This window comes from Rutidosis leptorrhynchoides, chromosome 10, assembly GCF_046630445.1.
Source record: "Rutidosis leptorrhynchoides isolate AG116_Rl617_1_P2 chromosome 10, CSIRO_AGI_Rlap_v1, whole genome shotgun sequence".
NCBI lineage: Eukaryota > Viridiplantae > Streptophyta > Magnoliopsida > Asterales > Asteraceae > Rutidosis > Rutidosis leptorrhynchoides.
This window is the reverse complement of record NC_092342.1, coordinates 195941508-196229865: the sequence shown is the minus strand read 5'-3', so window position 1 is coordinate 196229865 and position 288358 is coordinate 195941508. Positions and strand designations below refer to the sequence as shown.

At 32.8% G+C, this 288358-nt stretch overlaps 3 protein-coding genes and 1 long non-coding RNA gene across 5 annotated transcripts; 2 read left to right on the top strand and 2 right to left on the bottom strand.

The window, feature by feature from the left end:
* Window positions 1-39111: 39111 nt before the first annotated feature.
* On the bottom strand, window positions 39112-40104 carry LOC139870740 (uncharacterized). Its single transcript, XM_071858523.1, has one exon. The coding sequence runs from the start codon at window positions 40102-40104 to the stop codon at window positions 39112-39114; it is 993 nt and encodes a 330-aa protein (XP_071714624.1).
* Window positions 40105-158874: 118770 nt separating this feature from the next.
* Window positions 158875-262663, bottom strand: LOC139870739 (probable magnesium transporter NIPA6). Its single transcript, XM_071858522.1, has 9 exons — window positions 262652-262663; window positions 262436-262478; window positions 261986-262076; window positions 261819-261916; window positions 159784-159846; window positions 159550-159677; window positions 159307-159444; window positions 159089-159180; window positions 158875-158998 (listed from the first exon to the last, which is right to left on the bottom strand). The coding sequence occupies exons 1-9, from the start codon at window positions 262661-262663 to the stop codon at window positions 158875-158877; spliced, it is 789 nt and encodes a 262-aa protein (XP_071714623.1).
* A 1991-nt stretch (window positions 262664-264654) lies between these two features.
* Window positions 264655-266748, top strand: LOC139870738 (L-type lectin-domain containing receptor kinase S.6-like). Its single transcript, XM_071858521.1, has one exon. The coding sequence runs from the start codon at window positions 264655-264657 to the stop codon at window positions 266746-266748; it is 2094 nt and encodes a 697-aa protein (XP_071714622.1).
* A 1618-nt stretch (window positions 266749-268366) lies between these two features.
* Window positions 268367-272912, top strand: LOC139872006 (uncharacterized). Of its 2 annotated transcripts, none has more exons than XR_011766831.1 (4): window positions 268367-268823; window positions 269215-269332; window positions 271394-271527; window positions 271632-272912. It is a non-coding gene; the product is annotated as an uncharacterized lncRNA (long non-coding RNA). The 2 variants fall into 2 exon arrangements; XR_011766830.1 differs by having other exon boundaries at window positions 268367-268546; window positions 271632-272911.
* The last annotated feature ends 15446 nt before the right edge of the window (window positions 272913-288358 follow it).

The following is a 288358-nucleotide window of genomic DNA, read 5'->3' as shown; positions in this document are numbered from 1 at the left end:
CTGTTGCTAACTCCTCGACTTCTGTGGAGGCGTTAGGCGTGTCAGTGTTTGTCGCTACATTTGGTATTTCGTCAAGAAGCCTTGTGACGATGAATTCTGGGTGCGTTTTCCTTGATTGAGGGTTGCAGTGAAACTGGAATATGTGAGTTTGCCCTTCTATGGCTCTCATGATGGGTGGTAGTTCATGAGGCTGATCATAATCTCTGTTTGTTATGAGGTCACTACAAGTGGTTCCAACAATTACATCACCCGCTTCTGAGAAAAAGGTAAACGACACAGTATTTGATGTGTCATTGACGATAGTTTTGAAGCAGTAGCTAAACCATGTCATGAAAACAGTCAGTTAGTCTGAAGTTAAGTAGGAGAAAAATTATGGTTGCAAGGCGTTCTTACGTGGGCGTGTAGGTAGCTTTGGTACCGTGGACCCGGCATGTGTAATTGTTGGTAGCGTCAATGTCCTCCGTGACTTTCAACAAACATTCGCTGCAACTTTTGTAATACTAGTCTCTGTTTCCAACAACTTGTTCAATCGTGCCTTCACAAGTGAAGTCTACATTCTGGAAATTGTAAATTTATACGTATATTATTTGGTCAGTTTGAGAGAGATTTAATGCTAACGTAAATAGTTGGTAAAATAGATTGTGCAGTATACAGTAGCAAGCCTACGCTGTAGTTGTTCAAGTTGTGGGTCAGAAGTTCTTACATGCCAAATCTGTTGTGAAACCGTTCTAATGCCATGTACGGTGATCGTTGTCGGTTGATGATCAATGGTGGGTTTGCCAAGAAGCGCGCATGGTGACTGCATGAATATCCAATGCAAGTTAGTAACCAGCGATATAGTAAAAAGGCATGGGTAGCTACTTTAAAAGACAATGCCTACTCGTCTATCGAGTCGTTAAATTCTGGTATTGCTGGATTGAAATAACAATGTGTTGCCTGGGTGAAACCAAGCTGGAGTTCCCCTTTTACAAAACAAAGCGAAAAAACAGGCAACAAATGGTCACAAATAAATTTTATTAATGGGCATATAACAATTTCATGTAGTAATTTCGAGGTTTGTGTTTAAAATTGTTACATACCACGGTAAAGCTTAGGGCGGCATGAGCTGACCGCCAACACAACTAGTTTTTCCATAGCATCGTATGCGTCCGAGTCAAAAGAAGTTGCAAGCTCGTTCCAGATAGTAAGCTGAATTGTATCACCACTGTACACAAACAAATGTGTGTTAAACTGTCAGTTAGAAATAGAGACTAAAAAAACTAAAAGGAAAAAGAATTGTGCTGCTGTTTGTCAAAAATAATCGGCGCTGGCCCACCCTTGTTGCGAAAAGCAATTTAGTTTTTTTCCCAGCAACACATTCTTTTTAGTAAATGTTGCTGTATTTAAAAGTTTGTAAATTAAATAAAGAAAATGCCCAAACATTGCATATATTTATTTATTTTTCCTAAATAATGGCTTATTCAAGATTGGTGACATCGATTGTTCTTCTTATAAGCTGTTTGCGGTTAACGTCTCCAATCACCACCGGGTCTTCAAGGTGATCAATGCAGCCAATGTAGTCTATTCACATATATTCCATATCAATGTATGTCTAAGTATTTAAATCGAAATCATAAGATATTATGTAAAACATACCAGCGAGGACAATGGTGTTTGGTACACGCGTGCGTAGTTGATTGTAAGCAACAAACTGGAACTAATGGTCAGGGTAGTCTGCAAATGGAAGCTATTCAAAATCTGTGTTGCGATCAACTGACAATGTCGTTGGCCCTGGTAATAGCCTCTCCCAGCGAGTTGTAGCATGAGCCGAAAAGTTTGTTATCACATAAGTCTTGTTCAAATGCATAAGCTCGTCAAAGTAAGCTTTATCACTGTATCGCATATTCACAAGCATAGGGTAGTGCCGCAACATGTAAAAAGCATCAAACAGACGGTATAAATAAAAGATGAAAACAGGTCAGCAGAGATGTAAAATACGAATACCATTTCATCGATAACCATGCAACAGTAGCCGGTAGGAGCCTAGTTGTGATAACTGTAAGTAACCCACTTACGATAAATTCTCGCTGCAATTGTTCTATCTCTATCACCCGGTATCAGCTGTGCCAACGCCGTTATTTGTGCCAAACCTTAGGGGGTGTTGTGTAAGTTTTCATTAATCAAATATTAGGTTTAGTGTCTAATATTCACAAGCTACTTGAGATGACCCGGAAAATTTCAACTAATTTTAAAATCAAACTCTCGATATGATTTAATATTTTTAACACGATAAGCAAAGTCTATAATGTTGAATCTCAAATTTTTTGAACTGTTTTCATGAATTCAATTACCCTTCGACTGGTTCCGACGATTCACGAACAATTACTTGTAAATAGATATGTATATATTTTAAATATATATAGATATAATAAGTCAAAATATAATTTGAAATATTATATGATTTAATTATTAAAATTCATTATGTAAAATAAAATAAAATATGATATTATAATAATTATTATTTAAAATACATCAATATATTTAATTGAAGTATATATATATATATATATATATATATATATATATATATATATATATATATATATATATATATATATATATATATATATATATATATATATATATATATATATATATATATATATGAGACTTCGAATTTATTTAGTAAATGAGATGACACTCATTTATCATTCGATCGATATTAAACGAGTTAAAAAGTAACTTATGTGGATTTAAAATAAACGTTAGTCCATAAATAGATTTTATCAATTATAGGTATATTAAAAATAAATATTAAATGATTGTAATACTTGTTTGATGTTCCGATTGATATTAAGCAAGTTAAATTCCAAATTATGTGATTTTAAAATAAACGGTGATCCGAAAATGAGTTATGTAAATTATAGACTTATTAAAAATATATTTAGGATCTAATTATTAAAGTTTAACACTTTTTATATTTTACCCAGAATTGAGCGCGGACAGTTGATTTAATTTTTATTTAATAATTTTAAATAACTAATGATCAATTTTACACCCTAAAAGACTGAAATAAATAAATATAGTTAATGTAAAAATTTGGAAATTTTTCTGAATGCTTTTATTCGCCACTAAGTAACAACGGAGTACGAAATAATAGTCCATGAAAACTGTCGGCAGAGTACTTACAAATTATGTGATGGCTTCCTTATTTAAATTAGATATTTTCATATCCTACACGTTTTTGTTCTCTGGGTTTATAATATATATATTTGTGAGAACCAAATTTTCCACCATATACATCTCTATCATCTAATTTGTACCTCCCACTTAAACTAACACACGTATCACTCTTTCTATTTATATACACGAGCACATATCTATAAACATTCACATTTCTTTCCTCTTGCTACCGCCTTCTTCGACCTTAATCACCACCATGGTTCTACCACCCTCCAACAATACTCGTATCACCACCATCAACTGCCATCTCATTTCATCTTTAATCATCAAGCCATCCGCCACCTTCGACTATTGTAAATCACCGGGAAACATCACCACTTCCGATTCTTTCACCATGATTGATCACCACCTTCAACCATCTACAATCAAAACGACCACCACTAGATCACTCTCCCTCTCTATCTCCTCTCTCTCACATCTAATCTTGTTCGAAACCCATTTAAAAATCACCACCACCATCATCAGATAACTTCTACTGTTGGTCGTTTTTGTTTCGAACAACCCAGCTCGAAACCACCACCCCTGAATGCCCTACAGCTTCTGTATGCTTTTATTTCTGTTTCAGTTTTGTAAACCACTACTTCACCACCACTAACCACCACTTTCCATCACCTTTTCTCTTATAACCAAAAACCACAAGCTCAATCCTTTCTTGTTTTCTTATCCGAGACCCAACATCACCAACCTTACCATCGACTGTTCTATGACCGATTGAAAACAAACCAAAACATCACCAAAGACCTTCGATGAACTACTACTACTGCTACAGCGACTGATCTTATTTTTGTTTCATACTGTTTCAATCGTAAACCACCAACACAACCGACTCTAACTGTTACTACTATTTTTCTATTTTAAATTTCATTCGAACAACAATTTTCGATTGCTGTTTTCCTATCAAAACCACCGATACCATCTATGGTGTATGTTTACTGTTACCGTAGCGTTAATAGGGAGGACGATGATGAATAGTATTGGAGAACCAAGAAGAGGTTGATGATTAGTGGTGATTCACGAGTGAAGATAAAGATGGTTCAGTGATATTATGATTTTATGTGGATGATGCTGCTGCATTCTTTTCCCGTTTCTTCTTGTCTTCTTCGTAAACCCAACTCGAACAAACAACCTGTAACTGTTCTTGTTTCTTGTTCAGTGAAGATCAATCAACCATCGAATACCATAGAAGTGATTGATTCTGTTTCGTTTTTCTATTGTTAAAATATAATGGTGATTAGGAATACATGATTATGATAATGATCACGATTAAATTGATGATGGTTATCAATGTTGAAGAAGAAGAATAAAAAGAAAACAGAAATATTACGTGATATATAAATTTAAGTTAGGAATAATTCAGAAAAACAATAGCAGAGCAGTTGGTTTGGTGAAGTGTCGGGTAAGCAAGAGGTCTCGGGTTCGAGCCCGATCTGTGGCAATTTTTTTTTTGGGAAAACTCTTTAAAGTAGTATTTGATTTCTATTACTATTATTATTATTATTATTATTATTATTATTATTATTATTATTATTATTATTATTATTATTATTATTATTATTATTATTATTATTATTATTATTATTATTATTATTATTATTATTATCATTATTATTATTATCATTATTATTATCATTATTATTATTATTATTATTATTATTATTATTATTATTATTATTATTATTATTACTATTATTATTATTATTATTATTATTATTATTATTATTATTATTATTATTATTAATTATTGTTATTAGTGATAAGTTAAGTATTATTGTTACCATCATTAACATAATTAATTTTATTATCATTATTGTTATTACTAAGTATTATCATTAAGTATTATTAGTATCATTAATATGATTATTATTAATTTTATCATTTTATTATTAATATAGGTATTATGATCATTATTATGATTATTATTATTATTATTATGATTATTATTATTATTATTATTATTATGATTATTATTATTATTATTATTATTATTATTATTATTATTTTGAAATTAATACAATTTATTATTATTATCAATATTATTAGTATTTGTATCATTTTATAATTTTTATAATTATTATTCTTATTAACATAAGTATTATTATCATTATTATTATTATTATTATTATTATTATTATTATTATTATTATTATTATTATTATTATTATTATTATTATTATTATTATTATATTATTAAATTATTAATATGATTATCATTATTAGTATAGTTATTATTAAAAATTATTATCATTATTATCATTTTTATTAAAATTATCATTATTAAAATTAACATTATTATTATTATTACTATTATTATTATTATTATTATTATTATTATTATTATTATTATTATTATTATTATTATTATTATTATTATTATTATTATTATTATTATTATCCTTAATCTAGTATTATTACAATTATTAAGTTTGAAAACAAATGATGTTTACATAAAAATATATTTAATACACATAAATTAACTATATTAATAATTTTATTGATTTAAAATAAATAAAATAAATGTATTTAATTAAATAATAAAATATATAAGTTATTAATATAAAAATATTATCACTAATAAATATATATATAAATTTGTTCGATTACAATTATATGTGTTAATATATATATATATATATATATATATATATATATATATATATATATATATATATATATATATATATATATATATATATATATATATATATATATATATATATATATATATATATATATATATATATATATATAAATGATATAGGTTCGTGAATCCGATGCCAACCCTGCATTGTTCAGTTCAGTCGTATGCATATTTTTACTACAAAAGATCGTATCGTGAGTTTGTTTGCTCCCTTTTTACTAAATGCTATTGCAATATATATTTTGGGACTGAGAATACAAGCGCTTTTATAAATGTTTTACAAAATAGACACAAGTACTTAAAACTACATTCTATGTTGGATTACTAAACCGGATATCACCCCTTTAGCTTGGTAACTTAAGAATTAGGAAACTGGCCCCTAATTGACGCGAATCCTAAAGATAGATCTATGGGCACTAACAAGCCCTAGTCAGAGAATTTGAACTGTTTTAGTACTTCAATTTTAATTATACAGACGAAAATGATTCTGTTTTTGGGGATATTCTAGATACATTTTGTTAATGTCGGTTACCAGGTGTTCATCATATAAATGGATTTTATAGCAGTAAGTAGACATGCACTTTGAAATGAAAATGAAATCTTGTGGTCTATTGAAATTATTGAAATGATTATTTATGATAAACCTATGAACTCACCAACCTTTTGGTTGACACTTTTAAGCATGTTTATTCTCAAGTATTAAAGAAATCTTCCGCTGTGCATTTACTCAATTTAAAGATATTACTTGGAGTCATTCATGGCATATTTCAAAAGACGTTACATTCAAATCATTTGAGTTCAAAAAGATTGTTAATAGATGAATGATAGATTAGTCAATTATATTTGGGAAAAATGATAATATCGTTGGTATGCATATTTGTAAACTTTCGTTGAAATGAAAGTTTATCTTTTAAAAACGAATGCAATATTTGTAAAACGTATCATATAGAGGTCAGTACCTTGCAATGGGACCAAATGTAGATGTGTTTGTCCAGGTGGATTAGCACGTGTCGTCTCAGGTGGTATCAGAGCGGTGGTCTTAGCGAACCAGGTCTTGCATTAGTGTGTCTAACTAATAGTCATTAGGATGCATTAGCGATTCTAAACTTCGACCTTAGCTGCATATTATAAGTTTTGTTTATCATTCCTAGTGGAAAATTACCTGCTTATCATTCCTAAGTCTAGACACGTCTTACTGCATTTATTGCATAGATAGTGTATAGACATATTCATATCTTAGCATATCTGTTACTATTGAAAGGACCCGTTCATATCGATTATAAACGATTCTCAATAGTTGATTACATCGCGAGGTACTTGACCTCTATATGAAACATTTTACAAACATTGCATTCGTTTTTAAAAGACAAACTTTCATTTCATCGAAAGTTGACAGGCATGCATACCATTTCATAATATATCTAAACTATAAATGACTTGATAATATTCTTGATGAACTCAATGACTCGAATGCAACGTATTTTGAAATATGTCAGGAATGACTCCAAATAATATCTATAAGATGAGCAAATGCACAGCGAAAGATTTCTTTCATACCTGAGAATAAACATGCTTTCAAGTGTCAATCAAAAGGTTGGTGAGTTCATTAGTTTATCATAATCATTCATTTTCATCATTTTAATAGACCACAAGATATTCATATTTAGAAAACAATCTGTGCAGGTCTACTCCTGCTATAAAATCATTCATATGAAGAACACTGGAACCTTTCAAATAACTTACCAACGGTAGCTAATGTGTAGTGCAATGACAAAATCATCTCACCGTGGTAGTTAATACAATATAATTCTTACAACGGGGGCTAATGCGTACGCAATGCAAAATCATCCCTTCGAGGGTAGCTGAAATGGGTGCTAATGCGTACGCAATGCAAAATCATCCCTCTGTTACCAACTACAAAGTCGACTATAATACAATACAATACATCGGGGGCTAGTGCGTGCGTGCAATGCAAAATTATCCCACCGATGGTAGTTAAAACGGGAGCTAATGCGTACGCAATGCAAAATCATCTCTCCGTAACTATTAAATCAAACCTCTGAATCCAAATAATTCTATCATAGAATGTAGTTTTGAATATTTGTGTCTATTTTGTCAATCATTTATAAAAGCAGTTCATGTATTCTCAGTTAAAAAAATATATATCTCAAAAGCATTTAGGAAACAGTTATAAAAACAGCGCATGTATTCTCAGTCCCAAAAATGTAAAGAGTAAAAGGGAATCAAATGAACTCACTATACTGTATTTTGTAGTAAAAATACATATGACGGCATTTGAATAAATGCAGAGTTGGCCTTGGATTCACGAACCTATATCATCTATATATATATTAACACACATAACCGTAATCGAATAAATATATATATTATTATTAATAATATGCTTGATAAATTATTTGTTATATAGATGTAGATATATTTAATTTACTTATTTTATTTAACTAGTGTTTATCTTTCATTATAACATGTTAATAATAATAATTTATATTAGAGTTTCTATATGATAAAATATATATGTATATATTAGTTGATATATTTTATATGTATATATTTCATTTGTTTGTTAAAATAGTAATTATAATAATACTAAAATAATATTAGTAGTGATTAAAATAATGATAATTAATAATACTAGTATTAATAATAATGATAATGAAAATAATAATTTTGATAATAATACATACTAATAATTATTACAACCATCTTATTACTAATGGTAATCTTAATAATAATACTTTTGTTAATAATAATAATTCTAAAATGATACTAATACTAATATTAATAATAGAAATAATAGTTTGTATTGTTTTTGTAAAAATAATAATAATGAATAATGATTCTAATCGTAATAATACTTATATCAAATCAATATTAATATACTAATAATAACATTAATAATACATAATGGTGTTACTTAATAACAAAATGATAATAATTTTAATCTTAGTATTTGTGTTTACATAGTAATAATGATAATGCTTATATTAGTCGTTAATAAATATAATATTAACGATAACTAATACTTACATGATAAAATTTATAATAATAATTACATTAAAAATGTTACTAATAATAACAATAATGTTCATTTTACTTGTAATCATGGTAATAATAATAATAATTATAATCCTAATAATATTTAGTAATAATATCATTAATAAATTATAACCATAGTAATAATAACAATAACAACATAATAATAATGGAAATAAAAATCAAAGTGTATACCCTTCAAAATGCTTTTCTAAAAAGATTTGCTCCTGACGGGGCTCGAACACGGGACCTCCCGCTAACCGGAAAACCCTCTTAACCACATCAATGTCGTCTGTTTTTCTGTTTTTAGTTCCATCCATAATTTATATAACCCGTATAATCTATTCATCTTCTTCCTCTTTATCAAACTCAAATCGACCCATATTCAAATACAATCAAATACACTAATTACCAAATTGATTTAGGTTGTATAATAGAAACAGAAGCGTTTATACTGTAATTGAATTATCAAAACAGAAAACAAATTTAATTACTGCAGCGTGTTTATGAAGAACATAAACTCAGATTTAATTTTCGAATTCAAGATTGTTTTAGATAAAATTTATAACATGAACTAGGTTGTAAATGACTTCTAAAAACTTTCTGTGACCTCAAATTGACTGGAAACACCAAAATACATTTGAATTTTAACGATGAACAAAATTTACTTTTTGAAATTGGAACTTTGACTTTGAAATTAGGACTCGATAGGTGGAATTGGAGGTTGAAACTTTGCAAATAGTTTAAAGACACGATTCCTAACTTATCTGTATTAACACATTTTGAAAATTCATTCATTTTTTGGGCTATTGAGTTTTACATCTAAGAGCAGAGATATCTAATATATATATATATATATATATATATATATATATATATATATATATATATATATATATATATATATATATATATATATATATATATATATATATATATATATATATATATTTCTGTTTAATTTATAAAAACAGATACGATTGACATATGATATTGGTAGAGAAATATTTGAATGGATTTTTGGTTCCATAACATGAATTAAATGGGTTTGATTTATAGACTTAAAGAATCGACATGAAATATTCGCATCCAGTAAAAATAAAAAAATAAAAGCAGATAATGAAAGGAATCTGATTTTGTATGTATCTGTTTGTAATTCCTTCACATTTGTCTATATAATACGCGAATTCATTTGTTTGAGATTGTAATTGAGATGGAGAGCTAACGGATTAAAGATAAAAACAAAACTTTACAAAGTTGAAAGTGATGCTAATAATTCGAGTAATTATTTATGTGCTGTAATAGGTCTTTTATAAATATAGTTGCATTTATAATTAATAATAATAATATTAATTATTAATATTAATCCTAAAAAAATACTAATAATAACAAAATAGTAATCGTAATAATAATAATCATATTAATGCAAAAATCATATTTATAATAATGATAATATTAGTAATAGTAATATAAATGATAATTTTTTTTATAATAATACATATATTAATAATGATAATAATTACATACTATTAATAACAATGATAATAATGAAATTCTTAATAATAATAATAACTAGTGACATTTAAATTACCACTATATTATACTTTTAATTAATCTTTATATATAAAATTTTTACTTTGATAACTTTACAATTATAACAGTAATAATAATACAATTATTATTACTAAAAAATAAAGTAATAATAGTATTACAACAACAACTTTGTTTTAGTTTGTAATTAAAGTTAATATGTAATATGTATGTATATATATAATAACATATACAAATTATTTAATATAATTTAATATATATTACAATATTCATATAATATTAATTATATATAGAAGTCATATATATTTATATAGATTCTTAACAGTTTAATTATTTTGTATTTTACTTTTCATTTTCTATTCAAATGATTAAATTGTATTTATTTTACTTATTTATTTTATGCAATTAAATCATATATTATGATTTCAAACTATTACATATATTATTAAATACGTATAAAATCTTATACCTATATATATACATATATATATATATACATATATATATATATATACATATACATATATATATATATATACATATATATATATATATATATATATATACATATATATATATACATATATATATATATATATATATATATATACATATATATATATATATATACATATACATATATATATATATATATATATATATATATATATATATATATATATATATATTAATAGCAACTTAAATACGCTGTATATTATTTTACATTTTTAATTTCAATTGAATGGAGAGTATTTTATTAATTTAAAATATTATATATACCCTTATATTTGTATATATATATATATATACATATTTACTTACACACATTAGTTCGTGAATCGTCAGGAGTAGTCAAAGGTTAACTGAATCCATGTAAACTGTTCAAAATTTTAAGACTCGGTTTAACAGACTTTGCTTATCGTGTCGAAATCATATAAAGATTAAGTTTAAATTTATTCGAAAATTTCCGGGTCATCACAACTATAAACTTTGTCTGACAGCTTTCGAAGATTCCTCCGCAATCTATGGGATTTTGGTATTATATACATATGTAAATTATGTATTGAAGGATACCAATCTAAGTCCTATAATCTATTTCATATCGAAATTCATTTCCTTGATAGTACAAGATGGAACTCGCAACTAGTTCAAAATCCTCGGATTCTGATAGCTCTTCCGATATGGATTTCCACTCGAACTCCGTAGGCAGTGTAACCAGAATGGATCAACCAATCATCCATAATCAATTCTGGATGAAATGGGAATGAGTTTATAGTCGAGTTAATCAATGGAGATGAGAAGAAGGTGATCCTTTCCATCAACCAAATCACCTCTTGGTGATGAACCTGAAGCACTTACCGGCGAACCAATCCAGAACACCATTTTCACCCTCATTTCCCGGATAGCTTACAACGATTACATAATATCTACTATTCTAAACCTTATTCATCTACTTGTTTCAACTGTCAATCATCCCGGAGTAATAGAAGAAGTCAACGAGCTTCGCGCTTGAGTTGTGGCTTTGGAGAATATGGTGCAAAACTTACAAGCACTAGCAACATCACCGACACCAATTGTAACATCCCGCATTTTTCCGTTAAATTTATTTTTAACACTGTCTTTTTTTTAATAATATCTTTCGTTATTTAAAATTCGTAACTTTCGTTGACTAACGTTCATAATATTCCCGTTATTTAATTATAACATCACTCGTTTACTCTAGCGTGTTTAAAAATATTCGCTCGGTTAATTCCCGCACCCGCTTTGAAACTTGAGGGACCAAACTTGCCAAGTGGGCAAAAATTTGACTAGGTCAAATAGTCAAAGTGGCCTTCTCCTCCATCCATTCCACCTCCCTCATTCTTGCTACTTCCATATCTTCTCTCAAACCCCAACATCAAAGATTTATCATCTAAATTCAATCAAGGAAGTTCATCACAAAACAAATTACATATTCGTGATCCTCTCTTCATCCTCTTCGATTTGGTACCAATTTCATAGCTTGGAGTAAGGTTTCTAAAAACTCTAGATTTTTCAAATTCGTTTTATAGACTTGAAATGGTGTTAGTTAGTGTCAATGGCTCAAGTATAACATGAATATATGTTTTGGTTGCTAGATTTGTTGTTTTTGGAGTAACTAGCATGAACTTGAAATGGGTGTGCTTAATCCTTGATTTTGGTTGATTAAATGTTGTTTAAATGCTAAAGTGTGTTACTAGCATCATTAGCTTCAATTTGATGTGTAGGTTGATTTGGAAAGCATCACTAACATGATTATTGATTTTGTGATTCTTGGTTAGGGTTTGATAGCTTTTAAATGAACGTGTTTTGAATGTTAACGAGTCAAAAGTTATGTTCGTTTGAAGTTGAAATCGTATAAGTGAAAACTGCCCAGAATTGCTGATACAGCTGCAGATGCGGCGCATCTGAGGCAGACTGCCCAAAAATGTAAATTTTCGCTTAATTCTAAGTATGCTAAGCACCCCCGATCAACATGAAACTTGGCCAACATGCTCATATATGATTTCTAAGCTCAGAAAAATAGTTCGGGACCCGACCCGACCCCGTTGACTTTTTTGTTGACTTTGACCAAGTTTGACTTTTAGTCAAACTTAACAAAACACTTATGCAATCGTTCTAATGTGCTTTTATACTTGATTCTTGCATGAAACTTGATAACGTGATTCACTTGCTATACTATTCGAGTCGTAACGAGCCATAGGACTAATTGAACACATTTCACCCGACCATGTGTCGTAACCGGTTAATTGATACAACTTACTTGTTTAGGTCAAGGCTAAGCAACTTTCATGCACACGTTTACTTTGTGAAGTACCTTTATACTCGTGCACTCGATGTGAGATCATAGTCCCACCTTTTCAAATACTTTTATACTTTTAAATTGTGGGCTGAGAAACATATACATTACATACTTATATACATTTCATTTGTATACATTCTTTTCATACTTTTATACTCTAAACAAATACGAATACAAGAGCAAAGATACCTACGAGTTAGAACAAAAATCCTCAAGTTCAATTACCATTAGTTACACTTGTAGGGTGTGAGCGAGAAATTATGTTGTGTGGCCATACGGGTTTGACGAACCCTCATATGAAGGATGAAATGTATTTTCGGTGTATAGTGTAGGTTCTAACACTATTATGCAGAGGTAGGATTCAGTTAAGTTTTGGTAATTGGGTGCTCGTGATACATACAACATCCTTTGGGATGTATACGCTTGATATTCACTTTATACTAAATCTTGTGGTTTACAAACAACATCTTTTGAGATGTATACACTTTAATACAAACACATCTTTTGAGATGTATACGATTTGATACTAAACCTTGTGGTTCAAAAACATACTTTTACAAATACACTTATGATCTCACCAACGTTTTTCGTTGACAGTTTTCTATATGTTTCTCATGTTCATACATGGCTATTTGATACATGCTTCCGCGTACACTTATACTTGCTTGGAGTCAAGCATACATGCATGCACTTTGATTACTTTGATTGGAGTCAAGCATACATGCATACGCTAGTGATAGCACCTTTGGATTCAAACAAATGTTTACATACTTACGCTATTTATAGCAACCGTGATTTTCAACTTATATTATGTCGCAAGTTATTTCATTTACACTTTGTAACTTTTGTAAACTTTAACTTGTTGTCGAATGGTTTTGTAAACTAAACTTTGCGAGTCTTGTACTTTTTAAATGAATACGACATAATTTTGGTCAAACGAGTCTCATATAGGGACTACGACCACGTAACGGGACCTAAGTTAGCGGCGCCGTTAATGACGATTTTGTCGGGTCACTACACCAATAGTACCACCGCTATCAACAACTGTACCACCAACAACAGAAGCCTCAACATCACAAACTACACCTCAAGCATAATCTTCGTTCTACATTTATTCTACATCAATTATCTTCGTTCTACATCTTGTTCTACATCAATGATCTTCGTTCTACATATCGTTCTACGTATCGTTCTACATCATTATCTTCGTTCTTCATGGCAATTATGTAATCTCTAATGTTTTAGAGATTATGTATTCTAGTTCTAACGGTAAATCAAATGAGTTTAATATTATATTAACTCGTTAAATCCATGAATACATCTGAAGAAAATATATATGTATATATATTTTCATAAAGATTATAATTAAAAGTTCTCTTGTACAAACTATTAATGACGAGGATATTTTAACGGGTAGGTAATACCCTAGAAATATTTAGATCTCACATTAACATGTTACACTGTACATTCTTCAAATCTGATTCAACAGTCATTTACTATCCTACCTACAACCACATATATACGTATCCATTCATCCACGAATGACCATTTTCATTCCAATTCACTTTCATATACAAATTTTTACCAATCAGAATCCAAGTCAAGATTTGACAAGTGGCATAATGAAGAAAATAATGGACAAAATAAAATTGATTAGTAACCAATTATTTAACTACGTAAAATTTTAAATCTATACTAACCAAATCCTAGCTAACTGTTCCTATACCAGTTATGACTATTTCCTTATTACATTTTATTTATTATCATTTTAATTATCGCAATTAATTATCGCAATTTTAATACTCGCAATTTTATATGTCATCATTTAAATACTGCTATTTATTTTATGCACTTTAAATATCGTCATTTAAATACTGTCATAATATACTAGTCTTGGTTAATCCCGAGACAATATAATATAACCTTGATTAACTAGATTATATATTAAACTATTGGAGTATTGGACTACTAACATTGGACTACTAATCTTGAACAATTAAAAAGTATTAAAAGAGTATGAAATATTAATTATAACACATTTTGATTTAAAATATCGTTAATAAATTATATCTTCTACAGTTAAATATTTCTTAAAGTTTCCCACTTGATTCCATCTTAAACATCATTTATCTTGACAATTACAATCTTCATTCAAACCCTTCAAACTCTTGAAAACACCTCGGATTGAAAAACCAATGATTCATATATGAGAATGCTGACGAAGCAGCAAAAGCTATAGATGGTCTTAATGGCCGAAAGCTTGATAAATAAAGCCGAGATCTGGGACTGAAAAATGGATTGAGCAAACCATGATGGAGGCTATGGACAAATCACAAGGACTAAACCTGTACTTACAAAATCTAGATGATTCAGTATTTGATGAAATCTTTAGCGAATACCTTGTTCCTTATTTAATCTAAATTCTTGCGAAAAATTTTCTTCATCATCTTTCAAGCTTAGAAACTCTAAGATATCATCGTATCTTTCATTATAAATATCCTCGATATTTCCGAAGATATCTTCATAGCTATTCTCATCTGAAATTATCTATCTCCTCGTGCTATCTATGTTACATCATAAAAGAAACTGTTTTAGTTTCTATCCTTCTGTAAAATTTAAGTTTAAATTATGAATGTTTTCTTGGAGAAGTGTTGGAAATGGAAAGCATGAGTTAGTATAATATAATGACACCCAGCCAACGTGATTATATTACAGTAAGTCATGCTGAATTTCTAATGGAACGTAATGATTCACAGACGATACCGTCATCATGTGCCATGTTACATAACTCTTTCATTCTATTTAACCTCTTAGTATATCAAGAAAGTATTTCTTGATAGTTCTATCTTTTCCGTGATTTCTGGTAATTTAACAAATCAGATCGTGTTATTACAAATTTTTCTTAGAACATTAGTTATGTTCATTCGAACTTCTTACCTAGAAATTCGAGACGTTTTTATCGCTTTACTTTAAGTCGGGAAGAAAACAAAAGCATGAAGCTTCAAAATATAGGGGAGAATATAAGCACGACAACAACACAGAATTACAAACCGTGTATATCAATGCGTATAGCAATACAAAGACACGGGAGAATTATAAATACAACAATCCCAAGAGCGAAGTAGAAGTAAACAGATTCCTCCAATGGGAGTTGGAATAGAAGGATGATTGTTGCGATAGTCAGAATGAGGTCAAGGATCAGAACTGGATTAAGCATTCTCACAATCTTTTGGAAGTATGAATTGAGGAAGAAAGTATAGGAGTGGTGAAAATAATGGAACGAAAGAGGTTAATTTATAACGGATATCAGGCATAGCAATTGAGGTAATCACCGCATTTAATTATAGAGAATCATAATTTCCCTAATTACCGAAGAATCAAATCTTATATAGACTTCGAAAATTTTCTTTAAATCCCTTGAATTCCGAAAATCAACCGTGACTACGTCAAAAGTTAAGACGAATATCTATTTCTTCATTTCACACTTTTGTGATAGCTTCTCTCAAACTCTTCATGTAATCGAATTATATTATCCATATTACTCTATGGTAATAAAACTCTATTTATCAACTCATATTTGTCATGAAAACATTCTTATTGCTAGCCATGACGACCTCGATCAAATTTCGGGATGAAATTTCTTTAACGGGTAGGTACTGTGATGACCCGGAAAATTTTGATTAATTTTAAAATCAAACTCTCGATACGATTTAATATTTTTGACACGATAAACAAAGTCTGTAATGTTGAATCTCAAAATTTTTGAACTGTTTTCATGAATTCAATTACCCTTCGACTGGTTCCGACGATTCACGAACAATTACTCGTAAATAGATATATATATATATATATATTTTAAATATATATATATATATATATATATATATATATATATATATATATATATATATATATATATATATATATATATATATATATATAAAATAAGTCGAAATATAATTTGAAATATTATATGATTTAATTATTAGAATTCATTATGTAAAATAAAATAAAATATGATATTATAATAATTATTATTTAAAATACATCAATATATTTAATTGAAGTATACTAAATATATATATGTGATTTCAAATTTATTTAGTAAACGAGATGATGCTCATTTATCATTCGATCGATACTAAACGAGTTAAAAAGGAACTTATGTGGATTTAAAATAAACGTTAGTCCATAAATAGATTTTATCAATCATAGGTATATTAATATTAAATGATTGTAATATTTGTTTGATGTACCGATTAATATTAAGCAAGTTAAATTCGAACTTATGTGATTTTAAAATAAACGGTGATCCGAAAATGAATAATATAAATTATAGGCTTATTAAAAGTATATTTAGTATCTAATTATTAAATTTTAACACTTTTTATATGTTACCCAGATTCGAGCGCGGACAGTTGATTTAATTTTTATTTAATAATTTTAAATAATTAATGACCAATTTTACACCCTAAAAGACCGAAATAAATAAATATAGTTAATGTAAAAATTTGGGAATTTTTCCGAATACTTTTATTCGCCACTAAGTAACAATGGAGTACGAAATAATAGTCCATGAAAACTGATTGCAGAGTACTTACAAATTATGTTATGGCTTCCTTATTTAAATTAGATATTTTCATATCCTACACGTTTTTGTTCTCTGGGTTTATAATATATATATTTGTGAGAACTAAATTTTCCACAATATACATCTCTATCATCCAAATTGTACTTCCCACTTAAACTAACACACGTATCACTCTTTCTATTTATATACACAAGCACATATCTATAAACATTCACATTTCTTTCCTCTTGCTACGCCTTCTTCGACCTTAATCACCACCATGGTTCTACCACCCTCCAACCATACTCGTATCACCACCATCAACCACCATCTCATTTCATCATTAATCATCAAGCCATCTGCCACCTTCGACTATTGTAAATCACCGGGAAGCATCACCATCGCCGGTTCTTTCACCATGATTGATCACCACCTTCAACCATCTACAACCGGAATGACTACCACTATATCACTCTCCCACTCTCTCTCTCCTCTCTCTTTCATCTAATCTTGTTCGGAACCCATTTAAAAATCACCACCATCATCATCAGATAACTGCTACTGTTGTCCGTTTTTGTTTCGAACCACCCCAGCCCGAAACCACCACAACCGAATGCCCTACAGCTTCTGTATGCTTCTATTTCTGTTTCAGTTTTGTAAACCACTACTTCACCACCACTTTCCATCACCTTTTCTCTTATAACCAAAAACTACAAGATCGATCCTTTCTTGTTTTCTTTTCCGAGACCCAACATCACCAACCTTACTATTGGCTGTTCTGTGGCCGATTGTAAAACAAACCAAAACATCACCAAAGACCTTCGATGAACTACTGCTACTGGTACAGCGACTGATCTTGTTTTCGTTTCATACTGTTTCAATCGTAAACCACCAACACAACTGACACTAACTGTTACTACTGTTTTTCTGTTTTAGATTTCATTCGAATATCAACTTTTAATTGCTGTTTTCCTGTCAAAACCATCGATTCCATCTCTGGTGTATGTTTACTGTTACTGTAGCGTTAATAGGGAGGGTGATGATGAATAGTATTGGAGAACCAAGAAGAAGATGATGAATAGTGGTGATTTACGAGTGAAGATAAAGATGTTCGAAGATATTATGATTTTATGTTGATGATGCTGCTGCATTCTTTTCCCATTTCTTCTTTTCTTCATAAACCCAACTCGAACAAATAACCTGCAACTGTTCTTGTTTCTTGTTCAACGAAAATCAATCAACCATCGGATACCATAGAAGTGATTGATTCTGTTTCATTTTTCCGTTGTTAAAAGATAATGGTGATTAGGAATACACGATTATGATAATGATCATGATTAAATTGATGAAGGTTATCAATGTTGAAGAAGAAGAATAAACAAAAAAAAGAAATATTACGTGATATATAAATTTAAGTTAAGAATAATTCCGAAAAACAATAGCAGAGGCGTTGGTTTGGTGGAGTGTCGGGTTAGCGAGAGGTCTCGGGTTCGAGCCCGGTCTGTGGCATTTTTTTTTGAGAAAACTCTTTAAGGTAGTATTTGAATTCTATTATTATTATTATTATTATTATTATTATTATTATTATTATTATTATTATTATTATTATTATTATTATTATTATTATAATTATTATCATTTTTATTATAATTATAATTATTATAATTATAATTATTATTATTATTATTATTATTAATTACTTTTATTAGCTATAATTTAATTATTATTGTTACCATCATTAACATAATTAATATTATTATCATTATTGTTATTACTAAGTATTATCATTAAGTATTATTAGTATCATTAATATCATTATTATTAATTTTATCATTTTATTATTAATATAGGTATTATGATCATTATTATGATTATTATTATTATATTGAAAATAATACAATTTATTATTATTATCAATATTATTAGTATTAGTATCATTTTATAATTATTATTATTATTATTATTATTATTATTATTATTATTATTATTATTATTATTAACATAAGTATTATTATCATTATTATTATTATGAATATGATTATCATTATTAGTATAGTTATTATTAAAAATTATTATCATTATTATCATTTTTATTAAAATTATCATTATTAAAATTAACATTATTATTATTATTATTATTACTATTATTACTATCATTATTATTATTATTATTATTATTATCCTTAATCTAGTATTATTACAATTATTAAGTTTGAAAATAAATGATGTTTATATAAAAATATATTTAATACACATAACTTAACTATATTAATACTTTTATTGATTTAAAATAAATAAAATGAATATATTTAATTAAATAATGAAATATGCTTTTCAAAAAAAAAATTAAATAATGAAATATATAAGTTATTAATATAAAAATGTTATCACTAATAAATATATATTTAAATTTGTTCGATTACAATTATATGTGTTAATATATATATATAAATGATATAGGTTCGTGAATTCGAAGCCAATCCTGCATTGTTCAGTTCAGTCGTATGCATATTTTTACTACAAAAGATCGTATTGTTAGTTTGTTTGCTCCCTTTTTTCTAAATGTTATTGCAATATATATTTTGGGACTGAGAATACATGCACTTTTATAAATATTATACAAAATAGACACAAGTACTTAAAACTACATTCTATGTTAGATTACTATACCGGATATCACCCCTTTAGCTTGGTAACCTAAGATTTAGGGAACTGGCCCCTAATTGACGCGAATTCTAAAGATAGATCTATGGGCACTAACAAGCCCCATTCAGAGAATTTGAACTGCTTTAGTACTTCAATTTTATTTTTATAGATGAAAATGATTCTGTTTTGGGGATATTCTAGATGCATTTTGTTAATGTCGGTTACCAGGTGTTCATCATATGAATGGATTTCATAGCAGTGAGCAGACCTGCACTTTGAAGCAAAAATGAAATCTTGTGGTCTATTGAAATTATTGAAATGATTGTTTATGATAAACCTGTGAACTCACCAACCTTTTGGTTGACACTTTGAAGCATGTTTATTCTCAGGTATTAAAGAAATCTTCCGCTGTGCATTTGCTCAATTTAAAGATATTACTTGGAGTCATTCGTGGCATATTTCAAAAGACGTTGCATTCAAATCATTTGAGTTCAAAAAGATTGTTAATAGATGAATGATAGATTAGTCAATTATATTTGGGAAACATGATAATATCCTTGGTATGCATATTTGTAAACTTTCGCTGAAATAAAAGTTTGTCTTTTAAAAACAAATGCAATGTTTGTAAAACGTATCATATAGAGGTCAGTACCTCGCAATGGGACCAAATGTTGATGTGTTCGTCTAGGTGGATTAGGACGGGTCGTCTCACTACTGCCCAAGGATTTTCTCTGCTCTCTTTCTCTCTCCCTCACATCGACATCTCAGCCCCCAAACCCCCAACCCTAGTTGACATCTTCAAGCTTCAAGAAATCCTTCGATTGTTGCTTGCTAACTTAATTGATTACGTATTCGCGATCCTCTCTTCAAGATCTAAGCATCTATACCGCTAATTTCTTGATTTAGGGTATAATTTTTCAAACCCTAACATTTAATATCTGATTTTTATATGTATTATATAGTGTATTCATGTCTAGTGCTCAATTGATTGCGTTTAGAGTTGTCGCTAGTCGTTAATTTGCTCGATTGTTGTCGTTGTTATGAATCACAAATTTGTGTGTTATGAATCTGATCAAATTGGTTTATGAACTGATCTTGTATTGCATCTAGATGAATAGGTATCAAAAAATTAATAAGTTTGGACTTTGATTTCGCTTAATTTCGTTATTGTATGCTCAAGTTATGGTCAATCGAAGTTTTGATTAGGTTTTGCTTGTAATACGAATTTTCTGGTTTGTGTGCTTTGTGATTTGGTCATTGACATAGTAACCATTGTAATCCTTATTAAAAATCATGCATTGGCTGGACTTAAGATTTGCGTCAAAAACTTTTGTAATGCTCTCGGTGTGTCAAAACGAAGATTTGCTTTTTATAGTGAGCTGAAACTATTTTCAAATGTGAAAAAATTAGCTAGAGTGAACTAGGAATTGATTAAGACCATGACCTTCTAGAATATGATTGTTTATATGTTTCTTAATGTATTTCACTTGTATGCTAACTTCTAAAAACGTTATTTTCCATGAGTTATAAGCTTGACCAAATGGTATGTCTGAATGAAGTCTAAAACTGAATGATCTGTAGAGTGTGGCTAATATGTACAAATTAGCTAAATGAATGTCTTTGATTATTTTATCACTAAAGCTTTGGAATGTCTGGAGTTATTTCCAATTGGCCGTTTGTCAAAATCTATTTTCAATATTAAATGAGAAATGTTCTAAAACTGATGTGTGAGCAGAAACTGATTTGGTAAACCGTAACTAGACCCTTTCTGAAACCCGACTTGTAGACATCGTATGAGGCCCTGACCAAACTTTTTGGAATTAATTTTGAGTCTACTTTTGATCTGGAGTTTTCCATATTTTCATGAATTATTTGCTAAGAGTTGTACTCGTTGTTTTCTATAATGCGCGTATTTTAAGGACATGCGATAAACTGCGAATGTGCAAATTATTGAACTATGAGCTATAAAGTGTTACTTGACTTAGGTTTGACATGTTGACCATGATTGCATGACCTACTGATATGTTTGACTTTAGTTGACCACTTTGACCGAGTTGACTTTTGGTTTGACTTCGGTTGACTTGTGTTGACTTGCTTGGACTAGTTGACTTTTACTTGTATATTGAGTCAGTATGAGCACTAGGACTATGCGTACACTATGGGTTGACATAGTGTGACCTATGTATTTACTTAAGATGACCTATTTGACTAGGTTGCGTTGTTCGGTTGTGATTGTTCGACTACTGAAAGGTTTTACTAAGAGATTTTCAGTGCTTTTGCTAAGGTGATTCTACAGTCCCACTTTTTACTTATTTTCAGGGATGAGAATACACGCTGATTACTTTTACATTTTTACAAATACTTTTATGTTTGACACTAGTACTTATTATTACATATTGAGTGTTGTTCACAAAGCTCCTAGCTTGAATACTTTTATTACCTTCGGGTAAGCACAATTTAGATGGACGGATTCGTTAGGTTAGACGAACCTCACCCTACATTAAATGTGGTGCATTTACTTTGAACTTTATGTACACTCGAACAAGTGTATACATTTTTATGGGGTAAAGGAGGTCTTTATGCTAGTATTCAGGTGCTTATAGATTATGTAATATTTTTTCAACTTTGGGTTGTGGTTATTGAAATCTCGTGGTCAAATGCAAATAAATTATTTTTTGAATAATGTTGTTAGATACTATTTTGCGCAACTTAAAACCGTGGTTTATAAACAAGAGAAATAAAACTTGACATGATATTGTCCATAAACATTAGAAACAGGACACATTGTTGTCTACACACTTTAAATATGAAACCATTGTGGTCTCATACGTTGTAATAGGTCACTTAAACTTGTATTTTGTAAACAGGAGAAATAAAACATTTTTGAATGTCATACACAACTGAACTTGATATTTGTTGGTATGATTTTCCGTATAGCGCCTGTAAGGTACCAGTACAGGATAATAGTTGCTCAGCGTGTGGTGTATAATGTTGATTGATGTTTACCCTCGAGAAATAATCTCTGCAGACCCGGAACACAGATGAGTAATCCGTGGGGTGGCCTCAATCAATCTGAGGATCAATCTGGAATTGATCCGTATAGCGTATTGCTGCTAAGTGGCTAATGTTTTTTTAGAGTGAGAAAGAACTGTGTGAGAGAGAAAGTGTACTTCTCTCTGACTGAAGTTCAGATGTCAAATGTGGTGACCCAAGGGGTCTATTTATAGGCACAGAATGTCCGAAATTCTCGGGATACACGTGTCAATTACTGAGTGGTTCTATTGCACGAAATATGTAACGACCCTACTTTTTTCGTTATCTTTTACCGTTAATTATTTAACGACCGTTAACTGTTATTCGTGCCACGTCATTTCTATGACCTATATTATTATCTTTGTAATAATATATTAATTATTATGTGTTATATGAATATTTGTATTCATATCTTTAATTGTACGTTTCTACGTGTCGCGGATTTCTATCCGGCGAATCTTTTCGGTTTTCAAACCAACGGTCGAGCTTTTGGGATTTTTAAGTCCTAATTATTTTAAATATGATATTTTAATGTCATATGATCATATATAGTGTTTATATATTTTATTCGTCGCGTATTTGTTATCTCTCCGAAAAATCTATCGCGTAGCGGTGTTTTCGCGTTTAGGGCTTCGTTCGGGCATCCGGGCCACAAGCAATTTATCTTAGCATCAATTTGGCCCAGAAATGGGGCCCACCCCATTGATTTTGGACGGACACCCCATGGGGAGGGGGTATACCCCTTTCATTTTTGCAATTCTCCTCATTTTCACATTTTATTCCTAATTTTATCAACCCTAAAATTCATTTGGTGCTCTCTCCTCTTCTCCCTCCCTAGCCGTCACCACCACCACCATAATCCATCATCATCTTCATCAAATAATACTTGGATCAAGAAATCATTCACATATTCGGATTCTACACAACGATCTCTACGCGTTCATATTACTTGATTGTTGATTAGGGTATAAACCCTAACCCTAGATTTTCAATTTTTCAATTATTTTTCTGTTTTTACATGTTATATTGATAGTATGATGATAATATGTTATTGTATTGTTGATTGTATGCGTAGAATTGCTCGGTTGCATATTTTTTCGGTTTGATAAAATTGGGACAGCAGCTTTTTCGTGTGTTTCTGATATTGTAACTGATGTTGATCATAAAATAAAGTATATAAATGAGTTCCTCTCATCAAGACATTAATTTTAGACTCCGGATTCATGTCGTTTCGATTCCCAGAGCCCTAGATACGAGCAAAGTGGTATTTTGTTAAGATTGAAATGTGATATTGGTATGAACCAGGTTTGGTCCGACTTTGTGACCATATTTGGTGACTTTAGGGTGTTTTAGTGTGTTAGGACTGATGGTGGGGCGAACTTTCATGTTCGGGTCATCTCAATCCGAGCCACGTATCACCCGTTACGTCTAAAACACGTTTTTGATTGAATTGAAGTTCCAAGTAGTGTATTGGCTGTATATCATGACTTGTGGGCTGTTCATGGTATGTTCTTGAGTGTACCAAAGTGTCGGGTGGTTTGCTTAGGCGGAGATATATGTAAGGCTCGCCGAAAACCGACACCCGGGGCTCAGGATACGACCCGATGAACTTTTGATTTAAAACTTGGGATTTATTATTAAACTTATGATATAAATAATGGATTTCATTATCATTTAATTACTTATGATATAAAAAGTAATTATTATTATTATTTAAGACTTATGATATATATTTATTATATCATTTAATTAATACTTATGATTTAATTAACATTTTAATTAAACTTGTGATTAATAATACTTTCATTATTAATGGAAAATACTTATGATAAGTATTAAATAAGACTTATAATAAGGATTAATTAATTATTTAATTATTATAAGGCTTAGTTATTATTTAATTATAATTTAATTATTAAATACTTATGATTTAATGATTATAATTAGAAACTTATGATATGATTAATAATTCATTATTAATTAATAATACTTATGATATAATTTAAAATTTATTATTAATGAATAATACTTATATTATGACTAATATTTAATTAATTAATTAAATACTTATGTTATATTAATTATATCATTTAAACTTATATTAACTTTAATAATTCATTTTAATTTAATTAAACTTATGTTATGACATAATTAGACATATTTAACTTTAATAAACGTTATAACTTATATTATTATTATAACTTACACTTTTAAAATTAACGTTGACTATGTTTGACCAAGGTTGACTTTTAAGTTGACTTTCGATTGACTTTGACTTTCAGTTGACTTTTGTTGACTTTCTAATTAAGGAAATTTTCCTAACTTATAAACTTTCCAAAAATAGAAACTTTCCAAAAATAGAAACTTTTCAAAAATAGGAACTTTCTAAAAATAGAAAGTGTGTGTCCGTACGCTGTTCCGATCAAACCGATGCATGTTGAGTGTTGTTCTATGTCTACTTGCAACATGTACAATAGCTATCATACTAAGACTTGACCTAAGTTAGTTATTTATATCGACCTGCTTTATTTATAGGTCGGCGTTGTGATCATTCCTGATCACTTTACTTCATTTGCTGTTCGCATGTTTGTGTGGTTACTTTGTTTGCTATTAAGGTGAGTTATAGTCCCATTTTTCTATTTAAATCTTTTGGGATGAGAATACATGCATTATATTTTTTTTACGTATTGGACACAAGTGGAAGTTGGTTTAAATTATTCATTGTGAGTTGAACAGAAATATTCTCTAGTCTGGTAACTGTAATCACTGGTTTCTACTGGTGAACGCGAATCCTATGGATAGATCTATCGGGTTTGACAACCCCATTTCGAGCTAGTCGCGCTAGCAATTTATAATCGGAATGTTTAGTACTTCGTAATTTGTTGTAGATACACTTGTTCGGTGTATATTATTTATTGTGTTTGGCAAGGGTAAATAAATGGTTAAGTGGTTACCAGGTGGCTCACGGTAAATGGAATAATGTTTTTATATGTTTTCTAGCATATAATTTTGTGGTCCAAAAAGGAGTTTTTATGTTTTCAAACATAAATTTTTATGGTTTTTATTAAATATTGTTTGCAATATTAAACCTATAATTCACTCAACATTTTTGTTGACAGTTACTCGCATGTTTTATTCTCAGGTTCATGATTGATTGCTTCCGCTGTGCTTAGAGAGTCTGCATATTTATGATGGCAGCTTTTGTTAAACAATAACTTGCATTCTATTTTGATACATTTAATAGTGGATGCTGTTGACTTTGTTTTGGTCAACATTTGGTTAAGTAATATTGTATGGTTTTTCTAAACTTATACATTTTGGTAGGTTTCCTTTATAGGGAATTATTTTTAAATAAAGAATGCAAGGTTGTTTTATTAAATTCATATAGAGTTTCGATCAAGCTGTGGGACCAAGATAACGATGGTCGTCAAGTGTACTTTGACGGGTCGTTAAAGTTGGTATTAGAGCCTTGGTTGTAGGGAATTAGGCTGCATTGATGTCGTCACCCCGAGTCAATAGGGTGCATTAGTGAGTCTAGTCTACAGCCCGGCCTATAATGTATTATTATATATGATTATTTGTATCGTATTAGTATGTATATTGTTATCATACATACATCTGGTTATTTTCTGAATCCGGGGGGAACTCCCATTCTGATTTAAACGTATTCTTCGACTCATGCGAACTTATCCTTATAAGAACACCTCTGGTAGTGAAACCGATGGATGTCATTCTTGACTTCTGAAATTCTCGACATTTCTATGTCATCTATTATGATTATGTATATAACGCTTGAGTTATATTACGCGAGATGTCATTCTTGACTTCTAAATGCTCGGCATTTCATTGTCAGCTATTATGTTTATGTATATAACATTCTTGTTATATTATGTGTCCTTATGTTGTTGTGCCTATATGCTTTGGTTTTTGAACCGGAAAACGTCATTCTTGACTTTTAGAGATTCTTGGTACTTCGAAGACATTTTTATGTCATCGTTATTCCTATTCATTACTTTTGGATATTTTGACTATTGTGCTATCCTTAGCACATTGTTTAAGAAATCATTTTAGGGAAATTGTGTGGAAATTCGAGGTTGATCGCGTGTCCTGACCTCATGTAGTGCTATTGGAATGGAACTATGAATTAGTGAAATATAATGGCGTCAGGCCAACGTGATTATATTACATTAATTCATAAAGAAGTCCCAATATTGTGACATGAGGAATAGAAAGAGAGTCAAAGAAAATTTTTACACTACTCATTCAGAAATTCCGATGTATTACATGGGTAGGGAAAATATTCATTATCTTATTTGTTGATATACGAGAAGCTCGTTTTAACCAGATTATCTATCTCATGCTCTATCCTTCATAACTCGCTTGTTAGCAACAGCTTTGCTTGGGAACAGTTTTGGCCCAAGGACTTCTGTCCTGATAATAGTCAAAATAACATTTAACTCATTGGTTTTCATGACCTCGTAACATTTGTTGGTCAAATGTCGCATGACGATACAAGTCATTTACTCGATCTTTCACGATCTTACTTCAACTTGTAACCTCTGAAATACAGATACTCTGCTTATCATCGGGAGTTTTACACATTTGTTTAATTGGGCGGTTCTCACGAGATTTATGGGCGAATAGAAGTAATGAAATATTTTTTCATGTATACAATTTATAAAATCATATATGTACGTATGGATTCAAAAGAATAAATTTACCCTTACCTATTTTGGCTAGTATATACTAAATTATACCTCCAAAATTATTTTAAGACCACTCATTTATTGAGCTGTTTAACGAAGTCAATTTGTTTTTATATAAAATGGTACACGTTGTACATGCTTCTAAATTTACTAAGAACTTCATTCCGTTTATGTTGTCACATCAAACGTTTAAAGCTTTTTCAAAACTCCTTTGATTGATTTTATTAAATTTTTGCATTACCCTACAGAGTGTTTGGATCACAGTTCTTCTCATCCTCCGTTTAAGGATGAAACTTACCCTTAAGTTCATAGATAGAAACTCTTACACCACTTTGGATTCCGGTTTTACAAAATTTGTAGGAAAGTCTTTGCGCTCAAAAAAATTTTCCCCTATTATGATTGGACATGGCCGAAACGCGGACCGATAAATCAATTTTCTGGGGTGCATTCGGTGGTCACCCTATTGTAGAAAAGGCGCTAGGTGGGTTTCTACCCCAACTGTTGTTATAGTGGGTATCATGGATATATATTACACTAGACCGTTTGAGGAGTTTCTACTCTCAATATTCGCTGTCAACCGCAACACCCTCGTAAACATCAATCCTAGGATTCAATAGTTTGAAGTGCACGAAATTATTTTTGGAGATTCATCTCACCTGGAGCCAGCCGTTCTTTATAACCCGTGATTCGCGTTCTTTTCATCCGCACATAAATTTAAGAATATGGATGAATCCTAGATTTCCTCGCTCATTGTACAAGGAAGTACACTCTCGTTGAAATATCACACCTTTCGTACGTCTTCCTTTTGGAAATGTAATGAAAATTTACTTTGAAGTCCATGATCCTCGTTATCTCCCTTGAGAGAATTGCCTTATATATCTATGCCACCGAAGTGACTATTCTATATATTTCTTCCTTCATTGTTGCAACTATATTTCATTCATCCCAATTCGTCCCCTTGGGGAGCTCCTGTTTTGTTTGTTAAGGAGAAAGATGGTTCGTTCCGATTGTGTACTGATCATCGCGAGTTGAACAAGCTTGTTAAGCATCGTTACCCTCTTCCAAGAATTTATGATCTGTTCGATCAGCTTCAAGGTTCGTCCATTTATTCTAAGATCGATCTTCGTTCCGGTTATCATCAACTGTGTGTTAAAGAACCTGATGTTCTGAAAACTGCTTTTCGCACCCGTTATGGTCACTACGAATTCCTTGTTATGCCGTTCGGATTGACAAATGCACCTGCTGTGTTCATGGACCTAATGAACCACGTTTGTAGACCCTATCTGGAGAAATTCGTTTCGTCGACGATATCCTTATTTATTCCAAGAGTGATGAAGAGCACGAAGAACATTTGAAGTTGGTGCTTGATTTATTGAGAAAAGAAGAGTTGTACGCTAAATTCTCTAAGTGTGCTTTCTGGTTAAGAGAAGTTCAATTCCTTGGACATATTGTTAGTAAACAGGGAATACAAATTGATCCTACTAAGATTGAGGCGATTAAGAAATGGGAGATTCCGAAAACTCCTACGCAGATTCGTCAGTTCCTAGGTTTGACAGGCTATTATAGAAGGTTCATTCAAGATTTTTCACGAGTAGCGAAACCTCTGACTGCTTTAACGCATAAGGGGAAGAAGTACGAGTGGAAGAGTGAACTAGAGTCTGCTTTCCAAACTCTGAAGAAGAAGTTAACCTCTGCACCGACATTATCACTACATGAGGGTAGTGATGATCTTGTTATCTTTTGTGATGCTCCGTGTCAAGACTTTAGTTGTGTTTTGATGCAACGAAAGAAAGTCATTGTTTACGCGTCACGTCAGTTGAAGATTTATGAACAGAATTATACAACCCATGATGTAGAATTGGGAGCTGTTGTGTTCGCACTCAAGAATTAGAGACATTACTTATATGGGGTCAAAAGTACTGTGTACACTGGTCACAAAAGTCTTCAACATATCCTTGATCAGAAACAGTTGAATATGAGGAAACGAAGATGGATTGAGACATTGAATGATTATGATTGTGAACTTTTATCTCATCCGGGAAAGGCCAACGTTGTGACCGATGCGTTAAGTCATAAAGAAAGGGCTGAACCTCGCAGGTTTAGAGCCTTGAATATGACAATTAGAACAAACCTCGCAAGGCAGATTCTTGCAGTTCAAAAGGAAGCCTTGAAGGATGAGAATTTCGTAACGGGAAGGTCCGAGGCTTGAGTAAATAGTTAGAGGTACGAACCGATGGTACTCAGTATTTTACGGGACGCCTTTGGGTTTCGAAGTTTGGTGATCTACGACAACTTATTTTAGATGAGGCTCATAAGTCTAGGAACTCTATTCATTCCTGGTACATGAAAGATGTATCATGATCTTAAGGAGCTGTATTGGTGGCCTAATTTGAAAGGTGATGTGGCTACGTATATGGCTAAGTGTTTGACCTATGCTAATGTTAAAGCTGAACATCAGAAATCGTCTGGAATTTTGGTGCAACCTGAGATTCCCGAGTGGAAGTGGGAAGGTATTACGATGGATTTTATTACGAAGTTACCGAGAGTTGTGGGTGGTTATGATACCATTTGGGTGATTGTTGACCGACTCACTAAGTCAACTCATTTCTTACCAATTAAGGAAACAGATTCGATAGAGAAGCTTACTCGTTTTATTTGAAGGAGATTGTTTCAGGGCATGGTGTTCCTGTACCTATTATTTCAGATCGAGACAGTCGATTTATATCGAGGTTTTGGCAACCCTTACAGGAAGCTTTGGGAATTAAATTGGATATGAGCACCGCTTATCATCCGCAGACGGATGGTCAGAGTGAAAGGACCATTCAAACTTTGGAAGACATGTTACGAGTATGCGTTATTGATTTTGGTAATGGGTGGGATAGATACTTGCCATTGGCTGAATTTTCTTATAATAACAGTTATCATGGAAGTATTGAAGCCACACCGTTTGAAGCTCTGTATGGTAGAAAGTATAGGTCTCCTATCTGTTGGAATGAGGTTGGGTATGCTCAACTCATAGGCCCAGAAGTTATTCATGAGACTACCGAGAAAATCGTACAGATTAAAGAAAGATTGAGAACCGCCAGAAATCGGCAAAAGAGTTATGCCAATAAGTGAAGGAACGATATTGAATTTCAGGTCAGTAACCGTGTTATGTTAAAGGTTTCACCTTGGAAGGGTGTGATACGTTTTGGTAAAAGGGGAAAGTTGAGTCCTCGTTTTGTTGGACCTTTTGAGATTATTGAGAGAGTTGGACCGGCGGCTTATCGTTTGAAGTTTCCACAAGAACATAGTGTTGTTCACGATATTTTTCATGTATCGAATTTGAAGAAGTATTTGGCCGAGGCCGATGAAACTATTCCTCTGGAGGAACTTCATGTTGATAAACAACTCCATTTTATTGAGGAACCTGTCGAAACTATGGATCGAGAGGTTAAGACTCTCAAGCAGAGCAAAATTCCTATTGTTGAGTTAGGTGGAACGCCAGACGCAGTCCCAAGTTCACTTGGGAGCGTGGAGGTCAGATGAGGCAGAAGTACCCGCATTGTTCCCAGATGCCGAGTCAACCCCTGCACCTGCTTAAATTTCGGGACGAAATTTCCGTAACGGGAAGGTACTGTAACGACCCTACTTTTTTCGTTATCTTTTACCGTTAATTATTTAACGACCGTTAACTGTTATTCGTGCCACGTCATTTCTATGACCTATATTATTATCTTTGTAATAATATATTAATTATTATGTGTTATATGAATATTTGTATTCATATCTTTAATTGTACGTTTCTACGTGTCGCGGATTTCTATCCGGCGAATCTTTTCGGTTTTCAAACCAACGGTCGAGCTTTTGGGATTTTTAAGTCCTAATTATTTTAAATATGATATTTTAATGTCATATGATCATATATAGTGTTTATATATTTTATTCGTCGCGTATTTGTTATCTCTCCGAAAAATCTATCGCGTAGCGGTGTTTTCGCGTTTAGGGCTTCGTTCGGGCATCCGGGCCACAAGCAATTTATCTTAGAATCAATTTGGCCCAGAAATGGGGCCCACCCCATTGATTTTGGACGGACACCCCATGGGGAGGGGGTATACCCCTTTCATTTTTGCAATTCTCCTCATTTTCACATTTTATTCCTAATTTTATCAACCCTAAAATTCATTTGGTGCTCTCTCCTCTTCTCCCTCCCTAGCCGTCACCACCACCACCATAATCCATCATCATCTTCATCAAATAATACTTGGATCAAGAAATCATTCACATATTCGGATTCTACACAACGATCTCTACGCGTTCATATTACTTGATTGTTGATTAGGGTATAAACCCTAACCCTAGATTTTCAATTTTTCAATTATTTTTCTGTTTTTACATGTTATATTGATAGTATGATGATAATATGTTATTGTATTGTTGATTGTATGCGTAGAATTGCTCGATTGCATATTTTTTCGGTTTGATAAAATTGGGACAGCAGCTTTTTCGTGTGTTTCTGATATTGTAACTGATGTTGATCATAAAATAAAGTATATAAATGAGTTCCTCTCATCAAGACATTAATTTTAGACTCCGGATTCATGTCGTTTCGATTCCCGGAGTCCTAGATACGAGCAAAGTGGTATTTTGTTAAGATTGAAATGTGATTTTGGTATGAACCGGGTTTGGTCCGACTTTGTGACCATATTTGGTGACTTTAGGGTGTGTTAGTGTGTTAGGACTGATGGTGGGGCGAACTTTCATGTTCGGGTCATCTCAATCCGAGCCACGTATCACCCGTTACGTCTAAAACACGTTTTTGATTGAATTGAAGTTCCAAGTAGTGTATTGGCTGTATATCACGACTTGTGGGCTGTTCATGGTATGTTCTTGAGTGTACCAAAGTGTCGGGTGGTTTGCTTAGGCGGAGATATATGTAAGGCTCGCCGAAAACCGACACCCGGGGCTCAGGATACGACCCGATGAACTTTTGATTTAAAACTTGAGATTTATTATTAAACTTATGATATAAATAATGGATTTCATTATCATTTAATTACTTATGATATAAAAAGTAATTATTATTATTATTTAAGACTTATGATATATATTTATTATATCATTTAATTAATACTTATGATTTAATTAACATTTTAATTAAACTTGTGATTAATAATACTTTCATTATTAATGGAAAATACTTATGATAAGTATTAAATAAGACTTATAATAAGGATTAATTAATTATTTAATTATTATAAGGCTTAGTTATTATTTAATTATAATTTAATTATTAAATACTTATGATTTAATGATTATAATTAGAAACTTATGATATGATTAATAATTCATTATTAATTAATAATACTTATGATATAATTTAAAATTTATTATTAATGAATAATACTTATATTATGACTAATATTTAATTAATTAATTAAATACTTATGTTATATTAATTATATCATTTAAACTTATATTAACTTTAATAATTCATTTTAATTTAATTAAACTTATGTTATGACATAATTAGACATATTTAACTTTAATAAACGTTATAACTTATATTATTATTATAACTTACACTTTTAAAATTAACGTTGACTATGTTTGACCAAGGTTGACTTTTGAGTTGACTTTCGGTTGACTTTGACTTTCAGTTGACTTTTGTCGACTTTCTAATTAAGGAAATTTTCCTAACTTATAAACTTTCCAAAAATAGAAACTTTCCAAAAATAGAAACTTTTCAAAAATAGGAACTTTCTAAAAATAGAAAGTGTGTGTCCGTACGCTGTTCCGATCAAACCGATGCATGTTGAGTGTTGTTCTATGTCTACTTGCAACATGTACAATAGCTATCATACTAAGACTTGACCTAAGTTAGTTATTTATATCGACCTGCTTTATTTATAGGTCGGCGTTGTGATCATTCCTGATCACTTTACTTCATTTGCTGTTCGCATGTTTGTGTGGTTACTTCGTTTGCTATTAAGGTGAGTTATAGTCCCATTTTTCTATTTAAATCTTTTGGGATGAGAATACATGCATTATATTTTTTTTACGTATTGGACACAAGTGAAAGTTGGTTTAAATTATTCATTGTGAGTTGAACAGAAATATTCCCTAGTCTGGTAACTGTAATCACTGGTTTCTACTGGTGAACGCGAATCCTATGGATAGATCTATCGGGTTTGACAACCCCATTTCGAGCTAGTCGCGCTAGCAATTTATAATCAGAATGTTTAGTACTTCGTAATTTGTTGTAGATACACTTGTTCGGTGTATATTATTTATTGTGTTTGGCAAGGGTAAATAAATGGTTAAGTGGTTACCAGGTGGCTCACGGTAAATGGAATAATGTTTTTATATGTTTTCTAGCATATAATTTTGTGGTCCAAAAAGGAGTTTTTATGTTTTCAAACATAAATTTTTATGGTTTTTATTAAATATTGTTTGCAATATTAAACCTATAATTCACTCAACATTTTTGTTGACAGTTACTCGCATGTTTTATTCTCAGGTTCATGATTGATTGCTTCCGCTGTGCTTAGAGAGTCTGCATATTTATGATGGCAGCTTTTGTTAAACAATAACTTGCATTCTATTTTGATACATTTAATAGTGGATGCTGTTGACTTTGTTTTGGTCAACATTTGGTTAAGTAATATTGTATGGTTTTTCTAAACTTATACATTTTGGTAGGTTTCCTTTATAGGGAATTATTTTTAAATAAAGAATGCAAGGTTGTTTTATTAAATTCATATAGAGTTTCGATCAAGCTGCGGGACCAAGATAACGATGGTCGTCAAGTGTACTTTGACGGGTCGTTAAAAAATACCCGGAAGGTCGGTGGTGTGTACTGACGTGGTTGCGTGCTGTTCACGCGCTGAGTTAAAGGGCTTATGCATAGAAGCTACCTGCAGGGCTTAGGCTTGACGCTGGGCGGCCTGCTGTACGCTGGGCGACGAATACTGAAAACGGCCAAATATCGTTATGTTTTATGTTGCTTGATCCATTTTTCTGTATAAAAATGGTGCTTTTTATGCGTGTATCCTCTAGGATACACCATTAAGTCCCCCCATTTTAATGTCTTTATTTTTGTAAAAATAAATTCATTAAATTAAAAATAAAAGATGCATTTTTCCTCGAAGACACAAAACTGCTATAGCCGTCTGAGTTTCTGCTCTGACGTCACATTTTCAATTATGAATTTTCCCCCAAAATCTTTTTGATTTATTTTTAAAATTTAAATTGGTTGTTCCATTGATCTGGCCCGTACACGTGTATCAATTTTGTCCACTGATTTTCCATTTGAGTGACTATAAATAGTCTTTTCCCCTTTTCCTTTTTCTTTTTCCAAAAATCAACTAGTTGTGCTGAAGATATCTGCAATTACTTACTTTAATAATTTGATAAGTGCAAGGTCAGTTACAACTTATCTTTCGCTTCTGATTGTATTTCTTTTAATTTGCATACTACCATGGCCGAATCCAGCAGCACTTCTTCTCAAAGGGACAATCGCGACGTTAGCACTATTCCTTCAAGCATTACTGAGGCTGAAATAGACCAATTATGTAGAGAACATAAAAACCTTAGATTGTTAAATCCGATAGTGCCTTCTTCCAGCGATAGGGTTAATAAACGTCCTAAGAAGATGATCACTCTGTATAAACTTCAACTGACTATAGGAAATCTTCGTATTCCCCTTTCTGCTTTTCTTCAAAAAATTCTTGCCCATTATGGAATAGGTCTTAGTCAAATTCATCCGTTAGGGTTACAAAAAATTATTCTGTTTGAAATGTATTGTAATTGTGTGGAAGAAGTACCAAATGTAAATATTTTCCATGAATTGTTTAGAACCCGTTTAGTTAGCAAATGCTGGTATACATTTGACTGTAAGCCGAGTAAGGCTTTTACTGGTGTGAAGGAAACTTCCTTGAAAAATTGGAAAGACCCGTACTTTTTTGTTAATGAAAGGGTCATTAATGATGCTTGGGCTAGTGTTCGTGAATGGAAGAAAATAGAAATAGGAGTTAGTAAATCCATCACTTTATCTGAGGAGGAAAAGGCAATAGTTGAAGATTGGAAAGCAATGAAGCTTCCCCAAAGGTCATATAATGATTATGAAGCCATCTTAGTTCTCTGTGGGATGAGTGAAAAATGGCGTATTGGATATATGCATGTGCTGCGTTGGGAAGGTCATGGTAGGCATTTTAATTAAAATTCTGCGCGTATACTTTGCTATCATAAATCGTATGTATTCTTATATATTTTTCTATATGCTTGTATTCTGTGCTATTGCAGAAGGAGAGATGCAGGTTTACAGAACTTTTAAGAAAACCAATCTAGATCCACTTGTTGTTTCTAAATGTCCCAAAACTCCTGCTGAACTTGAGGTTGATAAAGCCAAAAATGATGAATTTGAACAACTACTGAAAAGCCCAGAGTGGCCTGTTGAAGGTGGAAATAGTGGTACTGTTCAACCATCTCCTGAGGTGGAGATTATTGAAAGTAATCCTGAACCGTCCTGCGCCAAGAAGGCTGGCAAGAGTTCAAAACGTGCTGGGAAGCGCCCGATGAGTGAAGCTACTGAAAAGCCAAAGAAAAGAAGTATATTCCATATTTATATTATTTGTTTATTTCATTTTTAAAGTTTACAGTATACTTATTTGGCTTTGTTTATCATGAAATTGATTCTTCAGAAGGATCATGATGATGAAACCACTGCTGGTGGTAATATTACTGATTTTGCTGAGATTGAAGAAGATGATAATGATGATGACAATGAGGAAGAAACTGATAATGTTGATTCTTTTGAGACTCCTCCATTCAATACTTCGCGTACCCCCAAAGGAACTGACACAACACAATCCTCTGCATCTACTCAACTACCATCCATACCGCTAGGTGGTCTACAGGCTTTTCTTAATGATCCCAACAATAAATCAGATAGTTTTGCTGAGTTTCTGAAGGTAACCTTTAAAAAATTTATGATCTATCAACATTATTTCATTGATAATTGTTTTCTTATCATGACCATTGTATTCAATGTAGGCAAACACTATTACTGACTTGTCCTCCTCTCTATCCACCATGACTTATAAACAAAGTCATCAATCCACGGCTGCAGCATTGGTGCTCTTGAATCAACACGTGATTCATGATCTTAAAATTCAAAAAGCTCATGAGACGATTATTGCTAATGCTGTGCATAATGCTTCCAAAGTGAAGAAGCTTAAACTTGACTTAGAGGATGCCAACATGAAGTTGAAAACTACAGTAGATGCTGTGAAGAAGAAGGATGACTTGTTGCAGGTGGTGGAAACAAAATGTGTTTCGGAAAGGGTGGAGAAAGAAAAATTCATGGAAGAAAATGATAAGCCGCTGAAGAGTAATGAAGAGTTGAAGAAGATGCTGGAGGAGAAGAATCATTTGTTGGAGGAAAAGATTGCTGCTGCTACTAATGCTGAAAAGAATTTTATTGATTTAAAGGCTGGTGTCCCTGGTCTTGTGCATAGGGTGTTGAGCTCTCCACTTGTGGGTCAGACTTTTCATAGATATCTGGAGGCATATACAGAAAGTGACCTTTCAGATACCATGTTGGAAATTTTGAATGCTCTTCCTGTGCGACCTGACCCCTTACCGTCTGCAATTGCAAAACACATCAAACCAGATGCTGGTGCCAGACTGCAGGTAGCCATGGGTGAAGTAACTTCTTTGAAGATTAACTCTGTAGAAGAGATATGTGATAGGGAAGATGTATCTGTTAAGGATATTCTAGATGTTCTCATTTCTCATTGATCTGTAATAAACTAATTTATGTATACTTTAGTATGTGTATATGTTCTGCTTGTTACTCTTAACGTGTTTGTGCCCTATTTTCTTTTCATGATTAACATATATCTGCTGTCTATATGTCTAACCAATGTAAGTGCTTAGAAAGCTTGGATTTCATATATCACATCATATGGAATGATTTTTGCCTTAAACTGATTTTTTGATGTTGTACATGAATTGAACTCTCATTCGTCATCCGCTGTCTATAATGTATCATTCCATAATACTTCTGTGTGAATCAGAGGTGCACTGTTACTTAAGTAGTATGATGTGTACAAAGTAAAATTGTATATCTATTTGCTATCTTCATTCAGCAAAACATGTATAACTTTGTTATTGTATAGAATATATCAAACAATTTATCCGTTCTCCGTTCTGTTAGCAGAGCCTTTATTTTGCAAAAAAGTATTTGAGAGTTCTCACACAGCTTCTGAAGTCTAATGTGAATCAACCATAATGTTGTTATGCTATTTATATGTTATAGAAATTGATAAATTTGTTTAGAGAAAATTTATGTTTATGGAATTAGTGGTGTTCCGTTTAGCGTGTTGCGCTCAGGTGTTGTGCGGCTTACAAAATACACTTGTATTTAAATTTGCTGCTTTCAAAAATTTAAATGGATTTATGCCGTTGTGATAAACTATTATGTATGTCATGACATTATGAGATCTTTACCTTTGTCGCGGTGCCCTCTAGCGAAGTAAACACTTTACGCTAGCCGATCCCTTGTGTCTGTAATGTTGACACAAGAGCCTCTACCATCGGGGGCATAAAAATGCCTTGCCTTATGTGGGTAGGTATGAATGATATGCTTTACATTAAAAACGCGTAATGCTTTGCGTGTGAAAAATTAAAATTTTATTGATATTCGATTTGCCGCACATACAACATTTTGTGCAACATCTTCATGTGGGGTGATCATTTCCAATTAGAAAACTACAAAAAATGTATTGTGCTTTGTCTGAACTGATGAAATTAAAAACGTGATAAACAAACTGCTCTGCACAGTTAATGCTAACATGCTGTTCTCCGTGCAGCGTGTTGTGTCTTGCTTTTAATGTTCCCTCTTTTTGGATGGTTTGAAAAACCCATTCACATCATTTCTGCTAAATAACTGTCTTGACGGTCCTCCCCTGACAATGTTATCTTGTGCTTCTAAAATAACTGACTTTTCTCTTGCTGATCCAACGTACTCAGAGTGTACTACTACCACACCATTTGGTGTTGGGAACCGCAATTCTGCATGTGGTGTAGAAGTAATTGCTCTAAATTTAAGAAGAGTTCGCCTACCAAACAATGCATTGAATCTTGATCTGCAATCAAGAACTGTAAAGTCCACAATTTTTGTTCGGACTAGAGGGTGAATTCCCAATGTTACATCCAGCTTCACTTTACCAACTGCCTTTACTGATTCTCCCATGATGCCAGCAATTTTCAAGGGCGTGTAGCAAAGCCTATCCTTCATGCTGAACGGATAATCGCTGAAACAATGCAAATATAAAATATCTGCTTCACTACATGTATCAGTATAGATTCGAGTGATGTTTCTATTTGCAATTATAGCTAAGATAACCACAGGATCTTCTGACAGATGCCAATTTGGAATGGTGTGAAATATGATTGGAGCATACATCCAGTTCTCCGTCCTGCGTTCTCCGTCTGTTTCATTTTCCTCCACCTCATTCCATATAACCTTGATGTGCATTTCAGGGGTTGGATCCCTTTCATCATTTCTTTCTTCCCTTCTGTTCCAATCACACTGTCCACCGTGACGCGCCTTTCCTTGCCAAGCAAAACATTTTTTTGGATCATTTCTCCTATACTTTTTTCCTGGTAAAAGATGGTTTAACTCTCCATCTTTAATCTTTGCGATGATTTCCCTCATCAATGACTTACAATTGTCAGTTTCATGTCCATATGCTTCATGGAAATCACACCACTTATCACTCTGTGGTCCTTGACGCTCTTCCATTGGCAGTGGAGGGTGAAAAGTTTCCTTAAAATGCTCTGTGAACAAAATCTCTTTTGGAGTATTGGTTAAGGCCATGATGAGTGGGTGTCTGTCTAATGGTTTTCATTGGTGATAATTGTCATTTGGATGATTATTTCCCCTCCAACCGTGTTGCTGTTTCTGGTAATTGTTGTCATAACCACGTTGTCTCTGATAGTTGTCATTCCTGTTCCGCTCTCTGCCTTGCTGCCTAAAGTTTCTTTGATAATTATCCACTCTTGAATATCCCATTTCTCCTGCCCGCAAGTGTTTCTGATCAATAACCAATGCCTGATGCAATGTTTTTGGAACATCATAACACAAAGCATGAATTAATCATGCAAAACGTCGCTGATCAAGACAAAATATAAACCCTGAAACAAGCTGAAACTCTGGTATGTCTGGTATTTTTTGACACTCAATGGTATAACGCTTCATGAAATCACTCAAGGATTCATTCTGATGCATTGTTATCTCATGTGCATCAAGATGTGATAGCGTGCAGCTTCTCAAACTTTGATATTGCATCACAAACTTTGCCCTTAAGTCAAGGAAACTGGTAATACTCCTTGGTGGCAAACTTGTAAATCACTCTCTTGCCATTTTCTGCAGAACCATTGGAAATATATGACATGCAGTTTTGTCTTCCCAATGCTGTAATCACATGACGCCTTCAAACATGGTGAGAAAATCCTCTGGATCTGTTGTGCCATCATAAACACCGATAAATGGAATTCCCAAATTTCTTGGTAATGGATAATCTGCAATTTGAGGGAAAAAACACTGTGTTGACTCTGCCATTGCTGGCGGTTTGATAGCTTCATCTCCAGTAATCAAAGTAAACAAATTATCCACAGCTGTTGCACGGATGGCTGGTTGTGCTAACTTCTGCTTAAATCGTGATGGTGCTGTTTTAGTCAAAATTCCATCTATTAACTTTCCTGCCATTTTCTCAGTCATAAAGAACTGCTCATCTTCTTTCTCAAAATTCCAATCATCTTTCAGAAAACCTTCATCACTGTGCTGATTCTCAGTATCATTAACCAAAGTATTCAACTGATTGAATAGCTTTAACAATTGTGATTTGGAAATTGATTTTCCTTTGCTGTTGTGCTTAACATTCACATCAGATGTCTTCTTAAAAGAAACATTATGTGTTCCTCACCTGGCTTTCCACATTCCTGCACTAGAACTTCCCATGAATGGTTTTCTTAATCGTGGTATGGTTTCATGAACTTGATCATCTGCTGTACCATTGTGTAAATGATCTTCTTCCTCAATTGAAGTCTCTTCAAGAGTTAACTGATCCACTGGTATATTTTCAATGATGTTTTCATCAACTGGTTCAAGTGTTGTTTTTCATGAGGTTGTTTAAGTTGTCTTCGCGTTCTTGGTGTTTTTGCTGGTCTTTGAAACGGGTGGCGCCATTTATTGGTACGATTTTCCGTATAGAGGCGGTAAAGTACCAGTACAGGACAATAGCTTCTCAGCATGTGGCGTATAATGTTGATTGACGTTTGCCCTCGAGAAATAATCTTTGCAGACCCGAAACACAGATGAGTAATCCGTGGGATGTCCTCAATCAATCTGAGGATCAATCTGGAATTGATCCGTATAGCGTATTGCTGCTAAGCGGCTAATGTTTGTTTAGAGTGAGAAAGAACTGTGTGAGAGAGAAAGTGTACTTCTCTCTGACTGAAGTTCAGATGTCAAATGTGGTGACCCAAGGAGTCTATTTATAGGCACAGAATGTCCGAAATTCTCGGGATACACGTGTCAATTACTGAGTGGTTCTATTGCACGAAATACCCGGAAGGTCGGTGGCGTGTGCTGACGTGGCTGCGTGCTGTTCATATGCTGAGTTAAAGGGCTTATGCATAGAAGCTGCCTGCAGGGCTTATGCTTGACGCTGGGCGGCCTGTTGTACGATGGGCGGCGAATACTGAAAACGGCCAAATATCGTTATGTTTTATGTTGCTTGATCCATTTTTCTGTATAAAAATGGTGCTTTTTATGCGTGTATCCTCTAGGATACACCATTAATATTGATGTACACAAATAGACTAAAGCCTGACAAACGTTGACTGCAAACTTTTAATATTAAACCTTGGTGGTCTTTCACTAATAAACGTTTTCTGAAAATCGTTTCTCAAACATACTTTATTGTTTACCTAAAATCTGTAGATTCACTCAACATTATTGTTGACCCGTTTTACGTGTTTTATTCTCAGGTATTAATTGCTTCCACTGTAAAACATTGCTGTTACGTAGAAGTCAAGCCAAGCACTGGGACCAGAGTTAACATTCCGTTAATGAATTTTGACGGGGTGTTAGAGGAAGCAGCTGTGACGACCCGGAAATTTCTGACTAAATTTAAACTTGATCTTTATATGATCTCGACACGATAAGCAAAGTCTGTGAGGTTGAGTCTCAAAATTTTTGAAGTGTTTCATATATGCAATTGACCTTCGACCATTCCCGACGATTCACGAACCACTATTTGTAAATAGTTATGTGTGAATATATATAAATAATAATTGGAAATATAATTCAAAACATTATATGTTGTTGTTATTAAAACAAATTATGTAAAATAAAATAAAAATAGAATATTATAATAATTATTATTTACAACATAACTATATATAAATAAAATATAGAAAAAAATAAATATTAAATGATTGTAGTACTCGTTTGATGTTCCGATTGATATTAAGCAAACTAAATTCAAACTTATATGATTTTAAAATAAACGGTGATAGGAAAATGAGTTCTATAAATTTTAGGCTTATTAAAAATGTAATTAGGAACTATTTGTTAAGTTTTAACACTTTTTATATTTCACCCATAAATGAGAGGGACAGTTGATGCAATTTTTATTTAACAAATTAGTGATCGAATTTTATATCATAATGAACAAAAAAATAAATATAGTTAATTTAAAAAATATGGGATTTTTATGAATACTTTTATCCGCCACTGATTAATAACGGACTACGATATACTATCCGAAATAAAACGTCGGTAGAAAGAACCAAGAAAGAGGCTGCTTCTCTGTTGCATAATTAAAAATTGAGATTCATTATTGTGTTACTTTTCCATCTATCTTAATCATATATATGCAGATACATATTCACATAATTCATATATCTATATATACTTATACATATGAAAGCCATATATCTATGCACTCATCCACCGGCAACCATCACCCGTGAGCCACCACCATCACCAGTTCGATCACCATGCTTGATCACCACCATCATTCACCACCTTATTTTTCTGTTTTTGTTGTAACATCAAACACCCACGAAATCACTTACATCATGTAAGACTCACCACCCTACCACCATCAACAACCCGGCACAACCACACCCACTTCCACCATGATATTTATGAACACACTTACGCTAACCCACACAACCCACCTTTAACCATTGCTATGCTCGATCACTGTTCCTGCCTTGTACGAATCACCACTTATCAGTCGATACCCAAAAGTAAACACCACCTTCAACATAATCGAACCACTCTTCTGTTTCATTTTCCTCAACTCAAATAAGATTAGAAACCGAATACGTTTGGTTGTTTTTACTGCTCGATGCTTCTGTTTATATGAAACCAATACCAAATCAAACCATCTACCAACTCAGCTGCTACCCGTTGCATTCTGTTTCAACCATCGTGAACCAACCAAAATTGCCACCTTAAAACAATCATTCACCACGTACAACAAACTACTACGTGTTGTTATATTTCTTTTTCTGCTAAAAACCAAACCATGATGCTACTATTACCATTCCCGTATTGCTCCTATTCAAAACAAGATCAAATTCAACCATTATCAAACACCCACTACTATTCATCATCATCTTCGTAAACCACCACTTCACTGCTAAACCGCTACTCTTGATCACTACTGCTGTCGCCGTTGTTTTCTGTCCAAAATCACCCAAAACACCACATTGTAACCAGTGTAATTGCTACTGCTACTGCACAATTTTTTTGTTGCTACAGTACCAGTTTTCCTCTCTTTTACTGTTCAAAAAACGACCAAACTAGATTGCTTTATTGCTCAATTATTTCTATTACTGTGGTAAGGATATAAATGATGAAGATGATAGATGATTATATTTATGTGATGACGAAGATCGTGTTCTTCTGTTTTGGTTCGAAGCTATAAGATGATAAAAGATGGTGATTTGAAATCTTGTGGTTTCTTTATTTTCCTGGTGGAGGCTGAACCCCACATACATTCATTGTGTGTCGTTTTTTTATTTACATTAACCTCACAAACCACCCTAAACCCCACAAAAAATGCTGTTGGATTTGGGACGGTTTGGATTATTGAAACCTCATGGGCCGAAATGTTTTTTTCTGATTTCTGGTTTGGGCCGATAATTAATTAATGGGATATGTTTATTTGGTTGTTGGGCCATCGTGTACCTATATCTACATTTGGGCCATGATAATCCAATTCCCTGGTTGGGCTGAGGAGTTGAGGTTTATGAATGTGAATGATATTAACAATGAGGGAAGGAGAAGAATATGAAAACATAAATATTACGGGTTATATATTTTAGGATAGGAGTTAAAAGAGAAAAGTATTGGACAGTTCAGTGGTTGAGTGTGTTTTGGGTTAACTAGAGGTTGCGGGTTCGAGCCCGGGCTATGGCATTTTTTTTAGGAAGCTTGTTCTTCAAAGGTTGTACTCTATTTTTATTATTATTATTATTATTATTATTATTATTTTTATTATTATTATTATTATTATTATTATTATTATTATTATTATTATTATTATTATTATTATTATTATTATTATTTTTATTATTATTATTATTATTATTATTATTATTATTATTATTATTATTATTATTATTATTATTATTATTATTATTATTTTCATTATTAGTATTATTATTAGTAAAAGTACTATTATTATTATTAATATCATTAACATTATTATTATCACAAATATTAGTATTATTATTAACATATAACAATTTTATTTATTTTTAGTAGTATTATCATTATTTAGTAATATTAAAAGAATTTTCATTTTTATTCACATTATTATTATTATTAGAATTATCATGATTTCTATCATAATTAGTATTATTTTTATATAAAAAAATTATTGATTTACAATATAATGTTGTATATCTATATATATATATATATATAAAACCTTTAAAATAACAAATATATTACTAAATTAAATAAATAATATATATAAACTGGTTTGATTATCATTACATGTTAATTATATGTTTTAATATATATAACTGATATAGGATCGTGAATCCGAGGCCAACCTTGCATTGTTCACAACCGTCTTATGCATATTTTTACTACAAAATATCGTATAGTGAGTTTCATTACTACCTTTTTATATATATTTTTGGGACTGAGAATACATGCGCTGATTTTATTAATGTTTTACGAAATAGACACAAGTGATCAAAAACTACATTCTATAGCTGGATTATGAATATTGAATATCACCCCTTTTTAGCTTGGTAACCTAATAATTAGGAAACGGGTATGGCCCCTAATTGACGCGAATCATAAAGATATATCTATGGACCTCGACAAGTCCCATTCGGGGTGCGGATGCTTTAGTACTTCGAGATTATTATTATTATACAGACGAGAAGTTCTGTTTGGGGATATTCTATGCATTAAAGTTAAGTCGGTTATCAAGCGTTCACCATATGAATGATTTTTAATTCGCGGGTTACGCGTATTATTTTGTACTCGGGTTACGTGTACAATTACATATACGAAATCTTGTGGTCTATTAAAATGATGAAAATGAATGTTTATGATAAACTAATGAACTCACCAACCTTTTGGTTGACACTTGAAGGCATGTTTATTCTCAGACACGAAAGAAATCTTCCGCTGTGCATTTGCTCATTCTAGAGATATTACTTGCAGTCATTCATGACATATTTCAAAAGACGTTGCATTCGAGTCGTTGAGTTCATCAAGATTATTACTAAGTCAATTATAGTTGGATATATTATGAAATGGTATGCATGCCGTCAACTTTCGATGAAATGAAAGTTTGTCTTTTAAAAAACGAATGCAATGTTTGTAAAATGTATCATACAGAGGTCAAGTACCTCGCGATGTAACCAAATGTAATGTATTCGTCCGGATGGATTTGGACGGGTCATTAAAGTTGGTATCAGAGCGGATGTCTTAGCGAACCAGGTCTTGCATTAGTGTGACTAACTGATAGTTGTTTATATGCATTAGTGAGTCTGGACTTCGACCGTGTCTGCATGTCAAAAGTTTTGCTTATCATTTTTGTCAAAAATTGCCTGCTTATCATTCTTGGTCTAGACACATCTTATTGTATTGATTGCATGAATAGTGTATAGATAAAATTCATATCTTAGCGTATCTGCTAATTCATAGCTTAGCATATCTGTTACTGTAAACTTTGCCTAACATATCCCGTAAATTCCTCCGTAATCTACGAAATCTTTTGTTCCATATATAGATATTCTATATAATTAGAATACCATCCTACAGCCGGAAATCTTTTTATATCGAAAAATTCTTTATTCAATCGTACGAAATGGAACTCGTCACTAGTTCAAGTTCCTCGGATTCCGACATGAAATTTCACTCGAGTTCTGAAAGCAGTGTCACCAGAATGAATTCAATCAATCAGCCATCCCCAATTCATCTGATGAGTTCGTAGTCTACTTAATCAATGGAGACAAGAAGAAGGTAATCCTTTCCATCAACCGAATTCACCTCTTGATGATGAACCTAAAGCACTTACCGGCCAACCTATCCGAAACACCATTTTCAGCCTCATGTCCAGGGTAACTCGTCACGAATATATTCTATCGACAATTCTAAACCTTATTCATCCGCTCGTTCCAACCGACAATCATCCTGGAGTAATGGAAGAAGTCAACGAGCTTCGCGCTCGAGTAATCAATTTGGAAAACGTGGTGCAAAACCTACCAGCTTTAGCAACAGCACCAGCAACACCAGTACCACCAACAACAACATCCGCAGCACAAGCCTCAACACTACACGCCTCAAACTCACAGTCTCTACCTCCAGCATAATCATCATATTACATGATGTCCTACATCGATTATCTTCGTTCTACATGACGTTCTACATCATTTATCTTCATTCGACATGGCGATTATGTAATCTCTAATGTTTTGGAGATTAGGTACTCTAGTTCTAATCGTAAATCAGATGAGTTAATATCATATTAACTCATTAAATCCGTGATTACATCTGAAGAAAATATACATGTATATATGTTTTCATAAGGATTGTAATTAAAAATTCTTTTGTACAAACTGTTAATGGTGAAAATATTTTAACGGGTAGGTAATACCAATGGAATATTAGATTTCACATTAATAAGTTATACTGTACATTCTTCGAATCAGATTCAACAATAATTTACTATCCTACTTACATCCACAGATATACGAATCCATTCACCACAGAATAATCAATTACATATTTAGATTTTGACCTATCAGAATCCAACAAGTGGCATAATGAAGAAAACATTGGACAAAAATAAAATTTGTTAGAAACAAACGAATTAATTATGAGAAATTCTGTTAAGAATCCACGCTAACAAAATCCTAACTAACTGTTCCTAGCTAACTGTTAATTCCTTATTATATTTAATTATCGCAATTTAATTATCGCAATTTTAATTCACGCAATTTTATTTATCGTCATTTAATTTCTGTTATTTATTTTACGCACTTTATTTATCGTCACTTAAATACTGTTATTTACGCATTTTAAATATCAGGACACGTATACAATGTTTTGACATATCATATCCACGCATCTATATATATTATTTGGAATAACCATAGACACTCTATATGCGGTAATGCTGGAGTTAGCTATACAGGGTTGAGGTTGATTCTATAATAATATATATACTTTGAGTTGTGATTGAGTCTGAGACATGTATATAATGGGTCACGACACGTATTAATTAATTCGAATATTATATATTAAACTATATCTGAATTATTGAATTACTAATTGTGGACTATTAACTGTGGACTAATAACATTGGACAATTAAAATGAATTAAAATATTGATTATAACATATGAAACTAAACATTTCTTTAAATTTGCCACTTGATTTCATCTTAAACCTCATTTGTATCTAGACGATTACAATCTGCGTTCAAACCTTTCATGATTCTTGAAAACACCTCAATCGAGAGGATGAACCAACCGCACTCCATCTACGGAAGAAAAGATTGATGCATATAGTTATGCACCTAAAAACACTCAGAACCTGAGTAAATGTTAACAAGTATCTGTGATCACTCCTTTGGTGTTGTTATTACCGAAAATAATTTTACAATCCCTCTCCAAATTAGTCAATTTTGTCATAGCTCCAGCAAATCAACTTCGACTTTTCGTTCGAAACAACCTTATTATAACTTTGATATATATGCGTGCTCTTTTATTGTTACTGGAGAACCTTTTATATTCCATCATATTACCATCAGCGTTTAAACATCTAAAAACACAATTCTCTTGAAACCACATCGGATTGATAACCGATGATTCAGATATGGTAGCATTAAATGCAGAGGAAACAGCAAAATCGTAGATGGTCTAAAAGGCCAAAAGTTTGATAATAAAGAATGGAATGTTAGGAATGCTCGATAGAAAATTGGGTACTGAAAAATAGATTGAGCTAACCATGAAGGAGACCAAGGATAAATATGTGACGACCCGGGAATTTCCGACCAAATTTAAACCTAAACTTTATATGATTTTGACACGATAAGCAAAGACTGTAATGTTAAGTCTCAAAATTTTGAACTATTTTCATACAATCATTTAACTTCGACCAATTCCGACGATTTACGAACTATTACATATAAATAAATAAATACATATATATTTAAATATATAAATATATATAATACTTTGAAATATAGTTTGATTTATTATATGATTTAAATTATAAAATGATATAAGAGATAATAAAATTTATTATTTAAAATAAATCTATATATACATAAAAAGTATATTAAATATATATATATTCTTTTTATTTCGAATTTATTTAGTAAACGGCAGTAAAATTCAATCGCCATTCGATGGATATTATACAAGTTAAATACAAACTTATATTATTTTAAAATAAACGGTGATCCGAAAATGAGTAATATAAATTATAGGCTCATTTAAAATATATCTAGAAACTATTTGTTGAATTTTAAAACTTTTTATATTTTACTTAGGGTTAGGAGTGAATAATTAATGTAATTTTTATTTAATAGTTAGTGATTGAATTCTATACCATAATGACCAAAATAAATAAAGACATTTGATTTAAAATTTTGAGATTTTTCTGAAGACTTTTGTCCTCCACTGTGTAACAACGGAGTACGAAATAATAGTCCGTGAAAGGAATAGTAAACGACGGCTAATATACTCACACGTTTTACTTCATTTGATTATATAATCATTACTTTGTTATTATTAAATTATTGATTATTATTAATGTGATAACTATCTATTGTATATATAGTATATAATATATAGTCATATAGATAGACAAATATGTCCGCTTTCCGTTACACTTTCTATCCACTTATTGAATCCACTATCTACCTATATATTCTATCTTTCAAATTACGCCTAATTAAATTAACTGATTATATTCTATTTGCTTTAAATGATTCACTGGCATAGATATTTATATATATATACATTAGCTAGATGTTAGATGTTGAATCCACTTTCTGTTTTCCTTCTACATCAACCGTCCCACCAATCTTATTTTTATTCATCTTTTTCTTAATATGTCCTTTCTCCTTTTCTTTGTACAACAATCACCACCGAGAACATTAATATATGATATATGATTATCTCTTATTAAAATTCTATCATGTATCATATATATCTATATATGCATATGCTAACACATACATAATTAACAATCTTCCACCATCACCACCTTGATAAACACCATAGAATACGCCCAACAATCACCCTCATCGCCACCTACAGTTCACCAACCCATCACCTTCATCATTCGAGAACCACCTCTCGATTTCAAACCACCATCCCATCCGTTATTATCATAAACTCACCACCGGAGCTCCACTTTGATCGCCACCATGAATAAACAAACACCCATTTCTTCATGCTTCTTCTTTGTTCGACCGTGAACACCATCGAGACCATCTCCAACAAATATCCGATTCCTTCTGTTTTCTACCCGAGAGTCTCATCAAACCAAAACCTACCCACAATCAATGTTCAACCAAAACCCATCTTTGTTTGTAGATTGCTACACTGCTCACCACTTCTTTTTAACGCTTATGCTTCATACCAAGACACCACGATAAAACCGTACCTGCTACACACATCTTCTGCTGCTCGTATGTTGTTATTACTACTTATTTCGTGACTTCACACACCAAAACACACTTGTATAATGTTATTTACTTCTGCTTCTATTTCTTTCTTTCGATTCAAAAGACAAACACAAATCACCACCACTCTCGTCTCCACACTACCATCACTTTCCGTTTTCTTCAACCAATAACAACCTTGAAACCACCACTGCACTTTTACTATTACTCGTTGATTTTTTTACCTATTAGATTTACAAAAGAAGCATGCAAATAAGATGTCTTTATATTTCTAAATGTGGCCGACAGCGTTTTTTTGATCAAGTGTTGTCCACTTATAATCCTGTTTTTTGCTAGTGGCTTATAGTGAGAGGTATAAAAAAAAATATACATGCCAATAATTAAAACAAATGATAAAGAGTTGATAATGATTGCATTTGTGGTGGCTGCTCAGTTTAATCTCGATCAAAAACTGAAACTAGTGATTTCTTTCATGGGCTTTTAATTGTTAAAAGGCTAACCTAGTGGTGGACTGAATTGATTTAATTATTGGGCCAAAAGGCTTCATTTAAAGCCTTGTTCAACTGGGTCGACTCTGGATCTGCTGCTACGACTTGTTCTTATTTTTTTTTTCCTGTCATGATATTGATGATGATATGTAGCGAAGATGATAATCGATGATGTTGTCAAGGGAGGATGATGATGGCGAGAATTATGATGATGAAACTATGAATGAATGATTGTCATGATATTAGTGATACTTGATGACGATAGGATGAAATAATCATGTTAAGAATGTGAGTATTAGTGATGATAAAAATTAAATGATATTTGATAAATGAAATGATACATGATACGCGTATGTTGATGGCAATATAGATGAAGATCATGATGATAAATAAGTATGAATGATGATGATGAATAGGTTAAGAATGAAGAAGATGAAACAGAAACTTTTGGGTTAAATAGAAATACAATACGAGTTAATCAGATATGTAGCAGCGGAGCAGATGGTTAGGGGTGTTGGTATGGAACGAGAGGTCACGGGTTCGAGCCTGGACTAGGGCAAAATTTTTTTGGGAAAACTTGTTAATTTGAGGTAGTTGCTATTATTATTTATTTATTATTATTATTATTATTATTATTATTATTATTATTATTATTATTATTATTATTATTATTATTATTATTATTATTATTATTATTATTATTATTATTATTATTATTTATCGTTATTTATCGTTATTATTATTATTATTATTATTATTATTATTATTATTATTATTATTATTATTAACATTATTTATCTAAGAAATATTAGATACATAAAAATATATTTGTTACATAATATATTAGTATTACATAAAATTATAGAATAAATGTATTAACACTAATTATATAAATATTTACATATAATAAATTAATGATTTTCAACATAATACTAATCACACACACACACATATATATATATATATATATATATATATATATATATATATATATATATATATATATATATATATATATATATATATATATATATATATATATATATATATATATATATATATATGATTAGTATTATGTTGAAAATCATTAATTTATTATATGTAAATTAATGATTTTCAACATAATACTAATCACATATATATATATATATATATATATATATATATATATATATATATATATATATATATATATATATATATATATATATATATATATATATATATGTATGTGATTAGTATTATGTTGAAAATCATTAATTTACATATAATAAATTAATGATTTTCAACATAATACTAATATTAATTATTTTAAATGCATATACAAACTAAATATATAAGATATATAATTTAAGATATAATATATAAATTTGTTTGACTACAATTATGTGTGTTAATATATATATACAAATGATATAGGTTCGTGAATCCGAAGCCAACCCTGCATTGTTCAGTTGTTCAATGTCATTATATGTATTTTTACTACAAAATATAGTAGGTGAGTTTCATTTGCCTTTGTACCCCTTATATTTTTGGGCTGAGAATACATGCGCTGCTTTTATAAATGTTTTACGAAATAGACACAAGTAATCGAAACTACATTCTATGATTAGATTATCGAATCGAATATCACCCTTTTTAGTTTGGTAATCTAAGAATTAGGGAACAGACACCCTAATTGACGCGAATCCTAAAGATAGATCTATCGGACCCAACCAGCCCCATCTAAAGTACCGGATGCTTTAGTACTTCAAAATTTATATCATGTCCGAAGGAGGATCCCGGAATGATGGGGATATTCTTATATGCATATTGTGAATGTCGGTTACCAGGTGTTCAATCCATATGAATGATATTTTTGTCTCTATGCATGGGATGTATGTTTATGAGAAATGGAAATATGAAATCTTGTGGTCTATTAAAATTATGAAATGATTATTTATGTTAAACTAATGAACTCACCAACCTTTTGGTTGACACTTGAAAGCATGTTTATTCTCAGGTATGAAAGAAATCTTCCGCTGTGCATTTGCTCATTTTAGAGATATTACTTGGAGTCATTCATGACATATTTTAAAAGACGTTGCATTCGAGTCGTCGCGTTCATCAAGATTATTATTAAGTCAATTATAGTTAGATATATTATGAAATGGTATGCCTTCCGTCAACTTTTGATGTAATGAAAGATTGTCTTTTCAAAAACGAATGCAATGTTTGTAAAATGTATCATATAGAGGTCAAGTACCTCGCGATGTAATCAACTGTTGTGAATTGTTTATAATCGATATGGACTTCATCCGGATGGATTAGGACGGGTCTCTACAAAATACAAGGACCAAACCCTATATTCAAAGAATCCAGGTAATTCTGGATCCGATGAAATCTTTAGAGAATATCCTGCTCCGAAGTCATGTTAAAAACTTGCGGAAAATTTTTCCTTATCAACTTTTGAACTTAGAAATTCCAAAATATTATCATAAATATCATCGATACTTCTGAAGATATTTTCATAAATATTCTCGTCCGAAATTATATACCTCTTCGCGCTATCTGTATTACATCATAAAAGAAACTATTTTAGTTTCTAAATTTTGAAACCTTCAAATTTAAAATAAGAATATTTTTGAAGTAATGTTGGGAACTAAAGCATGAATTAGTATAATATAATGACACTTGATCAACGTAATTACATTACAGTAAGTCATGCTGAGTTTCTAATGGAACTTGATGAATCACAGATTATAACGTCATCATGTGCCATTTTACACGACTCTTACATTCTATCTAATCTTCAAACATATCGAGAACATATCTTCCTGATAGTTCCATCTTTTCTCTTGAATTCTAGTAATTTAAGCAATAAAGATCGTGCTATTTCAATCTCTCTCTTAGAACATTAGTCATGTTCATTCAAAACTTCATATCTACGAATTCTGGACCATTATTCGCTTGACTTAAAGTCGAGAAGAGAAAACAAAAGGATGGAACTCCAAAATATAAAGGAAATGAAGAGAATGGATTTATAGTGAAATACCAGACAGAGCAATCTAGACAGATCATCGCATTTAACCAAAAGGGATTCTAATTTCCTTAATTAACGAAGAACCAAATCTTATTATGAAGATTTCCTTTAAATTCCTTGAATTCCGAAAATTTACCGTGACTACATCACCGGTTAAGACAAACCTGCATTTACTCATTTCATTCTTTTATGATAGCTTCACTCGTACTCTTCGAGTAATCGAATTATCTTATCCATATTACGCAACAGTAATAAAACTTTATTTATCAGCTCATATTCGTCATGAAAACATACTTACTGTTAGCCATGACAACCTCGATCAAATTTCGGGGACAAAATTTCTTTAACGGGTAGGTACTGTGACGACCCGGAAAATTCTGACCAAATTTAAACTTGATCTTTATATGATCTCGACACGATAAGCAAAGTCTGTGAGGTTGAGTCTCAAAATTTTGAACTGTTTCATATATGCAATTGACCTTCGACCATTCCCGACGATTCACGAACCACTATTTGTAAATAGTTATGTGTGAATATATATAAATAATAATTGGAAATATAATTCGAAACATTATATGTTGTTGTTATTAAAACGAATTATGTAAAATAAAATAAAAATAGAATATTTTAATAATTATTATTTACAACATAACTATATATAAATAAAGTATAGCAAAAAATAAATATTAAATGATTGTAATACTCGTTTGATGTTCCGATTGATATTAAGCAAACTAAATTCAAACATATATGATTTTAAAATAAACGGTGATACGAAAATGAGTTCTATAAATTTTAGGCTTATTAAAAATGTAATTAGGAACTATTTGTTAAGTTTTAACACTTTTTATATTTCACCCATAAATGAGAGGGACAGTTGATGCAATTTTTATTTAACAAATTAGTGATCGAATTTTATACCATAATGAACAAAAAAATAAATATAGTTAATTTAAAAAATATGGGATTTTTATGAATACTTTTATCCGCCACTGATTAACAACGGACTACGATATACTATCCGAAATAAAACGTCGGTAGAAAGAACCAAGAAAGAGGCTGCTTCTCTGTTGCATAATTGAAAATTGCGATTCATTATTGTGTTACTTTTCCATTTATCTTAATCATATATATGCATATACATATTCACATAATTCATATATCTATATATACTTATACGTATGAAAGCCATATATCTATGCACTCATCCACCGGCAACCATCACCCGTGAGCCACCACCATCACCAGTTCGAACACCATGCTCGATCACCACCATCATTCACCACCTTATTTTTCTGTTTTTGTTGTAACATCAAACACCCACGAAATCACTTACATCATGTAAGACTCACCACCCTACCACCATCAACAACCTGGCACAACTACACCCACTTCTAAAAGGACCCGTCCTAATCCATCTGGACGAATACATTACATTTGGTTACATCGCGAGGTACTTGACCTCTATATGATACATTTTACAAACATTGCATTCGTTTTTAAAAGATAAACTTTCATTTCATCGAAAGTTGACGGCATGCATACCATTTCATAATATATCCAACTATAATTGACTTAGTAATAATCTTGATGAATTCAACGACTCGAATGCAACGTCTTTTGAAATATGTCATAAATGACTCCAAGTAATATCTCTAATATGAGCAAATGCACAGCGGAAGATTTCTTTCATACCTGAGAATAAACATGCTTTCAAGTGTCAACCAAAAGGTTGGTGAGTTCATAAGTTTATCTTAAAATAATAAAATTCATCATTTTGATAGACCACAAGATTTAAATTCTGCATGGTACAAATGGGCCCGAATCCTATACCCACCTGTAATGTACATGCGATATCTTTTAAATACAGTACACCTTTCTCGTGTACGAAATCCTTTTTAATAAATCTTAGTAACCGTACACATATCTCGTGCACAAAAACTAATACACATAACCTGTGTATAAAAATCATTCTCTCGATATATAACATTCACATCAATTGGTGGCAATTATCATGTCCACATAATTCAATGGTGGCAATTATCATGTCCACATAATTCAATGGTGGCAATTATCATGTCCACATAATTCAACAATAATCCGTAGAACTTCTGTCTGCATAATAATTCATTCGAGGAATATTTTGCTTGTGTCTATCTCATCAAACATTTATAAAAGAATTTCATGTATTCGCAGTTCAAAATATATTTCAAAACCATTTAATAAAGCAGTTGTAAAAACAGCGCATGTATATTCTCAGTCCCAAAAGTGTAAAGAGTAAAAGGGAATCAAACGAACTCACTATACTGTATTTTGTAGTAAAAATACATATGACGTCATTTAACAAGAGTAGGGTTGACCTCGGATTCACGAACCTATATCATTTATATATATTAACACATATATTTGTAATCGAACAAATTTATATATTATAAATGTTATCTTAATAAATTTTGTGTTTCATTAATAATCTCATTAAATATATTTGTTTTATATACTTTTTTATAAAAATCAATGTTTAAGAAAAATTAATATAGTTATATTATATGTAGTAAATATAGTTTTATCTAACTAATAGCTATTTGATAAAATATTGTTGATAATAAAAAGTTATTTATTTTATAATAATAATAGTATTTATAATAATAACTATAATATCTCTAATACTTTTACTAATAATGAAAATAATAATGTTATTAATAACAATAATAATACTTTTAATAATAATAATAATAATAATAATAATAATAATAATAATAATAATAATAATAATAATAATAATAATAATAACAATAATAATAATAATAATAACAATAATAATGAGTAATAGAAAACTACCTTTAAAGAGCTTTTGAAAAAAATGCCCCAGACAGGGATTGAACCCATGACCTCTCGTTCACTCAATAAACACTCTAACCATCCAAGCTAATCTATATTTTTGGATTATAATCAAACTTGTATTTATTTAACCCGTTAGTAATCTGTTTCTCTTTTAGCCCATATGTGAGATTAACTAGTCCACCAAGCCCTTAAGATTACCAGTCCAACAACAACTAACATCTCGGTCCATCATCAATTAAAATACTCGGCCCAAAGAACTAACCAAATAATCGGCCCAATAAACAACCCTGTAGGTTTAAGTTTGGTATCGTAACAGCTGTAGGAGTACAAGAAAAAAAATATACGCCGTTAACTCCTATTATAACATCCTCAATACATCATTAACATTCACGATCATGCTCCTCGCCAACCTTCATTGTTTTTCTTCATTATAATTCATCACGTTCATCATGGTCACCTCTATCATCATTGATCATTACCATCGATTTTATTTCAATTCGAAACAGTAACATTAACATAAGGCAGCAGTAGCAGTATTATCTCAATCATGGCTTCGGGTTTTGGGGTTTGAAACGGAAAAGAATTATAGCAGCAGCAACAGTGACGAGTGAAACAATAAAGGTGGTGGTTTTTAGTTCGTGAAAGTGGTGATGTCATGGAGATGAGCAATGAAAGATCAAGAAAGTACGAAGGTGTGGTGATCTCCGATGGTTGTAGTGGTAGAGGATGTCGGTGTAAGGTGGCGAATAGAGTTGCTTATTTAAGCTCAAAGATGGGAATCAGATTATATGTATAACTGAGAATATGGCTGCACGATGGGTTTGATTTATGGATTCTCGAATAAAACAAAAGAATCAAGTGTGATGTTTGAGTGGGTTTGTGGAGTTCGAATAAATTAGGAAGATATCATACAGGTTGCTGGTTGTCATGTACGTGGTGTATTAAATGGATTTGGGTTTGCTTGATCGAAAAAAAACTAAAATAAACGAACAACAAAAAAAAAAAAATAAAAAAAATATATATATATATATATATATATATATATATATATATATATATATATATATATATATATATATATATATATATATATATATATATATATATATATATATATATATATATATATATATATATATATATATATATATATAAAATAGAGATGATGATGGTGGTTCATGGTGGTTCTAGGGTGGTGTTAGAAGGTGGTGTAGAGTAACGGTTTAATGGGTTGTGGGTGGCTTCGGTTGTTAAATGGGTGTGATATTTTATGATGATATTTGGCGAGCATGAATGTCAAACCAAAATGGGTTTGTGTATGGTGGTGTTAGGAGGTGAATAAACCAGCGGTGGTGAAGGATAGATGGTATGGTGGTCGATAGTAGTCCTAACGATGATGATGGTTTTGATGATAGTATCGTTTGGTTAGAATTATAAGGTGAGAAATCATCATACTCGTTCTCGATTCTGGTTTGGAAAAGAATACACAAAGGTTGTTGTATTAGTGATGGAAGAAATAGATACAGTAGTCAACAAAAGGTAGTGGGTAGTTTACATATGCATACGCATATCGATTATATGTACACATAATATACATCTGTAATTCAAGCAATCAATATCATTAAGTAGTATAATATTAAATTAAATAGGTTAGTGGATGAGATGGCACACAGTACCAATCTCGTGAAATTAATTTGTATATATTCTACTGACAGTTTCCACGGACTTTGTTATATCGTGCCCGTTGCTAAACAGTTAAAATATAAAAGTGTTCCTAAAAATCCCAAACTTTTAGATTAAATATAATTAATTATTTCACTCATTAACTATTTGAAACCTGATCAAAAAGGTTCGATAATTATTTATTTTCTGTACCAATTAATATGTACGGAGTACTAATATTTAAACTTAAAAAGGTAAAAATATTTTAACAAATCTAACATCTTCGTAATCGATTTACAGTTCAATTTTTATTTTAGTCCTTCATGAACATGTAATATATCTATATTAAAACTAACGAAACGTCAACCGAGTGTTACTGACGTTTACTAATTAGGCTCAGAATCATTCATTTTCAATATACACATTATATATATATATATATATATATATATATATATATATATATATATATATATATATATATATATATATATATATATATATATATATATATATATATATATATATATATATATATATATATATATATATATATATATATATATATCAAATCTTAATTAACAAGTTTAAGTAAATAAATATATTAATTATATTCTTTTAAACAAGTAATTATAATATTATATATTTACAAGTAATATATATATATATATTTTTATATATATTTATATATATATATATATATATATATATATATATATATATATATATTTAAATATATATGTAACTATTTACAAATAGTTGTTCGTGAATCGTCTGGAATGGTCGAAGGTCAATTGAATATATGAAACAGTTCAAAATTTTTGAGATCCAACCTAACAGACTTTTCTTATCGTGTTGAAAATACAATATCGTATCGAGAGTTTGATTTAAAATTAGTCGAAATTTTTTTTGTCACTACAGTACCTACCCTTTAAAGAAATTTCGTCCCGAAATTTGAGTGAGGTCGTCATGGCTAACAATAAATATGTTTTCCTGACGAATATGAGCTGATAAATAGAGTTTTATCATTATTGAATAATACAGATAAAATAATTCGATTATTCGAAGAGCATGAATGAAGCTATCACAATAAAGTGAAATGAATAAATGAAGTTTCATTTTAACTTTTGACGTTGCCTTGGTTGAATTCCGGAATTCAAGGGATATAAAGAAAATCTTCGAAATCTAAAAGTTTTGATTCTTCGACAAAAAAGGAAATTAAGATCTCCATAGTTAAATACGGTGATCTGTCTCGGATCCTCTGTCTGATATTTTCCATTATAAATTAAACTCTTTTGTTCCATTATTCTCACCATTCCTATACTTTCTTTCTTAGTTCTTACATCCAAAATATTGTGAAAATGCTTAATCCAGTTCTAATCCTTGATATTTTCCTAATTATCATTTCTGTCATTCTTCTTTTCCAACTTCCACCGGAGGAATCTATTTTCTTCTACTTCGCCCTTGGGTTATTGTGTTTTTAATTCTCCCGTGTCTTTATGTTGCGATAAACATTGATATACACGGTTTTTAATTTATGTGTTGTTATTGAGTTTTATATCTCCCCTTATATCTTAATGTCTCTACTTCTGTCTTCTATAATCATTGTCATCCACAGTTAATATTCCCTCCTATTTGCTGCGATTTATACTCCAATTTCTATTTTGAAGCTTTTCCCCTTCGTTTCTTCTTCTTGCGATTAAGCACCGCTTGTAATGGTCCAGAATTCGCAGATATAAATTTCGGAATGAACACAGTTAATGTTCTAGGAAAGAAATGGTAATATTACAATCTGACTTGTCAAATTACCAGAATTTAAGGGAAAGATAGGACTATCAAGAAAATATGTTCTTGATATGTTTGGTGATTAGATAGAATGTAAGAGTCGTGTAACGTGGCACATGATGACGTTATGGTCTGTGAATCATCACGTTTCATTAGAAACTCAGCATGACTTACTGTAATATAATCACGTTGATCAAGTGTCATTATATTATACTAACTCATGCATCAGTTCCCAACATTATTTCAATAACATTCACATTTTAAGCTCGAAAGTTAACAGAATATAGAAACTAACAGTTTCTATATGATGTAACACTGATAGCACGAAGAGATTAATGATTTCAGATAAGAATAGTTATGAAAATATCTTCAGAAATATGGAGGACATTTATAATGAAAGATACGATGATATCTTGGAATTTCTAATATCGAAGGATGGTGATAAAAATTTGTCCGCAAGAGTTTCGAGTCAAAAGCAAGGTATTCGTTAATGACTTCAGCAGGTACTGAATCATTTAGATTCTTTGAAGTCAAACTTATTCTTTGTGATTTGTCCATGGCTTCCTTCATAGTTTGCTCAATCAGTTTTTCAGTTTCAAACTTTTTCTGAGCTTTGCCAACCTACAATTCTTTATCATCAACTTCCGACGATTAAGGTCGTTTACGGTTGTCTAAGGTTTCTATTGCTTCATTCAGCTTTTTCAACATTCAGAGTATTTGATTTGTAGACAGAGTGCTTTTCAGGATTTCAGATGAAAGATCATAATTCAAAGAGATAAATGTTATATGTTTACATATAACTGTTGATGTGGAAACATTGCGAGACTCACAATACAGATTTGCTGATTCCCGGTAATTGGCATGGCAATTCTCGTTACCAGATGCGGATGAGAATATGATGAGACTTCAATAGATAAATGTAGTGATTTGTCAGAGAGATTTAAGCCCAAAGAGCAACGAGGTTGCTGGTACGTCTGCTGATAATAAGATGAAATATAAAAGGTTCCCCGGTACTAATAAAAGAGTACGCATATATATCAAGATTATAATAAGGTTGTTTCGAACGAGAAGTCGAAATTGGCTTGATGGAGCTGTGACAAAATTTGCTACCTTGAAAAGGAATTGTAAAGTCATTTTGGGTAATAATAATGCTAAAGGAGCTAACACATATACGGTTTAAACATTTTACTCAGGTTCCGAGTGTTTTCAAATGCATAACTATATTCATCATTCTGTTCTTCCGTAGATGGAGTGCGGTTGGTTCGTCCTCTTGACTGAAGTGTTTTCAAGAATCATGAAAGGTTTGAACGCAGATTGTAATCGTCAAGATACAAATGAGGTTTAAGATGAAAATCAAGTGGCAGACTTGAAGAGTTGTTTAGTTTCATATGTTATAATCAATGTTTTAATTCATTTTAATTGTCCAATGTTGGTAATCCATAGTTCAAAGTCCACAGTTAGCATTTCAATAATTCATATATAATTTAATATATAACATTCGAATTAATTAATACGTATCGTGACCCGTGTACATGTCTCAGACTCGATCACAACTCAAAATATATATATTATTATAGAATCAACCTCAACCCTATATAGAGAACTCGATCATTACTGCATATAGAGTGTCTATGGTTATTCCAAATAATACATATATATATATATATATATATATATATATATATATATATATATATATATATATATATATATATATATATATATATATATATATATATATATATATGCGTCGATATGATATGTCAAAACCTTGTATACGTGTCCCGATATTTAAAGTGCGTAAAATAAATACAGAAATTAAATGATTATAAATAAAATTGCGAGAATTAAATTGCGATAAAATAAATTGTGATAATTAAATTGCGATAAATAAAATGTAATATGGAATTAACAGTTAACTAGGAACAGTTAGCTAGGATTTTGTTAGCCTAGATTCTTAACAAAATTTCTCGTAGTTAATTTGATTGTTTCTAACAAATTTTATTTTGTCCAATGTTTTCTTCATTATGCCACTTGTTGGATTCTGATAGGTCAAAATCTAAATATGAAATTAAATGAAAAGGGTTATTCTGCGGTGAACGGGTACGTATATCGGTGGTTGTAATAGGATAGTAAATGACTGTTGAATTAGATTTGAAAGAATGTACTGTGTACGTATTAATGTGAAATCTAAATATTCCTCGGCATTACCTACCCGTTAAAATATTTTCATCATTAACAGTTTGTACAAAAGAATTTTTAATTACAATCTTTATGAAAATATATATACATATATATTTTCTTCAGATGTAGTATAGATTTAATGAGTTAATATGATATTAATCTCATTTGATTTTTCGGATGGAACTTAGAATATATAATCTCTAAAACATTAGAGATTACATAATTGCCATGTCAAATAAAGATAACTGATGTAGAACGATATGTAGAATGATGATTATACTTGAGGTATAGATGCTGAGGCATGTGTTGTTGATGGTACGGGTGCTATTGCTGGTGGTACTGTTGATGTCGGTGATGTTGCTGAAGCTGGTAGTTTTCGCACCACGTTTTCTAAATTGATTACTCAAGCGCGAAGCTCATTGACTTCTTCCATTTATTCCGGGATGATCTTCGGTCGAAACGAGCGGATGAATAAGGTTTAGAATTTTAGATAGAATATAATCGTGTCAAGCTACTCTGGAAATGAGGGTGAAAATGGTGTTTCGGATAGGTTCTCCGATAAATGCTTCAGGTTCTTCGCCAAGAGATGAATTAAGTTGGTTGAAGGGATCGCCTTCTTCGCGTCTCCATTGAGTAAGTCGACTACGAACCCAACAGATGAATTGGGGATGGATGATCTGTTGATTCATTCTGGTGACACTGCTTTTGGAGCTTAGGTGAAACTCTATATCGGAATAGCTGTCGGACCCCGAGGAGTTCGAACTGGTTAAGGGATTCATCTCGTACGATCAGATGAAGGATTTTTCGATAAGGAATAGAATAGGATGTAGATTAGTACCCTGCAATACATAATTTACATATGCATATATAATACTAAAATTCCATAAGTTACGGAGGAATCTACGGAAGCTGTCAGGCAAAGGTAACAATAACAGATACTCTAAGATATGAATTAGTAGATACGCTAAGATTCGAATTTTGTCTATACACTATTCATGCAATTATTGCAGTAAGATGTGTCTAGACTAAGAATGATAAGCAGGTAATTTCCTAAGGATGATAAGCCGATGATTTCCGACAAAAATGATAAGCAAAACTTTTGACATGCAGACACGGTCGAAGTCCAGACTCACTAATGTATCCTAACGACTTATCAGTTATACATACTAATGCAGACCTGGTTCACTAAGACCACCGCTTTGATACCAACTGAAAGGACCCGTCCTAATCCATCTGGACGAATACATTACATTTGGTTACATCGCGAGGTACTTGACCTCTATATGATACATTTTACAAAAATTGCATTCGTTTTTAAAAGACAAACTTTCATTTCATCGAAAGTTGACGGCATGCATACCATTTCATAATATATCCAACTATAATTGACTTTGTAATAATCTTGATGAATTCAACGACTCGAATGCAACGTCTTTTGAAATATGTCATGAATGACTCCAAGTAATATCTCTAATATGAGCAAATGTACAGCGGAAGATTTCTTTCATACCTGAGAATAAACATGCTTTCAAGTGTCAACCAAAAGGTTGGAGAGTTCATAAGTTTATCTTAAAACAATAAAATTCGTCATTTTGATAGACCACAAGATTTAAATCCTGCATGGTACAAATGGGCCCGAATCCTATACCCACCTGTAATGTACATGCGATATCTTTTAAATACAGTACACATTTCTCGTGTACGAAATCCTTTTTCATAAATCTTAGTAACCGTACACATATCTCGTGCACAAAAACTAATACACATAACCTGTGTATAAAAATCATTCTCTCGATATATAACATTCACATCAATTGGTGGCAATTATCATGTCCACATAATTCAATGGTGGCAATTATCATGTCCACATAATTCAATGGTGGCAATTATCATGTCCACATAATTCAATGGTGACAATTATCATGTCCACATAATTCAACAATAATCCGCAGAACTTCTGTCTGCATAATAATTCATTCGAGGAATGTTTTGCTTGTGTCTATCTCGTTAAACATTTATAAAAGCATTTCATGTATTCGCAGTTCAAAATATATTTCAAAACCATTTAATAAAGCAGTTGTAAAAACAGCGCATGTATTCTCAGTCCCAAAAGTGTAAAGAGTAAAAGGGAATCAAACGAACTCACTATACTGTATTTTGTAGTAAAAATACATATGACGTCTGATAATGCTAATAACGAACATATATTTCATAGCATTATTTCTCAAGAAAGACAAGCTTTTAGTTGCAATTGTTCTATTTACAAGTGATATTCGTTTAAATAATAAAAGGTGAAGACAAAAGACAGATTCGACGAATTGAAGACGCAAACGACCAAAAAGCTCAAAAGTACAAAAGACAATCAAAAAGGTTCCAATTATTGATAAGAAACGTCTCGAAAATACAAGAGTACAAGATTCAAAATGCAAAGTACAAGATATTAAATTGTACGCAAGGATGTTCGAAAATCCGGAACCGGGACCAGAGTCAACTCTTAACGCTCGACGCAACGGACTAAAAATTACAAGTTAACTATGTATATAAATATAATATAATATATAATTAATTATATTAATTATATATATATTATATTTATAAATAAAAACCGTCGGCAGAGAAAGACTCCAAGGGACTGAGCTGTAATTTCATTCTCCGCGACTCGCGGAGTTTGAAGGCAAAAATGCCGCGAGTCGCGGAGCCCCAAAATGAAATTCTGCCTATAAAGCCAACCGAATTCTGATCGTAAAAATAATCTTTTTCTTCTTCTTATCATACGATATATATATATATATATAATTTATATTTTAATTTTAATTTTAATTATAATTCTAATAATAAGGGTATATTAGCGAATGTTGTAAGGGTGTAAGTCGAAATTCTGTCCGTGTAATGCTACGCTATTTTTAATCATTGTAAGTTATGTTCAACCTTTTTACATTAATGTCTCGTAGCTAAGTTATTATTATGCTTATTTAAAACGAAGTAATCATGATGTTGGGCTAATTACTAAAATTGGGTAATTGGGCTTTGTACCATAATTGGGGTTTGGACAAAAGAACGACACTTGTGGAAATTAGGCTATGGGCTATTAATGGGCTTTATATTTGTTTAACTAAATGAAAGTTTGTTAATGTTAATATAAAGATTTACAATTGGGCGTCCCTATAAATTACCATATACACTCGATCGGACACGATGGGCGGGGTATTTATATGTATGAATAATCGTTCATTTAACCGGACACGGGAATGGATTAATAGCCACTAGAATAATTAAAACAGGGGTGAAATTACATTCAAGGGTAATTGGTGTAATTGCTAACAAAGTAGTAAAACCTTGGTTTACACGCAGTTGATAACCTGGTGTATTCATTAAACAAAGTATTAAAACCTTGTTACAATTCGAATCCCCAATTAGTTGGAATATTTAACTTCGGGTATAAGGATAATTTGACGAGGACACTCGCACTTTATATTTATGACTGATGGACTGTTATGGACAAAAACCAGACGGACATATTAAATAATCCAGGACAAAGGACAATTAACCCATGGGCATAAAACTAAAATCAACACATCAAACATCATGATTACGGAAGTTTAAATAAGCATAATTCTTTTATTTCATATTTAATTTCCTTTATTTTATATTTAATTGCACTTCTAATTATCGCATTTTTATTGTTATTATATTTAATTGCACTTTTAATTATCGTACTTTTTAATTATCGCAAGTTTATTTTATCGCACTTTTATTATTCGTAATTTCATTTATCGTTATTTACTTCATGCTTTAATTTAAGTCTTGTATTTAATATTTTACATTTGGTTTTAACTGCGACTAAAGTTTTAAAATCGACAAACCGGTCATTAAACGGTAAAAACCCCCCTTTATAATAATAATATTACTTATATATATAATTGTATTTTTATAAAAGTAAACTAATATAGCGTTGAGCTTTGTTTAAAAAAAAAGATTCCCTGTGGAACGAACCGGACTTACTAAAAACTACACTACTGTACGATTAGGTACACTGCCTATAAGTGTTGTAGCAAGGTTTAAGTATATCCATTCTATAAATAAATAAATATTTTGTGTAAAATTGTATCGTATTTAATAGTTTTTCCTAGTAAAATATAAACTATTTCGTATACCTTAGCTTTGACATCAAGTATTTTTTTGGCGCCGCTGCCGGGGAACTTTCTAAACGCCGGAAGCGCAACGCTAATAAAAAAAAAAAAAAAAAAAAAGAGATTTTTAGTTAACTTTTATTAAAATTCGTTTTTGTAAAAATACGTTTTAATTATTCAAAAATATAAAAAGAAAAACAAAAATATAAGTATTTTTAAGATTTTATTAAATATTTAAGTTTTATAAGCTTCTTTATTTTTATTTTAGTTTATAAAAATATAAGTTTTATTTAAAAATCTTTTATTTATTTAAAAACAGAAAACAGAAAATAAAAAAAAAATAAATAAAGAAAAACGCGTAAAATTTCAAACTGCTCCAGATCTGAAATTCTGAACCCCGCGACTCGCGGGGTTTGATGCAATAAATACCGCGACTCGCGGAGCTGCTCTGACACGCCGACAGAAGCCCTAATTCAGCATTTATTACGGATTATTAATTATTATTATTATTATTAACCCTAATTATTATTATTATTATAATTAAGTTTATTTTTAATTTAAGTTTTATTTAATTTATATTTTAGTTAAATTAGTTTAATTAAATTGTAAAATTAGTAGTTTTATTAAATAAATAATATAAAAATAATATTTGTAATTTTTACAACTTTTTGTATATTTTTATATTTTGTCCCTTTTTAATTGTTGTAGCGTAATATTTGTATTTTTCGCTCATATTTAATTTTAAACTTAGTTTTTGCCATAGTCATTTTTACTCCTAGATTTTTAGGCTTTGCCGTAGAATTCCTTAAGTACTTTTTCTTTAGACTAAGATTTAGGTGCTTTAGAATTTTGCGACGCCTTTTTAAGTTTTAGTTTCTTTTTAAGTTATTTCCATTTGGGATTTAGTTTTTCCTGTAAGCTTTAATATTTTTAGACGACTTTTACCTATGTACCAATTATCATTCCAATTAGTAATTTCAATTTGCGATTATAATTTTAAGTTAGTTGTAGTAATAAGATTAGGTTAGTCAAGTATTTTTAAGTTTTATAAGTTTCTTTTATTTTTTTTTCGTCACCTTTTATTTTTCAACCATTTTTCTTTTTCAACCTTTTTCTGACGAACTCTTTTTCTTTCTTATTTCTCGCTATTCTAGTTTTAGGACATAGATTTTTATTCTACTTCTTATCTAAATTTCTTAAAATTACGAAAATTTATTTTAAGTGGTTAAATTAATAGACATCAAAATTTTCTGGTTCGTAGTAATAGTTGGATTTGTACGTGGACCGGGTTATTGGAGCCAAACAGTCCTCAATTATATTGAGACCAAACGAATCCTGCCCCTCTGCTGCATCTTTTGGCTATTCGAAACGTGGGCAAAATCAGAAAAGTCTATTGGTTGGATAACTTATTATAATTTTTCTTCCTTTTTAAAAACTAATAGGATATTCAGTGAATGCACCGAGCAAGACGTTCACCACCTTTTGTACGTTCACCACCTGTAACTAGATCAAGACATTTAGCAAATATAACTGCCGTTGATTTTTCTTTAGAATCGTCATCTAGTCAACCAAGTACTTCAGTTCAAATTTCCGATAATCCATTTTTTGAACCCGACCTCACAATTGAGAATTCGGAGAATATTCAGGAACGGTTCGTAGATCCTGAACCACTAAACTTTCCTTCGGAACCACCAATCATTCAAACAGAGATTGTTGAGGAACGAACCATTAAATCAGAATCCTCTAGTGATTCCGATTCAACAAATTCAATTATGGAAAATCTGGAACCTTTAAGTATGGAAGACCGAATGAGAGCTAAACGCACTGGCCAAGGTCACGCAATTACTCATCCAGACATTAATGCGCCAGATTATGAAATCAAAGGACAAATTCTACACATGGTGACTAATCAATGCCAATTTAGTGGTGCGCCGAAGGAAGATCCAAATGAACATCTACGTACCTTTAATAGGATCTGCACACTATTTAAAATCCGAGAAGTGGAGGATGAACAGATATATCTCATGTTATTTCCTTGGACTTTAAAGGGAGAAGCCAAAGATTGGTTGGAATCGTTACCTGAAGGGGCGATTGATACATGGGATGTTTTAGTTGACAAATTTCTTAAACAATTCTTTCCTGCATCTAAAGCCGTAAGACTTCAAGCAGAAATTGTTACGTTCACACAGAAACCAAATGAAACTCTATATGAGGCGTGGACAAGATATGGAAAGTTATTAAGAGGATGTCCGCAACATGGTTTAGACACCTGTCAAATAGTACAAATATTCTACCAAGGATGCGACATCACTACAAGGAAAGACATAGATATAGCAGCTGGTGGTTCTATTATGAAGAAAACCGAAACTGATGCTTACAAAATTATTGATAACACTGCTTCCCACTCACATGAGTGGCACCAAGAAAAAGATATCATTAGATCATCTAAAGCAGCTAGAGCCGATTCTAGCCATGACTTAGATTCCATTTCCGCAAAGATAGATGCTGTGGAGAGACGAATGGAAAAGATGACTAAGGATATTCACTCAATACGAATTAGTTGTGAGCAGTGTGGAGGACCACATTTGACAAAAGATTGTCTCAGTATTGAATTAACAATGGAACAAAGAGAGAATATTTCATACATAAACCAAAGGCCTGGAAATAATTATCAGAATAATTATCAACCGCCAAGACCGATTTACAATCAAAACCAAAATTATAACCGAAATATTCCATACAACAACCAACAAGGTCCTAGCAATCAACAAGTATCCAATAATAATTACAATCAGCAAAGACCGAATTTTCAAAACAAACCACCACAACAAACCGATGATAAAAAGCCAAATTTAGAAGACATGATGACAAAGCTAGTTGAAACTCAAACGCAGTTTTTCACATCTCAGAAACAAACCAATGAACAAAATGCTCAAGCATTTAGAAATCAACAAGCTTCTATTCAAAATCTGGAACAAGAAGTAAGTAATCTAGCAAGGTTAATAGGTGAAAGAAAACCGGGAAGTCTACCTAGTGATACAAACGCTAACCCCCGGAATGAAACAGCTAAAGCCATTACCACAAGAAGTGGTACAACACTTAAACCACCTGAAATACCTGTAACTTCTGATGAAGCCATTCCTACTCCACAAGAACCACAACCTGATCAAGATAAGGAAAAAGAACCGGTAGTTGAAAAGGTTAATGAAGATAACACAGTTAAGGATAAACCTTATGTTAAACCATACCAACCACCACTTCCTTACCCGAGTAAAATGAAGAAAGAGAAACTTGAAGCCGAGCAATCCAAATTCTTGGATATGTTTAAACAGATAAATGTAAATCTTCCTTTCATTGATGTGATTTCAGGAATGCCTAGATATGCTAAATTCTTGAAAGATCTAATCTCAAATAGAAAGAAAATGGAAGAACTCTCGGCTGTTACTATGAATGCTAATTGTTCAGGAGTGCTGTTGAATAAGATACCAGAAAAACTATCTGATCCAGGAAGTTTCACAATTCCATGTTTTCTGGGTAGTCTTAGTTCAATAGAAGCATTGGCAGACTTAGGTGCTAGTATAAATCTAATGCCGTATTCACTATACGCTAAACTAGACCTTGGAGAATTGAAACCAACCAGAATAAGCATACAACTAGCCGATAGATCAATAAAATATCCTAGAGGGATAATAGAGAACATGCTAGTTAAAGTTGGTACTTTAGTATTTCCAGTAGATTTTGTTGTTTTGGACATGGAAGAAGATTCTCAAGTTCCTCTCATATTAGGAAGACCATTCTTAAACACGGCTAAAGCAATGATAGACGTGTTCGGTAAGAAACTGACCCTAAGTATAGAGGATGAGAGTGTTACCTTTTCAGTTGATAGAGCAATGCAACAACCACAATCTGCAGATGATACATGTTATTATATTCAAACTATAGATGCACATGCAGAATTATTAGAAGAATTTCCAGAATTACAAGGAACAGGAGAATGTTCTTTAGGAGAAGGTAATGAACCAATTGATGAAGCTAAAATGTTAGCTACACTTATAGCTAATGGATATGAACCAACAACAGAAGAAATTCAAATGCTAAAAGAAGAAGACAGATATCGATATAAATCATCGATATAAGAACCTCCGAAATTAGAGTTAAAGCCACTTCCAAACCATTTGGAATACGCTTATTTACATGGTGAATTTGAATTACCTGTAATAATATCATCTTCTCTTACTGAAAATGAGAAATCACAACTCATTTCTGTGTTGAAAGCTCATAAACCAGTCATTGCATGGAAGATTCATGATATTAAAGGAATAAGTCCTTCGTATTGCACACATAAAATCCTTATGGAAGAAGGTCATAAAACGTATGTGCAACGCCAACGAAGACTAAATCCTAATATGCAAGATGTAGTTAAGAAAGAGATTATTAAACTACTAGATGCAGGTTTAATTTATCCAATCTCTGATAGTCCATGGGTAAGCCCAGTTCAATGCGTGCCTAAGAAGGGTGGCATGACTGTCATTACAAATGAGAAAAATGAGCTTATTCCTACTAGGACTGTAACAGGATGGCGTGTGTGTATTGATTATAGAAAATTAAATGACGCCACCAGAAAAGATCACTTTCCCTTACCTTTCATTGATCAAATGTTGGAAAGATTAGCCGGAAATAGTTACTATTGTTTTCTAGATGAATTTTCCGGATATTTTCAAATTCCAATAGCACCCGAGGACCAAGAGAAAACCACATTCACGTGCCCTTATGGTACTTTTGCTTACAAACGCATGCCATTTGGACTTTGCAACGCCCCTGCAACCTTTCAAAGGTGTATGATGGCGATTTTTCACGACATGATAGAAGAAAGCATGGAAGTATTCATGGATGACTTTTCAGTCTTCGGTGATACATTTAAATCATGTCTAGTTAATCTGGAACGAATGCTAATTAGATCCGAACAATCAAATCTAGTACTTAATTGGGAGAAATGCCATTTCATGGTTAAAGAAGGCATCGTTCTTGGACATAAAATTTCAAAAGAAGGAATTGAAGTGGATAGAGCTAAAGTAGATGTAATTGCTAAACTTCCACATCCCACCAATGTTAGAGGAGTTAGGAGTTTTCTAGGGCATGCCGGTTTTTACCGACGTTTCATAAAAGATTTTTCTAAGATTGCCACTCCTATGAATAAACTCCTATAAAAGGATGCGCCATTCATCTTTTCAGATGAGTGTATCAAATCTTTTAATATTCTTAAAGAGAAACTCACTAATGCGCCGATCATGATAACGCCAAATTGGAATCTACCATTTGAACTAATGTGCGATGCAAGTGATTTTGCAATGGGAGCCGTTTTAGGACAAAGGATTGAAAAACGATTTCAACCTATATATTATGCTAGTAAGACATTACAAGGAGCACAAATGAACTATACAACTACTGAAAAAGAACTCCTTGCTATTGTCTTTGCTTTTGACAAATTTCGATCATATCTCGTTCTAGCAAAAACGGTGGTCTATACCGACCATTCTGCTCTTAGATACCTATTTTCAAAACAAGATGCTAAACCAAGATTAATCCGTTGGATCTTACTCTTACAAGAGTTTGATATTGAAATCCGAGATAAAAGAGGAGCAGAAAATCTCGCCGCTGATCATCTTTCTCGTCTTGAAAATCCCGAATTAGAAGTTCTAAATGAATCAGCCATACAAGACAACTTTCCTGATGAATATCTATTGAAAATAGATTATAAAGAAATCCCATGGTTTGCAGACTATGCAAACTACTTAGTTTGTGGATTCCTTGAAAAAGGATTATCGTACCAAAGACGAAAGAAATTCTTCAGTGATATAAAACACTATTTCTGGGAAGATCCACATCTGTTTAAAAGTTGTCCCGATGGAATAATACGCCGATGTGTATTTGGAGATGGAGCTAGTAAAATATTAAACCATTGTCACACAGGACCAACAGGAGGGCATTATGGGCCTCAACTAACAGCAAGAAAAGTTTATGATGCTGGATTCTATTGGCCTACAATTTACAAAGACACACACTTTCTTTGCAAATCCTGTGATGCATGTCAAAGGGCCGGAAAAATAAGTCAACGTGATGAAATGCCACAAAATGTCATCCAAGTATGTGAAGTATTTGACATTTGGGGTATTGACTTTATGGGTCCATTTCCAAAATCTAATAATAATCTATATATACTCGTAGCCATTGATTATGTATCTAAATGGGCGGAAGCACAAGCTCTCCCAACTAACGATGCACGAGTTGTAGTCAACTTTTTAAAACGTCTTTTTGCAAGGTTTGGAACACCGAAAGCTTTAATAAGTGATCGGGGTACTCATTTCTGTAATAATCAACTTGAGAAAGTTCTTAAAAGATATGGAGTAACTCATAAAATCTCCACCGCATATCATCCACAAACAAGTGGACAAGTTGAAAATACCAACCGAGCTTTAAAACGTATTCTAGAGAAAACCGTAGGATCAAATCCGAAGGAATGGTCCATTAAATTGGAGGATGCACTTTGGGCTTTTAGAACAGCCTACAAAACTCCAATTGGAACCACACCTTTTAGACTTGTTTATGGAAAAGCATGTCATCTTCCAGTAGAAATTGAAAACAAAGCATTTTGGGCTTTGAAAACATGTAATCTTGATTTACATGAAGCCGGACGTCTACGATTAAGTCAACTAAACGAATTAGAAGAATTAAGACATGAAGCATACGAAAATTCGTTAATCTATAAAGAAAGAACGAAGAAATGGCATGATAAAAGAATCAGAAGTTCAAAAGAATTTAAAGAAGGAGACAGAGTTCTTCTTTTCAATTCACGATTCAAGCTATTTCCTGGAAAATTGAAATCATGATGGTCTGGACCATTCATAGTCAAAAGAGTTTTCCCATACGGAACGATAGAATTAATAAATTCACATGGGATTGAATTTAAAGTTAATGGTCACAGAGTTAAACATTACATACATGGTCCGATGGAAGTCGACAACGAAGTTAATCACGATTTCGACACCACAGCTAACTAAGTGTGGGGAGAATCAAGTCTTTAAAGGATAATATGTATTTCTGATAGAGTTAGATTGTCTGTTTTCGTGTAGTTCTCGAAAATGGAACCCGAATGGTCTTTCCCTAGCAGACCCTAAAGAACTAGTCTTCTCCCCCCATTCTGAATTTTTATTTTTTTAGGTTTTTACGAAATGAAGACTGCCTGTGAACTAAACCATGGTCTAATGCTACACGCTTTGATCACTAAAAGAAATAATGACATACTACCGAGTGAATTAGTATCAGTAATCAGAGAAAGAATGGACGGAGTTAGAAAAGAATCCAGATGCGAAGATAATAAGTTACAATTTGGTAAAGGAAAATCAAAATCCGCAGCGAAAAGAAGAGCACGACACCTAGAACGATGTCACAAATGCGTAAAATGGTCACATGGAGGTAAATGTTCAAATAATCAAACCTATTCAAATACCGAATTTGTTACTTTATGCAGAGACGGACCGTTCATTTGTTTAGAAGAAAAGACACTGAATGCTCGAGGTTACGCCTATGTAGCCATGGAAAATCAATTAAACCGACTATCTTATGAATGGGATAGATCATATAACTAAGAAATCTATTCCACAGGTATGTCTATACAGTTTTTATTTTTATTTTTATTTTTAAACCTTTTGATGATAAACGCTAATTTGTTCGCTAAAAAGTATTAAATTGGTATTGAATAAAATTAGGTTTGGCGACCGAAATTATTGATATCATTCAAAAATTTATTACATCACTGCGAAATTTAACGTTTATTCTTAAGGTATAAATATCTTTAAACAATCAACCCAAAATATTTCAAAAATTCGTCATGAGTTAAATTAGGTCTTGGAACCGAAATTACTTTACCGAAAAGAGGGGCGCATATTTTTGATAATATTTGATTGATTAAAGTGGGATAAAAAGCCAAAAAAGATTTTTAATTTTATTTTTACCATGTTTTTAAAATTAATATTTAAATCTTAAATTAATATTGTAAACTTTGTAAAAACAATATATTTAAAATTGTAAATATTTGAAAAATTAATATAAGTTTGGTGTGAATTTATAATATGAATTTTTAAATTAAGATTGGTGTAAATTTTTAATTTTTAAAATATAAATTTTTAATTTTATGCATTTTAAATTTTAAGTTTGGTGTGAATTTTTAATATTAATTTTGAATTTTATATTTAAGTTATGTGAATTTAAAAACAAAAATTTACTTTATCTCATTAAGTTAAGAATATGATTTTTAAAATTCGTTGTAAGTTGAAGAGTAGGTCTTTGAACCGAAATTGCTTTACCCGAGGAAGGGACGAGAACTTTTATTATCATTATTTTTAATCTTATTGAATTAAAGTATACCAAAAACAAAAACAAAAAAAAAAAAAAATCTTAGCTTTTAAAACAATCGCTACAAAAAGACAAATTTTAAAATTTTGTCGAGGGACGGACTAGGACATCGATCCGAAACGACCTCGTCCTAAATAACAAGGGAAACAAAATTTTAAAATTAATTACTTAATTGTTTTAATAAGTTAAAGATTATAAAAAAAAAAAATATACCAAACTCCGCGACTCGCGGAGTTTGGAGGGTTAATCCCCGCGACTCGCGGAGGGACCGAAAATCAGAAAAAAAAATAAAAAGAGCTGAACGATCAGTTTCAGTTTCACTCCCCAAAACTCAAAAACACAGCGAAAAACTGCTCGAAAAAACACCCAAAAACACCCCCAAAATCACAATTTTTAACCGTTAATCACCAAATCCTTTGCTAAAATCATGTTGAGAAGGATGCTATCTAAGAATTACTCAAGAAAAACGGTAAATTTCTACACCTAAACACCATTTAATCCGAAATTTGGTGTTCTTGAGCAATTTTTTCCCCAATTTGATTTTGATGCTTTTTAGTGTAATTAGGCTTAAATTGTTTATGTATTATGCTTGTATAACCTAGATTGATGCTGTTTAACATGATTAGAAGCCTTAAACTTCAAATTTTGAATAATCTAGGGTTTGTGTTCTTGAGCAAAATTGGGGCTTTTTGATATAAACAGGTTATGGCCGATTTTTGTCATGAATTGTTGCTAAATTGAGTAGTGTAACATGTCTAGGTAGTTAAATGATCCAAACTTTGAGCCTAAACATGATTTTGAGAATTAAAGTGGACTTTTTCAAGTCTAAAATTCATGAACTTGATTTTTGAAAGATAATGCCATTTGAAACTTGTTTAATTCTTAGTAATGATTATTTTGACATGTTATTTGAGTTGAATGATTATGAACTTGGCAAACATTTTCGTATATGCTTATTTGAAAAAGTGTAGATTTGATGAAAATATGAAAATGAGCTTAAGTTTGATATAAATTGATAATGTCATTGTAATTATTTTGATTGATGATTTTGCTGACACTAATGCATATTTGGATGCACAAAATTTGTGTTTGATGTGTTTTGCAGACTGAAAGGGGTGAATCTTCATCCCAAGCCCGCAATGCTCCTGCTGAGAATTTGGAACAACAGGAGGTGGATAACTACTACAAGCAGGAAATACCTCATCCAGTCATGACCTTTTCTGATATGCACTTGGAAGAGTTGCACCCGAACCTGAGATTTGACAGACTTTGGATAGATTATCCAAAATATCAAAGGGGTTTGCATACTCTTCATTCTAAGGTTGTTGAGGTACCAAGGGTCATAGAATGGGGACCCTTAGAAGCTGTAGAATTGGCCGGGCCAATTAGGGAATTACTTGTACAGAGGTATGGTAATTCTTCTTTTAATGACTGGGTACGTTTATTCACCATACGTAGACCTGTATATAAAGTATGGTGTGAAGAATTATTATGTAGTATAGAGTTGAATGATCGGGTAGCTAGTTTAACTGATCGTTCTTTTATTAGATTTTTGTTAGGCGGTTCGATGCGCCACATGTCTTTACTGGACATGGCTCAGGCTTTACGTATATATACGCCTGAGGAGTTAGCATCTGCCGATTGTAGAGGGTTGATACTAAACGGTAGAAAGATAGATGAAAATTTTGATACACACGGTGTGTGGAGTCAAATGACAAGCCATCACCGTTTCAAAGGGGGAAATTACTCTTATTTGGATATAGATAGGTTTTTAGCTAAGAGTGATACATAGGTTTTTAGCTAAGAGTCAAATGACAAAGTCCGAATTAAGAGTGATACATAGGTTTTTAGCTAATTCGATTATACAAAGAGGTAAGAACAAGGAAAAAGTAAATGAACAAGATTTGTTTTACCATATGTGTATTCGAGACCCACAAAGCGCTGTAAGTATACCGTATTGTGTGGGTTATTATTTATCAGCTATGGTTCGGGGGATGCGACCACATAGCATAATAGGAGGTGGTATTTTTATTACTTTGATTGGTGAATATCTCGGTGTGGATATAAGTCGGGGGGATTATTAGTAGAAGAACCGGAACCCCGCGATACTATAGGTTTAAATGTATACCATGGTGCGAAAGTTTTGAAGAGGCGAAATAACGCCGCAGTACGATACCATGGTAGACATCCACAGGTGGAGAGAAACCAACAGCAAGGTAATGTAGGAGGGGGGAATGAGATGCAAGAAATGCATAGGTTTATAGCTTCTCAGGAATACGAAAATGCTAGACAGAGAGCATTTGAAGATTGGCAAGTTCATCAGAACCAAATCATAGCTCATTGCCAACATATAGGTAGAAACTATATTCCTACACCGAAACCCATCTTCCCTCCCTGTTCTATAGAGATGCAGCCGCTGTATCCTACGTATGACCCTGCCGAAGCATTCTATAGCACCTATGGTTATGCCTGGAACCCCTATTGGTACCAATATCATCCTTAGTTTACTTATTATCTTTTTTTATTTTGTAATTTGTAATTATTGATACGTTTAATACTTTTGTTAATATTGTAATCATTTTTATAATTATCTAACTTTTATTCTTAGATTTTAATAATTTTTGAATGTGGGGTAATATACCAAACTTCAAAAATATGTATATATGTTTGCAAGTTTATCTTATGTACACAACAGGGTAAAACAACGCATTTTCAAAGACTGGCATTAAGTTCAGCAAAAGCAACTAATTTTGACGACAAGATGCAAAATATATGTGAAATAACAACAAGACGGAATGAACAAATGATGTGCACCATTTATCATTCAGCAAACAAACGCCAATATATTTGGAAACTTTGGTAAAAATTTAATCATTTTCACACAAATGACCCTCAATAATTTAATTTGTTACTGATTTCTTGCAAATGAGGGCATTGCAAGATCTTAAGTGTGGGAAGGGGTTAAATTCTTTCGGATTTTAAAATTTTTTACTTTATACACTTGGTTACCATTAAAAATACTAGTAAAGCAGTAGTTGTATTAGAATCTAGTGCTCTCTGTTAATAAAGAACAGCCCTAGTCTTATATACTGACTACCCAATTCTAGTAAAATTTTTACAAATTTTCAATTAAATGAACTCAAAATCATGTTTATACATATTTATGAACGATAAAACTAGGTTTTAACACCGAAATTATTGTTACCTCGGAAAGAACATAAATTGAGAAACAAACTAAAATGTTAAAATTCATTTAAAATGAAATAGAGGACGATAAAAAGGAAAATAAAAGCCAAGTGTGGGAAAATTTACCAAGTTATCTTAAACATATGTCACATATATCTGTAACAAATAACTGAAAATACTTTTGCTTTGGACTAAACTAAACTGTTTTACCCGATGAAAGAAAAGAAGAGATGGATCTGCACGATGAATCAATTCCATCATTAAAAGGAAGTAAAGTCTTCCGAAAAAGAAACGCGCTTCTTGATTTAGGTCATGAAGTTGTCGTCCAGACCAGCTGTAGGTTGACGAAAAATCTAGAAAAGTCATCACTAAAATCAGCAGGAAATCCACGGACCTTAGCATCAAACAGGGTCGCCAAGTGGTCAGATTTATCCTAATGAATCAGATCCCCAGAAAGGATAATCTCCTTAAAGATTAAAAATCAGCTTTTAAGCCTGATATTACTCAATCCTAGAGATTGACCTTAAAGATTGAGAATTCAAACTCATGGAATTCAATGATATCTAAACTCGAGCTTGAACGAGAAAATATTTTGATCAAAATTATAAACCGATTTGTTTTCTGAAAACCCTATTTTCAATGCGTTCATTACCATTGAACGTAAAATCCTAGGAATTCACCTGGAATTCATTAGGTCACCTGAACCAAAACGGGTGTCAACCGTAAGAACGGTGGTTGCATAGTGGTCAAAGACAGGACCTTGTGCCATACCGAAAAATTATAAGGGTGAGCTTTACTATTGCTCCTACCAAGGATAGTAATTGCGTCCGACACGTTATAGACCATAATTAAAAGCATGTCAGGGGACATTGCCTTAACAGTTGCTTGTTCAACGCTTTCCTTTACAACTGGACGGTAGTTTACCGAAAGGTAATATACGGAACAAGTAAACTGGACGTGTTGCTTTCCAAATACAAGGTTAGCAAGTGGGTGACACAAAACCGCAAGTTTTGAGCTAAAATTTTCAAATCTGAAACCCACCAAACCCACAAAAATATTTTGCAAACACCGGTAAAGGGTTATCCCGGAAAACTTATCTAGGGTAAAAACTAGATTTAATTTTCAAAAGATCAAATGTTTTCATAAAGATCCAATTTCCTTAATGGATCTAAATTTTTATAGTCATGTGGGACTGTAAACCATATCGTTACTACCATTGTTTATACCGCCGTATAGAAATCACTGATGTACAAAGTGTGAAGAATAAAGAAGTGATTCTAGTATTTCAAGACGATATTGCTTGAGGACAAGCAACGCTCAAGTGTGGGAATATTTGATAATGCTAAAAACGAACATATATTTCATAGCATTATTTCTCAAGAAAGACAAGCTTTTAGTTGCAATTGTTCTATTTACAAGTGATATTCGTTTAAATAATAAAAGGTGAAGACAAAAGACAGATTCGACGAATTGAAGACGCAAACGACCAAAAAGCTCAAAAGTACAAAAGACAATCAAAAAGGTTCCAATTATTGATAAGAAACGTCTCGAAAATACAAGAGTACAAGATTCAAAACGCAAAGTACAAGATATTAAATTGTACGCAAGGATGTTCGAAAATCCGGAACCGGGACCAGAGTCAACTCTTAACGCTCGACGCAACGGACTAAAAATTACAAGTTAACTATGTATATAAATATAATATAATATATAATTAATTATATTAATTATATATATATTATATTTATAAATAAAAACCGTCGGCAGAGAAAGACTCCAAGGGACTGAGCTGTAATTTCATTCTCCGCGACTCGCGGAGTTTGAAGGCAAAAATGCCGCGAGTCGCGGAGCCCCAAAATGAAATTCTGCCTATAAAGCCAACCGAATTCTGATCGTAAAAATAATCTTTTTCTTCTTCTTATCATACGATATATATATATATATATAATTTATATTTTAATTTTAATTTTAATTATAATTCTAATAATAAGGGTATATTAGCGAATGTTGTAAGGGTGTAAGTCGAAATTCTGTCCGTGTAATGCTACGCTATTTTTAATCATTGTAAGTTATGTTCAACCTTTTTACATTAATGTCTCGTAGCTAAGTTATTATTATGCTTATTTAAAACGAAGTAATCATGATGTTGGGCTAATTACTAAAATTGGGTAATTGGGCTTTGTACCATAATTGGGGTTTGGACAAAAGAACGACACTTGTGGAAATTAGGCTATGGGCTATTAATGGGCTTTATATTTGTTTAACTAAATGAAAGTTTGTTAATGTTAATATAAAGATTTACAATTGGGCGTCCCTATAAATTACCATATACACTCGATCGGACACGATGGGCGGGGTATTTATATGTATGAATAATCGTTCATTTAACCGGACACGGGAATGGATTAATAGCCACTAGAATAATTAAAACAGGGGTGAAATTACATTCAAGGGTAATTGGTGTAATTGCTAACAAAGTAGTAAAACCTTGGTTTACACGCAGTTGATAACCTGGTGTATTCATTAAACAAAGTATTAAAACCTTGTTACAATTCGAATCCCCAATTAGTTGGAATATTTAACTTCGGGTATAAGGATAATTTGACGAGGACACTCGCACTTTATATTTATGACTGATGGACTGTTATGGACAAAAACCAGACGGACATATTAAATAATCCAGGACAAAGGACAATTAACCCATGGGCATAAAACTAAAATCAACACGTCAAACATCATGATTACGGAAGTTTAAATAAGCATAATTCTTTTATTTCATATTTAATTTCCTTTATTTTATATTTAATTGCACTTCTAATTATCGCATTTTTATTGTTATTATATTTAATTGCACTTTTAATTATCGTACTTTTTAATTATCGCAAGTTTATTTTATCGCACTTTTATTATTCGTAATTTCATTTATCGTTATTTACTTCATGCTTTAATTTAAGTCTTGTATTTAATATTTTACATTTGGTTTTAACTGCGACTAAAGTTTTAAAATCGACAAACCGGTCATTAAACGGTAAAAACCCCCCTTTATAATAATAATATTACTTATATATATAATTGTATTTTTATAAAAGTAAACTAATATAGCGTTGAGCTTTGTTTAAAAAAAAAAGATTCCCTGTGGAACGAACCGGACTTACTAAAAACTACACTACTGTACGATTAGGTACACTGCCTATAAGTGTTGTAGCAAGGTTTAAGTATATCCATTCTATAAATAAATAAATATTTTGTGTAAAATTGTATCGTATTTAATAGTTTTTCCTAGTAAAATATAAACTATTTCGTATACCTTAGCTTTGACATCAACGTCATTTAACAAGAGTAGGGTTGACCTCGGATTCACGAACCTATATCATTTATATATATTAACATATATATTTGTAATCGAACAAATTTATATATTATAAATGTTATCTTAATAAATTTTGTGTTTCATTAATAACCTCTTTAAATATATTTGTTTTATATACTTTTTTTTAAAAATAAATGTTTAAGAAAAATTAATATAGTTATATTATATGTAGTAAATATAGTTTTATCTAACTAATAGCTATTTGATAAAATATTGTTGATAATAAAAAGTTATTTATTTTATAATAATAATAGTATTTATAATAATAACTATAATATCTCTAATACTTTTACTAATAATGAAAATAATAATGTTATTAATAACAATAATAATACTTTTAATAATAATAATAATAATAATAATAATAATAATAACAATAATAATAATAATAATAATAACAATAATAATGAGTAATAGAAAACTACCTTTAAAGAGCTTTTCAAAAAAATGCCCCAGACAGGGATTGAACCCATGACCTCTCGTTCACTCAATAAACACTCTAACCATCCAAGCTAATCTATATTTTCGGAATATAATCAAACTTGTATTTATTTAACCCGTTAGTAATCTGTTTCTCTTTTAGCCCATATGTGAGATTAACTAGTCCACCAAGCCCTTAAGATTATCAGTCCAACAGCAACTAACATCTCGGTCCATCATCAATTAAAATACTCGGCCCAAAGAACTAACCAAATAATCGGCCCAATAAACAACCCTGTAGGTTTAAGTTTGGTATCGTAACAGCTGTAGGAGTACAAGAAAAAAAATATACGCCATTAACTCCTATTATAACATCCTCAATACATCATTAACATTCACGATCATGCTCCTCGCCAACCTTCATTGTTTTTCTTCATTATAATTCATCACGTTCATCATGGTCACCTCTATCATCATTGATCATTACCATCGATTTTATTTCAATTCGAAATAGTAACATCGACATAAGGCAGCAGTAGCAGTATTATCTCAATCATGGCTTCACGTTTTGGGGTTTGAAATGGAAAAGAATTATAGCAGCAGCAACAGTGACGAGTGAAACAATAAAGGTGGTGGTTTTTAGTTTGTGAAAGTGGTGATGTCATGGAGATGAGCAATGAAAGATCATGAAAGTACGAAGGTGTGGTGATCTTCGATGGTTGTGGTGGTAGAGGATGTCGGTGTAGGGTGGCGAATAGATTTGCTTATTTAAGCTCAAAAATGGGAATCAGATTATATGTATAATTGAGAATATGGCTGCACGATGGGTTTGATTTATGGATTCTTGAATAAAACAAAAGAATCAAGTGTGATGTTTGAGTGGGTTTGTGGAGTTCGAATAAATCAGGAAGATATCATACAGGTTGCAGGTTGTCATGTACGTGGTGTATTAAATGGATTTGGGTTTGCTTGATTGAAAAAAAAAATAACATAAACGAACAACAACAAAAAAAAATATATATATATATAAAATAGAGATGATGATGGTGGTTCATGGTGGTTCTAGGGTGGTGTTAGAAGGTGGTGTAGAGTAACGGTTTAATAGGTTGTGGGTGGCTTCGGTTGTTAAATGGGTGTGATATTTTATGATGATATTTGGCGAGCATGAATGTCAAACCAAAGTGGGTTTGTGTTGTAGTGACCCGAAATTTTCCATGTTTATATATATATTAAATGAAATTGTTATTTACATGATTAAGTGTTTCCAACATGTTAAGCAATCAAACTTGTTAAGACTTGATTAATTGAAATAGGTTTCATATTGACAATTGACCACCCAAGTTGACCGGTGATTCACGAACGTTAAAAACTTGTAAAAACTATACGATGACATATATATGGTTATATATATAGTTAACATGATTTTATTATAAGTATGTATCTCATTAGGTATTTTAATAATGAGTTATATACATAAAAATGAGACTATTAATTTAAGAAACTCAAAAACGATATATATAACGATTATCGTGATAACAACGTCTTACTAGGTACATATGAATCATATTAAGATATTGATACACTTGGTTAATTATGTTAAATGATAAGTAAATATATTATTAAGTGTATTAACAATGAAATACATATGTAAAAATAAGACTACTAAGTTAATGATTTCGAAACGAGACATATATGTAACGATTATCATTGTAACGACATTTAACTGTATATATATCATACTAAGATATATTATATATCATAATATTATGATAATATAACAATTTAACATCTCATTTGTTATAATAAACAATGGGTTAACAACATTCAACAAGATCGTTAACCTGAAGGTTTCAAAACAACATTTACATGTAACGACTAACGATGACTTAACGACTCAGTTAAAATGTATATACATGTAGTGTTTTAATATGTATTCATACACTTTTGAAAGACTTCAAGACACTTATCAAAATACTTCTACTTAACAAAAATGCTTACAATTACATCCTCGTTCAATTTCATCAACAATTCTACTCGTATGCACCCGTATTCGTACTCGTACAATACACAGCTTTTAGATGTATGTACTATTGATATATACACTCCAATGATCAGCTCTTAGCAGCCCATGTGAGTCACCTAACACATGTGGGAGCCATCATTTGGCAACTAGCATGAAATATCTCATAAAATTACAAAAATATGAGTAATCATTCATGACTTATTTACATGAAAACAAAATTACATATCCTTTATATCTAATCCCTACACCAACGACCAAAAACACCTACAAACACTTTCATTCTTCAATTTTCTTCATCTAATTGATCTCTCTCAAGTTCCATCTTCAAGTTCCAAGTGTTCTTCATAAATTCTAAAAGTTCTAGTTTCATAAAATCAAGAATACTTCCAAGATTGCAAGTTTACTTCCAAGTTTTCTAAATCCATTCCAAATAATCATCCAAGATCAAGAAACCTTTGTTACTTACAGTAGGTTATCTTTCTAATACAAGGTAATAATCATATTCAAACTTTAATTCAATTTCTATAACTATAACAACCTTATTTCGAGTGGAAATCTTACTTGAAATTGTTTTCGTGTCATGATTCTGCTTCAAGAATTTTCATGCCATCCAAGGATCCTTTGAAGCTAGATCTATTTTTCTCATTTCCAATAGGTTTATCCAAGGAACTTGAGGTAGTAATGATGTTCATAACATCATTCTATTCATACATATAAAGCTATCTTATTCGAAGGTTTAAACTTGTAATCACTAGAACATAGTTTAGTTAATTCTAAACTTGTTCGTAAATAAAAGTTAATCCTTCTAACTTGACTTTTAAAATCAACTAATACCCATGTTATATATCTATATGATATGCTAACTTAATGATTTAAAACCTGAAAACACGAAAAACACCGTAAAACCGGATTTACGCCGTCGTAGTAACACCGCGGGCTGTTTTGGGTTAGTTAATTAAAAACTATGATAAACTTTGATTTAAAAGTTGTTATTCTGGGAAAATGTTTTTTATTATGAACATGAAACTATATCCAAAAATTATGGTTAAACTCAAAGTGGAAGTATGTTTTCTAAATTGGTCATCCAGACGTCGTTCTTTCGACTGAAATGACTACCTTTACAAAAATGACTTGTAACTTATTTTTTTGACTATAAACCTATACTTTTCTGTTTAAATTCATAAAATAGAGTTCAATATGAAACCATAACAATTTGATTCACTCAAAACAGATTTAAAATGAAGAAGTTATGGGTAAAACAAGATTGGATAATTTTTCTCATTTTAGCTACGTGAAAATTGGTAACAAATCTATTCCAACCATAACTTAATCAACTTGTATTGTATATTATGTAATCTTGAGATACCATAGACACGTGTACAATGTTTCAACCTATCATGTTGACACATCTATATATATTTCGAAACAACCATAGACACTCTATATGTGAATGTTGGAGTTAGCTATACAGGGTTGAGGTTGATTCCAAAATATATATAGTTTGAGTTGTGATCAATACTTAGATACGTATACACTGGGTCGTGGATTGATTCAAGATAATATTTACCAATTTATTTCTGTACATCTAACTGTGGACAACTAGTTGTAGGTTACTAACGAGGACATCTGACTTAATAAACTTAAAACATCAAAATATATTAAAAGTGTTGTAAATATATTTTGAACATACTTTGATATATATGTATATATTATTATAGGTTCGTGAATCAACCAGTGGCCAAGTCTTACTTCCCGACGAAGTAAAAATCTGTGAAAGTGAGTTATAGTCCCACTTTTAAAATCTAATATTTTTGGGATGAGAATACATGCAGGTTTTATAAATGATTTATAAAATAGACACAAGTACGTGAAACTACATTCTATAGTTGAATTATCGAAATTAAATATGCCCCTTTTTATTAAGTCTGGTAATCTAAGAATTAGGGAACAGACACCCTAATTGACGCGAATCCTAAAGATAGATCTATTGGGCCTAACAAACCCCATTCAAAGTACCGGATGCTTTAGTACTTCGAAATTTATATCATATCCGAAGGGTGTCCCGGAATGATGGGGATATTCTTATATATGCATCTTGTTAATGTTGGTTACCAGGTGTTCACCATATGAATGATTTTTATCTCTATGCATGGGATATATATTGAAATATGAAATCTTGTGGTCTATTGTTACGATTTGATATATATAGGTTAAACCTATAACTTACCAACATTTTTATTGACGTTTAAAGTATGTTTATTCTCAGGTGAATACTAAGAGCTTCCGCTGTTGCATACTAAAGTAAGGACAAGATTTGGAGTCCATGTTTGTATGATATTGTGTAAAAACTGCATTCAAGAAACTGATTTCGATGTAACATATTTGTATTGTAAACCATTATGTAATGGTCGTGTGTAAACAGGATATTTTAGATTATCATTATTTGATAATCTACGTAAAGCTTTTTAAACCTTTATTTATGAAATAAAGGTTATAGTTTGTTTTAAAAATGAATGCAGTCTTTGAAAAACGTCTCATATAGAGGTCAAAACCTCGCAACGAAATCAATTAATATGGAACGTTTTTAATCAATAAGAACGGGACATTTCAGTTGATATCCGAGCGTTGGTCTTAGAGAACCAGAAATTTGCATTAGTGTGTCTTATCGAGTTTATTAGGATGCATTAGTGAGTCTGGACTTCGACCGTGTTTTCTTTAAAAATGATTGCTTAACATTTTTGTTGGAAACTATATATTATTAACATGTATATATTATGTGATATATTAATCTCTTAACATGTTTGATATTGTGTGATAGATGTCTACCTCTAGCACAAATCCCATTGACTCACCTAATAATAACGAAGAGTCGAATATATATTGGACTGATTCACAAGTTCCCGAAGAAGAACCGGAAGAAGAATCAGAACCGGAAGAAGAATCAGAACCGGAAGAGGAGGAACCGGAGGAGGAAATAGAACCGGTAGGAGAAATAATAAAACGGTTAAGTAAAAGAAAATCCTCAACCAACCGACCAAGGTTAATTATGGTCAATGGTGTTTCCGCCAAGGAAGCAAAATATTGGGAGGATTACCAATTCTCCGATGAATCGGATTCCGACGAGAATTCCGATGATGTTATAGAAATTACCCCAACTGAATTTAAAAAGGCAAAAGAAAATAATAAGGGAAAGGGCATAAAAATAGAGAAATCTAATTCCAACCCCGATGAACTTTATATGTATCGTCAACCCCCGAAGCCCTTAAGTTGTAACAATGACCCGGGAACCTCTAAACCACCAGGTTTTTCTAAACCGTTGTGGAAAACGACAGTTCGTATTAGGGGAACATCATATATCCCTAGAAACTTGGCAAAACGAACCAAAACCGAAGAAGAAGAAACGAGCGAGTCGAAATAAGATAGTTGTATTCGTGTGGTGTAATATATGTAATATAGTGTGCTTATGCTTTATGATATATGTAAAAATTGCTTGTATTAATAAGTATTTTTTTTTATGAATCTAACTCTTGTCTATTTTACAGCATAAAAACACAAAATGGATAGACAATCCAATATTTTAAGAGACCTACCCGGAGACATGATTGATGAAATCTTGTCTAGAGTCGGTCAGAATTCTTCGGCACAACTATTTACGGCGAAATCAGTTTTTAAGACATTCGAAGAACGTTCCAAGAATGTCTTGGTTTATAAGAGACTTTCGTTTGAAAGATGGGGGATATCACATTGGGAAACCCATAAGTTACGATGTGTTTACTTTGACGCATATATTGCGGGGAACTCAAATGCTATTTTACGCAACGGGTTAAGAAATTATTTTGACTCAATGTATCCGAATATAAGACTTCATGATTTAGAAAAAGCGGCTAACATGCAACATAAAGAAGCATGCTATGCTTACGGGTTAGTAATGTTCGCTTCTCACCAAAGTGAGAAAAAGAACATCGGGCTATAACTATTAAACAAAACGTTCCCACAAGTGACGGAGTCGGTAATTGGGGTAAGAAATGAGGTTTTTAGGTTATTACGAGACTGTTGGTCATTACGTAACCCTCGTCCCTTTGAAAACGTTACAACACGCTATCTTATCAACGGCCATAACGGTTATGTTCCACAAGACCAAGGATGGGAAGTAGTCCTAGTAAAACCAGAATGCATGACTTGTTTCTGGACATATGAATTACGTGTCTTTATTGCCTTTGCTGAACGACTTGTGTACTAGCTAGAATTATCTTCACAACTATCTTGTATCAAAGTTATTGTGTGCTATATTTCATGCTTTATGTAAAATAAGCGGTATTGTAAGTTTGTAAAATATTGTATAAAAGTTTGAATGCGAAATATTTTTATAATCAGTTTTTCATATAGAATTGTAGTAGTTGAATTGTATATTAGCTACTAAGTATGAACTTAACGGGTAGGTACTACCCGAATTTAAACTTATAAAATGCTAATATGAAGAAAAAGCTTTTATAAATGAGTTCATATTATGCTACGAAATACTATTAACTACTCTTAATATTCTGTATGATTAACTTGTTCCATTTGACTATTTTGAAGGAAATGGCACCGACTACTAGACACACCGTGAATATGAATGAAGAGGAATTCCGTACTTTTATAGCTTCAAACATAGCTGCAGTACAGGCTGCGCTACATACCAACAATAACTTTGGATCTAGCAGTACAGGAAATCGTGTAGGATGCACCTACAAAGAATTCACTGCCTGCAAACCTTTGGAATTTGATGGAACCGAAGGACCGATCGGATTGAAACGGTGGACCGAGAAGGTCGAATCGGTGTTTGCCATAAGTAAGTGTACTGAAGAGGACAAAGTGAAGTACGCTATGCAAACCTTCACAGGTTCTGTGTTAACATGGTGGAATACCTATCTAGAGCAAGTGGGACAAGATGATGCGTACGCACTACCGTGGTCAGCATTCAAGCACTTGATAAACGAGAAGTACCGTCCCAGAACCGAGGTCAATAAGCTCAAGATAGAACTTAGAGGGTTACGAACCCAAGGATTTGATATTACAACGTACGAAAGACGATTCACAGAATTGTGCCTATTGTGTCCGGGAGCGTTCGAAGATGAGGAAGAGAAGATCGACGCATTTGTGAAAGGATTACCAGAAAGAATCCAAGAAGATATAAGTTCACACGAGCCCGCCTCCATACAACAGGCATGTAGAATGGCTCACAAACTAGTGAACCAGATTGAGAAAAGAATTAAAGAACAGACGACTGAAGAGGCCAATGTGAAGCAAGTCAAAAGAAAGTGGGAGGAAAACGGTGATAAGAATCACCAATACAACAACAACAGCAATTACAATAATAATCGCAACAATTATCCCAAGAATCGCAACATCAATCGCAACTACAACAAACGGCCCAACAACAACAACAACAACAACAACAACAACAGCAGTAACTACAACAATCATCCCAACAACAATAACAACCGCAACAACAACAACAATCAGAAGCAGCTATGCCAAAGGTGTGAAAAGTATCACTCGGGGTTCTGCACCAAATTTTGCAACAAGTGTAAAAGAAATGGTCATAGCGCGGTGAAGTGTGAGGTCTACGGACCAGGGGTTAACAGAACGAAAGGAACAAATGGTGTCGGAACGAGTAATGGCGGAGCAAGTAGTGTCGGAGCAAGTTATGCCAATGTAGTTTGTTATAAATGTGGAAAACCGGGCCACATTATTAGAAATTGCCCGAACCAGGAGAACACGAATGGACAAGGCCGCGGAAGAGTTTTCAATATTAATGCAGCAGAGGCACAGGAAGACCTGGAGCTTGTTACGGGTACGTTTCTTATTGACAATAAATCTGCTAACGTTTTATTTGATTCGGGTGCGGATAGAAGCTATATGAGTAGAGATTTTTGTGCTAAATTAAGTTGTCCATTGACGCCGTTGGATAGTATATTTTTACTCGAATTAGCAAACGGTAAATTAATTTCAGCAGATAATATATGCCGGAATTGAGAAATTAAACTGGGTAGCGAAATATTTAAGATTGATTTGATACCAGTAGAGTTAGGGAGTTTTGATGTAATAGTTGGCATGGACTGGCTGAAGAAGGTGAAAGCAGAGATCATATGTTATAAAAATGCAATTCGCATTGTACGAGAAGAAGGAGAACCCTTAATGGTGTACGGAGAAAAGGGCAACATGAAGCTACATCTTATTAGTAATTTGAAGGCAAAAAAACTAATAAGAAAAGGTTGCTATGCTGTTCTAGCACATGTCGAGAAAGTACAAACTGAAGAAAAGAGCATCAATGATGTTCCCGTCGCAAAAGAATTTCCTGATGTATTTCCGAAAGAATTACCGGGACTACCTCCACATCGATCTATTGAATTTCAAATAGATCTTGTACCAGGAGCTGCACCAATAGCTCGTGCTCCTTATAGACTCGCACCCAGTGAGATGAAAGAACTGCAAAGCCAACTGCAAGAACTATTAGAACGTGGTTTCATTCGACCAAGCACATCACCATGGGGAGCTCATGTTTTGTTTGTCAAGAAGAAGGATGGTACATTTAGGTTGTGTATTGACTACAGAGTGTTGAACAAACTTACCATCAAAAACCGTTATCCACTACCGAGAATCGACGACTTATTTGATCAACTACAAGGCTCGTCTGTTTATTCAAAGATTGACTTACGTTCCGGGTATCATCAAATGCGGGTGAAAGAAGATGATATTCCAAAGACTGCTTTCAGAACACGGTACGGTCATTACGATTTTATGGTCATGCCGTTTGGTTTAACTAATGCACCAGCTGTGTTCATGGACCTTATGAACCGAGTGTGTGGACCATACCTTGACAAGTTTGTTATTGTTTTCATTGATGACATACTTATTTACTCACAGAATGACCAAGAACACGATGAACATTTGAGAAAGGTGTTAGAAGTATTGAGGAAGGAAGAATTGTACGCTAAATTTTCAAAGTGTGCATTTTGGTTGGAAGAAGTTCAATTCCTCAGTCACATAGTGAACAAAGAAGGTATTAAGGTGGATCCGGCAAAGATAGAAACTGTTGAAAAGTGGAAAATCCCGAAAACTTCGAAACACATACGCCAGTTTTTAGGACTAGCTGGTTACTACAGAAGGTTCATCCAAGACTTTTCCAGAATAGCAAAACCCTTGACTGCATTAACGCATAAAGGGAAGAAATTTGAATGGAAGGATGAACCATAGAAAGCGTTTCAGTTATTGAAGAAAAAGCTAACTACGGCACCTATATTGTCATTGCCTGAAGGGAATGATGATTTTATGATTTATTGTGACGCATCAAAGCAAGGTCTCGGTTGTGTATTAATGCAATGAACGAAGGTGATTGCTTATGCGTCTAGACAATTGAAGATTCACGAACAAAATTATACGACGCATGATTTGGAATTAGGCACGGTTGTTTTTGCATTAAAGACTTGGAGGCACTACTTATATGGGGTCAAAAGTATTATATATACCGACCACAAAAGTCTTCAACACATATTTAATCAGAAACTACTGAATATGAGGCAGCGTAGGTGGATTGAATTGTTGAATGATTACGACTTTGAGATTCGTTACCACCCGGGGAAGGCAAATGTGGTACCCGACGCCTTGAGCAGAAAGGACAGAGAACCCATTCGAGTAAAATCTATGAATATAATGATTCACACTAGCCTTACTACTCAAATAAAGGAGGCGCAACAAGGAGTTTTAAAAGAGGGAAATTTAAAGGATGAAATACCCAAAGGATCGGAGAAGCATCTTAATATTCGGGAAGACGGAACCCGGTATAGGGCTGAAAGAATTTGGGTACCAAAATTTGGAGATATGAGAGAAATGGTACTTAGAGAAACTCATAAAACCAGATACTCAATACATCCTGGAACGGGGAAGATGTACAAGGATCTTAAGAAACATTTTTGGTGGCCAGGTATGAAAGCTGATATTGCTAAATATGTAGGAGAATGTTTGACGTGTTCTAAGGTCAAAGCTGAACATCAGAAACCATCAGGTCTACTTCAACAACCCGAAATCCCGGAATGGAAATGGGAAAACATTACCATGGATTTCATCACTAAATTGCCAAGGACTGCAAGTGGTTATGATACTATTTGGGTAATAGTTGATCGTCTCACCAAGTCAGCACACTTCCTGCCAATAAGAGAAGATGAAAAGATGGAGAAGTTAGCACGACTGTATTTGAAGGAAGTCGTCTCCAGACATGGAATACCAATCTCTATTATCTCTGATAGGGATGGCAGATTTATTTCAAGATTCTGGCAGACATTACAGCAAGCATTGGGAACTCGTCTAGACATGAGTACTGCCTATCATCCACAAACTGATGGGCAGAGTGAAAGGACGATACAAACGCTTGAAGACATGCTACGAGCTTGTGTTATTGATTTCAGAAACACTTGGGATCGACATCTACCGTTAGCAGAATTTTCCTACAACAACAGCTACCATTCAAGCATTGAGATGGCGCCGTTTGAAGCACTTTATGGTAGAAAGTGCAGGTCTCCTATTTGTTGAAGTGAAGTGGGGGATAGACAGATTACAGGTCCAGAGATAATACAAGAAACTACTGAGAAAATCATCCAAATTCAACAAAGATTGAAAACCGCCCAGAGTCGACAAAAGAGCTACGCGGACAGTAAAAGAAAAGATATAGAGTTTGAAATTGAAGAAATGGTCATGCTTAAGGTTTCACCTTGGAAAGGCGTTGTTCGATTTGGTAAATGGGAGAAACTAAATCCAAGGTACATTGGACCATTCAAGATTATAGATCGTGTCGGACCAGTAGCTTACCAACTGGAGCTACCTCAACAACTCGCGGCTGTACATAACACTTTCCACGTCTCAAATTTGAAGAAATGTTTTGCTAAAGAAGATCTCACTATTCCGTTGGACGAAATCCAAATCAATGAAAAACTTCAATTCATTGAAGAACCCGTCGAAATAATGGTTCGTGAGGTTAAGAGACTTAAACAAAACAAGATACCGATTGTTAAGGTTCGATGGAATGCTCGTAGAGGACCCGAGTTCACCTGGGAGCGTGAAGATCAGATGAAGAAGAAATACCCGCATTTATTTCCAGAAAATACGTCAACACCTCCAACTGCTTAAAATTTCGGGATGAAATTTATTTAACGGGTAGGTACTGTAGTGACCCGAACTTTTCCATTTTTATATATATATTAAATGAAATTGTTATTTACATGATTAAGTGTTTCCAACATGTTAAGCAATTAAACTTATTAAGACTTGATTAATTGAAATAGGTTTCATATAGACAATTGACCACCCAAGTTGACCGGTGATTCACGAACGTTAAAAACTTGTAAAAACTATACGATGACATATATATGGTTATATATATAGTTAACATGATTTTATTATAAGTATGTATCTCATTAGGTATTTTAACAATGAGTTATATACATAAAAATGAGACTATTAATTTAAGAAACTCGAAAATGATATATATAACGATTATCGTTATAACAACGTCTTACTAGGTACATATGAATCATATTAAGATATTGATACACTTGGTTAATTATGTTAAATGATAAGTAAATATATTATTAAGTGTATTAACAATGAAATACATATGCAAAAATAAGACTACTAACTTAATGATTTCGAAACGAGACATATATGTAACTATTATCGTTGTAACGACATTTAACGGTATATATATCATACTAAGATATATTATATATCATAATATCATAATAATATAACAATTTAACATCTCATTTGTTATAATAAATAATGGGTTAACAACATTCAACAAGATCGTTAACCTGAAGGTTTCAAAACAACATTTACATGCAACGACTAACGATGACTTAACGACTCAGTTAAAATGTATATACATGTAGTGTTTTAATATGTATTCATACACTTTTGAAAGACTTCAAGACACTTATCAAAATACTTCTACTTAACAAAAATGCTTACAATTACATCCTCGTTCAGTTTCATCAACAATTCTACTCGTATGCACCCGTATTCGTACTCGTACAATACACAGCTTTTAGATGTATGTACTATTGATATATACACTCCAATGATCAGCTCTTAGCAGCCCATGTGAGTCACCTAACATATGTGGGAGCCATCATTTGGCAACTAGCATGAAATATCTCATAAAATTACAAAAATATGAGTAATCATTCATGACTTATTTACATGAAAACAAAATTACATATCCTTTATATCTAATCCATACACCAACGACCAAAAACACCCACAAACACTTTCATTCTTCAATTTTCTTCATCTAATTGATCTCTCTCAAGTTCCATCTTCAAGTTCCAAGTGTTCTTCATAAATTCTAAAAGTTCTAGTTTCATAAAATCAAGAATACTTCCAAGATTGCAAGTTTACTTCCAAGTTTTCTAAATCCATTCCAAATAATCATCCAAGATCAAGAAACCTTTGTTACTTACAGTAGGTTCTCTTTCTAATACAAGGTAATAATCATATTCAAACTTTAATTCAATTTCTATAACTATAACAATCTTATTTCGAGTAGAAATCTTACTTGAAATTGTTTTCGTGTCATGATTCTGCTTCAAGAATTTTCATGCCATCCAAGGATCCTTTGAAGCTAGATCTATTTTTCTCATTTCCAGTAGGTTTATCCAAGGAACTTGAGGTAGTAATGATGTTCATAACATCATTCTATTCATACATATAAAGCTATCCTATTCGAAGGTTTAAACTTGTAATCACTAGAACATAGTTTAGTTAATTCTAAACTTGTTCGCAAATAAAAGTTAATCCTTCTAACTTGACTTTTAAAATCAACTAAACACATGTTCTATATCTATAAGATATGCTAACTTAATGATTTAAAACCTGAAAACACGAAAAACACCGTAAAACCGAATTTACGCCGTCGTAGTAACACCGCGGGCTGTTTTGGGTTAGTTAATTAAAAACTATGATAAACTTTGATTTAAAAGTTGTTATTCTGGGAAAATGATTTTTATTATGAACATGAAACTATATCCAAAAATTATAGTTAAATTCAAAGTGGAAGTATGTTTTCTAAAATGGTCATCTAGACGTCGTTCTTTTAACTGAAATGACTACCTTTACAAAAACGACTTGTAACTTATTTTTCCAACTATAAACCTATATTTTTTATGTTTATATTCATAAAATAGAGTTCAATATGAAACCATAGCAATTTGATTCACTTAAAACGGATTTAAAATGAAGAAGTTATGGGTAAAACAAGATTGGATAATTTTTCTCATTTTAGCTACGTGAAAATTGGTAACAAATCTATTCCAACCATAACTTAATCAACTTGTATTGTATATTATGTAATCTTGAGATACAATAGACACGTATACAATGTTTCGACCTATCATGTCGACACATCTATATATATTTCGGAACAACCATAGACACTCTATATGTGGATGTTGGAGTTAGCTATACAGGGTTGAGGTTGATTCCAAAATATATATAGTTTGAGTTGTGATCAATACTGAGATACGTATACACTGGGTCGTGGATTGATTCAAGATAATATTTATCGATTTATTTCTGTACATCTAACTGTGGACAACTAGTTTTAGGTTACTAACGAGGACAGCTGGCTTAATAAACTTAAAACATCAAAATATATTAAAAGTGTTGTAAATATATTTTGAACATACTTTGATATATATGTATATATTGTTATAGGTTCGTGAATCAACCAGTGGCCAAGTCTTACTTCCCGACGAAGTAAAAATCTGTGAAAGTGAGTTATAGTCCCACTTTTAAAATCTAATATTTTTGGGATGAGAATACATGCAGGTTTTATAAATGATTTATAAAATAGACACAAGTACGTGAAACTACATTCTATAGTTGAATTATCGAAATCGAATATGCCCCTTTTTATTAAGTCTGGTAATCTAAGAATTAGGGAACAGACACCCTAATTGACGCGAATCCTAAAGATAGATCTACTGGGCCTAACAAACCCCATCCAAAGTACCGGATGCTTTAGTACTTCGAAATTTATATCATATCCGAAGGGTGTCCCAAATGATGGGGATATTCTTATATATGCATCTTGGTAATGTCGGTTACCAGGTGTTCACCATATGAATGATTTTTATCTCTATGTATGGGATGTGTATTGAAATATGAAATCTTGTGGTCTATTGTTACGATTTGATATATATAGGTTAAACCTATAACTCACCAACATTTTTGTTGACGTTTAAAGCATGTTTATTCTCAGGTGAATACTAAGAGCTTCCGCTGTTGCATACTAAAATAAGGACAAGATTTGGAGTCCATGTTTGTAAGATATTGTGTAAAAACTGCATTCAAGAAACTGATTTCGATGTAACATATTTGTATTGTAAACCATTATGTAATGGTCGTGTGTAAACAAGATATTTTAGATTATCATTATTTGATAATCTACGTAAAGCTTTTTAAACCTTTATTTATGAAATAAAGGTTATGGTTTGTTTTAAAAATGAATACAGTCTTTGAAAAACGTCTCATATAGAGGTCAAAACCTCGCAACGAAATCAATTAATATGGAACGTTTTTAATCAATAAGAACGGGACATTTCATGTGTATGGTGGTGTTAGGAGGTGAATAAACCAGCAGTGGTGAAGGATAGATGGTATGGTGGTCGATGGTAGTCCTAACGATGATGATGGTTTTGATGATAGAATCGTTCGGTTAGAATTATAAGGTGAGAAATCATCATACTCGTTCTCGATTCTGGTTTGGAAAAGAATACACAAAGGTTGTTGTGTTAGTGAAGGAAGAATAGATACAGTAGTCAACAAAAGGTAGTGGGTAGTTTACATTTGCATATGCATATCGATTATATGTATACATAATATACATCTGTAATTCAAACAATCAATATCATTAAGTAGTATAATATTAAATTAAATAGGTTAGTGGATGAGATGGCACACAGTACCAATCTCGTGAAATTAATTTGTATATATTCTACTGACAGTTTCCACGGACTGTGTTATATCGTGCCCGTTGCTAAACAGTTAAAATATAAAAGTATTCTTAAAAATCCTAAACTTTTAGATTAAATATAATTAATTATTTCACTCATTAACTGTTTGAAACCTGATAAAAAAGGTTCGATAATTATTTATTTTCTGTACCAATTAATATGTACGGAGTACTAATATTTAAACTTAAAAAGGTAAAAATATTTTTAACAAATCTAACATCTTCGTAATCGATTTACAGTTCAACTTTTTATTTTAGTCCTTCATGAACATGTAATATATCTATATTAAAACTAACGAAATGTCAACCGAGTGTTACTGACGTTTACTAATTAGGCTCGAAATCATTCATTTTCAATATACACATTCTATATATATATATATATATATATATATATATATATATATATATATATATATATATATATATATATATATATATATATATATATATATATATATATATATATATATATATCAAATCATAATTAACAAGTTTAAGTAAATAAATATATTAATTATATTCTTTTAAACAACTAATTATAATATTATATATTTACAAGTAATATTTATATATATTTTTATATATATATATATATATATATATATATATATATATATATATATATATATATATATATATATATATATATATATATATATATATATATATATATTTAAATATATATGTAACTATTTACAAATAGTTGTTCGTGAATCGTCGAGAATGGTCGAAGGTCAATTGAATATATGAAACAGTTCAAAATTTTTGAGATCCAACCTAACAGGCTTTGCTTATCGTGTTGAAAATACAATATCGTATCGAGAGTTTGATTTAAAATTAGTCGAAATTTTCCGGGTCACTACAACTTCCACCATGATATTTATGAACACACTTACGCTAACCCACACAACCCACCTTTAACCGTTGCTATACTCGATCACTGTTCCTGCCTTGTACGAATCACCACTTATCCGTCGATACCCAAAAGTAAACACCACCTCCACCCTAATCGAACCACTCTTCTGTTTCATTTTCCTCAACTCGAATAAGATTAGAAACCGAAAACGTTTGGTTGTTTTTACTGCTTGATGCTTCTGTTTATATGAAACCAATACCAAATCAAACCATCTACCAGCTCAGCTGCTGCCTGTTGCATTCTGTTTCAACCATCGTGAACCAACCAAAATCGCCACCTTAAAACAATCATTCACCACGTACAACTAACTACTACGTGTTGTTATATTTCTTTTTTCTGCTAAAAACCAAACAATGATGCTACTATTACCATTCCCGTATTGCTTCTATTCGAACCAAGATCAAATTCAACCATTATCAAACACCCACTACTATTCATCATCATCTTCGTAAACCACCACTTCACTGCTAAACCGCTACTCTTGATCACAACTACTGTCGCCGTTGTTTTCTGTCCAAAATCACCCAAAACACCACATTGTAACCAGTGTAATTGCTACTGCTGATCATATACATACTTATGTATATGTATATTTTTAGTGCGGAAGGCCTTTTAGAGGTGAATGCACAAGACAGATAAATCGCAGTGTGAGTGCGGTAGGATTGCGCAGAACATTAAAGAGTGTGAAGGCTTCTCACAGTATTTGTGCGGAATGCCTAAGTGCCCGCATATTCTTACTTTCGCGTAACTCCTGGACCTATAAATAGGGAGCTTGGCCTCTTATTTAAGGTTGTTGATTCTGGAAGGGTTGCCCTAGCCATATTGATTTCTCTCGTGACTTTGCCCGAGACTAAATCATTATTTGGTTAAGGTAATTTACGAAGACCGGGACATGGTTGTTGATCGTTTAGCACTTAACAAAATATGACAATAAGGTCCCAAAACCATAATCGACATCCATTATACCCCCTCATTGCACTCAATCCTTGATTAACCGTAATTGGATAATCTAGGATTGATCAATTGGCGCCATCCGTGGGACACGAATAGAATTGAAATGAGAAATTTGCGTTCGTTTTAATCGAGCTATTAAACTCATTTCCTAATTCTAATCATGTTGTTCTCTGTTTTGTATTGCAGGAAAGTGTTTTTGATTCACAAGAAGTGAAAATTTCAAGATATTCTCGGATAAACATGTCTACGTGCAATAAAAAGAAGAATGCAAGCACTATAGGTGCATTGGATCCAAAAAATGCTTCGAATTTTGATTTTCAATCAAGTCCTGACGTTAGCCAGCAAACTAAAGAGTTGCTTGTGAAAGCATATGTAAATGCTAAAGCAATGGAAGAAACACAAATGAATGTTGCAACTGAAAAGGTGAATGCGGCAAGGCGAAATGTGTCGCAGAATCGTGAAGAGCAGAAAAGAGATGAAATGAGGTCAAAAGTAACTTCTGCAAGTGCGCAGACAAAATTAGATAAAACCTTGATCAACGAAGGTAATGCGCATAGTGGCGCTGAAACCGCAGAAAAAGGAGCGTCAAAAAAGACTTCGAAAAAGTGCTCACGCCCTTAGAGGCAAAGCAATTATTAAAAGAAAGAGGTTTTGACCTCCATATTCCAAACAATTTTGAATGGCCACTTAATGAATCATCACCGAATACGCAAAGGTTAATCATCCCACATGATGAAAGAGTGCGTGATGATGAGAAAGATCAAAGAGCTTTTGGTTCGCCAGTGTTGCTTTTAAAGAAAGCAAAAACCGCAAAAGTTATAATGCCAAATTCAGATAATTCTGAAAATTCTGAAAGTGATCCTGAAGTGGTAGAAATTGCGAAATTGAAACGTAAAAGGCCTTCCATGCCTGTTCCGCGTTATTATGAAGAAAGAGAAACATCTCAGGCTGCGAAAATGGAGAATGTGCAAACATTTTTAGCAGATATGTTCAAAAAATTAGCACCAAGGGATATGCAACACGAATTTGAGCATCCAGATGTTATACAGCAAATGATTGAGAAGTATTGCGCGGAAAATAAGGAAGTGCGGCCGAAAAAGGCAACTGAAATAACATTCGCGATAGATAAGTTTGTGGAGCACATATCTGATTACCCAATCACTACACCACCCATTATGCCAGCAACTTTGGGTGTATATTCAGGGTTAACATATCCACTTGATTTTTTGCAAAGATTTGAAGGTGTGGTTAGCACGTATAACTGGGATGAAGCAATTGCGTGCCGCGTTTTCCCAATGGTGTTGTAGGGATTAGCGCGTGAGTGGTTTCATAATATAAACGCAAGAAGCATTGCGGGTTTTGTTGATTTAAGAGAAAAATTTCTCTTGCAATTTCAAAACTTGTAACCGCAGAAAAAGACCCACATAGAGTGCCACGACATCAAACAAGGCTTTAAAGAGACATTAGGAAGTTTGCTGACAAGATACATTTATGAGTGTCAAAAAATTCCAAATCTCCATGAGGATCAAAAAATCTCTGGTTTTGTACATGTAATAAATCCGCAGAAACACCCAACTCTTGTGCGGCGTCTTTGCAGAGATGTTCCGCACAGTTTTGCTATAGTCATGCAAGAAACATATGATTACATCCGCTGTGGTGAAGACAGTAACATAATGCAAAACTGCGGCTGGGGCAAGGACAGGAGTTGGCGTGATGATAAAGACACATACCGTGATGGTAACGGGGATGGTTACCGCGATTATAACCGCGGATCTGGTCAGCAAAGAAGGAACAATAATGGTGGAAATTGGCGCAATAACTGACAGTGTAATGGGGGAGATGGTGGTAATCAAGGTTATAATAATCGCGACAGGAATTATACGCGTAAATGGAATAATGATTCCTTTGCGGTAATTCAAACTTTGACAAAATCACCAAAAGAGATCCTTTTGCAGGAGCGTGTTGCTAAAGCATTTCCAGATCCACCGCAGTTGAGTGATAATAATAGGCATGATAAATTAAAGTTTTGTATTTTTCATGACGACTATGGGCATGATACAAATCGTTGTCGCGACCTTGTTGAGTTAATCGCGGACGCGGTTGGACAGGGAAAATTCAATCATCTTTTGATTAGCAAGGAAGCAAGTTCCACTGATGCGATAGTTGTGCCCGCATTGGCAGCTACCCCAAAAATGCCAAATGTTAACACAGTGGTGCAACAAGAACGCAAAGCACCCGCGGTTAAAAACTTGGGTACGAAGGTGGTTCGAAAAAAGGATGCTTTGCAGCAAATTCAAGTTATAAACATGGTGACTGTTAATGGTGATACACAATAGCAAAAGCCGTTGGAAAGCTATGAAAATTGGCAGCTTGTGCCTATAACTTTTGCGGCAGCAAATGGTTGCGCATTTTTGGAAGAGCCAATTGTTATATCATGCAAGATTGCGGAGTTGGGTATTCAAGTGATGAAAGTCCACATAGACACTGGTAGTAGTGTTGATGTTATGTATAACCAGTGTTTTCGCAAATTGCCAAAAGATGTTCAATCCAAGTTGAGGCCAACCGCGATGTCTTTTTCAGGCTTTTCTGGTGAGTCTGCGTGGCCTATAGGGTAGTTGGAGTTGGAAATTGAAGTTGTTGATGAGCAAAATGCACGGCTTTCGCGTAAAGCTCAATTGAGATTGTATGTGATGAATACTGTTTCGCGCTATAACATTCTTTTGGGGCGCACAGCTGTTTGCAGACTGGGCATTGTTTCCTCCCCAATTCACGGGATGGTAAAGTTTGCAACAACCAATGGCATTGCGACAGTTACATCTGTGGTTCAGGAGTCATTATGTGCATCTGTAATGTTGAATAATAATGCGGGAACAGAAGGCCATATGGTGGTAACAAACGCAAATGTCATGGTGATTGAGTGATATTAAAATGTGAATATCTGAAGTTCCGCATAGAAGGTTTAATGTGAATGATATATCATCTGAATTGTGATTTGCATATTCTTGTTTAAAAGTAACAATGCCAAGTGTTTTCACCTATTGATTGTTGTTTGAAAACAATCAAATGTAAATAAATAAAGTGTGTTGATTTTTCTTATGATGTTGTTGTGCGTAAAGTTAATCATGATGCATAAAACAAGAAAGTTATTAAGGTATGGCATAAAAGTGATGGAAAAGCCCACTTTATGCAGTATTCGGTTGAAACTAAGAATACAGTTGATTGTATCAAAATAATGTTAGCCATTGCGAAGCCGCATTAATTCTGTTATGCGAAATTAAATAATGCACATAAATGAACATTTATGCGAAAATTATAAATCAGTAGCAACATGAGGATACAAAGTTCAAAATTGAATAAGTGATGGAAAAGCCCACTTAGTGTTTGGTAATAAACATATGGAATGTGTATGCGAAAAGGTAAATATTGGAAATTTGCCTAAAGTATTATATTTAGCCGTACTTGGATGCTTCGCAAAAAACACAAATTTATATGCCTAAGGATCGTTTCGGCGGACTTAGAAGATTCATAATGTGCAGATTAGCACGCGCATACAGGTTGTTTCGCATAAAGTAATTGTTTATTATGTGCACAATAATAAACAGTGAACATGCAAAGGACAATGCTAGTGGCTATGAATATTAAAAAGTACTTAAAGCGCTATAAAAATTAAAAGTTGCAACTAATATGAACATTTTCTATTAAGAAACCGCATATGACTGCGGTCAAGTGTTACAAACAAAAATACACGCAATCATTATTGCGGATTAACTACATCATTACAAATTAAGTTCCATAATATCTTGCATGGTAACATTTTCCTCTTGGCAAAGCGCAAAAAGCGTCGGAATGTCAATACACTCGATACCTTTACTAGTTTCATCATAAATCTACTTCGCAACCTCTATATCGCATACTTCATTGTCAATGACCTCTGGCTACGGTGGACCAATCCCATAAGCTTTTTCAATTATCGACAGAAATTCGCAACGTTCAAAGAGTTTAGCCGCATTAAGGTACTCTTGGAATTTCTGCGATACAGGTTTGGAATCCATTATCTTATGGCTAAGGGTAGGAAGATATGCGACGAGTTGTTTAAATTGCTCATCTGTAGCTTCAGCTTGCGGCTGGGACTCAAGTGCGGTAGTCAGTGTGGTCACTTGAGCTTCCGCGGATTGAAGTGCGGTTTGAGAAGATCCAAGATCTTTCTTTAGTGTTGCGTTTTCCTTCTCTAGACATGCAATCTTCTTATCAGCTTGCTTTAAAGCTTTTTCTTGAGCCATAAGCTCCTTCACCAACTTGTCCCTGCGGGGGACATCATCCACAAGAAGGCATAACGCAGTATATAAATTTTGCACCCGTGCACTTTCTACGGTCTCATCGTCAAATTTCTGAAATTCTGCACGAACATCTGCAGGAACCGCAGATGCAAGCTACACTAATTGATTTGCGGCTGTTGCGCGGTCGATGTTTATGTGCTCAAGAAAATTGTCAAATTTTATTGACATAATAGAGCTTGCTGGAGTGAACTCTTTGCTGAAAACATTGTGTGGAATATCCTGAGAGATATTGAACTGCACATCTTCTTATGAACCTTTAGTAAGGTCGATGGTTTCTGCGAAAAAATTACAATAATGAATGTTACGCATAAAACGCAGTGTGAATGCGTTACAATCGCATTAATAATGAAGAATTTTGTATAAAGTAATTGCGGCAAATATTTTGCATACCTTCTTCTTCTTCAGAATCTTCTTGAATGACTTGTTTTCCGCATTTCTTTCCTGACGCGGTAGGGTTAATGGTAGAACTTTTAAGTTTACCCTTATCGTGGATTTCCGCAATCTGGTTCTCATTAATCAACGGTTCCTCAACATCAATAACTTCGTCGTTCTCCAATGAACGACGATATGAGGTGCAACCTTGAATGTTCTTCTGGTGCATAATTTGATCGAGGGTGATCTCTGCGAAAGTTATAATAATTATTGCACAGTCGTATATATTAAAATACGCAGTAACAAAATGCAAATTGAAATAAAAAACAAGTGTATACCATTGTCATCTGCATCCTTAAAGATGCCAAGCTGGTTTTCCCAGGGCCAATATGTGGAAATTCTGCCTACATAAAGAGGCACGATCCCATATGGGCGAATCTGCAAACGTGCATTGACGAGCTGTTGGAAAGTCTCGGTTTCATACTCGTCAAGTGTAACGCGATCCTTGCTATTTTTAGAGCAGAAGCTAACCCAGGTGTTAATCTTTTTATAATCGCGGAGGGTGGTTCTTTTTATGAAAAAATAAGATTGTTGCCATTTGCCAACATTTTCCTTTGGTGTATCCATGACACCATTGCGGCATTTGAAGCTAAACCAGCTAGCATCATGTGTTAGGATGGAGGAGAATTTGTGAAATACATCTACAGAAGATGGCCTGTTTATGGCATTGCAGTACATCTCGAACACTATAAGTTTAGCTACCGCATTCGGATGCAATTGGCCACGCCCAACCGCATAAAACTGACATGCGGATAAGAAAAAGTTAGTGAAAGGAAGTCTCAGATTGCCTGAATATAGGGAGGTTTCGTAGATCGTAATATATCCTTCTGGAGGATTGTCTGCAGTAACACCTGTTGCAGGTGCAACAGGTGCGAATTGATCAAGCAATGGATAGTTACGTTTGATCTGCTCAAGCAACTCTTTGGTAATTAGCGAATTAAAGTCATGTACTGAAGGTCCGGAAGTTGCTGGGGATCGTGACTTAGACATGATAAAAGTCCTGATGTGGTTTGGTTAAGTGTAAGAATGAAAAACGCAGCAAGATGATTGAGTGCGATGAAAATTGTAAGTATGCTTTTTTAGAGAGAGAAAATAGTGTGAGAAAGTGAAAATGGACATATGCGGTGATGTTTTCTATTTATACTTGCACGATTACAAATAGCCATTTAAGAATAATCATGATGATCCAACAGTTATTAAAATGCGAAGGGATTGCAACGGCTAGAAATATAGCTGTTAGCAGGAAAACTGCAATGCGGATGGATCATTTACATGATGTACGACACTGCGTAATTTTTTTGTCTCTACAGTACCAGTTTTCCTCTCTTTTACTGTTCGAAAAACGACCAAACCATATTGCTTTGTTGCTCATTTATTTCTATTACTGTGGTAACTATTTAAATGATGAAGATGATAGATGATTATGTTTATGTGATGACGAAGATCGTGTTCTTCTGTTTTGGTTCGAAGCTATAAGATGATAAAAGATGGTGATTTGAAATCTTGTGGTTTCTTTATTTTCCTGTTGGAGGCCGAACCCCACATACATTCATTGTGTGTCGTTTTTTTTTATATTTACATTAACCTCACAAAACACCCTAAACCCCACGAAAAATGCTGTTGGGTATGGGACGGTTTGGATTATTGAAACCTCATGGGCCGAAATGTTTCTTTTTTTCTGATTTCTGGTTTGGGCCGATAATTAATTAATGGGATATGTTTATTTGGTTGTTGGGCCATCGTGTACCCATATCTACATTTGGGCCTTGATAATTCAATTCCCTGGTTAGGCCGAGGAGTTGAGGTTTATGAATGTGAATGATATTAACGATGAGGGAAGGAGAAGAATATGAAAACAGAAATATTACGAGTTATATATTTTAGGATAGGAGTTAAAAGAGAAAAGTATTGGACAGTTCAGTGGTTGAGTGTGTTTTGGGTTAACTAGAGGTTGCGGGTTCGAGCCCGGGGTATGGCATTTTTTTTAGGAAGCTTGTTCTTCAAAGCTTGTACTCTATTATTATTATTATTATTATTATTATTATTATTATTATTATTATTATTATTATTATTATTATTATTATTATTATTATTATTATTATTATTATTATTATTTTCATTATTAGTATTATTATTAGTAAAAGTACTATTATTATTATTAATATCATTAACATTATTATTATCACAAATATTAGTATTATTATTAACATATAACAATTTTATTTATTTTTAGTAGTATTATCATTATTTATTAATATTAAAAGCATTTTCATTTTTATTAACATTATTATTATTATTATTAGAATTATCATGATTTCTATCATAATTAGTATTATTTTTATATAACAAATTATTGATTTACAATATAATGTTATATATCTATATATATTAATATAACTATATTTATAAATATTAATATACAATATATATATATATATATATATATATATATATATATATATATATATATATATATATATATATATATATATATATATATATATATATAACCTTTAAAATAACAAATATATTACTAAATTAAATAAATAATATATATAAACTGGTTTGATTATCATTACATGTTAATTATAGGTTTTAATATATATAACTAATATAGGTTCGTGAATCCGAGGCCAACCTTGCATTGTTCACAACCGTCGTATGCATATTTTTACTACAAAATATCGTATAGTGAGTTTCCTTACTCCCTTTTTATATATATTTTTGGGACTGAGAATACATGCGCTGATTTTATTAATGTTTTACGAAATAGACACAAGTTGTGACGCCCCATACAAAATTAACGTGTACGGATCATCAACAACAGGATCATTACAAGGTCAAACACTATATGCTGTTTTAAAATAAGTTTGCATTCATAAAACGGAGTGACGTCTTAACCATCATTAAAATTTTTACAACCGATAGTGTGCTTCTACGAATAGAAGGCAATAATAATAATACGTGACCCATATGTCGTTACAAATTCATTATTCAAAAGTAATAAAGTTTGAATGCACAAAAAATGTTTCATGCGAAGACATCTCTAATAAGTGCAGCGGGAGTCTACAAAGTATGGCAACTACAGTGGAAGCAATCAAACCTTAAGCACCTGAGAAAAACATGCTTAAAAACATCAACACAAAGGTTGGTGAGCTATAGTTTAACGTAACAGTAATGTAAGGTAGGCCACGAGATTTCAGTGTTTCAAAACAGTATGAAAAGTATATGTATAACCGCGGGCACTTGGTAACTAACTTAACGTAAATAACACCCCCTAAAAGTACACTTGGCGAGTGTGTAAGTTTACGAAGTATTAAACACCCATTAAATGCTAGCGCTACTAGCCCGAGTGGGGATGTCAAACCCTATGGATCCATATCTAAGATTCGCGTTCACCGGTTCAAAGACCAATGACTAAACGTTACCGAGCTAAGGGGAAAGTTTATACCGTTGTATAACCCACACATATATAAAGTTTAAGTACTCGTGCCTAGTATGTAAAACGTAAAATGCGCATGTATTCTCAGTTCCCAAAATAGTTAAAGTAAAAAGGGATGCTATAACTCACAGTGAAAAGTAGTAAAAGTCGATACGCGGGAATAGTAAGCAAGTGGTTTGTCCAAAAGGTCCTCAACCTAAGTCAAAAGTTACTAAGTCATTAAATCGTTCCCAAATGTTTAAAAGTATATAAATTAGGTCTTAAGTATCATCATCATTCATTATTAATCAAAAAGTGTAAAGTAACTTTCAATCAAGAATAGAGTTTGAAATAAAGGCTGATTCGTTCAGTCGCCACGACCTCTATACAAACTGAAATGAGGTGAGACCAGTGGACATGGCTCCGTATATGAGTCCCCTAGAGGCTGACCAATTTCCAGAACCAAACTCGTCTTTGTTTGACCGTGGCGACGGTTTAAGTACGAGTAGGTCAGAAATTTCAGCACAACGTTAAAAGGGTGTAGTGACTTTCGGAAGGCCATAAATCCTAAACCGTAACTCGGATTAAGACGAGGCCTAAACGGAAAATCATCTACCCAAACCGAACTAACTGGAAATCAACTTTTCCAGTATCCCAGGTTACTGATCTCACCCAGCAAATAGTAGGTAAGGTGCTCCGGTGGGTTCTTGGTGCTTGATGCTCATCACGGTTCTCATCCTTGATGCTTATAGCTTCAAGTGTACAACTTGTTGATGTGTTTGCATCATCTTTACCAAGTTTTGACCATCATAACACTAATTTAAGTCTAAGATATGTAACACAACTCACTTAAGAGTTGTATGAAGATTGATGAACCAAAGTTACATCAAGATCTTAGATCCGACACATACATGAGTTCTAATAGTAATATTAAGCTATAAACTTGAAAGTAAACTAAATAAACAAGATCTTAAGTTGTATAACTTAGATCTTAGCTAGATCTTAAAGATCCTAGACTAGAAAGTCCAGATTTAGTGCTCTTAAGTTAGATCCTAAGCTATAGAACTTGGATCTTCACTTTAATGAAACCATAAGTTATGAAACTTAGATTTTTAGCTTGTAAAATGTATATAAGCTCATAAGCTCTTGTTTACAACAAATTTGGAAGACCATAAGCTATAGAAACTTAGATCCAACAAAAGTGTATGAAGTTATAACTAGAAAGTTATACTTCCATGTTCTTGAACTTATAAAGTTAACTTTAGTTTCAAGAAATATGAGATCAAGTTTAACTAGTAATACTTGACCAAATTAACAATATCACAACTTTAAAATACTTACAAAAGAAAGAAAATAAACTAAAGTTACAAGTATTATGTTCATGTTTGTTTCATACTTGAAAAGATTCAAATCAAAGTTTGGATCTTAAGGAAATAAACTTCAAGTCTACAAAACATGAACACAAGTATGATTATAAAGCTTATGAACTTTTAGATCTTTAAAACATTTAAGTGTAGAACCATAAACTAACAAGTTTAGATTCTTGCTCTTGGTTCTTCATCAAACAAAAGATGGAAGTAACCAAGATTACATGAAGATACAAGTTAGAAAACTTGATCTTTAACAACAACAAACAACAAGTAACTAGTAAATGATGATGAACAAGTGCTAGTATTCGGTTTTTAGGAAGAAAAAGAAAGAAGAAATAAAGTTGTTACTTACAAAGTTTGAGAGAAAAGTGAGAGTAAAAGAAGTTGCAAATATGTTGTGTGTGTAAAAATGAAGTAAAGACTAGTGAATAAGTAGCAAGAAAAATTGAAAAATGAACTCCCTCCTATCCTAGCTTAAACCGTCGGTTTGGAGGCTCAAAGAGGAAGGTCAAAACTCACTTTCATACATGGGGAGATGGTGTAAGCTTAGAATGGATTAAAGTTAAATGTATGAGAAAGAGTTTCTAGCATGCTTGTGACAACTTTGTCTCCCCATTAACTTAATTAATCTAAGTTTAAGCCTTAATAAGTCACTAGTAATATAGTGGGCTCACAACTAGTCCATTAAGAGAAGTAGGGTGGGCTTCCAAGTCCATGTCCATTAATAAAGGTCCAAGTCCAAGTATGTAACAATTAATTAAATAAAGCCCAAGTAATTAATTAGTTACATTAGTTAATTAAAAATAATTAATAATAATTAATTATGAACGTAAATAATATTCGAAATATTATTCGTGAAAAGTACGTGTGTCACAAAGACAAGTCGGGACATGGAAAGTCAAATACGGTGACAGGTAAATGTACAAGAATACATTTATTAAAACACAAGTATTAATAATAAATATTAATAAATATAAGTCGGAAAATCCAGGGTCGTTACATTACCCACCTGTTAAAGAAAATTTCGTCCCGAAATTTTAAGCTGAGGGAGATGGAGGAGTTGGGAAAAGGTGAGGATACTTCTGCATCATTTGATCCTCTCATTCCCAGGTAAACTCAGGTCCTCGTTTGGCATTCCATCGGACTCGAACGATCAAAATCCTGTTGTGTTTCAAAGTTTTGACCTCACGGTCCATAATTTCGACAGGCTCTTCCACGAAGTGGAGTTTGTCATCAATTGTAAGTTCCTCCAATGGTATGACATGTTCCGGTTCAGCAAGACACTTCTTCAAATTCGATACATGAAAGGTATGATGAACTGAGCTCAATTGAGTTGGAAGATCCAAACGATAAGCAACGGGTCCAACACGCTCCAAGATTTCAAAAAGACCAATGTATCGCGGGTTGAGCTTCCCATGTTTTCCAAAACGAATTACACCTTTCCAAGGTGTGACTTTCAACATTACACAGTCACCCACGTTGAATTCGAAGTCTTTACGTTTAAGGTCTGCATAACTCTTTTGACGACCACGGGCCTTCTTGAGTCTCGCTTGAATTTGGACAATCTTCTCAGTTGTTTCATGGACTATCTCGGGTCTGGTGATTTGCTTTTTGCCTACTTCGGCCCAACAAATAGTAGATCGGCATTTGCGGCCGTACAATGCTTCAAAAGGTGCGGCATTAATACTCGAATGATAACTGTTGTTGTAAGAGAATTCGGCTAGCGGCAAATGCCTTTCCCAAGCCTTTCCGAAATCAATGACACATGCACGCAACATGTCTTCTAAAGTCTGAATCGTGCGTTCGCTTTGTCCGCCGGTCTGCGGGTGATGCGCAGTACTCATGTCGAGACGAGTCCCCAAGGCTTCTTGCAAAGAACGCCAAAATCTGGAAGCAAAACGGGGATCGTGATCTGAGATGATCGATAAGGGCACACCATGACGAGATACAACCTCTTTTCTGTATAGTTGAGCGAGTCTCTCCATCGTATCTGAAAGGACCCGTTCATATACATTATAAACGATTCACAATAGTTGATTACATTGCGAGATATTTGACCTCTATATGATACATTTTACAAACATTGCATTCGTTTTTAAAAGACAAACTTTCTTTACATCGAAAATTGACAGGCATGCATACCATTTCATAATATCCACTATCCAACTATAAATTGATTTAATAATAATCTTTGATGAACTCAATGACTCGAATGCAACGTTCTTCGAAATATGCTATGAAAGACTCCAAGTAATATCTTTAAAATGAGCAAATGCGCAGCGGAAGATTTCTTTAACACCTGAGAATAAACATGCTTTAAAGTGTCAACCAAAAGGTTGGTGAGTTCATTAGTTTATCATAATCATTTATTTCCATCATTTTAATAGACCACAAGAATTTCATTTCCAGTTCTCATAAATATACATCCCATGCATAGAGACAAAAATAATCATTCATATGGTAAACACCTGGTAACCGACATTAACTAGATACATATAAGAATATCCCCTATCATTCCGGGATCCTCCTTCAGACATGATATAAATTTCGAAGTACTAAAGCATCCGGTAATTTGGATGGGGTTTGTTAGGCCCAATAGATCTATCTTTAGGATTCGCGTCAATTAGGGTGCCTGTTCCCTAATTCTTAGATTACCAGACTTTAATAAAAAGGGGCATATTCGATTTCGATAATTCAACCATAGAATGTAGTTTCAATTACTTGTGTCTATTTCGTCAAACATTTATAAAAGCGCATGTATTCTCAGTCCCAAAAATATAAAGGGTAAAAAGGCAAATGAAACTCACGCATATAAATATTGTAAAACAGTTAATAAAGCATTTGCATGTATTCTCAGCCCAAAAACGTAAAGAGTAAAAGGGAGCAAATGAAACTCACGCATATAATTATTGTAAAACAGTTAATAAAACATTTGCATGTATTCTCAGCCCAAAAATGTAATGAGTAAATCTAATAACCCGAACTAATCCATCCGGACAACGTCCATATTGATTATAAATGAATTATAATAGTTGTTAACATAGCGAGGTACTTGACCTCTATATGATACATTTTACAAACGTTGCATTTATTCTTAAAAGGCAATCTATCTTTACATCAAAAATTGATATGATCGTCTATCATTTCACAATATCCAAATGACCTAATCTGTCTTTTACTTAATGATAGTCTTTAATAATCTTCAATGACTCGAATGCAACGTTCTTGTATCATAGCTTAATTTGGTCCCATCTAGTATCCTTAATACGAGCTAAAGCACAGCGGAAGTCTTAATTCGTACCTGAGAATAACATGCTTTAAAACGTCAACATAAAGTTGGTGAGATATATAGGTTTGATGCTAGCAGCGTTATAACAATGGACCACAAGATTTCGTATATAATCATTTAATAAAAATATTCTAAGTGGTTGAGCACTTGGTAACCATACTTAACAATTAATCACGTCGCATATTCCCTTTAATATGAAATCTTACTACACTGTACCAAGTGTAGTCACAAAACGAAGTACTGTGCAACCGTTGAATACTGGTCGTCCAGTCCGGTTGGGGTTGTCAGGCCCGATAGATCTATCAACAGGATTCGCGTTTACAATACCGCTGTAAATAGTAGTTACCAAGCTACAGGGAAGTATGCCAGTGGTACAACTCAACGTAGAATATATTTTTCAGTTACTTGTGTCCATATCGTAAAATATAAAATGCATGTATTCTCATCCCGAAATATTTAAAGTTTAAAAGTGGGACTATATACTCACCTAATGTATTTTGTAGTAAAAATACATATAACACCATTGATAACTTATAAGGTTGGCCTTTGATTCACGAACGTATCAATATTGAGATTCAATATTGCAGGATAGTATTTAGACACAACGAAGTTGACAAACACTAGTTTGTTTCACGAGCAAAACCCCTGATCATTACCCATAACCTCCATAGCTATAACCCATAATCTCCTTAATTCTATCCCATTCATGAAACCAGTTTTGGAACACTTGGGCAGAGCCCCGTCATAATATTTTGGGTATTTTTAACATTAATAGCACTCCTAATCGTAAAATCAACATTATTAATCTTGATCTTAATCTTATTATTAATAATAATAAGATTAATTAATTTTTAAAATTAATAATAATAATAATTATAAGTAATACTACGGAGTAATATAAATGTATATGTGTGTGTTGTGCGATGAAATGAAAAAAAACTGGTAACTAGAAGGCCTTTTAAAGAAATTTTCGTCACCTACCCACTTTATGTCGGCAAAACATTACACGTTTCGTGTAGATGGGTACACGATTCGTGTAAGGTATAGTCACGAAAGTTGTAGATTTTTGAGTTACGGTCGTTTGGACACCAAGATCACCCTTTTTCGAGTCCGAATGAATTAGTTATGATTTTTCTCGTGCAAGTGCGCAAGTTTAGTGATTTACAATGTTTTAACTTACAATCATGTGATGAAATGTTGTAGTCTTTTGGTGTCATTAAAAATCTTTATATTATCTTTATTTTTATTTTTATATTATTGAAAATCCATAAAAATATTTTATAATCAAATTATATTATATCGAAGAAAAAAAAAATGTGTTCGTTGTTTAACTAAGTGTTTTTAAATACAAAACGTTTTATATTTAGTTAAAGACTATATTTAATCATTTTGTAAAATACATAAATATATATTTAATAAACACGTTTTAATTAAATATTTATTTTTATAAAAATCACGGACCGTTACATTTATCGTTTAACAAAAGGTTTCTAGAAAAGTTATGACTTTTAAAATAACGTTAAAACGTTTAATCTTATTAAAATGAATCTTAAATAATTTGACAAAAATGGTTTCAGATATTTATTAAACATATTATCTTTTACTCTTGCCAATATAATAATCTTATTTCAAAACCTATTACGTATCTAATACTTTTGTTATCGTTAACTATAAATAATCATATAACACATATATACATAATCATTCGTGAATCGTCAGGCTTGGTCAAAAGGGTAACTAATCTTCCAGATTTAGATTTCAGACTTTCTAGACTCAACATCAAGGTTTTTGCTTATCGTGTCGGAAACATATAGAGTTTAAGGTTTAAATTTGGTCGGAAATTTCCGGGTCGTTACAGTACCCACCCGTTAAAGAAATTTCGTCCTCGAAATTTGGTAGAGGTTGTCATAAATAACAATAGGAATGTTTTCATGACGAATATGAGATGATAACGGAGTTTTGTCATTATTGAAAAAAAATATAGATAAAATGATTCGATTATGAGGCGCGCGAGTGAAGCTATCACAAAAGAGTGAAATGAGTGAATATGGAATTGTTTTTAACCAATGACATGATTAGGTTTGATTTCCGGAATTTAAGGGATTTTAAGAAAATCTTACGTAATAAGATTTGATTTTTCAGCGATCGGAATCTTCTCGAATGTAATGCGGCAATCTGTTTCGATTTTTCTGTCGAATATTTTTCTATAAATTCACCCCCTTCGTTTTTCCTATTCTTCACACCTTCTATCCCTTATTTCTCTACTCATTCCTTAATATGCTTCACCCAATCCTAATTCTTATTATACTTCTAACTTTCATATCTTTCATTCTTCTCTTTCATCTGCCGCCAGAAGAATCTATTCACTTTTATGATTTCCTTGGAATTATAATGTTTCTAATTCTCCCGTGTCTTTACGTTGCAATACGTATTGATATACACGGTTTGTAGTTTCTGAGTGGTTGTTGGGTTTTATATCTTCCCTTATATTTTGATATCCCTACTTCTGTTTTCCATAATTATTGTCATTCACAGTTAATGCTTCCTCCTATTTGTTGCGATCTATACCCTAATTTCTATTTCGAAGCTTCATTCTTTGGTTCCCTCTTCTTGTGTTTAAGCGTCTCTTGTAATGGTCCGAAATTCGTAGGTATGAGATTCGAAATGAATATAGTTATTGTTCTTAAAAAGAAATGGTAATGGCACGATTTTGATTGGTCAAATTACCAGAATATTTCGAAAAATTAGAACTATCAGGGTGATACGTTCTAATATGTTTGGAGATTGGATAGAATGTAAAAGCAATGTAGCATGGCATATGATGATGGTATTGTGAATCATCACCTTCCATTAGAATCATGACTTACTGTAATATAATGAAGTTGATCAAGTTTCATTATATTATACTAATTCATGCATCAGTTCCCAACACTACTTCAAACATTCATATTTTAATTTCAAAGGTTTCAGAATTTAGATACTAATGCAGTTTCTTTTATATTGTAACGCAGATGTTACGAAGAGTTGAATGATCGCAGATAGGAATAGTTGTGAGAATATCTCCAGAAATATGGAGAATATGTATAACGAAGGATATGAAAATATCTCATAATATCTAAGATAAGATGATGATGAAGAATATCATCTTGAAAAGTTTAGAATAAGGAGTAGAGTTCTTACTAACGGTTTCAGCAGGCACTGGATCATTTGGATCCTTTGAAGACAGGTTCTGTTTTCACGATTTGTTCACGGTCTCCTTCATACTTTGCTCAATCCGTTTTCCAGTTCCAACCCTTCTCTTTTTCTGAGCTTTACCAACCTACTGTTCTTTATCGTCAACCTTTAACTTGTTAAAGTCGTTTACAGTTTTTGCTGCTTCATCAGCATTTTAAGAACTACTTCATAGTTCAGGGTGTTTTTCAGAAACTTCACATTCGAAGTATGAAACTCTTAGGGATAGACGTTTTCGGTATAACTGGAAGAATTTCTACGAGATTTTCAAAATACAGATTGTGGATTCCGCCAAAGATATGACGAACTACTTGATGTCGTGGAATATAAAAGGTTCTCCGGTGACGTTGGCGAAAGAACAAGATATAAATATCGAAGTTATAATAGGAGTAGTCTTACTGAGAAGTCGAAGTGGAGCTGTGACAAAATTAGCTTCTTGAAAAGGAAGTGTAAGATTGTTTTTGCTAATAAATGTCAAAGGATTCAACACGGTATGTGTTAAACTATGAATTCGGGTTTGAGAGTTCTTCAGGTGCATAACTGTATGCATAAATCTTTCTTTCATAGACGAGGTGCGGCTGGTTCAACTTCTCGACCGAGGTGTTTTCAGGAATCATGAAAAGTTGTGAATGCGAATTGTAATTGTCAAGATACGAATGAGGTTTAAGATAGAATCAAGTGGCAAACTTGAAGAATTATTTAGTTTCATATGTTATAATCAATATTTTAATTAATTTTACTTGTCCATAGTTAGCAGTCTGTTAGTTCGATTGTCCAATAGTCCAATAGTTTAATAATATATATATATATATATATATATATATATATATATATATATATATAATATTCGAATTAAATAATACATATCGTGACCCGTGTACCGGTCTCGGTGTCGATCACAACTCAAAGTATATACATATTTTGGAATCAACTCCGACCCTGTATAGCCAACTCCCACCTTCACATATAGAGTGTCTACGGTTGTTTCGAAATATATATATAGATGGGTCAATGTGATATGTCAAAACCTTGTATACGTGTCCCGTTTATTTAAAGTGCGAAAAATAAATAAATATATATCATGACCCATGCACCGTGTTGTCTCAGAATTAATCCGACGTATTGCGTACATGTGTCCCGACTCAAAATGCATAAAAGTAAATAACAGAAATTAAATGACGATAAATAAAATTGCGAGAATGTAAATTGCGATAAATTAAATGTTAATCAGTTAGCTGGGAACAGTTAGCCGGAACAGTTAGAGTGGAATCCTTAATAGATTTTCAATTAGTTAAATCGTGTGTTTCTAACAATTTTAATATATCCAATGTTTTCTTCATTATGCCACTTGTTGGATTCTGATAGATCAAAATCCGAATATGAAATTTAAATGAGAATGGTTATTCTGGGATAAGCGGATACGAATATCGGTGGTTGTGAGTAGGATAATAGATGACCGCTGAATCAGATTTGAAGAATGTACAGTGTAACTTATTAATGTTAAATCTAAATATTCCTCGGGTGCTACCCACCTGTTAAAATATTTTCATCATTAACAGTTTGTACGAAAGAATTTTTAATTACCATTTTTATGAAAATATACTTGCATATATATTTTCATCGGATGTAATTATGGATTTAATGAGTAAAGAAAATATTATACTCATTTGATTTATTGTTGGCACTTGATTACATGATCTCTAGACATTAGAGATTACATAATTGCCATGTCGAACGAAAGTAAATGAGGTAGAACAATACGTAGAACGAAATTAATCGATGTAGAACGATATGTAGAACGAAGATCATACTCGAGGTACAAATGGTGATATTGAGGCTTGTAATGTTGATATTCGAGGTACAGATTGTGATGTTAAGAGTTACGGCGCGGTTATGGTTTAGGGATGATAAGGGTACTGTCGACGTCGATGATGGTGGTACTTGATTATGCTGATGATGCTGCTGCTGGTGTTCGTAACCCTCGCACCAGTTTCTCCAAAATCGTTACACAAGCGCGTAGTGTGTTAACTTCTTCTAGTACTACTGGATGATTGACGGTTGAAGCGAGCGGATGAATAAGATTCGAGATATGGAAAAGTATATAATCGTGACGAGATACTCTAAAAATGAGAGAGAGAATGATTGCTCGAACAGGTTCGTCGGTAAGTGCTTTCAGGTTCATTGCCAAGAGGGCAATTTGATGAATGAGAAGGATCTTTGTTGTGAAATGATTTTCGGATGTCGGATGATATTCTAACTATATAGAATATCTATATATAATTCTAAAGATTTCGTAGGCTACAGAGGAATTTACGGCATATATCAGGCAAGTCTAAGATGCGCTAAGATATGAATTTCGTCTATACACTATCGATGCACTAAATGCAATAAGACGTGTCTAGACTTATGAATGATAAGCAGGCTATTTCCTAAGGATGATAAGCAGATGATTTCCGACTAGGAATGATAAGCAAAACTTTTGACAGGCAGACACGGTCAAAGTCCAGACTCACTAATGTATCCTAACAACTACCAGTTAGACACACTAATGCAATGCCTGGTTCGCTAAGACCAACGCTCTGATACCAACTCTAATAACCCGAACTAATCCATCTGGACAACGTCCATATTGATTATAAATGAATTATAATAGTTGTTAACATAGCTAGGTACTTGACCTCTATATGATACATTTTACAAACGTTGCATTTATTCTTAAAAGGCAATCTATCTTTACATCAAAAATTGATATGATCGTCTATCATTTCACAATATCCAAATGACCTAATCTGTCTTTTACTTAATGATAGTCTTTAATAATCTTCAATGACTCGAATGCAACGTTCTTGTATCATAGCTTAATTTGGTCCCATCTAGTATCCTTAATACGAGCTAAAGCACAGCGGAAGTCTTAATTCGTACCTGAGAATAACATGCTTTAAAACGTCAACATAAAGTTGGTGAGATATATAGGTTTGATGCTAGCAGCGTTATAACAATGGACCACAAGATTTCGTATATAATCATTTAATAAAAATATTCTAAGTGGTTGAGCACTTGGTAACCATACTTAACAATTAATCACGTCGCATATTCCCTTTAATATGAAATCTTACTACACTGTACCAAGTGTAGTCACAAAACAAAGTACTGTGCAACCGTTGAATACTGGTCGTCCAGTCCGGTTGGGGTTGTCAGGCCCGATAGATCTATCAACAGGATTCGCGTTTACAATACCGCTGTAAATAGTAGTTACCAAGCTACAGGGAAGTATGCCAGTGGTACAACTCAACGTAGAATATATTTTTCAGTTACTTGTGTCCATATCGTAAAATATAAAATGCATGTATTCTCATCCCGAAATATTTAAAGTTTAAAAGTGGGACTATATACTCACCTAATGTATTTTGTAGTAAAAATACATATAACACCATTGATAACTTATAAGGTTGGCCTTCGATTCACGAACGTATCAATATTGAGATTCAATATTGCAGGATAGTATTTAGACACAACGAAGTTGACAAACACTAGTTTGTTTCACGAGCAAAACCCCTGATCATTACCCATAACCTCCATAGCTATAACCCATAATCTCCTTAATTCTATCCCATTCATGAAACCAGTTTTGGAACACTTGGGCAGAGCCCCGTCATAATATTTTGGGTATTTTTAACATTAATAGCACTCCTAATCGTAAAATCAACATTATTAATCTTGATCTTAATCTTATTATTAATAATAATAAGATTAATTAATTTTTAAAATTAATAATAATAATAATTATAAGTAATACTACGGAGTAATATAAATGTATATGTGTGTGTTGTGCGATGAAATGAAAAAAAACTGGTAACTAGAAGGCCTTTTAAAGAAATTTTTGTCACCTACCCACTTTATGTCGGCAAAACATTACACGTTTCGTGTAGATGGGTACACGATTCGTGTAAGGTATAGTCACGAAAGTTGTAGATTTTTGAGTTACGGTCGTTTGGACACCAAGATCACCCTTTTTCGAGTCCGAATGAATTAGTTATGATTTTTCTCGTGCAAGTGCGCAAGTTTAGTGATTTACAATGTTTTAACTTACAATCATGTGATGAAATGTTGTAGTCTTTTGGTGTCATTAAAAATCTTTATATTATCTTTATTTTTATTTTTATATTATTGAAAATCCATAAAAATATTTTATAATCAAATTATATTATATCGAAGAAAAAAAAAATGTGTTCGTTGTTTAACTAAGTGTTTTTAAATACAAAACGTTTTATATTTAGTTAAAGACTATATTTAATCATTTTGTAAAATACATAAATATATATTTAATAAACACATTTTAATTAAATATTTATTTTTATAAAAATCACGGACCGTTACATTTATCGTTTAACAAAAGGTTTCTAGAAAAGTTATGACTTTTAAAATAACGTTAAAACGTTTAATCTTATTAAAATGATTCTTAAATAATTTGACAAAAATGGTTTCAGATATTTATTAAACATATTATCTTTTACTCTTGCCAATATAATAATCTTATTTCAAAACCTATTACGTATCTAATACTTTTGTTATCGTTAACTATAAATAATCATATAACACATATATACATAATCATTCGTGAATCGTCAGGCTTGGTCAAAAGGGTAACTAATCTTCCAGATTTAGATTTCAGACTTTCTAGACTCAACATCAAGGTTTTTGCTTATCGTGTCGGAAACATATAGAGTTTAAGGTTTAAATTTGGTCGGAAATTTCCGGGTCGTTACAGTAAAAAGGGAGTAAATGAAACTCACGCATATAATTATTGTAAAACAGTTAATAAAACATTTGCATTATTCTCAGCCCAAAAATGTAATGAGTAAAAAGGGAGCAAATGAAACTCACCATACTGTATTTCGTAGTAAAAATACATATAACGTCATTGAACAAGTGCAAGGTTGGCCTCGGATTCACGAACCTAAATTAATTATATATATTTATGTGTTGGTCAATATTTGTCTAACAAATTAGGTCAAGTCATAGTGTACCACAATCCTAATGCTCGAGACTAATATGCAAAAGTCAACAAAAGTAAATTTGAATCAAAATAATTTCCAAAAATCTATACATGATTAATATATAGTTTAAATATCGTCGTTTTATATTTTTAAATATTTTTAAAAGATTTATTAGAGTAAATAATATAAGTTATTTATTAATAAATAAAATTTTATATTAAATTTATATAATAAAATATACTTTTATATATATTAAGTAATAAAATTTATAGGGTTCATTTAATATCATAAAGATAATATGATATGTATTATTAAAGTAAGTTATTACACGTAGTAAAATATGTTTGTATCACATATTTATTTGATAAAATAATATCTATAATGATAATAAGTAAAAGTTGTATTATTTTGTAATAATAATTATTATTATAAAAATATCTATATTTATAATTACTAAGATGACATTATGATAAAACGATAATTCTAATTATGATAACTTTAATATTTACGATAATTTTTAATATTATCTTTAAAATAATAATTCTATTTAAAATAATAATAATAATGATATTTTATAGTAACAATGACATTTCTATTAAAATGATATTTTTTGTTAAAATGATAGTTTTAATACTAACGATACTTTTAATAATAATAGTAATGATAAAAATAATAAGAACGATAATTTTATCTAAATCAATATCTTATAATATTTTAATTTCATCATGATACTCTTACTCATTATTTCCTAATCGTTTCGTTTAATAGCTTTTAATCGTCTTTTATATCGTGTTCATAATAATGATAATAATAGTAATCAAAATAATTAGGTGTTACAAATATTTGTTTTAATTACACTAATATTAATAATGATAGTTACTATAACATTATTAACGATAATACTAATAATTATCTTAATGATAATATAGTAATAATAATAATAACAATAACAATAACCATTTTTAAATAATGATATATATATTAATAATGATAACAATAATAATAATACTAATAACAATAATAATAATAATAATTGGATAATAATAATAATACTAATTATAACTTTAACGATAATAACGATAGTAATAATAATAAAATATCATTTTTTAATGATAAATCCCTTTTATTGATAAAGATAATAATAATCATAATAATAAGATAAAACTAGAACGAAGATAAAAATGACGATAATAATAATCATTTTTAATAAAAATATCGAAAATTTAATTGATTATAACTTCTAATTCGTTCATCGAAACCATTCGATATCTAAAGGAAAAGTTCTTAATTTTTCGCTAGCTTTCCAAGGACATGCATATCTTATACCTTATCTCAACCGCAAGTGTAACTAATTCAAGATTCAACCTAACCTGTCTAAGGGCAATATCAAAAGTACAAGCATGCATAATCCTAAATACTCGAGCACTAGCCAGGGATACACTATTAGTATGTAAAAGTTAAATTATGAGTACTCACGTATCAATATTGAGATTCAATATTGCAGAAAAGGTACGTAGACGCAACGGAAATGATAAACACTATATTGACCTCACGAGCATACCCATGAACCATACTCAATCACCTCCATAGCTATAACCCATAATTTCCTTAATCCTATCCTACTCGAAAAACAATTTCGAAACCACTCGGACAGTACTCCGTCGTAATATTTTATGTATACTAATAATATCTTGAAATAATATGGAGTAAATATATATATGTAAATCGATTGAAAGCATTTAGAGAAAAATATTTTCAAGTTTTTATGAAATAATGAAACCTATTGAATTCTATTTATAATAGATTTTTGAATTATTAAAGTGAATTATTAAAGTATGAATTATTAAAGTGAATTAATAAAGTATGAATTATTAAAGTGAATTATTAAAGTTAAAGTAAAGTAAAAATAAAGTAAAGGTAAAGTTTAAGTATAGTAAAAGTATAAAACTATGTACGTATAATACGCGTATAAATATATATAATATTAATTTAAATCGTTATATATATTTAATAAAATAAAATATAAATATCGTTATCTTTATTATACTAGTTAAGTAATGAGTTGTCAAAAGTGGTTCTAGATATTTATAAAAGTTATATACGTTTTAATAATAAAGTTCTTTTTAAACTGAAAATGTTTTTGTACGTTTGAAACTAAATAGATCAATCGAGTCTTTATGAGATTCAATCTTCCACTATCCTTTGTCTAGTTCTCAATGATTGACAATTTGTTTTTATTTATAAATCACTTTACCATTTTCCGAATATTGTTAAAATGAAAAGATTTCTCAAATCAACGTGGGCCTTTCAACAGAGACTTGTAATCATAATTCAATATATCTGATAATTCAATCATTTGATCTTATCTTCTAATTCCATTGATAAACATTTTGAAACAGATACAATCATATAAAGTATTTAATCTAATATTTTGTTTACGTTTCAAGTTATAATATATATACACATATACATATATAATCATATTCGTTTAATGGTTCATGAATCGTTAGAACTTGGTCGAGGTTGAATGAATGTATGAACATAGTTTAAAATTCTTGAAATTTAACTTAACAAATATTGCTTATCTTGTCGAAAACATATAAAGATTAAAGTTTAAATTTGGTTGGAAATTTCCGGGTTGTCACAGTACCTACCCGTTAAAGAAATTTCGTCCCGAAATTTGAGTGGAAAGGTCGTGAATGATAATAACTATGTTTTCATGATGCATACGGGCTGAAAATTAGAGTTTTATCATCAGCGAATAATTTGGATAAACAATCCATTTATATGAAGAGTACGAATGAAGCTAACAATAGAAGAGTGAAATGAGTAAGTGTAGATTCATCTTATCATTTGACGTAGATATGATTGATTCCCAGATTTCAAGGGATTTGAAGAAAATCTTCTTAATAAGATTTGACTCTCCGGTAATCAAGGAAATTAGGATCCGCTTTAAATGCGATCGTCCATTTTAATTGTTCTGTCGGAGATTTTCTTATAAATTCACCTCCTTCGTTTCCTTACAACTCACACCTTCTGTTGATGCATTTTATGCAAGTCCCTAGACATCTACCCACGTCCATTGCAGGTACAACAATTTACAGGCCACCATGATTGCTCATTATTATCCTATGCGTGTTTGTATGTGATTACAGGAACTGCAGGAACGAGATTTAGATGTTTGACTATGTTAGACTTAGTCAGACGTACGAGTGAAGCCTCACTAGTACGGATGACAGGCTCACACGCACGGTTGATGCTGAGCTAAGTCACAATTACAACCTAAATGAGAAGACACGAGTGAGTGATCACCCGTACGGTTGACGAAGCTAACTTGTACGTGTGATGAATGAATCGTATGGGTGAGTCATTGTTAATGTTCTAGGAAGGAAATTGTGATGGCACGATCTTGACTTGTCAAATTACTAGAATACCTTGGAAAAGGCCGAATCATCAAGAAATATTTTCTTGATATTTTAGAGGTTAAATAGAATACAAGAGTCGTATAACATGGCACATGATGATGTTATGATCTGTGAATCATCACATTCTATTTAGAAACTCAGCATGACTTACTGTAATATAATCACATTGATCAAGTGTCATTATATTATACTAATTCATGCTTCAGTTCCCAACACTACTTCAAAATATTCCTATTTTAAACTTGAATGTTTTAGAATTTAGAAACTAAAATAGTTTCTTTTATGATGTAATACAGATAGCGCGAAGAGGTAAATGATTTCAAATAAGAAAAATTAAGAAAATATCTTCAGAAATATGGAGGATATTTATAATGAAAGATATGATGATATTTTAGAATTTCTAATATCAGAGGATGATGAAGAATATTGTCCTCAGGGGTTTAGAGTCAGGAGCAAGGTATTCGTTAATGACTTCAGCAGGTACTGAATCATTTGGATCCTTTGAAGTCAGGTTCAGTCTTTGTAATTTGCCCACAGCCTCCTTCCTACTTTGCTCAATCCGTTTTCCAGTTCCAAAACTTCTCTTTTTCTGCGCTTTGCCAGCACATTTCATCATTATCATCCAGCTTTTACCGTTTAAAGTCGTTTATAGTTTTTGCTGCTTCATCAGTATTTTTTCCATTTTCGGAGAACCAATTCGTAGTTCGAAGTGTTTTTCAGAAACTTCACATTCAAATTAAGTCCAGAAGATAGACGTTATATATACACATATAACTGTTGGCGTAGACATGCTGCGAGATTTCAAAATACTGATTGCTAATTCCCAATGATTCGTATGGCAATTCTCATTACAAGATGCGAATGAGTAAATGATGGGGTTTCAATGAATAATTATAATGACTTTTTGGAGAGGCTAAAGTAAAAGGGTAATGAAGTTGTTGGTACATCTGCTAATAATGTGGTAGAATGTAAAAGGTTCCCTGGTAACGATGGTGTATATCTCAAGGTTATAATAAGGTTAATCTGACTGAAAAGTCGAAGTTGACTTGCTGGAGCTGTGACAAAACTGGCTACTTTGAATAGGAGTCGCAAAGTTATTTTTGCTAATAAATGCCAAAGAATCTTACGCGGATACGTTGTTTAAACTTTTACTTTGGTTTCAAGAGTTTTTTTGGGTACATAATTGTGGGTAACATGTGGTTGGATCATCATCTCGATTGCTCATCATTCGAAGTGTCTTCAGAAATTTTCGAAGGGTTTGAACACAGATTGTAATCGTTAACATACATTTGATATTCTAACACAGTTTTGAAGTCAAAATATAGCTTGTGAAAGATGTAAGGATCTAAGAGTGATGATTTTGGTCATATCTCAAGTTGAATTTTGAGATTTCAAAATCAGAATATGTAATTAAATTTTGAATGAGTATGGTTGTTTTGATTTCTATAAAAGAATGTATATTGTTGTGAAAGTAGGGAGTATAATGGATGATTTGCTGAATCAGAGTCGAAGAATGAAACATATTAATTGTGAATTTATATATCTCTCGGGTATTACCTACCCGTTAAAAAAATTTCACAATTAATATTTTGTACAAAAGAATTTTATTACAGTCTTTATGAAAATATATATATGTATATTTTCTTCAGATGTAACATAGATTTAATGAGTTAATGTTAAATTAAACTCATTTGATTTACGGTTGAAACTAGAATTGAATATTCCCTTAAGGCTTTAAAAAGTACATAACTTTTACGCAGTATTTCTTTAATGACATTGAAATTATGAATCAATACTTCGTTATTTGTTGATGTATGATGTTCGGTTCATGGAATTCTTGTGAATTTTGCAAAGTATGAATGATGTTATCTGAAAAGTTTCGGGTACATCGATGATGAAAGTGTAAAATCAAATATATACTTGATTTATTATGAATTAGAATTTGTTGAATTGCGACAGAGATTGTAGCTAACGCTGGTTAAGTTGCGGCTGAAGGACGTATATTATTGCATATTTGTAATATGAATTAACCGAGTAGTTAAGATTCACACACAATAGCCTAGCACGGAAAGATTTATTTCAAAAAATATATATATATAATATACATATAATTTCTTCAGAGGGAATGAGTTAATTCTTCATAACTCGTTGATACAATATACACGTTATTGATTCGTAATGATGTCCACAGTGATTCTTGAACTGACGGAGTTTGTGATGTTATCGGTGTTGTTGATTCAGATGTTGACTGTACTGACGATGCTGGTAACGCTCACTGTACTGTTGACGCTGTTGGTAAAGCAAGTTTAGCTTGTTAATCACACACCATTTTTGTCAGGGTCTCTACTCTTCCTTCTATCATTTTGGTTCGCTTAACTGATTTATGGTTAGGGCTAGATTAGATAATCTCTAAGACTTTAGAGATTACATAATCGCCGCGGAATGTTTCTCCAATGAAGTTATGAATTAATACTTCGTCAGTTATTGTTGTTGGTACTCCTTGGTATCTATGATGTGTATGACGTTAATGCTCGTGGGACAGATTGTGAAGTTGAGGTTTACGACGCGGTTGTGGTTGGAGGTGGTAATGGTACTGTTGGCGTTGATGATGGTGGTACTGGTTATGCTGCTGATGCTGCTGCTGGTGTTTGTAATCTCTGCACCATATTCTCCAAAGCCACTACCCGAGCGCGAAGCTCGTTGACTTCTTCTATTATACCGGGGTGATTGTCGGTTTGGACGAGCGGATAAATAAAATCTAAAATTTGATGTAATATATAATCGTGACGAGATACTCTGAAAATGAGCGAGAAAATGGTGTTTCGGACAGGTTCGCCGGTAAGTGCTTCAGGTTCTTCGTCAAGAGGGCAATGTGGTGGATGGAAGGGATCACCTTCTTCTTGTCTCCAATGATTGAGGAGGCTACGAACCCATCCCCAATTCATCCAGAATAGGTGATGACTGATTGGTTGATCTATTCCGGTCACACTGCTTTCGGAGCTTGAATGGGATTCCATTTCGGAATCTGAGTGACTTGAACTATTGACGAATTCCATTTCGTACGATTGGATAAAGGATTTTTTTTCGATATGAAATGATTTTGACTAACGGATGGTATTCTAATTACATAGAATATATATATATAGATCAAAAGATTTCGTAGATTACGGAGGACTTTGCGGGATATGTCAGGCAAAGTTTAAAGTAACAGATACGATAAGATATGATTTAGCAGATATGCTAAGATATGAATTTTTTGTCTATACACTATTCATGCAATCAATGCAGCAAGACGTGTCTTAGACTAAAAATGATAAGCAGGTAATTTCCTGAGGATGATAAGTAGTTAATTTTCAACACAAAATGATAAGCAAAACTTTTGACATGCAGACACGGTCGAAGTCCAGACTCACTAATGCATCCTATCGACTTATCAGTTAGACACACTAATGCAGACCTGGTTCGCTAAGACTACCGCTCTGATACTAACTGAAAGGACCCGTTCATATACATTATAAACGATTCACAATAGTTGATTACATTGCGAGGTATTTGACCTCTATATGATACATTTTACAACATTGCATTCGTTTTTAAAAGACAAACTTTCTTCACATCGAAAATTGACAGGCATGCATACCATTTCATAATATCCACTATCCAACTATAAATTGATTTAATAATAATCTTTGATGAACTCAATGACTCGAATGCAACGTTCTTCGAAATATGCTATGAAAGACTCCAAGTAATATCTTTAAAATGAGCAAATGCACAGCGGGAGATTTCTTTAACACCTGAGAATAAACATGCTTTAAAGTGTCAACCAAAAGGTTGGTGAGTTCATTAGTTTATCATAATCATTTATTTCCATCATTTTAATAGATCACAAGAATTTCATTTCCAGTTCTCATAAATATACGTCCCATGCATAGAGACAAAAATAATCATTCATATGGTGAACACCTGGTAACCGACATTAACTAGATACATATGAGAATATCCCCTATCATTCCGGGATCCTCCTTCGGACATGATATAAATTTCGAAGTACTAAAGCATCCGGTACTTTGGATGGGTTTGTTAGGCCCAATAGATCTATCTTTAGGATTCGCGTCAATTAGGGTGCATGTTCCCTAATTCTTAGATTACCAGACTTTAATAAAAAGGGGCATATTCGATTTCGATAATTCAACCATAGAATGTAGTTTCAATTACTTGTGTCTATTTCGTCAAACATTTATAAAAGCGCATGTATTCTCAGTCCCAAAAATATAAAGGGTAAAAAGGCAAATGAAACTCACGCATATAAATATTGTAAAACAGTTAATAAAGCATTTGCATGTATTCTCAGCCCAAAAACTTAAAGAGTAAAAGGGAGCAAATGAAACTCACGCATATAATTATTGTAAAACAGTTAATAAAACATTTGCATGTATTCTCAGCCCAAAAATGTAATGAGTAAAAAGGGAGTAAATGAAACTCACGCATATAATTATAGTAAAACAGTTAATAAAACATTTGCATGTATTCTCAGCCCAAAAATGTAATGAGTAAAAAGGGAGCAAATGAAACTCACCATACTGTATTTTGTAGTAAAAATACATATAACGTCATTGAACAAGTGCAAGGTTGGCCTCGGATTCACGAACCTAAATTAATTATATATATTTATGTGTTGGTCAATATTTGTCTAACAAATTAGGTCAAGTCATATTGTACCACAATCCTAATGCTCGAGACTAATATGCAAAAGTCAACAAAAGTAAATTTGACTCAAAATAATTTCCAAAAATCTATACATGATTAATATATAGTTTAAATATCATCGTTTTATATTTTTAAATATTTTTAAAAGATTTATTAGAGTAAATAATATAATTTATTTATTAATAAATAAAATTTTATATTAAATTTATATAATAAAATATACTTTTATATATATTAAGTAATAAAATTTATAGAGTTCATTTAATATCATAAAGATAATATGATATGTATTATTAAAGTAAGTTATTACACGTAGTAAAATATGTTTGTATCACATATTTATTTGATAAAATAATATCTATAATGATAGTAAGTAAAAGTTGTATTAATTTGTAATAATAATTATTATTATAAAAATATCAATATTTATAATTACTAAGATGACATTATGATAAAACGATAATTCTAATTATGATAACTTTAATATTTACTATAATTTTTAATATTATCTTTAAAATAATAATTCTATTTAAAATAATAATAATAATAATAATGATATTTTATAGTAACAATGACATTTCTATTAAAATGATAATTTTTGTTAAAATGATAGTTTTAATACTAACGATACTTTTAATAATAATAGTAATGATAAAAATAATAAGAACGATAATTTTATCTAAATCAATATCTTATAATATTTTAATTTCATCATGATACTCTTACTCATTATTTCCTAATCGTTTCGTTTAATAGCTTTTAATCGTCTTTTATATCGTGTTCATAATAATGATAATAATAGTAATCAAAATAATTAGGTGTTACAAATATTTGTTTTAATTACACTAATATTAATAATGATAGTTACTATAACATTATTAACGATAATACTAATAATTATCTTAATGATAATATAGTAATAATAATAATAACAATAACAATAACCATTTTTAAATAATGATATATATATTAATAATGATAACAATAATAATAATACTAATAACAATAATAATAATAATTGGATAATAATAATAATACTAATTATAACTTTAACGATAATAACGATAGTAATAATAAAAAAATATCATTTTTTAATGATAAATCCCTTTTATTGATAAAGATAATAATAATCATAATAATAAGATAAAACTAGAACGAAGATAAAAACGACGATAATAATAATCATTTTTAATAAAAATATCGAAAATTCAATTGATTATAACTTCTAATTCGTTCATCGAAACCATTCGATATCTAAAGGAAAAGTTCTTAATTTTTCGCTAGCTTTCCAAGGACATGCATATCTTATACCGTATCTCAACCGCAAGTGTAACTAATTCAAGATTCAACCTAACCTGTCTAAGGGCAATATCAAAAGTACAAGCATGCATAATCCTAAATACTCGAGCACTAGCCAGGGATACACTATTAGTATGTAAAAGCTAAATTATGAGTACTTACGTATCAATATTGAGATTCAATATTGCAGGAAAGGTACGTAGACGCAACGGAAATGATAAAGACTATATTGACCTCACGAGCATACCCATGAACCATACTCAATCACGTCCATAGCTATAACCCATAATTTCCTTAATCCTATCCTACTCGAAAAACAATTTCGAAACCACTCGGACAGCACTCCGTCGTAATATTTTATGTATACTAATAATATCTTGAAATAATATGGAGTAAATATATATATGTAAATCGATTGAAAGAGTTTAGAGAAAAATATTTTCAAGTTTTTATGAAATAATGAAACCTATTGAATTCTATTTATAATAGATTTTTGAATTATTAAAGTGAATTATTAAAGTATGAATTATTAAAGTGAATTATTAAAGTATGAATTATTAAAGTATGAATTATTAAAGTGAATTATTAAAGTATGAATTATTAAATTGAATTATTAAAGTTAAAGTAAAGTAAAAATAAAGTAAAGGTAAAGTTTAAGTATAGTAAAAGTATAAAACTATGTACGTATAATACGCGTATAAATATATATAATATTAATTTAAATCATTATATATATTTAATAAAATAAAATATAAATATCGTTATCTTTATTATACTAGTTAAGTAATGAGTTGTCAAAAGTGGTTCTAGATATTTATAAAAGTTATATACGTTTTAATAATAAAGTTCTTTTTAAACTGAAAACGTTTTTGTACGTTTGAAACTAAATAGATCAATCGAGTCTTTATGAGATTTAATCTTCCACTATCCTTTGTCTAGTTCTCAATGATTGACAATTTGTTCTTATTTATAAATCACTTTACCATTTTTCGAATATTGTTAAAATGAAAAGATTTCTCAAATCAACGTGAGCCTTTCAACAGAGACTTGTAATCATAATTCAATATATCTGATAATTCAATCATTTGATCTTATCTTCTAATTCCATTTATAAACATTTTGAAACAGATACAATCATATAAAGTATTTAATCTAATATTTTGTTTACGTTTCAAGTTATAATATATATACACATATACATATATAATCATATTCGTTTAATGGTTCGTGAATCGTTGGAACTTGGTCGAGGTTGAATGAATGTATGAACATAGTTTAAAATTCTTGAAATTTAACTTAACAAATATTGCTTATCTTGTCGGAAACATATAAAGATTAAAGTTTAAATTTAGTTGGAAATTTCCGGGTTGTCACAGTATCAGTTTCCTTCATGGCTAAAAAGTGTGCAGATTTGGTAAGACGGTCAACGATAACCCAGATGGTATCGTATCCGCCCACCGTCTTTGGTAACTTTGTAATGAAATCCATTGTTATCCTTTCCCACTTCCATTGTGGGATTTTCCGGTTGCTGAAGTAACCCAGAAGGCCTCTGATGCTCGGCCTTAACTTTCGAGCAAGTCAAACACTTCCTAACATAAGTTGCAACGTCCTTCTTAAGATTAGGCCACCAGTACTGTTCCTTAAGATCGTGGTACATTTTACCGACTCCTGGGTGAATCGAATATCTTGACTTATGGGCTTCATCTAGTATAAGGCTCCGTAGATCTCCATAACAGGGTACCCAAATTCTTCCGGCATAGCATCGGAGTCCAGTCTCCTTAACTTCGAATCGAGAGACGAGAATGTTCAAGTGTTCATGAGAAATATTCTCCTCCTTGAGAGCCTCATCTTGAGCTACTCGGATCTGGCTATTGAGATTTGAATGAATGGTAATGTTCAGGGCTCGGACACGAAGAGGTGCCATCCTCTCCTTTCGGCTTAAAGCGTCGGCTACAACATTGGCCTTGCCAGGATGGTAACGAAGTTCACAATCATAGTCGTTCAGCATCTCGATCCATCGTCGCTATCTCATGTTCAGTTGTTTCTGATCGAATATGTGCTGGAGGCTTTTGTGGTCGGTGAAGATAGTACTTTTAGTTCCATAAAGATAGTGTCTCCACAATTTGAGTGCAAAGACAACGGCTCCAAGTTCAAGATCGTGGGTAGTGTAGTTTTGCTCGTGAATCTTCAGTTGACGAGAAGCATAAGCAATGACCTTTGTTCGTTGTATCAGTACATAACCAAAACCACTTTTCGAAGCATCGCAATAAACGACGAAATCGTCACTGCCTTCAGGAAGTGATAAGATAGGTGCGGTGGTTAACTTCATTTTCAAGGTTTGAAATGCTGATTCCTGTTCGGTTTCCCAAATAAACTTCTTCCCTTTGTGAGTCAGCGCGGTCAAAGGACGCGCAATCAGAGAGAAACCTTCAATAAATCTTCGGTAGTAACCGGCGAGGCCTAAAAATTAGTGAATGTGAGTCGGAGTAGTGGGGGTTTCCGACTTGCTGATAGCTTCAATCTTTGTGGGATCAACTTTGATACCTTGATCGCTCACAATATGACCTAGGAATTGGACTTCCTTCAACCAAAACTCACACTTGAAAAATTTGGCATAAAGTTGCTCTTGTCTCAAGAGTTCCAACACTAGTCGAAGATGTTGCTCATGCTCTTCTTCTCTTTTGGAGTAGATAAGGATATCATCTATGAAGACGATAACGAACTTATCCAGGTATGGCTTGCATACACAATTCATGAGATCCATAAACATGGCAGGTGCGTTGGTTAAACCGAATGGCATCACGAGAAACTCATAGTGACCATAACGGGTTCTGAATGCAGTTTTCATCACATCACTCTCCTTCACCCTCAGCTGGTGATAACCTGATCGCAAATCAATCTTGGAGTAAACGCTTGATCCTTTCAGTTGATCGAAAAGATCGTCAATTCAGGGAAGAGGATACCGATTCTTGATCGTCAATTTTTTGAGTTCACGGTAGTCGATACACATGCGGAAAGATCTGTCCTTCTTCTTCATAAACAAAACAGGAGCGCCCCAAGGCGAAGAACTTGGTTGGATAAATCCACGGTCTAGCAGCTCTTGTAATTGGCTCTGCAACTCTTGCATTTCGGAAGGTGCGAGTCGATAAGGTACGCGAGATACAGGTGCAGCCCCTGGCACTAAATCGATCTAAAACTCTACTACTCTTGATGGCGGTAATCCAGGCAATTCTTCTGGGAAGACATCGGGAAATTCGTTCACAATTCTTACATCATCCACGCTCTTTACCTCGGTTTCTAATGTTTTCACATGTGCTAAAATAGCAAGACGTCCTTTCTTCATGATCTTTTGGGCTTTCATGCAACTAATGAGGTTTAGTTTCGAGCTACATCTCTCTCAGTAAATAATCAGTGGCTCACCATCTCCGTGTGGTATACGAAGAGCTTTATCTCCACAGATAATGTCGGCCCTTATCTTGGTCAACCAGTCCATACCGACAATTACATCAAAGCTTCCCAATTTAATGGGTATCAAGTCAATCTCGAAATCCACACCAGCTATATTGATAATAGCTCCTCTGCTAATTTGGTCAACTTTCTCAAGTTTACCATTGGCTACCTCAACAAGCATACTCTCTTTTAAAGGAACTAACGACCAATTTATCTTAGAGCAAAAGTGTCTACATACATAACTTCTATCGGCACCAGTATCAAACAGAACAGAAGCTAATAGATTGTTGATAGTGAATATACCTGTAACCAAGTCGGGGTTCTCACGGGCATCCCTTGCGTTTACGTTGAAAGCTCTGCCACGCGGTGGTCTGCCGTCCTTTCGCTTGTTGGGACACTCATTTTTGAAGTGGCCCGTGAAATGTCCCGTTCATATTGATTATAAACGATCCATATTAATTGATTTCGTCGCAAGGTTTTGACCTCTATATGAGACATTTTTTAAAGACTGCATTCATTTTTAAAACAACCATAACCTTTATTTTATCGATAAAGGTTTAAAAAGCATTACGTAGATTATCAAATAATGATAATCTAAAATATACCGTTTACACATGACCATTACATAATGATTTACAATATGAGTATATTACATCAAAAATAAGTTTCTTGAATGCAGTTTTACATAATATCATACAAGCATGGACTCCAAATCTTGTCCTTATTTTAGTATGCAACAGCGGAAGCTCTTAATAATCACCTGAGAATAAACATGCTTAAAACGTCAACAAAAATGTTGGTGAGTTATAGGTTTAACCTATATATTATCAAATCATAATAATAGACCACAAGATTTCATATTTCAATACATCCCATACATAGAGATAAAAATTATTCATACGGTGAACACCTTGTAACCGACATTAATAAGATGCATATAAGAATATCCCCATCATTCCGGGACATCCATCGGACATGATATAAAAACTCGAAGTACTAAAGCATCCGCTATAACGGATGGGGTTTGTTTGGCCCAATAGATCTATCTTTAGGATTCGCGTCAATTAGTATACTGGTTTACTAATTCTTAGGTTACCAAGTAAAAGGGGCATATTCGGCTTCGATCGTTCAACCATAGAAAGTAGTTTCATGTACTTTTGTCTATTTTGTAAAACATTTATAAAGCTGCATGTATTCTCATCCCATAAATATTAGATTTTAAAAGTGGGACTATAACTCACTTTCACAGATTTTTACTTCATCGGGAAGTAAGACTTGGCCACTGGTCGATTCACGAACCTATAATAAATATGTACATATATATCAAAGTATGTTCAAAATATATTTATAACATTTCTAATACGTTTTAATGTTTTAAGTTTATTAAGTCAGCTGTCCTCGTTAGTAACCTACAACTAGTTGTCCATAGTTAGATGTACAGAAATAAATTGATATATATTATCTTGACCCAATCCACGACCCAGTGTATACACGTCTCAGGCTAGATCACAACTCAAAGTATATATATTTTTGGAATCAACCTCAACCCTGTATAGCTAACTCCAACATTACTGCATATAGAGTATCTATGGTTGTTCCAAATAATATATATAGATGGGTCAATATGATATGTCAAAACATTTGCATACGTGTCTATGGTATCCCAAGATTACATAATATATTAGAATACATGTATAATACAATACAAGTTAGCTAGGATATGATTAATATAGATTTGTTACCAATTTTCACGTAGCTACAATAAGCAAAAATATCCAATCTTGTTTTACCCATAACTTCTTCGTTTTAAATCCGTTTTGAGTGAATCCAATTGCTATGGTTTCATATTGAAATTAATTTTATGAATCTATATAGAAAAAGTATAAGTTTATAGTCGGAAATACAGGTTACAAGTCATTTTTGTAAAGGTAGTCATTTCAGTCGAAAGAACGACGTCTAGATGACCATTTTGGAAAACATACTTCCACTTTGAGTTTAACCATGATTTTTGGATATAGTTTCATGTTAATAAGAAAAATAATTTTCCCAGAAGAATAACTTTTAAATCAAAGTTTATCATAGATTTTAATTAACTAACCCAAAACAGCCCGCGGTGTTACTACGACGGCGTATATCCAGTTTTACGGTGTTTTTCGTGTTTTCAAGTTTTAAATCATTAAGTTAGCATATCATATAGATATAGAACATGTGTTTAGTTGATTTTAAAAGTTAAGTTAGAAGGATTAACTTTTATTTTCGAACAAGTTTAGAATTAACTAAACTATGTTCTAGTGATTTCAAGTTTAAACCTTCGAATAAGGTAGTTTTATATATATGAATCGAATGATGTTATGAACATCATTACTACCTCAGGTTTTGTGGATAAACCTACTAGAAATAAGAAAAATAGATCTAGCTTCAAAGGATCCTTGGATGGCTTGAAAGTTCTTGAAGTAGAATCATGACACGAAAATAAGTTCAAGTAAGATTTCCACTCGAAATAAGATTGTTATAGTTATAGAAATTGAATCAACGTTTGAATATGAGTATTACCTTGTATTAGAAAGATATCTTACTGTAAATAAGAAAGATTTCTTGAGGTTGGATGATCACTTTACAAGATTGGAAGTAAGCTAGCAAACTTGGAAGTATTCTTGATTTTATGAAACTAGAACTTATAGAATTTATGAAGAATACTTAGAACTTGAAGATAGAACTTGAGAGAGAACAATTTGATGAATAAAATTTAAGAATTAAAGTGTTTATAGGTGTTTTTGGTCGTTGGAATATGGATTATATATAAAGGATGTGTAATTTTATTTACATGTAAATAAGTCATGAATGATTACTAATATTTTTGTAATTTTATGAGATATTTCATGCTAGTTGCCAAATGATGGTTCCCATATATGTTAGGTGACTTACATGGGCTGCTAAGAGCAGATCATTGGAGTGTATATACCAATAGTACATACATCTAAAAGCTGTGTATTGTACGAGTACGAATACGGGAGCATACGAGTAGAATTGTTGATGAAACTGAACGAGGATGTAATTGTAAGCATTTTTGTTAAGTAGAAGTATTTTGATAAGTGTCTTGAAGTCTTTCAAAAGTGTATGAATACATATTAAAACACTACATGTATATACATTTTAACTGAGTCGTTAAGTCATCGTTAGTCGTTAGATGTAAATGTTGTTTTGAAACCTTTAGGTTAACGATCTTGTTAAATGTTGTTAACCCATTGTTTATTATATCTAAAGAGATGTTAAATTATTACATTATCATGATATTATGATATATTAATATATCTTAGTATGATATATATACAGTTAAATGTTGTTACAACGATAATCGTTACATATATGTCTCGTTTCGAAATCATTAAGTTAGTAGTCTTGTTTACATATGTAGTTCATTGTTAATATACTTAATGAAATGTTTACTTATAATTTATCATGATTAAACATAGTGTATCAATATCTTAATATGATTCATATGTATTTAATAAGACGTTGTTATAACGATAATCGTTAAATATATCGTTTCGAGTTTCTTAATTCAATAAACTCAATTTTATGTATATAACTCATTGTTAAAATACCTAATGAGATACTTACTTATCATAATATCATGTTAACTATATATATAATCATATATATGTCATCATATAGTTTTTACAAGTTTTAACGTTCGTGAATCACCGGTCAACTTGGGTGGTCAATTGTCTATATGAAACCTATTTAAATTAATCAAGTCTTAACAAGTTTTATTGTTTAATATGTTGGAAATACTTAATCATGTAAATAAAAATTTCATTTAATATATATAAACATGCAAAAGTTCGGGTCACTACAGTACCTACCCGTTAAATAAATTTTGTCCCAAAATTTTAAGTAGTTGGAGGTGTTGACGTATCTTCTGGAAATAAGTGCGGGTATTTCTTCTTCATCTGATCTTCTCGTTCCCAGGTGAACTCGGGTCCTCTACGAGCATTCCATCTAACTTTAACAATTGGTATCTTATTTTACTTAAGTCTTTTAACCTCACGATCCATTATTTCGACAAGTTTTTCGACGAATTGAAGTTTTTCGTTGATTTGGATTTCGTCTAACGGAATAGTGAGATCTTCTTTAGAAAAACATTTCTTAAAATTTGAGACGTGGAAAGTGTTATGTACAGCCGCGAGTTGTTGTGGTAATTCAAGTCAGTAATCTGCTGGTCCGACACGATCAATAATCTTGAATGGTTCTATATACCTTGGATTTAATTTCCCTCATTTACCAAATCGAACAACGCCTTTCCAAGGTGCAACCTTAAGCATGACCATCTCTCCAATTTCAAATTCTATATCTTTTCTTTTAATGTCGGCGTAGCTCTTTTGTCGACTTTGGGCGGTTTTCAAACGTTGTTGAATTTGGATGATCTTCTTGGCAGTTTCTTGTATTATCTTCGAACTCGTAATCTATCTATCCCCCACTTCACTCCAACAAATCAGAGACCTGCACTTTCTACCATAAAGTGCTTTAAACGACACCATCTCAATGCTTGAATAGTAGCTGTTGTTGTAGGAAAATTCTGCTAACGGTAGATGTCGATCTCAACTGTTTCTGAAATCAATAACACATGCTCGTAGCATGTCTTCAAGCGTTTGTATCGTCCTTTCGCTCTGCCCATCAGTTTGTGGATGATACGCAGTACTCATGTCTAGACGAGTTCCTAATGCTTGCTGTAATGTCTACCAGAATCTTGAAATAAATCTACCATCCCTATCAGAGATAATAGAGATTGGTATTCCATGTCTGGAGACGACTTCCTTCAAATACAGTCGTGCTAACTTCTCCATCTTGTCATCTTCTCTTATTGGCAGGAAGTGTGCTGATTTGGTGAGACGATCAACTATTACCCAAATAGTATCAAAACCACTTGCAGTCCTTGGCAATTTAGTGATGAAATCCATGGTAATGTTTTCCCATTTCCATTCTGGGATTTCTGGTTGTTGAAGTAGACCTGATGGTTTATGATGCTCTGTGTTGACCTTAGAACACGTCAAACATTCCCCTACGTATTTAGCAACATCGGCTTTCATACCTGGCCACCAAAAATGTTTCTTGAGATCTTTGTACATCTTCCCCGTTCCAGGATGTATTGAGTATCTGGTTTTATGAGCTTCTCTAAGTACCATTTCTCTCATATCTCCAAATTTTGGTACCCAAATCCTTTCAGCCCTATACCGGGTTTCGTCTTCCCGAATATTAAGATGCTTCTCCGATCCTTTGGGTATTTCATCCTTTAAATTTCCCTCTTTTAAAACTCCTTGTTGCGCCTTCTTTATTTGAGTAGTAAGGTTAGTGTGAAGCATTATATTCATAGCTTTTACTCGGTTATCTGTCCTTTCTGCTCAAGGCATCGGCTACCACATTTGCCTTTCCTGGGTAGTAACGAATCTCAAAGTCGTAATCATTCAGCAATTCAATCCACCTGCGCTGCCTCATGTTTAGTTGTTTCTAATTAAATATGTGTTGAAGACTTTTGTGGTCGGTATATATAATACTTTTGACCCCATATAAGTAGTGCCTCCAAGTCTTTAATGCAAAAACAACCGCGCCTAATTCCAAATCATGCGTCGTATAATTCTGCTCGTAAATCTTCAATTGTCTAGACGCATAAACAATTACCTTCGTTCGTTGCATTAATACACAACCGAGACCTTGCTTTGAGGCATCACAATATATCACAAAATCATCATTCCCTTCAGGTAATGACAATATAGGTGTCGTAGTTAACTTTTTCTTCAACAATTGAAACGCTTTTTCTTGTTCATCCTTCCATTTAAATTTCTTCCCTTTATGCGTTAATGCAGTCAAGGGTTTTGCTATTTTGGAAAAATCTTAGATGAACCTTCTGTAGTAACCTGCTAGTCCTAAAAATTGGCGTATGTGTTTCGGAGTTTTCAGGGTTTCCCACTTTTCAACGGTTTCAATCTTTGCTGGATCCACCTGAATACCTTCTTTATTCACTATATGACCGAGGAATTGAACTTCTTCTAACCAAAATGCACACTTTGAAAACTTAGCGTACAGTTTTTCTTTTCATAGCAACTCTAGCACTTTTTTCAAATGTTCTTTGTGCTCTTGATCATTCTTCGAGTAAATAAGTATGTCATCGATGAAGACAATGACAAACTTGTCAAGATATGGCCCACACACTCGGTTCATGAGGTCCATGAACATAGCTGGTGCGTTCGTCAATCCAAACGGCATAACCCTAAACTCTTAATGACTGTAACGAGTCCTAAAAGCAGTCTTTGGAATATCATCCTCCTTCACCCGCATTTGATGATACCCAGAACGTAAATCAATCTTCGAATAAACTGACGAGCCTTGTAGTTGATCAAATAATTCGTCGATTCTCGGTAGTGGGTAGCGGTTCTTGATGGTAAGTTTGTTCAACTCTCGGTAGTCGATACACAACTAAAATGTACCATCCTTCTTCTTGACAAACAAAACAGGAGCTCCCCACGGTGATTTGCTTGGTCGAATGAAACCACACTCTAAAAGTTCTTGTAATTGGCTCTGAAGTTCCTTCATTTCGCTAGGTGCGAGTCTGTATGGAGCACGAGCTATTGGTGCAGCTCCCGGTACAAGGTTTATTTGAAATTCAATGGATCGGTGTGGAGGTAGTCCCGGTAATTCTTTCGGAAATACATCGAGAAATTCTTTTGCGACTGGAACATCATTGATGTTCTTTTCTTCGGAATTTACTTTCTCGACGTGTGCTAGCACAGCATAGCAGCCTTTTCTTATTAGTTTTTGTGCCTTCAATTTACTAATAAGATTTAACTTCGCGTTGCTCTTTTCTCCGTACACCATTAAGGGTTTTCATTTTTCTCGTATAATGTGAATTATATTTTTGTAACAAATGATCTCTGCTTTTACTTCTTTCAACCAGTACATACTGATTATCACATCAAAACTCCCTAACTCTACTGGTATCAAGTCAATCTTAAATGTTTCGCTAACCAGTTTAATTTCTCGATTCCGACATATATTATCTGCTGTAATTAATTTATCGTTTGCTAATTCGAGTAAAAATTTATTATCCAAGGGCATCGGTGAACAACTTAGTTTAGCACAAAATCTCTACTCATATAGCTTCTATCCGCACCCGAATCAAATTAAACATAAGCAGATTTATTGTCAATGAGAAACGTACCCGTAACAAGCTTCGGGTCTTCCTGCACTTTTGCCGTATTAATATTGAAAACTCTTCCGCGACCCTGCCCATTAGTATTCCCCTGATTCGGGAAATTTCTACTAAAGTGGCCCAATGTTCCACATCCAACACAAACTATGGCGGTATTATTTGTTCCGACATTATTTGTTCCTTTAGTTCTATTATGCATTGGTCCGTAGATTTCGCACTTCTTCACGCTATGACCATTTCTTTTACACCTATTTCAAAATGTCGTGCAGAACCCCAGGTGATGCTCTTCACATCTTTGGCATGGCTGTTTTTGGTTTTTGTCGCCATTGTTGTTATTGAGATTGTTGTTGGGATTGTTATTGTTGTTGTTGTTGTTGTTGTTGTTGTTGTTGTTGTTGTTGTTGGGCCGGTTATTGTAGTTGTTGTTGGGACGTTTGTTGAAGTTGTTGTTGCGATTGATGTTGCGGTTATTGGGATAGTTGTTGTGATTTTGGTTGTGATTGTTGTTGTTGTATTGGTGACTCTTGTCATTGGTTTCTTCCCACTTTCTCTTGACTTGTTTCATGTTAGCCTCTTCAGTCGCCTGCTCTTTAATCCTTCCTTCGATCTAGTTCACTAATTTGTGAGCCATTCGACTTGCCTTTTGTATGGAGGCAGGCTCGTGTGAACTCACATCTTCTTGAATTCTTTCCGGTAACCCTTTTACAAATGTGTCGATCTTCTCTTCTTCGTCTTCAAACGTTCTGGGACACAATAGGTACAATTCTGTGAATCGTCGTTCGTACGTGGTGATATCGAAACCTTGCGTTCGTAATCCTCTAAGCTCTACCTTGAGCTTATTGACCTCGTTCCTGGGACGATATTGCTCGTTCATCAATTGCTTGAATGCTGACCATGGTAGTGCGTAAGCAGCATCTTGTCCTACCTGCTCGAGATAGGTATTCCACCACGTTAACGCCGTACCTGTGAAGGTATGCGTAGCGTACTTAACTTTGTCCTCTTCAGTACACTTACTTATGGAAAACACCGATTCGACCTTCTCAGTCCACCGTTTCAATCCAATTGGTCCTTCGGTTCTATCAAATTCCAAAGGTTTGCAGGCAGTGAATTCTTTGTAGGAGCATCCTACACAATTTCTTGCGGAATTAGTTCCACTGCTAGATCCAGAGTTATTATTATTTTGCATTGCATCCTGCACTGCGGCTATGTTCGCAGCAAGGAAAACACGGAAGTCTTCCTCACTCATGTTCAAGTTCTGACGAGTCGCCGGTGCCATTTCCTTCAAAATAGCCAAAAGAATTGAGTTAATCATATAGAATTTAAGAGTAGTTAATAGTATTTCATAGCATAATATGAACTTATTTATAAAAGCTTTTTCTTCATATTAGCATTTTATAGTTTTAATTCGGGTAGTACCTACCCGTTAAGTTCATACTTAGCAGCTATTATACAATTCAACTACTACGATTCTATATGAAAAACTTATTACAATAATATTTTGCGTTCAAACTTTATACAATATTTTACAAACTTACAATACCGCTATTATACATATAGGATGAAATATAGCACATAATAACTTTGCTACTCGGCAGCTATGAAGGCAATTCTAGTTAATACGCAAGTTGTTCAGCAAAAGAAATAAAGACACGTAATTCATAAGTCCATAAACAAGTCATGCATTCAGGTTTTACTAAGACGACTTTCCATCCTTGATCTTGTGGAAAATAACTGTTATGACCATTGGCTAGGCAGCATGTCGTAATGTCGTCAAAAGGACGAGGGTTTCGTAATGTCGAACAGCCCCGTAATAATCTAAAAACCTTGTTTCTCACCCCAACTACTGAATCCGTCACTTGTGGGAAGGTTTTATTTAAAAGCTGCAATCCGATGTTCTATTTCTCACTTTGGTAAGAAGCGAACATCACTAACCCGTAAGCATAACATGCTTCTTTATGTTGCATGTTAGAAGCTCTTTCTAATTCACGAAATCCTATGTTGGGATATGTTGAGTCAAAATAGGTTCTTAACCCGTTGTGTAAAATTGCATTTGGGTTCCCCGCATTTAACGCTTTAAAGAAAACACGTCGTAACTTATGGTCTCCCCAATGTGATATACCCCACCGATCAAAGGAAAGCCTTTTATAAACTAAAGCATTTCTGGATGTTTGACAAGTTAATTTCGCCATAACTAAATGTGCTGATAAATTCTGACTGACTCTAGACAAAATTTTCTCAATCATATCCTCTAGTAGGTCTTCTAAAATATTCGGTTGTCTACCCTTAACGTCCATTTGTCTACCCTTAACGTCCATTTTATTTTTATACTGTAAAATAGACAAGGATTAGATTCATAAAAGATAATTAACAAACAATACAAGCAATTTTTACATAGAACATAAAAGTACAAGCACACTACAATACATATAATACACAACATGATTACAACCCTCTAATCTGAATCACTGGTTTCTTCTTCTATGGACTTGGTTCGTTTTCCTAATTTTCTAGAAATATATAGTGTTCCTCTAATACGAGCCGTCGTTTTCCACAATGGTTTAGAAAAACCTGGTGGTTTAGTGGTTCCCGAGTCATTGTTACATTTTAGGAAATACGGATGTTGCCGATACATATAAAGTTCATCGGGGTTGGAATCGGGTTTCTCTATTTTTATACCTTTTCCCTTATTATTTTCTTTCGCTTTATTAAATTGGGTCGAGGTAATTTCTATAATATCATCGGAATCCTCATCGAGATCCGATTCATCGGAAAATTGATAATCTTCCCAATATTTTGCTTCCTTGGCGGAAACACCATTGACCATTATTAACTTTGGTCCGTTGGTTGAGGATTTTCTTTTATTTAATCGATTTACTATAGGTATCAATATTTCTTCCTCCGGAACCTCTTCTTCTTCCGGTTCCTCCTCTTCCGGTTCCTCCACTTCCGGTTCCTCCTCTTCCGGTTCCTCCTCTTCCGGTTCCTCTTCTTCCGGTTCCTCTTCGGGAATTTGTGAATCTTCCCAAAATATATTCGACTCTTCATTATTATTAGGTGAATTGATGGGATTTGTACTAGTGGTAGACATCTATCACACAATATCAAATACATTAAGAGGTTAATATATCACATAATATTTACATGTTAATAATATATAGTTTCCAACAAAAGTGTTAAGCAATCGTTTTTAGAGAAAACACGGTCGAAGTCCAGACTCACTAATGTATCCTAACAAACTCGATAAGACACATTAATGCAAATTTCTGGTTCTCTAAGACCAACGCTCGGATACCAACTGAAATGTCCCGTTTATATTGATTATAAACGTTCCATATTAATTGATTTCGTCGCGAGGTTTTGACCTCTATATGAGACGTTTTTCAAAGACTGCATTCATTTTTAAAACAACCATAACCTTTATTTTATCGATAAAGGTTTAAAAAGTATTACGTAGATTATCAAATAATGATAATCTAAAATATACCGTTTACACACGACCATTACATAATGATTTACAATATGAATATATTACATCAAAAATAAGTTTCTTGAATGCAGTTTTACATAATATCATACAAGCATGGACTCCAAATCTTGTCCTTATTTTAGTATGCAACAATGGAAGCTCTTAATAATCACCTGAGAATAAACATGCTTAAAACATCAACAAAAATGTTGGTGAGTTATAGGTTTAACCTATATATTATCAAATCATAATAATAGACCACAAGATTTCATATTTCAATACATCCCATACATAGAGATAAAAATCATTCATACGGTGAACACCTAGTAACCGACATTAACAAGATGCATATAAGAATATCCCCATCATTCCGGGACATCCATCGGACATGATATAAAAACTCGAAGCACTAAAGCATCCGCTACAACGGATGAGGTTTGTTGGGCCCAATAGATCTATCTTTAAGATTCGCGTCAATTAGTAGACTGGTTTACTAATTCTTAGGTTACCAAGTAAAAGGGGCATATTCGGCTTCGATCGTTCAACCATAGAAAATAGTTTCATGTACTTGTGTCTATTTTGTAAAATATTTATAAAGCTGCATGTATTCTCATCCCAGAAATATTAGATTTTAAAACTGGGACTATAACTCACTTTCACAGTTTTTACTTCGTCGGGAAGTAAGACTTGGTCAATGGTCGATTCACGAACCTATAACAAATATGTACATATATATCAAAGTATGTTCAAAATATATTTACAACATTTCTAATACATTTTAATGTTTTAAGTTTATTAAGTCAGCTGTCCTCGTTAGTAACCTACAACTAGTTGTCCATAGTTAGATGTACAAAAATAAATTGATATAAATTATCTTGACCCAATCCACGACCAAGTGTATACACATCTCAGGCTAGATCACAACTCAAAGTATATATATTTTTGGAATCAACCTCAACCCTGTATAGCTAACTCCAACATTACTACATATAGAGTGTCTATGGTTGTTCCAAATAATATATATATATATATATATATATATATATATATATATATATATATATATATATATATATATATATATATATATATATATATATATATATATAGATGGGTCGATATGATATGTCAAAATATTTGCATACGTGTCTATGGTATCCCAAGATTACATAATATATTAGAATACATGTATAATACAATACAAGTTAGCTAGGATATGATTAATATAGATTTGTTACCAATTTTCACGTAGCTACAACAAACAAAAATATCCAATCTTGTTTTTCCCATAACTTCTTCGTTTTAAATCCGTTTTGAGTGAATCCAATTGCTATGGTTTCATATTGAAATTAAGTTTATGAATCTATATAGAAAAATTATAAGTTTATAGTCAGAAATACAGGTTACAAGTCGTTTTTGTAAAGGTAGTCATTTCAGTCGAAAGAACGACGTCTAGATGACCATTTTGGAAAACATACTTCCACTTTGAGTTTAACCATGATTTTTGGATATAATTTCATGTTCATAAGAAAAATCATTTTCCCAGAAGAAAAACTTTTAAATCAAAGTTTATCATAGTTTTTAATTAACTAACCCAAAACAGCCCGCGGTGTTACTACGACGGCGTATATCCAGTTTTACGGTGTTTTTCGTGTTTTCAGGTTTTAAATCATTAAGTTAGTATATCATATAGATATAGAACATGTGTCTAGTTGATTTTAAAAGTCAAGTTAGAAGGATTAACTTTTGTTTGCGAACAAGTTTAGAATTAACTAAACTATGTTCTAGTGATTTCAAGTTTAAACCTTCGAATAAGGTAGGTTTATATATATGAATCGAATGATGTTATGAACATCATTACTACCTTAGGTTTTGTGGATAAACCTACTGTAAATGAGAAAAATAGATCTAGCTTTAAATTATCCTTGGATGGCTTGAAAGTTCTTAAAGCAGAATCATGACACGAAAACAAGTTCAAGTAAGATTTCCACTCGAAATAAGATTGTTATAGTTATAGAAATTGAATCAAAATTTGAATATGAGTATTACCTTGAGAGAGATCAATTTGATGAAGAAAATTGAAGAATGAAAGTGTTTGCAGGTATTTTTGGTCGTTGGTATATGGATTAGATATAAAGGATGTGTAATTTTGTTTACATGTAAATAAGTCATGAATGATTACTAATATTTTTGTAATTTTATGAGATATTTCATGCTAGTTTCCAAATGATGGTTCCCACATGTGTTAGGTAACTCAAATGGGCTACTAAGGGCTGATCATTGGAGTGTATATACCAATAGTACATACATCTAAAAGCTGTGTATTGTACGAGTACGAATACGGGTGCATACGAGTAGAATTGTTGATGAAACTGAACGAGGATGTAATTGTAAGCATTTTTGTTAAGTAGAAGTATTTTGATAAGTGTCTTGAAGTCTTTCAAAAGTGTATGAATACATATTAAAACACTCCATGTATATACATTTTAACTTAGTCGTTAAGTCATCATTAGTCGTTACGTGTAAATGTTGTTTTGAAACCTTTAGGTTAACGATCTTGTTAAATGTTGTTAACCCATTGTTTATTATATCTAAAGAGATGTTAAATTATTACATTATCATGATATTATGATATATTAATATATCTTAGTATGATATACATACAGTTAAATGTTGTTACAACGATAATCGTTACATATATGTCTCTTTTCGAAATCATTAAGTTAGTAGTCTTGTTTACATATGTAGTTCATTGTTAATACACTTAATGACATGTTTACTTATCATTTATCATGATTAAACATAGTGTATCAATATCTTAATATGATTCATATGTATTTAGTAAGACGTTGTTATAACGATAATCGTTATATATATCGTTTCGAGTTTCTTAATTCAATAAAATCAATTTTATGTATATAAATCATTGTTAAAATACCTAATGCGATACTTACTTATCATAATATCATGTTAACTATATATATAATCATATATATGTCATCATATAGTTTTTACAAGTTTAACGTTCGTGAATCACCGGTCAACTTGGGTGGTCAATTGTCTATATGAAACCTATTTATATTAATCAAGTCTTAACAAATTTGATTGCTTAACATGTTGGAAACACTTAATCATGTAAATAACAATTTCATTTAATATATATAAACATGGAAAAGTTCGGGTACAGCCCGTTTGTCCACACTCATAGCACCTTCTCGGTCCAGTAGGGTTTGTCTTCAAGTTTAGGGTGGTGATCTTGCAGTCTTTGCCAATATGCCCAGTCCTTTTACATTTTTCACAGACAACATTGCAGTACCCAGTGTGATGCTTGTAGCATCTCTTGCACTGCGACAGACTACCCTTGTAGTTAGAGTTCGAGCTAGTGTTCGGGTTGGGGTTGTTTCCCTTGAAACCTTCATGCCTCTTAGCGGGGTTTTGATCTCTTCCCTTGTTGTTGTCCCACTTACGCTTCTCACTACTAGTTCCCGATTCAGATTTCCCCTTTTCCGGTTCCTTGCTGGTAATTTGGTTCATCAGGGTGTGCGCCATGCGCATAGCTTCCGGGACGTCAGCTGGTTTTGAAGAAGTGACATTTCCTTGCATAGACTTGGGAAGTCCCCACAAATACCGTTCCATGAGCTTAAATTCCGGGGTAACCATCGTGGGACACATCAAAGCTAGTTCCAAGTACCTTCGATTATAACCGTCAAGATCGGTTCCCACAACCTTCAAATCCCAGAACTTAGCCTCCATTTTCTGTATCTCAGTTCTAGGGCAATACTCTTCGATCATGGCCCCTTTGAATTCCTCCCACGGAGTAGCATATGCCTCGTCGATACCCTTAGCCTGAGTAAGTGTGTTCCACCAGGTTAAGGTGCCGCCCGACAGTGTACATGAGGCATACTTGGTTTTGTTCGTCTCTAAGCAGTTATTTACACGGAATACAGCTTCCAATTTCTCAAACCACCTTGTAAGTCCAACTGGCCCCTCAGTACCACTAAAATTGTGGGGCTTGCAGCTTTGAAATTCCTTGTATGTGCACCCGTTATGATTGTGCTGGATAACCGGTGGAGCTTGGGGGTTCATTTCCGCTATAGCTGCGGCCACCCGTTCAGCTATCATTTCTTCAATTTGTGCTGCTATGGGCGTTGATCTTCCGTTGGCCATTGATCTTCTAAACAAAAATTTTGACTCAAGTCAAAATCCAGCATTCAAATAATAATAATACAGTATACGGTAACCAATCATGGAATCAACATAACACATGCTAATTAAGTAACGCAAATAGATTCAGATACCATAAAATCATCATACAATAACGTAAATAGAACACCGTACAAAGATTAAACAACACTAAGTTCCATTCATTAATTAAAAGTTGCATACATTCGCATAAGATTCGTACAATACATGAGTGAAACATGAAACTACAAACGGGATTACATCAAGAAACCTAATACAAAAGCCCTATGGTGACAGTGGGTAAAGGATGTCCATTATGTGGGACATCTGGTCCTCGAGCTCAGTTACCCAAGCAAGGAGGGTATCCACCTCCCTCGTCAGTTCCTCGACAGAGGGAGAGGCTGGTGGAGCAGGCGGTGCTGATGGTGCAGTGGTGCCGGTGGTGCAGGTGATGCTGGTGAAGCTGGTGGTGCAGACGATCCAGCACCAGAAGTAGATGCAGCATATCGGGAAGCCTTACGCACGAATGGATCGGCAGGGTAAGGCACAACCCGCTTACAGGCGGTGACCCTAACCTTCAGTCCATGTGCGTTAATGAACGATCTACCTCCGTTAACCCCTGGAATAACAGTGCCATCAAAACGATACCACTTCTTCGGCGGGGAAGAGGGCGGCTGCACGAGCGTCTCCTCAGGGTCCTCGTCGGAATCCTCGTCAGAATCCTCCTCGCTGAAGTCATCGGATGATGAGTCGTCTGAACTATCTGAGGGTGGATCAGCTCGACCAGTGGTCATCAGTCGGTATCTGCAAGGCAGGATCGGCACGACACGTCCATCAGGAAGGCGTGTGACCCAATGGTTACGCACATTACGGAACGGACCCTCCCCATGATCCCTAAGGATCACAGCACCACCGGAATGGTGATGTGGCTCCGAAGGTCCGGGGATAAGTGGAGCTGGAATCTCCGGTGGATCCTCATGTCCGTCTGAGATGATCACTGGGTCGGGTGCATGGCTACCATCCCCGGAGGACGAAGCACCAGAGTCGCTGGAGGGTAAAGAGGACGTGATCTGTGTGTCGGCAGGAGTAGCAGGCGAGGTGGCTGATGAGTCTGAGTCGCTCTCCAAAATGATAACGGGCGGGATATCTGACATCTGAACAAGGAGAAATAACTTTTTCCATGTCAGTAAGTCATATAGCAAGAACGTATTAGGCAAAGTAACTACGACAATCTAGATCATCTATAGCAGTAAATAGCATGGCAATAATAACGAATCCTACAGAAGTATCATGCAATCAAAAGTAGATGGTAGCATGCAGTAGTGAAATCATGTAGTAGCATACGGCATATAGCAGTAAGAGTAAGCAGCAGCATGCAGCAAGTTCCGCAGAAACAAGTAAACTAGCAAGTTGTAGATTAGTCCTATTAGTGAATCCTACTCGGTCCGGTCTAGACTCACTAATGCAACCTAATTCCCTAAAACCAATGCTCTGATACCAAATGTGACGCCACGTACAAAATTAACTTGTACGGATCATCAACAACAGGATCATTACAAGGTCAAACACTATATGCTATTTTAAAATAAGTTTGCATTCATAAAACGGAGTGACGTCTTAACCAACATTAAAAGTTTTACAACCGATAGTGTGCTTCTACGAATAGAAGGCAATAATAATAGTACGTAACCCATAGGTCGTTACAAATTCATTGTTCAAAAGTAATAAAGTTCGAATGCAAAATAAACGTTTCATGCGAGGACATCTCTAATAAGCGCAGCGGGAGTCTACAAAGCATGGCAACTACAGCGGAAGCAATCAAACCTTAAGCACCTGAGAAAAACATGCTTAAAAACATCAACACAAAGGTTGGTGAGCTATAGTTTTACGTAACAGTAATGTAAGGTAGGCCACGAGATTTCAGTGTTTCAAAACAGTATGAAAAGTATATGTATAACTGTGGGCACTTGGTAACTAACTTAACGTAAATAACACCCCCTAAAAGTACACTTGGCGAGTGCGTAAGTTTACGAAGTATTAAACACCCGTTAAATGCTAGCGCTACTAGCCCGAGTGGGGATGTCAAACCCTATGGATCCATATCTAAGATTCGTGTTCACCGGTTCAAAGACCAATGACTAAACGTTACCGAGCTAAGGGGAAAGTTTATGCCGTTGATAACCCACACATATATAAAGTTTAAGTACTCGTGCCTAGTATGTAAAACGTAAAATGCGCATGTATTCTCAGTTCCCAAAATAGTTAAAGTAAAAAGGGATGCTATAACTCACAGTGAAAAGTAGTAAAAGTCGATACGCGGGAATAGTAAGCAAGTGGTTTGTCCAAAAGGTCCTCAACCTAAGTCAAAAGTTACTAAGTTAGTAAATCGTTCCCAAATGTTTAAAAGTATGTAAATTAGGTCTTAAGTATCATCATCATTCATTATTAATCAAAAAGTGTAAAGTAACTTTCAATCAAGAATAGAGTTTGAAATAAAGGCTGATTCGTTCAGTCGCCACGAAATCTATACAAACTGAAATGAGGTGAGACCAGTGGACATGGCTCCGTATATGAGTCCCCTAGAGGCTGACCAATTTCCAGAACCAAACTCGTCTTCGTTTGACCGTGGCGACAGTTTAAGTGCGAGTAGGTCAGAAATTTCAGCACAACGTTAAAAGGGTGTAGTGACTTTCGGAAGGCCATAAATCCTAAACCGTAACTCGGATTAAGACGAGGCCTAAACGGAAAATCATCTAACCAAACTGAAATAACTGGAAATCAACTTTTCCAGTATCCCAGGTTACTGATCTCACCCAGAAAATAGTAGGTAAGGTGCTTCGGTGGGTTCTTGGTGCTTGATGCTCATCACTGTTCTCATCCTTGATGCTTATAGCTTCAAGTGTACAACTCGTTGATGTGTTTGCATCATCTTTACCAAGTTTTGACCATCATAACACTAATTTAAGTCTAAGATATGTAACACAACTCACTTAAGAGTTGAATGAAGGTTGATGAACCAAAGTTACATCAAGATCTTAGATCCGACACATACATGAGTTCTAATAGTAATATTAAGCTATAAACTTGAAAGTAAACTAAATAAACAAGATCTTAAGTTGTAGAACTTAGATCTTAGCTAGATCTTAAAGATCCTAGACTTGAAAGTCTAGATCTAGTGCTCTTAAGTTAGATCCTAAGTTATAGAACTTGGATCTTCACTTTAATGAAACCATAAGTTATGAAACTTAGATTTTTATCTTGTAAAATGTATATAAGTTCATAAGCTCTTGTTTACAACAAATTTGGAAGACCATAAGCTATAGAAACTTAGATCCAACACAAGTGTATGAAGTTATAACTAGAAAGTTATACTTCCATGTTCTTGAACTTATAAAGTTAACTTTAGTTTCAAGAAATATGAGATCAAGTTTAACTAGTAATACTTGACCAAATTAACAATATCACAACTTTAAAGTACTTACAAAAGAAAGAAAATAAACTAAAGTTAAAAGTATTATGTTCATGTTTGTTTCATACTTGAGAAGATTCAAATCAAAGTTCGGATCTTAAGGAAATAAACTTCAAGTCTACAAAACATGAACACAAGTATGATTATAAAGCTTATGAACTTTTAGATCTTTAAAATGTTTAAGTGTAGAACCATAAACTAACAAGTTTAGATTCTTGTTCTTGGTTCTTCATCAAACAAAAGATAGAAGTAACCAAGATTACATGAAGATACAAGTTAGAAAACTTGATCTTTAACAACAACAAACAACAAGTAACTAGTAAATGATGATGAACAAGTGCTAGTATTCGGTTTTTAGGAAGAAAAGGAAAGAAGAAATAAAGTTGTTACTTACAAAGTTTGAGAGAAAAGTGAGAGTAAAAGAAGTTGCAAATATGTTGTGTGTGTAAAAATGAAGTAAAGACTAGTGAATAAGTAGCAAGAAAAATTGAAAAATGAACTCCCTCCTATCCTAGCTTAAACCGTCGGTATGGAGGCTCAAAGAGGAAGGTCAAAACTCACTTTCATGCATGGGGAGATGGTGTAAGCTTAGAATGGATTAAAGTTAAATGTATGGGAAAGAGTTGCTAGCATGCTTGTGACAACTTTATCTCCCCATTAACTTAATTAATCTAAGTTTAAGCCTTAATAAGTCACTAGTAATATAGTGGGCTCACAACTAGTCCATTAAGAGAAGTAGGGTGGGCTTCCAAGTCCATGTCCATTAATAAAGGCCCAAGTCCAAGTATGTAACAATTAATTAAATAAAGCCAAAGTAATTAACTAGTTACATTAGTTAATTAAAAATAATTAATAATAATTAATTATGAATGTAAATAATATTCGAAATATTATTCGTGAAAAGTACGTGTGTCACAGAGACAAGTCGGGACATGGAAAGTCAAATACGGTGACAAGTAAATGTACAAGAATACATTTATTAAAACACAAGTATTAATAATAAATATTAATAAATATAAGTCGGAAAATCCAGGGTCGTTACACAAGTGATCAAAAACTACATTCTATGGCTGGATTATGAATATTGAATATCACCCTTTTTTAGCTTGGTAACCTAATAATTAGGAAACGGATATGGCCCATAATTGACGCGAATCCTAAAGATAGATCTATGGACCTCGACAAGTCCCATCCGGGGTAACCATGCTTTAGTACTTCGAGATTATTATTATTATACAGACGAGAGATTCTGTTTGGGGATATTCTATGCATTAAAGTTAAGCCGGTTATCAAGCGTTCACCATATGAATGATTTTTAATTCGCGGGTTACGCGTATTATTTTGTACTCGGGTTACGTGTAGAATTTCATATATGAAATCTTGTGGTCTATTAAAATGATGAAAATGAATGTTTATGATAAACTAATGAACTCACCAACCTTTTGGTTGACACTTGAAAGCATGTTTATTCTCAGGTTTGAAAGAAATCTTCCGCTGTGCATTTGCTCATTCTAGAGATATTACTTGGAGTTATTCATGACATATTTTAAAAGACGTTGCATTCGAGTCATTGAGTTCATCAATATTATTACTAAGTCAATTATAGTTGAATATATTAGGAAATGGTATGCATGCCGTCAACTTTCGATGTAATGAAAGTTTGTCTTTTAAAAACGAATGCAATGTTTGTAAAATGTATCATATAGAGGTCAAGTACCTCGCGATGTAACCAAATGTAATGTATTCGTCCGGATGGATTAGGACGGGTCATTAAAGCAACCAGCATAGGTTTATTTATGTATAGACAACATATGTTGATGTGTCAAGTGTCTCACTATGCTGTTCGGTCTACGAGCACAAGGTAGACAGTATTCTTCAGCCATCACAGGATGTGTGCCCAACAATTTAAGATAATTAAGTAAACTAGTAGAAGAACCAGCATAGCTGGTAGCAGCATACAACACTTAGAAAATTATGTTCCATTACAAGCATAATAGTTTTCTGTGTAGTCTACATCAATTGTGCTATTCAACAGAAGTAGAAGACAAAGTTGAACGGAAAAGGACACGCGTCGACAGCTGATAAGTGACTTTACAAGACCATGTGGGAATGCAGAAGTTTAACGCATGTGCAGACATGTGTATTACTTTGTCAACGCCTAGGGAACTGTAGCACCCTACATCTCATGAATACTATGAATGTGAAGAATAACCATTAAGATTGAGAGAGAAAGTCAATCAGTCAAGATTGACTTTCCACGGCTCTCTTGAAAATCTCTACATAACAGTGGCTAAGCTTAGCTAATCTAGGGAGCCTTGGTTCTTTTATATAGCCTCGTATAAAGGATCCTCCATAAGGCTAGGGAAACTCGTATTACTCCTTTCCCGGGGTTCTAACAATCTCCCCCCAAGAGTGACACGGGTTTCCAAAAACTAACTCCCTAGTAAACATACAACATTACAAGGAAAGAATCAACTATTGCTAACTAACTCCCCCCCTCCGAATGATGTACGGCAGTTGATGAAGATCTTGAATCTTCAAATCTTGATATCATTGTTCTTTCAACGGTCTTTGAGTTTGCACAGCGGAATGCGCAAGGTAGACATTCATCATTGCATCACTTCATGTTGATGAAGAATGCCTCGAAGTCTTAGAATCTCCCCCTTCAAAGTACTTGGGCTTTCCTACGTGAACTAAGAACGATCTTGAAACAAGCATCTTCTAACTTAGCACGATTATCGGAAAATTGCATAAGTCCCGGATTTTGACTAAAACCCAATGGAGAAAGATCTTCTTTGAAATCACTTAGCTCCCCCCTAACACTTGACTTGATTAGTAAGCTCAAAAAACTTGAGAAACTCCCCCCAGAATGTATGGGCCATACGGCCAATCAAGTGTATACTCATCACATCTTTGATAGCCTCAATTATTCATATATTGCCGGTATCAATATAGTTGGCTTTGATCGTTGGCTCCTTCGAAGTTCCTAACGTCTCCAATACTCCCCCAAGGATGTGGAAGTTCTTTTTGTTTTTCTTTGCTCACTCGTCAAATAAGTAACACATCGATTTTGTCTCTTTGAAGTCCGAGTCCAATACCGTACGTGTATTGAAGTCACATGCACATCAACCATATACATATCTCCCCCACAATGATGCTCGCATGAATATCGTATGAAATAAGAGCGTCATTGTATAATATGGTTGACGTGTTCGGCAAATCTCCAAAATATCATATAGAACGCGTATGAGAAAAGTTGTGTGAATCCCAGCCTCGAAAATAGCGAAAAAATATGCTTTGAAAGGCTAGATTCGGTAAAGGACCATTTGTGAAAATTCTGATAAGTTTCAGGGGCCAAAACTGTCAAAAATTGATTCAAATTAGGTAAAGGACTGTCCTTGCAAAATCTTTGAACCTGTCAGGGACTGAAAGTGTAAATATCCATCAAATTTTGAAATTTGGACTGATTTTGCTTGTTGGGCTTGTGCCATTCGGTAGCCCTTCTGACCAAACAAAGAAATTTCGGTTGGTGGGCTTTTAAAGATAAGGTTGGGCCTAATGGATTATGTGTGGCCCAATAGCTAATACCGAATCAACATCAGTCAATTACCATTCGTGACACACTTAGTGCCTGTTAGATCCAAAAGCTACCAACAGTCAATATACCGTACCAAGTATTATCCTCAGATAGAACGACTGTTACCGAATGTGTAATCTGCTATAACCCACAGTAGATACCGAATCAAAATCAAGAGCAATACCGAAGTTTATATACTGAGTATCATACCGAATGATCATCAATAGAATCATCCATACCGAATGAAGAAAATCAATAACAATAACAAAATTAGATTCATATACCGAATCTGTTCAATCAGGTACCGAATCCATCATACATCTTCACGAACTCAACTCATCAAAAACTTCAATTCGATGAAATTAATCGATGAAAACAATTATAACAGCATTCAACAGTAGCGACTAACACCTATGTGAAGGACTTTTGATCAAAACAACATCAGGTTCCATATTTTGATGATGAACAGCTCGTTTTTGTTCTTCATGAACCCGAAATTCAAAGATGAAATTTAATGCGTTTTGTAGGATGCTTCCTTCATGAAATATGTTGCAAAATCATCTAAGAACACTCGTTGATCATTATCTCACCCTGAAACATCATAATTTTTACGAATTAAAAGTTTGACCGAAATCCTTCAACCGTTGACCTGAAGATCCTACTTGAGGTGATGAATCTAAATTCGATTAAATGCTTCTGGAAGCTCGACGAAGTGATGAGGAATCTGAAACGTATTTCAATTTGATATAAACAAGCATGAATCAGTCCATAGACCTCAACTCCATGAGTTTGTTGAAACATGATGAACAGTAGGTCAAATTCATTGAATCTGATGATGTTTTAATGAATATGAAGAGCAACGAAGCTTTGAATGCTATGAAGAATACGTTTTCTAAACTCCATTTGTGTTGTTGAACATCAATTGAACATTTGGATTTATGAGCTAATGTAGAACACGAAGAACAGAGATATAAATATGATTTTGTAACTTTTATATTCTGTTGTGATGTAGTCCAGATCAGATAATGAAATGAATAAACTGATAGATAATATGTGATATGAAATGAATAAGTGTCGGTGTAATTCAATTTGGAAACCGAAAATGAGATTCGGTAATTTATGTTTTGGATATTGAGTTGGATAAGGTTCGGTGTAAATTCGGTAAGTGAGATTCGGTTTCGAAAAAAATTTCGAAAATTTTCCGAATTTTTTTTTTCCGAAGATCTTTATATCTTCATGATGAAGATGATGAAGGTTTGAAGGTTTGGATGAAGGTTGGTTGAAGATATATGTATTTGTGTTTGAAGGTTTGAAGGTGGAGGGAAAACATTCATGATATTCAAAGGATCCCCTTCATATGATGAAGGCCAAAGCTCTTGATACCAATTGTAGGACCCTAGATCTCATGAATACCATGAATGTGATGAATAACCATTAAGATTGAGAGAGAAAGTCAATCAGTCAAGATTGACTTTCCACGACTCTCTTGAAAATCTCTACATAACAGTGGCTAAGCTTAGCTAATCTAGGGAGCCTTGGATCCTTTATATAACCTCGTATAAAGGATCCTCCATAAGGCTAGGGAAACTCATATTACTCCTTTCTCGGGGTTCTAACAGGAACGCAACATTCTATTTATTTATTCAAATAGTGGTGCCAAACCGAATTGGAGTGTTCCTACAAATAGCTACCAAAAGAAAAGAAAGAGAGCACGCTCTCTGATGATGTTGTCTCCACAAGTTCAGACATCCTATTTACCAGTGGACAATAAATCAATTACATGGATAATAGGACTACTATAAATAGAACTATCCACTATTGTTATACTTAGTGGTGTGTGTTTATTTAAATAGAGTCCAAACTTGTAATAACTTTAAGTTATCCTCTTTAGCTATACTTAGGTGTAATCTGTATCAACCAACTGTTTATTCCGCCATTGAATAGTTGTGATTCTTTGAGATTCATATCAATAAAAGAATAACGTTGAAAATTACCCAAGACTCTTATTTAATTATCTGCTTGAATAAACTTAACGGATACATTACTTGTTTAATTAAAAAAATTGTATTCACCCTCCATCTACAATACTCCTGTTGTTATTCAAGGGACCAGCAGAAACTCTAGGGGTAAAATAATCATTTCAAGTATGGAAATTTAAGGGTTGTTATACATATTACAAAACCTATAATCAACGACACGCTAAATAATACAAACCGACGAATTAGTGGGAGCATGTAATAGGACAAAGGAAACATCCCCGTACCATGCTTGGTCCCGACACAATTTGCTAGCTGTCTATCACAGCCGTCAGGCTACACGAGTGTTTTCCTAGGTAAGGCCAGGCCGAACCCATAGGAGGATCAAAGTGTACACATGCTCAGAACCCAACGATATTAGGGCGCAACATTTTAATTATAATAAATACACAAATTACAAAACCCAAGTCAAATATGAGGCTTAAGAAAATCAGCCCCAATTTTATTGATTTAGATTAAAACCCAAAGCTTTTGATTTTATAGGCTATTTTGTAAATATCACCCACCGATAATAAGCTTAGATTTCCAACTTGAGTCTTTTTTTAACGGCGATTTTTTTGCATTAGTAGATCATTTATTTCAACGACCCTCATCAATTGCACGTATAATACACGTTCGACGGAAACCCGAACCCGATCGACGTTACCCGGGAACACATCCATTCGGGCAGTGTTCCTGGGTAGAGGTCCGTGAACGAATCTGGTAAAACCTCCCTATAGGTTAATATATACCACCATTATTGGTTTTCAACTGTTTTAAAGAAATTTATGTCATCCCTAATAATCGAACACATGACCTCTCTCTAACCGATGACACAAAGTACATGTGGAAAACCGTTAAACACGTGGACTGCCCACACCACATTCTTATAAAATTCAACGTGGCTATTTATGGACTTGTTTACTAATAGATGTATGATTACAGCAACTCTAGGTCTACGGGTTAAACGGACTAAATTAGTAGGTTAAAGTTATTGAGTTAACGCCCAAATAGTGTGTTCCCAGGAAAAACATCCTACATAGATAATATCACATTTAGATTATTGCTATCAAAAGTAACTTTTATATAAACACAACATACCATTATTTATAGATATAGTATTAAGAGACAACAAGTTTCGGGTCACTCCATTTCAGCCTCTACCAAATTTTGCCCATTTTAAACAGTTTACCCAATCATGGCAATTTTCACAAATGAAAACTATCAACACATTGACCCATATTCAAACATTACAATTAATTATGATAAAAAAAAATATCCGTATCTCTTTATATTTATTGATATGACGCTAGTTGTCGTTTTTTAATAGCTTATATTATTTGTTAGCGACTAAAGGCCTCTTTTTCATCTCATTCTATGTACTCAAATTTTCGGGACCGAACCTCGCTGATCCTTTTTTTCCATTTCGCTCACGGCACTCAAATTCTCAGGACCGGCCCTGGGTAAGACATTCAAGCCTTTCCTTAATAATCTGTTAATTATGCAATGTTGGACACATGCAGGCCACATGTGATCTATATGTGCGAAGTATGCGTATATGCGTATCATTACTATCACCAAATAACCAATTTTTCATCCAAGCTACCGAAATATTTACTTAAAAATCACTAAACATATTACAAAACCTATACAAAACAACATGCTAAATGACATAAAACGATCAAAAATGGGATGTTAAATAGTAAATACGAATAATAACAAGATTGAGGGGTGCGCACTTCGCTGCTGACAATTGTATGCGACTACGATGGTTATTGACTACACATCGAATGATAATTCTATGCGATTACGATAGTTATACAGTAGCATCAGTACACATTTACAAAAGAAAATTATATGGAGGTTTATATTTACACTCTATACAGTATTGTTTAAAGGTAACAAAGTTCCTAGGTGACATATTACTATAAAAAATGTACAAAGGTTTTTTGGTTACTTCCGAATCACGCCTTTGTTATGTTTGACTTTTTTAAAGCTATCTTCTACGATTCTATAATAACGTTGCACTCCATATTTAGCAAAATAAGGTGAATGTCGTATATTTTAATTTGTAGATAAAAACACTACCATGAAACAGGCGATGGATCGGGATCTCTTGTACTGTGCAATATCATGGTACCCGATAGAACAATCATGAACCCGCAAATAATAGAAATAATCGTGCTAGCACTTTGGCCGGACCAACCTACATAACGGGAAAAAATGAGTTCCAACATAGTTGATAAGTCAAAAAAAAAAAACCTTCAATGTTTGCAAGATGCAATAGATATATATACCTTGAACATGATTGCACTAGCGAGAATTGTGAAAGATGTAAACATGGCATAATAAATCGGTGAAACAACTGCAGTGTTGAACGTGTCCAAAGCCTGGTCAAAATTCATAATGACATGATTTCATAACACATTAGACAATACTAGGGCCCACGTGGTGGGCCCGATGGACAAACAAATACTCAAAATGAAAATGAAGGAAGTAATATTATAGGTACCGACCTTATTTAAGTAATTCAATTGGATGATTATACATGTAACTGCTACCGTTACAAATATCCATGTTTGGTATCGTGCCACCTGGCTAGAACCCTCTAATATAAGTTTTATAGCAATACCTATAGCTTTTACACTCATAACCTGCAAAAGATTTTATAAAAAAATAATCCAGTTGCGCGTATAGTCAAACAATGTAAAGGTTGATACTAACGAAACATATACATAAACAGCTAAAAAAACACTAACCGTTAATGAACCATTTATCAAACATACACCGATATACACCATCATATTAGTCAACCCATATAAGGGTTCATAGTACAACACCAATACTAATACCACAGCTATTGCAGTAGATGTATACAAAAGAAACGCTGAGACACAAACCCCGTAAAATCCAGAATTAGTGTACATTATACTATATAAACAATAAAAATCAAAATCAAGAAATGAGTAATGAGTGTGATAAATCAAGCTAACCTGGTTGTGTTGCTAAATCCCATATTTCTTCAACTGAACTTACGCAATGTTCACCAGGTGCATGTTTAACGACCCGTCCTAATCCATCTGGACGAATACATTACATTTGGTTACATCGCGAGGTACTTGACCTCTATATGATACATTTTACAAACATTACATTCGTTTTTAAAAGACAAACTTTCATTTCATCGAAAGTTGACGGCATGCATACCATTTCATAATATATCCAACTATAATTGACTTAATAATAATCTTGATGAACTCAATGACTCGAATGCAATATCTTTTGAAATATGTCATGAATGACTCCAAGTAATATCTCTAAAATGAGCAAATGCACAGCGGAAGATTTCTTTCATACCTGAGAATAAACATGCTTAAAAGTGTCAACCAAAAGGTTGGTGAGTCCATTAGTTTATTGTAAACAATTATTTCCATTATTTTAATAGACCACAAGATTTTCATATTTCCATTTCTCATAAACAACATGCATGCATAACAACAATCTGCATAAAAATCATTCATATGGATTGAACACCTGATAATCGACATTAACTAGATGCATATAGAATATCCCCATCATTCTGGGACATCCTTCGGACATGATAAAATTTCGAAGTACTAAAGCATCCGGTACTTTGGATGGGGCTCGTTGGGCCCGATAGATCTATCTTTAGGATTCGCGTCAATTAGGGGGTCTGTTCCCTAATTCTTAGATTACCAGGCTAAAAGGGGCATATTTGGCTTCGATCCATTCAACCATATAATGTAGTTTCGATTACTTGTGTCTATTTCGTAAAACATTTATAAAAGTGCATGTATTCTCAGTCCCAAAAATATATATTGCAAAAGTATTTAAAAAGGGAGTAATGAAACTCACGATACAATATTTTGTAGTAAAAATATTCATACGACGATACTAAACAATGCAGGGTTGGCCTCGGATTCACGAACCTCACAAAGATTTTCTAAAAAGAATAAAGCTGCCCACGCGCCGAGCTCGAACCCGTGACCTCCCGTTCACTAACCCAACACGCTAACCATAAAGCCATCTTTGTTTTTCTGGAATAATAACCAACCCATTTTTATTTAACCCATAACTTGTTTTGTTCTATGTCCTCTTCCTTTTTCAAAAGCTCATACGAACCAAATCAATTCCACAACCAAAGATTGAGTTACCAAGTTAAATATAGGTTTTAAAAATCGAAACAGAATCATTTATTTGTAATTAATTGGATAAAAAAATTTATAAATAAAAATAAAGAGTGACGCTGTGTCGCGGCTATATAACAAAAAAAATAATGATTTCGCTTTTGAGAACGTTTTAGACAGAGGTTATAACACAAATTGTATTTAAAATCACTCCTAAAAACCATAGGAACCATCAATTTAACTCAAATCAAAACAGAGAATTCGAATTTGGCTGAAGAAGAAATGTTGACTTTTTGATTTTGAAACTTTGACTCGAAAATTCGAGTTCGTTAAGATGAATTGGAATTTGATATTTTGCAGAAAGTTTGAGTGAAAGATTTCTAACAACTTGGCATTAACACATTTTGAAAATTTATTCGGATTTAAAACTTGACTCAAAAGTTGAAGAACAGAGCATATATATCGAGCTTTATTTTTTATTTTCAGTTTTAATTCCATTACACAACGTAGAGTAAGATATATATAACGTAATATAGCTGTTTTTTTAATTGTGGTTGAGAAGGACTTGTAACAAATTGGCGACAGTTAGAATCAATCCACGAAGAAACAGATAAAAAAAAATATAAAAAAATACAAAGGAGATAACGACCCTAAACTGAATTTGTATTATATCTGTGTTTGGATTTGATTTAATTACTTTTACAGAAAAAAACAAAAATCACTACAGCTGATGTATATGCGAACTGAATCTGATCCTATATTCCTGATTTTATATATTTATTATTATTAATTAATAATTATAATTATATTACAAATAATAATAATAATAATAATATTAATAATAATATTAATAATAATAATATTAATAAGAGTAATAATAATAATAAGTCATAATAATAATAATTTTTAGTGTAATTAATAATAATAGTATTATTAATGATAATTATAATAATAATACTAATAATAATAATTTTTTATAGTATTTATAATATTAATAAATAATAAATATGATATTAACTATAAAACTGATAATAATAATTTTATTCATGATAATAATACTAATTGTATAATTTATGATAATAATAATACTTATAAAGATAATAATCATAATACTAATTAAATTTTACTATTAATTATAATAACAATGCTATTAATAATGATAACAATAATATTAATAATTATAACACCTTACATGTATTAATTTTCATATCTATATAATATATTGAAAATAATAGTTTAACAAGTAGTGATATTAATATTAATGTTAATAATATTAATGGAAGTAATAATAATAATATTAGTATAACAACTATTTATTAAACTTGTAATTAATTTGATGATATATATATATATTATATAATATTTTTTTATCAAATATTGAATATTTATAAATTATATATATATATATATATTACTATATATATACCATTACTTATATATAGATTTCATAAGTATATATATTCATAGCAACTTAATTATTCTGTTCATTAGTTTATATATATTTTTTATTTCAATTGATTAAATTGTATTTTATTATTTCAAATTATTATATATACTTTTGTTTATATATATATATATATATATATATATATATATACTTATATATATATATATATATATATATATATATATATATATATATATATATATATATATATATATATATATATATATACACACTTATTTATATATCTATATATATTTATTCGTAACTAATTGTTCGTGAATCGTCGGTAATGGTCGAAGGGTAATTGAATACATAAACATAGTTCCAAAATATTCGAGACTCAACATTATAGACTTTGCTTATCATGTCGAAACTATATAAAGATTAAGTTTAAATTTGAATTTGGTCGGAAATTTCCGGGTCGTCACAGTACCTACCCGTTAAAGAAATTTCGTCCTAAAATTTGATTGAGATGGTCATGGCTGATAATAAGTATGTTTTCATGAGTCATATGAGCTGATAAATAAAGTTTTATTACCATTGAGTAATAAGGATAAAATAATTCGATTATTTGAAAAGTACGAGTGAAGCTATTACAAAAGAGTGAAATGATGAAATAGAGATTCGTCTTAGCTTTTAACGTAGTCAGGGTTGAATTTAGAAAATAAGGTGCGTCTTAATTTTTGAAGTTGTCTTGGTTGAATTCTGGAATTCAAGGGATTAAAGAAAAATCTTCGAAATCTATAAGATCGGATTCTTCGGGATTTAAGGATATTAGGATCCTCTTTGGTTAAATGCGATGATCTGTCTCGATTGCTCTATCTGATACTTACTATAAATCTACTCCCTTCGTTTCCTCTATCTTTTGGAGTTCCATTCTTTTGTTTTCTCTTCCTGACTTTAAGTCAAGCGAATAATAGTTCAGAATTCGTAGGTATGAAGTTTCGAAGTGAACATAGCTAACGTTCTAAGAGAGATTGTAATAGCACGATCTTGATTTGTTAAATTACCAGAATTCAAGAGAAAAGATAGAACTATCAGAAAGATATGTTCTCGATATGTTCAGAGATTAATTAGAATGTAAGAGTCGTGTAATATGGCACATAATGACGTTATGGTCTGTGAATCATCACGTTTCATGAGAAACTCGGCATGACTTACTGTAATATAATCACGTTGATCAAGTGTCATTATATTAGACTAACTCATGCTTCAGTTCCCAACACTACTTCAAAAACATTCATATTTTAAACTCGAAGGTTTACAGAAAATATAGAAACTATGCAGTTTCTTTGATAACGCGAGAAAATAAATAATATCGGACAAGAATATTTATGAAGATATCTTCAGAAACATTGAGAATATTAACAATGAAAGATATAATAATATCTTAGAATTTTAAAATCAAATTGTGATGAAGAAATTCATTCACGATGATTTAGAGCGATCAAGGAGCAAGGTATTCGTTGATGATTTCATCAGAAACAGAATCATCAAGATTCTTTATGTACGAGTTTAGTCCTTGTGATTTGTTCAGAGTCTCCTTCATGGTTTGCTCAATTCGTTTTCTAGTACAAATTTTCCATTGAGTGTTTCCATCACTCCATTCTTTATCATTAAACTTTTGACTGTTAAGGCGGTCTTCAGTTTTCACTGCTTCATCAGCTTTTTCAAAACTTATAAAACTGATTCATATGCTAAAGCGCTTTTCAGAAATTCAGAATTGAAGTTCATAAATCCAGGAGATAGAATTTATATATATATATATATATATATATATATATATATATATATATATATATATATATATATATATATATATATATATATATATATATATATATATATATATATATAATCGTTGTTGTAGAATCGCTGAGATATTCGAGATTTTAGATCGATGCCTCCCGGTATTTGGTATGGTAATTATCGTTACAAGATGCCGATGAGTTCATGATAAGACTTCAATAGATAAATATAGTGATTTGTCGGAGAGATTTAAGCCAAGGAGCAACGAGGTTGCTGGTACGTCTGCTGGTAATATGGTGGAATATAAACGGTTCTCTGGTAACGATGATGAAGGGGTAATCTTTATAATAAGGTTTATTCGAATGAAAAATTGAAGCTAATTTGTTGGAGCTGTGACAAAATTGGCTAATTTGAAAAGTTATTTTTGGTAATAGCAATGCCAAAAGAGCTAGCACAGATACGTTTACTCAGGTTCTGAGTGTTTCCAGATGCATTACTATATGCATCAATCTTTCCTTCCGTAGATGAAGTGCAGTTGGTTCATCCTCTCGATTGAGGTGTTTTCAATAATCATGAAAGGTTTGAACGCAGATTGTAATCGTCGAGATACAAATGAGGTTTAAGATGAAATCAAGTGGCAAACTTGAAGAATTGTTTAGTTTCATATGTTATAATCAATATTTTAATTCATTTTAATTGTCCAATGTTGGTAGTCCACAGTTAGTAGTCCACAGTTTGTAATTCAATAATTCATATATAGTTTAATATATAATATTCAAATTAATTAATACGTATCGTGACCGTATACATGTCTCAGACTCGATCACAACTCAAAGTATATATATTATTTTAGAATCAACCTCAGCCCTGTATAGCTAACTCTATCATTACTGCATATAGAGTGTCTATGGTTATTCCAAATAATATATATAGATGCGTCGATATGATATGTCAAAACCTTGTATACGTGTCCCGATATTTAAAATGCGTAAATAACAGTATTTAAATGACGATAAATAAAGTGCGTAAAATAAATAACAGAAATTAAATGACAATAAATAAAATTACGAGAATTACGATAAATAAATTGCGATAAATAAAATATAATAATCAGTTAGCTAGGAACAGTTAGCTAGGATTTTGTTAGCGTAGATTCTTAACAAAATTTCTCATAGTTAATTTGTTTGTTTCTAACAAATTTTATTTTTGTCCAATGTTTTCTTCATTATGCCACTTGTTGGATTCTGATAAGTCAAAATCCAAATATGAAATCGAATGAAAATGGTTATTCTGTGGTGAACGGATTCGTATATCTGTGGATGTGAGTAGGATAGTAGATGACTGTTGAATCAGATTCGAAGAATGTACAGCGTAACTTATTAATGTGAAATCTAAATATTCCTCGGGTATTACCTACCCGTTAAAATATTTTCGCCATTAACAGTTTGTACAAAAGAATTTTTAATTACAACCTTTATGAAAACATATATACATATATATTTTCTTCAGATGTAATCATGGATTTAATGAGTTAATATGATATTAATCTCATTTGCTTTACCGTTAGAACTAGAATATATAATCTCTAAAATATTAGAAATTACATAATCGTCATGTAGAACGAAGATAAATGATATAGAATGATTCGTAGAACGATGATTATGTTTGACGTACATAATGAGATGTTGAGGCGTGTAATGTTGAAACTTGGATTATTGGTGGTACTGGTATTGATGTTGGTGGTACTGTTGGTGCCGGTGATGTTGCTGATGAAATGTCCCGTTCTTATTGATTAAAAACGTTCCATATTAATTGATTTCGTTGCGAGGTTTTGACCTCTATATGAGACGTTTTTCAAAGACTGCATTCATTTTTAAACAAACCATAACCTTTATTTCATCAATAAAGGTTTAAAAAGCTTTACGTAGATTATCAAATAATGATAATCTAAAATATCCTGTTTACACACGACCATTACATAATGGTTTACAATACAAATATGTTACAACAAAATAAGTTTCTTGAATGCAGTTTTTACACAATATCATACAAGCATGGACTCCAAATCTTGTCCTTATTTAAGTATGCGACAGCGGAAGCTCTTAATAATCACCTGAGAATAAACATGCTTAAAACGTCAACAAAAATGTTGGTGAGTTATAGGTTTAACCTATATATATCAAATCGTAACAATAGACCACAAGATTTCATATTTCAATACATATCCCATACATAGAGATAAAAATCATTCATATGGTGAACACCTGGTAACCGACAATAACAAGATGCATATATAAGAATATCCCCATCATTCCGGGACACCCTTCGGATATGATATAAATTTCGAAGTACTAAAGCATCCGGTATTTTGGATGGGGTTTGTTAGGCCCAATAGATCTATCTTTAGGATTCGCGTCAATTAGGGTGTCTGTTCCCTAATTCTTAGATTACCAGACTTAATAAAAAGGGGCATATTCGATTTCGATAATTCAACCATAGAATGTAGTTTCACGTACTTGTGTCTATTTTGTAAATCATTTATAAAACCTGCATGTATTCTCATCCCAAAAATATTAGATTTTAAAAGTGGGACTATAACTCACTTTCACAAATTTTTACTTCGTCGGGAAGTAAGACTTGGCCACTGGTTGATTCACGAACCTATAACAATATATACATATATATCAAAGTATGTTCAAAATATATTTACAACACTTTTAATATATTTTGATGTTTTAAGTTTATTAAGTCAGCTGTCCTCGTTAGTAACCTACAACTAGTTGTCCACAGTTAGATGTACAGAAATAAATCAATAAATATTATCTTGAATCAATCCACGACCCAGTGTATACGTATCTCAGTATTGATCACAACTCAAACTATATATATTTTGGAATCAACCTCAACCCTGTATAGCTAACTCCAACATTCACATATAGAGTGTCTATGGTTGTTCCGAAATATATATAGATGTGTCGACATGATAGGTCGAAACATTGTATACGTGTCTATGGTATCTCAAGATTACATAATATATAATACAAGTTGATTAAGTTATGGTTGGAATAGATTTGTTACCAATTTTCACGTAGCTAAAATGAGAAAAATTATCCAATCTTGTTTTACCCATAACTTCTTCATTTTAAATCCGTTTTGAGTGAATCAAATTGCTATGGTTTCATATTGAACTCTATTTTATGAATCTAAACAAAAAAAGTATAGGTTTCTAGTCGGAAAAATAAGTTACAAGTCGTTTTTGTAAAGGTAGTCATTTCAGTCGAAAGAACGACGTCTAGATGACCATTTTAGAAAACATACTTCCACTTTGAGTTTAACCATAATTTTTGGATATAGTTTCATGTTCATAATAAAAATCATTTTCTCAGAATAACAACTTTTAAATCAAAGTTTATCATAGTTTTTAATTAACTAACCCAAAACAGCCCGCGGTGTTACTACGACGGCGTAAATCCGGTTTTACGGTGTTTTTCGTGTTTCCAGGTTTTAAATCATTAAGTTAGCATATCATATAGATATAGAACATGTGTTTAGTTGATTTTAAAAGTCAAGTTAGAAGGATTAACTTTTGTTTGCGAACAAGTTTAGAATTAACTAAACTATGTTCTAGTGATTACAAGTTTAAACCTTCGAATAAGATAGTTTTATATGTATGAATCGAATGATGTTATGAACATCATTACTACCTTAAGTTCCTTGGATGAACCTACTGGAAAAGAGAAAAATGGATCTAGCTTCAATGGATCCTTAGATGGCTCAAAGTTCTTGAAGCAAAATCATGACACGAAAACAAGTTCAAGTAAGATCATCACTTGAAATAAGATTGTTATAGTTATAGAAATTGAACCAAAGTTTGAATATGATTATTACCTTGTATTAGAATGATAACCTACTGTAAGAAACAAAGATTTCTTGAGGTTGGATGATCACCTTACAAGATTGGAAGTGAGCTAGCAAACTTGAAAGTATTCTTGATTTTATGAAACTAGAACTTTTGGAATTTATGAAGAACACTTAGAACTTGAAGATAGAACTTGAGAGAGTTCAATTAGATGAAGAAAATTGAAGAATGAAAGTGTTTGTAGGTGTTTTTGGTCGTTGGTGTATGGATTAGATATAAAGGATATGTAATTTTGTTTTCATGTAAATAAGTCATGAATGATTACTCATATTTTTGTAATCTTATGAGATATTTCATGCTAGTTGCCAAATGATGGTTCCCACATGTGTTAGGTGACTCACATGGGCTGCTAAGAGCTGATCATTGGAGTGTATATACCAATAGTACATACATCTAAAAGCTGTGTATTGTACGAGTACGAATACGGGTGCATACGAGTAGAATTGTTGATGAAACTGAACGAGAATGTAATTGTAAGCATTTTTGTTAAGTAGAAGTATTTTGATAAGTGTATTGAAGTCTTTCAAAAGTGTATAAATACATATTAAAACACTACATGTATATACATTTTAACTGAGTCGTTAAGTCATCGTTAGTCGTTACATGTAAGTGTTGTTTTGAAACCTTTAGGTTAACGATCTTGTTAAATGTTGTTAACCCAATGTTTATAATAACAAAAGAGATTTTAAATTATTATATTATCATGATATTATGATGTACGAATATCTCTTAATATGATATATATACATTAAATGTCGTTACAACGATAAACGTTACATATATGTCTCGTTTCAAAATCATTAAGTTAGTAGTCTTGTTTTTACATATGTAGTTCATTGTTAATATAATTAATGATATGTTTACTTATCATAATATCATGTTAACTATATATATAACCATATATATGTCATCATATAGTTTTTTTACAAGTTTTAACGTTCGTGAATCACCGGTCAACTTGGGTGGTCAATTGTCTATATGAAACCTATTTCAATTAATCAAGTCTTAACAAGTTTGATTGCTTAACATGTTGGAAACATTTAATCATGTAAATATCAATCTCAATTAATATATATAAACATGGAAAAGTTCGGGTCACTACAGTACCTACCCGTTAAATAAATTTCGTCCCGAAATTTTAAGCTGTTGAAGGTGTTGACGAATCTTCTGGAAATAGATGCGGGTATTTCTTCTTCATCTGATCTTCACGCTCCCAGGTGAACTCGGGTCCTCTACGAGCATTCCATCGAACCTTAACAATTGGTATCTTGTTTTGCTTAAGTCTTTTAACCTCACGATCCATTATTTCGACGGGTTCTTCGATGAATTGGAGTTTTTCGTTGATTTGGATTTCATCTAACGGAATAGTGAGATCTTCTTTAGCAAAATATTTCTTCAAATTCGAGACGTGGAAAGTGTTATGTACAGCCGCGAGTTGTTGAGGTAACTCTAGTCTGTAAGCTACTGGTCCGACACGATCAATAATCTTGAATGGTCCAATATACCTTGGATTTAATTTCCCTCGTTTACCAAATCGAACAACGCCTTTCCAAGGTGCAACTTTAAGCATGACCATCTCTCCAATTTCAAATTCTATATCTTTTCTTTTAATGTCAGCGTAGCTCTTTTGTCGACTTTGGGCGGTTTTCAACCGTTGTTGAATTTGGATGATCTTCTCGGTAGTTTCTTGTATAATCTCCGGACCCGTAATCTGTCTATCCCCCACTTCACTCCAACAAATCGGAGACCTGCACTTTCTACCATAAAGTGCTTCAAACGGCGCCATCTCAATGCTTGAATGGTAGCTGTTGTTGTAGGAAAATTCTGCTAACGGTAGATGTCGATCCCAACTGTTTCCGAAATCAATAACACATGCTCGTAGCATGTCTTCAAGCGTTTGTATCGTCCTTTCGCTCTGCCCATCAGTTTGTGGATGATAGGCAGTACTCATGTCTAGACGAGTTCCTAATGCTTGCTGTAATGTCTGCCAGAATCTTGAAATAAATCTGCCATCCCTATCAGAGATAATAGAGATTGGTATTCCATGTCTGGAGACGACTTCCTTCAAATACAGTCGTGCTAACTTCTCCATCTTGTCATCTTCTCTTATTGGTAGGAAGTGTGCTGATTTGGTGAGACGATCAACTATTACCCAAATAGTATCAAAACCACTTGCAGTCCTTGGCAATTTAGTGATGAAATCCATGGTAATGTTTTCCCATTTCCATTCCGGGATTTCGGGTTGTTGAAGTAGACCTGATGGTTTCTGATGCTCAGCTTTGACCTTAGAACACGTCAAACATTCTCCTACGTATTTAGCAACATCGGCTTTCATACCCGGCCACCAAAAATGTTTCTTGAGATCCTTGTACATCTTCCCCGTTCCAGGATGTATTGAGTATCTGGTTTTATGAGCTTCTCTAAGTACCATTTCTCTCATATCTCCAAATTTTGGTACCCAAATCCTTTCATCCCTATACCGGGTTCCGTCTTCCCGAATATTAAGATGCTTCTCCGATCCTTTGGGTATTTCATCCTTTAAATTTCCCTCTTTTAAAACTCCTTGTTGCGCCTCCTTTATTTGAGTAGTAATGTTATTATGAATCATTATATTCATAGATTTTACTCGAATGGGTTCTCTATCCTTCCTGCTCAAGGCATCGGCTACCACATTTGCCTTCCCCGGGTGGTAACGAATCTCAAAATCGTAATCATTCAATAATTCAATCCACCTACGCTGCCTCATATTCAGTTGTTTCTGATTAAATATGTGTTGAAGACTTTTGTGGTCGGTATATATAATACTTTTGACCCCATATAAGTAGTGCCTCCAAGTCTTTAATGCAAAAACAACCGCGCCTAATTCCAAATCATGCGTCGTATAATTTTGTTCGTGAATCTTCAATTGTCTAGACGCATAAGCAATCACCTTCGTTCGTTGCATTAATACACAACCGAGACCTTGCTTTGATGCATCACAATAAATCACAAAATCATCATTCCCTTCAGGCAATGACAATATAGGTGCCGTAGTTAGCTTTTTCTTCAATAACTGAAACGCTTTCTCTTGTTCATCATTCCATTCAAATTTCTTCCCTTTATGCGTTAATGCAGTCAAGGGTTTTGCTATTCTGGAAAAGTCTTGGATGAACCTTCTGTAGTAACCAGCTAGTCCTAAAAACTGGCGTATGTGTTTCGGAGTTTTCGGGGTTTCCCACTTTTCAACAGTTTCTATCTTTGCCGGATCCACCTTAATACCTTCTTTGTTCACTATGTGACCGAGGAATTGAACTTCTTCCAACCAAAATGCACACTTTGAAAACTTAGCGTACAATTCTTCCTTCCTCAATACTTCTAACACCTTTCTCAAATGTTCACCGTGTTCTTGGTCATTCTTTGAGTAAATAAGTATGTCATCAATGAAAACAATGACAAACTTGTCAAGGTATGGTCCACACACTCGGTTCATAAGGTCCATGAACACAGCTGGTGCATTAGTTAAACCAAACGGCATGACCATAAACTCGTAATGACCGTAACGTGTTCTGAAAGCAGTCTTTGGAATATCATCTTCTTTCACCCGCATTTGATGATACCCGGAACGTAAGTCAATCTTTGAATAAACAGACGAGCCTTGTAGTTGATCAAATAAGTCATCGATTCTCGGTAGTGGGTAGCGGTTCTTGATGGTAAGTTTGTTCAACTCTCGGTAGTCGATACACAACCTGAATGTACCATCTTTCTTCTTGACAAACAAAACAGGAGCTCCCCACGGTGATGTGCTTGGTCGAATGAAACCACGCTCTAAAAGTTCTTGTAATTGGCTTTGCAGTTCTTTCATCTCGCTGGGTGCGAGTCTGTAAGGAGCACGAGCTATTGGTGCAGCTCCTGGTACAAGATCTATTTGAAATTCAACGGATCGATGTGGGGGTAATCCCGGTAATTCTTTCAGAAATACATCGGGAAATTCTTTTGCAATGGGAACATCATTGATGCTCTTTTCTTCAGTTTGTACTTTCTCGACGTGTGCTAGAACAGCATAGCAACCTTTTCTTATTAGTTTTTGTGCCTTCAAATTACTAATAAGATGTAGCTTCGTGTTGCCCTTTTCTCCGTACACCATTAAGGGTTTTCCTTTTTCTCGTATAATACGAATTGCATTTTTGTAACAAACGATCTCCGCTTTCACTTCTTTCAACCAGTCCATACCGATTATCACATCAAAACTCCCTAACTCTACTGGTATCAAATCAATCTTAAATGTTTCGCTAACCAGTTTAATTTCTCGATTCCGACATATATTATCTGCTGAAATTAATTTACCATTTGCTAATTCGAGTAAAAATTTACTATCCAAAGGCGTCAATGGACAACTTAATTTAGCACAAAAATCTCTACTCATATAGCTTCTATCCGCACCCGAATCAAATAAAACGTAAGCAGATTTATTGTCAATAAGAAACGTACCCGTAACAAGCTCCGGGTCTTCCTGTGCCTCTACCGCATTAATATTGAAAACTCTTCCACGGCCTTGTCCATTCGTGTTCTCCTGGTTCGGGCAATTTCTAATAATGTGGCCTGGTTTTCCACATTTATAACAAACTACATTGGCATAACTTGCTCCGACACTACTTGCTCCGCCATTACTCGTTCCGACACCATTTGTTCCTTTCGTTCTATTAACTCTTGGTCCGTAGACCTCACACTTCGCCTCGCTATGACCATTTCTTTTACACTTGTTGCAAAATTTGGTGCAGAACCCCGAGTGATTCTTTTCACACCTTTGGCATAGTTGCTTCTGATTGTTCTTGTTGTTGCGGTTATTATTGTTGTTGGGATGATTGTTGTAGTTGCTGTTGTTGTTGTTGTTGTTGTTGTTGTTATTGGGCCGTTTGTTGTAGTTGCGATTGATGTTGCGATTGTTGGGATAATTGTTGCGATTATTGTTGTAATTGCTGTTGTTGTTGTATTGGTGATTCTTTTCACCGTTTTCCTCCCACTTTCTTTTGACTTGCTTCACATTGGCCTCTTCAGCAGTCTGTTCTTTAATTCTTTCTTCAATCTGGTTCACTAGTTTGTGAGCCATTCTACATGCCTGTTGTATGGAGGCGGGCTCGTGTGAACTTATATCTTCTTGGATTCTTTCCGGTAATCCTTTCACAAACGCGTCGATCTTCTCTTCCTCATCTTCGAATGCTCCCGGACACAATAGGCACAATTCTGTGAATCGTCTTTCGTACGTGGTAATATCAAATCCTTGGGTTCGTAACCCTCTAAGTTCTGTCTTGAGCTTATTGACCTCGGTTCTGGGACGGTACTTCTCGTTCATCAAGTGCTTGAATGCTGACCACGGTAGTGCGTACGCATCATCTTGTCCCACTTGCTCTAGATAGGTATTCCACCATGTTAACGCAGAACCTGTGAAGGTATGCGTAGCGTACTTCACTTTGTCCTCTTCAGTACACTTACTTATGGCAAACACCGATTCAACCTTCTCGGTCCACCGTTTCAATCCGATCGGTCCTTCAGTTCCATCAAATTCCAAAGGTTTGCAGGCAGTGAATTCTTTGTAGGTGCATCCTACACGATTTCCTGTACTGCTAGATCCAAGGTTATTGTTGGTATGTAGCGCAGCCTGTACTGCGGCTATGTTTGAAGCTAGAAAAGTACGGAATTCCTCTTCATTCATATTCACGGTGTGTCGAGTAGTCGGTGCCATTTCCTTCAAAATAGTTAAATGGAACAAGTTAATCATACAGAATATTAAGAGTAGTTAATAGTATTTCGTAGCATAATATGAACTCATTTATAAAAGCTTTTTCTTCATATTAGCGTTTTATAAGTTTAAATTCGGGTAGTACCTACCCGTTAAGTTCATACTTAGTAGCTAATATACAATTCAACTACTACAATTCTATATGAAAAACTGATTATAATAATATTTCGCGTTCAAACTTTTATACAATATTTTACAAACTTACAATACCGCTTATTTTACATAAAGCATGAAATATAGCACACAATAACTTTGATACAAGATAGTTGTGAAGACAATTCTAGCTAGTACACAAGTCGTTCAGCAAAGGCAATAAAGACACGTAATTCATACGTCCAGAAACAAGTCATGCATTCTGGTTTTACTAGGACTACTTCCCATCCTTGGTCTTGTGCAACATAACCGTTATGGCCGTTGATAAGACAGCGTGTTGTAACGTCATCAAAGGGACGAGGGTTACGTAATGTCCAACAGTCCCGTAATAATCTAAAAACCTCATTTCTTACCCCAATTACCGACTCCGTCACTTGTGGAAACGTTTTGTTTAATAGTTGTAGCCCGATGTTCTTGTTCTCACTTTGGTGAGAAGCGAACATTACTAATCCGTAAGCATAACATGCTTCTTTATGTTGCATGTTAGCCGCTTTTTCTAAATCACGAAGTCCAATATTCGGATATATTGAGTCAAAATAATTTCTTAACCCATTGCGTAAAATAGCATTTGGGTTCCCCGCAATATATGCGTCAAAGTAAACACATCGTAACTTATGGGTTTCCCAATGTGATATCCCCCATCTTTCAAACGAAAGTCTCTTATAAACCAAGACATTCTTGGAACGTTCTTCGAATGTCTTACAAACTGATCTCGCCTTAAATAGTTGTGCCGAAGAATTCTGGCCGACTCTAGACAAGATTTCATCAATCATGTCTCCGGGTAGGTCTCTTAAAATATTGGGTTGTCTATCCATTTTGTGTTTTTAAACTGTAAAATAGACAAGAGTTAGATTCATAAAAAAAATACTTATTAATACAAGCAATTTTTACATATATCATAAAGCATAAGAACACTATATTCCATATATTACACCACACGAATACAACTATCTTATTCCGACTCGCTCGTTTCTTCTTCTTCGGTTTTGGTTCGTTTTGCCAAGTTTCTAGGGATATATGATGTTCCCCTAATACGAGCCGTCGTTGTCCACATTGGTTTAGAAAAACCTGGTGGTTTAGAGGTTCCCGGGTCATTGTTACAACTTAAGGACTTCGGGGGTTGACGATACATATAAAGTTCATCGGGGTTGGAATTAGATTTCTCTATTTTTATGCCCTTTCCCTTATTATTTTCTTTTGCCTTTTTAAATTCAGTTGGGGTAATTTCTATAACATCATCGGAATTCTCGTCGGAATCCGATTCATCGGAGAATTGGTAATCCTCCCAATATTTTGCTTCCTTGGCGGAAACACCATTGACCATAATTAACTTTGGTCGGTTGGTTGAGGATTTTCTTTTACTTAACCGTTTTATTATTTCCCCCACCGGTTCTATTTCTTCATCCGGTTCCGATTCTTCTTCCGGTTCCGACTCTTCTCCGGGTTCCTCTTCGGGAACTTGTGAATCAGTCCACAAATCATTCCAATTTACATTTGACTCTTCATTATTATTAGGTGAGTCAATGGGACTTGTTCTAGAGGTAGACATCTATCACATAATATCAAACACGTTAAGAGATTAATATATCACATAATATTCATATGTTAAAAATATATAGTTTCCAACAAAAATGTTAAGCAATCATTTTTAAAGAAAACACGGTCGAAGTCCAGACTCACTAATGCATCCTAACAAACTCGATAAGACACACTAATGCAAATTTTCTGGTTCTCTAAGACCAACGCTCGGATACCAACTGAAATGTCCCGTTCTTATTGATTAAAAACGTTCCATATTAATTGATTTCGTTGCGAGGTTTTGACCTCTATATGAGACGTTTTTCAAAGACTGCATTCATTTTTAAACAAACCATAACCTTTATTTCATCAATAAAGGTTTAAAAAGCTTTACGTAGATTATCAAATAATGATAATCTAAAATATCCTGTTTACACACGACCATTACATAATGGTTTACAATACAAATATGTTACAACAAAATAAGTTTCTTGAATGCAGTTTTTACACAATATCATACAAGCATGGACTCCAAATCTTGTCCTTATTTAAGTATGCGACAGCGGAAGCTCTTAATAATCACCTGAGAATAAACATGCTTAAAACGTCAACAAAAATGTTGGTGAGTTATAGGTTTAACCTATATATATCAAATCGTAACAATAGACCACAAGATTTCATATTTCAATACATATCCCATACATAGAGATAAAAATCATTCATATGGTGAACACCTGGTAACCGACAATAACAAGATGCATATATAAGAATATCCCCATCATTCCGGGACACCCTTCGGATATGATATAAATTTCGAAGTACTAAAGCATCCGGTATTTTGGATGGGGTTTGTTAGGCCCAATAGATCTATCTTTAGGATTCGCGTCAATTAGGGTGTCTGTTCCCTAATTCTTAGATTACCAGACTTAATAAAAAGGGGCATATTCGATTTCGATAATTCAACCATAGAATGTAGTTTCACGTACTTGTGTCTATTTTGTAAATCATTTATAAAACCTGCATGTATTCTCATCCCAAAAATATTAGATTTTAAAAGTGGGACTATAACTCACTTTCACAAATTTTTACTTCGTCGGGAAGTAAGACTTGGCCACTGGTTGATTCACGAACCTATAACAATATATACATATATATCAAAGTATGTTCAAAATATATTTACAACACTTTTAATATATTTTGATGTTTTAAGTTTATTAAGTCAGCTGTCCTCGTTAGTAACCTACAACTAGTTGTCCACAGTTAGATGTACAGAAATAAATCAATAAATATTATCTTGAATCAATCCACGACCCAGTGTATACGTATCTCAGTATTGATCACAACTCAAACTATATATATTTTGGAATCAACCTCAACCCTGTATAGCTAACTCCAACATTCACATATAGAGTGTCTATGGTTGTTCCGAAATATATATAGATGTGTCGACATGATAGGTCGAAACATTGTATACGTGTCTATGGTATCTCAAGATTACATAATATATAATACAAGTTGATTAAGTTATGGTTGGAATAGATTTGTTACCAATTTTCACGTAGCTAAAATGAGAAAAATTATCCAATCTTGTTTTACCCATAACTTCTTCATTTTAAATCCGTTTTGAGTGAATCAAATTGCTATGGTTTCATATTGAACTCTATTTTATGAATCTAAACAAAAAAAGTATAGGTTTCTAGTCGGAAAAATAAGTTACAAGTCGTTTTTGTAAAGGTAGTCATTTCAGTCGAAAGAACGACGTCTAGATGACCATTTTAGAAAACATACTTCCACTTTGAGTTTAACCATAATTTTTGGATATAGTTTCATGTTCATAATAAAAATCATTTTCTCAGAATAGCAACTTTTAAATCAAAGTTTATCATAGTTTTTAATTAACTAACCCAAAACAGCCCGCGGTGTTACTACGACGGCGTAAATCCGGTTTTACGGTGTTTTTCGTGTTTCCAGGTTTTAAATCATTAAGTTAGCATATCATATAGATATAGAACATGTGTTTAGTTGATTTTAAAAGTCAAGTTAGAAGGATTAACTTTTGTTTGCGAACAAGTTTAGAATTAACTAAACTATGTTCTAGTGATTACAAGTTTAAACCTTCGAATAAGATAGTTTTATATGTATGAATCGAATGATGTTATGAACATCATTACTACCTTAAGTTCCTTGGATGAACCTACTGGAAAAGAGAAAAATGGATCTAGCTTCAATGGATCCTTAGATGGCTCAAAGTTCTTGAAGCAAAATCATGACACGAAAACAAGTTCAAGTAAGATCATCACTTGAAATAAGATTGTTATAGTTATAGAAATTGAACCAAAGTTTGAATATGATTATTACCTTGTATTAGAATGATAACCTACTGTAAGAAACAAAGATTTCTTGAGGTTGGATGATCACCTTACAAGATTGGAAGTGAGCTAGCAAACTTGAAAGTATTCTTGATTTTATGAAACTAGAACTTTTGGAATTTATGAAGAACACTTAGAACTTGAAGATAGAACTTGAGAGAGTTCAATTAGATGAAGAAAATTGAAGAATGAAAGTGTTTGTAGGTGTTTTTGGTCGTTGGTGTATGGATTAGATATAAAGGATATGTAATTTTGTTTTCATGTAAATAAGTCATGAATGATTACTCATATTTTTGTAATCTTATGAGATATTTCATGCTAGTTGCCAAATGATGGTTCCCACATGTGTTAGGTGACTCACATGGGCTGCTAAGAGCTGATCATTGGAGTGTATATACCAATAGTACATACATCTAAAAGCTGTGTATTGTACGAGTACGAATACGGGTGCATACGAGTAGAATTGTTGATGAAACTGAACGAGAATGTAATTGTAAGCATTTTTGTTAAGTAGAAGTATTTTGATAAGTGTATTGAAGTCTTTCAAAAGTGTATAAATACATATTAAAACACTACATGTATATACATTTTAACTGAGTCGTTAAGTCATCGTTAGTCGTTACATGTAAGTGTTGTTTTGAAACCTTTAGGTTAACGATCTTGTTAAATGTTGTTAACCCAATGTTTATAATAACAAAAGAGATTTTAAATTATTATATTATCATGATATTATGATGTACGAATATCTCTTAATATGATATATATACATTAAATGTCGTTACAACGATAAACGTTACATATATGTCTCGTTTCAAAATCATTAAGTTAGTAGTCTTGTTTTTACATATGTAGTTCATTGTTAATATAATTAATGATATGTTTACTTATCATAATATCATGTTAACTATATATATAACCATATATATGTCATCATATAGTTTTTTTACAAGTTTTAACGTTCGTGAATCACCGGTCAACTTGGGTGGTCAATTGTCTATATGAAACCTATTTCAATTAATCAAGTCTTAACAAGTTTGATTGCTTAACATGTTGGAAACATTTAATCATGTAAATATCAATCTCAATTAATATATATAAACATGGAAAAGTTCGGGTCACTACAGCTGAAGCTGGTACATTTTGCACCATATTTTCCAAGGCTACAACTCGGGCGCGAAGCTTGTTGACTTCTGCTATTACTCCGGGATGATTGTCTGTAGGAACGAGTGAATGAATAATGTTTAGAATTTTAGATAGAATATAATCGTGGCGAGATACTCTGGAAATGAGTGTGAAAATGGTGTTTCGAATGGGTTCGCCGGTAAGTGCTTCAGGTTCTTCATCAAGAGTGCAGGTTGGTGGGTGGAAAGGATCGCCTTCTTCTCTTCTCCATCAGTTAAGTCGACTATGAATCCATCCCCAATTCATCTAGAATTGAAGATGACTAATTGGTTGATCCATTTCGTTTACACTACTTTTGGAGCTTAGGTGAATATCCATGTCGGAATAGCTGTCAGAATCCGAGGAATTTGAAATAGTTGAGGGATCCATCTCGTACGATCAAATGAAGGATTTTCGATAAGAAATAGATTATATGATGTAAGTTAGTTCCCTGCAATACATAGTTTACATATCCATATATAATACTAAATTCCCATTAGTTACGGAGGAATCTACGGAAGCTGTCAGGCAAAGGTAACAATAATAGATACGCTAAGATATGAATTTATCTATACACTGTCTATGCAATAGAGGCAGTAAGACGTGTCTAGACTTTAAGGATGTTAAGCATGTAATTTCCAACAAGAAAATGATAAGCAAAACTCTTTGACATGCAGACCAGGTTCAAGTCCAGACTTATCAATATATATCCTAACAACTACTAGGTCGAAGTCCAGACTCATTAATGCATCCTAACAACTACTAGTTAGACACACTAATGCAAGACCTGGTTCGCTACGACCACCGCTCTGATACCAACTGTGATACAGTAGGGACAACCACCGTCCCACCCAGTGCCTTAACTATCCGACGACCACTGAGTGTACCTCAGTTACTGATTTTAGGGCCTGCCTCTCGGCTACTGCCAACCCTCGTAAGGGATTGCAAGGAGTAAGAGCCAATGCTTCATCACAGGTTACACTGTGAGAACCTCCTTTACGACTAACCCGCACCAACGGCGTTAAGCCAGCTCTGATACCAACTTTAACGACCCATTCTTATCCATCTGGATGAATACATTAAATTTGGTTACATCGCGAGGTACTTGACCTCTATATGATACATTTTACAAATATTGCATTCGTTTTTAAAAGACAAACTTTCATTTCATCGAAAGTTAATGGCATGCATACCATTTCATAATATATCCTACTATAATTGACTTAATAATAATCTTGATGAACTCAATGACTCGAATGCAACGTCTTTTGAAATATGTCATGAATGACTCCAAGTAATATCTCTAAAATGAACAAATGCACACTGGAAGATTTCTTTCATACCTGAGAATAAACATGCTTAAAAGTATCAACCAAAAGGTTGGTGAGTTCAATAGTTTATTGTAAACAATCATTTCCATTAATTTAATAGACCACAATATTTTCATATTTTCATTTCTCATAAACAACATGCATGCATAACAGCAATCTGCATAAAAATTATTCATATGGATTGAACACCTGATAATCGACATTCGCTAGATGCATATAGAATATCTCCATCATTCCGGGACATCCTTCGGACATGATAAAATTTCGAAGTACTAAAGCATCGAGTACTTTGGATGGGGCTCGTTTGAAATGTCCCGTTCTTATTGATTAAAAAACGTTCCATATTAATTGATTTCGTTGCGAGGTTTTGACCTCTATATGAGACGTTTTTCAAAGACTGCATTCATTTTAAAACAAAACATAACCTTTATTTCATCAATAAAGGTTTAAAAAGCTTTACGTAGATTATCAAATAATGATAATCTAAAATATCCTGTTTACACACGACCATTACATAATGGTTTACAATACAAATATGTTACAACAAAATAAGTTTCTTGAATGCAGTTTTTACATAATATCATACAAGCATGGACTCCAAATCTCGTCCTTATTTAAGTATGCGACAGCGGAAGCTCTTAATAATCACCTGAGAATAAACATGCTTAAAACGTCAACAAAAATGTTGGTGAGTTATAGGTTTAACCTATATATATCAAATCATAATAATACACCACAAGATTTCATATTTCAATACACACCCCATACATAGAGATAAAAATCATTCATATGGTGAACACCTGGTAACTGACATTAACAAGATGCATATATAAGAATATCCCCATCATTCCGGGACACCCTTCGGATATGATATAAATTTCGAAGTACTAAAGCATCCGGTACTTTGGATGGGGTTTGTTAGGCCCAATAGATCTATCTTTAGGATTCGCGTCAATTAGGGTGTCTGTTCCCTAATTCTTAGATTACCAGACTTAATAAAAAGGGGCATATTCGATTTCGATAATTCAACCATAGAATGTAGTTTCACGTACTTGTGTCTATTTTGTAAATCATTTATAAAACCTGCATGTATTCTCATCCCAAAAATATTAGATTTTAAAAGTGGGACTATAACTCACTTTCACAGATTTTTACTTCGTCGGGAAGTAAGACTTGGCCACTGGTTGATTCACGAACCTATAACAATATATACATATATATCAAAGTATGTTCAAAATATATTTACAACACTTTTAATATATTTTGATGTTTTAAGTTTATTAAGTCAGCTGTCCTCGTTAGTAACCTACAACTAGTTGTCCACAGTTAGATGTACAGAAATAAATCGATAAATATTATCTTGAATCAATCCACGACCCAGTGTATACGTATTTCAGTATTGATCACAACTCAAACTATATATATTTTGGAATCAACCTCAACTCTGTATAGCTAACTCCAACATTCACATATAGAGTGTCTATGGTTGTTCCGAAATATATATAGATGTGTCGACATGATAGGTCGAAACATTGTATACGTGTCTATGGTATCTCAAGATTACATAATATACAATACAAGTTGATTAAGTTATGGTTGGAATAGATTTTTACCAATTTTCACGTAGCTAAAATGCGAAAAATTATCCAATCTTGTTTTACCCATAACTTCTTCATTTTAAATCCGTTTTGAGTGAATCAAATTGCTATGGTTTCATATTGAACTCTATTTTATGAATCTAAACAGAAAAAGTGTAGGTTTATAGTCGGAAAAATAAGTTACAAGTCGTTTTTGTAAAGGTAGTCATTTCAGTCGAAAGAACGACGTCTAGATGACTATTTTAGAAAACATACTTCCACTTTGAGTTTAACCATAATTTTTGGATATAGTTTCATGTTCATAATAAAAATAATTTTCTCAGAATAACAACTTTTAAATCAAAGTTTATCATAGTTTTTAATTAACTAACCCAAAACAGCCCGCGGTGTTACTACGACGGCGTAAATCCGGTTTTACGGTGTTTTTCGTGTTTCCAGGTTTTAAATCATTAAGTTAGCATATCATATAGATATAGAACATGTGTTTAGTTGATTTTAAAAGTCAAGTTAGAAGGATTAAATTTTGTTTGCGAACAAGTTTAGAATTAACTAAACTATGTTCTAGTGATTACAAGTTTAAACCTTCGAATAAGATAGCTTTATATGTATGAATCGAATGATGTTATGAACATCATTACTACCTTAAGTTCCTTGGATAAACCTACTGGAAAAGAGAAAAATGGATCTAGCTTCAATGGATCCTTGGATGGCTCGAAGTTCTTGAAGCAGAATCATGACACGAAAACAAGTTCAAGTAAGATCATCACTTGAAATAAGATTGTTATAGTTATAGAAATTGAACCAAAGTTTGAATATGATTATTACCTTGTATTAGAATGATAACCTACTGTAAGAAACAAAGATTTCTTGAGGTTGGATGATCACCTTACAAGATTGGAAGTGAGCTAGCAAACTTGAAAGTATTCTTGATTTTATGTAACTAGAACTTGTAGAATATATGAAGAACACTTAGAACTTGAAGATAGAACTTGAGAGAGATCAATTAGATGAAGAAAATTGAAGAATGAAAGTGTTTGTAGGTGTTTTTGGTCGTTGGTGTATGGATTAGATATAAAGGATATGTAATTTTGTTTTCATGTAAATAAGTCATGAATGATTACTCATATTTTTGTAATTTTATGAGATATTTCATGCTAGTTGCCAAATGATGATTCCCACATGTGTTAGGTGACTCACATGGGCTGCTAAGAGCTGATCATTGGAGTGTATATACCAATAGTACATACATCTAAAAGCTGTGTATTGTACGAGTATGAATACGGGTGCATACGAGTAGAATTGTTGATGAAACTGAACGAGGATGTAATTGTAAGCATTTTTGTTAAGTAGAATTATTTTGATAAGTGTATTGAAGTCTTTCAAAAGTGTATAAATACATATTAAAACACTACATGTATATACATTTTAACTGAGTCGTTAAGTCATCGTTAGTCGTTACATGTAAGTGTTGTTTTGAAACCTTTAGGTTAACGATCTTGTTAAATGTTGTTAACCCAATGTTTATAATATCAAATGAGATTTTAAATTATGATATTATCATGTATGAATATCTCTTAATATGATATATATACATTAAATGTCTTTACAACGATAATCGTTACATATATGTCTCGTTTAAAAATCATTAAGTTAGTAGTCTTGTTTTTACATATGAACTTCATTGTTAATATACTTAATGATATGTTTACTTATCATAGTATCATGTTAACTATATATATATCCATATATATGTCATCATATAGTTTTTACAAGTTTTAACGTTCGTGAATCACCGGTCAACTTGGGTGGTCAATTGTCTATATGAAACATATTTCAATTAATCAAGTCTTAACAAGTTTGATTGCTTAACATGTTGGAAACATTTAATCATGTAAATATCAATCTCAATTAATATATATAAACATGGAAAAGTTCGGGTCACTACAGTACCTACCCGTTAAATAAATTTCGTCCCGAAATTTTAAGCTGTTGAAGGTGTTGACGAATCTTCTGGAAATAGATGCGGGTATTTCTTCTTCATCTGATCTTCACGCTCCTAGGTGAACTCGGGTCCTCTACGAGCATTCCATCGAACCTTAACAATTGGTATCTTGTTTTGCTTAAGTCTTTTAACCTCACGATCCATTATTCGATGAATTGAAGTTTTTCGTTGATTTGGATTTCATCTAACGGAATAGTGAGATCTTCTTTAGCAAAACATTTCTTCAAATTCGAGACGTGGAAAGTGTTATGTACAGCTGCGAGTTGTTGAGGTAACTCAAGTCGGTAAGCTACTGGTCCGACACGATCAATAATCTTGAATGGTCCAATATACCTTGGATTTAATTTCCCTCGTTTACCAAATCGAACAACGCCTTTCCAAGGTGCAACTTTAAGCATGACCATCTCTCCAATTTTAAATTCTATATCTTTTCTTTTAATGTCAGCGTAGCTCTTTTGTCGACTTTGGGCGGTTTTCAACCGTTGTTGAATTTGGATGATCTTCTCGGTAGTTTCTTGTATAATCTCCGGACCCGTAATCTGTCTATCCCCCACTTCACTCCAACAAATCGGAGACCTGCACTTTCTACCATAAAGTGCTTCAAACGGCGCCATCTCAATGCTTGAATGGTAGCTGTTGTTGTAGGAAAATTCTGCTAACGGTAGATGTCGATCCCAACTGTTTCCGAAATCAATAACACATGCTCGTAGCATGTCTTCAAGCGTTTGTATCGTCCTTTCGCTCTGCCCATCAGTTTGTGGATGATAGGCAGTACTCATGTCTAGACGAGTTCCTAATGCTTGCTGTAATGTCTTCCAGAATCTTGAAATAAATCTGCCATCCCTATCAGAGATAATAGAGATTGGTATTCCATGTCTGGAGATGACTTCCTTCAAATACAGTCGTGCTAACTTCTCCATCTTGTCATCTTCTCTTATTGGCAAGAAGTGTGCTGATTTGGTGAGACGATCAACTATTACCCAAATTGTAGTGACCCGAACTTTTCCATGTTTATATATATTAATTGAGATTGATATTTACATGATTAAATGTTTCCAACATGTTAAGCAATCAAACTTGGTAAGACTTGATTAATTGAAATAGGTTTCATATAGACAATTGACCACCCAAGTTGACCGGTGATTCACGAACGTTAAAACTTGTAAAAAAACTATATGATGACATATATATGGTTATATATATAGTTAACATGATATTATGATAAGTAAACATATCATTAATTATATTAACAATGAACTACATATGTAAAAACAAGACTACTAACTTAATGATTTTGAAACGAGACATATATGTAACGTTTATCGTTGTAACGACATTTAATGTATATATATCATATTAAGAGATATTCGTACATCATAATATCATGATAATATAATAATTTAAAATCTCTTTTGTTATTATAAACATTGGGTTAACAACATTTAACAAGATCGTTAACCTAAAGGTTTCAAAACAACACTTACATGTAACGACTAACGATGACTTAACGACTCAGTTAAAATGTATATACATGTAGTGTTTTAATATGTATTTATACACTTTTGAAAGACTTCAATACACTTATCAAAATACTTCTACTTAACAAAAATGCTTACAATTACATTCTCGTTCAGTTTCATCAACAATTCTACTCGTATGCACCCGTATTCGTACTCGTACAATACACAGCTTTTAGATGTATGTACTATTGGTATATACACTCCAATGATCAGCTCTTAGCAGCCCATGTGAGTCACCTAACACATGTGGGAACCATCATTTGGCAACTAGCATGAAATATCTCATAAGATTACAAAAATATGAGTAATCATTCATGACTTATTTACATGAAAACAAAATTACATATCCTTTATATCTAATCCATACACCAACGACCAAAAACACCTACAAACACTTTCATTCTTCAATTTTCTTCATCTAATTGAACTCTCTCAAGTTCTATCTTCAAGTTCTAAGTGTTCTTCATAAATTCCAAATGTTCTAGTTTCATAAAATCAAGAATACTTTCAAGTTTGCTAGCTCACTTCCAATCTTGTAAGGTGATCATCCAACCTCAAGAAATCTTTGTTTCTTACAGTAGGTTATCATTCTAATACAAGGTAATAATCATATTCAAACTTTGGTTCAATTTCTATAACTATAACAATCTTATTTCAAGTGATGATCTTACTTGAACTTGTTTTCGTGTCATGATTTTGCTTCAAGAACTTTGAGCCATCCAAGGATCCATTGAAGCTAGATCCATTTTTCTCTTTTCCAGTAGGTTCATCCAAGGAACTTAAGGTAGTAATGATGTTCATAACATCATTCGATTCATACATATAAAGCTATCTTATTCGAAGGTTTAAACTTGTAATCACTAGAACATAGTTTAGTTAATTCTAAACTTGTTCGCAAACAAAAGTTAATCCTTCTAACTTGACTTTTAAAATCAACTAAACACATGTTCTATATCTATATGATATGCTAACTTAATGATTTAAAACCTGGAAACACGAAAAACACCGTAAAACCGGATTTACGCCGTCGTAGTAACACCGCGGGCTGTTTGGGTTAGTTAATTAAAAACTATGATAAACTTTGATTTAAAAGTTGTTATTCTGAGAAAATGATTTTTATTATGAACATGAAACTATATCCAAAAATTATGGTTAAACTCAAAGTGGAAGTATGTTTTCTAAAATGGTCATCTAGACGTCGTTCTTTCGACTGAAATGACTACCTTTACAAAAACGACTTGTAACTTATTTTTCCGACTAGAAACCTATACTTTTTTTGTTTAGATTCATAAAATAGAGTTCAATATGAAACCATAGCAATTTGATTCACTCAAAACGGATTTAAAATGAAGAAGTTATGGGTAAAACAAGATTGGATAATTTTTCTCATTTTAGCTACGTGAAAATTGGTAACAAATCTATTCCAACCATAACTTAATCAACTTGTATTATATATTATGTAATCTTGAGATACCATAGACACGTATACAATGTTTCGACCTATCATGTCGACACATCTATATATATTTCGGAACAACCATAGACACTCTATATGTGAATGTTGGAGTTAGCTATACAGGGTTGAGGTTGATTCCAAAATATATATAGTTTGAGTTGTGATCAATACTGAGATACGTATACACTGGGTCGTGGATTGATTCAAGATAATATTTATCGATTTATTTCTGTACATCTAACTGTGGACAACTAGTTGTAGGTTACTAACGAGGACAGCTGACTTAATAAACTTAAAACATCAAAATATATTAAAAGTGTTGTAAATATATTTTGAACATACTTTGATATATATGTATATATTGTTATAGGTTCGTGAATCAACCAGTGGCCAAGTCTTACTTCCCGACGAAGTAAAAATCTGTGAAAGTGAGTTATAGTCCCACTTTTAAAATCTAATATTTTTGGGATGAGAATACATGCAGGTTTTATAAATGATTTACAAAATAGACACAAGTACGTGAAACTACATTCTATGGTTGAATTATCGAAATCGAATATGCCCCTTTTTATTAAGTCTGGTAATCTAAGAATTAGGGAACAGACACCCTAATTGACGCGAATCCTAAAGATAGATCTATTGGGCCTAACAAACCCCATCCAAAGTACCGGATGCTTTAGTACTTCGAAATTTATATCATATCCGAAGGGTGTCCCGGAATGATGGGGATATTCTTATATATGCATCTTGTTATTATCGGTTACCAGGTGTTCACCATATGAATGATTTTTATCTCTATGTATGGGATGTGTATTGAAATATGAAATCTTGTGGTCTATTGTTACGATTTGATATATATAGGTTAAACCTATAACTCACCAACATTTTTGTTGACGTTTTAAGCATGTTTATTCTCAGGTGATTATTAAGAGCTTCCGCTGTCGCATACTTAAATAAGGACAAGATTTGGAGTCCATGCTTGTATGATATTGTGTAAAAACTGCATTCAAGAAACTTATTTTGTTGTAACATATTTGTATTGTAAACCATTATGTAATGGTCGTGTGTAAACAGGATATTTTAGATTATCATTATTTGATAATCTACGTAAAGCTTTTTAAACCTTTATTGATGAAATAAAGGTTATGGTTTGTTTAAAAATGAATGCAGTCTTTGAAAAACGTCTCATATAGAGGTCAAAACCTCGCAACGAAATCAATTAATATGGAACGTTTTTAATCAATAAGAACGGGACATTTCAGTTGGTATCAGAGCGTTGGTCTTAGAGAACCAGAAAATTTGCATTAGTGTGTCTTATCGAGTTTGTTAGGATGCATTAGTGAGTCTGGACTTCGACCGTGTTTTCTTTAAAAATGATTGCTTAACATTTTTGTTGGAAACTATATATTTTTAACATATGAATATTATGTGATATATTAATCTCTTAACGTGTTTGATATTATGTGATAGATGTCTACCTCTAGAACAAGTCCCATTGACTCACCTAATAATAATGAAGAGTCAAATGTAAATTGGAATGATTTGTGGACTGATTCACAAGTTCCCGAAGAGGAACCGGAAGAAGAGTCGGAACCGGAAGAAGAATCGGAACCGGAAGAAGAATCGGAACCGGATGAAGAAATAGAACCGGTGGGGGAAATAATAAAACGGTTAAGTAAAAGAAAATCCTCAACCAACCGACCAAAGTTAATTATGGTCAATGGTGTTTCCGCCAAGGAAGCAAAATATTGGGAGGATTATCAATTCTCCGATGAATCGGATTCCGACGAGAATTCCGATGATGTTATAGAAATTACCCCAACTGAATTTAAAAAGTCAAAAGAAAATAATAAGGGAAAGGGCATAAAAATAGAGAAATCTAATTCCAACCCCGATGAACTTTATATGTATCGTCAACCCCCGAAGTCCTTAAGTTGTAACAATGACCCGGGAACCTCTAAACCACCAGGTTTTTCTAAACCAATGTGGACAACGACGGCTAGTATTAGGGGAACATCAAATATCCCTAGAAACTTGGCAAAACGAACCAAAACCGAAGAAGAAGAAACGAGCGAGTCGGAATAAGATAGTTGTATTCGTGTGGTGTAATATATGTAATATAGTGTTCTTATGCTTTATGATATATGTAAAAATTGCTTGTATTAATAAGTATTTTTTTTATGAATCTAACTCTTGTCTATTTTACAGTTTAAAAACACAAAATGGATAGACAACCCAATATTTTAAGAGACCTACCCGGAGACATGATTGATGAAATCTTGTCTAGAGTCGGCCAGAATTCTTCGGCACAACTATTTAAGGCGAGATCAGTTTGTAAGACATTCGAAGAACGTTCCAAGAATGTCTTGGTTTATAAGAGACTTTCGTTTGAAAGATGGGGGATATCACATTGGGAAACCCATAAGTTACGATGTGTTTACTTTGACGCATATATTGCGGGGAACCCAAATGCTATTTTACGCAACGGGTTAAGAAATTATTTTGACTCAATATATCCGAATATTGGACTTCGTGATTTAGAAAAAGCGGCTAACATGCAACATAAAGAAGCATGTTATGCTTACGGATTAGTAATGTTCGCTTCTCACCAAAGTGAGAACAAGAACATCGGGCTACAACTATTAAACAAAACGTTTCCACAAGTGACGGAGTCGGTAATTGGGGTAAGAAATGAGGTTTTTAGATTATTACGGGACTGTTGGACATTACGTAACCCTCGTCCCTTTGATGACGTTACAACACGCTGTCTTATCAACGGCCATAACGGTTATGTTGCACAAGACCAAGGATGGGAAGTAGTCCTAGTAAAACCAGAATGCATGACTTGTTTCTGGACGTATGAATTACGTGTCTTTATTGCCTTTGCTGAACGACTTGTGTACTAGCTAGAATTGTCTTCACAACTATCTTGTATCAAAGTTATTGTGTGCTATATTTCATGCTTTATGTAAAATAACCGGTATTGTAAGTTTGTAAAATATTGTATAAAAGTTTGAACGCGAAATATTATTATAATCAGTTTTTCATATAGAATTGTAGTAGTTGAATTGTATATTAGCTACTAAGTATGAACTTAACGGGTAGGTACTACCCGAATTTAAACTTATAAAACGCTAATATGAAGAAAAAGCTTTTATAAATGAGTTCATATTATGCTACGAAATACTATTAACTACTCTTAATATTCTGTATGATTAACTTGTTCCATTTAACTATTTTGAAGGAAATGGCACCGACTACTCGACACACCGTGAATATGAATGAAGAGGAATTCCGTACTTTTCTAGCTTCAAACATAGCCGCAGTACAGGCTGCGCTACATACCAACAATAACCTTGGATCTAGCAGTACAGGAAATCGTGTAGGATGCACCTACAAAGAATTCACTGCCTGCAAACCTTTGGAATTTGATGGAACCGAAGGACCGATCGGATTGAAACGGTGGACCGAGAAGGTTGAATCAGTGTTTGCCATAAGTAAGTGTACTGAAGAGGACAAAGTGAAGTACGCTACGCATACCTTCACAGGTTCTGCGTTAACATGGTGGAATACCTATCTAGAGCAAGTGGGACAAGATGATGCGTACGCACTACCGTGGTCAGCATTCAAGCACTTGATGAACGAGAAGTACCGTCCCAGAACCGAGGTCAATAAGCTCAAGACAGAACTTAGAGGGTTACGAACCCAAGGATTTGATATTACCACGTACGAAAGACGATTCACAGAATTGTGCCTATTGTGTCCGGGAGCATTCGAAGATGAGGAAGAGAAGATCGACGCATTTGTGAAAGGATTACCGGAAAGAATCCAAGAAGATATAAGTTCACACGAGCCCGCCTCCATACAACAGGCATGTAGAATGGCTCACAAACTAGTGAACCAGATTGAAGAAAGAATTAAAGAACAGACTGCTGAAGAGGCCAATGTGAAGCAAGTCAAAAGAAAGTGGGAGGAAAACGGTGATAAGAATCACCAATACAACAACAACAGCAATTACAACAATAATCGCAACAATTATCCCAACAATCGCAACATCAATCGCAACTACAACAAACGGCCCAACAACAACAACAACAACAACAACAACAGCAACTACAACAATCATCCCAACAACAATAATAACCGCAACAACAACAACAACAATCAGAAGCAACTATGCCAAAGGTGTGAAAAGAATCACTCGGGGTTCTGCACCAAATTTTGCAACAAGTGTAAAAGAAATGGTCATAGCGCGGCGAAGTGTGAGGTCTACGGACCAGGGGTTAATAGAACGAAAGGAACAAATGGTGTCGGAACGAGTAATGGCGGAGCAAGTAGTGTCGGAGCAAGTTATGCCAATGTAGTTTGTTATAAATGTGGAAAACCAGGCCACATTATTAGAAATTGCCCGAACCAGGAGAACACGAATGGACAAGGCCGTGGAAGAGTTTTCAATATTAATGCGGTAGAGGCACAGGAAGACCCGGAGCTTGTTACGGGTACGTTTCTTATTGACAATAAATCTGCTTACGTTTTATTTGATTCGGGTGCGGATAGAAGCTATATGAGTAGAGATTTTTGTGCTAAATTAAGTTGTCCATTGACGCCTTTGGATAGTAAATTTTTACTCGAATTAGCAAATGGTAAATTAATTTCAGCAGATAATATATGTCGGAATCGAGAAATTAAACTGGTTAGCGAAACATTTAAGATTGATTTGATACCAGTAGAGTTAGGGAGTTTTGATGTGATAATCGGTATGGACTGGTTGAAAGAAGTGAAAGCGGAGATCGTTTGTTACAAAAATGCAATTCGCATTATACGAGAAAAAGGAAAACCCTTAATGGTGTACGGAGAAAAGGGCAACACGAAGCTACATCTTATTAGTAATTTGAAGGCACAAAAACTAATAAGAAAAGGTTGCTATGCTGTTCTAGCACACGTCGAGAAAGTACAAACTGAAGAAAAGAGCATCAATGATGTTCCCATTGCAAAAGAATTTCCCGATGTATTTCCGAAAGAATTACCGGGATTACCCCCACATCGATCCGTTGAATTTCAAATAGATCTTGTACCAGGAGCTGCACCAATAGCTCGTGCTCCTTACAGACTCGCACCCAGCGAGATGAAAGAACTGCAAAGCCAATTACAAGAACTTTTAGAGCGTGGTTTCATTCGACCAAGCACATCACCGTGGGGAGCTCCTGTTTTGTTTGTCAAGAAGAAAGATGGTACATTCAGGTTGTGTATCGACTACCGAGAGTTGAACAAACTTACCATCAAGAACCGCTACCCACTACCGAGAATCGACGACTTATTTGATCAACTACAAGGCTCGTCTGTTTATTCAAAGATTGACTTACGTTCCGGGTATCATCAAATGCGGGTGAAAGAAGATGATATTCCAAAGACTGCTTTCAGAACACGTTACGGTCATTACGAGTTTATGGTCATGCCGTTTGGTTTAACTAATGCACCAGCTGTGTTCATGGACCTTATGAACCGAGTGTGTGGACCATACCTTGACAAGTTTGTCATTGTTTTCATTGATGACATACTTATTTACTCAAAGAATGACCAAGAACACGGTGAACATTTGAGAAAGGTGTTAGAAGTATTGAGGAAGGAAGAATTGTACGCTAAGTTTTCAAAGTGTGCATTTTGGTTGGAAGAAGTTCAATTCCTCGGTCATATAGTGAACAAAGAAGGTATTAAGGTGGATCCGGCAAAGATAGAAACTGTTGAAAAGTGGGAAACCCCGAAAACTCCGAAACACATACGCCAGTTTTTAGGACTAGCTGGTTACTACAGAAGGTTCATCCAAGACTTTTCCAGAATAGCAAAACCCTTGACTGCATTAACGCATAAAGGGAAGAAATTTGAATGGAATGATGAACAAGAGAAAGTGTTTCAGTTATTGAAGAAAAAGCTAACTACGGCACCTATATTGTCATTGCCTGAAGGGAATGATGATTTTGTGATTTATTGTGACGCATCAAAGCAAGGTCTCGGTTGTGTATTAATGCAACGAACGAAGGTGATTGCTTATGCGTCTAGACAATTGAAGATTCACGAACAAAATTATACGACGCATGATTTGGAATTAGGCGCGGTTGTTTTTGCATTAAAGACTTGGAGGCACTACTTATATGGGGTCAAAAGTATTATATATACCGACCACAAAAGTCTTCAACACATATTTAATCAGAAACAACTGAATATGAGGCAGCGTAGGTGGATTGAATTATTGAATGATTACGACTTTGAGATTCGTTACCACCCGGGGAAGGCAAATGTGGTAGCCGATGCCTTGAGCAGGAAGGACAGAGAACCCATTCGAGTAAAATCTATGAATATAATGATTCATAATAACATTACTACTCAAATAAAGGAGGCGCAACAAGGAGTTTTAAAAGAGGGAAATTTAAAGAATGAAATACCCAAAGGATCGGAGAAGCATCTTAATATTCGGGAAGACGGAACCCGGTATAGGGCTGAAAGGATTTGGGTACCAAAATTTGGAGATATGAGAGAAATGGTACTTAGAGAAGCTCATAAAACCAGATACTCAATACATCCTGGAACGGGGAAGATGTACAAGGATCTCAAGAAACATTTTTGGTGGCCGGGTATGAAAGCCGATGTTGCTAAATACGTAGGAGAATGTTTGACGTGTTCTAAGGTCAAAGCTGAGCATCAGAAACCATCAGGTCTACTTCAACAACCCGAAATCCCAGAATGGAAATGGGAAAACATTACCATGGATTTCATCACTAAATTGCCAAGGACTGCAAGTGGTTTTGATACTATTTGGGTAATAGTTGATCGTCTCACCAAATCAGCACACTTCCTACCAATAAGAGAAGATGACAAGATGGAGAAGTTAGCACGACTGTATTTGAAGGAAGTCGTCTCCAGACATGGAATACCAATCTCTATTATCTCTGATAGGGATGGTAGATTTATTTCAAGATTCTGGCAGACATTACAGCAAGCATTAGGAACTCGTCTAGACATGAGTACTGCCTATCATCCACAAACTGATGGGCAGAGCGAAAGGACGATACAAACGCTTGAAGACATGCTACGAGCATGTGTTATTGATTTCGGAAACAGTTGGGATCGACATCTACCGTTAGCAGAATTTTCCTACAACAACAGCTACCATTCAAGCATTGAGATGGCGCCGTTTGAAGCACTTTATGGTAGAAAGTGCAGGTCTCCAATTTGTTGGAGTGAGGTGGGGGATAGACAGATTACGGGTCCGGAGATTATACAAGAAACTACCGAGAAGATCATCCAAATTCAACAACGGTTGAAAACCGCCCAAAGTCGACAAAAGAGCTACGCTGACATTAAAAGAAAAGATATAGAATTTGAAATTGGAGAGATGGTCATGCTTAAAGTTGCACCTTGGAAAGGCGTTGTTCGATTTGGTAAACGAGGGAAATTAAATCCAAGGTATATTGGACCATTCAAGATTATTGATCGTGTCGGACCAGTAGCTTACCGACTAGAGTTACCTCAACAACTCGCGGCTGTACATAACACTTTCCACGTCTCGAATTTAAAGAAATGTTTTGCTAAAGAAGATCTCACTATTCCGTTAGATGAAATCCAAATCAACGAAAAACTCCAATTCATCGAAGAACCCGTCGAAATAATGGATCGTGAGGTTAAAAGACTTAAGCAAAACAAGATACCAATTGTTAAGGTTCGATGGAATGCTCGTAGAGGACCCGAGTTCACCTGGGAGCGTGAAGATCAGATGAAGAAGAAATACCCGCATCTATTTCCAGAAGATTCGTCAACACCTTCAACAGCTTAAAATTTCGGGACGAAATTTATTTAACGGGTAGGTACTGTAGTGACCCGAACTTTTCCATGTTTATATATATTAATTGAGATTGATATTTACATGATTAAATGTTTCCAACATGTTAAGCAATCAAACTTGGTAAGACTTGATTAATTGAAATAGGTTTCATATAGACAATTGACCACCCAAGTTGACCGGTGATTCACGAACGTTAAAACTTGTAAAAAAACTATATGATGACATATATATGGTTATATATATAGTTAACATGATATTATGATAAGTAAACATATCATTAATTATATTAACAATGAACTACATATGTAAAAACAAGACTACTAACTTAATGATTTTGAAACGAGACATATATGTAACGTTTATCGTTGTAACGACATTTAATGTATATATATCATATTAAGAGATATTCGTACATCATAATATCATGATAATATAATAATTTAAAATCTCTTTTGTTATTATAAACATTGGGTTAACAACATTTAACAAGATCGTTAACCTAAAGGTTTCAAAACAACACTTACATGTAACGACTAACGATGACTTAACGACTCAGTTAAAATGTATATACATGTAGTGTTTTAATATGTATTTATACACTTTTGAAAGACTTCAATACACTTATCAAAATACTTCTACTTAACAAAAATGCTTACAATTACATTCTCGTTCAGTTTCATCAACAATTCTACTCGTATGCACCCGTATTCGTACTCGTACAATACACAGCTTTTAGATGTATGTACTATTGGTATATACACTCCAATGATCAGCTCTTAGCAGCCCATGTGAGTCACCTAACACATGTGGGAACCATCATTTGGCAACTAGCATGAAATATCTCATAAGATTACAAAAATATGAGTAATCATTCATGACTTATTTACATGAAAACAAAATTACATATCCTTTATATCTAATCCATACACCAACGACCAAAAACACCTACAAACACTTTCATTCTTCAATTTTCTTCATCTAATTGAACTCTCTCAAGTTCTATCTTCAAGTTCTAAGTGTTCTTCATAAATTCCAAATGTTCTAGTTTCATAAAATCAAGAATACTTTCAAGTTTGCTAGCTCACTTCCAATCTTGTAAGGTGATCATCCAACCTCAAGAAATCTTTGTTTCTTACAGTAGGTTATCATTCTAATACAAGGTAATAATCATATTCAAACTTTGGTTCAATTTCTATAACTATAACAATCTTATTTCAAGTGATGATCTTACTTGAACTTGTTTTCGTGTCATGATTTTGCTTCAAGAACTTTGAGCCATCCAAGGATCCATTGAAGCTAGATCCATTTTTCTCTTTTCCAGTAGGTTCATCCAAGGAACTTAAGGTAGTAATGATGTTCATAACATCATTCGATTCATACATATAAAGCTATCTTATTCGAAGGTTTAAACTTGTAATCACTAGAACATAGTTTAGTTAATTCTAAACTTGTTCGCAAACAAAAGTTAATCCTTCTAACTTGACTTTTAAAATCAACTAAACACATGTTCTATATCTATATGATATGCTAACTTAATGATTTAAAACCTGGAAACACGAAAAATACCGTAAAACCGGATTTACGCCGTCGTAGTAACACCGCGGGCTGTTTGGGTTAGTTAATTAAAAACTATGATAAACTTTGATTTAAAAGTTGTTATTCTGAGAAAATGATTTTTATTATGAACATGAAACTATATCCAAAAATTATGGTTAAACTCAAAGTGGAAGTATGTTTTCTAAAATGGTCATCTAGACGTCGTTCTTTCGACTGAAATGACTACCTTTACAAAAACGACTTGTAACTTATTTTTCCGACTAGAAACCTATACTTTTTTTGTTTAGATTCATAAAATAGAGTTCAATATGAAACCATAGCAATTTGATTCACTCAAAACGGATTTAAAATGAAGAAGTTATGGGTAAAACAAGATTGGATAATTTTTCTCATTTTAGCTACGTGAAAATTGGTAACAAATCTATTCCAACCATAACTTAATCAACTTGTATTATATATTATGTAATCTTGAGATACCATAGACACGTATACAATGTTTCGACCTATCATGTCGACACATCTATATATATTTCGGAACAACCATAGACACTCTATATGTGAATGTTGGAGTTAGCTATACAGGGTTGAGGTTGATTCCAAAATATATATAGTTTGAGTTGTGATCAATACTGAGATACGTATACACTGGGTCGTGGATTGATTCAAGATAATATTTATCGATTTATTTCTGTACATCTAACTGTGGACAACTAGTTGTAGGTTACTAACGAGGACAGCTGACTTAATAAACTTAAAACATCAAAATATATTAAAAGTGTTGTAAATATATTTTGAACATACTTTGATATATATGTATATATTGTTATAGGTTCGTGAATCAACCAGTGGCCAAGTCTTACTTCCCGACGAAGTAAAAATCTGTGAAAGTGAGTTATAGTCCCACTTTTAAAATCTAATATTTTTGGGATGAGAATACATGCAGGTTTTATAAATGATTTACAAAATAGACACAAGTACGTGAAACTACATTCTATGGTTGAATTATCGAAATCGAATATGCCCCTTTTTATTAAGTCTGGTAATCTAAGAATTAGGGAACAGACACCCTAATTGACGCGAATCCTAAAGATAGATCTATTGGGCCTAACAAACCCCATCCAAAGTACCGGATGCTTTAGTACTTCGAAATTTATATCATATCCGAAGGGTGTCCCGGAATGATGGGGATATTCTTATATATGCATCTTGTTATTGTCGGTTACCAGGTGTTCACCATATGAATGATTTTTATCTCTATGTATGGGATGTGTATTGAAATATGAAATCTTGTGGTCTATTGTTACGATTTGATATATATAGGTTAAACCTATAACTCACCAACATTTTTGTTGACGTTTTAAGCATGTTTATTCTCAGGTGATTATTAAGAGCTTCCGCTGTCGCATACTTAAATAAGGACAAGATTTGGAGTCCATGCTTGTATGATATTGTGTAAAAACTACATTCAAGAAACTTATTTTGTTGTAACATATTTGTATTGTAAACCATTATGTAATGGTCGTGTGTAAACAGGATATTTTAGATTATCATTATTTGATAATCTACGTAAAGCTTTTTAAACCTTTATTGATGAAATAAAGGTTATGGTTTGTTTAAAAATGAATGCAGTCTTTGAAAAACGTCTCATATAGAGGTCAAAACCTCGCAACGAAATCAATTAATATGGAACGTTTTTAATCAATAAGAACGGGACATTTCACAAATAGTATCAAAACCACTTGCAGTCCTTGGCAATTTAGTGATGAAATCCATGGTAATGTTTTCCCATTTCCATTCCGGGATTTCGGGTTGTTGCAGTAGACCTGATGGTTTCTGAAGCTCCGCTTTAACCTTCGAACACGTCAAACATTCCCCTACGTATTTAGCAACATCGGCTTTCATACCCAGCCACCAAAAATGTTTCTTGAGATCCTTGTACATCTTCCCCATTCCAGGATGTATTGAGTATCTGGTTTTATGAGCTTCTCTAAGTACCATTTCTCTCATATCTCCAAATTTTGGTACCCAAATCCTTTCAGCCCTATACCGGGTTCCGTCTTCCCGAATATTAAGATGCTTCTCCGATCCTTTGGGTATTTCATCCTTTAAATTTCCCTCTTTTAAAACTCCTTGTTGCGCCTCCTTTATTTGAGTAGTAAGGTTATTATGAATCATTATATTCATAGATTTTACTCGAATGGGTTCTCTGTCCTTCCTGCTCAAGGCATCGGCTACCACATTTGCCTTCCCCGGGTGGTAACGAATCTTAAAGTCGTAATCATTCAATAATTCAATCCACCTACGCTGCCTCATATTCAGTTGTTTCTGATTAAATATGTGTTGAAGACTTTTGTGGTCGGTATATATAATACTTTTGACCCTATATAAGTAGTGCCTCCAAGTCTTTAATGCAAAAACAACCGCGCCTAATTCCAAATCATGCGTCGTATAATTTTGTTTGTGAATCTTCAATTGTCTAGACGCATAAGCAATCACCTTCGTTCGTTGCATTAATACACAACCGAGACCTTGCTTTGACGCGTCACAAAAAATCACAAAATCATCATTCCCTTCAGGCAATGACAATATAGGTGCCGTAGTTAGCTTTTTCTTCAATAACTGGAACGCTTTCTCTTGTTCATCCTTCCATTCAAATTTCTTCCCTTTATGCGTTAATGCAGTCAAGGGTTTTGCTATTCTGGAAAAGTCTTGGATGAACTTTCTGTAGTAACCAGCTAGTCCTAAAAACTGGCGTATGTGTTTCGGAGTTTTCGGGGTTTCCCACTTTTCAACAGTTTCTATCTTTGCCGGATCCACCTTAATACCTTCTTTGTTCACTATGTGACCGAGGAATTGAACTTCTTCCAACCAAAATGCACACTTTGAAAACTTAGCGTACAATTCTTCCTTCCTCAATACTTCTAACACCTTTCTCAAATGTTCACCGTGTTCTTGGTCATTCTTTGAGTAAATAAGTATGTCATCAATGAAAACAATGACAAACTTGTCAAGGTATGATCCACACACTCGGTTCATAAGGTCCATGAACACAGCTGGTGCATTAGTTAAACCAAACGGCATGACCATAAACTCGTAATGACCGTAACGTGTTCTGAAAGCAGTCTTTGGAATATCATCTTCTTTCACCCGCATTTGATGATACCCGGAACGTAAGTCAATCTTTGAATAAACAGACGAGCCTTGTAGTTGATCAAATAAGTCGTCGATTCTCGGTAGTGGGTAGCGGTTCTTGATGGTAAGTTTGTTCAACTCTCGGTAGTCGATACACAACCTGAATGTACCATCTTTCTTCTTGACAAACAAAACAGGAGCTCCCCACGGTGATGTGCTTGGTCGAATGAAACCACGCTCTAAAAGTTCTTGTAATTGGCTTTGCAGTTCTTTCATCTCGCTGGGTGCGAGTCTGTAAGGAGCACGAGCTATTGGTGCAGCTCCTGGTACAAGATCTATTTGAAATTCAACGGATCGATGTGGGGGTAATACCGGTAATTCTTTCAGAAATACATCAAGAAATTCTTTTGCGACGGGAACATCATTGATGCTCTTTTCTTCAGTTTGTACTTTCTCGACGTGTGCTAGAACAGCATAGCAACCTTTTCTTATTAGTTTTTGTGCCTTCAAATTACTAATAAGATGTAGCTTCGTGTTGCCCTTTTCTCCGTACACCATTAAGGGTTTTCCTTTTTCTCGTATAATGCGAATTGCATTTTTGTAACAAACGATCTCTGCTTTCACTTCTTTCAACCAGTCCATACCGATTATCACATCAAAACTCCCTAACTCTACTGGTATCAAGTCAATCTTAAATATTTCGCTAACCAGTTTAATTTCTCGATTCCGACATATATTATCTGCTGAAATTAATTTACCATTTGCTAATTCGAGTAAAAATTTACTATCCAAAGGCGTCAATGGACAACTTAATTTAGCACAAAAATCTCTACTCATATAGCTTCTATCCGCACCCGAATCAAATAAAACGTAAGCAGATTTATTGTCAATAAGAAACGTACCCGTAACAAGCTCCGGGTCTTCCTGTGCCTCTGCCGCATTAATATTGAAAACTCTTCCGCGGCCTTGTCCATTCGTGTTCTCCTGGTTCGGGCAATTTCTAATAATGTGGCCCGGTTTTCCACATTTATAACAAACTACATTGGCATAACTTGCTCTGACACTACTTGCTCCGCCATTACTCGTTCCGACACCATTTGTTCCTTTCGTTCTATTAACCCCTGGTCCGTAGACCTCACACTTCGCCGCGCTATGACCATTTCTTTTACACTTGTTGCAAAATTTGGTGCAGAACCCCGAGTGATACTTTTCACACCTTTGGCATAGCTGCTTCTGATTGTTGTTGTTGTTGCGGTTATTATTGTTGTTGGGATGATTGTTGTAGTTGCTGTTGTTGTTGTTGTTGTTGTTGTTGTTGGGCCGTTTGTTGTAGTTGCGATTGATGTTGCGATTGTTGGGATAATTATTGCGATTATTGTTGTAATTGCTGTTGTTGTTGTATTGGTGATTCTTATCACCGTTTTCCTCCCACTTTCTTTTGACTTGCTTCACATTGGCCTCTTCAGAAGTCTGTTCTTTAATTCTTTCTTCAATCTGGTTCACTAGTTTGTGAGCCATTCTACATGCCTGTTGTATGGAGGCGGGCTCGTGTGAACTTATATCTTCTTGGATTCTTTCCGGTAATCCTTTCACAAATGCGTCGATCTTCTCTTCCTCATCTTCGAATGCTCCCGGACACAATAGGCACAATTCTGTGAATCGTCTTTTGTACGTGGTAATATCAAATCCTTGGGTTCGCAACCCTCTAAGTTCTGTCTTGAGCTTATTGACCTCGGTTCTGGGACGGTACTTCTCGTTCATCAAGTGCTTGAATGCTGACCACGGTAGTGCGTACGCATCGTCTTGTCCCACTTGCACTAGATAGGTATTCCACCATGTTAACGCAAGACCTGTGAAGGTATGCGTAGCGTACTTCACTTTGTCCTCTTCAGTACACTTACTTATGGCAAACACCGATTCGACCTTCTCGGTCCACCGTTTCAATTCGATCGGTCCTTCGGTTCCATCAAATTCCAAAGGTTTGCAGGCAGTGAATTCTTTGTAGGTACATCCTACACGATTTCCTGTACTGCTAGATCCAAGGTTATTGTTGGTATGTAGCGCAGCCTGTACTGCGGCTATGTTTGAAGCTAGAAAAGTACGGAATTCCTCTTCATTCATATTCACGGTGTGTCGAGTAGTCGGTGCCATTTCCTTCAAAATAGTCAAATGGAACAAGTTAATCATATAGAATATTAAGAGTAGTTAATAGTATTTCGTAGTATAATATGAACTCATTTATAAAAGCTTTTTCTTCATATTAGCGTTTTATAAGTTTAAATTCGGGTAGTACCTACCCGTTAAGTTCATACTTAGTAGCTAATATACAATTCAACTACTACAATTCTATATGAAAAACTGATTATAATAATATTTCGCGTTCAAACTTTTACACAATATTTTACAAACTTACAATACCGCTTATTTTACATATAGCATGAAATATAGCACACAATAAATTTGATACAAGATGGTTGTGAAGATAATTCTAGCTAGTACACAAGTCGTTCAGCAAAGGCAATAAAGACACGTAATTCATACGTCCAGAAACAAGTCACGCATTCTGGTTTTACTAGGATTACTTCCCATCCTTGGTCTTGTGGAACATAACCTTTATGGCCGTTGATAAGACAGCGTGTTGTAACGTCGTCAAAGGGACGAGGGTTACGTAATGTCCAACAATCCCGTAACAATCTAAAAACCTCATTTCTTACCCCAATTACCGACTCCGTCACTTGTGGGAACGTTTTGTTTAATAGTTGTAGGCCGATGTTCTTGTTCTCACTTTGGTGAGAAGCGAACATTACTAATCCGTAAGCATAACATGCTTCTTTATGTTGCATGTTAGACGCTTTTTCTAAATCACGAAGTCCAATATTCGGATATATTGAGTCAAAATAATTTCTTAACCCATTGCGTAAAATAGCATTTGGGTTCCCCGCAATATATGCGTCAAAGTAAACACATCGTAACTTATGGATTTCCCAATGTGATATCCCCCATCTTTCGAATGAAAGCCTTTTATAAACCAAGGCATTCTTGGAACGTTCTTCGAATGTCTTACAAACTGATCTCGCCTTAAATAGTTGTGCCGAAGAATTCTGACCGACTCTAGACAAGATTTCATCAATCATGTCTCCGGGTAGGTCTCTTAAAATATTGGGTTGTCTATCCATTTTGTGTTTTTATACTGTAAAATAGACAAGAGTTAGATTCATAAAAAAAATACTTATTAATACAAGCAATTTTTACATATATCATAAAGCATAAGCACACTATATTACATATATTACACCACACGAATACAGCTATCTTATTCCGACTCGCTTGTTTCTTCTTCTTCGGTTTTGGTTCGTTTTGCCAAGTTTCTAGGGATATATGATGTTCCCCTAATACGAGCAGTCGTTATCCACATTGGTTTAGAAAAACCTGGTGGTTTAGAGGTTCCCGGGTCATTGTTACAACTTAAGGACTTCGGGGGTTGACGATACATATAAAGTTCATCGGGGTTGGAATTAGATTTCTCTATTTTTATGCCATTTCCCTTATTATTTTTTTTTGCCTTTTTAAATTCAGTTGGGGTAATTTCTATAACATCATCGGAATTCTCGTCGGAATCCGATTCATCGGAGAATTGGTAATCCTCCCAATATTTTGCTTCCTTGGCGGAAACACCATTGACCATAATTAACCTTGGTCGGTTGGTTGAGGATTTTCTTTTACTTAACTGTTTTATTATTTCCCCCACCGGTTCTATTTCTTCATCCGGTTCCGATTCTTCTTCCGGTTCCGATTCTTCTTCTGGTTCCGACTCTTCTTCCGGTTCCTCTTCGGGAACTTGTGAATCAGTCCACGAATCATTCCAATTTACATTTGACTCTTCATTATTATTAGGTGAGTCAATGGGACTTGTTCTAGAGGTAGACATCTATCACATAATATCAAACGCGTTAAGAGATTAATATATCACATAATATTCACATGTTAAAAATATATAGTTTCCAACAAAATTTGTTAAGCAATCATTTTTCAAGTAAACACGGTCGAAGTCCAGACTCACTAATGCATCCTAACAAACTCGATAAGACACACTAATGCAAAATTCTGGTTCTCTAAGACCAACACTCTGATACCAACTGAAATGTCCCGTTCTTATTGATTAAAAAACGTTCCATATTAATTGATTTCGTTGCGAGGTTTTGACCTCTATATGAGACGTTTTTCAAAGACTGCATTCATTTTAAAACAAAACATAACCTTTATTTCATCAATAAAGGTTTAAAAAGCTTTACGTAGATTATCAAATAATGATAATCTAAAATATCTTGTTTACACACGACCATTACATAATGGTTTACAATACAAATATGTTACATCGAAATCAGTTTCTTGAATGCAGTTTTTACACAATATCATACAAACATGGACTCCAAATCTCGTTCTTATTTTAGTATGCAACAGCGGAAGCTCTTAGTATTCACCTGAGAATAAACATGCTTTAAACGTCAACAAAAATGTTGGTGAGTTATAGGTTTAACCTATATATATCAAATCATAATAATAGACCACAAGATTTCATATTTCAATACACACCCCATACATAGAGATAAAAATCATTCATATGGTGAACACCTGGTAACCGACATTAACAAGATGCATATATAAGAATATCCCCATCATTACGGGACACCCTTCGGATATGATATAAATTTCGAAGTACTAAAGCATCCGGTACTTTGGATGGGGTTTGTTAGGCCCAATAGATCTATCTTTAGGATTCGCGTCAATTAGGGTGTCTGTTCCCTAATTCTTAGATTACCAGACTTAATAAAAAGGGGCATATTCGATTTCGATAATTCAACCATAGAATGTAGTTTCACGTACTTGTGTCTATTTTGTAAATCATTTATAAAACCTGCATGTATTCTCATCCCAAAAATATTAGATTTTAAAAGTGGGACTATAAATCACTTTCACAGATTTTTACTTCGTCGGGAAGTAAGACTTGGCCACTGGTTGATTCACGAACCTATAACAATATATACATATATATCAAAGTATGTTCAAAATATATTTACAACACTTTTAATATATTTTGATGTTTTAAGTTTATTAAGTCAGCTGTCCTCGTTAGTAACCTACAACTAGTTGTCCACAGTTAGATGTACAGAAATAAATCGATAAATATTATCTTGAATCAATCCACGACCCAGTGTATACGTATTTCAGTATTGATCACAACTCAAACTATATATATTTTGGAATCAACCTCAACCCTGTATAGCTAACTCCAACATTCACATATAGAGTGTCTATGGTTGTTCCGAAATATATATAGATGTGTCGACATGATAGGTCGAAACATTGTATACGTGTCTATGGTATCTCAAGATTACATAATATACAATACAAGTTGATTAAGTTATGGTTGGAATAGATTTTTACCAATTTTCACGTAGCTAAAATGCGAAAAATTATCCAATCTTGTTTTACCCATAACTTCTTCATTTTAAATCCGTTTTGAGTGAATCAAATTGCTATGGTTTCATATTGAACTCTATTTTATGAATCTAAACAGAAAAAGTGTAGGTTTATAGTCGGAAAAATAAGTTACAAGTCGTTTTTGTAAAGGTAGTCATTTCAGTCGAAAGAACGACGTCTAGATGACCATTTTAGAAAACATACTTCCACTTTGAGTTTAACCATAATTTTTGGATATAGTTTCATGTTCATAATAAAAATAATTTTCTCAGAATAACAACTTTTAAATCAAAGTTTATCATAGTTTTTAATTAACTAACCCAAAACAGCCCGCGGTGTTACTACGACGGCGTAAATCCGGTTTTACGGTGTTTTTCGTGTTTCCAGGTTTTAAATCATTAAGTTAGCATATCATATAGATATATAACATGTGTTTAGTTGATTTTAAAAGTCAAGTTAGAAGGATTAACTTTTGTTTGCGAACAAGTTTAGAATTAACTAAACTATGTTCTAGTGATTACAAGTTTAAACCTTCGAATAAGATAGCTTTATATGTATGAATCGAATGATGTTATGAACATCATTACTACCTTAAGTTCCTTGGATAAACCTACTGGAAAAGAGAAAAATGGATCTAGCTTCAATGGATCCTTGGATGGCTCGAAGTTCTTGAAGCAGAATCATGACACGAAAACAAGTTCAAGTAAGATCATCACTTGAAATAAGATTGTTATAGTTATAGAAATTGAACCAAAGTTTGAATATGATTATTACCTTGTATTAGAATGATAACCTACTGTAAGAAACAAAGATTTCTTGAGGTTGGATGATCACCTTACAAGATTGGAAGTGAGCTAGCAAACTTGAAAGTATTCTTGATTTTATGTAACTAGAACTTGTAGAATATATGAAGAACACTTAGAACTTGAAGATAGAACTTGAGAGAGATCAATTAGATGAAGAAAATTGAAGAATGAAAGTGTTTGTAGGTATTTTTGGTCGTTGGTGTATGGATTAGATATAAAGGATATGTAATTTTGTTTTCATGTAAATAAGTCATGAATGATTACTCATATTTTTGTAATTTTATGAGATATTTCATGCTAGTTGCCAAATGATGGTTCCCACATGTGTTAGGTAACTCACATGGGCTGCTAAGAGCTGATCATTGGAGTGTATATACCAATAGTACATACATCTAAAAGCTGTGTATTGTACGAGTATGAATACGGGTGCATACGAGTAGAATTGTTGATGAAACTGAACGAGGATGTAATTGTAAGCATTTTTGTTAAGTAGAAGTATTTTGATAAGTGTATTGAAGTCTTTCAAAAGTGTATAAATACATATTAAAACACTACATGTATATACATTTTAACTGAGTCGTTAAGTCATCGTTAGTCGTTACATGTAAGTGTTGTTTTGAAACCTTTAGGTTAACGATCTTGTTAAATGTCGTTAACCCAATGTTTATAATATCAAATGAGATTTCAAATTATTATATTATCATGATATTATCATGTATGAATATCTCTTAATATGATATATATATATATACATTAAATGTCTTTACAACGATAATCGTTACATATATGTCTCGTTTAAAAATCATTAAGTTAGTAGTCTTGTTTTTACATATGAACTTCATTGTTAATATACTTAATGATATGTTTACTTATCATAGTATCATGTTAACTATATATATATCCATATATATGTCATCATATAGTTTTTACAAGTTTTAACGTTCGTGAATCACCGGTCAACTTGGGTGGTCAATTGTCTATATGAAACATATTTCAATTAATCAAGTCTTAACAAGTTTGATTGCTTAACATGTTGGAAACATTTAATCATGTAAATATCAATCTCAATTAATATATATAAACATGGAAAAGTTCGGGTCACTACATCGTTGGGCCCGATAGATCTATCTTTAGGATTCGCGTCAATTAGGGGGTCTGTTCCCTAATTCTTAGATTACCAGGCTAAAAGGGGCATATTCGGATTCGATCCATTCAACCATATAATGTAGTTTCGATTACTTGTGTCTATTTCTTAAAACATTTATAAAAGCGCATGTATTCTCAGTCCCAAAAATATATATTGCAAAAGCATTTAAAAAGGGAGTAATGAAACTCACGATACAATATTTTGTAGTAAAAATATTCATATGACGATACTGAACAATGCAGGGTTGGCCTCGGATTCACGAACCTCACAAAGATTTCCTAAAAAGAATAAAGCTGCCCACGCCCGAGCTCGAACCCGTGACCTCCCGTTCACTAACCCAACACTCTAACCATTAAGCCATCTTTGTTTTTCTGGAATAATAACCAACCCATTTTTACTTAACCCATAACTTGTTATGTTCTATGTCCTCCTCCTTCTTCAAAAGCTCCTACAAACCAAATTAATTCCACAACTAAAGATTGAGTTACCCAGTTAAATATAGGTTTTAAAAATCAAAACAGAATCATTTATTTGTAATTAATTGGATAAAAAAATTATAAATAAAAATAAAGAGTGCTGCTGTGTCGCGGCTATATAACACAAAAATAATGATTTCGCTTTTGAGAACATTTTAGACAGAGGTTATAACACAAATTGTGTAATAACCCGACTTTTTCCGTCAACTAATTAACGAACGTTAGTTAAATTCTATAGTTTTATACGCTAGAATTTTTTTTTTTAAGTTAGTATCTGTTCATTTTTATACGATTAATTTCAACCTTGATTAAATAGTAAATATTATGGGGTTCTATGAAACCAACGAAACATGGACAATTTAAATTAACAAAACTTTTATAAATGGACTTGGATCATTATAAAACGTTTAACTAATAAGCAAACACGATTAAAATATACAAGGAGTAGAGTGTACATTTGTTAAATTAACAAAAATCAAAAAAATATATATAATTAATAAAATTTCCGAAAATTATAAAAGTAAATAAATAATTTCGGATGAATAATTTTAATAAAAAATAAATTAAATAATTAAACTAAATAAGATAATTAATAGGATAATTAAATAGATGATCTTAAAAAGGTATCCTAATCTTATCATGAACCTTAAAATCTATCATAAACTAGGAATTCTAGTGTTCTACAAATTTCCATGGATGAATCCTAATGTGTTTAAGAGTCCATCCTAACCTCTAATTATTTGGCTATAAAAAAAAACACCCTTAATTCCCTTAATCCCTCATTCACAAAATAAAAACAAACACTTCCTTGATCTCTATCAACACCCCACGATTTCCAATTCACAAATCAATCTCACGATAAAAAAAAGAAAAGAAAGATAGCTTCCTGTTATTGTTGTTGTCGTGTACCAGACAACCAAAACACCACCACTCTTTCAGCTGCTGTTTTGCAGCTAGAAATCAGCCCCAAAACACCCCAAAACCGCAGCCTTTTTGCTGCTGTGATCGACCGCCAAAACAGCCCCCATCACCGCCACTGTATGCTGCCTTTTTGCAGCTCCACAGCCGCCACCAACTGCAGCCTCTGCTGCTGTTCCCGCGCCTTCAAAACAGTCCAAAACCCGCCCATAAAACCACCCTGCTGCTGCATTTTCTGGAGGCTGTTGTCCGCCGCAAAAACACATACAAACCGCCACTTTTTGTCGCGATTTATCACCGTTTCTGCTGCTGTGCTGTTCGGTTTCATCACCATCATAAACCGTCACAATTTGCAGCCGTATGCTGCTGTTTTCTGTCCGCAAAACAGCCCCGAAACCGAGGCTGTTTCAAGTGCTTCTGCGTCTGTTTTGTGTTGCTGTTCGGCTGCACAAACACACCCACAAAGGATCGATTTTTGCTGCTGTGTTGCAGCTGTTCGACAGGCCAAAATCCACCCAAAAACTGCTCCTCTGCTATTGCGAATTGTAGTAGCTTCTGCTGCTATTTGGGTCAGATTTGACCCCTTGTGAGGCGACCTTGCTGCTGCAAATTTGCTGCTGTATCTGCTCCCGTTTCTGCTGTAAACCGAGACCCATGATCACCATTCACTCATCTTTCTCATTCAAATTATTCGAAGGTATAAACGTTATCCTAACTTAAATATACAAATCGTAACATACGAATTTACAATTTACAATTTACAATTTACAATTTACAATTTATGAATAAATATGATGTTAGGAACTGTGAAACTTTATTACTATAGTTTAAAGATGGAATTTTGTAATTAAAAATAATAAGTTGGAACTGATATGCAACTAGCTCACGAAAAAAAAAAAAGACAATTGCATGATATTGTCTTAGAACTTTCGCTTATAATTCCTTGGCTTAAAACTATACACTTAAAATAAACAGCCATGATAGATAAATAAGTTGGGTTTTATATTCTAATTTAATATTGTTAAATTGAAACTAATACTCCGTACATTATTATAGGTTAGTACTCATGTACTAATTATTTTATAATTAACTTTATTTAAAGGTGAAAGATATTAAATTAAATTAAGTTAAATTTAAGTTGTGTACATACATATAGTATATGTATAAATACATATATATGAGGTTAATTAAAATATACAAGGGTTTATAAATAGGTTATGATTTTTATGTGCAAGATAAAAGAAAAGATAAAAGATTATGACTATGATTAATAAGAATAAGTATTATGAATAAGATTATGAACATGAGTAAAGTTTAAAGTTAATAAGATTAATAATTATAATGATCATAAAACTAGATTAATAAGTTAAAGATTATGAATATGAATAATTATTATGATTATGATTAGGTTATGAGTTAAACTAGATAAGTAAAGGTTTATGAATTGTGATTAATGATAATGAAAATGGTACATGCATGCATGCATGCATGCATACGTATGTATCTACAAGTATACATTGTAGATATATGTGTGTGTATATGTAAATATATACATACGTGTATATGTATATGTATGTATGTATGTATGTATGTATGTATATGTACGTGTGTATGTATGAGTGTGTATGTGTAAGTATATAGGGTTAGTAAACCATAAAAAGGAAAGTAATATAAGAGTATTTATGTACCATCTTTTTACTTATATATATGTAACACACACAAGTAATATGTACATATATATCATATAGCTATAAACACATACATGTATAATAATAATAAAGAATAATAATATTATTATTGTAACTTATAAACCTAACTATATGGTAACACTTTAATTACACTAAGTATATTATCACCTATATACATAATTAATAAGTACATTAATAATTTGTTATGTATATACACCTATAACGTGAAGGTTATAATTAAAAGATAACGTGCACTTTATACGAACATCACCGCTACTTGTGGCCTAGGGTGATCCTTGTTGCCTTATGGGAATCGCTTGTGGATTTCAAATGTCATGACTTAGATTATGGTCAAGAATCCTGGGCACCCGGTAACAATAGATAATTCGAGTGACTTGGATGATAGCAACGAAGTTTGGGCGAGATTGTACAACATCTTTGTTAAGAATTATAACCCGAACATTCTTAAATTAGAAGCTCACTATAAGTGGAAGCTTTCCATAAATAGTAAGTTTCCAAATATAGAAACTTTTGAGAAATAGTAACTTTTCTCAAAAACGGTCACTGTTAATATAGTATGCTATATTAATAAACAAACTTTATGTCTATTAGACATTAACTAATTAAACATTATATCTCTAGGTTGAGATCTCCGATTACAATACTCCGTTCATACTACTTGCGTGGAATTTCTTGCTTGCTACTAAGGTGAACTTCATAGCCCCACTTTTTAACTTTCTCTATTTACTTATTTTAAACATTGGGGTGAGACACATGCTTGCTTTGAAACTGTTTTATGCCTAGACACAAGTACATGAAAACTTTATTTTGATTAGTTCAAACTGTGCTATGGCATGCTTTGTTTCATGCTTAATCCCTGCCATGATATCGTTAGTTGCTGGAATTTTAGCAAGCTTAATTATTGTGAGTAGCGCTATTGAGAGTGACGTCTCTATCCGGATGACCGTTGGTCAATGGATACATAATAAGGATTTAACGACACGAACGAATAAAGTGATCACGGGGTAACTTGTTTAGTTTCGATATCATACACCTCAGCACTACTAACGAACTGATTAAACTTTACAACTAAATCTTGTGGTCTAAAAACTTATTATGATTGTTAAACCTATGTTGTTCACTCAACCATTTTGGTTGACACTTTAAGCATGTTTTGTCTCAGGTACCTATATATTATGCTTCTGCTGTAGAACTTTGCTGTTACTTAGAAGTCAAACCATGCAATGGGACCAGAGTTAACATCCGCGTCAATGGCGATTTTGGCGGGGTGTTAAAGTTGGTATAAGAGCTTTGGTCGTAGGGAACTAGGCTACCTTAGTGCGTCTGACAGGATAGCGTTAGGATGCGTTAAGTCTAGACTACGACTGAACTTATTGTTTGCCTTAGTTAGAAGCCTTACGTACTTTAGGGTTACTTTACGTTATTAATATATACTGCTACTATAAGCGTACCTTCCACTAAATTGGGACGTATATTCCTGCTCATACTTGTGAAAAACAACGACGTGTCTAAAAAGAACGTTAACTCGGAGTTACCATAGGTCTGAATCGTTGACAACAATTTTGCCTAACGTTCAGTTGGAGAATGAACGTGTCGTGAACTATTCACTACTCGTCACTGCACCTTACTTTTTAGATCTTACTAAACTCGAAGCTACAACTTTGAATAAAAACGCAAACCTATGGGGAACCTTATTCGCCAATGACTTACGTCACTAAAATCAGCTTTACCCATTACTTTTTGAACAAACACCTTACTCGAGGAGAATCGTTTTCTTTTCGTGAAACTTGTACAAAATTTCGCACCAGATACATCTTTGAGAAACCATATACAATACTACGAACCCAAATCTTTATTCACACATATTGTTTATAACTTCACTCTCGTCTTAGTATGATAGTCCCGATAGGACACTCAAACGGTACAATACATTGAAGAAATTTTTTTAATGCCGCTTGTAAAACTCAACTTCAAACTTTTTCAACTGACTTGAGAGTCACCTCATCATACTACATCCCTACTGTCTGCCTTAGGCAATAAACTTTTGGAGGACCTTATCGGAAAAAAAACAATGATAATCTTTTTACATAAACTACCCAAACTTCTTTAAAAACACACACGTTCAGAAATCGCTTAATTTCTCTTGACTAAATCTAAAACCTTGTTAGAGGTGGCACTACACCTTATTGATTGTCGTAAATTTTTCTCTACTCTTCAAACAAATATATTGTCCATTTACTTCATGTTTCAAATCTTTATAGAACATAGTCCTTTTCAAAACTTTACTCTTGAGGCCATGCTTCGCATGATGCTCAATCAGTTTCACCACTACCCCCATATTTTACCTTATCCCACCCACCGAAGATCAAACGCCTGCAGTTGGATTTGCGTTCTCAGAGTTTAGGATGGTACATATTCCGATATTGGAGAGTTTCCCATGATGAACACGACACACTCTGTGAATGGAAAGCCGCTTCATACCATATCCCTTCCCCTTCTGTCCGATTGCAATATCACTTAAGCAACAATCATTCTTCTCCATAGCCGAAGACATTACCCTTTATCTTTTTCTTTGGGGTTACACCTTTGGAGGTTGCACCAACCCTTTCCGATTAAATACAAGTTTTTGTTCGAGATGTCATTACACCTTGTTCCTTTTTATTCACCATTAGTAGATTCCCTTAATTTCAAATGGAGTGATGTTGGAATGGAGGTATGAGTTAATTTAATATAATAACACCTGATCAACGTGATTATATTATGGTAAGAATTACCAAAGTTCTAATGGCTCGTGATGGTGATGATGCTTGATCAACATTATTACTACCATGTACCGTGTTACGTAACTCCTTTATTTTCTCTGTTGTTATTAAAAAATATAAACCTTAGATGTCACACCATCCGAGGCTATTACTTTTTGACCTTAATAAAACATCCTCATGTTTCAAGAAACGATATCCATTTCATCTCGTTATCACTCAACTTCCGACTACAAGATGCTCGATTTAGCCACATTAAAGCAAACATTTCTGTCCTCATTGTACCCTTTTGAGACGTTTTCCTTCATACATTCCGTGTAACGAAATCTCCTCTTTCATATTTTTCAATGACAAGGAATCATACACTTATTATAATAGCACTTATCCGCGAGAGCAAACTCTTTCATAAAACTTTTAACGCCTGACTTTATGAAATGCGTTTAGATGACAAACGTTCGAGACCATGAGGTCAAACAACTCGAACATAGAGAAATTCCTATAATCAAATTTTGTTGGAACACTCGTAAGCGACTAAAACAAAATATCGTCACCGTTTGTGAACAAAACGCCGACCGACGGTAACGACCAAATTTCGGGACAAAATTTCCAATAAGGGGTATGTACTGTAATAACCCGACTTTTTCCGTCAACTAATTAACGAACGTTAGTTAAATTCTATGGTTTTATACGCTAGAATTTTTTTTTTAAGTTAGTATCTGTTCATTTTTATACGATTAATTTCAACCTTAATTAAATAGTAAATATTATGGGGTTCTGTGAAACCAACGAAACATGGACAATTTAAATTATCAAAACTTTTATAAATGGAGTTGGATCATTATAAAACGTTTAACTAATAAGCAAACACGAATAAAATATACAAGGAGTAGAGTGTACATTTGTTAAATTAACAAAAATAAAATAAATATATATAATTAATAAAATTTTCGAAAATTATAAAAGTAAATAAATAATTTCGGATGAATAATTTAAATAAAAAATAAATTAAATAATTAAACTAAATAAGATAATTAATAGGATAATTAAATAGATGATCTTAAAAAGGTATCCTAATCTTATCATGAACCTTAAAATCTATCATAAACTAGGAATTCTAGTGTTCTACAAATTTCCATGGATGAATCCTAATGTGTTTAAGAGTCCATCCTAACCTCTAATTATTTGGCTATAAAAAAAAACACCCTTAATTCCCTTAATCCCTCATTCACAAAATAAAAACAAACACTTCCTTGATCTCTATCAACACCCCACGATTTCCAATTCACAAATCAATCTCACGATAAAAAAAAGAAAAGAAAGATAGCTTCCTGTTATTGTTGTTGTCGTGTACCAGACAACCAAAACACCACCACTCTTTCAGCTGCTGTTTTGCAGCTAGAAATCAGCCCCAAAACACCCCAAAACCGCAGCCTTTTTGCTGCTGTGATCGACCGCCAAAACAGCCCCCATCACCGCCACTGTATGCTGCCTTTTTGCAGCTCCACAGCCGCCACCAACTGCAGCCTCTGCTGCTGTTCCCGCGCCTTCAAAACAGTCCAAAACCCGCCCATAAAACCACCCTGCTGCTGCATTTTCTGGAGGCTGTTGTCCGCCGCAAAAACACATACAAACCGCCACTTTTTGTCGCGATTTATCACCGTTTCTGCTGCTGTGCTGTTCGGTTTCATCACCATCATAAACCGTCACAATTTGCAGCCGTATGCTGCTGTTTTCTGTCCGCAAAACAGCCCCGAAACCGAGGCTGTTTCAAGTGCTTCTGCGTCTGTTTTGTGTTGCTGTTCGGCTGCACAAACACACCCACAAAGGATCGATTTTTGCTGCTGTGTTGCAGCTGTTCGACAGGCCAAAATCCACCCAAAAACTGCTCCTCTGCTATTGCGAATTGTAGTAGCTTCTGCTGCTATTTGGGTCAGATTTGACCCCTTGTGAGGCGACCTTGCTGCTGCAAATTTGCTGCTGTATCTGCTCCCGTTTCTGCTGTAAACCGAGACCCATGATCACCATTCACTCATCTTTCTCATTCAAATTATTCGAAGGTATAAACGTTATCCTAACTTAAATATACAATTAAGCTCTCATAGTTATATATCCGACATATGTTTCATCAATACAAGCCCGAAACCAACCGTTGATAAGGGTACGGGAAAGTTCGGGACTAAATTAACAAATCGTAACATACGAATTTACAATTTACAATAATACAATTTATGAATAAATATGATGTTAGGAACTGTGAAACTTTATTACTATAGTTTAAAGATGGAATTTTGTAATTAAAAATAATAAGTTGGAACTGATATGCAACTAGCTCACGAAAAAAAAAAAAGACAATTGCATGATATTGTCTTAGAACTTTCGCTTATAATTCCTTGGCTTAAAACTATACACTTAAAATAAACAGCCATGATAGATAAATAAGTTGGGTTTTATATTCTAATTTAATATTGTTAAATTGAAACTAATACTCCGTACATTATTATAGGTTAGTACTCATGTACTAATTATTTTATAATTAACTTTATTTAAAGGTGAAAGATATTAAATTAAATTAAGTTAAATTTAAGTTGTGTACATACATATAGTATATGTATAAATACATATATATGAGGTTAATTAAAATATACAAGGGTTTATAAATAGGTTGTGATTTTTATGTGCAAGATAAAAGAAAAGATAAAAGATTATGACTATGATTAATAAGAATAAGTATTATGAATAAGATTATGAACATGAGTAAAGTTTAAAGTTAATAAGATTAATAATTATAATGATCATAAAACTAGATTAATAAGTTAAAGATTATGAATATGAATAATTATTATGATTATGATTAGGTTATGAGTTAAACTAGATAAGTAAAGGTTTATGAATTGTGATTAATGATAATGAAAATGGTACATGCATGCATGCATGCATGCATACGTATGTATGTACATGTATACATTGTAGATATATGTGTGTGTATATGTAAATATATACATACGTGTATATGTATGTGTATGTATGTATGTATGTATGTATATGTACGTGTGTATGTATGAGTGTGTATGTGTAAGTATATAGGGTTAGTAAACCATAAAAAGGAAAGTAATATAAGAGTATTTATGTACCATCTTTTTACTTATATATATGTAACACACACATGTAATATGTACGAATATATCATATAGCTATAAACACATACATGTATAATAATAATAAAGAATAATAATATTATTATTGTAACTTATAAACCTAACTATATGGTAACACTTTAATTCCACTAAGTATATTATCACCTATATACATAATTAATAAGTACATTAATAATTTGTTATGTATATACACTTATAACGTGAAGGTTATAATTAAAAGATAACGTGCACTTTATACAAACATCACCGCTACTTGTGGCCTAGGGTGATCCTTGTTGCCTTATTGGAATTGCTTGTAGATTTCGAATGCCATGACTTAGATTATGGTCAAGAATCCTGGGCACCCGGTAACAATAGATCATTCGAGTGACTTGCATGATAGCAACGAAGTTTGGGCGAGATTGTACAACATCTTTGTTAAGAATTATAACCCGAACATTCTTAAATTAGAAGCTTACTATAAGTGGAAGCTTTTCATAAATAGTAAGTTTTCAAATATAGAAACTTTTGAGAAATAGTAACTTTTCTCAAAAACGGTCACTGTTAATATAGTATGCTATATTAATAAACAAACTTTATGTCTATTAGACATTAACTAATTAAACATTATATTTCTAGGTTGAGATCTCCGATTACAATACTCCGTTCATACTACTTGCGTGGAATTTCTTGCTTGCTACTAAGGTGAACTTCATAGCCCCACTTTTTAACTTTCTCTATTTACTTATTTTAAACATTGGGGTGAGACGCATGCTTGCTTTTAAAATATTTTACGCCTAGACACAAGTACATGAAAACTTTATTTTGATTAGTTCAAACTGTGCTATGACATGCTTTGTTTCATGCTTAATCCCTGCCATGATATCGTTAGTTGCTGGAATTTTGGCAAGCTTAATTATTGTGAGTAGCGCTATTGAGAGTGACGTCTCTATCCGGATGACCGTTGGTCAATGGATACATAATAAGGATTTAACGACACGAACGAATAAAGTGATCACGGGGTAACTTGTTTAGTTTCGATATCATACACCTCAGCACTACTAACGAACTGATTAAACTTTACAACTAAATCTTGTGGTCTAAAAACTTATTATGATTGTTAAACCTATGTTGTTCACTCAACCATTTTGGTTGACACTTTAAGCATGTTTTGTCTCAGGTACCTATATATTATGCTTCCGCTGTAGAACTTTGCTGTTACTTAGAAGTCAAGCCATGCAATGGGACCAAAGTTAACATCCGCGTCAATGGCGATTTTGGCGGGGTGTTAAAAATTGTATTTCAAATCACTCCTAAAAACCATAGGAACCATCAATTTAACTCAAATCAAAACAGAGAATTCAAATTTGGTTGAAGAAGAAATGTTGACTTTTTGATTTTGAAACTTTTACTCGAAAATTCGAGTTCGTTAAGATGAATTGGAATTTGATATTTTGCAGAAAGTTTGAGTGAAAGATTCCTAACAACATGGCATTAACACATTTTGAAAATTTATTCGGATTTAAGACTTGACTCAAAAGTTGAAGAACAGAGCATATATATCGAGCTTTATTTTTTATTTTCAGTTTTAATTCCATTACACAACGTAGAGTTAGATATATATAACGTAATATAGCTATTTTTTTAATTGTGGTTGAGAAGGACTTGTAACAAATTGGTGCCAGTTATAATCAATCCACGAAGAAACAGATAAAAACAAATATAAAAAAAATACAAAGGAGATAACGACCCTAAACTGAATTTGTATTATATCTGTGTTTGAATTCGATTTAATTACTTTTACAGACAAAAACAAAAATCACTACAGCTGATGTATATGTGAACTGAATCTGATCCTATATTCCTGATTCTATATATTTATTATTAATAATTAATAATTATAATTATATTACAAATAATAATAATAATAATAATAATAATAATAATAATAATAATAATAATAATAATAATAATAATATTTATAATAATAATATTAATAAGAGTAATAATAATAATAAGTCATAATAATAATAATTTTTATTGTAATTGATAATAATAGTATTATTAATGATAATTATAATAATAATACTAATAATAATTATTTTTTATAGTATTTATAATATTAATAAGTAATAAATATGATATTAACTATAAAACAGATAATAATAATTTTATTCATGATAATAATACTATTTGTATTATTTTGTGATAATAATGATACTTATAAAGATAATAATCATAATACTAATTAAATTTTACTATTAATTATAATAATAATGCTATTAATAATGATAACAATAATATTAATAATTATAACACCTTACAAGTATTAATTTTCATATCTATATAATATATTGAAAATAATAGTTTAACAAGTAGTGATATTAATATTAATGTTAATAATAATAATGGAAGTATAACAACTATTTATTAAACTTGTAATTAATTTGATGTAATATTTAATAGTTATGTAATATATATATTATATAATATTTTTTTATCAAATATTGAATATTTATAAATTATATATATATATATATATATATATATATATATATATATATATATATATATTAATATATATATACCATTACTTATATATAGATTTCATAAGCATATATATTCATAGCAACTTAATTATTCTGTTCATTAGTTTATATATTTTTTTTAATTTCAATTGATTAAATTGTATTTTATTATTTCAAATTATTATATATGCTTTTGTTATATATATATATATATATATATATATATATATATATATATATATATATATATATATATATATATATATACACACACTTATTTATATATCTATATATATTTATTCGTAACTAATTGTTCGTGAATCGTCGGTAATGGTCGAAGGGTAATTGAATACATAAACATAGTTCCAAAATTTTTGAGACTCAACATTATAGACTTTGCTTATCATGTCGAAACCATATAATATTAAGTTTAAATTTGAATTTGGTTGAAAATTTTCGGGTCGTCACACTACCTACCCGTTAAAGAAATTTCGTCCCGAAATTTGATTGGGATGGTCATGGCTGACAATAAGTATATTTTCATGACTCATATGAGCTGATATATAATGTTTTATTACCATTGAGTAATAAAGATAAAATAATTCGATTATTTGAAAAGTACGAGTGAAGCTATCACAAAAGAGTGAAATGAAGAAATAGAGATTCGTCTTAGCTTTTGACGTATTCAGGGTTGAATTTAGAAAATAAGGTGTGTCTTAACTTTTGACGTTGTCTTGGCTGAATTCCGAAATGCAAGGGATTAAAGAAAAATCTTCGAAATCTATAAAATCAGATTCTTCGGGATTTAAGTATATTAGGATCCTCTTTGGTTAAATGCGATGATCTGTCTCGATTGCTCTGTCTGATACTTTACTATAAATATACTCCCTTCGTTTCCTCTATCTTTTGGAGTTCCATTCGTTTGTTTTCTCTTCCTGACTTTAAGTCAAGTGAATAATAGTTCAGAATTCGTAGGTATGAAGTTTCGAAGTGAACATAGATAACGTTCTAAGAGAGATTGTAATAGCATGATCTTGATTGGTTAAATTACCAGAATTCAAGAGAAAAGATAGAACTATCAGAAAGATATGTTCTCAATATGTTCAGAGATTAATTAGAATGTAAGAGTCATGTAATATGGCACATAATGACGTTATGGTCTGTGAATCATCACGTTTCATTAGAAACACAACATGACTTACTGTAATATAATCACGTTGATCAAGTGTCATTATATTATACTAACTCATGCTTCAGTTCCCAACACTACTTCCAAAACATTCATATTTTAAACTCGAAGGTTTACAGAAAATATAGAAACTATGCAGTTTCTTTGATAACGCGAGAAAATAAATAAAATCGAACAAGAATATTTACGAAGATATCTTTAGAAACATTGAGAATATTAACAATGAAAGATACAATAATATCTTAGAATTTTATAATCAAATTGTGATAAGAAATTCATTCACGATGATTTAGATCGATCAAGGAGCAAGGTATCCGTTAAAGATTTTATCAGAAACAGAATCATCAAGATTCTTTATGTACGAGTTTAGTCCTTGTGATTTGTTTATAGTCTCCTTCATGGTTTGCTCAATCCGTTTTCCAGAACAAATTTTCCATTGAGTGTTTCCATCACTCCATTCTTTATCATTAAACTTTTGACTGTTAAGGCAGTCTTCAGTTTTCACTGCTTCATCAGCTTTTTCAAAACTCATAAAACTGATTCATATGCTAAAGCGCTTTTTAGAAATTCAGAATTGAAGTTCCTAAATCCAGGAGATAGAATTTATATATATATATATATATATATATATATATATATATATATATATATATATATATATATATATATATATATGATTGTTGTCGTAGAATTGCTGAGATATTCGAGATTTTAGATCGATGCCTCCCGGTATTTGGTATGGTAATTATCGTTACAAGATGCCGATGAGTTCATGATAAGACTTCAATAGATAAATATAGTGATTTGTCGAAGAGATTTAAGCCAGGGAGCAACGAGGTTGCTGGTACGTCTGCTGGTAATATGGTGGAATATAAACGGTTCTCCGGTAACGATGATGAAGGGTAATCTTTATAATAAGGTTTATTCGAATGAAAAATTGAAGCTGATTTGTTGGAGCAGTGACAAAATTGGCTAATTTGAAAAGGAATTTCAATGTTATTTTTGGTAATAGAAATGCCAAAGGAGCTAGCAAAGATACATTTACTCAGGTTCCGAGTGTTTCCAGATGCATAACTATATGCATCAATCTTTCCTTCCGTAGATGAAATGCGGTTGGTTCATCCTCTCGATTGAGGTGTTTTCAAGAATCATGAAAGGTTTGAACGCAGATTGTAATCGTCGAGATACAAATGAGGTTTAAGATGAAATCAAATGGCAAACTTGAAGAATTGTTTAGTTTCATATGTTATAATCAATATTTTAATTCATTTTAATTGTCCAATGTTGGTAGTCCATAGTTAGTAGTCCACAGTTAGTAGACCACAGTTTGTAATTCAATAATTCATATATAGTTTAATATATAATATTCAAATTAATTAATACGTATCGTGACCCGTATACATGTCTCAGACTCGATCGCAACTCAAAGTATATATATTATTTTAGAATCAACCTCAATCCTGTATAGCTAACTCTATCATTACTGCATATAGAGTGTCTATGGTTATTCCAAATAATATATATAGATGCGTCGATATGATATGTCAAAACCTTGTATACGTGTCCCGATATTTAAAATGCGTAAATAACAGTATTTAAATGACGATAAATAAAGTGCGTAAAATAAATAACAGAAATTAAATGACAATAAATAAAATTGCGAGAATTACGATAAATAAATTGCGATAAATAAAATGTAATAATCAGTTAGCTAGGAACAGTTAGCTAGGATTTTGTTAGCGTGTATTCTTAACAAAATTTCTTATAGTTAATTTGTTTGTTTCTAACAAATTTTATTTTTGTCTAATATTTTCTTCATTATGCCACTTGTTGGATTCTAATAAGTCAAAATCCAAATATGAAATCGAATGAAAATGGTTATTCTGTGGTGAATGGATTCTTATATCTGTAGATGTGAGTAGGTTAGTAGATGACTGTTGAATCAGATTCTAAGAATGTACAGTGTAACTTATTAATGTGAAATCTAAATATTCCTCGGGTATAACCTACCCGTTAAAATATTTTCGCCATTAACAGTTTGTACAAAAGAATTTTTAATTACAACCTTTATGAAAACATATATACATATATATTTTCTTCAGATGTAATCATGGATTTAATGAGTTAATATGATATTAATCTCATTTGCTTTACCGTTAGAACTAGAATATATAATCTCTAAAATATTAGAAATTACATAATCGTCATGTAGAACGAAGATAAATGATATAGAACGATTCATAGAACGATGATTATGTTCGAGGTACATAATGAGATGTTGAGGCGTGTGATGTTGAAACTTGGATTATTGGTGGTACTGGTATTGATGTTGGTGGTACTGTTGGTGCCTGTGATGTTGCTGAAGCTGGTACATTTTGCACCATATTTTCCAAGGCTACAACTCGGGCGTGAAGCTTGTTGACTTCTGCTATTACTCCAGGATGATTGTTGGTAGGAACGAGCGAATGAATAAGGTTTAGAATTTTAGATAGAATATAATCGTGACGAGATACTTTGGAAATGAGTGTGAAAATGGTGTTTCGAATGGGTTCGCTGGTAAGTGCTTAAGGTTCTTCATCAACAGCGTAGGTTGGTGGGTGGAAAGGATCGCCTTCTTCTCGTCTCCGTCGGTTAAGTCGACTACGAATCCATCCCCAATTCATCCAGAATTGAAGATGACTAATTGGTTGATCCATTTCGTTTACACTGCTTTCGGAGCTTAGGAGAATATCCATGTCGGAATAGCTGTCAGAATCCGAGGAATTTGAACTAGTTAAGGGATCCATCTCGTACGATCAAGTGAAGGATTTTCGATAAGAAATAGATTATAGGATGTAGATTAGTACCCTGCAATACATAGTTTACATATGCATATATAATACTAAATTCCCATAAGTTACGGAGGAATCTACGGAAGCTGTCAGGTAAAGGTAACAATAATAGATACGCTAAGATATGAATTTATCTATACACTATCTATGCAACAGAGGCAGTAAGACGTGTCTAGACTTTAAGGATAATAAGCATGTAATTTCCGACAAGAAAATGATAAGCAAAACTCTTTGACATGCAGACCATGTTCAAGTCTAGACTTATCAATATATCCTAACAACTACTAGGTCGAAGTCCAGACTCATTAATGCATCCTAACAACTACTAGTTAGACACACTAATGCAAGACCTGGTTCGCTACGACCATCACTCTGATACCAACTGTGATATAGTGGGGACAACCACCGTCCTACCCAGTGCCTTAACTATCCGGCGACCACTGAGTGTACCTCAGATACTGATTTTAGGGCCTGCCTCTCGGCTACTGCCAACCCTCGTAAGGGATCGCAAGGAGTAAGAGCCAATGCTTCACCACATGTCACACTGTGAGAACCTCCTTTATGACTAACCCGCACCAACGGCGTTAAACCAGCTCTGATACCAACTTTATCGACCCGTCCTAATCCATCTAGACGAATACATTACATTTGATTACATGGCGACGTACTTGACCTCTATATGATACATTTTACAAACATTGCATTCGTTTTTAAAAGACAGACTTTCATTTCATCGAAATTTGACGGCATGCATACCATTTCATAATATATATATCCAACTATAATTAACTTAATAATAATCATGATGAACTCAATGACTCGAATGCAATGTCTTTTGAAATATGTCATGAATGACTCTAAGTAATATCTCTAAAATGAGCAAATGCACAGCGGAAGATTTCTTTCATACCTGAGAATAAACATGCTCTAATGACCCGTCCTAATCCATCTGGACGAATACATTACATTTGGTTACATTGCGAGGTACTTGACCTCTATATGATACATTTTACAAACATTGCATTCGTTTTCAAAAGATAAACTTTCTTTACATTGAAAGTTGACGGCATGCATACTATTTCATAATATATCCAACTATAATTGACTAAATAATAATCTTGATGAACTCAACGACTCGAATGCAATGTCTTTTGAAATATGTCATGAATGACTCCAAGTAATATCTTTAAAATGAGCAAATGCACAGCGAAAGATTTCTTTCATACTTGAGAATAAATATGCTTTAAAGTGTCAACCAAAAGGTTGGTGAGTTCATTAGTTTTTCATAATCAATCATTTTTAATAATATAATAGACCACAAGATATTCATAATTAGAAAACAATCTGTACAGGTCTATTCCGGCTGTAAAATCATTCATATGAAGAACACCGGAACCTTTCTAACAACTCACCAATGGTAGCTAATGCGTAGTGCAATGACAAAATCATCTCACCGTGGTAGTTAATACAATATAATTCTTACAACGGGGGCTAATGCGTACGCAATGCAAAATCATCCCTCCGAGGGTAGCTGAAACAGGGGCTAATGCGTACGCAATGCAAAATCATCCCTCCGTTACCAACTATAAAGTCGACTATAATACAATACAATACATCGGGGGCTAGTGCGTGCGTACAATGTAAAATCATCTGAATCCAAATGGTAGTTAAAACAAGAGCTAATGCGTACGCAATGCAAATCATCTCTCCGTTAACTACTAAATCGAACCTCTGAATCCAAATAATTCTATCATAGAATGTAGTTTTGAATATTTGTGCCTGTTTCGTCAATCATTTATAAAAGCAGTTCATGTATTCTCAGTTCAAAAATATATCTCAAAAGCATTTAGGAAACAGTTATAAAAACAGCGCATGTATTCTCAGTCCCAAAAATGTAAAGAGTAAAAGGGAATCAAATGAACTCACTATACGATATTTTGTAGTAAAAATATGCATACGACGGAACTGAACGATGCAAGGTTGGCCTCGGATTCACGAACCTATATTATTCATATATATATTAACACATATAATCGTAATCGAGCAATTATATATATATTTTATTATTAATAATATTCTTGTTATACTATATGTTATTTGAATAAATTTAATATACTTAATTTATATGTTTTATATAACTATTACTTATCATTAAAAATAAAAACTGTATATTAAAGTTTAGTATATATTTATATATTAATTGATATAACTTAACTAATATCTTTTTGATAATAAAAGTATAGTGTAATGTATTTTTATATAAAAGTATCTATTTGTGAAAATATTGATAGTTTTAGTGATAATAATATAGTAATTTTAGTGAGAATGATAATAATAATAATAATAATAATAATAATAAGTTTAATAATAACAATACTAATAATTATATTAATAATAATAATGATAATATTTATAATAATACTTATAAAAATACTAATATTAATAACGTTTCTAATGCTTATAAATATAAATATGATATTAGTAATAATAATACCTATAATACTAACAATAACAAAAATAATAATAATCATAATAATAGTAATAATGAAGGATCACAACCTTTGAAGCAAAGCTTAAAAAAATATGCCACTAGAGGGGCTCGAACCCGTGACCTCTAGCTCAACCGCAAACACCTTAACCATTCCTCCAACCCTTCTTTTCTGATTTATTATTCATCCTAAATATATTATATTTAACTCATATTTCTCAGTTTTCTTTTCCTGAAATTCTTCACAGAGACTCCAATCGATGGATTACAAATCAAGGCCCAAGTTTCTAAACCCAAAACGTAAAATTCAGTTGTATAGTCCATTAATAACCATAGTGGAGTCTTTAATCGATCCAAATCATGAACATACTATAGCGGCTAAAACAATAAATAGGGTTTTTGGTTCTTCCTTTGTCATTCTCCACTAACAAAAATCCAACAGATTACCGACACTTTGAATGATAGTGCTTTGTAAAGTTGGATAAATAATTAAGTAGGGTCATCAGTATTCTCTTCTTTTATATTATAAGCTATCCTTTATCTCCTTCTTCAATATATTTAAAAAAGAACATAAAAGAAAAACTGCAGTAGCAGTGGTCTTTAGACGATAATTTAATTCGATGGTGATGGATTTACAGCTGATCAGGAACATGAATCATGATAGCAGCATGTGGTTTTCAATGATGGTGATGCGTGTTGATTTGTGTTTACGTTCAAGAAGAGAGGAAAGCTCGATAGGTGAGGGTTTGTTGTGGTGATGGTCACGGTATCACAAAAGAAGGAGAAGAAGAGGTGGTGGTGATTCAAGGTTATGAAATTTGATGAAGATGGTGGTCGTGGTGATCTTGGTGATTAAATGCTTTGGTGGTGTCGTGGTGGTGATTGTGGTTGTGTTGGTGATCATGGTGGTTGTGATCAATAGTTGAAGAGTGTGGTTGAGGGTGATGATCGTCCAGGTGATGATTAAAGGTGATTTTCGTAAAGGTGGTTCTTGATGGCGATCATGGGTTGGGTTTTAAACCAATAGCAACAATAGTTAGCAATAAGTCGAGTAGGATGATGATGTGGATTTCTTGGTTTTTGTCACTGCCCGATCGAACAGGAAGTGTAGCAATAGCGAGCAATCGATGGGTTAAGAAGCAAGAACAAGCGTACAGTAGCTACAGAGATAGGTTCGATGGATGTTGCAGGTTATGGTTGTGATAATAAGATGGTTGTTTGTTTGGCTGATAAGCAACAAATGGGTTCATCGAGAATTAATAAAAACAGGAGGAATGGTTTAATTCAACCATTGGTTAATTCGATTGTTTTATGGCCGATTTAGTGGCTACAGGTTTTATCAATCAGGAAAAATAAAAAATTAAAAAGAATGCGTACGATTCCTAACACATTTGTTGTATCTGTAATGGAAATCGTTTTGAAATCACTTTAAGGACAGAAAACAAAAATCACATAGTAAGATTGTGATGGAAAACCAACTTCGTACGAATTCCCTTTAATTCATATATTTAATAAATATAAATTATAATAATACTATTTAATAATAATTATATTAATAATAATAAATAATAATGATTCAATAATCATTATAAATTATAATAATTTTTATTATTACTGATAATAATAGATTGTATCAATTTTTAATAATTATAATAATAATAATGATATTAATAATAATAATAATAATAGTAATAATAAATAATAATTAATACCAATTGTATGAATAATGATAACAATAATATTAATAATAATAATATTAAAATATAACAAACAATTGTATCAAATTTCTTATTTATGTATTTTACATAATAATAAATACACTTATATTTATATTAAATATCTATTCTAATAATAGTAATGAGAGTAATAATATTATTAGTAAAGATAACAATTTAGATGCACTAAATTTCATATTTATATATTATATATAATAATATAATTAATACGGATATTAATGAAAGTAATTATTATAACAACTATATTTTAACTTGTTAATAATCTATTATTAATTATGTACTATTTAATAATCATATAATATTATATGATAACTTTTATTGATTAATTATTATTTATAAATTATACATATATATATATATATATATATATATATATATATACATGAAATCATGTATATATAGATTCACTTTAAATTTCACTTAATTACTTTGTATCATATTCTACCTATTTGATTTTATTATATTATATTACTTTCAATTTTTATTTATATAATTATATTTTTTTATATATATAAATATTTTTATTTACAGCAATGGTTCGTGAATCGTCGGAAATAGTCAAAGGTATAAAAGGTATAAATAGATCTATGTAAACAGTTCAAAATTTTTAGACTTAATATTACAGACTCTGCTTATCGTGTCGAATCATATAAAGATTAAGTTTAAATTTGGTCGGAAATTTTCGGGTCGTCACAGTACCTACCCGTTAAAGAAATTTCGTCCCAAAATTTGAGTAAGGTGGTCATGGCTAACAATAAAAATGTTTTCATGACGAATATGAGTTGATAAGTAGAGTTTTATCATCATTGAGTAATATGGATAAATTCAATTATTTGACGAGCACGAGTGAAGCTATCACAAAAGAGTGAAATGAATAAATAAAATTTCATTTTAACTTTTGACGTTGTCTTGGTTAAATTCCGGAATTCAAGGGATTTAAAGAAAATCTTCGAAATCTAAAAGATTTTATTCTTCGGCGAATAAGGAAATTAAGATCTCCTTTGATTAAATGCAATAATCTATTTCGATTGCTCGATCGGATGTTTCTCCATAAATCCACCCTCTTCGTTTCCTTTATATTTTGGAGTTCCATACTTTTGTTTTCTCTTTTCGACTTTAAGTCAAGCGAATAATGGTCCAGAATTTTGTAAGTATGGAGTTTAGAATGAACATGACTAATGTTCTAAGAGTGAAATTATAATAGCACGATCTTGGTTGGTTAAATTATTAGAATTCAAGATAAAAGATAGAACTATCAAGAAAATATGTTCTTGATACGTTTGGAGATTAGGTAGAATGTACGAGTCGTGTAACATGGTACATGATGACGTTATGGTCTGTGAATTATCACGTTTTATTAGAAACTCAGCATGACTTACTGTAATATAATCACGTTGATCAAGTGTCATTATATTATACTAACTCATGCATCAGTTCCCAACACTACTTCAAAATTATTCATAATTTAAACTCGAAGGTTTACAGAATATAGAAACTATACAGTTTCCTTTATGATGTAATACTGATAACGCGAGAAAATAGAAGATTTCGGATAAGAATATTTATGAAGATATCTTCAGAAATATTGAGGATATTAATATTGATAGAAAATATAATATCTTAGAATTTTAGAATCAAATTGAAGAAATTCATTCACGATGATTTAGTGCGATTAAGGAGCAAGGTATTCGCTAAAGATTTCATCAGAAACAGAATCATCAGGATTCTTTATGTACAAGTTTAGTCCTTGTGATTTGTTCAGAGTTTCAGAATGAGATATCATAATTCTAAGAGATAAATGTTATATGTATATATAACTTTTGATGTAGAAACGCTGCGAGATTCAAAATACTGATTGCTGATTTCTCGATACTTGGTATGGCAATTCTTGTTACAAGATGCCGATGAGTTCATGATAAGACATCAATAGATAAATATAGTGTTTTGTCGAAGAGATTTAAGCCAAGGAGCAACGAGGTTGCTGGTACGTCTGCTGGTAATATGATGGAATATAAAAAGTTCCCCGGTAACAATAAAAGAGCACACATATATATCAAGGTTATAATAAGGTTGTTTCGAACAAAAAATCGAAGTTGATTTGTTGGAGCTGTGACAAAATTGGCTAATTTGGAAAGAGATTGCAAGTTATTTTCGGTAATAATAACGCTAAAGGAATTAGCACAGCTACGCGTTAAACGTTTACTCAGTTTTCGAGAGTTTTCAGGTGCATAACTATATGCATCGATCTTTTCTTCTATAGATGAAGTGCGGTTGGTTCATCCTCTCAATTGAGGTGTTTTCAAGAATTATGAAAGGTTTGAACGCAGATTGTAACCGTCAAATTACCAATGAGGTTTAAGATGAAATCAAGTGGCAAACTTGAAGAAATGTTTAGTTTCATATGTTATAATCAATATTTTAATTCATTTTAATTGTCCAATGTAATTAGTCCACAGTCGATAGTCCACAGTTAACAGTCCAATAATTCATATATAGTTTAATTTATAATATTCGAATTAATTAATACGTATCGTGACCCGTGTACATGTCTCAGACTCAATCACAACTCAAAATATATATATTATTGTAGAATCAACCTCAACCCTGTATAGCTAACTCTATCATTACTGCATATAGAGTGTTTATGGTTATTCCAAATAATATATATAGATGCATCGATATGATATGTCAAAACCTTGTATACGTGTCCCGATATTTAAAGTGCGTAAAATAAATAACAGAAATTAAATGACAATAAATAAAATTGCGAGAATATAAACTGCGATAATTAAATTGCGATAAATAAAATGTAATCAGTTAGCTAGGAACAGTTAGCGTGGATTCTTAACAAAATTTCTCATAGTTAATTTGTCTGTTTCTAACAAATTTTATTTTGTCATATGTTTTCTTCATTATGCCACTTGTTGGATTCTGATAGGTCAAAATCCAAATATGAAATTGAATGAAAATGGTTATTCTGCTGTGAACGGATACGTATATCGGTGGTTGTAAGTAGGATAGTAAATGACTGTTGAATCAGCTTCGACGAATGTACAGTGTAACTTATTAAGGTGAAATCTAAATATTCCTAGGGTATTACCTATTCGTTAAAATATTTTCACCATAAACAGTTTGTACAAAAGAATTTTTAATTACAATCTTTATTAAAACATATATACGTATATATTTTCTTCAGATGTAATCATGGATTTAATGAGTTAATATGATATTAAACTCATTTGGTTTACGTTTAGAACTCGAGTACATAATCTCTAAAACATTAGAGGTTGCATAACCATCATGTTGAATGAAGATAAATGATGTAGAACGTCATGTAGAACGATGATTATTCTCGAGGTACAGAATGAGATGTTGAGGCATGTGATGTTGACACTTGGGTTGTTGGTGGTACTGTCGGTGCCGGTGATGTTGATGAAGCTGGTAAATTTTGCACCATATTCTCCAAATTTATTTTTCGAGTGCGAAGTTTGTTGACTTCTTCTATTATTCCGGGATGATTGTCAGTTGTAATGAGCGAATGAATAAGGTTTAGAATCTGAGATATTATGTAATCATGACGAGATATTCGAGAAATGAGGGTAAAAATGATATTTCGGACTGGTTCACCGGTAAGTGCTTCAGGTTCTTCGCCAAGAGGTGAATTTAGTTGATGGAAAGGATCACCTTCTTTTTGTCTCCAATGATTAAGTAGGCTACGAACCCATCAGACGAATTGGTTGATTCATTCTGGTGTCACTGCTTTCGGAGCTTAGGTGAAACTCCATATCGAAATAGCTGTCGGAATCCGAGGAATTCGAACTGGTTGAGGGATTCATCTCGTACGATCAGATGAAGGATTTTTTGATAAGAAATAGATTAGTACCCTGCAATACATAATTTACATATGCATATATAATACTAAAATCCCATAAGTTACGAAGAAATCTACGGAAGTTGTCAGGCAAAGGTAACAATAACAGATATGCTAAGATATGAATTTATCTATACACAGTCTATGTAATAGAGGCAGTAAGACGTGTCTAGACTTTAAGGATGATAAGCAAATAATTTACGACACTAAATGTTAAGCAAAACTTTTGACATGCAGACACGGTCGAAGTCCAGACTCACTAATGCATCTAAACAACTACTAGTTAGACACACTAATGCAAGACCTGGTTCGCTAAGATCACCGCTCTGATACCAACTCTAATGACCCGTCCTAATCTATCTGGACGAATACATTACATTTGGTTACATTACGAGGTACTTGACCTCTATATGATACATTTTACAAACATTGCATTCATTTTCAAAAGACAAACTTTCTTTACATCGAAAGTTGACGGCATGCATACCATTCCACAATATATCCAACTATAATTGACTTAATAATAATCTTGATGAACTCAACGACTCGAATGCAACGTCTTTTGAAATATGTCATGAATGACTCCAAGTAATATCTTTAAAATGAGCAAATGCACAGCGAAAGATTTCTTTCATACCTGAGAATAAACATGCTTTAAAGTGTCAACCAAAAGGTTGGTGAGTTCATTAGTTTTTCATAATCAATCATTTTCAATAATATAATAGACCACAAGATACTCATAATTAGAAAACAATCTGTGCAGGTCTATTCCTGCTGTAAAATCATTCATATGAAGAACACCAGAACCTTTCCAACAACTCACCAACGGTAGCTAATGCATAGTGCAATGACAAAATCATCTCACCGTGGTAGTTAATACAATATAATTCTTACAACTGGGGCTAATGCGTACGCAATGCAAAATCATCCCTCCGAGGGTAGTTGAAACGGGGGCGAATGCGTACGCAATGCAAAATCATCCCTCCGTTACCAACTACAAAGTCGACTATAATACAATACAATACAATACATCGGGGGCTAGTGCGTGCTTGCAATGCAAAATCATCCCGCCGATGGTAGTTAAAACGGGAGCTAATGCGTACGCAATGCAAAATCATCTCTCCGTTAACTACTAAATTGAACCTCTGAATCCAAATAATTCTATCATAGAATGTAGTTTTGAATATTTGTGTCTATTTTGTCAATTATTTATAAAAGCAGTTCATGTATTCTCAGTTCAAAAATATATCTCAAAAGCATTTAGGAAACAGTTATAAAAACAGCGCATGTATTCTCAGTCCCAAAAATGTAAAGAGTAAAATGGTATCAAATAAACTCACTATACGATATTTTGTAGTAAAAATATGCATACGACGGAACTAAACGATGCAAGGTTGGCCTCAGATTCACGAACCTATATTATTCATATATATATTAACACATATAATCGTAATCGAGTAATTATATATATATTTTGTTATTAATAATATTCTTGTTATACTATATGTTATTTGAATAAATTTAATATACTTAATTTATATGTTTTATATAACTATTACTTATCATTAAAAATAAAAACTGTATATTAAAGTTTAGTATATATTTATATATTAATTGATATAACTTAACTAATATCTTTTTGATAATAAAAGTATAGTGTAATGTATTTTTATATAAAAGTATCTATTTGTGAAAATATTGAGAGTTTTAGTGATAATAATATAGTGATTTTAGTGAGAATGATAATAATAATAATAAGTTTAATAATAACAATACTAATAATTATATTAATAATAATAATAATGATAATATTTATAATAATACTTATAAAAATACTAATATTAATAACGTTTCTAATGCTTATAAATATAAATATGATATTAGTAGTAATAATAATACTTATAATACTAACAATAACAAAAATAATAATAATCATAATAATCATAATAATAGTAATAATGAAGGATCACAACCTTTGAAGCAAAGCTTAAAAAAATATGCCACTAACGGGGCTCGAACCCGTGACCTCTAGCTCAACCGCAAACACCTTAACCATTCCTCCAACCCTTCTTTTCTGATTTATTATTCATCCTAAATATATTATATTTAACTCATATTTCTCAGTTTTCTTTTTCTGAAATTCTTCACAGAGACTCCAATCGATGGATTACAAATCAAGGCCCAAGTTTCTAAACCCAAAATGTAAAATTCAGTTGTATAGTCCATTAATAACCATAGTGGAGTCTTTAATCGATCCAAATCAAGAACATACTACAGCGGCTAAAAAAATAAATAGGGTTTTTGGTTCTTCCTTTTTCCATCATCACATCGTCATTCTCCACTAACAAAAATCCAACAGATTACCGACACTTTGAATGATAGTGCTTTGTAAAGTTGGATAAATAATTAAGTAGGGTCATCAGTATTCTCTTCTTTTATATTATAAGCTATCCTTTATCTCCTTCTTCAATATATTCAAACAAGAACACAAAAGAAAAACTGCAGTAGCAGTGGTCTTTAGACGATAATTTAATTCGATGGTGATGGATTTACAGCTGATCGGGAACATGAATCACGACAGCAGCATGTGGTTTTCAATGATGGTGATGCGTGTTGATTTGTGTTTACGTTCAAGAAGAGAGGAAAGCTCGATAGGTGAGGGTTTGTTGCGGTGATGGTCACGGTATCACAAAAGAAGGAGAAGAAGAGGTGGTGGTGATTCAAGGTTATGAAATTTGATGAAGATGGTGTCGTGGTGATCTTGGTGATTAAATGGTTTGGTGGTGTCGTGGTGGTGATTGTGGTTGTGTTGGTGATCATGGTGGTTGTGATCAATAGTTGAAGAGTGTGGTTGAGGGTGATGATCGTCCAGGTGATGATTAAAGGTGATTTTCGTAAAGATTGATCAATCCTTAATTAATGATGTTACTTAATTACGGATTGAGTGCAATAAGATTATATTAGAGGATGGAATATTTGATGATTATTTTGGGCCCCGATGATCGTCTTTCACTTTAACTATCAAGTGATCAACCACCCCGATGTGACGACCCGAAAATTTTCGACCAAATTTAAACTTTATCTTTATATGTTTCCGACACGATAAGCAAAGCCTGTAATGTTGAGTCTCAAAATTTTAAATTTTTTTATATATATTAAGTTACCCTTTAACCACTCTCGACGATTCCCGATGATTCACGAACCTTTAATTTTAAACAAAAAGGCAGATATAAATAATTATATATGTAGTAGTTGGAATATATATGTGATATCTATACATAATTGGTACAATATATAGAAGGTATAAATATTAAATATATATAAAATAAATAATTAATAACATATAAGTAAATGTAACTACAAGATAAAATACAGTTATTGTATTAATGTTATTATTATTACTTTCATTATTATTAAAATAAATATGTTAATATTAATATCAGTATTAATAATAGTATGATATAAATATGAAACCAAATATGTATATATATTTAGGTTATTATTGTTGTTAATATTATTATTATTATTTAATAATATCTATATTATTAAAATTAGTAGTATTATTAATGTTAATAATAAAATTATTATTATCATTGAAATTATCATTATTGTTATTACTAATATCATTATATTTTTACTTTTATTATTATTATAAGTATTCCTATATTTAATATTATTATTAGTAACTCTATTTCTATAATTAATAATATGTATTATAAATACAATTTTTTTTATTAATTAGCATAAATATTGATTTTATACCTTATAAACACAGATATAAATATATACAGACATACTAACAGATATACAAAATCAGATATATAAAATACAGTTATATATTTTTATATAATTACATATACAGATAAATATATAAAAATACGATTAAATACAATGGTATACATATTCTGTTTCAGGTCAATATCAATCTGTAGGAAATCTTTGATTCTGTCTCTAAGATCTACAAATTCAATTTCAGAAAAATCCAAAATCTGTTTGCAATCACTTTCAACTTTTTATTTTTTTTCTATATTTCTGTACTGGTTGATCCAACCTTGTTGACTTCGTGTATCTCTTTAAACTTGATTAAGTTCATTGATCATAACCCATACACGATCATAAATCATTGATATGCCTGCTTGATAGTTGTTAATCTCCGGACCATCTATCATCACCTACAACCACAACTTACAACCAAAAACATTATCACTAACCCGAATCACCATCGATCGCTGGCTTGTAATCAGCTGTTGAATTATCAAACGAGACCCTCTTAAAACAACCACCATGAACACTCTTTTGTTCATAGATATCAAACAATTACAACTTGTTTCATGTTTCTACTTTAAGATATACCAAATCAAACACCCAAGATCAAACCACCATAAACTTATCTCTATTCGTCTTCTACTTTCCGATTAATTCATACAACCATCATTGAAATAGTTTCATGCTACATATTTCTGTCAATATGTTTCGCGATAAACAACCACACAATTACTATCCGTTTTATTGCTGTTGCTACTCTCCTATACCTGTTCTAATAAGAGACGACGATGATGATTCGTTGATAATATTATAGCAAGAATAAAGATGTTGAGTAGAGAAAATAATTAATGAAGAAGAAGAAGATAAAGAGGATTGTATGTGAGGATAATGATGTATGGTTGTTACAGCTGTATTTCCATTCGTTTTGTGCTACAACTCGTGCTTTTGTTTCACTTTATAACCCAACACCAAATCATTACGCTACCATTATTATCTCCAGCTACTTATTTTATTTCTTTTCAAACCGACACTATATCAGGTTACAAGTATTTGGGCTACTGCAGTCCATATTAGTGGACTTTGAGTTTGGGTTTGGTTAATTGGTTTTGGGCCTTCCATTCATTTTATTTTAAGGTATTATTAGGATATGATGGTCACAACGATGATTTACTAATCATGATTAAATGGCGGTAGTGACAATTTAATGATGAACGAATGATGATGATTCGATAAAAAGTTATGGACGATGATTCATTGAGCATGATGATAGTTGTGGTAGTGATAAAGATGATGTTCTATGGTGGTGATTTTATGATAATGATTTAGGTTAGATTATGATGATGAGAAGAGTAGATGAAGACGATGATGTTGATAAATCGAATCATGATGATGTTCGATATAAAGGTTAAGATAATGATCACGATTAGGGTAAGCAATTGATGATGATGCTGATAGAATTAAGGATGATGATGATGATAGACTTGTTGTTATGATGCAAGTTGATAATGGGTCGGTTAAAGTAAATCTTTAAAAACGTGTACTATAAGTAGAACTCACGAAACAGCTTAGATGGTTAGGGTTGTGGTCCGGGAACGAGAGGTCATGGGTTCGAACCCAGACTGCTGCAGTTTATTCTTTTTTTTCAATAAATAGATGCACATGTTGGGCTTTTGTAAATTGGGCTATCATGTTCAGTTTACACTTGGACCGATTACTCTTCAATTGGGTTAAGAGATTTCTGTTGGGCTGAAATAGTAATAGGCCAAGCTTTTGCGGACTAAAAACGGGTATAAGATTTAATAGATCTTAGATACGAGTTAAATTCAGAAAATAGTAAATGGAGCATATGGTTAAGGGTGTGGGCTCTTGAGCAAGAGGTCCTGGGTTCGAGCCCCGTCGTGGGCAGTTCTTTTTAGAAAAGATTTCAAAAGGGTATACACTTATATTTTCATTTTTATTATTATTATTATTATTATTATTATTATTATTATTATTATTATTATTATTATTATTATTATTATTATTATTGTTATTATTATTATTATTATTATTATTATTATTATTATTATTATTATTATTATTATGATTGTTATTGTTATTGATAATATTAATTAGTATTGTCAAAAATTATTAACTACTAATATTATTACCAATTATTACATAGGTATTATTATTATTATAAGTTATGATCATTATTATTATTATTATTATCATTACTATGAACCTAATATAAATTACCAATATAAATATTATTATTAGTATCGTTTTATAAATTGATAGCATTATTATAGTTATTATCAACAAAAGTAATTGTAATAAGGATCATTACTGACGTTATCGTCATTTTCATTAATATTAGTATTACTATCACTTTCGTAACTAATAGTATATTTATTATTATTACTAAACAAAAGTTTCATTATTATCAAAATCATTATTTTCATTACCAATACTATTAGATTATTCACTTTATTAAAAACTACTATTATTATCATTATTATTAATATTAGTACTATCATTATTATTATTGTCATCACTTAAAATATTATCTTAAAATACTACTTTAACAAATAAATGATAATTATATAAATATATTAATACATATCACATAACAAAAATTTAAATTTCTGTTTATGTACAAAAAGAATATATGAAACATACATATATTTAATATAAAAGGATATAAAAAAAAATAAACTCGTAAACATATTTGTTCGATTACCATTATGTATATTAATAAATATACAAATGATATAGGTTCGTGAATCCGAGGCTAACACTACACTTGTTCATTGTCGTCATATGTATTTTTACTACAAAATACAGTATGGTGAGTTCATTTACTCCCTTTTACTCTTTATATTTTTGGGACTGAGAATACATGCGCTGTTTTTATAACTGCTTTATTAAATGCTTTTGAAATATATTTTAAACTGTGAATCCATGAAATGCTTTTATAAATGTTTGACGAGATAGACAGAAGCAAAACATTCCTCGAATGAATTATTATGCAGACAGAAGTTTTGCGGATTATTATTGAATTATGTGGACATGATAATTGCCACCATTGAATTATGTGGACATGATAATTGCCACCATTGAATTATGTGGACATGATAATTGCCACCAATTGAATTGAATGCTATATATCGAGAGAATGATTTTATACACAGGTTATGTGTATGATATTTTGTACACGAGATATGTGTACGGTTACAAAGATTTGTTAAAATGCTTTCGTACACGAGAAAGGTGTACTGTATTTAAAAGATATCGCATGTACATTACAGGTGGGTATAGGATTCGGGCCCATTTGTACCATGCAGAATTTAAATCTTGTGGTCTATCAAGATGATGAATTTTATTATTTTATGATAAACTTATGAACTCACCAACCTTTTGGTTGACACTTTAAAGCATGTTTATTCTCAGGTATGAAAGAAATCTTCCGATATGCATTTACTCATTTTAGAGACATTACATGGAGTCGTTCAAGGCATATAGAGGTCTGTTCATCGCGATGGTACCATATGTTATTGTATTCGTTCGGAAGATTTTGGACGGGGTATGACATGTGGTATCAGAGCGGTGGTCTTAGCGAACCAGGTCTGCATTAGTGTGTCTAACAGGTAGTTGTTAGGATGCATTAGTGAGTCTGGACTTCGACCTAGTAGTTGCTAGGTTACATTAATGAGTCTGGACTTGAACCTGGTCTGCATGTCAAAAGTTTTGCTTATCATTTCGTGTCAAAAATTATCTGCTTATCATCCTTAGAAAATTACATGCTTACCATTCTTAGTCTAGACACATCTTACTGCATTATTTGCATGAATGGTGTATAGACAAAAATTCATATCTTAACGTATCTGCCAATTCATATCTCCGCATATCTGTTACTGTAGACTTTATCTGACATGTTTCCTTAATTCCCTTCGTAATCTACGGGATCTTCTGTACTATGTATAGGCATTCTATGTAATTAGAATATCATCCGATATCCGAAAATCATTTCATATCGAAAAATCCTTTATTCAATCGTACGAAATGGAACTCATAATTAGTTCAAGTCCCTCGGATTCTGATATGAAATCCCACTCCAGCTCCGAAAGCAGCGTCACCAGAATGAATCAATCAATCAGCCATCCCCGATTCATCTGATGGGTTCATAGTCTACTCAATCATTGGAGACAATATGAAGGCAATCTTTTCCACCAACCAAATTCACCTTTTGACGAAGAACCTGAAACACTTACCGTCGAACCTGTCCAAAGCACCATTTTCACCCTCATTTTCCGAATATCTCGCTATGATTATATACTATCTAAAATTCTAAACCTTATTCATTCGCTCGTTCCTACCAACACATTCCGGAGTAATCGAAGAAGTCAACGAGCTTCGCACCCGAGTCGTAGCCTTGAAAAAAAAAATATGGTGCAAAATGTACCAGCTTCAGCAACATTACTGGCATCAACAGTACCACCAACAACAACATCCGCATCCCAAGCCTCCATTTCACAATCTGTCCCACGAACATCAACATCATACGCACCATAGATACCAAGGAGTACCAATAGCAATGAACGATGAAGTATTGATCCATAACTTCATTAATATTCTGCGAATAATATGTGGTTCCTAATAGTTTTAGAGATTACTTATTCTAGCTCAAATCGAAAATCAAATGAGTCTAATATTAAATCGACTCATTAAATCCCTGATTATATCTGAAGAAAATATATATGTATATATATTTTCATAAAGATTGTAATTAAAAATTCTTTTATACAAACTGTTAATGGTGAAAATATTTTAACGGGTAGGTAATACCCGAGGAATATTTAAATTTCACATTAATAAGTTACATTGTACATTCTTCAATTCAGATTCAGTATTCATTAACAACACTGCTCAAATTCACACATATACGTATCCGTTCACCACAGAACAACTATTTTCATCCAATTTCAATTTCATATTCGGATTTTGACCGATCAGAATCCAAGTCAAGATTTGACAAGTGGCTTAATGAAGAAAATAATGAACAAAATAAAATTGATTAGTAACCAATTAATTAACTATGAAAAACTTTAAAACTATATTAACCAAATCCTAGCTAACTGTTCCTATATGACTATTTCTTTATACTAGTTTTGGTTGAACTATTGGACTATTGGACTACTATCATTGAACAATTAAAAAGTATTAAAAGAGTAGGAAATAGTAATTACAACACATTTTGACTTAAAAGATCGTAAATAAATTACATCTATTACTCTTAAAAATTTTCCTCAAGTTTGCCACTTGATTTAATCTTAAACATCCTTTGTAGCTTGATTTCATCTTAAACCTCATTTGTATCTTGATGATTACAATCTGCGTTCAAACCTTTCATGATTTTTAAAAACACCTCAATCTAGAGGAGGAATCAACCGCACTTCATCTATGGAAGAAAAGGATTGATGCATATAGTTATGCACCTGAAAATACTCGGAAACTGAGTAAACGTTTAATGCGTAGCTGTACAAATTCCTTTAGCGTTATTATTACCAGAAATAATTTTGCAATCTCTTTCCAAATTAGCCAATTTTGTCACAGCTCCAGCAAGTCAACTTCGACTTTCATTCGAATTAACTATATTATAAGCTTGATATATAAGTTTGTCTTTCGTCATCATTACCGAGGAATCGTATATATTCCACCACATTAGCAGTAAACTTACCAGCAACTTCATTACTCATTGGCTTAAGTCTCTCCGAAGAACCATTATAGTTGTTCGTTAAAACCTATTCATATACTCATTCACATCTTATAACGAGAATTGTCATACCAATTACCGAGAATCCGCAATCAGTATTTCGAATCTCGCAACATTTCTAAATCAACAGTTATATGTATACATATAACCTTTAAAATTATGATCTTCCATTCTGAAATTCTGAAAAGCACTCTAGCCTACGAATTAGTTCTTTGAGTTTTGAAAAAGCTGAATGAAGCAGCAGAAACTGTAGACAACCGTAAATGACCTTAACCGTCAAAAGTTTGATGAGAAAGAATAGTATGTCGGCAAAGCTCGGAAAAGTTGGAACTGATAACCGGATTAAGCCAATCATGAAGGAGGCTGCGGATAAATCACAAAGACTAAACATGTCCTCAAAGAACCCAAATGATTCAGTGCCTGCTGAAGTTATTATTGAATACCTTGCTCCTGACTCTAAACCTTTACGAGAAAATCTTCTGCATCATCCATCGATATTAGAAATTCTAAGATATCATCGTATCTTTCATTATAAATATCCTCGATACTTCTGAAGATATCTTCATAAATACTCTTGTCCGATATTAATTATCTCTCCGCTCTATCTGTATTACATCATAAAAGAAACTATTTTAGTTTCTAAATTTTGAAACCTTCGAGTTTAAAATATGAATGCTTTTGAAGTAGTGTTGGTAACTGAAGCATGAGTTAGTATAATATAATGACACTTAATCAACGTGATTATATTACAGTAATTCATGCTGAGTTTCTAATGGAACGTGATGATTCACAGAACATACCATCATCATATGCCATTTACACGACTCTTACATTCTACCCAATCTCTAAACATATTAAGAACATATCTTATTGATAACTCTATCTTTTCGGATATTCTGGTAATTTACCAAATCAAGATCGTGCCATTACAATTCCCTTCTTAAAACATTAACTATGTCCATACCTACGAATTCTGGACCAATATTCGCTTGACTTGTAGTCGGGAAGAGGAGACAAAAGTAGGGAATCCTTGAATATAAAAGAAAATATAAAGCTCGACAACAACATATAAATTACAAATAGTGCATATCAATGTTTATCGCAATATAAAGACACGAGAGAGTTAAAAACACTATAACCCTAAGGTAATAGTAGAAGTGAATAGATTCTTCTGAAGGCAGATGAAAGAGAAGAATGACAGATATGAAAGTTAGGAGTATATCGAGAACCAGAACTGGATGGAGCATATTGACAAATGATTCAAAGTACGAATTAAAGGAGAAAGAATAGAAGGTGTGAGTTTTAAGGAAACGAAGGGGGTGGATTTATAGTAAAATATCCGACAGAGCAATCAAAACAGATGATCGCATTTAAAACGGATCCTAATTTCCTTGATTATCGAAGAATCAAATCTTATTATGAAGATTTTCTCCAAATATCTTGAACTTGGGAAATCAATCCTATCTACGTCAAAAGATATGACGAATCTATACCTATTCATTTCACTCTTTGGTGATAGCTTCACTTGTACTCTTCACAAAATCAAATGGTTTTATCCATATTACTCAATGATGATAAAACTCTATTTATCAACTCATATTTGTCATGAAAACATTCTTATTATTATCCATGACGACCTCTATCAAATTTCGGGGACGAAATTTCTTTAACGGGTAGGTACTGTGACGACCCGAAAATTTCCGACCAAATTTAAACTTTATCTTTATATGTTTCCGACACGATAAGCAAAGCCTGTAATGTTGAGTCTCAAAATTTTAAATTTTTTTATATATATTAAGTTACCCTTTAACGACTCTCGACGATTCCCGATGATTCACGAACCTTTAATTTTAAACAGAAAGGCAGATATAAATAATTATATATGTAGTAGTTGGAATATATATGTGATATCTATACATAATTGGTACAATATATAGAAGGTATAAATATTAAATATATATAAAATAAATAATTAATAACATATAAGTAAATGTAACTACAAGATAAAATACAGTTATTGTATTAATGTTATTATTATTACTTTCATTATTATTAAAATAAATATGTTAATATTAATATCAGTATTAATAATAGTATGATATAAATATAAAACCAAATATGTATATATATTTAGGTTATTATTGTTGTTAATATTATTATTATTATTTAATAATATCTATATTATTAAAATTAGTAGTATTATTAATGTTAATAATAAAATTATTATTATCATTGAAATTATCATTATTGTTATTACTAATATCATTATATTTTTACTTTTATTATTATTATAAGTATTCCTATATTTAATATTATTATTAGTAACTCTATTTCTATAATTAATAATATGTATTATAAATACAATTTTTTTTTATTAATTAGCATAAATATTGATTTTATACCTTATAAACACAGATATAAATATATACAGACATACTAACAGATATACAAAATTAGATATATAAAATACAGTTATATATTTTTATATAATTACATATACAGATAAATATATAAAAATACGATTAAATACAATGGTATACGTATTCTGTTTTAGGTCAATATCAATCAGTAGGAAATCTTTGATTCTGTCTCTAAGATCTACGAATTCAATTTCAGAAAAATCCAAAATCTGTTTGCAATCACTTTCAACTTTTTATATTTTTTTTTTATATTTCTGTACTAGTTGATCCAACCTTGTTGACTTCGTGTATCTCTTTAAACTTGATTAAGTTCATTGATCATAACCCACACACGATCATAAATCATTGATATGCCTGCTTGATAGTTGTTAATCTCCGGACCATCTATCATCACCTACAACCACAACTTACAACCAAAAATATTATCACTAACCCGAATCACCATCGATCGCTGGCTTGTAATCAGCTGTTGAATTATCAAATGAGACCCTCTCAAAACAACCACCATGAACACTCTTTTGTTCATAGATATCAAACAATTACAACTTGTTTCATGTTTCTACTTTAAGATATACCAAATCAAACACCCAAGATCAAACCACCATAAACTTATCTCTATTCATCTTCTACTTTCCGATTAATTCATACAACTATCATTGAAATACTTTCCTGCTACATATTTCTGTCAATATGTTTCGCGATAAACAACCACACAATTACTATCCGTTTTACTGCTGTTGCTACTCTCCTATACCTGTTCTAATAAGAGACAACGATGATGATTCGTTGATAATATTATAGCAAGAATAAAGATGTTGAGTAGAGAAAATAATTAATGAAGAAGAAGAAGATAAAGAGGATTGTATGTGAGGATAATGATGTATGGTTGTTACAGCTGTATTTCCATTTGTTTTGTGCTACAACTCTTGCTTTTGTTTCACTTTATAACCCAACACCAAATCATTACGCTACCATTCTTATCTCCAGCTGCTTATTTTATTTCTTTTCAAACCGAAACTATATCAGGTTACAAGTATTTGGGCTACTGCAGTCCATATTAGTGGACTTTGAGTTTGGGTTTGGTTAATTGGTTTTGGGCCTTCCATTCATTTTATTTTAAGGTATTATTAAGATATGATGGTCACAACGATGATTCACTAATCATGATTAAATGGCGGTAGTGACGATTTAATGATGAACGAATGATGATGATTCGATAAAAAGTTATGGACGATGATTCGTTGAGCATGATGATAGTTGTGGTAGTGATAAAGATGATGTTCTATGGTGGTGATTTTATGATAATGATTTTGGTTAGATTATGATGATGAGAAGAGTAGATGAAGACGATGATGTTGATAAATCGAATCATGATGATGTTCGATATAAAGGTTAAGATAATGATCACGATTAGGGTAAGCAATTGATGATGATGCTGATAGAATTAAGGACGATGATGATGATAGACTTGTTGTTATGATGCAAGTTGATAATGGGTCGGTTAAAGTAAATCTTTAAAAACGCGTACTATAAGTAGAACTCACGAAACAGCTTAGATGGTTAGGGTTGTTGTCCGGGAACGAAAGGTCATGGGTTCGAACCCAGACTGCTGCAGTTTATTCTTTTTTTTCAATAAATAGATGCACATGTTGGGCTTTTGTAAATTGGGCTATCATGTTCAGTTTACACTTGGACCGATTACTCTTCAATTGGGTTAAGAGATTTCTGTTGGGCTGAAATAGTAATAGGCCAAGCTTTTGCGGACTAAAAACGGGTATAAGATTTAATAGATCTAAGATACGAGTTAAATTCAGAAAATAGTAAATGGAGCATATGGTTAAGGGTGTGGGCTCTTGAGCAAGAGGTCCTGGGTTCGAGCCCCGTCGTGGGCAGTTCTTTTTAGAAAAGCTTTCAAAAGGGTATACACTTATATTTTCATTTTTATTATTATTATTATTATTATTATTATTATTATTATTATTATTATTATTATTATTATTATTATTATTATTATTATTATTATGATTGTTATTGTTATTGATAATATTAAATAGTATTGTCAAAAATTATTAACTACTAATATTATTACCAATTATTACATAGGTATTATTATTATTATAAGTTATGATCATTATTATTATTATTATCATTACTATGAACCTAATATAAATTACCAATATGAATATTATTATTAGTATCGTTTTATAAATTGATAGCATTATTATAGTTATTATCAACAAAAGTAATTGTAATAAGAATCATTACTGACGTTATCGTCACTTTCATTAATATTAGTATTACTATCACTTTATTATTACTAAACAAAAGTGTCATTATTATCAAAATCATTATTTTCATTACCAATACTATTAAATTATTCACTTTATTAAAAACTACTATTATTATCATTATTATTAATATTAGTACTATCATTATTATTATTGTCATCACTTAAAATATTATCTTCAAAATACTACTTTAACAAATAAATGATAATTATATAAATATATTAATACATATCACATAACAAAAATTTAAATATCTGTTTATGTACAAAAAGAATATATGAAACATACATATATTTAATATAAAAGGATATAAAAAAAATAAACTCGTAAACATATTTGTTCGATTACCATTATGTATATTAATAAATATACAAATGACATAGGTTCGTGAATCCGAGGCTAACACTACACTTGTTCATTGTCGTCATATGTATTTTTACTACAAAATACAGTATGGTGAGTTCATTTACTCCCTTTTACTCTTTATATTTTTGGGACTGAGGATACATGCGCTGTTTTTATAACTGCTTTATTAAATGCTTTTGAAATATATTTTAAACTGTGAATCCATGAAATGCTTTTATAAATGTTTGACGAGATAGACAGAAGCAAAACATTCCTCGAATGAATTATTATGCAGACAGAAGTTTTGCGGATTATTATTGAATTATGTGGACATGATAATTGCCACCATTGAATTATGTGGACATGATAATTGCCACCATTGAATTATGTGGACATGATAATTGCCACCAATTGAAGTGAATGCTATATATCGTGAGAATGATTTTATACACAGGTTATGTGTATGATATTTTGTACACGAGATATGTGTACGGTTACAAAGATTTGTTAAAATGGTTTCGTACACGAGAAAGGTGTACTGTATTTAAAAGATATCGCATGTACATTACAGGTGGGTATAGGATTCGGGCCCATTTGTACCATGCAGGATTTAAATCTTGTGGTCTATCAAGATGATGAATTTTATTATTTTATGATAAACTTATGAACTCACCAACCTTTTGGTTGACACTTTAAAGCATGTTTATTCTCAGGTATGAAAGAAATCTTCCGCTGTGCATTTACTCATTTTAGAGACATTACATGGAGTCGTTCAAGGCATATAGAGGTCCGTTCATCGCGATGGTACCATATGTTATTGTATTCGTTCGGAAGATTTTGGACGGGGTATGACACCCGACCCGGTCTTGATTGTTAATTAGCATATTCCACCTTCGCGCGGTGTAAAAATCCCTTGGGCAAGATCACAAGTGGAAATTACAAAGGTTTGAGCAAAATGGCAGAGAATCAACAACCTATAAATGAGAGGCCAAGCTCCCTATTTATAGGATTCAAAATATCCGCGATCGGCGAGTTACCTAACTATCCGCGGAAACTCAGCGGATTAAACTGCGGTCTTGTATTAATGCGAAAACATAACCGTTGCGCTTATTTTCAGCGGATATTGCATAGCTTTGCCTTATGATTCGCGTAGTTCTGCCTTTGGCCTTTAGCCAATAAAATATACATATACAATGCTATGTATATGATCAAGTCCCCCCAGTTTATTATGATACATATTGTGAAACAAATGCATCATGATAAACACTAACAATTCGCAGTTATCGCAGCCAATATTCGCATTGAGGAATTTCGCAGTAACCTAGTTACCGTTATAGGAATAAGTTACCGTTTTTATCCATTGCAGCCAATATTACCGTTTGAGTTATCACAACGGTTAATTAACGCAATCAATTATCGTCCTTATTTCCCCTATATATATCGTGCCTCATAATCACTTTATTCTCCATCTGCTTTCCTCACCACAATTCGCAATTACATACCTTCACGCTTAACCCTTACGAATTCTTCAATCACAACCTCTCCACTTTAACTAAAAATGAAGATTGATGAAGTCGATCGCAAGGTGGACCCCATGGCCTTGATTAACAGATTGCTGACTAGTCCGGAGGCTAAATCGGTGACATCCTCTAGTCATGAAATCAAACAGGAGAAACGGGCCATTCCCCTTGTTGATTTGACGACAAAATCACCATCATCACAAACAGGCTCTGCAAAACGACCATTTCAAACACCGCCATCAACGCAGAGCAAGAAGATCAAGCAAAGCACTCCTTTATACGATAATCCGGTCATAACGGATTATGAAGGAGACCAGCAAACTGGTATGAATTAATCATATTTAACGCATATCATTTTATGAAATATGTACGTTTATTGATATAACATTTGCATTTTTTGCAGGAGACTCGCCCTTTAACCCGGTGTTTCCTAGCCCAGATTCTGCAGCACAAATCACCGAGCTACTCCGCACTCCCCCCTGATTCTTATGGAGTGCGGATTGACTGCCTGTCCGGTTATACCTATGCATCTGCTAGCGCTGCTCTGGATCAGCGTCAGCAAATGAAATTAGCAATTCCTGGCGAGCTTCGACGAGAATTTTCCAAACTTTCTGCGCTTGATGCGTACAATAGTTTCGTGCAAAACTTCTATATGTGCTTCAACTCGGCGTACGATATGATATGCCGTCAAGAACAATTTTTCAATGTGCTTGGAGCTGAACAGCAAAAGTACAATACTGAGAGAATCAAGGCTGAAAACAGCGAGACTCTCCTATGAGCTCACTGCAGCTAAAACCGCGGTAGATGAATTGAAGCTACAGGTGTCTACTGCAGCTGACAAAGAAAAGAGTTTTGAAACCACAATCTCTTCATTGCAAGAGGAGGTTTCAAAGCTTACTGCAGAGAGAGACACTGTTGTGGCCGCAGCAGCTTCTGCGAAGCTTGAGTTCACGCAACTCCGCCAACACCTACCGGAGTTTGCTAAAAAGGTTCTCAATTCACGTCCCGTGAATGTTCTGTTTTCCACTTATGCAGCTGTTTTACGACTGCGCGAGAGAGTAGAGTTTCTGGATGAAATTGCTCCACATTGCACCATACCAGATCCACTACCTCCCGCCATTGGAGATCGCGTTTGTTCACTTGCAGATGCATACGAAGCAACTGCTGCTACACAAGCAATCTTAGCGGATATTCCAATCGACAAAGTTACTGCAATAAGTCAACAAGATGATGCCACTTTAAAAGACATCTTTGAGCTTGACTTATCTAAACTAGAATAGAATATTGTAGTAATTAGCGCGCAGCTATCTCTGCGTCATTATCAATGAAACTTTATTTTTTATATTTGTTCACGAGTACTCTTTATTTATATAGCGCTTTTATCATCAATATTCATAACACAAACTTGTCCTTTGCAATTTCCAACATATATTATTGTGCACATAATAAATGCGTACTTTTGCGAAACAATCTGTATGCGTATATGCGTATACATTATGAATCTTCTAAGTCCGCCGAAACGATCCTTAGGCTATTAATTAGCATTGCGAAGCATCTAAATATTGGCAAGATCAAATATTTAGGATATATCACTCCTTTCGCAATAATTTGCATGCTAAAGTGGGCAATTTCATCACTTTGCTTTTTAAACACTGCAAAATACTTTCACATTATGAAACAGGCTGCAAAACATTTCATAACTATTCGCATTTCATATATAAGATTTTCGCATACTTTTACAAGTGTTTATTTTTGAAATTTTGCCAAGTGTGATCAAGACTTGCAAAAAAATTAAAAACAAGAACACTTAATAAGTATATTAGCCATATGCCTTGTATCCAATTTCGCACTTTATACATATATATCTGATAGTTTCCACAAAACTATGCATGATATCGCTTTAACAAAACAGCATGCCATGCATTAGGTAAAGTTCGCCCTTCCATATCTGCGAGCTTATATGATCCTGCCGCATTAATTGCCACAATCTGATAAGGGCCTTCCCAATTAGGACCCAATTTACCAGGCTTTTCTGCTCTACTTGCTTCATTATTTCACAGCACCCATTCACCTATAGCGAAGGATAAAGCACGCACTCTTTTATTATAATACTTAGCGATTTGCTGTTTATTATTCGCTTCTCTGATAGCCGCCATTAATCTCCATTCTTCAATGAAATTTAGATTTTTGCTCAACGCAGCATCATTTGCTTCGTCATCAAAGTTAGCAATTCGATGCGTTGGTACCAGAATTTCTGCAGGGATTACTGCCTCAGAACCATACACCAAACTAAAGGGTGTTTCGCCTGTACTCTTTTTGAAAGTAGCGCGATGTGCCCATAACACATTGGGTAATTCATCTACCCAACCAGTTCGCCTTTCACATAATCTCTTTTTAATACCGCTGATAATATCGCGGTTGGTTACTTCGCACAATCCATTGACTTGCGGGTGCGCCACTGACGTAAATTTTGTATTATATTTAGATCAGCGCACCATGTCTTGAAAGGATCTTTCGCTATTTGTGCACTGTTATCGCTAACCAATTCTCGCGGAATACCAAACCTGCAAACAATGTACTCCCAAACAAAATTTCGCACTTGCACACCAGTAATAGTGTGAACCGCCTTAGCTTCAACCCATTTGGTAAAATAATCGATTGCAACGATGAGAAATTTAACATTGCCGGGCCCTGCAGGAAATGGCCCTACAATGTCAATAGCCCATTTATTAAATGGCCACGGCGAATTAACGGGGATCATGTCATGTCGCGGCATTCGATTCTGCGGAGCATGCCGTTGGAAACTTTTACAGCGTTTAACAATTTTAGCTACATCGCGGTATAGGGATGGCCAAAAGTATCCCATCCGCATAATTTTTGTTGCGATAGTTTTGTAACCAGAATGCAGTGCACAAGTACCATTATGTACTTCTTCAACAATCATTTCTGCCTCGATTGGGACAACACATCGCATCATTGGTCCACAGTATGATTTGCGATATAAGATATCATCTTGAATGATATACATTGGCGCTCGCTCTCGCACTAAACGAGCTTTGATATACATTGGCGACTATCCTCTCCCAGAATATTACTGCGAAAATATTGTAGGATTGGCTCTATCCAGTTTGGCTGTTCTTCTATAACAGATGCAACCATCAAGTCACTATCTATCGACTTACTTGGCAATTCTTCAACCCATACTTGCTTTTGAAAATGCGAAAAAGTTAAAGTGGCTAATTTGCTTAAAGCATCCGCTGTAGTGACCCGAACATTTCCATGTTTATATATATTAATTGAGATTGATATTTACATGATTAAATGTTTCCAACATGTTAAGCAATCAAACTTGTTAAGACTTGATTAATTGAAATATGTTTCATATAGACAATTGACCACCCAAGTTGACCGGTGATTCACGAACGTTAAAACTTGTAAAAACTATATGATGACATATATATGGATATATATATATATATATATTTAACATGATACTATGATAATTAAACATATCATTAAGTATATTAACAATGAACTACATATGTAAAAACAAGACTACTAACTTAATGATTTTTAAACGAGACATATATGTAACGATTATCGTTGTAAATACATTTAATGAATATATATCATATTAAGAGATATTCATACATGATAATATCATGATAATATAATAATTTAAAATCTCATTTGATATTATAAACATTGGGTTAACAACATTTAACAAGATCGTTAACCTAAAGGTTTCAAAACAACACTTACATGTTACGACTAACGATGACTTAACGACTCAGTTAAAATGTATATACATGTAGTGTTTTAATATGTATTTATACACTTTTGAAAGACTTCAATAAACTTATCAAAATACTTCTACTTAACAAAAATGCTTACAATTACATCCTCGTTCAGTTTCATCAACAATTCTACTCGTATGCACCCGTATTCGTACTCGTACAATACACAGCTTTTAGATGTATGTACTATTGGTATATACACTCCAATGATCAGCTCTTAGCAGCCCATGTGAGTCACCTAACACATTTGAGAACCATCATTTGGCAACTAGCATGAAATATCTCATAAAATTACAAAAATATGAGTAATCATTCATGACTTATTTACATGAAAACAAAATTACATATCCTTTAATCTAATCCATACACCAACGACCAAGAACACCTACAAACACTTTCATTCTTCAATTTTATTCATCTAATTGATCTCTCTCAAGTTCTATCTTCAAGTTCTAAGTGTTCTTCATAAATTCCAAAAGTTCTAGTTTCATAAAATCAAGAATACTTTCAAGTTTGCTAGCTCACTTCCAATCTTGTAAGGTGATCATCCAACCTCAAGAAATCTTTGTTTCTTACAGTAGGTTATCATTCTAATACAAGGTAATAATCATATTCAAACTTTGGTTCAATTTCTATAACTATAACAATCTTATTTCAAGTGATGATCTTACTTGAACTTGTTTTCGTGTCTTGATTCTGCTTCAAGAACTTCGAGCCATCCAAGGATCCATTGAAGCTAGATCCACTTTTCTCTTTTCCAGTAGGTTTATCCAAGGAACTTAAGGTAGTAATGATGTTCATAACATCATTCGATTCATAGATATAAAGCTATCTTATTCGAAGGTTTAAACTTGTAATCACTAGAAAATGGTTTAGTTAATTCTAAACTTGTTCGCAAATAAAAGTTAATCCTTCTAACTTGACTTTTAAAATTAACTAAACACATGTTCTATATCTATATGATATGCTAACTTAATGATTTAAAACCTGGAAACACGAAAAACACCGTAAAACCGGATTTACGCCGTCGTAGTAACACCGCGGGCTGTTTTGGGTGAGTTAATTAAAAACTATGATAAACTTTAATTTAAAAGTTGTTATTCTGGGAAAATGATTTTTATCATGAACATGAAACTATATCCAAAAATTATGGTTAAACTCAAAGTGGAAGTATGTTTTCTAAAATGGTCATCTAGATGTCGTTCTTTCGACTGAAATAACTACCTTTACAAAAACGACTTGTAACTTATTTTTTCGACTATAAACCTATACTTTTTCTGTTTAGATTCATAAAATAGAGTTCAATATGAAACCATAGCAATTTGATTCACTCAAAACGGATTTAAAATGAAGAAGTTATGGGTAAAACAAGATTGGATAATTTTTCTCATTTTAGCTACGTGAAAATTGGTAACAAATCTATTCCAACCATAACTTAATCAACTTGTATTGTATATTATGTAATCTTGAGATACCATAGACACGTATACAATGTTTTGACCTATCATTTCGACACATCTATATATATTTCGAAACAACCATAGACACTCTATATGTGAATGTTGGAGTTAGCTATACAGGGTTGAGGTTGATTCCAAAATATATATAGTTTGAGTTGTGATCAATACTGAGATACGTATACACTGGGTCGTGGATTGATTCAAGATAATATTTATCGATTTATTTCTATACATCTAACTGTGGACAACTAGTTGTAGGTTACTAACGAGGACAGCTGACTTAATAAACTTAAAACATTAAAATATATTAAAAGTGTTGTAAATATATTTTGAACATACTTTGATATATATGTATATATTGTTATAGGTTCGTGAATCAACCAGTGGCCAAGTCTTACTTCCCGATGAAGTAAAAATCTGTGAAAGTGAGTTATAGTCCCACTTTTAAAATCTAATATTTTTGGGATGAGAATACATGCAGGTTTTATAAATGATTTACAAAATAGACACAAGTATGTGAAACTACATTCTATGGTTGAATTATCGAAATCGAATATGCCCCTTTTTATTAAGTCTGGTAATCTAAGAATTAGGGAACAGACACCCTAATTGACGCGAATCCTAAAGATAGATCTATTGGGCCTAACAAACCCCATCCAAAGTACCGGATGCTTTAGTACTTCGAAATTTATATCATATCCGAAGGGTGTCCTGGAATGATGGGGATATTCTTATATATGCATCTTGTTAATATCGGTTACCAGGTGTTCACCATATGAATGATTTTTATCTCTATGTATGGGATGTGTATTGAAATATGAAATCTTGTGGTCTATTATTATGATTTGATATATATAGGTTAAACCTATAACTCACCAACATTTTTGTTGACGTTTTAAGCATGTTTATTCTCAGGTGATTATTAAGAGCTTCTGCTATCGCATACTTAAATAAGGACGAGATTTGGAGTCCATGCTTGTATGATATTGTGTAAAAACTGCATTCAAGAAACTTATTTTGTTGTAACATATTTGTATTGTAAACCATTATGTAATGGTTGTGTGTAAACAGGATATTTTAGATTATCATTATTTGATAATCTACGTAAAGCTTTTTAAACCTTTATTGATGAAATAAAGGTTATGGTTTGTTTTAAAATGAATGCAGTCTTTGAAAAACGTCTCATATAGAGGTCAAAACCTCGCAACGAAATCAATTGATATGGAACGTTTTTAATCAATAAGAACGGGACATTTCATCCGCTTTCTTGTTTTGACTTCTTGGCACTTGCGCGAGTTTAAAATGTTCAAAACGCGCTGCAGTTTCCTTTAATAACTGCAAGTACTTCTGCATAGAAGGATCATGTACTTTAAAAGTTCCGCTAAACTGATTTGCTACTAGCTGCGAATCCGTGAATGCACGCAACTTAACAATATTCATCTTTCGTGCAATATTTAAGCCTGCGAGCAATGCCTCATACTCTGTCTCATTGTTTGTCACGTCAAAATTAAACCGCAGAGCATAAGTATGCTCCTCACCACTTGAACTTGCCAAAACTAAACCCGCACCTGCACCTTCTGTACACGAAGCACCATCAGTAAATAAATCCCAGGTTTCGCCGTGTTCAGGTTTTAGTGCGGCTCGCTCGTTAATCACCTCTAACTCTCCAGACAGTTCAGCGAGATAATCCGCCATAACTTGTCCTTTCTCAGCGCTACGCGGAAGGTAAGATATTTGATAAGCACCTAATTCTACCACCCATAATGCGAGTCTACCAGATATCTCTGGCTTTGTTAAGACTTGCCTAATTGGCAGATTAGTTAATAGATGCACCGGATGCCCTTGAAAATATCTTTGTAGCCTTCGCATTGTTAAAATGAGCGCATACACGAACTTTTCAATCGGCGCATAGTTTATTTCACTTCCCGTAAGAGCTTTACTAACAAAATACACTAGCTTTTGTATTTTGTTCCTTTCCGCGATCAAAACTGAGCCAAAAGCTTCGTTTGCTACTGAGATATAAAGATAAAGAGTTTCGCCATGAACCGGCGATGTTAGTGTAGGCAAAGTTTTTAACAACTTTTTCATCTCTTGAAATGCAGATTCTGCTTCGCTGGACCAAACAAAATTCTTTTGCTTCAAGCAACCTTTTAGGGTTTTGAAAAATGGCAATTGCCTTTCAGCGGCTTTAGACAAGAAACGCGTTAATGCTGCTAATTTGCCCGTCAAACTTTGCACTTCCTTAACTGTTTTTGGCGCGGTCATATTTTCTATGGCCGCGATCTTTTTTGGATTAGCTTGAATACCTTGTTCTGTAACAAGATATCCCAAAAATTTCCCCTCGGTTTCGCCAAAACTACATTTTAGCGGATTAAGCTTCATGTTTATTTTTCGCAACTTGTCAAATGTTTCGCGCATATCTTCAATGATTCGCTCTTGCGTCATGCTTTTGATGACTAAATCATCTACATAAGCTTCAAGATTACGCCCTATTTGTTTATAAAACGCGGTATCAATCAACCGTTGATATGTCGCACCCGCATTGATTAGACCGAAAGGCATCATTATATAGCAATATATGCCTTTGCCCGTATGAAATGCGGTTTTATCTGCGTCTTTTTGCGCCATAGGAATCTGATGATATCCTCTTGCCGCGTCCAGAAAACATTTATATGGAAAAGCATGTAAAGATTCCACTTTTAAATCAATTTCTGGAAGCGGATAGTTATCCTTGGGGCACGCTTTATTCAAATCTTTGTAATCAATAAACATTCTCCAAGAACCATCAGGTTTTTTCACCAACACTGGATTCGCAATCCAAGATTGGTATTGGACTTCGCGCAAAATTCCAGCTCGCACCAATTTTGTGACTTCTTCACACAGCCATGTTACGCGTTCTGGAGCCATACCCCTCCGCTTTTGCACCACATGCTTTAGAGCTGGATTTACATTAAGCATGTGTTCCGAAATATGACGCGGAACACCAGTCATATCGTTTTCGCACCAGTCAAAAACATCCATATACTGGACAAGTAATTGCACAATTTGTTTTCTAGTATCCGCACTAACATTACATCCTACTTTGATTTTCTGCTCTGGATATGCGGGATTAATTATTTCCATAGCATCCGCACTATCAACAGGTTCTTCCCCTGCGGTTTTTATGTTAACAGCCGCACAAATAGGCATAATGCTCATTGAACATATTGTGGCGACTCCCTTATATGTTGGAAACTTAATCATGCCATGAATTGTGGACGGGACAATTCCAAATTGACTTTAGCGGTTCTTCCCAGCAGCATATTATAGCGAGAAGAGGCTCGCATAACATAAAAATCTAAACGCGCTTGTCGCACCAAAGCGTCATCATTAACATCAGCTAAATCGATGTTTTATGGCAAAACACCTATAGGTAATGAAGATTCTCCTGCAAAACCGGTTAGCGAAACTGCGGTTGTTTGCAGGTTTGTTTTAATACTTTCTGGCAATTGAGCGAAGCATTGTTCGTAAATAATGTCTACGCTACTGCCATTGTCAACATGAACTTTCATGACTGTAATGTCGGCATCCGCGATTTTGCACGATACTACTATCGGCATTTCAGAAAAATCATCGCTCTGCATTTTCGGGAAACTAATTGGCGCAAATTGCCAATTATGATACATTTTAGCGGACTTTCGCTATTTTCCTCTTTTTTGGGCATTCGCGCGCACAGCGATCACTACATCACTATTATTTCCAATATTACTCATTATTCTAAGCAGTCAAGCAATTCACCGCCGAATTTAGATGTATGCACCTGCAAATCATCACAACAAAAACACGATTGAAATTAAACCGACAAATTAATTGTTTGATGGCACGAAACAAAAAATTTTCAGTTTAATTTGTAAAACGTGTCCCACGGATGGCGCTAATTGATCAATCCTTAATTAATGATGTTACTTAATTACGGATTGAGTGCAATAAGATTATAATAGAGGATGGAATGTTTGATGATTATTTTGGGCCCCGATGATCGTCTTTCACTTTAACTATCAAGTGATCAACCACCCCGACCCGGTCTTGATTGTTAATTAGCATATTTCACCTTCGCGCGGTGTAAAAATCCCTTGGGCAAGATCACAAGTGGAAATTACAAAGGTTTGGGCAAAATGGCAGAGAATCAACAACCTATAAATGAGAGGCCAAGCTCCCTATTTATAGGATTCGAAATATCCGCGATCGGCGAGTTACCTAACTATCCGCAGAAACTCAGCGGATTAAACCGCGTTCTTGTATTAATGCGAAAACATAACCGCTGTGCTTATTTTCAGCGGATATGCATAGCTTTGCCTTATAATTCGCGTAGTTCTGCCTTTGGCCTTTAGCCAATAAAATATACATATACAATGCTATGTATATGATCAGTGGTTCTTGATGGCGATCATGGGTTGGGTTTTAAACCAATAGCAACAATAGTTAGCAATAAGTTGAGTAGGATGATGATGTGGATTTCTTGGTTTTTGTCACTGCCCGATCGAACAGGAGGTGTAGCAATAGCGAGCAATCGATGGGTTATGAAGCAAGAACAAGCGTACAGTAGCTGCGGAGATGGGTTCGATGGATGTTGCAGGTTATGGTGGTGATAATAAGATGGTTGTTTGTTTGGCTGATAAGTAATAAATGGGTTCATCGAGAATTAATAAAAACAGGAGGAATGGTTTAATTCAACCATTGGTTAATTCGATTGTTTTATGGCCGATTTAGTGGCTACAGGTTTTATCAATCAGGAAAAATAAAAAAAATAAAAAGAATGCGTACGATTCCTAACACATTTGTTGTATCTGTAATGGAAATTGTTTTGAAATCACTTTAAGGACAGAAAACAAAAATCACATAGTAAGATTGTGATGGAAAACCAACTTCGTACGAATTCCTTTAATTCATATATTTAATAAATATAAATAATAATAATAATAATAATAATAATAATAATAATAATACTATTTAATAATAATTATATTAATAATAATAAATAATAATGATTCAATAATCATTATAAATTATAATAATTTTTATTATTACTGATAATAATAGATTGTATCAATTTTTAATAACTATAATAATAATAATGATATTAATAATAATAATAATAGTAATAATAAATAATAATTAATAATAATTAAAAATTTTAATCTTACTACTAATTATTATATGAATAATGATAACAATAATATTAATAATAATAATAACAATATAACAAACAATTGTATCAAATTTCTTATTTATGTATTTTACATAATAATAAATACACTTATATTTATATTAAATATCTATCTATTCTAATAATAGTAATGAGAGTAATAATATTATTAGTAAAGATAACAATTTAGATGCACTAAATTTCATATTTATATATTATCTATAATAATATAATTAATATGGATATTAATGAAAGTAATTATTATAACAACTATATTTTAACTTGTTAATAACCTATTATTAATTATGTACTATTTAATAATCATATAATATTATATGATAACTTTTATTGATTAATTATTATTTATAAATTATATATATATATATATATATATATATATATATATATATATATATATATATATATATATATATATATATATATATATATATATATATATATATATATATATATATATATATATATATATATATAATAATTATACATGAAATCATGTATATATAGATTCACTTTAAATTTCACTTAATTACTTTGTATCATATTCTACCTATTTGATTTTATTATATTATATTACTTTCAATTTTTATTTATATAATTATATTTATTTAATTATATTTTTTTTTATATATATAGTTATTTTTATTTACAGCAATGGTTCGTGAATCGTCGGACATAGTCAAAGGTATAAATAGATCTATGTAAACAGTTCAAAATTTTTATACTTAATATTACAGACTCTGCTTATCGTGTCAAATCATATAAAGATTAAGTTTAAATTTGGTCAGAAATTTTCGGGTCGTCACACATGCTTAAAAGTGTCAACCAAAAGGTTGGTGAGTTCATTAGTTTATTGTAAACAATCATTTCCATTATTTTAATAGACCACAAGATTTTCATATTTCCATTTCTCATAAACAACATGCATGCATAACAACAATCTGCATAAAAATCATTCATATGGATTGAACACCTGATAATCGACATTCACTAGATGCATATAGAATATCCCCATTATTCCGCGACATCCTTCGGACATGATAAAATTTCGAAGTACTAAAGCATCCGGTAGTTTGGATGGGGCTCGTTGGGCCCGATAGATCTATCTTTAGGATTCGCGTCAATTAGGGGATCTGTTCCCTAATTCTTAGATTACCAGGCTAAAAGGGGCATATTCAGATTCGATCCATTCAACCATATAATGTAGTTTCGATTACTTGTGTGTATTTCGTAAAACATTTATAAAAGCGCATGTATTCGCAGTCCCAAAAATATATATTGCAAAAGCATTTAAAAGGGGAGTAATGAAACTCACGATACAATATTTTGTAGTAAAAATATTCATACGACGATACTGAACAATACAGGGTTGGCCTCGGATTCATGAACCTCACAAAGATTTCCTAAAAAGAATAAAGATGCCCACGCCCGAGCTCGAACCCTTGACCTCCCATTCACTAACCCAACACTCTAACCATTAAGCCATCTTTATTTTTCTGGAATAATAACCAACCCATTTTTATTTAACCCATAACTTGTTTTGTTCAATGTCCTCCTCCTTCTTCAAAAGCTCATACGAACCAAATCAATTCCACAACCAAAGATTGAGTTACCCAGTTAAACATAGGATTTAAAAATCGAAACAGAATCATTTATTTGTAATTAATTGGATAAAAAAATTATAAATAAAAATAAAGAGTGCTGCTGTGTCGCGGCTATATAACAAAAAACAATAATGATTTCGCTTTTGAGAACGTTTTAGACAGAGGTTATAACACAAATTGTATTTCAAATCACTCCTAAAAACCATAGGAACCATCAATTTAACTCAAATCAAAACAGAGAATTCGAATTTGGCTGAAGAAGAAATGTTGCCTTTTTGATTTTGAAACTTTGACTCGAAAATTCGAGTTCGTTAAGATGAATTGGAATTTGATATTTTGTAGAAAGTTTGAGTAAAAGATTCCTAACAACATGGCATTAACACATTTTGAAAATTTATTCGGATTTAAGACTTGACTCAAAAGTTGAAGAACAGAGCATATATATCAAGCTTTATTTTTTATTTTCAGTTTTAATTCCATTGCACAACGTAGAGTAATATATATATATAAGGTAATATAGCTGTTTTTTTAATTGTGGTTGAGAAGGACTTGTAACAAATTAGCGATAGTTAGAATCAATCCACGAAGAAACAGATAAAAAAATATATAAAAAAATACAAAGGAGATAACGACCCTAAACTGAATTTGTATTATATCTGTGTTTGGATTCGATTTAATTACTTTTACAGACAAAAACAAAAATCACTACAGCTGATGTATATGTGAACTGAATCTCATCCTATATTCCTGATTCTATATATTTATTATTAATAATTAATAATTATAATTATATTACAAATAATAATAATAATATTAATAATAATAATAATAATAATATTAATATTAATAATAATAATAATAATAATATTAATAAGAGTAGTAATAATAATAATAATAAGTCATAATAATAATAATTTTTAGTGTAATTGATAATAATAGTATTATTAATGATAATTATAATAATAATACTAATAATAATTATTTTTTATAGTATTTATAATATTAATAAGTAATAAATATGATATTAACTATAAAACTGATAATAATAATTTTATTCATGATAATAATACTATTTGTATTATTTATGATAATAATGATACTTATAAAGATAATAATCATAATACTAATTAAATTTTACTATTAATTATAATAACAATGCTATTAATAATGATAACAATAATATTAATAATTATAGCACCTTACATGTATTAATTTTCATATCTATATAATATATTGAAAATAATAGTTTAACAAGTAGTGATATTAATATTAATGTTAATAATAATAATGGAAGTAATAATAATAATATTAGTATAACAACTATTTATTAAACTTGTAATTAATTTGATGTAATATTTAATAGTTATGTAATATATATATTATATAATATTTTTTTTTATCAAATATTGAATATTTATAAATTATATATATATTTCTATATATATACCATTACTTATATATAGATTTCATAAGTATATATATTTGATCAATCCTTAATTTGCGATGTTACACAATTACGGATTGAGTGCAATAAGATTATAATGGAGGATGGGATGTTTAATGATTATTTTTGGCCCCGATGATCGTCTTTCACTTTAACTATCAAGTGATCAACCACCCCGACCCGGTCTTGATTGTTAATTAGCATATTTCACCTTTGCACTGTGTAAAAATCCCTTGGGCAAGATCACAAGTGGAAATTACAAAGGCTTGGGCAAAATGGCAGAGAATCAACAACCACTAAATGAGAGGCCAAGCTCCTTATTTATAGGATTCGAAATATCCGCGGTCTGCGAGTTACTTAACTATCCGTGAAAACTCAGCGGATTAAACCGCGGTCTTGCATTAATGCGAAAACATAACCGCTGTGCTTATTTTCAGCGAATATTGCATAGCTTTGCCTTATAATTCGCGTAGTTCTGTCTTTGGCTTTTAGCCAATAAAATATGCATATACAATGCTATGTATATGATCAATATTCATAGCAACTTAATTATTCTGTTCATTAGTTTATATTTTTTTTTAATTTCAATTGATTAAATTGTATTTTATTATTTCAAATTATATATATATAATATATATATATATATATATATATATATATATATATATATATATATATATATATATATATATATATTGGTAGGATCAAGAGGGAAGTAACCATTCGGGGGGAAGCGGGGGGAAGCAAAAACTTTTTTTTTTCGTTTTTTGAAAAAACTTTGTTCACGAACATTATAGATGAGATGAAAATATGAACATTTAGTAGAGACACTTTGTGATAAATATTTTTATTTTGGCGGGAAAACGCTCGAAGAAGTAATATATAACAATTATCGTGTTTTTCGAGCGTATTTTGAGGTTTTAGCTATTGGGGTTTAGATATTAGGGCTTAGATATTAGGGTTTATAGGGTTTAGATATTAGGGTTTAGAAATTTAGGGTTTAGGGTTTAGATTTAGGATTTAGATTGAGTTTTTAACACGAACGGTTTAGAGTTTAGGGTTTAGGGTTTAGGGTTTAGGGTTTGGTGTTTTGGGTTTATGGAATAAACCCAAAACACCAAACCCTAAAACCTAAACCCTAAACCCTAAACTCTAAATCGGGCTAAATTTTACTTCATAAAACATGGAAAAAAAACGTTCATATTCTTCACGAACAATATTATCTTGAATGTTATTTTTGTCGATCGTTTTCCCGCCTAAATAATAACATTCATCACGAAGTGTCTCTTCTAAATGTTCATATTTTCGTGTGATCTTTATGTCGGAAAAAAAATTCAAAAAAAACGAATTTTTTTTTTTTGCTTCCCCCGATTGGTTACTTCCCCATTGATCCTGCCCCTGTATATATATATATATATATATATATATATATATATATATATATATATATATATATATATATACTTATATATATACACACTTATTTATATATCTATATATATTTATTCATAACTAATTGTTCGTGAATCGTCGGTAATGGTCGAAGGGTAATTGAATACATAAACATAGTTTTCAAAATTTTCGAGACTCAACATTATAGACTTTGCTTATCATGTCGAAACCATATAAAGATTAAGTTTAAATTTGAATTTGGTCGAAAATTTCCGGGTCGTCACAGCATGAACCACAATTATGATTGAACCAACTATACACAACACAGAACCAAGTATTCCCATTTTTCTCAGTTTCTCATTGAGTAAGGAATGTGCCAGGACATTAAAGTCTTTTAAATCGACAAAAGATCACTTAATACACTCATAAACTATTTTTTTTTTTTAAAATTCTCACCTTACAATGATACTTAATGTGCCGAGTGGAGGCGCGAGCATCGCTGGAGCGTAAATGTATGCTACAAAATTCGCAAATTCGCCGATAACCACTGCCATTTACAAAAAAAAAAAACATTTATTTCAGATGAACAAAACAATACAAAGAATTACAGCATTTTCTTAACAGTAAATGAAAGATAAAATTAATATCAATTCAAACAATAATTGAAATGACAATACTTACTTGTAAACATGCCAATCCACCAAAGTGGCTCTAACAACCACAACTAAGAATAGGAGACTGAAAATTAATATCAATTCAAACAATAATTGAAATGACAATACTTACTTGTAAACATGCCAATCCACCAAAGTGGCTCTAACAACCACAACTAAGAAAGATAAAATAATTGAAATGAAAGATAAAATTAATATCAATTCAAACAATAATTGAAATGACAATACTTACTTGTAAACATGCCAATCCACCAAAGTGGCTCTAACAACCACAACTAAGAATAGGAGACTGAAAATCAGAGAAATCGAAGCAATAAAAGAACTGATCTCATGTGAAGATATGAAAGCCCAATAGCCCACCATAAAACAATTTCATACCTAAGCAAAATATTCCAAGCCGAATAATAAAAATAATTCCACACCTAACTGAGTAATACGGAGTACTTACCTGAAACACCATCATGAACATCAACTATTTGAAAAATTTGTTGCTGCATTTGTATGAGGTTGCTATAAAAATGTCATTTTTATTATGCAGTAAGTATTGTTACCTTATCTATTTCAGTTAATCGATAAAAAATACTGTCGTTCACCACACCTAGCATCCAAAAGGTTCTTTCAACTATATCTTCATCCCTACCAAAATCATTTCACAGTCTCGATCTCAATGACTCAAACTGATCAGACATCTGAATTGCAAGTTCCCTACAACACCATACACCAAAATATAAAAATCATATACGACATACAAAATACAGTTTATTTCAAAAAACAGAGAACCAAGACATGAAAGTAGGAACATCACAATCAATCTGGAAAGTACATATAAACAGAAATTAAACATGAGATATAATAAACAATAAATACATATAAAGAGAAACTAAGAATGAATCTTGCTAAAGATTGAAATTTTTACCTTTCTGGATCTCAATAACTCAAACTGATCAGACATCTGAATTGCAAGTTCCCTACAACACCATAAACCAAAATATAAAAATCATATACAACATACAACTACTATAACTAACCAGTTAATTCTCATCATTCAACTTCACATTATCACTTACAAAACACACATGCTTAAGTACGTAATTTTAAACTAAACAGGTAGTTAAATTAGCATAAAAAACTTACCTGATCCATTACAAAATCAAAGTAATAATGAAGATAATGACGCCTTTTGTAATGATTTCCAGTAGCTAATTGATAACCCAAATCACATCCTTGTAACACAGAGTAACTAAATCCAACTACGTTCACTATCATAGAATACCTACAAATTATATATTATCCAAATAATAATCTAATTAAACAAATACACAATTTAATTATAATTATATTTAAACAACAAAATCTTATCGGAACTCTTTATATCGATAAAACGAATCAACTGCCCATCCTTGACGCTTATCGGTCGCCATAACCGACAACAAAACTAAACAGCATATAAATTCAAATATCCAAAACCCTAACGCTATCTTCTTCATCAATCCTTCTGTATCCATCCTCGCCGGTGTCCTCACTCTTCGTCCCTGTCCTAAACCGTCGCCACGACCTTCCTCCGGCGCCGGCTTATTAACGTATTGGAGAAAAGGAGCAGATATAATTTTGTGATATGAGTTAGGTGGATCAAAGGGATGGGTTGAAGAAGAATCAGATGGGAGGCATGGGCTGAAGAGAATGTCTACACGCTAAATAAAAGCAATTCAATACGTTTCTCATTTAATAACCAGTTTCTTTTCAGAACATGGATAATACAGTTTTGGGCCTAAAAAGTAGCTGGGCCGAGCATCCTGTAAGTCCATTAGAGTAAAATAGCCCTTTTAAAGAGTTATTTTATGAAAACCAGCCCACACATGAAGAAGGGAAAAAAAATAAATAAAAAATCTATTATAAAGCAATTAAAAAGAGGGAAAAAACTAAAAGGGACAAAGATGGTGAATAGTTGATAATTGACCGATCATGGAGACTATAAATAGAGAATGAAGGAAAAAAAAAATAAATAAAAAACCTATTATAAAGCAATTAAAAAGAGGGAAAAAATTAAAGGGGACAAAGATGGTGAATAGTTGATAATTGACCGATGGAAAGAGATCATGTAGACTATAAATAGAGAGTAGATAATTAGATTTTATTTACAAAGTAAAGTAATTTTGTTTTTCGGGCAATAAAATAAGGGGATGATTCTCACACACACTTTTTTGATTTTCACACACCAATTTAAAGAAATGGAGTATTATTAGAAGAGTAAAAGGTTAAAATAAGTGTGTGAGGATCAAAAAAGGGTGTGTTAGAATCATCCCCATAAAATAAAGTGTTTACACACAATTGAAAAGAAGGTATATACACCAGTTACAGATTCATCCTACTAAATCTATATACTCCCCTAATTTACTTTTCAGTTGGTTATATTTCATCTTTCTTGTCTTCAAGATTAAAAAAAAAAAAAATATGAGCTTTAATAGTAAACATTTCTTCATCATCTTCGTCGTCACCGTCGTTTCATTATCATCATCATCATCATCATCATCATCATCATCATCATCATCATCATCATCATCATCAAATTTCAGTCTTTATGGCACAACACACATGAATGAAACCACCATTAGTCTCACTAAATCTCTCACAGATTGTACTATCTCCAACTCAATTCCACAATTAATCAATGCAGGACGAATCTTTTACAAATCCCCAATTCCATTCCCTCTTCATTCTATTTTCAATTCCAATTCCACCATTTCTTTCTCTACGCATTTTTCTTTCACAATCATCCCACCGCCTTCCAACTGTCTCTCCGGCGAAGGGATTGCGTTCTTGATCACCAGTTCATTACCGCATTCTCTCGGGTCTATCGGTTTACCCAAGAACGTAGCCCCCAATTTCTTTGATTCCTCGTTTTTAGCTGTTGAGTTTGATACAAATTTTGATAAGGATCTTGATGATATTAATGGGAATCATGTTGGGATTGATTTGGATTCTGTCTCTTCAATTGCTTCAGTTGATTTAGTAACAAATGGGATTGATTTAAAGAGCGGGAATATGATTCATTCTTGGATTGAATATAAAGGTCTCGAAAAGGTGATTGAGGTTTGGGTCGGGTACGATGCGATTAAACCCGATCGATCAGTTCTTGTTGCACCAATTGATTTTACAAGAAGATTTATTAATGGGTTTATGTATGTGGGGTTTTCTGCTGCTAATAATGATAAAGGTTCATCAGTTTACGTGATTCATAATTGGCAATTCAAGACATTCGGGTCGGATGACTGTTTGATTTGTTTTCCGGCCCAGTCCAAGACCAAACCCGCGACCCGAATGGGTTTAAACACTACTCATCATCATCATAATCGTAATAAGCGAAACAACAGTTCATTCAGTTTAGCGCTTGGAATGTTGCTGCTTAATCTGATTCTGATTCTTGTCATTTTGGGTGGTGTAGTGTTGTATATCATGTGTTTAAAGAGAAGCCAAAGATCGGGTCAAACCCAGCCGCCCGAACAAACCCGAATCTGTACTTTTCGGGAAAAGGAGACAAGTAAAATCCCGAAAAGGTTGAAACTTTCTGAAATTCGATCAGTAACAAAAGGTTTTCATCGAAATCAGAAGATCGGTGAAGGGCAATTGTCGATTGTATACAAAACAGATAAGAATCTTGCAGTGAAAAGATTCAAATCGGGCTCATTTGGTTGTCAATTTGCCACGGAATTCGTAGCAATGGTGGGATCCTTACAACACAAGAATCTAATGAAGCTTCAAGGATGGTGTTGTGAGCAAAACGAATTAATTCTAGTTTACGATTACATGCCAAACGGATCCCTTGAGAAAATTCTTCACCATCCGACAACAAATGTCGAAAACTTGAGCTTCGAAACTCGATTACACATTCTTGTCGGGGTTTCATCGGCTTTATTGTACCTACACGAAGAATGTGGACGGCCTATAGTTCATCGAAATGTGAAAAGTTGTAATATAATGTTGGATTTTGATTTCACCCCAAAATTAGGGGATTTTGGAGTGGCTGAGTTGCATGATCACAACTCAAAGAGTCGTGACATAACCGTGCCAGCATGTAGCATGGGTTACCTTGCACCTGAATACGTGTATTCTGGGGTCCCCACAGTGAAAACCGACGTTTACGGTTTTGGTGTGGTGATATTAGAAGTGGCTACAGGGCGGCCTGCGGTGGATGAAAACGGTGTGGTGGTGAGTGATTGGGTGTGGGGTTTGTGGGAAGATAAAAGACTGGTTGAGGCTGCTGATTGTAAACTGATGGGGAGGTTTGATAGAGTTGAAATGGAGAGGATGTTAATGGTTGGATTGAGTTGTGTTCATCCGAATTACGAAAAGAGACCAACAATGAAGGTGGTTATGGAGATGTTGAAAGATGAGGTGGTGCCCGAGTTGCCCATGGTCAAGCCGACGGTCATGGTTCAGTCGGTCACATCGGAGAGGTCGCCGGAAGTGGTGGTGAGGTGTGGTGGAGATGAATGTGATGGTTTGACATCATGGGGTACCCCTAAGTCTCACTTTAGCAAAGGGTAATAGCGAATAGGTTTTGTAATCAGTTGTTCATTTTAAAACATTATATCTCCTATTAATCTCATATTTCATCTCAAAATGTTAACAAAATACGAAAATTAGCGACAATATCAACTTAAGTTTCGATATGTGAGGTCCAATATTTTCTAAATTTAGAGAGCATGAATGAGAATGAAAAGCACATACTCCTATAAGAGTATTTTGTCAAGATATTAGTCACATATTAAAATTTATGGTGGAAACTGTTCACGGTAAAACCGTCATCTTTTTTAGAAAAATGCTAATGATAGCCCTTAGGGCTGTCGTTAGCACACTTTAAAATGTTGTAAATTTTGATAACCGTCTTTATGAAAATGACTAATAATCGCCATGTACAATTACTTAATGCATGTTAACGACAACCCTTAGGACTGTCATTAGCATTTTCTTTTTAATTACTCTTTTTTTTTCATTCGCCGAACGTTATCATGACGTCGTTGCTTTTTTCCTTCCCTTTCGATTCATGTTTCTTTTGGCTTTTGTTTTTTTTTTTACCAACAAAGTGAGCAAACCTAACTAATTGTAAGATCAATAATCAATCACAAAGATCAATAAACAATAACAAATTTTGAACTGCTGTATCATCTATTAAGTATCAAAAGAATACATCAATGTATCACATTACTGACATGGAATGATTCTACAATAACAATTTTAGTGTGCCAAAATAATTAGAATCAAATTCAAGGATCTTTGAAGCAAAGAAATTACACTTTAAATCTTCTAAACTCAAACAAAATTTCATAATGATTAAAAAGTAAACTATCATATGTATGTTTACGCCATATATTCAAGCCCGAGTGGTCACCAAATTGCCCAATGAAGCACACCACCCAGGCAATAGCGTAGCCACATAGTCTTGGTTGGGGTCATCTGACAACATCGAATTCTTGTGAGTTAGAGTGCTGGGAGTGGTGGTATGTCACCCCCTTGTCCCACACAATGTGACTGAGTCCCCCACTTCCCTTGCTAGTCACTTAGTCTAGTCCCCCCTTGGTCAGTCTCATGGGCGACGGACCTTACCCCATTTATTTCCATTTTTGCTTTTTTTTTCAAATGGATAAATTATTAAATATAATAAAATATTATTTTAACACACTAACTAATACACTAACTGACATATATCACCACTCCCCACTTTTTCTGACTCAGCAAGTCACGTCTGACATGTCAAGTGACCTCAGTCACCACTTCCGGTGCTCTTAGTAGTATATTACTATCTTGTAGGTAGAAAATTTTGAGTGTTACAATGTATTACCCCATCCCACTATCCAACACTTAATAAAAATATACTCCGTAATATTCTTACAACAATGGCTTTTTACGTTTGGATATTGATTCGATTTAACCGACTACTTCATAAGCCCAACCCATCTAGTTATTATCACTCTATATATACATTAAAAGAGAGTCTTGATTAGCTAATAATTATTTTAAAAATCTCCTTAATTACCAATAGATTAGAAACTTACATTATAATACCCCTTGATCCAAGAGTTCTTAATCATTCACTTAAAATATTAGCTAATAAATCAATTTTACATAGGCTACATCCCAAAATACCCTTTTTAGTAGAAAAAAACACGGGCTATCTACATACATACAGAGTCAATTAGATTCCTGAAACCCTAAATATTCATTCAAGCCTTTTTTTCTCTCCCACCCAAACTCACTGATTCTTTTCTTCGGCGATATATCTTCTTCAAATTCGATGACACCAAATTCCAATCTCTGGAACCTGTAACAGTTAATCTTCGTCCAGGTTTGAATTTAATTATTTTTTGGACCGATTTTGTTTTTTATTCAAGTAGCAATCCATCGATTTATCAATGTTTGTTATTCAAAGCCAGGCCCTAACCCTAGGGAGTTTTTTTATTTAAATACTCGATTGATATTTTATAAAATTAATCATAGTTGATATTAATTAGTGTTTTGTAATTGATTTTTTATTATATGAATATCATAGCAGCGCGTGTCACTACCAAATCTCGGCTTAATGATTTTTTTTTTTATACGAAGTTGATTAGCCTATTATTGAGGTAATAATTGTACTTCGAATTTCACCTATTTGTATTTCTTTTTTTCAGTCTAATAAAAGTTTATGATGATGATAATGTATTTATTTTTTTTATGAATCGATCGTTACCCACGTAAAGGATCTAATTAAAGTTTATGATGTTTAATCGATCGTTAATTGGTACGATTAAATGACGTTTAAACAATATCCAGATCCGCCAAGGTTATACGCATTCGAATCTCTTTGATGGAATTAATGTATGCCAATTTTTATCAACCTGTAGCATTAGCTATCAATTTTTGTAATACTTGTAAAATTGACTCAATACCGCAGATGATGTCTTTGCAACCTACAAAAACCATGGTACTTATAAGGAGGTCTATTTGTGTTTGATTGTTTTTTTCAATCATTAGGTGCATCGATTACTGTTTCAATCCTCTGTAGGTGGTTAAGTTCTGTAGGAGACTGATAACGGATCATATACGAACAACATAACAAGTCTACTTTGCTAGCTTCTTGTCATCTTTTGAGGTATGCTTGAACCATAATTATTATGTAAAAATACATATTAGAATTATTTGTTGTATTGTTGATTTAAGATTTGAATCTTGATTTATATATTTAATTTGGCTGTTTATGAAATGCACAAAGTCAATAAGGGTGTCCTGACCAAGTAAAGCACAAGATCTGTTCACATCTTCTTATAAATTTTTGATGTTTGTAACACACCAACTATCATTTAATCTACTCATATCTAAAACCATTCATTTAATCTACTCATATCTAAAACCATTTTGACTATTTTGAGTGCAGGTCGTTTTATAACACAAACTGTCACTATGCTGCTCTTTCTGCTTTTCTCTGTCCAGGTCTGTCATTATTAGATAATAAATGTTTGGGAAATCCCCTTAAGCACCTTTAGATTAAAAAATTACGTTATAATACCCCTTAATCCAACGATCATTAATCATCCACTAAAAATATTAGGTAATAAATCAATTATTTTCACTAATTACCCAATAATAGCCCTAACAATCATAAAACACGCGGGTAGAGAATAATGAATAGGGGTTTTACAAAATCATTCATTCGAGACATAAAAAAAACCCAGACTTTTCCCACAGCGGAAGTTGAAGAAGGCGGTTTAATCGGCGCCGGTGTTGACAGAATAATCGAAACAACGCCGGAGGTTAAAGAATACGGGATAGACTAATCCTTTTTGTTTCTATCTTCTTATTTCTTTTACCTATTCATTAAAATCTGTATCTGTATATTATGATATATTTATGCTATGAATTGTTTAAATTGTTTATGGTTTTTTTTATTGTTTATAATGTATTTATGATATAATTGTTTTTGATGTAATTTAAAATCTGAATATTATGATATATTTATTTATATTTATGATATAATTGATTATGGTTAAATTTAGGGTTAGTGTTTAGATTTATAGTTTAGGGTTTATATTATAGAGTTTAGGTTTAGGGTTTAGGGTTTATATTTAGAGTTTAGGGTTTAGGTTTACAGTTTAGAGTTTAGATTTAGCGTTTAGGGTATTGGGTTTAGATTTAGGGTTTAGAGTTTAGGTTTAGGGTTTAGGTTAGTGCGTAGGGTTCAGATATAGGGTTTGGGGTTTAGATTTTAGAGTTTAGAGTTTAGGTTTAGGGTTTTGGATTTAGATTAAGGGTTTAGGTTAAGGTTTAGATTCTAGGGTTTATATTTTAGGGCTTAGGGTTTAGGGTTAGGGTTCAGAGTTTTTAGGGTTTATATTTTTGTGTTCAGAATTTTTAGGGTTGAGTTTAGGGTTTTGGGTTGGGTTTAGATTCAGGGTTTAGGGTTTAGATTTTAGGGTTTTGGGTTTAGATTTATGGTTTAGGGTTTAGTTTAGGTTTAGGGTTTATTGATACTTTGATTTTAGACTTATATTTTTGAGGGTATTAAACTTATAATTTTTCATTGTTACTTTAACTTATAATCTTTAATTGTTACTTTAACTTATAATCTTTCATTATAATTGTAATTTATTTTTTATTTATTAGATATGGCAAAAGAGCAGTAGCCTTTATGTGGTACCAATATCTATATGTGGAAAGCTGACCCCAAAAGTATTGATAAGTGGGTCATAATTGCAATTTTTTCTAAAAACCATATCTTTACATTCCATAACTGGTATTGTGTTTTGTGGTACCTATGAATAACTTAGCTCTTAATAGAATATCAACTGCATATACCTACTAAAAAAGCCTAGATGTTGAATGTTCAATATATATTGCATTTGGACAACCCATTCAAACACATTTTAATCGACAATACTGTTTTGCAAGTTTGAGAATATTGCTGACCTGAGACTTATCTAAAAAGTTGGGCATTTTGTACTATACATTAAAAAGTAGTTACGACTTGTGACTTTTATTGTTTGTCAATATCAAACTTTAGCTTTGGTAATCACCAGAAACACATTTTAGTTGATAAAATTGTTTTGTTTTGAGGATCTTACTGATGTTTGACACTGTGAAATCATCTTTTACTGATTCTATTAGCCACCATCAGGATCTTAATAATGCTGATGTGGATAATCTGGTCGTTTTGTAGCTAGGGAGTAAGAGCCATCTTAGTGAACCACCAACGATGAAGTAAAAGTATCAATATCTACCTCTTTATAGAATCAGTTGTGCTGCAAAGTTACTAACTACGCAACATAAGTTGGAAGCGACATCAATATTCAGGTTAGCTACTCTTGAAAAATAAGGCATAAATATTGATGTGATACTTATGATATATAGTTTGAACCTGCCATTTCTGTTCGTAAATTGTTCTACAATATTTATAGGGTATCATTTGGAAAGTGGGTTGTGGAAACGAAACAAATTTTTTGCTTGATAAATGGCTCCTAAATTTGGATCAGCCCTTAAGAGTGTTGTTCTCCAGGTTGTTTGCTTTGGAGAGTTATAAATCAGTGTCAGTTGAAGCTCGTGTAATCAACACAGATTATGGGTTATCGGGTAATTGGTGTTGGTTGGCTCAAATCAGAGGCAGATTGGGGTCAGAGCTGCAAATTCTGGAAGCTCGCCTTGCGGTTACAAACCCTCTAAATTCAACACCGGATAGCTGGCAGTGGGTACTCGGCTCTATTGGTAAATTTTCTACTAAGATTTTGTCTCTTTTATGTGATGATAAATTGCTTGGTAACGTTCAAAATACTGGAGCATTAGATCAGTGTTGGCTGTATATAATTCATAAAAAAGTGAATACATTCTTTTGGAGATTATCTTTGAACCGCATTCCAACCTGAGTAAATTTAGTGAGTAAAGGTGTGCCTCTAAATACCATCAGATGTCCTTTTTGTGATCATCTCTTTTCGGATTGTATTTACATCTCCCCACTTTGGCGAAATCTTTTTATGTTGGTGGAAGATATTCTCTTCACCTCCAAGCGGGCGTCTCCAACCTCATAAACTCGAGCTGCTTCGCCCTTGTATCTGCTGAATTGATTATTGTTTGCTTGGCCACCCGTTTCGTGCTGATGTGGTCAAAATTTGGAAGTGGAGAAATAAAAACTTGTTCATGCCAAATTGAAAAATAGAAACTGTCATTCTCAATTAGAATATTCCTGGTGGATCAAAAGTTCTATCTCATTTATGGATATCAAATAGGAGAGGTAAGATTGCAACAGATTTTGGTGTTTGGAGATCAATCCTGCAAGTAATGACGTCCTAAAAGTATTTATGGTTGTAGGGCGTAGGCTGCTATAGTTTGTATTTTGGAGATGTAATTCTTGGTGTGGTTTGCAAGCTCGCCCCTTCCATGCTTTGGTGGTTCATTGGTCTTTTTTGACATATGGTTTAAAATTTCTTTCAGCTTTGCAAAAAAAAAAAAAAGTTGCAATGGAAGGAAATTTTGTTCACTTAGATGTTTATCAACAATTCATGTATGCTAGACATCAATTAGTTAAAAACACGAAAACCAAAACCGTGGGTATGCGAGTTAAAAACTTGAAGTAATACATTGATAAGTGCAGGTGAATAGCTCCCTATAGTGGTTGGGATTGTGTGATATATTATTACGATGATATTCCAATTATTTGACCAAAATGTCTTAGAAGGTGTTATGATTCTTTTTCTACTAAAACGTCTTACTTCTTATAAGGACTACATTCAAAACTCAACTACTTTAGCCCAAGTATGTTTGTATTTGAAAGATAATGATTTTCTATCAAATGCGTTTAAAGTTCATTACATCTCATGTAATTAAATAAAGATACATATTGATGTTAAAGCGAAGGGGTACAAAATAGTTATATTTTTACTACAAAATACTATTAAATACGATATAATTTTACACAAGTTATTTATTTATTTATAGAGTGGATATACCTAAACCTTGCTACAACACTTATAGGCTGTGTACCTAATCGTACAGTAGTGTAGTTTTTAGTAAATCCGGTTCATTCCACATGGATCTTAGCCAAGTTTAACGCTATATTTTTAAAAACTATATTTGTAAAAATATAAATATATATAAGTAGTATTATTATTATAAAAAGGGGGTTTTTACCGTTTAATGACCGGTTTGTCGATTTTAAAACTTTAGTCGCAGTTAAAACATAATGTAAAATATTAAAAATAAATATAACTTATGTTCAAGCGTAAAGTAAATAACGATAATGAAATTGCGATAAATAAAAATGCGATAAATAAAATGACGATAAATAAAATTGTGATAATTAAAAAGTACGATAATTAAAAGTGCATTTAAATAAAATGACAGTAAATAAAAGTGCGATAATTAAAATTGCAATTAAATATGAAATAAAGGAATTATGCTTATTTAAACTTCCGTAATCATGATGTTTGACGTGTTGATTTTAGTTTATTCCCATGGGTTAATTGTCCTTTGTCCTGGATTATTCAATATGTCCGTCTGGTTATTGTCCATAACAGTCCACCAGTCATAAATATAAAGTGCGAGTGTCCTCGTCAAATTATCCTTATATCCGAAGTCAAATATTCCAACTAATTGGAGACTTAAACTATAATTACACCAAGTATCCTTGTATATAATTCACCCCTGTTTTAATAAGTCCATTGACTATTAATTCATTCCCGTGTCCGGTTAAATGAACGATTATTAGTACTTATAAATATCCCGCCCATCGTGTCCGATCGAGTGTATATGGTTATTTATAGGTACGTCCAATTGTAAATCTTTATATTAAATTAACAAACTATCATTTAATTAAACAAATATAAAGCCCATTAATAGCCCATAGTCTAATTTCCACAAGTGTCTTTCTTTTGTCCAAACCTCAATTATGGTACAAAGTCCAATTACCCAATTTTAATATTTAGTCCATCATCACGATTATTTCGGCTTAAATAAGCATAATAATAACTTAGCTACGAGACATTAATTTAAAAAGGTTGAACATAACTTACAATGATTAAAAATAGTGTAACGTTACACGGACAGAATTTCGACTTACACCCTTACAACATTCGCTAACATACCCTTATTATTATTAAAATTAAAATTAAAATTATAATATATATATATATATATATATATATATATATATATATATATATATATATATATATATATATATATATATATATATATATATATATATATATATATATATATATATATGTGTGTGTGTGTTGAGAGAATGAAGAAAGAAAAAGATGTGTTTTTGTTCAACCAAAACTGCGAAATTTATAGGACCTGACCCTCAAATTGGGGCCATGCGATCGCATGAAAATTGCTCTTCCAGGCCATGCGATCGCATGGCCTGCTTTTCCAGCTCACACAGATTTGTTTGCTTTCTTGCCGACGGTTTTATATAATAATATAATATATATATAATTTTAAGAATTAATTATATATTATATTATATTCATGTGCATAGTTGACTTGTAATTTTTAGTCCGTTGCATCGAGCGTTGAGAGTTGACTCTAGTCCCAGTTCCGAATTTTCGAACGTCCTTGCGTATAATTTAATATCTTGTATTTTACGTTTCGCGTCTTGTACTCTTGTAATTTTGAGACGTTTCTCATCAATAATTTGAACCACTTTGATTGTACTTTGTACTTTTGAGCTTTTTGGTCGTTTGCGTCTTCAATTCGTCGAATCTGTCTTTTGTCTTCACCTTTTATTATTTAAACGAATATTACTTGTAAATAGAACAATTGCAACCAAAAGCTTGTCTTTCTTGATGGATAATGCTATGAAATATATGTTCATTTTTAGCATTATCAAATATTCTCACACTTGAGCGTTGCTTGTCCTCAAGCAATATAGTCTTGAAATAAAAATACTAGAATCACTTCTTTATTCTCCACACTTTGTACATTAGTGATTTCTATACGGCGGTATAAACAATGATAGTAACGTTATGGTTTACAGTCTCACATGACTATGAAAATTTAGATCCTTAAGGAAATTGAATCTTTATGAAAATATTTGATCTTTTGAAAATTAAATCTAGCTTTTACCCTAGATAAGTTTTCCGGAATAACCCTTCACCGGTGTTTGCAAAATTATTTTTGTAGGTTTTGTGGGTTTCAGATTTGAAAATTTTAGCTCAAAACTTGCGGTTTTGTGTCACCCACTTGCTAACCTTGTATTGAGAAAGCAACACGTCCAGTATACTTGCTCCGTATATTACCTTTCGGTAAACTACCATCCGGTTGTAAAGGAAAGCGTTGAACAAGCAACTGTTAAGGCAATGTCCCCTGACATGCTTTTAATTATGGTCTATATCGTGTCGGATGCAATTACTATCCTTTGTAGGAGCAATAGTAAAGCTCACCCTATAATTTTTCAGTCTGGCACAAGGTCCTGTCTTTGACCATGCTATACAACCACCGTTCTTACGGTTGACACCCGATTTGGTTCAGGTGACCTAATGAATTCAAGGTGAATTCCTAGGATTTTACGTTCAATGGTAATGAACGCATTGAAAATAGGGTTTTCAGAAAACAAATCGGTTTGTAATATTGATCAAAATATTTTCTCGTTCAAGCTCGAGTTTAGATATCATCGAATTCCATGAGTTTGTAATTCTCAATCTTCAAAAGTCAATCTCTAGGATTGAGTAATATCAGGCTTAAAAGCTGATTTTTAATTTTTTAAGGAGATTATCCTTTTCTGGGGGTCTGATTCATTAGTCTTATCAAGCTAATTTGCACGGCGCCCTCCCCATTTTACGAGACAGATCCTCTCATGGTTAGGATAAGTCTGACCACTTGGCGACCCTGTTTGATGCTGAGGTCCGTGGATTTCCAGCTGATTTTCGAGAAAACTTTTCAAGGTTTTTCGTAGACTCTACAACTGGTCTGGACGACAACTTTTTGACCTAAATCAAGAAGCGCGTGTCTTTTTCGGAAGACTTTACTTCCTTTTAATGATGGAATTGATTCATCGTGTAGATCCATCCTTTCTTTCAAATATATTATGAGAAATTGGGTAAAACTGATAAAATTGTCCAAAACAAAAGTATCTCCAGTTATTTGTACAAAAATATGTGATATATGTTTTAAATAACTTGGTAAATTTTTCCCACACATGACTTTTATTTTCCTTTCTTTGCCTTTTTATTGTCCTCTATTCCATTTTAAATGAATTCTAACATTTTGGGTTGTTTCTCAATTTATGTCCTTTCCGAGGTAACAATAATTTCGGTGTCAACACCTAGTTTTATCGTTCATAAATATGTATAAACATGATTTTGAATTCATTTATTTGAAAATTTTGAAAAATTTTACTAGAATTGGGTAGTCATTATATAAGACTAGGGCTGTTCTTTATTAATAGAGAGCACTAGATTCTAATACAACTACTGCGTTACTAGTATTTTTAATGGTAACCAAGTGTATAAGTTAAAATTTTAAAAATCCGAAAGAATTTAATCCCTTCCCACACTTAAGATCTTGCAATGCCCTCATTTGCAAGAAATCAGTAACAATTTAAATTATTGAGGGTGATTAGCGTAGAAAACTGATTAAATTTTACCAAAGTTTCTAAACATATTGGCGTTTGTTTGCTGAATGATAAATGGTGCACATCATTTGTTCATTCCGTCTTGTTGTTACATCACATTTGTTTTTCGTTTTGTCGTCAAAATTAGTAGCTTTTGCTGAACTTAATGTCAGTCTTTGAAAATGCGCTGTTTTACCCTGTTGTGTATATGAAATAAAATACATACAATACAAATATAAACATGCATGGTAATTTAAAATGGGACTTAAAATCTCACTTTCAAATTAAATATGAAATATTAGTACAACATAATAAAAATATTAAAAATTACATAAAAGTATCACAATATAATATGTTTAAACATAAATAAATAAAAATAATAAAAAGATAAAAATCATAGAAATCACCAACGGGAACTATATCAATCTGGATAGGGGTTCCAGTTCATGTCGTCGGTCGGGTTCCATGGTTGGTGATAGGTGTACTGATAGGCCTGGTTAGGGTCATAGAGAGTAAATGGTGGTCTCATCTCGGGCTGGTGTGGAGGATAGTAAGCGGGTCGGGTCGGTACGTAGTGATCCTGAGGTGATAGCCGACTCATGATCTGACGCTGATGATAGTCCCATCTATCATGCTGTCGTTGCCTAGAATGCTCGTACTCATTTCGGGCTTGCCACTGCTGTAACCAACTAAATCTATCCTCGTTTGTCATTTCTACCTCATATATACTCTGGTAGACGTCAGTCATAGCCTCCCTAATGACATCTCTAATGACATCCCTAATGTCATATGCTTCCTCCATTTCCTCATCTGAACCTCTCTCTACCTGTGGATGATTACCATCATAGGATACTGCCTGGTTGCGCCCGCTCTTTAATACCTTAGCACCCTGATAGACCCTCAATCCTAAAGGCTCAACCTGTTCCCTACATACCAAAAGTGGACCCTCTTGATCCCTATCTACACCCAAATACTCTCCAATGAGAGTAACAAAAATACCTCCTCCTATTACTCCCCCTTCCTATATTCCTTCCACCATCTTAGACAAATAAAAACCAACACGGTAAGGGATATTAACAAAGCCTCTTGGGTCTCGAATACACTTAAGGTAAAATAAATCATGTAAGGTCATTTTCTCCTTGTTGTGACCTCTCTGTGTAATCGAGTTAGCCAGAAATCTATGAATTATACGAAGCTCGGCTCTGTTAATATGTAAGTAGGAGTGTGTTCCTGCCCACCCAAAAACATTATAATCTGACATACGCCTCCAGACGGCGTTAGCATCAAAATTACTATCTACCCTTTCACCATGATAAATCAAGTTTATACAATCGGGTAATAGTAATTCAGCGGGCGTATATATCTGTAAAGCCCTGGCCATGTCCAGCATGGACATCCTATACATCCTACGGCCAAGTATAAATCTAAGAAAACTTCTATCATCTAACCTATCGACATCCGCATTTAACGCTATAGTACTCATAAGCTCAACGCACCATTCTTTATATATAGGCCTACGAATGGTGAATAAACATTCCCAATCGGGAAAAGAAGAGCTGTCATACCTTTGGATCAAATGCTGCCTAACTGAGTTAACTAGTTGGACCCTTTCCAAAGGCTCCCAATCAATTACCCTTGGCACTTCTACATTTTTTGTTACCAGTTTGAATTTGTTACTTTGATATGTTGGGTAATATTTCCAGCTTCGATCAAATCTCAGATTAGGATGCAACTGTTCTTCATGAATCGTTGGGTGTTGTACTATCGGATGCATCGGAAATACTACGTAGGCATCAATATATTCTTGTTGCGGATCATAATAAGGTACGTGTTGATCAGGTTGTTGTTGTTCCTGTTGTTGCTCCTGTTCAGGTTCATATTGCATTTCTGGTTCAGGTTCTGGAGCAGGTTGTCTAGATGATGATGATGCACCATCAGTATTAGTAAATCTCTGCAAAACACATTAAACACAAATTTTGTGCATCCAAATATGCATTAGTGTTAGCAAAATAACAACTTGAAACAATTACAATAACATGTTTAATCAAATTTAAACTTATACACATTTTCACAATTTTAACAATTCTACACTTTTTCAAATAAGCATATATGAAAATGTTTACAAAGTTCATAAGCATTCAACTCAAATAACATGTAAAAATAACCATTACTAGCAATTAAACAAGTTTCAAATGGCATTTACATCAATTTGATCAAGTTCATGAATTTTAGACCTAAAAAGTCTACTTTAATTCTCAAAAATCATGTTTAGGATCAAAGTTTGGATCATTTAGCTACCTAAATATGTTACACTTCTTAATTTAGCAATAATTCATGACAAAAATCGGCCATAACCTGTTTATATCAAAAAGCTCCAAATTGCTCAAGAACACAAACCCTAGATTCCTAAAAATTTTGAAGTTTTTGGCTTCAAATCATGTTAAATAGCATCGATCTAGGTTATACATGCATAATATACTAACAATTTAACTCTAATTACACTAGAAATTAACAAAATCAAATTAGGTAAAATATAGCTCAAGAACACTAAAAATCAAATTTAAAGAGGTTTAGGGGTGAAATTGTTACCCTTCTTGATAAACTTCTTATCAGATTCATGATTAGAGCTGATTATAGAGAGAAATTTGGTTGATTTTGGTGAAAAATTGATGAAATTAGGGGTGTTTTTGGAGTAGGTTCGTATGTATGTGTGTGTGTGTTTGTGATGCAGCAGCAGAACACAGCTCTTCTGTTTATGTTTCAGTCCTGATTTTTACCTCCATGCGATCGCATAGAGGTATAGTGTAAATCCCATGCGATCGCATGGGTCTCGGGTTTTTTTTTTATTTATTAAAAACCTTATACTTTTTAAAACATAAATTAATAAATTTTAAAAATTTTGTTTCTTTTTATGAGTGAGGGCGTTTCGGATCGTTGTCCTAGTCCGTCTCTCAACAAAGTTTTAAAATTTGTTACTTTTTAAGCGCGTTTTTAAAAGTAAAGATTTTTGGGTTTTTTAATGTTTATGGCATACTTTAATTCAATAAGATTAAAAATAATGATAATAAAAGTTCTCGTCCCTCCCTTGGGTAGAGCAATTTCGATTCAACGACCTAGTTTTCAACTCACGACGAATTTTTAGAAATCACATTTTTAACTTAATGAAATAAAGTACATTTTTGTTTTTAAATTCACACTAAACTTAAATTTAAAATGCATAAAATTAAAAATTCACACCAAATTTATATTATATTTGTCATAACCCGTCCTTAACCATAAGAACGTGTTAGATAACATATGATTTCATTGCGAGGTATTGACCTCTATATGCGACATTTTTAAAAGAAAAACTGCATATATTATACATTACAAACCATGATCCTTATTTTTGATACAAGCTTTGGACAAAATAAAGATGATTATCGTTTAGCGATAATCTTCGACTTACAAACTTTACAAATGATAATAACAACCCGATTTCTAGCATATTTTACAACACAAGTTCTTGGATATGCAGTCTTATTTTTGACACAAATATGCGTACGCAAGATCCTGCTTAGATTCAACATGATGCAGCGGAAACTTCTAATTATCACCTGAGAATAGACATGTTTAAAACGTCAACATAAAGTTGGTGAGATATAGGTTTAATGCCGGCAGCAATATATATATAGACCACAAGATTTCGTATATAAACATTTTAATAAAAATATTCTAAGTGGTTGAGCACTTGGTAACCATACTTAACATTTAATCACGTCGCATATTCCCTTTATTATGAAATCTTACTACACCGTACCAAGTGTAGTCACGAAACGAAGTACTGTGCAATCGTTGAATACTGGTCGTCCAGTCCGGTTGGGGTTGTCAGGCCCGATAGATCTATCAACAGGATTCGCGTTTACAATACCCATGTAAATAGTAGTTACCAAGCTACAGGGAAGTATGCCAGTGGTACAACTCAACGTAGAATATATTTTTAAGTACTTGTGTCTATTTCGTAAACATTTATAAAAGCAGCGCATGTATTCTCAGCCCAAAAATATATATTGCAAAAGCAATTAAAAAGGGAGCAAATGAAACTCACTTTCGCCTTGAAGATATATATAATTTGACTTGGTCTCCGGTTGATATCACGAACCTATCCATATATAATATATCAATACCTTTTCTTTTTAAACAAACGTCACATATATATACTTGTTATACTTTTAATACTTTGAATAATTCCTTAGTCCGTAGTTAGCAGTTCGTTGTTAGTAATTCAATTTTAATGGTTCATTTTTAGATGTTTAATATACCCGCAATGAAATAAATAAAACCCCCATCATATATGTATTGGTCGAGATTAATCTTGACCCACGGTACCGGTGTTGTCAAATGACGTGTTGCGTACATAAAGTACCGGTGTTGTCAAATGACGTGTTGCGTACAATCATGGGATCTTATGATTAATCTTCTCGTATTGTTTACGGGTGATCCTGAACCATATAAAATTAAATTATGAGTACATATATATAAAATATCATGTTATTTTAAAAAGATGCGATTTATTTAATTTTCTCCAATTATTTTCGTAGCTAAACTAGTCTTAGATATCCGATCTCGTTTTGGTCATAGTTTCTTCGTTACAACTCCGTTTTCGTTGATTCAACTTGCCACTTCCTTGGATCGAGTCCTTCTTTAAGAATATGAACTGTAAATACCTTAGTTTGTATTCGAAATCACAGGACATAGGTCAAACTTTAGTGAAACTTATGAAGTTAATCATTTTCCATCATGTAAACAACCTTAAATGATTATTTTTCTAAAAATACTTATACTTTGAGTTAAATCATGAAATTTTTATGTGTTATCATATTCATAGTAAAAATCATTTTTCCAGAAAATAAACCTCCAATTCAAAGTTTAAGATGGTTTGTAATTATCCAACCCAAAACAGCCCCCGGTTACACTCCGACGTCGTAAAAACAGTTTTTAAGGTGTTCTTTGAAAAACCAAGTTAAACCTTGTTAAATTAGCATATATTTAAGATATATTACAGGTCTTGAAGTATTTTAAAAGTTAAGTTAGAAGGATCTATTTAGTTTGCAAACAAGTTTGAAAACATTCAAACTATGTTCTTGTTGTTAAAATTTTATACCACAAAATAAGATAGCTATATATATATGAATCGAATAAGGTTATGAACATAGATTCTACCTCGAATTCCTTGGACAAGGTTGCTGTAAAAGAGGAGTAAGAACCTAGAACCAAAAGGGTGATGGAAGTGGATGAAAGATTGGAAGTAAGTTTGTGTTCTTGGAAGGATTTCTTGAAGTGTTTTTGTATGGTTTTCTTATGGTGTTTAAGTAAGGTTTTTATGGCTAGATCTTTAAGCTTTCTTGCTGGATTGTTATGGAGTTCAAAGGTTAAGAAAGAGCGTGTGTTTAGCTTAAGAAATTTGAAGTTAAAATGAATGAAAATGATGATACATATATACTACATAAAAACGTGTTTCATAAGGATACATGGACAAAATTTTAGTTTGTATTTTTGTAATTAGTCTTACAATCATTCAAAAGCAATTACCTTATACCTAGGGTAGTAACAAGGGCTGGTTAGGTGGTGATTTGATGTGTATATACCAATAGTAAATACGTATAGAAGCTAGGTATGATACGAGTACAAATACTCTAGGTATACGTATAGAAATTTTGTGAAAAATGGAATGAGGATTCAAATATAGCTATCTTTTGTGAATACACTTATATGATTTTATGTATTTAAGTCTTTAAAAGTGATTAAATACATTACTTATTCGATATATGTATAAACATTATATGTTATAAGTATTTATGTCAAATAACGTTACGTATGGTTACCGTTTTGAAAACTTAAGTTAGTAGTTTCAAAATATACTTATAACTTATTGTTATTAATACAAAATAAGATATTAAAACATTCTTAGATCATGTTAAATATGTATATATACATATATATACACAAACGTATAATTATCATATATTGTACAGTTCGTGATATCATCGGTCAAACTAGACGGTCAAACGTTGTGTAAAACTCTTTTCGAAAACATAAGTCTCAATAATTTGGATTGCTTATCATGTTGGTAAGGTTTAATTTATGTAAATATTAATCTTATAAGTATAGAATGATCGAAAAAGTGCGGGTCGTTACATTACCTCCCCGTTAAATAAATTTCGTCCCGAAATTTTAAAATTGTACCTATTTTGCGTCATCGAGAAACAAGTGTGGATACTTTTGTTTCATCTGATCCTCTCGTTCCCAAGTAAACTCGGGACCTCTTCTAGCATTCCAACGAACCTTAACGATCGGTATGTTGCTCTGCTTGAGTCGTTTAACTTCACGATCCATGATTTCGATTGGTTCTTCGATGAATTGTAGTTTCTCGTCGACATGGATTTCTTCAAGAGGAATGGTGAGATCTTCCTTTGCAAGACACTTCTTAAGGTTTGAGACGTGAAATGTATTATGTACTCCGGCGAGTTGTTGCGGTAACTCGAGTCGATAAGCTACCGGTCCAATGCGTTCGATGATCTTGAACGGGCCTACGTACCTTGGGTTCAATTTACCCCTTTTGCCGAAACGTATTACACCTTTCCATGGTGACACTTTTAACATAACCATGTCCCCAATCTGAAACTCTAATGGTTTCCTTCGGACATCGGCGTAGCTCTTTTGGCGACTACGGGCTGTTTTCAATCTCTCCTTAATTTGTACTATCTTCTCAGTCATTTCGTGTATGATCTCGGGACCAGTTAATTGTCGATCTCCTACTTCATTTCAATAGATAGGAGATCTACACTTCCTTCCATACAGTGCTTCAAATGGCGCAGCTTTAATGCTCGCATGATAACTATTATTATACGAGAATTCTGCTAACGGTAAATACTTATCCCATCCGTTTCCAAAATCGATCACACATGCCCTGAGCATGTCTTCAAGAGTCTGAATTGTTCTTTCACTCTGCCCGTCCGTTTGCGGATGATATGCGGTACTCATATCTAAACGAGTTCCTAGTGCCTCCTGTAGTGCTTGCCAGAACTTTGAGGTAAATCTACTATCACGATCAGATATAATGGAAATAGGTATTCCATGCCTTGAAACAACTTCCTTTATATACAATCGTAATAGTTTCTCCATTCTATCCGTTTCCTTTATAGGCAAGAAATGTGCAGACTTGGTGAGACGATCAACAATCACCCAAATGGTGTCGTAACCCCAGGCAGTCTTTGGTAACTTCGTGATGAAATCCATGGTAATACCATCCCATTTCCATTCTGGGATTTCTGGTTGTTGAAGTAACCCTGACGGCTTTTGGTGTTCTGCTTTGACCTTGGAACAAGTTAAACACTCCCCAACATATGTTGCTACGTCTGTCTTTAAATTAGGCCACCAATAACGTGTCCTAAGATCTTGATACATCTTTCCAACTCCAGGATGTATCGAGTATCTTGTCTTATGTGCCTCATTCAATATCAACTTCCTTAATCCACCCAACTTCGGTACCCAAATACGATTTGAAAAATATCGAATTCCGTCTTCCCGTATAACGAGTTGCTTCTCATACTTCTTCATTATTTCATTTCTTATGTTTTCTTTATTGAGTGCTTCTTGTTGAACTTCTTTGATTTGTGAGTTGAGATTCATGCGAATTTTTATGTTCATTGCTCGAACTCGGATTGGTTCTCGTTCCTTTCTGCTTAGAGCATCGGCCACTACGTTCGCTTTCCCGGGATGATAACGAATTTCACAATCATAGTCATTTATTAACTCGACCCACCTACGTTGCCTCATGTTCAGCTGTTTCTGATCAAAAATATGTTGAAGGCTTTTATGATCAGTAAACACAGTGCATTTAACCCCATACAAGTAGTGTCTCCATATCTTCAATGCAAACACGACTGCTCCCAGTTCTAGATCATGCGTCGTATAATTCCGCTCGTGAATCTTTAATTGTCGGGATGTGTATGCAATAACTTTCTTCCGTTGCATAAGAACGCAACCAAAACCTTGTCGCGAAGCGTCACAATATATTTCAAAATCATCGTTCCCTTCTGGTAACGATAAAATAGGCGCCGTAGTCAACTTCTTTTTCAGTAATTGAAATGCACTCTCCTGCTCAGAAGTCCATTCATATTTCTTCCCTTTTTGCGTTAACGCTGTCAACGGCTTAGCTATTCGGGAAAAATCTTGAATAAACCTTCTGTAATAACCGGCTAAACCCAAAAATTGACGTATCTGCATTGGTGTCTTAGGAGTCTCCCATTTTTTAATGGCTTCAATTTTTGCTGGATCAACCTGAATTCCTTTGCTACTAACAACGTGGCCAAGAAATTGCACTTCTTTCAACCAGAAAGCACATTTAGAAAATTTAGCATATAGCTGTTCTTTTCTCAACAACTCTAATATCAACCTTAAATGCTGTTCATGCTCTTGCTCACTCTTGGAATAGATAAGAATATCATCAATGAAAACGATAACAAACTTATCTAAATATGGACTACAAACTCGATTCATGAGGTCCATGAATACAGCTGGCGCATTCGTCAATCCAAACGGCATGACCAAAAATTCGTAATGACCGTAGCGTGTCCGAAAAGCAGTTTTCGGTATATCTTCTTCTTTGACACGTAATTGATGATAACCCGATCTTAGGTCGATTTTCGAATAAACACATGATCCTTGGAGTTGATCAAATAAGTCGTCAATTCTCGGTAGTGGATACCGATTTTTGATAGTTAACTTATTTAATTCACGATAATCTATACACATCCTAAAAGATCCATCTTTCTTCTTAACAAACAAAATTGGAGCTCCCCACGGTGAAGTGCTTGGTCGTATGAATCCACGGTCCAGTAATTCTTTTAACTGACTTTGAAGTTCTTTTAATTCGGACGGTGCAAGTCTATATGGCGCACGAGCCACTGGTGCAGCTCCTGGTACTAAATCTATTTGAAATTCTACAGATCTAAATGGAGGTAATCCCGGCAATTCTTCCGGAAATACTTCAGAAAAATCTCTTGCCACAGGCTCGTCATTGATGCACTTCTCTTTTTCTTTCTTTTCGACTTTATTAACATGTGCTAAGATAGCATAGCACCCTTTCTTCAAGCACTTATGAGCTTTCAAATAACTAATGAGTTTTAGCTTTGAGTTACCCTTCTCTCCATAAATCATTACTGGCGTTTTATCCTTACGAGGAATGCGAATTGCCTTCTTGGCGCACACAACTTCAGCTCCTATTTTGGACATCCAGTCCATGCCGATTATTACATCAAAACTTCCTAATTCTACGGGTATCAAATCAATCTTAAATGTTTCTCCGGCTAAATTTATTTTACAATCACGGCAAATTTTATCGGCTTTAATTAGTTTACCATTAGCTAACTCAATCATGTACTTAGCATCTAGAGGTAATGATGAACAATTCAATTTAGCGTGAAAGTCTCTACACACGTAACTTCTATCAGCACCAGTATCAAATATAATAGATGCGGATAAGTTATTAATGGTAAACGTACCCGTAACAAGCTCCGGGTCTTCACATGCCTCTCTAGCATTAATAACAAATGCTCTCCCACGTGCAGGTCCGATATTCTTCTCTGGATTCGGGCACTGGCTCTTATAGTGACCTTGTTTTCCACACCCAAAACAAGTAATGGTAGCCAAAGCAGTTCTATTTGCATTGGTGGCAGGAGTCTTGGTACCATTTGTATTTGTAACGAGAGCCCTACAATCTTCAGCAAGATGACCCTTTCGATTACATTTGTTGCATACCACATTACAGTAACCAGAGTGATGTTTGTGGCATCGGTTGCATAAAGGATTTTGTCCTTTATAACCAAAGCTTAAACCACTACCCGCACCTTGCGTGTTTTCTTGTTTCTTAAAAGATTGTTGTTGGTTACCTCGATCATAATTTCCATTCCACTTTCTTTTGTTACCTGATACCTTCACATCAGTATTGGATACTTTCTTATCCATGATGACCTGATCCATTAGCTCGTTTGCCATGGTTATAGCTTCATGAATTGTCTTAGGTTTCGATGCTGTAACATTTGCCTTGACCTTTTTGGGCAAACCATCTTTGTACATTTCAATCTTCCGTTCTTCGGTTGGAACCAATTCAGGACATAGCAAAACTAATTCCATGAATCGCTGATTGTAGTTGGTGATTTCAGTACCAATAACCTTCAGACTTCGTAACTCATCTTCCAACTTCCTAACCTCGTTCCTTGGACAATATTCGTTGATTAACATTGTTTTGAATTCTTCCCACGGAGTATCATAAGCTACATCTCCTCCTACAGCCTTCACATAATTTTTCCACCACGTGAGTGCACTATCTTGTAAAGTGCACGATGCATACTTGGTCATGTCCTTTTCAACACAACTACTGATTTTAAACACAGTCTCCATCTTTTCTATCTACCGGGTTAAACCGATCGGTCCTTCTGTTCCACTGAATGATGAGGGCTTGCAAGCTTGAAAAGTTTTGTAAGTGCACCCCACACGAGGATTTGGGTTAACTGCAGCACCTCTTGCAGCCTCGACCCATAACATTCTGTCGTTCACTCGCTGATTGATGAGTTCCTGGATTTCTTGTTCCGTCATTCGGTTCAATCGCGCCATATTCTTCTATAAGAATGAAAAGAAAATAATTATTCACATGGAATATTATAGATGTTGTGTATATTTACAGTACATTATAGCTTATTAATAATATGAACCAGGTATTATTATAAAAGCCTTTTCTTCTTATTAGCGTTTTATAATTATATCTAGGGTAGTACCTACCCGTTAATGTCCATACTTAATAGCTTAGTACAGAATCAATTACTACCATCTAAATAATACTTAACCATAGAAAATTATTGCATTTCACACTTCACTATTTTACATATGCTTATCTTACATCGAACATTAAACAAACCACACTAATAATATTATACAAAACATTATATGATCCCATTGTTTAATACGGCAGCGCATCGTTTGGTCTATTTTCTAGGACGTTTAGGTTCAAAGAATCGCTTAACGCTTATCCTGGCTGTCTGCCTATATTTTGGCTGTGGGACTGAAGAACTGGATGTCGGGATAGAACGAATAGGAATAGCGGGAATAGGGGTGGTAGTGTCTAGTGGAGTTGGTGCCACATCATCCTTACTAAACTCGGGATTTGAATTTTCTAATTCATTAGCCTTTCGTTTCTTTCCTAGTTCGAACTCGTCTTTTGTAATTTCCTGTATTTCTTCCTCGGGTTCACTTTCCTCCTCGGGTTCACTTTCCTCCTCGGGTTCACTTTCCTCCTCGGGTTCACTTTCCGGGTTCTCTATAGTCGGTTCATCCGGAATTTGTGAGTCTTCCCCAAAGATATTATTTTCGTCATCGGATAGGTTAATGACTGGAACACCATCTGAAGATTCTGGTTCGGAGTCACTGAACGTGATGATAAGTTTTGAGCCCGACATCTATCACACAACAACTAACCCATTAGTACTACATAATATTTACATATAAATTTTAACCAACAATGATAAGCAATGGTTTTTA

What these genes read in the sequence shown, in the direction of transcription:
- LOC139870740 (XM_071858523.1), bottom strand. Translation starts at nt 40,104, where the DNA reads ATGGCCTTAACCAATACTCCAAAAGAGATTTTGTTCACAGAGCATTTT.
- LOC139870739 (XM_071858522.1), bottom strand. An exon ending in TGATAAATGGTTCATTAACG is followed by an intron (nt 159,445 to 159,549) that starts GTTAGTGTTTTT and finishes AATCTTTTGCAG; the next exon opens with GTTATGAGTGTAAAAGCTAT. An exon ending in AATTGAATTACTTAAATAAG is followed by an intron (nt 159,181 to 159,306) that starts GTCGGTACCTAT and finishes AATTTTGACCAG; the next exon opens with GCTTTGGACACGTTCAACAC.
- LOC139870738 (XM_071858521.1), top strand. Translation starts at nt 264,655, where the DNA reads ATGAGCTTTAATAGTAAACATTTCTTCATCATCTTCGTCGTCACCGTC.